Source organism: Tachypleus tridentatus, chromosome 13, assembly GCF_004210375.1.
Source record: "Tachypleus tridentatus isolate NWPU-2018 chromosome 13, ASM421037v1, whole genome shotgun sequence".
In the NCBI taxonomy this organism is placed as follows: Eukaryota; Metazoa; Arthropoda; class Merostomata; order Xiphosura; family Limulidae; genus Tachypleus; species Tachypleus tridentatus.
The window spans coordinates 52,526,159-52,814,516 of record NC_134837.1 but is presented as its reverse complement, the minus strand read 5'-3'; the positions used below and the strand labels follow the sequence as shown (position 1 = coordinate 52,814,516).

At 33.3% G+C, this 288,358-nt stretch overlaps 1 protein-coding gene and 2 long non-coding RNA genes across 10 annotated transcripts; 2 read left to right on the top strand and 1 right to left on the bottom strand.

Annotated features, from left to right (window-relative positions):
• The first annotated feature begins 38,305 nt into the window (after nt 1-38,305).
• On the top strand, nt 38,306-40,323 carry LOC143236643 (uncharacterized). The gene is made up of 2 exons (XR_013019639.1): nt 38,306-38,438; nt 40,009-40,323. It is a non-coding gene; the product is annotated as an uncharacterized LOC143236643 (long non-coding RNA).
• A 6,798-nt stretch (nt 40,324-47,121) lies between these two features.
• Nucleotides 47,122-191,821, bottom strand: LOC143237472 (protein O-mannosyl-transferase Tmtc3-like). 8 transcript variants are annotated; one of them, XR_013020083.1, is made up of 22 exons: nt 191,699-191,821; nt 115,774-116,019; nt 109,823-109,959; nt 103,700-103,781; nt 100,579-100,678; nt 96,954-97,090; nt 90,811-90,959; nt 87,358-87,607; nt 86,045-86,193; nt 79,481-79,564; nt 77,449-77,586; nt 76,505-76,598; nt 67,690-67,839; nt 63,654-63,736; nt 61,969-62,041; nt 60,743-60,829; nt 59,951-60,018; nt 57,652-57,772; nt 54,501-54,602; nt 50,225-50,308; nt 48,101-48,902; nt 47,122-47,394 (listed from the first exon to the last, which is right to left on the bottom strand). XR_013020083.1 is itself a non-coding variant. In XM_076476759.1 (21 exons), the coding sequence occupies exons 5-21, from the start codon at nt 100,616-100,618 to the stop codon at nt 48,648-48,650; spliced, it is 2,064 nt and encodes a 687-aa protein (XP_076332874.1). In that variant the 5' UTR covers nt 100,619-100,678; nt 103,696-103,781; nt 109,823-109,959; nt 115,774-116,019; nt 191,699-191,821; the 3' UTR covers nt 47,122-48,647. The 8 variants fall into 8 exon arrangements, 7 of the variants coding, with proteins under 7 accessions (XP_076332874.1, XP_076332867.1, XP_076332869.1 ...); XM_076476759.1 differs by having other exon boundaries at nt 47,122-48,902; nt 103,696-103,781; XM_076476752.1 differs by having other exon boundaries at nt 47,122-48,902.
• Nucleotides 86,190-99,972, top strand: LOC143237473 (uncharacterized). The gene is made up of 2 exons (XR_013020084.1): nt 86,190-86,520; nt 98,489-99,972. It is a non-coding gene; the product is annotated as an uncharacterized LOC143237473 (long non-coding RNA).
• Nucleotides 191,822-288,358: the final 96,537 nt, after the last annotated feature.

Sequence of the window (288,358 nt, the reverse complement as noted above, 5' to 3'; positions counted from 1 at the left end):
AATTAATGATCAGAAAAAGTGGAGTTTGGTTAGTTTCTTTTATTTGTCTGAACATTTTTATACACATCCTACTGCATATTTTAGTCATTAAAGCCTTCTACAAAGACAGAAATGATGATGCACTTTCTGTATTAAATTTTCGGACATTAGTTATGGGATGCCTGATATTTATTGTCGCCATCTACGTACTTTCTATGAAAACGCTTAAGTTTCAAATATCTTTATGCTGCTTAATTAGGTCGAAGAACGTGCTTGAACTACAAAAGATTAATAGCATTTTATGAGAAACATTTGCATGGACTAATAAGTGACGTGTTGCTACAGATACTAATTTTGCCGCTAGGAGCTATATGTTTACCGTCTATGTATTTGACTTATGACAAATTCTCAACTACTCAATAGTGCAATGCCTCCAGTGATAGGCTTACGTACAGAGAATATGTGAATGAGTTTTCTGAAGAGCCGAATTCACACCCGCTCAGCAAATCCATGAATTGATGTGTACCAAACGCCATATTATATAAAAAAAAAAACAACAAAAACAAGTATTGTGTCTTCTTTGTGAATGCAGAAGAACCTACGCACCAGAACGTATTAGACAGAAATGGGTTTAGAAACTACATTCTAAGCCAGCTGTGAGCAGCGCCCTCAATCACGAAGTGTATATTATAGTTACTAAACATCCCTTTGATTCTAAAAATATTAGGATGGAATTGTTCATACGTTCTGATTCTATACAAGGTTATAAACATCTGTTTGATGTTTATGAAGATTCAAAAGCTTCTAGGACATTATTCGAAATTACTGGTAAAGTGAAACAAAACCAGCTACACATATTATTTCACTTTAAATAAATTGAATGTATATATGTCTATTAGGACCCGTACACATACTTCACTCATGTGTGCTTCTACCAATGTTTATATATATTAAACATATATTTGGAAATTTCAATGCCTGTTATCGGATTTTATGTGTAATGTATTTAATACAGTGTTATGTAACGTATTAAAACATCAGAGAGTAATGTATTTGTCAAATAATAATGTGTGTATATCAGACTACTGTGTAGTGTTTCTATCAGTCTATAATTTAATAAAGGCCCGGCATGGCCTGGTGAATTAAGGCGTTCGACTCATAATCTGAGGGTCGCGGGTTCGAATCCCCGTCGCACCTAACATGCTCGGCCTTTCAGCCGTGGAGGCGTTATAATGTGACTGTCAATCCAACTATTCGTTGGTAAAAGTGTAGCCCAAGAGATGGCGATGGGTGGTGATGACTAGCTGTCTTCCTTTTAGTCCTACACTGCTAAATTAGGGACGGCTAGCGCAGGTAACCCTTGTGTAGCTTTGCACGAAATTCCAAACAAATAATTTAATATGCCTACCTGACTATAGTTTAATGTATTTATTATACTATGAAGTACCGTAATTATGTACCAGATTCCAGTGAAATGTATCTACCAGTACGTTGTGTAATGTCTTTATGAGACCAAAGTATAATATACCTGTTATACTATGATATAATGAGTCTATCAGATTTCAGTGTAAAGTAACATTTTTAAGAGAATATAATGTAATGTATTAATCAAACTATAACAATGTGTTTGCCAATCTGTCATGTGACGTTTGTATCTGATTGCAGTGTAATATATTTATCAGCCTAAAGTAAAATAATTTTGTCATAATACAGTGCGATGTGATAAAAGATTACAACATAATATATTCGTCAGACTAAAATGTAATCTGTGTGGCAGACTACAAATTACACTTCAATGTTTTCGAAGACGATGATATATCTCTGTATGTATCAGATTACAGTGTAATGCATTTATCACAATATTAGGCGTAGCAGATCATTTTGTAATATATTCAAGAATCTATAACGAAGTGAATAGAAAGATTACCTTCGAGGATATTGAGAAATAATAGTTTTATTTAAAGCACGTTATCAAAGTAAGAAATGAAGTTTTCTGATGTTGCTGTCTTTCAATATTTTTACCATGAAGGTTCTCAGTTTCTCGGTTATTTGAGATGCTGTACACTTGTAAAAAAGAAAAGTAACAAAAATCCTTTACGAATTCATACAATTCTATATTTTAGAACATTAACTATATGTAACCATTGTTTCCGTTCGCATGGGTAGGTTGCAATTTCTGACATTTTGCTCTTTTCACTGATATATACATCTTTGTACGAGTGTGCGTGCGTGCGTATGTTTGATACGAAAAGGCACTTCAAACTGTTCCACCAATATTTTCCTTTGATGGGGCACTAAAGTGGCTTATTCCTTGAAAACGTTTTAGAAAAACTTTTAGAAACGGGCAACAATCAGAAGAAAAAACTCGAGAATCTCTACTACGATCTAACGATCCATACATTTCTACCCAAAAGCAATCTTGCGGTTTTCGCCTCCCCCCCACTTCCCTCCCGAACATTTCCGCAGGAACTGTCATGAACTGTGTAGCTTCTCTGAGATATTATAGTTGCTGGAAGCCCAAGTTGGCGTTTTCTAATAGCGGAGTTGCTCATTAGATAAAGTTATTATGTAATTTATGTTGATACTGCGTGTTGTAATGGAAGACTGGAGCTATAGTTAAACAAACAAATGCAGTATATTTGAACAAACAGCTTTATCTCAATCTCATTCTTTTTGGGATTGGAATCCCGAGATACTTCGAGATAGCAGAAACAATTCTGTTTCAGCTACTAAAGCTAGAAAGAATTTTGATTTCTTAATTTTAGCAAAACGTCGTTTACAAAGATCCTGTTCCGTTTTAATGCTATCACCACCTATTTTAATATCAAAAACATAATTTCATAATTCTTTACCTCGTTCAAGTTAAAAATTACAGCTGTCTTCTTATCTTTTCGTATGTAATACTATTAACCAATCAGTAGTTAAAGATTAAAATGGAAGGAGAAAAGTTCGAGCTTTAAGTTATCACCAAACATATGTTCCCTCCCTACCTCAGTGGAATATATCCTGACATACGGCTCTAGAAACCGAATTTTGATACCCATGGTTGGCAAAGCACAGAGTTGTTGTGTAGTCTTGCGCTCAGCATCAACAAAAAAAAACACCAAACATATAAGAACAAATGCAAGGTAATCAGCGAAAATAAACCCAAATCCAGATAACTGATATTACCTTAAAGTTTAGGATAATCGATATAAAAAAATCAAGCGTTAGATAATTTATATAAAAATTTATGTAAACAATCAACGTTTTGAAAATGATATTAAAAAACAGGATTTAGATAATCGATATCAAACAATAAACTTCATGCAATCGATATTTTAAAAAAATGTTTGTTTTTTTAATTTCGCGCAAAGCTACACGAGAGTTATCTGCACTAGCTGTCCTTAATTTAGCAGTGTAAGATTAGAGGGAAGGCAGCTGCTCAATTAGGGACAGCTAGCACAGATAGCCTTCGAGTAGCTTTGTGCAAAATTCAAAACAAACAAACAAACTGTGAAGGTTATATACAGATATGTTATCACATGATATTAACGCTTCTTCATCAGACTCTTTACTAACTTATTCAGATAGCTAATGAAAAGTGTTTGCTGTATTAGGAAGTTTAAGTAAATGTATTTCTCACTGAAACAGGAATAACTATCAAATTTAAGGGTTTGGTTGTTTGTTTTTGAATTTCGCGCTAGTTGTTCCTAATCTAACAATGTAAGACAAGAGGAAAGGCAACTGGTCATCACCACCTATCGCCAACTCTTGGGCTACTCTTTTTACCAAAGAATAGTGGGATTGATCGTAACATTATAACGTCCCCAACGACTGAAAGTGTAAGCATATTTGATGTAACGGGTATTCGAGCCCGCGACCCGAAGATTGCGAGTCGAGCTCCCTAACCATCTAGCCATACCGAGCCTGAAATTTAAGGGACATTGGTATACTTAATAGAGTTTTGTATTCAGCAAACGTGACAAGTTCTTAGAGTCAATACATATACGTGTTTCTCAGAGATACATAAGTTCTATACTCAGAAGAATCCAAACACCTAGATGTTCGAACTTAGCAAACCTGACGAGCTCAAACATCCGAATGTTTGTAGGAACTCACAATCTTCCGTACTCAGGAGATCGAACGAGTTTAAACACTTCCAAACGTTTATTCGATCTGACACATTTTTCAAGAGTCAAAATATTCGCATTTGTGACTGAGCTGAGTGGCTTTTGAACCTAGCACAATTACAATCTTACCGAATTATTACAAAAAGCCTTAAAACCGTTTATTAGTTCCAACTATAAATCACGATCAGTTGGTGAATACATTAGTTAATTTTGGAAATATTTACCATCTATCAACAACTGATTCTAACACTTAAGTGTAACTGTAACGTTGAGCCCTAGTGACGTGAACCTACAGTTTAGTAACGCTGTACAAGATATTTTACAGTATAAACTTCGCAGGTCGCTCAACTTGAAGCAAACTTTGTTTTTGTTTGTAACTTAAATTTCGCGAATTTCTTTACTTTAGAGCAAAGCCATACTGGACTATATTCTTTGTCCACCGTAGAGAACCAAACTCTGTTTTTATTCGTTGTCAATTCACAGGCTTACTGTTGTCCCCTCATAAGAACAAATTTCGCGAGGTTGGTTCCTTTTAATTAAATAGGCCTCGCGAGATTGGTTCCTTTTAAATAAACAGGCCTCGCGAGACTGGTTCCTTTTAATTAAACAGGACTCGCGAGATTGGTTCCTTTTACACCTCACGCTTCGTGAGGTGTTTTTATTTTAATTAAACAATCTTCGTGAATTCTTTCTCCTTAAAACAAAGAGGCTTTGGGAGCTTGCTTTCCTTGCAGCAAACAGACCTCGTGAGTTCGCTCCTTTTGCAACAAAGTAAGCTTCGTGAACTCGGGGTCCTTCTGACAAACATTTTTCGTGAACCCTTTCTCCTTAGAACAAACAGGCTTCGTGAATTCTTTCTCTTTGAAAGATAAAAATGAAAGGCTTTATAAGCCTCAGCTCTCTGAAACAAACAGGTCGCATAAATCTCTCTTTCTCATTAGAACTTAAACTTTGGGGGTTTCTTTGTTGTTTAATGAGCATTAGTGGTGTCTAACAAAATATGAATTCATGCAGTTCTGTTGAATTGAAAAACCAAAGATGATGTTCATTCGAGTTTTAACTGCTTTCTGAAGACCTGTATTTTTATATTGCTATGTGCTGCATTATAAAGTCTCTCTTTACGTAAAATAGGTTGTTTGATGAAGCTACTCAGTAAGTGGGGAAGTTTGCTCAATAAAAACTCTGTCACAGCTGTATATTTTTGGTATTTAGGCAGATATCAGTCACTAGGTGTGGCATAGATATGTTTTAAAAATAATAATAATAAAAAAAAAAACTTGGAATAGATTAAACTAGTCCATTCCATGTACAAATAGAGAAATCTTAAAGTCACTATCATAAGGTACGAAAAAAATTTATACAAAATCTCTTTTGATATGATAGTTGAAAACATGCGTCCTTTTTAAATAGCTTTTAGTGAAGGTTTGGCTGGTTATTTCAAAATAACAGTTTTCTTTAACTCCAGACGAGTTGTTTAATCTTGTCTGTAGATTGGCAAGGAGAAGAGGCATTCAAGGCGAGAAAAAATTTTCTGGTGACAAACAGTTAAAAATTTGTCTGAAAGTAAACATGATGCAGTTTAATAAACTGTTTTCTTTTTTAACAGAACACATGGAAAAAGACAAAGCACCATTTAAGTCTCTCAAGGCCGTTATTGCTTATCCACCTGTGAGAAAAATAAAAATTTAAAACACACTTTTTATTTATCAGGAAATTAACGATTTTTTTACTTAAACTCTTGAAACGTTCTGGTCTCTGCTACTGCCGAAGGCAACTCATCCCAAACGTCAATCAACGTGTTAAATATAAATAAAACCGTCTTAACTGGAGCCTATATAGTCCTTAATAAATCTTAAAATCTTTTCCTACCATCCTAGTATTTTCAGAATATTGCTTAAAGATATCCGAGGCATTTATAATATAGAACCCCCGAATAATCTTTTAAATTTTAACGAGATCTATTTTTCTTTTCTTAAACAATCCTGTAAACTAATTCTTGAATACCACAAATCGCATTAAGTATGTTCAAGACAATTTGTACACAACTTGCATTTATTGATGTACATGCGAATTTAAATATGATAAAAGCAGGTTTAAAATTTCTTGTAGAGAGTCATTTTATTTTTGTATTTCATAATAGAACTACTATGTTATATATAATTTATATTTTTAGCTAAATTAATGTCTACGTACCTACACAAATTTATCTCATCTTACATCAATGAATATGGTAATGTATTTAAAAATCAACTTAAAAATATTTCAAAACTTTAACTTATACTAACGTTAAAAACTAGGTAATTCAAATCTAATTTAAATTAGTTGTGCTAATCATGACATATACAGTCATACCTTTTCTTCTGCTGTTAATTATTTATAAGTTATACTTAGTTGGCTGTTAATATGTAACTTGACAATAAAACTTGCAAATTTTTAGATGCCAAGTCTGTCTGTTTTCCATACACTGAACGATTAACAACAAAAATATGAGAAACTTGTTATCGCTTTTGTAATACTTTCGCTTCCTATAATATTACGATTATTAGACGGGGAAACAAAACGATTGGGAAATGTTTAGGTCGCAAAATTGAGCAATTATTCTCCACCAGAATGTGTTCTTTATTCGGTTTTGTTGTAAAGATACTGAACACGTGATTAGCAATGTGGACGGGAACGCCAGATACGAAATGCTATAAACCCAGCTAACCCTAAAGATCCGGGCAACAAGCACAAAATGCTACATAAATAATACCGATCCAAGCAACAAGCATAAGCTAGGCAATCTAATCATTGTTGCATGTAATTGTATATAGAACAGAATTTATGTGAAGCAATTTTTTTTTTTACTGTAATCCAAAGGAGCGACATTCTGTTTTGTGAACACTTTAAACTATGCCTATTCAAACGAAACAACGCTGAGAGAAGGGATATGAAACAATTAGAATGTTGCGCATAGGATGATTTTGTAAAGTTACTGCGTTCTAGAAGCTGTTGTCTCTAGGCAACAAACCCATTATCCACGAGCTGGGACAAGCGTTTCGACGGTGTAATTGGTTTTTCTGCCCGTAACTTCACATATAAAACTTAGTCATGCGAGCGTACGAGTTGATTGCCCCAGTAAAAATTCCTAGAAGTCAGAATTACCCATACCAACATCTTTTCTAATCTAGCGATTGTGCATTTCGAATATTCTAGATCAACGAATTGGTGTCATGACATTAAAATAGAGAATTACCCTAAAAGTTATTAGAAAAATAAAAGTATACAGATTCGTGCTAAATAACCAGGAAAATAAAAATACAAGCATTTTTGCGAGAAATATTCTTAATAATAAAAATAAATATACGGATAGATCATCCCAGAATTGTTCAGCAAAATACAAAACAAAACATTTGTACAACTGATCACACAATTATTAGGAAAAGAGAAATGTACACATTTGTAGAGAGGATTCTAACAATGATCAGGAAAACAGAAATGTACGCATCTTTACAAGAGAGCTTTTAGAAACACACAAGTACAGTAGGAACGTTTATATTAAATAACTATAAATTACATTAAGGAACACGACATTATTTGCTGAAATGTTCAGGAACACATAGCTCTACACTAAGATACTCGGGATAAGACAGTAATATACTTAGAATATTCAATAACACAAACATATACTCTAAGAACGTTTAGGAACATATGAGTATATTAAGAACATTAAAGAATACATAACTGTACTTTAAGAACGTTCACAAATGCACAACCATATCTCAAGAACGATCGGAACTACAAAATTACAGTACAAATGTTCATAACACACACTCCACAAATGTTCAGAATTTCACAACTATATGCTAAAAAAGTCCAGAAACAAACAACTGTACATTCACTTTATTGCACCACAAATGTTAAAGAAGAAACAAACACATACTCGATGTTTTGGCATTGGCGTTTGTACACAACATAAACATTCACGATGAATGAGCTGCGCCTGAAACGATCAGGAGTACGCAGCTATGTTGAAAACGCTGAAGATCACTCAGCTATCCTAACAACGTTCAGGTAAGCACAACCTCTGAAATGCACTAGAATACACAGCTGTTGTAAGAACATTAAGGTACACACTACCACATAAAACATACAGTTATACCATTAAATGTCCAGAAACACAACACTACACACTAAGAACTTTTAGAAACACACAAATATATACTAAGAACATTAAATGTCACAGATCTGAGCTACGAGCTTTCAGACACATACAACTAAACACTAACAACATTAAATGTCAAGATCTGATATGTAAGCTTTCAGAAATATAAAACTACAGAGAGGGCGTTTAGCAACTCCCAGTTTTGCAGTAAGGACCCTCAGGGTCACAGAATGACGTCCATCTACACAGAGTTTTACACTGATAATGTTTTGGAACTCATAGGTGTACAATGAAGACTGCACACTACAAACAAAACGTTTAGGAACAAACAACTGTACATAAGAGCGTTTAGGAATTCAAAAGTGCATATTAAGAATGTTGGGCGTTAAGTATATTAAAACTACGTTAACAATACTCTGAGACATGCTATGATAATTTAAATTATTCTGTAACACACTACTGCATGTTAAGAACATCCAGGAACATACAACTTTTACTAACGGCATTTGAGAGCTTTTAACCGTACATTAAAAACGATCAGATCACAGGACTGTGGTAAGAAAATTCGTTAATACCGATAATAACTTAGGATAAATTAAACATGCAAAGAACATTCACGAACAAATAATTATACGTTAAGAACTCTCACAATCACAAAACTATATTACCATTGTTCAGTAGCACACAACTATACAATCTTGTTCAAAAAGGTTGCTACATGTGATATTGTGAGCTGGTTTGTCCCTTATTTGTTATTTTTCTTGTGTTTTTAATGTGTGCAATGTATTTGCTTTGGTAATTATTGGTAAGTATGTTTATAACATGAACATTCATGTAATATTTCATGATTACGTCTTTTTTACGGAAATTTCCGTAGAAAATAAGTAAGATCTGTACCACCAGGAATGAACTTGTTTCTCCACTTTGTCAAAACGAATAAGGCCATCATTTTGTGAAAATATTTAGTGCTGATCTGAAACTTTCACTAAACGTGCAACAATTACATTCACGTCAGAATAATTATCTCAATAACGTGTGGGGCCCCCAAGTGCTGCAGGAATGTCTGCTAGGTGGCGTGGCATATTCTCAACTAGGTAGGTAGGTAGGTATTTGATGTTTAATGGCACAAAGCTACTAGGCTGTCTGTGCCAAACAAGCTGTAGTACACTATAATGATATATGGAAATGAAGGTAAAAATACGTAAAATATGTAAAATTAAGACCTGCTAGGAAGACTGAAGCATTAAGTTCAAACTTGCTGTCAGTCACCTGAAGTTGGCCTTTCCAGTCCTGGGTTCAGGTCAAAATAAAATTAAAATGTGTAAAAGAAATCATGCTAAAACAGTATATTGTCTAATAAAAAACGTAAATTAAGTTAAAGAGACCAATTGCTCTTAAAAATATAAAAACTACTGGTGAGGCAGCAAAGCATCACCTATGATACTGGTTAATGTCAAGGGAAAACCTACTTTAACAATATGTTAAAATGACGTCGTCATTCTTTGTTGTAACGATGGCATGATAATAAAATGTGTACAACTGTGACCTAAGTGCCACACAGACCACACATTGGCCCATCAGTACCAGATAAAAGGAAGTGGTGAGTTAAAAAACTGTGACCAATGTGTAGCCTATCCAAAACAACTTCCTTCCTTTGATCTTTACAAAAACAAGATGGCCAAAGAGCTAAAGAAGGCTTGATTTGAAAAAGCTTATTTCGTTGCTCACTCCAGGTCGACTGCCAACTGTTGTATAGTCGAGTGTTTAAAACTGGACCATAGTCCATGTGTGAACAGGTACGGTAATGATAGAGCCAGAGCAGATGGACTTTGCCGCTCTGTCAGTTAACACATTCCCACGAATACCAACATGACCTGGTATGCAAAAAACTGGACAGAGATAGATGATAAAGAGAGATGGACCAGTTTGTTTTGGATATTGATAAGAATAGGATGGTAACTAACATGAAGAATGATGTCAGGGCCAATAGACAGTTGAGTGAATCAGTATAGATCGTACAATTCGTATATTGCATAGTTTCAATATAATTCAGGGCAAGAGAAATGACATACAATTCAGCAGTAACACAGAAACTAGAGTGTATTCTGTATGCTACAACCGAACTGTAACAAAAAATGGCAGAGCTTACAGAGTCATCTGATTTTGAACCATCTGTATATATGGGAATGGATAGATCGTTTGAAAGATGTTCAGCAAATAAAGAGTGCTATTTCCAGTCAGAAGTACTGGCCTTCCTCAGATGACTAAAAAGATAGGTTACAGTTGGGAAGAGTAATTAGCCATGGTGGAAGAAGCTTATCTGTCGATACTGCGATGCTATTCAAGGACATACCTAAGTGTTCTGATTGTGCCCGGATACGAAGGCTAAAAAAAACAATGGCACATTTTCTATTATAAAAACGTGTGGCCTGCTGAGGATGGAAGACAAACCCCAAGTAGGATGCGGTGGTAAAGAGTGAAGTTTGGAACCATACGCAAGAGACAGTTGCACACAGCAAATATACAGAGGGGTTTCATGGGACTCCACATACAAGCTTTGGACTGGAGAAGTATGAAAGGCCCCAGTGCAAAGCCGAAGCCCCTGATGGTGGATAGGATCCAGAATTTTCAGTGTTAAGGTTCTGGCAGAACCATAAACCATAGACCCATAGTCAAGTTTGGATTGGATAAGGGCACGATAAATTTTAAGCATGGAGTATGGATCTGCTCCTCAAGAGGTGGAAGAGAGGACACGGAGGATGTTTAGTGCTCTTATACATTTGACACGAAGTTTCTTCATATGGGAAATAAAGTTTAATTTACAGTGAAATATAACACCTGAGAACTTTGCCTCAGAGATGACAAGACGTATATTATCATCAATACAAAGTTCTGGATCTGAATGAATACCCCGTTGGTGGCAAAAATGTACACAAACAGTTTTAGGAAGAAAAAGTTGAAAACCGTGCTGTGGTCCACTTAAGTGTATGATTGATTGCAGTCTGTAGCTGCCGCTCAATAAACCTCACATTTGACGACTAACATGAGATGTGAAAGTCATTAACGAAAAGACCATTTGCAACTGTATGGGGTAGCTGTTCACTGATGGCATTAATATCTTTATAATGAAAAGTGTGACATTCATAACACAGCCCTGAGAGACTCCAAGCTCCTGTGGGAAAAAAAAATACAGGAAAGTGTTGAGCCCACATGGACCTGGAATCGGCAGTTCATTATAAATGTTTAATAAAAAGTGGTAAATTGCCACGCAATTTGTATGAGTGAAGGTCTCGCAATATGCTATATCTCCATGTTGTAACATAAGTTTTCTCTAAATAGTAAAAATAAAACAAGATGTCACTTCAAAAAAGCTTCTCTGACTGATGCTTCAAGGCAAATTAAGTGGTCTATCGTGGATCGTTGTCTTCGGAACCCACATTGAGTGGGTGAGAGAAGGTTGTTTGATTCAAGGAACCAAACAAGACGAGCATTAATCATCCTCTCTATTGTCTTACTGAGGCAACTCATCAAAGCAATTGGACGATAATTCGAAGAAATCTTTGGATCCTTCCCAGGGTTAAGAATAGGGAGTACAATAGCTTGACACCAAGCACCAGGAAAGACATTTTACTGCCATATCCGGTTAAAGACAGCCAGGAGAATAATAAGAGAGGCAAAAGAAAGGTGGCGTAGCATCTCCTAATGTATATCATCAGGTCCAACCGATGTATTGCCAGACCGATGAAGCGCAAGTTTGAGTTCCACTAGTGTAAGAGGGCGATTGTAGTCATAGGGATGATCAGTCGAAAAGGAAAGAGGCAGATGTTTAACTCGTGTTTTAATAGCTAAGAAGGAAGGGGATAAGTTTGAAGAGCTAGACACATGAGAGAAACATTCACCAAAAGTATTGGCAATGCTCTGAGCATCAGCAACTTCATGGCCATTGAATATTAAGATAGAGAAGGGAGCAGAAGTATACCGTCCACTCACCTTCCGGATCTTGTCCCAAATGACTTTTGAACTGGTGGGTGAAGAAATGCTAGAGATGTATTTAATCCAAGATTCCTTCTGGTTTTGACTTTAAGTCGCCGAGCCTGTGCACGAGCTTGATGAAATGCAATGCGGTTTGAAAGCATGGGACATCTACAAACTTCATCCCAAGCATGTTCCTGAGCATTTCGTGTTATAGAAGAAGCAGAATTCCACCATGAGCGGGAATGTCGTGATAAAGATTTCGAGGTTTTGGGGATGCACTGAGCACCTACTTGGTCATTACAGTTAGTTACAGCTACTACACAAGCATCTATCGATGATTTACATAAAATGGCAGGATCACGTTCTGAGAGAGCAATGAAAGAGAGCCAGTTGGCCTGGTCCAACTTCCACTGGGGTACACGGGTCAGGTGGCACTGATCATGGCCAATCTCTCTTAGTATGATAGGAAAATGATCACTACCCCGTGGATTGATGCCAACCTTCCATGAAAAGCAAGTGAAAAGCAAAAGGGAGCAGGTAGAAAGATCTATAGCAGTAAATGACTGACTGGGCACATGAAAATAAGTGTAAGAGCCAGTATTGAAGAGAGAAGGTGATTTCGGAGCATATGCTCTGTTGCACGACCCCTCATATCAATACTAGAACCACCATAGAGGGGATCATGCCCAGTAAGATCCCCCATAATTAAAAAGGGGATTGGCAGTTGCTCAATGAGGGCATCAAAGTCTGAGGGATGATAATTTTTTCCAGGGGTAAGGTACAAAGAACAAACAGTGATAGTATGACCCAAAGAGATACTGATGGCTACAGCCTCCAAGGGCGTATTCAATGAAAAGAATCGCATGGGCACATGTTGAGAAACCAGCAGTGCTACTTCCCCATGACCTTGCCCTACACACAATCTGTCATGTCGGTATAAGGAGTATTGCCAAAATCTGACTGTATTAGTAGGTTTTAAAAATGTTTCCTGTAAAGAAAGACATTTGGGATGATAAAAGTCAGTCAAATCCTTGATGTCATTCACATTTGATTGAAAACCTCGACAGTTTCACTGGATTAGTATGGCCATTTTTATTTACTTTGGAGGAGAATATGGCAAAGAGATCTTTCTGCTTGCTACTGCACTTTGTTTCTTTACTGGATGTGGGTTGGTCATTCTCTAGTGATCCTGCTCTAGATCGAGTAAGCAGGCTGGAGTTTGTAGACATACGTACCAGTAATTGAGGACATGAATGAATGGGTTAATTTTTGAGGTGTCAAGAGAGGAAGACCCCATGGAAAAACATGGGCTTGAACAATGTGAAGTTGGGCAATGACTGGAAGATGTGGTAAGGACAGAGATAGAAGTAGATACTAATTTATTAACTTTGTTGATTTTGGAAGGTACTAGATTAAGATGCACTCTTAAGGATTCTGTAGGAGGCATGGAAATGTCTGTCTGGACTCCTACTGTAGTAGGAAAATGGATTACAGCAGCATAAGTCCAAGATGAAATTGAGAATAGTAATTTCCGAGCTTCTGGATAAGTAATATTATGAACTGTCCTGAGACGATGTACTTCTTTCTCTTCCACCCATTTAGGGCAAAAAGTAAAATAGGAAGGATGTAAACCATTACATTTAACACAATGTGGTTCTAGTTGGCATTCAAAAGCATCATGGTATTTACCAGCACATGATAAGGAACCACGGAAAGATGTTTTCGAGAGACCAAATCGTTGACAATGAAAACATCTAACAGGGTTAGGAATATAAGGCCGTGCTTTACAATTCAGATATCCTGCCTTGATTGTGGTAAGAGGACGTGATCTTGTAAATGTTAGTATTAGAACATTTGTTAGCTCCATAATCTCATCTCTACGAGTGAAAATTTGGCGCACGGCTGTAACACCTTAACTTGTGGAACCTGCGAGGATCTCCGACTCTGGAATGGTCTTTAAAACCCTCTCATCTATAACACCTCTAGAAGAATTCAAAGTAGAATGAGGAGTAACCTCAATGGGTATATCCCCAATGGCCTTCGACTTCAAGAAGAGTTTGGAATGTTGTGATAAAGCTCTTTCCACTAAAATGGCCCCAGACCGTAATTTGTTACCGATTTAGTTGAGCCAGTAAGCCCTTCTAAACCATTCTGAATAAAAAATGGAGACATTTGCCCTAAGGGTTTTTCAGTTAAAGAACGTGTAATGAATAATCGCGGGACAGATTAAAGTTGTGAGTTAGACGGTACAGAGTTATCAATGCGAGGTTGTTTGCCAGTAGTCGAATTTTTCTCTAAGTTGTCATGCTTGTTTATTTTTTACTTGAGGGAAATCCATAATAAAAAAATAATATTTCGGTGCCCACTGACCCCACCTACCATGGAGTTCTACGAAGGGACGCACTACAATGCCATATAAGGTCACTGCAACGACGCCAGGGTTTCGTGAGCACTATACCAGAACACCAGTATCAAACAATGTACACTACACCTGTTGAGGACGTCCTATGCTAGCAATTAGTTGACCCTGGCTTAAATGTACTAGCCGATTGATCTTGGGGAGGCATTTTAAGACCGCCCGTCTACAGGAATTCAAGGCCAAAGTGGTGTGTTGGAGTTGGACCCCTTAACCACCAGGATCCTCTCATCCTCTTCACGGGTTATCACGCACAGCAAACACACAGGTGGATGTTTAGATCCCAGAGAAGGTAAACTAAAAGTGCAGAACCTTCTCTGTGAGGTCCCCTCGATGTGGGTCTTTGATTTTGAATTCTGTTCCACTCTTTAGTCAGTGCTTGGTGTACCTGCTGTAGAGTTGTAGGGAGATCGTTCTTATTATTGACTGCTTGGCCAAGTTCACCCCAGAGATGCTTTATCGGGTTGGTATCTGGGCTTACAGGTGGTTGCTCAAGAGCCAACACACCACGTTGTTGCAAGAAATTTTGCACATTGCAAGCATTATGAGCCGGTGCATTGTCCTTATGCAGCCGGAGATTGTCCTGGGAAATACCCTGGGCAAATGACATAAGTGATGATCTAGGATATCCTGATACACAGTACCAGTGACGTTTGGATCCAGACTGATCAGCTGGCTGACAGTTGCAGAACAGAATGCACTCCAGACGTGCACTAAACCTCCGCCTCCTGCGACGTTCGGTTGAACATTTTCATCATTCAGCTGTTCTATAGGACGTTTGCGCACTCGTACCCATCCATCATTGGTGTAGAGCAGAAATCTGGATTCGTCAACAAAAACTACATGATTCTAGAGTGCGATCATCAGATTACGGTATTGCTGAACCCACTGCGGCCTGTTGTTGCGATGTCTAGCTGTCAGATTAGGTTTCTTGACTATCCGTCTTACTCTGTATACACCTTGCACTAACCGTCGATTAACCGTCTGGCGTGAAATCTGGATCAGTTGTTGCACACGTATCTCAGAAGTAATCAACCTGGAGGGCATCGTACGGTTTCGACGAGCAATGGCGAGGATCCGGCGATCATCGCGTGCTATAGTGGCCCGTAGGTCTGCTGGGACTCACAGTTCTGGTTACAGCTCTTCTTCTGTTGACGGTCTGCCTGGATACACCAAATCGTCTTGCAATATCGCCTTGTTTCAACCCAGCATTGTCGTAGGCAACCATCTGATTTATCAAACCTACGTAAGTAGGACCTGACATAATGTGTAAAATATTTAGAGTTGAAAACGCGTCGCGAACAGCTAGGGTACAAAAGTAACACCAAAATCCATGGCTTTTATACCTCACCCCAGACACTGCGTTTCGGACAAGTCTCAGAACACTCCCATGTTCAAGAGATTAAACCGACTCAAAATGAATTCAGGTAATGTAGAGTAGTAGAGAAATAAAACTTGAAAATTTAAGAACAATACACAAAGTGAATGTAGTTTTAAAATGATATAAATGATAAATCACATTTTTAGAACATGTAACAACCTTTTTGAGCAAGAGTGTATGCCAAAAAATTTTGAGATGATAATACAACTACGCTAAAAAGTATAATCTATATTTTTCAGTATATCATGATACATAACTATATACTACAAACGTTCAGTGTTCCAAAAGTGTATGTTAAGAAACTCCAGGAACACAAACTGTATAGTACCAATGCTTAAGATCACACAGCTCTGTAAGAACGTTCAAATAATAAAACTAGAAGTTGCGATTTCCCTTGAACGCAAACTGTGCATCACCAACGTTCAGGATTGCACAGTTATAATGTTAAAACTTCCAGAAACATAAAACTGTACAATAAAAATGTTAAGAGTGAAAGAACTGTGTTCTAGAACACTCAGGTATAACAAGAATGGTGATAATGACATAGCTATACGTTATGAACACTCAGGAACACTCAACTATACACCAAGGAGTGTATAACTGCATATTAATAAAAGTTTCACTAATAAAGCAAAGAACAACGTTTCGACCTTCTTAGGTCATTTTCAGGTTAACAAAGTTTACTTCAAGTGGGTTTCTCGTCATCACGGAGTAGGTTCACGAATGTTGTAAGCGCAGTTATAAAACCTTTCACGTCCTTAATATAATATAATATACAATTATCTTTTCCACGCTTTCTCTTTTCTATATCTCAAGAACTGGGTCGATCCTCAAAAGTGCATGATCTTCTCGTTTTGTGACGCACTTGGAATACAATTGACCGTTTTTTCTCGTCTAGTGGCCTTCTTAAAATACGACTGAATATTCAAAACTAAGAGTAAAGAAGTGGGACGCTACTTGATGCAAAGTTATTTCAAGTGTACTAAATGTTACACTGTTAGCATTACTTGTTAGTTTATGTTGTTTACACAGCTCCAAACGGAACCGGATTCAGCTAAGAGTTTCATTTGTTTGTTTCTTTCAGAAATGCACGAGTAAATAATGATTTTCTCCCAACAAAATACGTTTTAAGTACATCTAAGTGTCCTCTGAAAACACTCAAAACAGAGACTTTAATGGGAAGAAATAAGCACTTGACGTGAAAAAGATCAAATGAAAGAAAAATCGAAATTCAAGAACCTAATGAGAAATTACTGTTGAAAAATGAACTCATTACAAATAGATTAATGAACTCATTAAAAACAAATTAATAGAAGAGTTTGGTCTTTACTTATTGTTTCAATAATCTTAATTCTTATGTGTTTATGCTTGAAAAATAATTGTTATATAAGTTGATCTTGTTTTTCTACATTCAGTGTTATATTCTAATCACAAAGAGTTACTTGTTATATTTTTACACATTTTGAGACAAAGCTACGCATAGCCGTCTCTAATTTTTAGCTGACAGACTAAAGGGAGACCATCTGCCTTTAACTATTTAGCTACTCTTATGTTGTTGAAAACTAGGATGTTATTTTTATTCTTATGGCCCACCCATGGCTCCAAACTGTGGGAAAGACATCTTTCTATTTTGCATACAAAGCCATCGTCAATCTTTACGGAAATGAATCCGAATTACTCACCCCACAGACTTTGGTTTTCTAGTTTAGTGACTTGGTAATGTTTTTTCTTTTTTATTTATGATAAGTACAATAATAAAATTAATTTTTATTGTAAACTCAAGTCTTCTAACACTCTTACCTTGTTAGCATCTAAACAAATTTCACGTTTAAGTGCATGTGTTTTTAAGCAGTTGTTGGTATCAGTTTTTTTCTGGACGTTTTGTTACATATTTCAGTATTTCTCAAAATTGTACGATCTTCTATGTTCGTAAACGTGAAATTTGTTTAGATGCTAACAAGGTAAGAGTGTTAGAAGATTTGAGTTTACAATAACAATTAATTTTATTATTGTACTTATTGTCATTAATAAAAAATACAAGAAAAACAAAAAATCTAAACAATGAATATTCATTCTGTACAAAACAAAAATTATTGTTGTAGTTACTACCACAGACAAAACACAAGAATATTACATCTTATCAACAAACCTTTAACATCTAGTGCATACATTTTATTACTCTAATTATTATTGTAGATTAAAAAAAAACAACAATGATAAAAACAACTTATCAATATGTTCGTGTTCTTACTGTCTCTATTAATTTCTTTTGAAGAAATGGATGAAATTTGAAGCAAGTGCTTATTAAGTGAAATATTTATCTTTACTGGAACAGAACTGATGTAAAACACACAGGTACATGATAATGTTGTTGATGTAAAAACTAATATAACATGTTTATCACACGTTACATCTCGTCCAAATACTTACAGGAGAGAATTTGTATGTGTGTTTGCGTGTTTAAGGGCTTCAAGAATATATCTTTAAAAGTTTAAATTATTTGTTTCAGATACGTTTGATAAAACATTACCAGTCTGTGGAGTGAGTAATTCGGATTCATTTCCGTTAAGATTGACGATGGCTTTGTATGCAAAATAGAAAGGTGTCCTTCCTATAGTTTGGGGCCATGGGTGGGCCATAAGAATAAAGGTAACACCTAGTTTTCAATAACACAAGAATAGCTAAATAGTTAAGGGTAGATGCTCTCCCTTTAGTCTGTCAGTTGAAAATTAGGTACGACTATGCATAGCTTAGCCTCAAGAATTTTAAAAATAGAACAAACAATTCTTTGTGATTAGAATATAACACTGAACGTAGAGAAACAAGATCAACTTATATAATAATTATTTTTCAAGCATAAACACATAAGAATTAAGATTATTGAAACAATAAGTAAAGACCAAACTCTTTTATTAATCTGTTTTTAACGAGTTTATTAATCTATTTGTAATGAGTTCATTTTTTAACAGTAATTTTTCATTAGGTTCTTGAATTTGGATTTTTCTTTCATTTGGTGTTTTTCACATCAAGTGCCTTCAGAGGATACTTGGATGTACTTAAAACGTATTTTGTTGGGAGAAAATCATTATTTACTCATGCATTTCTGAAAGAAACAAACAAATGAAACTCTTAGCTGAATCCGGTTCCGTTTGGAGCTGTGTAAACAACATAAACTAACGAGTAATGCTAACAGTGTAACATTTAGTACACTTGAAATAACTTGCATCAAGTAGCGTCCCACTCCTTTACTCTTAGTTTTGAATATTCAGTCGTATTTTAAGAAGGCCACTAGACGAGAAAAAGCGGTTAATTGTATTCCAAGTGCGTCGCAAAACGGGAAGATCATGCAATTTTGAGGACTGACCCAGTTCTTGAGATATAGAAAAACATAAAACGTGAAAAAGAGCTTCCAAACACTGTCTGTGTGTCTGAAATAGTATTATTTGTTATGTCGTGTATACAAAAAAAGAGAAAAAGAAACAGTATGAATTTAGGCTAATAGGGTTATTCCGTAAATAGTAAATCTTCCTCCCCTCTTTGTTTATATATGATGCTCATTCCTATCCTTCCGTAACAACCAGATTTTGATTGGAACGTATTTTTATCCTTCCGTAACAACCAGATTTTGATTTGAACTATTCGTATTCTTTAATAACAACCAGATTTTGATTTGAACTATTCCTATTCTTTCATAACAACGAGATTTTGATTTGAAAGTCTACGATTGGATGTTTGTGTACTTCTGGAAATATTTTTCTGCTCTTCATGTTACTCACACATCATTCACAAAATAAAATGAAAAATACGAAGAAATAAAACAGTTCACTAGAGCAATGACAACTCCTTTTTTGTATTTTGAATATAAGCTACTTACTCAAATTTAATATACGTATTATGTACGGAATCTTGTACATATATTGGATCTACATATAGACTAGTATCGCGCGATGTACAAAACAGAAAAACACGTAAAGATACTCAAAAGAATAATAATGATGCTATTGAATTGTCTTGAAAAACTGAATACCAAACAAGCAAAACTTAACATGATTATTTTAGTACAGCAGCAAGTCTGCGGATTTACAACGCTAAAATCAAGGGTTCGATTCTCCTCGATGGACCCAGCAGATAGCCCAATGTGGCTTTGTTATAAGAAAAAAAACACGCGAAGGAACAACAGTATTTGTGATAAAAATCATTCAGCGTTAAAAAAAGGACGAGATAAATTCTGTCATTAATGGAATTAATGTTTTAATGTACTCTTTTGGAAATAAAACGCAACGAACTGAAACAATAAGTTATATTTAAAAAAAAGCATCGCGAAGAAGAAAATTATTGGCTGAATAATAAACATGTATTTGATGAAGGTTAGTCTTACTTTATAAAGTTATGTTCATGACTTTGTGCTACATTTGGAATGACTTTCTACGTTGTCATGCTGGTTACCATAATTACGTTTAAAACCACAATTTTCGTCCTAACAAGCGTCCTACGACAAAGTGGTCAACTTTATCTAAACATAATGACTAACTTTCACAGTAAGCATTGGTTTCTAATACCGTATTTTAAGCGAATTAATGTAACTGTTTGATTTGAGGTGTCGCTGGAAGCTTCTGAGCTTTCGTCAACTTCAAACCTTGTTTATGATTCTGTCTAATTTCATTGTAATGGTTTTCGCTTTGGAGAGTCCCCATCATAATCACGGTATTCACTTTTAGGAGGGCCGGCATAACCACGTGGTTATGGCGCTCGGCTCGTAATCTGAGGGTTGCGGGTTCAAATCCTCCGTTACACCAAACATGTTTGCTCTTTCAGCCATGAGGGCGTTATAATGTTACGGCCAATCCGACTATTCGTTGGTAAAAAGAGAATAGTCCAAGATTTGGCCGTGGGCAGTGATGACTAGCTGTCTTCCCTCTAGTCTTACACTGCAAAATTATGGGCGGATAGCCCAAATAGTCCTTGTGTAGCTTTGTGCAAAATTCTCACACAAACAAACGAGCATTTTTTGGATGATTTCATTGTTCTGGAATGACTTGGAGCGTGATTTAGGAGCGATTGCTCTCCTAAACGTTGTGCTATGCGAGTGTTTCTGCCTTTATGCGAAACAATGACGACTCCATTGTTCGAAATGACACGTCCTCTGGCTCTACAACTTTAACAATTTCTTGGAAACTGTGACAAATTTATCCAATCAGAATTCATTCTAGTGATATTATAATGTCAAAAACTCAGGACATCGCTAATTATGTCTCCACCACAACTTGCATCAGTAGCACCACGCAAATGCATTAACATATGTGTCTAATTCTTATAAACTGCCTAAATGTGTGCTAATCCCGAAACGCTGGTCATTCATCAATTCCCTAGTTTCAGTCTGCTGTTCTCTTTCAGTGTGCTTTTAAACGAATTCTGTATCGATGTTATATTAGAAGCTAAAGAGATTTATCATATCTGATCACGTAAGATGATATACAATGAGGTCCAAGAAACATCAATGGGTTCGTTGCTTGGTACATATGAACGAGATTTGTTTTGTTGTCTAACCAAACTGCTGAAACGACTGAGCTTCTTTTAATGGCTAATGTACCAATTTATCTTGCTGTTACATCACAATATTGGCACCGAGAATGTATATCACACACAAGCTGTTTATCTCAGGATAAACTACAGACAAATGAGAAAATGCATCACAAACGAATTAAAACTGGATAAATATGTCGACCAACAAAAGTGTATATTACAAACTGAAAACAAAGAATAAAAATACTGACCAAGAAAATTATGTCACTCAAGTAGAAATAAATTCAGTTAAATTATTTGTACCAAAACTAATGGGATCGTTAAAGAAAAATATTTTCAATTAAAAAAGGCATTACTCAATTAAAATCTAAGACTTTTTTTTATAAAATTACACTATGTAACAAAATTTTTGTTGTTTCTGGAGAGAAGATATTATTTCGCAATTGCTTATGCCTAAAGTAAATGGAAAAAAACCTATTTTTATCTTCAAACCTTTCTTTTGTGACCTGGAAGCGTATAACGAAAACACGATGGGAGACAATATTTAGGGGCTGATACGTGAAAGTGATTTACATTACAGTCGCAAATCTCGAAAAACTACTCACTTCTAAACATTTTTGTATAACATTGGTATAAATACATATAAATCTTGATTCATATGTTGTTTCATTCAGACCTTATGTGAACGGAAGTGTGCAAATGTGCCCGTTTTTACATGGGAAATAGGTTAAATTTCTAAATTTCATTATCCAGGTCACAAAACAAAGTTTGAAGGGAATAATGGCCATTTTTTGTACTTTTACAACATAAGCAATTAAGAAATAACACATACTATCCAGAAACAAAATTTGTGTTACATTGTTTTATCGATATGCGTTTTTGTTTGTTTGTTGTTAAAACACAAAGCTACACAAATAAATATTTGTGCTGAGTCCACTACGGTGTGGAAACTCGGTTTTTAGACTTACCGTTGAGCCAATGAGCATCAACTATCGAAAACATGACTAGATTTATCGTTTTCCGTTGTGTTTGCTAAATGGAATTTATTTGCAAGTGGTCAGTTCGTTTATCTGAGGCCAAATCACACAAAATCACTGAATGCTTTGGTCCTCTAGTGGTTTAGAAATAAATTTGTAGGCTTACAATGCTAATAATTTGGTTTCAATACCCGTGGTAAGCAGGGAACAGATAACCTCACTGTGTAACTTTGCACTTAGAAACAAACAAACAAATGCCCTAGCAGTAAACAAATAACAAATTTTACGAAAGACCACACTGTTTTTAAACAATATGTTAGAGCGAAGTATTTGTTTCTGTAAGAAACACAAGTAGAAAAAAATCGATGTATACACATCTGTTCCTTTTTGTGCTCTAATTATTGATTTCACTTTTTACTGTATAAAATTGACAGTTTCGTGCCGTATCATTTATATTATTATAATTAAACTTAATGATGAAAATAATTCAACTTTACTGATTGGTTGTTGTTACAAAGGAAACCACATCAAATCGGTTCAACTATTCAAAGCAATGTCTGTTTTATTAAACGTTTCATGAGCAACAAAATATGCCCATCTTTGTTGTCCTGACAACCTCATTCTTTACCAAGTGGCTGAACAATTCGAGTACTTCCTTCTTTATCACGTTACTAAGAGAAGAACTAACGTAATGCGTTTTGATTCACAGTATACTGTATGGGCTACAAAAAACAACAACAAATAAACATCTGAACAAAGGGAACGCCACCCCGTAAAGAGTAGAAAAGATTAGGGTACTTTACCGTTTTCTAGAGACCCAAATGGTATGCACTTAAGCGAAAGGAAGTCACGATTTTTACTAAATTGTTTTAGAAACTCGCTTTCTCTACACTCGAAACATGAAAGGACTTTATCAAACATTAAATGATATACATCCAATAACATAAGTATAGCGAGTATGAACATTAAAAAGGTGTTTTCAACTCCCTCTTTCAGTTATTTTTAAAGCGGAAAACACTTTAATCCGTCCTGTCACTCCATTTAATCTACAAAGATTTAAAAAATATATATTTATGAAGTTACGATGAAATATACTCAACCTAAACCTCTCAAGAAACAGCATTAGTGTAGCCCACAAAATATACGACTGTTGTTTTTCTTTAGGAATCGATTTAATCCACTAAAATATCTGTATGAGAACGAATCAGAATGATGAACACTTCCAGAGAATTATTGAAGCAAGTAAACCGATGTTATTGGATGTAAGAAGAAAATGTTAAGTTTATGAAAGCTTTTCTTATAGATGAATATGACCAGCATGATGAATCTTTCAAATGTATAAGCTATAAGGACGAGAAAGCGTTAGACCAATCATTGTTTGCTCTTTTTCTGTTTATTTCAAACCGAAGCTTCAGAGATTTACAGAGATGCCAACTATTTCAAATGACTGAGCGTAATGATTGTAGACAGAGCCCTTTATCATTTGCGGCTACTAGGCCTGACTAATGTCTCTAAGCCGTTTATTATTATATTATTATTTATTACTGCTATAGATTGCTAATTTATGACTGTGTTTTGTGTATTTAATAAATAAATTTAAAAAATTCTTTTGAAATTATCTTTTATTTGGGCCTGGCATGGCCTAGCGCGTAAGGCGTGCGACTCGTAATCCGAGGGTCGCGGGTTCGCGCCCGCGTCGCGCCAAACATACTCCCCCTCCCAGCCGTGGGGGCGTTATAATGTTACGATCAATTCCACTATTCGTTGGTAAAAGAGTATCCCAAGAGTTGGCTGTGGGTGGTAATGACTAGCTGCCTTCCCTCTAGTCTTACACTGCTAAATTAGGGACGGCTCGGTGTAGTGGGCTAACAACCTGCTCATTTAAATACTTGTTGAAGAAACTGCAAGCGATTGCGGCCCTATGTTCCTAGATGGAATCTAATGGTGATAACTAACTATCTTTTATTATGAGGTTAGTCAACGGTTCGTTGTTTTTGTGTCTTTTCTGTTGTTTGCATCTTAGACACAAAAACAACGAACCGTTGACTAACCTCATAATTAACAGATCCGACCGACAATTAAACACAGACGAGATACATCTACTTAACAAAGGACTCAACTTCGCAATAGCACCTAGGTACATTCCAACCATAGAAATCAAAACATGTTTAGAAGACTTAGCCAGGAGACTTGTGATACTTTCTACAGAAAAGAAAAACAAGGAAACAACCAAACACAACCAACAGAAAGAAGACAACTTAGATAATTTTATTGACATCCAACAGCCAAACTTCCCAGGTAAAATTACAAATTTATATTTTCCAGAAACACCTAAAAACAACATCTTAAACGATTTTTTCAAAGAATTTTCTCACAAAACCATCAACATAATTTCACAAAACAGAAAACTAAAAACAACCTTACAAAAAGAGACATTAATTCCATTAAAAACCTAAAACAAGACAAAAACATAAAAATTCTAAAAGCAGATAAAGGTAACGCTATAGTCATAATGAACATGAATGAATACATTCAAAAAATGAATAACATCTTATCAGACACGAACAAATTTAAACCAATACACACAAATCCAACAAAGACACACGAGACGCAACTGAACAAATTACTACTACAAATGAAAAAGCCAACACAATTTCACAAACACTTTATTCCTACCTACGTAAAACCGACTCACGCACACCGCAAATATACGGCATCCCCAAACCTCATAAACCAGATTGTCCATCACGACCAATAATGTCCACATATGAATCGTTTAATTACAATCTTGGTAAATACATAGCATGGGCATTCTCTAAATATGTAACATCAGCCAGCTCATTCATCAAAGACTCTTTTAATTTCAAGTCTAATCTAAATCAACTTAATCATAAAGCCTTAATGGCCAGTTTCGATGTTATATCCCTCTTTACAGAAGTTCCAACCACTGAAGCCTGCAAGATAGCCTTAGAACTCTATATCCGAGACCCTAACCCAACTATAGAAATTCCCAGTAACCAGTTAGCAACCCTCATAGAATTCACCACGATAAAGACCAACTTCATGTTCAACAACCAAAACTATATACAAACAAATGGCCTAAGCATGGGCAACCCAGTATCACCAGTTCTAGCCAATATTTTTATGACACAAGTTGAAACACAAGCAATTAACACAGCATTACATCCACCACTATACTGGTACAGATATGTAGATGACACGGTTGCGGGATTCAAATCTACAGAACACATACTTAATTTTTTCAATCACATTAACTCTATACATCCCAACATTAACTTCACATGTGAACAGGAAGAAAGCAATCAAATATCATTTCTTAACCTCAAAATTACAAGAACTGACACACAATTCAAAACAGAAATCCACCGAAAAATCACCCATACTGGACTATACATTCCTTGGGACTCAGCACATGAAACAAAACAAAACTCAACATACTAAGAAACCAAATAAACACAGCCATAAAACTATGCTCACCAGATAAAATTAACGATGAATTAGACAAAATAAAACAATACTTCATCAACATCAATAAGTTTCCTCCACAAACCGTAGAAAACATTATACGCACACACCTAGACAAAAGCAAAATCAACCACCAACTAAAGTAAATACAGCTCACGAATCAAAAAACCACGAAACCATATACTGCTGTATACCATATATTCCTGACATCAGCAAACAAATAACCAACATTTGGCAAAATTAGTAACAGAATATGACATTCCAGTTAATACCAAATTTATTCAAAAACCAGGCACAAAACTGAGGTCTATACTATGTAAAAACTACACTGACAAACACAACATCAACATTATTTATAAAATACAATGTGATAACTGCCACGACTTCTATATTGGAGAAACAAGTAGGAAAATGGAAACCAGATTCAAAGAACATAAAAAGTCACCTTCACACGTTTTCGAACACTGCAAGTCAAATAAACACAACATAACCATAGAAAACACTCAAATACTAAATAAAGAAACAAACATAAACAAACGCAAAATTAAAGAAGCCTTACTTATACAACAACTTAAACCCAAAATAAACCAATATAAAGGAACGCCTTTATACCTATATTAATATAATAAAATAAATAAAATTATATATTCAAACATCTAATACCGCCCTCTACATTTCGACACACAGTTACACAACCCCTTTCAAACATGTGGTCAGCTTCCGGTCAGTTACCTCTTTCTTTGTGAACCTGACGATGACCGAAGAAGGTCGAAACGTTGTTCGCTCTTCTATGTAAAATATTTTCTCAACCCAAACGAGCCGTTTTTGCATATAAATTGAACTTGCTTTTGTTTTTAGTCACTAAACTAAATATCCTTTCACTGTCAGCATTATAATGGAAGATTGTAAGAATTCCAAGCATAACCCTACACAGAATGTCATACTTCTGGTTGCCATTTCCACTTCTTTGACTGTAGACAGCTGAACCCAAAACCTGTCAACATTCAACTGAAGGAAGTTTCTGAGAAAGTATCAATTTGATAGTTCAAATATTGTCTTTCCAACTTGTCAATAGTGTCGTGCTCATGTGTATTGACAATGACAGGATACCTGTCTGTGAAGAAGCGTAGAGAAAAGAAACATTTGCTGACTTTCAGTTTTGGATCAGCAACCTCTGCGTGAATCAGAAGTTCATCATTTATAGGGAAATGTTTCATCATGTAATTTGTAGCTGCAACATAGTATTTCTTGACACTGGTATAGAAGCTGATCAGGTCCAGGTCCTTTTCATATTTAACAATGTATTCCTTGGCAGCATTTCCAATAGAAACTGCCTCATCAGATTTGTGTAAGGATTCATTGTTGTAGTCAAGTTCAGTGATGTTGCCTTCACTGGCTTGATGTATCTGACAAGTATATTTTTAACTTGTGTAATCAGAGTTCTATGCATAATGTGTATGCAAGGTTCTTCTCTTTGCAATATCAAATTGGCTTGCTCAAATAGAGGAATTGCAGACTGAAGAAAAAGACAAAATAAGAAGTTCATTTTGTTGTACAAGAAAACTTAACTTATCTAACTTGCTCTGCGCATAACTTTTCTTGGTTACTTCCTTGCTAGCTATTGTTTTCTTCTCCATTTTTCATTGATTGTCTCTTCTTTAGTTCAAGGTCAGACTGCCTAAACATATATTGAGTTATATCAAATGTTTCTTTGTCTGCTTTTGGAGACTGTTGTCTTGTGTCCCTGTGTTGCTGGGAGGGTGTCTTGACTGTTAAAGTCTTGCCGCCTGACTGAGCTGCACGTTTAGATCCTTTTGAATCTAGTTTTTCCTTTTCACAGTGAAAATGTTTCTTCAATGGCTTCCACATGTCCAATATTCTGTTGAGGCACACCACAAGTGATAGCCATCTTGTGTTAACAAGTTGTAGAATTTTTCTTGTTTCTTTGTCATACAATCCTTGAAACTCTTTGAAATGCCGTTTTCAGCCAGCACTTTTGTCCAGAAAATAGTAGATATCTATTAATATATGAGAAACTGAGCAGGGCAGTTCTCTGGAAGCTTTCTGGGCAGCAATATTTATGAGGTGACAGCCCATAAAGTAAACGCTCGGCTGTCGTCTTGAGATGTGTCCCATCACACCTTTACTTATACCAGACAAAACTGAGGCATTGTCTGAAGAAAAACTAAGACAGTTTGCCCATGGAATTTTCCTCTTTGTCAGTTCGTGGTCCAAAAGCTTGAAAATATTCTCTCCTGTTGAAACTTCTTTCCATTCCACCATTGTCAAAAGAGAACAAACAATTTTTCCATGCAAATGGTCAAGATATCGTACAACCACTGGATACAGTTTTGAGTCATTCATGTCTGTGGATCTATCTGTGGCTAAACTGTAAACACTGTTAGTAAGTATGCTTGAAATCATTTTGTCATCTTCACAACCAAACATTTGTACAATGGCTGTAGTTTTGGTTCTAGCACAGCCATATATTTTCGCTATATCAGAATCTGGGAACATTTTTCCGAATAGATGTTCTGCATGATCGGCCACAGCTTGGGGTAAATTATGAGCAATGACGAATTGCGTGAACATCACTTCTGCATTTATGGTTTCATATTCTGAATTCTTACTCATAAATGTCGTTATCTGCATCGTTTTTGTCTTTGCCTCAGCCTTTTGTTGGTGAGATGCCGATTTTGTATGTCTGGAACAATCGTTTATCCCGCCGTGCGCCACAGAAAAATCGATGTGACAAACTGTACAAAACGCATGACTGTCACTGACTTTTGATGCAATGACCAAATATTTTGCACTATGATCTTTCCTAAATTTTTGATTCTCACTTTTAGTTCTTTTAGATTTGCCAGAAACAAGACAATCTAGTAAACGAGGCCTCTTTTTTCCATCTTGTGAACGATCGCATTGATGTTTCTATGCCGCTTAGAAAACGAGAAATACCCATGTACGCGAGCGCTGATTGGCTCACAAGCAATTATGAGGTAACTATGGATTCCCCCACGTACATAGTATGGAGAAGCACCGCATTCCAACTATTGGTAAACGTCGGAGATACAAATATTTATTATTTCAAGCACAAACATGATATCGCAATTAGCCATTTGGACTATGTCTTTTATTTATTATCAAAATTTATTTCTATCTCACTAGAAATTTCTTTTCGCCCCTTTCAAGCCCTGGGGGAACAATTTATCACTTTATTGTATAGGCCTATATAATATATAGTAATTTGGGAGTTGCAACAAGTCGTAATATTTGTCTGTATGAGCGTATAGTCGTAATGTATACACCAAATTCGTAATGATTACGCTCAAATCGTAATGGTTGGCATCTCTGGATTTATTACATAAATATTAATCACAAACATTCAACATCTTGAGGTCTAGTACTATGTCTAAACGTTTACACAAAGATTGAAGATAAAACTGGGCTTGATATTTTATAAACAAAGAAAAAAATATCCGTAGACCAATCTGTGCCAGTCTTCAATTACCTTCATATCTAACTTCAAAACAGTCATATTTTGAAGACAAAAAAACACTCGTAGACCAAATTGCGTCAAACATTAATTACATTTACATCTAACACTACACCTGTTACAATTTAAATGAAAATTACACTCGTAGATAAACCTGTCAATTATCGATAACCTACATATCTAAAATCACACCAGTCGTACCTTAAGAAAATATACTCGAAGACCAAGCTGTGTCATTCAGTAATTACCCACACATTTGCCACAATATCAGACATGATATCTTAAGACAAAAACACAGGTAAACAAACAAGTTACTTTCACTCCTAAAACAACACCAGTAATAAAAATAAATAAATCGCAGATTAACCTGCGTCACCCATCTATTACTTTTACACTTAAAACACAATATCACTCGTAATATTCACAAGAATAACTTTCGTAGACACAAAAAGAAAATATACAAATATTACGGAATTGTTTGTGATACTGTCTACGTAACGACACAAGAATGATGATGTACTATATTAGTGTACAGTCTACGTAACGACACAAGAATGATGATGTACTATATTAGTGTACAGTCTACGTAACGACACAAGAATGATGATGTACTATATTAGTGTACAGTTTACGTAACGACACAAGAATGATGATGTACTATATTAGTGTACAGTCTATGTAACGACACAAGAATGATAATGTGATATTTTATGGTACTGTGTAAATTCACAGAAAGCTTCCTCCCTTCATTTTAGGTGGGGGTATGGTGCATATAATCATCCCCTCCTACAGTTTGGTCTGTTGAATTGTTTTATTGCATAACGGGCCTACACATTGTGTGTTTGCTCTTGTGATTCTCGTGTTCTTACCAATCGAATTACATAATTAGGCCTAGATGTAGGCTTTTTCAGTAACCGAAATGTACATCTTTAATATAGGTATGCTTCTAAGCTTTTCGATCTAAGCGATAGTTCTTAAGTATCAGTCAGTAGGCCTAAATATACAAGCAAGGCTTGCAAGCACTATCACAGAATCTACGTCTTGTACGTAATGTAAAATTAAGTAAATTTTTCACCACAACAGATTGAACAGAGTATAAAATTCGAAAATATTACTCCCAAGCGTAAACTGTGATCTAGATCTGGCAGGCCATTTGTTGCTTGTAGGTGCATCTATCTTATGTGTATATTGTGCGGTTTTCCTACGCCATTTGTTCTTATGCATGTCTAGCCGGTTTTATTGTCGAACACCTTACTCTACTTAGCTGCAGAAGCTGCTGACCATAGTGCACGTTTAGTGTACAGTTAACGGCAGGTTCGGGCCACTCGGATCCAAACGCGCCTTACATCACCCCCTCCGCTCCCTTTAGTCTGAGCCTCGATTTTACAACAGGGCTCATTAGACCTGTATTTGTGGCCTTCATTAATCCACAAAATTTCAGATTATCACCGCCCTCTAATAAAGTGCTGGTGCTTTATGGTAAAAGAACAATATATTCTCTTATCATAGATAGTAAAAATATTATATTTTCTTGTATAATTAGAACACAAAAGGAGCGATTTCAACGGCCTGAAGCCTCTACTTGAATTGTATTGATAGTTTTTGTTTAGGTGTTTTTATTTAATAGACGTGCTTATAGACATTATATTACAACGTGTTTACCTTTTGATGAGCTTTAACAGGAATATAATATATTTGTGATTGTTTAAGTATTTTTCGAGAAACTTGCAGTTACTTGTGTTGTAATTAGCACTCATTGTTCCAGCGATGCCCAGGCGGTCAGTCGGCTCGGTAGTCACTGTGAGGTTCGCGCGTTCGACTTAAATACTTTGTACAGTTCAGTCCTACTTCCATTCTGTTCTATCTTCGTTCGTTGTACGTTATGGTTTTTCAATAAAGACTATATTTTAGTCTGTTGAGACATCTGTGAAACAGATTTCAATTATGACAAGCAAGCGTCTGAAACTTTCCGATATTAAACTAGTTCTGCAAGTCAGTTACTAGTACTACAAGTGACAATGCAGATGCAGATAATCCAACAACCTCAAGCAAAGGAATAGAAACTTGCCATACAGAGAAAATGCCATGTTCATCAGAGGAGGAGTCTGAAAAGGCTTGTGCAATTATTGCACATCATGAACCACCAGATAGTTGTGAAGAAGTTTGTTCAGTAATGAAAAATCTGAGACTCTACAGATAGTGTGGAAAGCCATATCATCCAGACGCACAACTAATACCACGACAGAAAGCAAATTATCAAAATATCAACTTTTAGGGCAAGTGGTTTGAAGAGTTCCCACGGCTACACATCGACAATCAGACTCAAAAAGTCATATGTTTTCATTTTGTCAAGGCGGAAAATAGAGGCCTTTTTACAGGGAAATTGAGAGGCCAGTGGAGTATACCTTCATATCCACCGAGTTTTGCAACTGAAAAAAGGCAAAACAGAAATTCAACGAACACCAATCCGCCTCTCAGCACAAATTCGCTATATCTCCAGAAAGTTCACTTGATGTAACTCCAGTGATTGCCCAACTACATGACGGAAAAATGAAGCAGCAGGAAGAATGCAAAAGAAGTCTAGCCAAAATATTCAGAAGTTTACGTTTCTTACTGCGTCAAGGTTTAGCATTACATGGACATACTGATACGGAGGGGAACTTCCTGCAGTTAATGAAGCTCCTGGTAGAGGAAGATCCCGAGTTGCCGGCCTTCTTGTCAAAGAAAACCACATTCACATCACCCCAGGCTCAGAATGAAATAATGGAGATGTTCAGCCATCAACTACTGAGAAACATAGCACATGAAATGCAGCAAAGTAAAATCTTTGCATCAATAATTGATGGTACTCAATATGTTACAGGTACCGAACAGGAAGCAATATGTGTACGATACGTAGGTGAGAACCTTGACGTCCATGAGACATTTCTTGGTTTGTACAGTGTTTCCAATACAACTGGTGAAACAATATCCTGGACTATACTTGATGTAATGACTAGACTCAATTTACCAGTCAGGATTAAGAGCACAAACTTATGATGGAGCCGCTAACATGAGTGGTGCGTACAATGGATGCCAGGCAAAAATAAAAGAGAAGCAACAGTCCGCTTTGTTTTTTCACTGCAGAGCACACAAGGCTAATTTATTAATGCAACATGCAGTTTAAACTTGTGAATGCATTCGAGGTTCTATCCAGTGGGTACATGAACTTGGTGTCTTGCTTCAGAAGTCAGGCAAATACAAGACAATCTTTGAAAATATTGTATCGTCAGACAGCCACAATGGTCCAGTTAAATACATTCGCCCACTGTGTCCAACACGCTTGTTGTTCCGCCTATCTGCAATTACATGTGCTAATGATCACTACAGTGACATTGTTGATTCTTTGTCTGAATTAGCAAATGAAAAATCAGATGTAGCAATGAAAGCACGAGGTCTGCTGGATAGATTTGACAAAGGAAAGACAGTTTTAGGATTGTTGATGGCTCAGCATCCATTAGCTGCATTAGAGGAACTAAGCCGTGCATTCCAAGCAAAATCAGCGACAGTATCTGGCATGATTGAAGCACCTGTAATGACAGTTAAGCAATTGCGAGTATTGTGAACTAGAGGAAAATTACAACAAGATATTAGATGAAGCTGAGAAAAAGGTAACTTCCCTAGATCTGGTGCCTATTGAACTACCACGCATTCGTAGACCTCCCAGAAGGATCACAGGTGATGGCTCAGCGCACCATTCTGCAACAGCTAGAGATTACTACAGAAGCCAATATTTTGAATTTGTGGACACAGTCGTAGAACATCTGACCACTAGATTCAATGCAGACAACAATGACTTGAGGCAATATCTGGCACTTGAGAACATGATCACATCTGGCAAGATTGACAACTCGGTTATAAACTTCTATCCAGAAATCTCTGCACAACGACTCGAGTTTCAGTTGCCCATGTTCAAAGGAACAACAAAAGCAGTATCTCTGAAAGGTGAGAAGGATGCTTACTGTAAAATGCATGAAACAAGCCAGCAGACGTTTAGTGAAGGGTTTCTTCTCATGAAACTTTTGCTTGTATGTCCAGTATCCATCTGCGAATGTGAACGCAGCTTTTCTGCATTAAGACGGTTGAAGACGTGGTTAAGATCAACTATGTCTCAATGCCGCCTCAACCATGTGGCAATTTGTCACACTCACAAAGATGAGGTCGACAAGATAAATATAAAAGAGTTATCAAAGAATTCATAAACAAATCTTCACAAAGAAGGTCTACGTTTGGGAACATGTAGACTAGAGGACTAAATGAATCTTACTTCAATGAAAAGTATGAATAATTATGTGCTACATTGTATTGATGTGTAATTTTCAAACGTTCGCAAAGACGTTTTAATTATTTTTATCAAGCAACATGAACAGTTTTTCAGTAGATATAAACTTATCAATGGTAATTACTAATTTCATTAATATTTGAAAACGTAATTCATGCAATGAAAGTTATTAGTAACCTTGTCAAGTATAATAGCCATCTTTTATACTGTGCAGTGTGCAGGAATAAATTCATGTGGCAGCTAATTTGTGGCACATTGTCTTTATTCTATTAACATTTTGAAAACTGTTCACAACACCTCACTTATACAAACTTACATGGAAATCTTGAAGTATCATGGCAACAAGATTACTCTGCGACTGCATGTTTACAGCATTCAGGTTCACGTAATCAGAACCTACCAATTTGCAAATTGAACAGTCCACATAAGTGGTTGCAAAAGTCATACGTCCCTGCATTCAACCGAGTTACAATATGTGGTTATAATCCTGATTGTGTAATGATTTGTAAAAAAAAAAATAATTAGTGCGACATTTCATGGTTGCTTTTGAATGGATGTTTAGAAGCTCGACATATTGGACCCCCAATCAATATTCAAATAAATACACCACCTTAGTTAATCACAACGAAGAAACAGTGAGGTAAAATTAAATATACTTTTTTCTCTGCCATTAAATCAACTCGAATACCTTTTTGCCCAACAACTACAGGAATTAACTTTACACGATCTTAATTACAATAAATTTAAGTTATCAATATTATTCATTTTATTACACATTAAATTATTGTTATCATTTAATCAGTTTACGATTTTTTTCTTTTACAATTTTAGAAACTACAGCGTAGTTTAGATGTTTCAGTGATCCACGATTATTTCCAAACTTCGTTACCTTGAATTTGTTGTTACACATTTTGAGACGTATTGTCGAACTTCGCTTACTTTGACTATGTAAAACGTTATTCTGTTGATGATACATATAAAAGTAATAACTTGTTCACTACTGTACAGCAGATAGCCCGATATGGCTTTGCTAAAAGAAAAAAACACAAACACAATCACTAGTGTAATAAAAACTCATTAATATTTTTCACTGTGGTATCAGATATTTGTAGAAGAGCAGACGTTGTAAAATTTAAATAATATGCTACTTGTTTCCTGATTATACGAAGCTATCGACAATATTAAATACAAATATCCTCGAGCAATTACATCATCAGTTTCGAAATAATGCTATTTCTTATAAAGATGTTTTGGAAAAGTGAAAAGAAGACGTATCAGTAAAGCAATTTTCATTTTATTCTAATATTTCTTTCGATTCTTTGATTCCACCTACCTTTCGTTAGATTATGCTTTGAGCTAAAGGGTGAGCGAGATATAGCGAACGGATCACTGTGATAAGTTTAATAAACTTTCATATCACGTTTGTTGAAAGTTCTATCCCCTGAGGCATGATTACCACTGTTACTTCTACACTTTCTGACTTTATTACAAGTACAGGCTTCTTGCTTAGATATCTAATTTTGTAGCAGTAGACTTCAGCCAATAAATTATGACTTTCTATTCCTTCTACACAGACTCCGTTGAAACAGTAAAGGGAAATAGCCCCGAGAAAATAGGATACACTCATTTATTGCTGAAAGGTACACGTGAACGCGTGACTATACAAATCTTTCTTAGCGTGAGAGATTCATAATGAATTCTGTCTTTCGAAATTGAAGAACACAAAACTGTAATTTAAGAGTAATACCTTCCTCCCTTCCATACAGTTAAAAGTTGAGGTTGCTATTCTCCAGTGATTGTGTCACATAACTAGTACATGGTTTTAACATGAATTCGTACTTTTGGTTCATAGAGGTTCTGTATATTGGTAATTATGCAGAATTGTTAGACTATACGAAAACAGGCATTTCATGATTATGCGTATTTGTTAGATTACGCTAAAACAGACATCTGGTAATTATACTAAACTGCAAAATTACACTGAAACAGATTATAGTGTTTATGCTAATCTTCTAGATTACACAAAACGAGACATTTAGTAATCATGCTAAACTACTAAACTCAGTGACGTATTTAGGTGGGGACTAGGGGGGGGTTCAGCCCCAAGGCTGCTACTGGTCTTATTGGGGGGCCCATTGATGATTTTATTGTATGTAAAATGACATGGAATGTAGAGCCCACACAACTTTAAATACGCCACAAATAGACATTTAGAAATTAGGCTAAATTGTAAATTACACTAAAAAGAGACATTTAGTGATTATGCGAAGCTTGTAGAAAACATTAAAACGGACATTTAGTGATTATGCTAAATCATAAAAGACACTTGTTAACCGTGTAAAACTATTAGACTATACGTAAACAGATGTTTAGTAACTATATAAAACTATTAGATTGCACACAAAAATATTTTTTTGAAAAAGGAAGTTATATTTTTGCTATTTTTTTCTTTTCTGCACTTTTAAATCATATTTTATCCAATTCTCTACTGCTTCGAGCTTTTGGATATTCATATTTGATTCTTTTCTTTTTCTGACTGTGTATTTGGTATTAATATTTTCTTTCAGTGTGCATTATTATCCATCTTTTATCTGCACCTGTTCTCTTTCTTATCAAGTACATGTCCTAACACCACAATTTTAGCGACGTTAAAATTCTTGGTTTTAAGTTAATACATTTGAACTATTTGAATAAGCCGTGGGACCAGCAAAGGGCTACACCGATTGCATCTGTTTTACGCTTACTGTCAAAATATTAAAGTAGGTTTGAAAATGAATCAAGAATACTCTGGTTACACAGATTAAAACTGTTTTCTTATATCATATTTCAAATTTAGACGTGGCATTATTGTTTGCCCAGAAGTGATGGTCATAACTTAGTAACTAGCATCTTCTAGGGAGTTTGGAAATAGATTTGAATAGTATAAAAGCACTATTTAGTTAGTCTGTTACTCTTAGACAGTTAATAAATTACTTACGGTTTCTCAATATTGAGTTTGTTTTTCGACGAACAAAGTTGTGAGAAGTATCATACGTACGAGACACCACTTAAGCAAAATTATTTTGTTAGTTTACTTAGCCAAAGAAGTTGTATTAGAGGAAATGAAACGTTTCTCAGAACACCGACAAGGAAGTTTATACAATAATTAAACGTAGAAACAAACTGAGCCGTATACTAGCTCAAACAACGACACAGAAACTGAAAGTATTCTATGCTAACCTATACTAGCAACATGGAAACAAACTGAGGCATATCCTAGCTCAAACAACGATACAAAAAGAAAGTGTATTTGCACTAACTTAAACTAGCGATATAAAAACAGACTGAGGCCTAAAGTAGCTCAGACAGCGACACAAGAATAGCGTGTGTTCTACACTACTTAAACTAGCAATATGGAAAGAGACGGAGGCCTAAACTAGCCAGAAACAATACCATTTATAAACTTATCTCTTATAAAAACTTAAAAATGGAAGAAAGAAACAGAAAACAGTTTACATCACCTTTATAATATATAGGAGAAATAAAGTGTGTTTTTCATCATTAAATACTAGTGCTACTTTCACAGAACTAGATTTGAAACATTTTCGCTCATTTGCGATCGCTCTCAGTCCTTTAGTCATGGCTTCTCACACCAGTGCACAAACCCCTCATTACAGTAGTTTCCAACCATAAAATTACGTTTAGGCTGATCATGTATGTAAATATCAAAGGAAGTGGCTGATCATGTATGTAAATGTCAATGGGAGTGGCTGATCATGTATGTAAATGTCAATGGGAGTGGCTGATCATGTATGTAAATGTCAATGGGAGTGGCTGATCATGTATGTAAATATCAAAGGAAGTGGCTGATCATGTATGTAAATGTCAATGGGAGTGGCTGATCATGTATGTAAATGTCAATAGGAGTGGCTGATCATGTATGTAAATGTCAATGGGAGTGCTGTAATTCTAGTTGTTCACTCATTCTCTACTAATCCCTTGGTTACGATTTTGTTAATTTGCCAGAATATATTCTCAACTTCACCACACTGGGCTGAAGGGTTCTTTTTCTTAATAATCTCCACTAGTCTATGAGAATGTTTTTGAGAACTGAAGTTTTATTTGATAGCTAATTATTGCTAGACACGCACTACTATTTGATGTTTTCCCCTTCCACGAGGTTCTCTTCTGCATTCGACATAAAATTATTCACTGGTGGTATTGTACTGTCGGATAATTTGGAATTCGTCTTGAAACAAATATCTAACTGCTTTGCATGTTTCCTAAGTGACACACTACTGTACCAGCACATAATTAGAAACAAATAAATTATGATTAACCCTAAATAGATTGTTCATAAAAAAAAAGTTGTTAAACCTGCATACATTGTTTTCATAAATTATGATTAACTCTGTATACATTGTTCATAGAAACCGTGATTAAACCTATCTAAAATTCCACAGAAACCTTAATTAATCCCACGTACATTCTTCATAGAAATCACGAATATCCAATGCACATTGTTCGTAGAAATCGTGATTAATCGTATATACATTGTTCGTGGAAGACGCGTACGTTTATCATGATTCTACACGAACCATATATATACTTGTGTATACAGATTTGCAATTTATAAAATCACTCGAATGGTAAGTTGTATGATCTTCAAAGTGTTGAATTCCCAATCACTTTAGTCATAGTATTTTCATGTCAAATATTCAAAGTTTAACCTCCGTCTTTGTTATCCAAATATAGGTAAAAATACCTTTGTAATATGAGAAGACAAATAAAAATAAAAGAAGTGAACGAAAATGTTATTTTTGAAACATTTTATCGTGAACAGTTACAGCTAATGTAATTAAAAATTAAAATAACAAGGAGGAAGAAATAATTGTTGTTTGAAATTATGTTATGCTTTCGACGCTTATAACTTTTCTTAATCATTTTTTATTCCAGTTATTGTATGAAAGCAATATGTTCATTAAAATAAAATGAAACGTGATTCATTAAATATTTAATGATAAAAATACTACTGGTACGGTAACTGAGCATTTGGCTCGGCATGGCCAGGTGGTTAAGGCGCTCGACTCGTAATCCAAGGATCACGGGCTTGAATTTCCGTCACACCAAACATTATTTTCTCCTTTTCAGCCGTAGGGGCGTTACGATGTGACGGTCAATTCCACTATTCGTTGGTAAAATAGTAGCCCAAGAGTTGGCGGTGGGTGGTGATGACAAGCTGCCTTCCCTCCAGTCTTACACTGCTAAATTAGGGATGACTAGCGCAGATAACTCTCGTGTAGCTTTGCGCGAAATTCCAAAAAATAAACAAAAACCAAAAACTGAGCATTTTCATTTATTTAAAATATTCTTATAAATCCCAGTTTATCTGTCTCCACTGACGCGGTGATAAGCTTGAGGGCTTATGGTTCTTCAATTCAGGGTTCGATCCCAGGATAAGCATAAAGGAAACAACCTAATTTGAAGCATTGGGCGTAACGACAAACAAACGTAATTTTTTATATTTTTTTTACGGTTTTAAAATCTTCACGAGATAAAACATTAGACTGATTTTTTCGGTTCCGTAATGGTCAGTTTTTGCACGATCGCTAGATAGATTAGTAATTCCATGTTGAGGCGAGAAATTTTTATGGTCGTATAAAGTTCTTCCGTCTCACAGCCGTGTAATTTGGTACTTAATAATGTCATTAGCAAAGGTTCACCTGTCATTTGATCAAAAAGCTGTGTTTCAAAGAACCAAATACAGTTGTATTAGTAGAAATTAAATGAGTAATAGAACGAACTAATCTATAAACGAGCGTCAGTCCTTTGACAATAGTTAATAGAATTCCGGTGAAAGTGTCTTAATTTTCTCCATTTAAATTTGTATTTTAGTAACTTTTTGAAACTCGTTAAGTTCATTTCAAGTGATTTTCTTTACAGCTGTTCAAGTAATTAATAAGATTTCTAGCCGAGTAAATCAGTCTCTTTCAGCTGTTCTTCAAATGTATTAATAGACTCTCACGTGATGTCACCAGGTGCTTATTAAGAACACGTTACGTACGTATACTTAAATGTTTAGGGCTATTCTATTACTTGAAATATAGGGGTTAGTTTGAATTTTTAAAGATGAACCGTACAAAATCTTTATTTATATGCGTTCAATGTGTTTGTTTTAAATGTATTTATTTCTTGTGTTTATTATTTGTACGCCCCTAGTAGCACAGTGGAATGCCTGCGGACACCCACCGCTAGAAACCAGGTTTCGATACCCGTGGTGAGCAAAGAATAGATAGTCCATTATGCAGCTTTTTTGCTTAATTCCAAAACCAAACAATTATTTGCACTTTATGTGAATTGTAAGCTCCAAATATCGGTGTTCGATTCCTGTGATGGAGACAATAGGGAAAGAACCATTATATATGTTCGTTCATTTTAGGTGCTCGTACGTATATGCATATATATATGTTATATTTTGTGTTTTTATTGCTATAAGTAGAGATGTATTTGTGTATATAAACATTTTTGTTATCATATGCGAAATCATCTTTTGTTTTTAAAATGTGCTAATTTTGTATATCCATATAAATATTCACTACCGTGATTCTATATATTTTTATTTTTATGTACATAAAAAAAATTATTCAAAATACTTTTGAAAACATTCTGTTGCTGACAGAAACTTATAATATCTTGCTTCATAACTGATAACTGGTTTTGTAATTTTCGGATTGGTGAAACACGTTCAATTTTACTCGACTTAACCGGTTTAGAAGATGCTAATAACATCAAACAGTTAAAAGAAACAACACATTTTGAGCCACACCCGAATAATTCCTCCACCAGGGCCGATACTGTCGAAAATGAGGAAACGCGTGTTTAATTAGAAGATTTTGTGACGTCACATCAGATCATTTCTATTCAGTTGACTTAATAAAATTTAGTTGTTGTTCTACCATTTCATTTTTTGGAACTATAATCTGTAACGAAAAATACAATTTTTCTTCTACGTAGTAATAAAAGAACAACGTATTTGAGCCTTTCGGCTCAGGAATTTCATAGTTGACAAAATTAGACCACACCTATTGAACATTCCCAAACTAATACTTAAAGGCTGCTTTTTAAATACAATAAAGTCGTATCAAGGTTACTTTCATGTCACTCTTGGTTTCAAGTCATGTATTGTTACATGAATTATTCATTGTACTGAGAACACTTGTTACGTGACTCACATTAGTTAATAACGGTAGTTTTCCTTTCTCTTTTTTACAGCAACTACAAAAGGCAGATTACAGGCATGTTAACTATGATAAACGATCCGCTTCTTTCTTCTTACTCTAAATCGTGAAGAGATCCTTCCAAAACACATTAATATTTTTTATATAGAATAGTTTCTTTCTTTTAGCTTCGTAGAGGTAAACACGTTAAGTTTTTTGTTTGTATACGACCCTTTCTCTCAATCTCGAAGAGGTCCTTTTGAAACTTATTCATTTTCGGGTATGGAAATAAACTATTCTATATCTACAAGAATAGTAATGGTATTGAGGACTACCTAAACACACCTAATTACAAAAATTAATATTTTCCAGAAACACTTAAAAACAACATCTTAAATGAATTTTTCAAAGACTTTTCTCATAAAACTATCAACATAATTTCACAAAATAGAAAACTATAAAACAATCTTACAAAAAGAGACATTAATTCCATTAAAAACCTAAAACAAGACAAAAACATAAAAATTTTAAAAGCAGATAAAGGAAATGCTATAATCATAATGAACACGAATGAATACATCCAAAAGATGAAGAACATCCTATCAGACACAAAGAAATTTAAACCAATACGCACAAATCCAACAAAGACACATGAAATGCAACTAAACAAAATACTACTAAAAATGAATAAAGCCAACGTAATTTCAAAAACACTTTATTTCTATCTACGCAAGACCAACTCACGCACACCACAAACATACGGCATCCCCAAACCTTATAAACCAGATTGTCCATTACGACCAATAATGTCCACATATGAATCGTTTAATTACAATCTTGATAAATACATAGCATGGGCATTCTCCAAATATGTAACATCAGCCAGCTCATTCATCAAAAACTCTTTTAATTTCAAGTCTAATCTTAATCAAATTAATCACAAAGCCTTAATGGCCAGTTTCGATGTTATATACCTCTTTACAGAAGTCCCAACCGCTGAAGCCTGCAAAATAGCCTTAGAACTCTATATCTGAGACCCTAACCCATCAACAGACATTCACAGCAACCAATTAGCAACCCTCATAGAATTCACCACGATGAAGACAAACTTCATGTTCAACAACCACAACAATACACAAACAAATGGTCTAAGCATGGGCAATCAAGTATCACCAGTTCTAGCCAATATTTTTATGACACAAGTTGAAACACAAGCAATTAACACAGCATTACATCCACCACTATAGTGGTACAGATATGTAGACGACACGCTTGCGGGATTCATATCTACAGAGCACACACTTAATTTTTTCAATCACATTAACTCTACACGTCCCAACATTAACTTCACATGTGAACAGGAAGAAAGCAATCAAATATCATATCTTAGCCTCAAAATTACAAGAAGCGATACAGAAATCCACCAAAAAACACCTATATTGGACAATACGTTCTTTGGGACTCAGCACTTGAAACAAAACAAAAACTCAACATACTAAGAAACCAAATAAACACAGCCATAAAACTATGCTCACTAGATAAAATTAATGACAAATTAGACAAAATAAAACAATACTTCATCAACATCAATAAGTTTGCTCCACAAACCGTAGAAAACCTTATACCCATGCACCTAGACAAAAAGCAAAACGAACTAACAAAAGTAAATATATCCCACGAATTAAATAATCACGAAACAATATACTGCTGCATACCATATATTCCCGATATCAGCAGAAAAATAACCAACATTTGGTAAAAATTGCACTAAGAAACAAGTAGATAAATGGAAACCAGATTAAAAGAACACAAAAAGTCACCTTCACACGTTTTCGAACACTTCAAATCAAATAAACACAACATAACCATAGAAAACACCCAAATACTAAATAAAGAAACAAACATAAACAAACGCAAAATTAAAGAAGCTTACTTATACAGCAACTCAAGCCCAAAATAAACCAATACAAAGGAACACCTTTATACCTATATTAATAAATATAATCAAACATCTAAGCACGCACTCTACATTCCTACACTCAGTTACACAACTCCCTTCAAATATGTGGTCAGCTATCGATCAGTTCTTTGTGAACCTGACGATGACCAACGAAGGTCGAATCGTTGTTCGCTCCTCTACATAACACATTTTCTCAACCCAAACCAGCCGATTTTACATATATTTTTCTCTACAAGTAAGTTTTCTCGTCATCACTGATTAATTTGTCACACCCCTTCATAAGGAGTCTGCATTCTTCAAGTACCTTCGAGACTTCTTCCCTAAGTTGTCTGAGGCAAAGGTCAAAGCTGGTTGTTTCTTTGGACCATAAATAAAGAAGATCCTGGAGTGCACAGAATTTCCCAAGTAGCTCAGTAGGAAGGAAAAAATGTTGGGGCAGCTTTTTCACAGTGGGTCTGGACTTCTTGGGCAATCACAAGGCCAAAAATTATGTGGAACTGGTAGAGGCTCTGGTGAAGAACTACGGCAAAATGGGCTGTAGGATGTCCCTGAAAGTCCATATCCTTAACGCTCATCTTGATACATTCAAGGAGAATATGGGAGTATACTCATAGGAGCAAGGCGAGCGCTTCAAGCAAGATATACTGAACTTTGAACGCTGCTACCAAGGAGCGTATCACGGAAACATGATGGGAGACTCTATTTAGGGGCTGATATGTGAAAGTGATTTACATTACAATCGCAAATCTCGAAAAACTACTCACTTCTAAACATTTTTGTTCATTTTTGTATAACTTTAGTATAAATACATGTAAATCTTCACTCATATGTTGTTTTATTCAGACCTTATGTAAATGAAAATGTGCAAATTTGCACGTTTTTACACAGAAAATAAGTTAATTTCATTATCCAGGCCACAAAAGCAATGTTTAAAGGGAATAATGACAATTTTCTGTACTTTTACAACATAAGTCATTAAGAAATAACACATACTATCCAGGAACAAAATTTGTGTTACATAGTGTAATCGTCCAATTCCTATTCAGCTAGTACTTTCCCTGTGTTTTGTAAATAGTGCAGGAATCAAACATTGTGTTAATAGTGACGTTTTATTGTGTAAGTTGTAGAGGTAGTGTGAAAATAATGTAGAAATTACTTTTTAAAATAGCAAATGCATTATTATATAAAAGAGTTTTTAAAATTGTATATACTGTAGGCTTTACGTATTAGGCTACAAAACGAAATAAAAGAACCATAATTAACAAACATGTCTTGCTTAATTATTAGTGTTTACCATGTAACAAACTGTGCCCAATTTTCATATGGTAACCATAAAAACTAACATATATTACTAGATTGTATTTCAAAAAATATACTGTTTTCAAAACCAAAGCAACAGTTAGACTGTTGTTAACAAACTTTTTGCTAAATTCTGTTTACCAATCCACGAACACAGGACTGAAAGTTCTATTATGTAACAAAGTTAATGGATTCGAAACACGCTCTCTCAGTTTTTAATGCAAGCTCTAACTTTACACTTCTACACAGTGTCCGACTATTAACCATGATTTATACTGGTAATAATGTTTATTTTTTTTGTACTACTCTACCAGCCCCGCATGATAGGTGGTTAGGGAGCTCGACTTGTAATCTGAGGGTCGCGGGTTCGAATCCCCATCACTCCAAACATGCTTATCCTTTCAGCGTTGTAATGTGACGGTCAATCCCACTATGATTTGGCGGTGGGTGATGACGACTAGCTGCCTTTCTTCTAGTCTTACACTGTGAAATTAGGAACAAATAGCTCTCGTGTAGCTTTATGCGAAATTCGAATTAAACATACTACTGTACGATAAAGATGTTAAATTCCAAAAGCTGGGATGGTCGTGATCACTGTCTGTTGTAGTGTGAGATCTAAATAAAAATCAAAGGTGCTATCTTCAGAGTATGTGACGTTATAAAAAACGAAAACAACAACAAACGAACAAATTCCAATTTATTATAACTTCCAAGGCAGTACCTTGAAAAATTCTTAGAGTAGACAGTAAACATCTTTACAGGGGTTGTTTAGTTTTTTCTTTTATTCCTATGAGCGTTACAAAACAATGCCTTAAGAATCCCTCAAAGCAAACAGTCAACACCACTAGAAGGAACTGTCTAACTTTTTTGCGCTCGTTAGAACTTTCTAGAAGAGTACCTTGAGAACCTCTTGGAGTAAACAGTCAGCATCTCTAGAGGGAACTATCTAATCCTTCTGTCACCCCTCAGGACCGCTAAGTGGTGTAGGGATGTTCAGCAAATGAACTGATTACATTCAAAACTTTATTTATTGATATAAAACACAACTTTCACTACATATAACGCCTCCACAAGAACCCATCAAACTCAATTGTCAACGAGGGTGCATCGTATAAACTTGTCTTAAATGTTGAAAGCCAATGTTAGGGCTGATAGAGGAACTTCAGTAAAATAAACAGCGACAAGAAACTTGACGGAGCAGAACAAACTTGATGATAGCATTCAAAGAAGCTATTAGTCCTACGGTTTCATCATTTTTTTGAAAGTCCCCCACATAAAAATGATATGACGTTGATAATAAACATTTTCCATTGAGATAGAGTCAGTTAGAGATGAACAAATTTTAACACACTGATACTGATGTCTTTATAATGACCAAAGGAAATGACGTATTTTCTTATTGATTATAATGCTCTTTTTTTCTATGACTTAAATTGTACAGTGACAGTATAAAGAACAGACAATTCAAATGATTTAGCATTGATTCATTATCAAACGATTGTTGATAATTATGAGTGACTGTAGTAATAACCCATTTTTTCTTTTGAAACGTTTTAATATAAAATAGTTTAATCTTCGCCTATAACATTCTGCTTGAAAACTAACAATATTATATTAATGTTATTACTCCTTCTGCCACATTACATATATTATATTTTGATGAACGCAGTGTACAATAACTAACATGCAACACTATTTTTTGTGAATCATATGGATTCACTTATTCGTCATAAAAAAAAACCTGGTGATTTCGGTGAGTGTGGTGTTTTAATCTCAACTTAATCGTCCAATTATGACTGGTTAGATATCAATGACGCACGTAATAAATCAAACTGTTTATTTTCTCCTGCAATTAACGATTAAAACTATCATCAATAAACGCTGTTAATGTCACCTTACGACAATTTTGAAAAACTACAGATTCGTGTGATGGGTAAACAAAAATTTCTGTTTATATATTATCAACTTAAAACACTAAATTATGTTTTGAAACATAATTAAATCAACTAAAATATATGTAAAATATAAAAAAGTTATGATAGTTATGTTTCCATTATTGCTAATTCAATTTTACCTCAAACTGCAATAAACTGATTCACAACCTTATATCAAACTGTAATAAACTGATTTATAGCCTTACATTTAACTGTAATAAACTGATTCATAGCCTTACATCAAGCGATAATAAACTGATTCATAGTCGAATATCAAACAGTAATAAATTGAATAATATTTTACATAAGTAGTAAGTTTTTTTCAATTAGAAAACATTAAAAAATAAATATAAAGAAAGCACTCGTTTTTGTTATAATATTCTGATATTTTAAATCAATAACGTTATGTCTTTATATAAATTGTAGGCTCATGGATATGGTTTTACCCAAGCAATAACATTAAAATAAAATCAACAGTTTTTCCTTTTAACTTACACTTGCAGTATAAACTACGAATTGTTAACTGCAAATAAACATTACATAATGGACATTTCTTATATGACAAGTTACTTCTATTTGAAATTTTAGTCAAATATGCTGAATTAAAACAAAGTCGATTTACGGTAACTTAGATTCTGTAGCAGATTTTATTTACAGATAAGTAAGTAGTTAATATTATTATACGCTTTAATTTTGTTATTATATTCTACCCTTCGGTTTAGTTGTTATTACTGTATCCCTCAAGTTATTATTGTATTAATTCGTTTAGACATTATTATTATATCCTTTATTTTAGTTGTTATTGTCGTATTCGCTAGTTTATATGTTATATACGTTAGTTTACATTTATTATTGTAATCATTAATTTACTATTATTAGTGTCTTTGTGAACTTAACGTATGTAATAACGAGTTTCGTCACATTTTGAAGAAGAGATATGAGTAGTTTATTTTAAATATATATATATATATTACAAACACATTTCTCGAAGTGCAGTCACACGTAGTTATTGTTTTCTTTCAAGCTTCGAGACAATAGTTATAAATCATATTTCTTATACGTACTATGCTTGATGTACATAATATTAATCCTCTTTATCTACATACTATATTCTAACAATGTACAAACAGATGAATAACTGTTGAATAAATTTCTTCACCAGGAAGCAGTGTTACTTAAAGAGATATTGTTGAACCTGTTAAGAAGAAAAAATATTATTTTCAGTTATTAGATATTTATTTGAAAACGGTAAAGTGTGAAATGAAAGGGCATCACTTTCATAATGACTACAAACGATTCTTTCTTAATGCTGATTAGGATTTCTTTCTTAGGCTTAAACATTACTACTTCATTGAACGCACGTATCAAGTAAAGCATCCAAGCTCTACAACGAAAGAAATTTGCTCAAAGATAAAAACAAGAAATCAGTTCTTCTCAAGCAAAGTAGCTAAGCCTAAAAAAGAACGTCTCTTCAAGATAAAAAAAACCGCAAAATTACAAACTGTATCGGTTCTTAGTGAAGTGAAGCAGCTACGTCTAAAGAAAGAACGTTGATTTAAAATAGCAACATAAAATTATCAAACTTTATAAGTTCTTAGTCAAGTGAAGCAGCTAAGCCTAACAAAAGAATGTCACTTCAAGATAAAACGCCAAATTAGTTAACACTACCAGTTCTTAGTATGCGTCTAAATTATAAGATCAATACAGTATATATAGGGAATCAATGATAAACAACATTAACTGAATTAAATTTCATAATTAAAATATTTTTGAACCATTTTTTTATTTCTGATTTATTTCTTTACACATGACAGAACCAAGGAGGGCATAAAAATCACCCCACTGATAATAACTTCTTTAAAATAATTTAAGCTCGATTTTACACCAAGATAAAAACTTACAAGAAACGGAAAAGGTATTTTTATTGTTGTTGTTTTTTCATTTGTATGTGTTCGCTTTGATTACAGCACAGATTATTTGGAAAGTCGACTACATTCTTGTTACATGATAGAGAGCAGCACAATCGTCACATCTGCACACACCTATTTTAAATCTTGCATTTTTCTGTCTATATAACTTATCACAGTAACCGTCAGTAAATTATTTTTCTAATCAAAATCCTTCTAAACAGTAAATACCACTTTCTCTTTCCAGTAAATGAAGAAGAATGATTGATGACGTAAAGTAGCATCAAAATAGCGAGCAATGAATGAATAGTAAATTTCATTTTCTGCTATAATTACTATAGATGTTGTCTTCGTACATGACGATTTACAAAGAAATTACTTTCAAATGACAAATTATCGCTGTTGGTTGACATCTAATGTTCCAAGTGTCTAGACTTCTGTTCCATAGTATATTTGGCTTGGTTTTTGCGATGACGAAAGTTTTTCTTCCAGTTAAAAAAAGTAGTAGCTTGTTGATAGTATTGCTTGAAAGGTTTACTGATCATCTTATAGACCCAGAAAACTTCAAATGACTTAAATTCTTTTGAGTGACTCCCATTGATTGGTTTTGTTTTAACATTTGAGATCTAACCAATTGGAGATGACGCTTAATATATTCAGCTCTTGGGGCAAGATTCAAGGCTTTAAGGAAGCATTCTTCAGTTTGCTTCAAGTGACCTCTGTGAAGATACACCACACACAAATTATGTAGACCTTGGACGTTTTGGGGGTCAACTTCCAGGATCTTCTGGTAACACTGAAGCAGGATATAAAAAAAAATTAAAAATATATTCATATTGTTAAAGCAAAGACCGGCGAAAAATATTATTCATAAAAAAATAATAAGTTTGATTTGCAAGAACCAGCACAATTGCAACACTGCTACGTTTGTAATACTCATGCAATAATAACCTAAATATCTACGGTACTGTTATGTACGCATTGTGATTCTACAGGGTCTTCGCAAAGTCCCTGTGCACTTGTATATTTATTAACAGACATGTTTCAATATAGAATACGGATGCATAAATGTGAATGACAATTAAAACAATGTTGAAAGTGACCCCGTTGGCATCAATGATGGCAGGCTTGGATCCTTCTTATTTTGTTTCTAAACACCGCTATCAGTTGCTGGCTTGAAATAAACTGAATGAATGCTGTTATCGCTGCTTTCAAAACTGCACAATGACTTTACGAGCACCCTGTATAATAACATACACAACTCAAACATCGTGGTGTTCATAATTCTGGGTTTATAATGACGTTCGTGACTGCGACAGTTATATATATAGTTCTTTAATAATCTGCATGACTTATCAGGACCTACATAAAGTAGATTCGGTTTAGGTACGTAAAACTGATTCTACAGTAACCGATATGATTACTTCCAGATTGTATAATAAACTCTACGACTACATTATATAAAACCCTGCATGGCTACAACAGTTCCGTTATATGCATAATGTTAATTCTACAATTAATTCACAGCTATGAGGTGGATTAGTTCTTCATTAAGATTTTGTTTCCTTGGGTATTAACGTATCCTTATTTCTGGATATTCGTCTGTCTATTTATTAGTGATTATTTATTAATATTAATACGTCACATCGTACTCTGTGTGTGTGCACCTCTAAGAGTTACTGAATCACAGTGGTTTAATCGAGACAGAAAATATTATATAATCATTCTAAAGTTTTTTCTAACCTTCTCACATGTTACCAGTAGGCAAAAAACAAAACAAAAATACAACAAATAAACAAAAGCACGTGCTGACTTGTTACGTGCAGAACACTCCAAGCTAACGTTTGAAAGGGAAGATAGATTTTATAGCAAGTGAGAAGAGGAATTTTACGAAATAGACGGCATTTTGTTCGATAAGAGTACTGGAGATAGGCTCACTCAGCCCTAAAATCTTCGTGTGTTACCGAGTTGCATTCACAGTACGATGTAAATTACCACAGTGCCGCTATTAGCCAACAATAACAGTTCTGAGAGCAACATGCATGTACATAACTTCAAATGAAAGTCTATCTATCTGAGAAAAATATTTGCAAATACATTTATTTGTAAAGAACACACCGTTTCCGCCCCATCCAGGTTTTCCATCTGTGTTACATAGATATCTCCCAGTAGAAGAAGTCCTTTCACGTGGGCAGAATGATGCTAAACGGGTAATACAACTTTGTGAGAAATCATAAAGGAGGCAACAAAACAATGCTTTTAAACACGTGACTAATTTAATAAACACTTGACCCATACGTAATTACATTAGGTTTATTAGAAATTAATTTTTGTAATTTCTGCTGTAAACGGGTGTGAGAACTGTAGGTTTATTTAAAAGTTTAAAATATTTCTATTGAAATGTGGTGTAACAACTTTAGGTTTTTCAATACAGAGGTTCCCAAACTTTGTAGACCTGCAGAGCTTCACATCAGAAAGAAAAAAACATTCTGGATCCTTAATAAAAATACACTAAAATAGAAACAATGGGACACTAGCAGCAGATAAAGTTTACTTCAAGCTTCTAGAATATAAATTTATTAAAAATACCAATAGTTAAAGAACAATTTTTACATCTACTCACTTGTTCAAAAATTTCTGTTTACAAAATTTATATCCGTAAAAGTACAGTGTACTTATTTATTTATTAGTGGCTCATATAGGCTCGTTTTTGTTCGTAAAGTAGTTCAATATTTGGAGTTATGGTTGTTATCTGTAAGTGCAAATCATCTTCAATATTTAACCTGTTTCTAAATTTGGTCTTTGTAGCTGTACACAGTAAAAATGTTTGCTCATAAAGATATGTTGTTGGAAAACGCATCAACATTTTCAAAGCTCTGTTACTTATTCCAGGGTATCCATGGCCATTTGAATCCGAAATTGTGTAAATTCTTCCTGCTGAAATTTTGTTTTTAGGCTGTAATCAGTTAAATTTCTATAAGCTGTTTTTTCTCTTTCAAAGACAAATCGTTGGTATTTGCAGAATCAACAAAGGGATTTTGAATCCACAGTAGTTTTTTTCTAAATCAGGAGGAAAGTACTCCCCAATAGTTGCACAACAATCAAAAACGTTTGTATCTTCACTTAAGAAAATTACACTCATAAATAAAAAACACTGAGGTTTTCGAAGCAATCAAGTTCTTCCACAAGTATACATTCACCCCAAAGTTTTAGCTTACGTTGAAGAGCTTCCGTTTTACACTGAACTTTGAAGTACGTTTCCCTGATACCTTGCATTACAGCATTCACTTCATTAAGATAGGAAAATACGTCCGAAAAGTAAGCCAATTTCTGTATCCAGCATTTGTCCCTTAATTTGTATGCAAGTTCAAAATGGCATTCAGATAAAAAGAAGCCTATCTCCTCACACAGTTCGTAAAACCGAGAAAGCACTTTTCTTCGAGAAATCCATCGGACTTCAGTATGGAGCAACAAATTTTTATGTAAGCTTCCCATATCCTCACAGAGTAAACTGAAGATCCTCGCATTGAGTGGTCTTGATTTTATAAAATTAACTATTTTTATAACATCACCCAATACCTCTTTTAAGTCTTCTGACATTCGTTTCATTGCAAGTGCATGACGATGAATACAACAGTGGATACTCTCGATGTCCGGGTTTCTCTTTTTTTATGAGTGCCACTGCGCCTGAAAATTTTTCAATCATAGCTGCAGCCCCATCAGTGCAATTACTTGAGCAAAGCCGCCATTGGATTTCATGTTCTTCCATAAATAAATTGATCAGTTTCAATATTTCTTCACCTGTTGTTTGAGTAGGTAAAGGTTTGCAAATTAACATGTCTTCTTCAACACTAGCTTCATGAATATAGCGAACAAACACAAGCAACATCGCATAACCTGCGACATCTGTTAATTCATCCATCTGAAACGAAAAAAAGTTTTGGAATCTCCTTTACTCGCCTTATTAACTCCGTTAAGCAACTTGCTGACATATTCTTGATTATTCGAGAAACCGAGTTCTTAGAAAGGGGAATAGAGTTAATGTTTTTAAGAAATATCTCATCAATCGTGCACTCTACCAAATCTTTTGCGTATGGTTTTATCAAATATTCTGCAGTTGTATGAACCACACCTGCTTTTGCAATACGGTAACTAACACGATATTAAGTAATAGGAGCACCTCTGTTGTCCTGATGAACAAACGAACGAAATGATGCTTTCCTTACATTTAATTGTATACACTTTTTTTGAAATATTCGGAAGTTGGATTTTTTAAATTGGGAGTGTTTTGTTTCTAGATGCCGTTTTAACTTTGGTGGATGTAAACTACTGTTACTCAACACTGTTCAACACACAACCCATTATGTCCATCTCATGACCTGTCCACGTAAAACCACATTCAATAAAACTTTCACCATACTTTATTTTCTTTCTTGTTTCGGTACTTCTTGCATCATTCTACGTTGAAGTGCTTGTACACGACGATAACGCCGAAAAAGTCGTATAAGGCCTAGGAATATTTGTATTTGTATCACATTTATTACTGATATTCAGTCACTATCCATTATAAAGGGGACAACTAATTATTAATTTGTAAAAAGACGTATTCTTATATCTTTGGCACTTGAAAAGTATATTCACAGACAAAAAATAGCTTCTGAAAACTCGTTAAAGCACTTGAGTTTTATCATCATACAATGACATGCTGACCTAAGATCAGTGTTGCCATAATGAAGTCAGAAATAAAGATTTGTGGAAAAAAGGCTAGGCCGCTAGAATAATATATTTTCCTAAAGGAAAAAAGTGACATATTATTTTTACAATTTGTTTTATTTGTATTTTAACAGAAATTTTTAAGCCAAATAACAAAATATTGAACCATATCTGACGTGCCTCTGAATCTCAAACGACATGAAATGAAATGAAACATGACATCATGTGGGCGTATGACTTCATAGAGCTCATTGGTACCAAGCTTGTTTAATTAAACTACAACGAATCTAACCTAAGAATTGCCAATTATAATTGTCATGAATATAATTATACGTCATATAAATATACTTTGAAATTGAAACAATTGATACTGCATCTAATTGTATCACGATGTTTCAAATTTGGGCAAGATTTAGCCGCTAATCCAGATCTGGCTTTTAAAAGACAATTGGTACCACTACCCAGGGTTGACTGATGTTTCATACGAAATTACTAGACTGTCTTGCATCTCCAATGAAGCATGCGATCTTGAGATGGTGCCATATCTACTAGCAACCAGTGGTGCTACTGTCGAAGTTAATTAAGATTGTATTAGAACTTTCACCGCAAGAACTTCCCCTAAGCTGAATAAAATCGTCTGGCGTTAGGCAGAATAGAATATTAAAAGGCCCAATACGCGATAGACGTGTTATATTAAAGATATATTTTGTTTTTTACTTTTTTTGTACAGCGTATTCTTATTCAATTTTATAGTTTCAGGAAAAAATATATATAGATTCTAAAATTTCCTCGCGGAGCTCCAAATAATTATGGCGGAGCCCAAGGGCTCCGCGGAGCATAGTTTAAAAAATGCTTTAATATATCAAACTGACTTGTTTCTCTTGAGACTGAATGTAACAACTTTTAGTTTTGAAGATATTAAACTTTACTCTCTCTGTTGAATGTGGAAGTAACAGCTTAAGATTATTTTTTAAAAAATCCCACTTTGTTAGTTTTTAAACTGGATGTAATAGCTTCAGATTTTTTAAAAGTTTAAACTGTGTTGATTCTGTTGAAACTGGACCTAACAACTTAAGGTTTATAAAAATTAAGCTCTCCTCTCTCTGTTGAAACTGGATTTTTATCTTGGTATATTTTAAGAATTCCGATTTTATTGTTTATGTCATAAACTGAAAGTAACGGTAACATCTTTAATCGAATGTCAGTTTTAAAATTTCTGTAATAATCGGATGTTTTATGAAGAATGTTTATGTAATTTCAACATTGCTATTTCTTTTGGAATTTAAAGTAATGACGACAAAAGTACTGACGAATTTTTGATTGCTAATCTTCCAAAAATTTAAAGTATAATATATAAATATATAACTTCGTATTCTGCAGAGTATATCAGTCTGTCAGTTGTGATTATTACCTGTTTTGCGCGTTGTAACTTTACACTGAAATCTTGTATTTATAATAGATTAACAATAATTAAAAATATTGTTGAAAAACATTTTTTTATGTTCAAACTTGAAATAAAAACATCGTGCATTTATATTTCTAACAAGCACCAAAGACTTAAATTAGTTGTAACAAACACTGTTGATTCCATCTTATTACAAAGGATGAAAAAAATTATTAAGAAAGATTTGTTCCAAAGATGTAGAGAAATTAGCCTGGAATATTTTTTTCTTTAGCTAACCTGCAACAGTTGGTGAAGAACCTCAAGAGCTTCGGAGTGACGATTTTCTTCCGTAAGGAGCAAGGCAAGGTTGAAGAGGGCGCTTCGGTCGTTAGGCTTAATCTTTGTAAAAAAATATTTTTTACAAAAATATTAATATAATTAACACGTTATCATGTGTTTAATGTTCAATAAATCGTTGTTTTCACATTTCAGAGGGCTCTTGCCATGCTATACAAAAATATTAAAGAAAGGTAGATAATTTACAAACAGACAAAACATATTTATTTTTAGCCATACATTTTCTAAAATATTTTTACCAATCACTTTAGTATCGAGAAAATTTAGCAGAGCTATAAATATGTCAAAGGTTGCGTCATTGTTTCAGGTGGTTAATTATTTGTTGTTTTTATGCGGATTCAAAAAGTCATGAAACAATTTACTTTTATCATAAAATATTAGTCTTACTTCAGTTCATTTCAGTGAAAATGATTTGGTTTTAAAGAGATTGTAGGATTATAGGAAATGTTTGATTAATGTATTTTCCATAATACATAATATAAACACAAATTATTCCTTTACATTATATTCCTTACTTCTAAGAATAGTAGCTTTATTGTATCCGTTTGTTCACTTGTTGGTATAATTAGTCCCAGATATGACTGTATTCTAGTTATCAGTTGGCTCTTTATTCTATTTTATTTTAAAAGTTAGATATTCAACTTATTATTCTACCATTCCTTCTAAAGATAATTGTAAAAATGGGGTATTGTACTTACCAAGATAACCTTTGTTCTAAGAGTGGTTCTAACAATGGCGATATTCTGCTTATCAGTTTACCTTTCATTCTAGGTGGCTAACAGTGGTTGTATTATACTTATCAGATTGACCTTTGTTCTCTGAACGATTCTAACAATGGTGATATTCTGTTATTCTAATGTTCAGTTTACCATTCATTGTAGGTTACTCACTATCGTTCTAATAATGGCGGAGATCTATTAATCGAATTATTATTCATTTTAAAAATAAATTTTAATATTGGTGGTTTTCTACTTATCTGTTTACCCATTGGTCTAGGTTATAACAATGATTGCATTCTACTTATTGTTTTTCCATTTGTTCAGAAGGTTATTATAACAACTGTGTTATCTGAGGGTCTCTGGTTCGAATCCTCATCACACCATAATACTTATCCTTTCAGGCGTGGGAACGTTATATTGTGTTCGTTGGTAGCCCAAGAGTTGGCGGTGGGTAGTGATAACAATTCTTTAGTCTTACACTGCTAAAATAGAGACGGCTAGCACAGATTGCGCGAAAATTAAACAAACAAATATTAGTTCTGAAGATAGCTTTATCATTATTCGTTCACACTTAGTTTTGTAGGTGATACTAACAATAGTAGATTTTCTTGTTCTTTTTTGATATGGTTCTAACTATAGCCACTTCCTTTATCGATTTACTTTTCATTTCATACGGTTAAAGAAATATGTATTATATTTTGTTCATCTGAATTTAACAAGGCTAAGATTTTGCAAGTTAATAATGAGACAAAGGACTACCAGTGTTTAACTGATCGTTAAGTAAATCATTCAGCACGTGTTACTGCCCGTAAGTTATTCAGGATGTTTGTGTTTCAATAATGCTAATGTTTATTTTATTATCACACAAAGAGTTATAATAAGAATATAAAGCTGCTACCAATTCGCAGCGATTGCTGTAATGACTCCAGATGACTCCAGTTACGTGACGTACTCGCATCTGTTTCGTGCATGAACGCAAATCTTGCTTTTCGAGCGTAACATATCTCCATACAGTTATCGACTTGTGGATGAATATCTAACTGGTCTTTCCGAAGAAAAACATCTATACAGCAAAGTTGTAAAACAATGAAGAATACAACGTTCCGAAGAAGGAGCCACTGATGTTCGACACAGCAGAGCTTTTAACACAGCAAGGGTTACACTACCCAACTCAAGGCAGAAGAATCAGGAACACGCTATAAAAGGAAGCCTTTTAATTCTCCAAGCAGCTTCCCTACCAGTGGCACGTCTGCAAACTTACAACGATAGAAACAGGGTTTCGATACCCGTAGTGGGCAAAGCACAGATAAGCCCGGCATGGCCAAATGGTTAGGTTCAGCTCGTAATCTGAGGTTTAAGGATTCGAATTTCCATCTCATCAAACATGGTCGACATTTTACTGTGGGGGCGTTGTAAAGTGGCGGTCAATGTCACTATTCATTGGTAAAAGAGTACCCTAAGAGTTTGCTATGGGTGGTAATGACTACCTACCTTCCATCTAACCTTACACTGCTAAACTAGGGATGGCTAGAGAGATAGCCCTTGTGTAGCTTTGTGCGAAAATTCAAAACAAAGAAACACACTCCAAAAAACTGCGATAAGGCTAAGCGTGTTACCTAATACTGTTAAATAATAAATTAAAATATAGATTCCAGGCCGACAATTTTACAGACTTGTAGCTATACTTTGAAATCAATGGCTGTTTTTATGAGAAAGATGGAAGAAAAAAATTGGAATCACTACAATCGGAATCTGTCAGATACCTGTCAGATTTTATCTTTATTCTCTTTAAACGTGGCCTTGAAAATTGCTAATCTAATATATTATTTAGTTTATGCAAAAACAGTATAAGTATAAAAGTATGTCACAGTATAAAAGTACTGTGACAAAACTTCCATGGCTTCTCCGTGGACACGAAACTAAAAGACTCATTGTTCTAAAACAGGGAAAGCAGACAAAACATGGTCGTTTGAGAAAACAGGGTCTTTGTTCGTAGCGTGTATCGAATTTAACCGTTCTTCCAAAAAGAGTACGTGGCCTTTTGTACTGATGACAGCTCTTAACTCTGTATCTGCTGCCTCACTTACGGGTAAATAACTTTCTCATGTTTAAAATGTGGCAAAAAGGTTCAATGTTTCTTTACTCACCTCGAGTTTGAATCTGTTAAACTTTCGAAACATTGAAAGGGAAAATACCCTTCCTTAATAATAGTACAATATTACAAACACACGTGGCAGTATTCTGTAAGAAAACAATAATCATTTGGCTATGAAGTAAATAAATCAATGTTCAGAGTTTACTAGAGTTTGGAATTTCAGAGTGTTCGACATTTGTTAGTGTTCGGAATTTGCTAGTGTCGCGAACGTGCTTACCTCGACAGCTTTACGAAACCAGCGCTCAGCAGTTTCAGTGTTTCCATTCTCTAAAGCTAGCATTCCCAGACTGAAATACACATCTCCTGTTTGAGCTACACCGTCAGTGGCCTTATGAAATCTATCTCAGCAAGTTTGGTTACAGGAAAAAAAAGGAAAGTAAAACTTAATATTGTGAAAATACACAATTCATCTTCGTTAGATAACATTGTTACGATATGAATAAAGACATGGCAACTTTTCTTGATGACAAGAAACCCACTCGAAATAAAAATATATCTCAGAACGGCTAGTATGGGTATTAATACTTTTACTGATAAGGACAGAACAACGTTTCGATCTTACTAGGTCATCTTCAGAACCTTAACCTGAAGATGACCTAGGAAGGTCGAAACGTTGTTCTCTGCTTTATTAGTAAAAGTATTAATACCCATACCAGTCGTTCTGAAATATACATGGTAACCTTGTTAATAAAAATCGGAACAATACAAATAATCACCAAGATACATGGTGAATTTGTTGTAGAATATGTTACGATGTTAATAACCACCAACTACATTGTACTCTTGTTTAGAAAGATTGTAACAATACAAATAATCACGAAGCTATACGGTAACTTTGGTTATATCTAGCTACGTGGAAACCTTTTAAATGGGCCCGGCATGGCCAAGCGTGTTAAGGCGTTCGACTCGTAATCCCAGGGTCGCGGGTTCGAATCCCGGTCGCACCAAACGTGCTCGCCCTTTCATACGTGAGGGCGTTATAATGTGACGGTCAATCCCACTATTCGTTGGTAAGAGAGTATCCAAAGAGTTTGCTATGGGTGGTCTTACACTGCTAAACTAGGGATGGCTAGCGCAGATAGCCCTCGAGTAGCTTTGCGCGAAATTCAACAAACAAACAAACAAACCTTTAATTATAGACAAAAGTACAATGTAACTAAGTGGCAATTCATATTGCAACAGTATAAATAAGGATCGAGTTAAAATTACCACAAACACACATTGTAATTAAGTCTATAATTATTAAAATAGTATGAAGAGTTCTCGAGATACACACTAAGGTACATGTTAATATTCGTTATAATGATTGTAACAATATAAATAATAACCCAGCTACTGTAACAATCTAAATAACAAACCAGTTAGAGAGCAACTTTCTTTATAATAACTGTAACAATATAAATAACAAACTAGTTAGAGAGTAACTTTCTTTATAATAACTGCAATATAATTAACACCCCAGCTACAGGGTAACATTCTTTATAATAACTGTAACAATTTAAATAACACCCCAGCTACAAGGTAACTTTCTTTATAATAACTGTAACAATATAGATAACAACCCAGCTACATGATAACTTTCCTTATAATAACTGCAATAATATAAATAACAACCCAGCTATATGGTAACTTTCTTTATAAAGATTGTAACAAAAGATAACAATTGTTTTAGTTAACTTTAAGATGACCTAAGAAGGTCGAAACGTTGTTCTGTACTTTATCTTAAATAAAGTTTTAACACCTATACCAGCCATCTTGAGAATAGAAATAACAACCCACCTGAAGGATAAGTTTCTTTATAAAGATTGTAAGAATATAAATAATTACCAAGCTATGTAGCGACTTTATTTATTAAAAATTGTAACAATATAATATATCCTCTAGTTACAATGCAAAAAACGTTCGAAACTTTCATTGAAGTGATATTGTAAATCAAAAACCAATTAGTTTTATCACTTTCACTATGATTTGCGAGCGAATTCATTTGTCAATTACACTGATATTGAATATTCAAGGCCTGAATTAGCACGGCAGTGCGCAATGTTGCGTCGCAAAACGTGAATGTATCTAAATTAATACGGCGGTACACAAGGTTGCGCCGCGAAACGTGATTTTATCTAAATTAACACGTCAGTGCACGAGGTTGCGTCTTGAAACACGATCGTATATGGATTAATACGGCAGTGCACAAGGTTGAGTCACGATATGTTATAGTATATGATTTAATACGGCAGTGCTCAGGGTTGCGCCGCTAAACGTTATTACATTACAACTAAAAACAAATTATTAGAATAAACATTTAACGAGAAGAATATCATAATTCGCTACAAAATAATAAAAAAATAAGTTCTCAATGAGTTTAATGAGATACAAAATCTAAAAACAAAATCGCAGAACACAATTATTTCTTAAGGCGATAACTTCTAAATCCTGATTGATAATAACTATAGTTAATTAACAAATGTTTCTCAGATCATCAACCGGTTATATTTAAGTTCACTGACTGTCATAATTACCTCTCCTCTTCCTTTGTTTTCTGCATGTTTCTGTCTTGGAGCAGCATAGCTGAGTTGAGAAGGGCTTGCTGAAATTCATTAACGGATTCTGAGATCCAAATTAATTATATTCAAACTTCCATAGCGTAAGAATTAACAGAAGAAATTTCATCGGTTTTCGACATGCATACAGATAATGATAAAATGTTCTACAGGGACATTATTCTGATCTAAACAGTCTATTAACTTTATTAAAAACAACAATTACCCAAGTGAAAAATAACAGATCACATTCAGATAGGAAGTCTTACTCTTTTTATTAAAAACCACTAAACAACGTCAGTTTTAACATGATATGGTATTCAAAAATCCTACAGAACAACAAACGTACGGTGTCTCTTTAAAGAAATAACGATAGTAGAACACACCATAATTTATAATATTCCTAAAATTTGTTTAGGATCTGCTGAAAACGTTGTTCCTTATTTGTGGTTCTAGTTCTAAGGCTTTGCTAATAAATATTTCTATCTTATGTTGTGGTTCTAATTCTAAGACTTTGCCAAATGAGTTTTTTACCTTATTTTATGATTCTAGTTATAAGCATTGCTAATTATATTTCCTAACTTACGTTGTGGTTCTAATTCTAAGGCTTTGCAAAATGAGCTTCTTAACTTATTTTATGATTCTATTTGTAAGCCTTGCTAATTAAGTTTTCTACCTTATGCTGTGGTGCTAGTTCTACGATTTTGCCAAATGAGTTTCTTACCTTATTTTATGATTCTAGTTATAAGGCTTGCTAATTAAGTTTCCTACCTTATGTTGTGGTTCCAATTCTAAGGCTCTACTAAAGAAAGTCAAAGCTTCTTCACTTCTCCCTTGATCCATCAATACAACACCAAGCTGCAGAGAAAGTAATGCAACAGTAAAAATATTCTGTACTCGGAAAAATGTACATAATAACATGAATTGGCAAAAGAAAATTGTCTAAGCGCTAATATTTGAAATTTAAAATTTTAACCTGTTAAGAAAATAATCTGAAACTAGAATATTTTACAAAGTATCTGAAAGCATTTGTATACTATAATGAAATATCTAAAAACACCACTACATTAAAAAGAAACATCTGGAAACATTTATTATTAATAGGAACATGTACTTGTAAAACGGCTGGTTTGGGTTGAGAAAATTTTTATGTAGAGGAGCGAATAACGTTTCGACCTTCTTCGGTCATCGTCTTTGTGAACCTGAGGTTGTTCGCTCCTCTACATAAAATATTTTCTCAACCCAAACCAGCCGTTTTACGTACATATTTTTATCTACAAGTGGGTTTTCTCGTTATCACTGATTATTAATAGGAACAGCGCATATGTAAAAGTATATCTTAGAATAGGATCTAGAAAAATATATACAAAAATCCGAGTACGTGGAAATCTGTCTCACTGGATAATAGCCATTTACAGATGTATAAAATTTAATTTGAAAAGTGAAGTTCGAGGTAGATTGCGGTTACAGTGAAGTAGTTGTATACTGTATGTTGTCTACAATGGAATCGAGTCTCATATTTTAGCGTTGTAAGTCCGCAGGCTTACCGTTGTTCCATTGGAGGACTAACTATAAATGCTACACTATCTTAAAAATTCTAAATTACACATTTGAACACATGTTTTGATCTGACTTTATGAATGTTTTGTGCCGTAGGACTTTTAATTACTCTTCCAAAAAGCGACAAGTGTTCTCTGAAATCACATTACCTACAATGTTAAGATGTAGTTCTGATACGTGTATTTCCACACGGTTTTATACCGATTGTGGTTGTTCATTGAGTTGCCTATTTTCATACTCAAATCGTTGAGTGTGTTACACTCAACCCTCTTTATTGTTGTGGAACATGAAAATGAGCCTCACATTACACTAAAAGCTGTGTTTTAACATTTATGCATAAACCCTACAGCATTTTATATGTGGGGTTGACATTGTTATTGAAAGTCTATCATGTATTGTAACTTATAATGCATTATATAAAACTTTTATTGGCTTACATTGTAGTATAGATTAGGGTTATCAGCGTCAAATTGCAGAGCCCGGATGTACATGTCTTCTGCTTCTTTACTTCTATAGAACATTTGTGAAAAGAGAGAATGGTTACAGGTTTTTAATCTAGTTAACATTTCTATAAAATTAATATATGAATATGGACATACTATCCTGCCAACAGTATACTAGGACATAAATACTTAAAGTAGTTTACAGGGAACACTGTTTTAATACGACATAGTACCGACGTTAGCCTAAATCGGTCTCCTCTACGAGACATGCTCCAAACTAGATTGTATCATACATTTGATGTATTCTGTATGTGTTACTTTGCCAAATGCTCGCCCAGTTAATTACAACCGAAGAACTGTGAGTTAAACTTTCAAATGATATCAGCACTGATTTATGGAGTTAAGATTTGAGATTTTGATCGATAATTATTGAACGTACATTGTTACTTCGAAATCGCGGTTTCGTGTACGTGTTCATTTAATATTTATGGACACCTATGAGAATGTTGACGTGTGAACACTTCACAGACGGATTTCACGTCTAATATGCAGAATTCAGCCATCACTGTAACCGTTGGATAATTCGTTTCCATATATTCTGACATCCCTCCAAAACTATACGTCACACTTCCCAGAAGTTAATGTAAATCGCAAACGATTGTTGACATGCTAATATTTAAAAGTTACACTACACAATACAATACCTAACATTCTAGAGAATAATGTACGGTTTATGTATAACAGTATTCACCTACATGGAAAGCACACTGCGCATACCTCACCGATTATATCTTTTATATATATGATTACATTAAATACAGTCAAACCAACATAGCTGTGTTCCAAATCAGCCTATAACCTCTTCTCTTTCATATTAACGTAATTTATGGTGTTTGGGATATTCGAAGGCTGTCCTTATACTTTTGACAGGATATAAAGTAACAAACTGCTTACGATCTTTATGAACTAACAAAAATAATCTACCCATCCGTCCACCTATCTCAGTAAAATCTATCTAGCTACCTATATATTTATCTATCAATCTATCTATCTATCCATTCATTAACAATTTGTCTATTATTCTTTGAACAGTTATTTTGAAACAAAATTATTTTTTGTAACATGTTTCTGTTAGAGAACTTCCAGCTCCTAATATTACAATAGACTACAACCCTGTTAAAGAAACCTCAGCCCCTAATGTTACTAGAGATTACAACCTTGTTAGAGAATCCTCAGTTCATAATGCTACAAGAGACTACAACCATGTTAGAGAAATCTCAGCTCATAATGCAACTAGAGACTACAACTCTGTTAGAGAAACTCCAGCTCATAATGCTACTAGAGACTACAACCCTATTAGAGAAACACCAGTTCATAACGCTACTAGAGACTACAACCCTATTAGAGAAACTCCAGTTCATAACGTTACTAGAGACTACAACCCTATTTGAGAAACTCCAGTTCATAATGCTACTAGAAACTACAACCCTATTAGAGAAACTCCAGTTCATAACGCTACTAGAGACTACAACCCTATTAGAGAAACTCCAGCTCATAATGCTACTAGAGACTACAACCCTATTAGATAAATTCCAGCTCATAATGCTACTAGAGACTACAACCCTATTAGATAAATTCCAGCTCATAATGCTACTAGAGACTACAATGTTTATGATCACCTGTTCAGTTTTAAAAGAACATCACCACGATTCAAGTAAGCAGCTGTGTAATCAGAACGTAGTCGTATGGCTTCTCGATAAAGCTGCAAAAGAAAAAATGTTTTAGAAGTCAAATAATTTCCTCTTTTTCCTTTAATTTCTTTATTATTCATATTTGAATAAACAAAACAATTTCAAAATTAATAACTCATAAAGAGCTCGTTAGCGTAACGTTTTGAGTAGCACGTTATTTATGACGTAATGAATAGTGTTTTGTGATTTAAGCAACACATTACTCATACTTCAAGAAAACATTATTCACGATCTAAACAGTTGACTGTTTACTACTTATGAAACACATGGTTTTGTTATTTAAGAACCGCTTTGTTTATCATTAAAGAAATGCGTCATACATGAGTTATGACTCACATTGTTTAATTAGCTATTCAAGTGGTCAATCGATACAGGCCATTGTGTTGTGGACTGATCAAAACGTGTCTCACGATCACGTGCCTGCAGAGCGTTGCGTCATTAGATTTACTTGTTCTTCACGTTTCGGTTCAGACAACAGCCGAATTACAAAATACAATTTCTCTATATCTTTATCTGTGCATCTATAAGAAATCTTTCACGTACTCAAACAACTGGATTTTCGATTATTTCTTTATCAAAACAAATGTGTAAAATTCCAGTTGTTTCTTTCGTTACATGCAGCAAGTCACAGTGAAAGATCGAAACGGGCTTTTACGCACTTCCTAAGCTATAGTAAAGCATAAATGGATCTTCATAATAATAAAGTTTTCCTTCACATCCTGTGTACTAAAGCAGAAGTGCTTGTATACAATTAGTTTTCCTTCATATCATCCATAGTAAACCATAAGTAAACATTTATAGTCAGCTCTCCCTTCATACTTTCTGTTCTATACCAGAAGTGGATCTGTTTGTTGTTTTGTTTTTTGAATTTCGCGCAAAGCTACCCGAATGGCTATCTGCGCTAACCGTTCCTAATTTAGCAGCGTAAAACTAGAGGGAAGGCAGCTAGTCATCACCACCCACCGCCAACTCTTAGGCTACTCTTTTACCAACAAATAGTGGAATTGACCGTCACATTATAATGCCCAACGGCTGAAAGGGCGAACATGTTTGATGTGACGGGGATTCGAACCCGTGACCCTAGGATTACGAATCGAACGTCTTAACGTAGTTTTCCTTTACACCATCTACACTCAAGGTGAATGTGTATAATCAGCTTTCATTCATTCACACTACTAAAACAGAAATGAATATACATAATTTACTTTCAGATTCATTTACTTTTTGGAGCATTTGTTTATTTTAGTTTTAGCGCAAAGTGACGTTATAGAGTAAGTTATTTGCAACTAATCCATCGCAGGAATCGAAATTCAGATTTTATCGTTGTATGTTCACAAATTAGTGTTGATCGGCCCGACATGGCCAGGTGGGTTAAGGCGTTCGACTCGTAATCTGAGGGTCGTGTGTTCGAATCCCGGTCGCACCAAACATGCTCGTCCTTTCAGCCGTGGGAAAGTTATAAAGTGATGGTCAATCCCACTATTCGTTGGTAAAAGAGTAGCCCAAGAGTTGGCAATGGGTGGTGATGACTAGCTGCCTTTCCTTGAGTCTCACACTGCTAAATTAGGGATGGCTAGCGCAGCTAACCCTCGTGTAGCTTTGCGTAAAATTCTAAAAACAAACAAAAAACAAACTGGTGCGGATCAGCGAGGGTATTATTTGAATATTAAGAATGACGCCTCGTTAATAAAGATTAAATTATTTGTATAGGACACATATCCTTATGTATTTGTTACTTTTATCTCACTTTTTATAAAATAAAACTGTCTTAATTGGAAGAGGTATAAAATATCAACCGAACCGATACTTTTCTATTTAAATTATGAGATAAGACTCAAAAATATACATTAGAACTCTTGTAAAAACATTCCTTTGCCAACATATGTAATTGCCAATTTATCTTCTTACGGATTACGACTTTTTGTACAGGTTTATTTTTTCGTATTTTCATAAAATTACGTAGTGTATGAGTGTATAGGTATGAAAAAGTAACGTATGCGAAAACGAAGTTGAAACAAAAGCAAAATTCGAAGTCGCAAAAAATAAAATTTGGTCATGAAAATATTTATTTTTATTTTGTTCTTTCGATTACAATTTTTGCTAAAACTCTTTCAGCGAAATTATTCATAGAAGCAACTGTAAGTGAGAATTAAGCCTACTTTGAACTCGCACTTGCTGTCTGACGTTTCTGCCACGGTTTTAATCTGGTTTGTTCTTAAATTTCTTGCAAAGCTACCCGAGGGCAATCTGCTCTAGTCGTTCCTAATTTAGCAGTGTAAGACTAGAGGGAAGGCAGCTACTCATCACCACCAACCGCCAACTCTTGGGTTACTCTTTTACCAAAGAATAGTAGGATTGATCGAACATTATAGCATCCCCACATTGAAAGGGCAAACATGTTTTGGTGTGACGGGGATTCGATCCCCCGACCTTCAGATTACGAGTCTAGCGGCCTAACCACCTGGCAATGCCAGGACCGGTTTTCATCTGTCTGAGGTTCTTTCATTTTCTAGATTTCACAAGAATATTTTTTTGGGAAATAAATTCAGTAGCTACTGTCGACACTGGAGTATTAAAAACAGCGGTCAGAGAGTTGTGTGAAGAATACTTGTTTCGGAACGGGAATTATTCGATGCGGGATGTTCAGCGACAGTTTTGTTGGACACACATTTTTAACACCACCCTTCTTCCCTTTTGTTGAAGTTAAAATAACCGTAAACTCTGCTTATTGAAGCTGTTAACCGCATTAGCGAGTTGATCGCTGGGACAGAGATTTGAGAAAGCCGTAAAATCCTATTAGTATTATTTTATTGTCTCATTGTAGGATATGTATCAATATTAACGTCACAGGCAGCGAGTTATGAAGTAATTTACAGTGAAACTGAAAATTTTCAGGTATTAAAACGACTGCTATGTTAGTAGATGTATCCAGGAGAACCTGAATGCTCTCTCTCTCTCTCAATATATATATATATGTATATATATAATTCCCGTATTTGAACTATTGCATTCTCACTATTTTTATTTATGTTCTACTGCTTTTAGTTTTTAATGTGCTTAACATACTCTACAACGTGCAAGCATCCAATCATCCAACAATACACGATAAACGTTTGGTGCTGTGCTGCTGTTACGTTAGGCCCAAGTGCATGTACGTGATAATGTTTGTCGAATAATTTACAATATCTGATTATTCTTACAACTTTCAACGCAAACAGATAATTTCTACCGTTATCATAATAATGTATAAATAAAAAAGTGTAACAATATAGGACATATTTTTTTCATATTTAATAAATTAGAACATTCATTAAGTTACAATACTTAAAACTCAATTTTTAGTTATATAACATTATTGAATACGCTTTAAACAATAATATAAAAGACGCTAAGAAAACAAAACAATTACACTTATTTAAACAATAATATAAAACACGCTGAAGGAACAATTTACGTTGACAAGAACAATATGCCACATTTACGATTGTTAACTGTGTGAACGCCTCGCTTAATGCGTTATGATAATCAATATTCGACGTAAGTATTAGGCTTATCGTATTTTTTTACTTTTTGATCAACGTCTTTTATTTGGTCCGCTTCAGAAAAACTCTTAAGAACTCAAACAAAGAATATAACGTCAAAAACTACTTTGTACTTGCAACTTAATTTCTATAAAAATAAATTACGTTAAAGGGAAAATATTTAATATTCACATTTATTTATATAATAATATAAAACACAATAAAGAAGCGGTACGTAATATTCATTCTTTACATAAATATAACTATAAAATACGCTAAGTAGACAGTACTTAAAATTCATACTGTAATTACGTAAGGATATAAAACATGCTAAAGGAACAAAAGTTAACATTTACACATTAATTGTATAACAATATAAAAACGCTGAGAGACAATACATAATATTTATACTTTTGTTTGAAAATAATAAAGAATAAGCTAACGGAACAACACTTAACGGCATCAGCTTCTTCTAAGCGACTGGTATTCTTCGATAACAGAGAAGCGAGGCCTAAAAACACTTGCAAGTGGCTGGGAGTCACGTGGGTTTCTGTTTCAGCAGGATTTTCAGTCTGAGGTAACAAAGCTTTAGCCTACGATGAATCAAGGAAAATAAAAACTTTTTGTTCATAATATTAAGAAAACATATTACGTTGATACAACCACACAACCACTCATCCTAAAACCTAAAATTATGATAACCTTTAAAAGAATGTGATTATTTGATATTATTAAATACCAATATTAGTTTCAGATAACGGCAAAAGAAAAAGGAACGAAAGGCTTGATGAAATCATAGGAATTTGGGTTCTAAATACGACTTTTTTTCCCCAAAGTGCAATCGATTCTTTATTCATGCTACGGATGTTGCAAAGACCGCAGAAAAAGAAAAAAAATCAATTCGAACAGTTCCATCCGTGAATACCAAGTGAATCCTGTGGCAAAATATCTACAATTTCCTTTCATTGAACAAACATAATCTTCGGAAATAATATCTAGACTGGAAAATTGCAATAGATGGCCAAGTCAGTCATTAAAAGGCAGATTTTGAATCATGTGGTTATTTAAGTGTGAAAGATATTTCAGTGGCGATAATAAAATTTTCTAACTGTGAAGAGAAAGGAAAGTGTTTATCCCTTTCTTAACACTGGAACAAAGAGTTAAAGTTGATGAAGAATGGGACGTTTTCTTGAACTTCAGTAACGTGACTAGAAGTTGCATTATACAGTAGCTGTAGATCTGCTGAATCCAAGAAAATGTATTTGGATGAATACAAATCATTATACATCAGGAGCGTCTTCTATTGAGAACAATTATGTTCAAATGCACTTTGTTTCGAGTTTAAAGCAGTATTTATGTATCCAATTTTGTTAAGTGAATGTGAAATTCTAGGTTCTAACAGAATAGATAAATATTTAATAGAGCTGAAACAATTCTTTACCACTTTACAAATATAGGGTGAATGTACATCGAGATAAGCAAGATATTATTATAGAGAGAAAATATGTTGAGCAAACTTTAATCTTGAGTTTGTTTGAACTGCAACTGAATACCCTAAAATAATCTATGGCAGCACTTGGAAAACCACTTAATTAACTACAAATAACAGACACGCCATCTTAAGAAGAGATGGGTAACAGATAGGTAGAATTTGAATCTTTTATTGCTTGTTGCAAGAGGAAGAACAACAAGTTGTCTGGCAGTAAATTAGCATTTTCACTTTAAGAACAAATAACAGTTTGTTGATAGATAAACAAAATATTCTAATCCAGATCTCCTGTATCACAGTACGTAGTGATGATCATGTTAAATTAGAATCTGAAGACTGTTACTTTTATCTAGCGAAGTACAACAAAAATAAGACCCTCAAGCAAATCCAAAGGTAAAAGAGTTTACTGTTTGATAACAGAAACGTACAGTTAAAGCTATAAAGATTCCTTTCAAGAACGCTTACTTTAAAGGATATACACATTTTGTCAAAGTCCCTTTTTCTTTATAAACAATATGTTAGAAAACAAAAGGCCCGGCATAGCCAAGTGGGTTCAGGCGTTTGACTCGTAATCTGAGGGTCGCGGGTTTAAATCGCGGTCGCACCAAACATGCTCGCCCTTTCAGCCGTGGGGGCGTTATAATGTGACAGTCAATCCCACTATTAGTTGGTAAAAGTGTAGCCCAAGAGTTGGCGGTGAGTGGTGATGAATAGTTGCCTTCCCTCTAGTCTTACACTGTTAAATTAAGGACGGCTAGTGCAGATAGCCCTCGAGCAGCTTTGCGCAAAATTCCAAAACAAATAAACAAACAAGAAATAGACAATATAAATTACTCAACTAAAAACGCTTTGTATTACGAAAATTTTGTCATCGATCAGCTGTTTCCTACGGAGACAGTATTATTAATAGATAACTGGTTCTATTGGGAACAATATTGTTCTGTGGTGAGTAGTCGCATCTCCTGTAAGCAACCTTATTAATAAGCAGTCGTGTCTTCTGTATGCAAGCTGATTAATAAGTAATAGTATAACTTCAAAATAACCTTATTAATAAGTAGTCCTATCTCTTCAAAACAATCTTATTAATAAGTAGTCGTATCTCCTGCAAAGAACCTTATTAGTTTGAAGCCGTTTCTTCTGGGAACAAATTTATTACTAAGTAGCACTTTTTTTAAAATAACTTTCTTCATTATGAATGCCTCCCCGCTAGTACAGCGGTATGTCTCCGGATTTACAACGCTAAAATCAGGGGTTCGATTCCCCTCGGTGGTTTGAGCAGATAGCCCGATGTGGCTTTGCTATAAGAAAAACACACACACACACTCATTATGAATGATTAGAAGCGTTTTCTTCACCTAGAACATGGTTTTTCAAACTGTGCTCCGCGGAGCCCTTGGGCTCTGACATATACGAGGTCTGTTAAAAAAATACGCGGACTGATGTCATAAAACAAAATGTACTTTATTTAGAAGTTACAGGTCTGGGACCCCTTCAAAGTACTCTCCTCCCCAACGTACACACGTATCCCAACGGTGTTTCCACTTGTTGAAACAGTCCTGGTACGCTTCTTTTGTAATGTCCTCCAGCTCCTTCGTTGCGTTTGCCTTAATCTCGGGAATCGTCTCAAATCTTCTTCCTTTCAAGAGTCTTTTGAGTCTGGGGAACAAGAAAAAATCGCAAGGAGCAAGGTCAGGTGAGTAGGGAGGGTGGGGAAGAACAGTGATCGAGTGTTTGGCCAAAAACTCACGAGTTCTGAGGGCCGAATTTCGCAGCAACGCGGTGCATCTTCAATGTTTCGGTCAAAATCTCGCAATAAGATCCAACTGATATCCCACACTCTTCAGCAAGCTCCCTGACATTCAGACGTTGATTTGCCCGCACCAGGGTGTTGATTTTGTAGACGTGTGGGTCGTCAGTTGACGTGGAAGGACGTCGAGGACGCTCATCATCTTCAGTGGACAGTCGACCATCCTTAAAACGTTCATGCCACTTGAAACATGCCGTACGCTTCATAGCAACATCACCGTAAGCCGTGTTAAGCATAGCAAAAGTTTCAGTTGCAGATTTTCCAAGTTTAACACAAATTTTCACAGCAAGTCGTTGCTCCTTCAGGTCATTCATTCTGAAATCCGCCAAACGAAAAAATCGCACTTCACTTAAAACCGCGTAGTTAATACACAAATGAAGATATCTGCAATCGGGAAATGGCGTCGTGATCAGCTGATCTGTGCGAACCTAGCGACAACAAGCGGATTTCCCTGGAACCAACTGGAGCTGCGCAATTCAAACAGTCCGCGAATTTTTTGAACAGCCCTCGTATATATATTTATCTGGGGCTCTAGGAGAAAATTTTAGAATGTTAATATTTTTATCTAAGATTATAAAATTGAATCAGAATACACTGTACAAAAAAGTAGAAAATAAAATATATCTTTAATATAACACGTTTGTCATATGCTGGACCTTTAATATTTTTTTCTGCTTGACGTCAGTTATTTTGAATTTTGCGCAAAGCTACTCAAGGGCTATCTGCGCTAGCCGTCCCTAAATTAGCAGTGTAAGACTAGAGGGAAGGCAGCTAGTCATCACCACCCACCGCCAACTCTTGGGCGACTCTTTTACCAACGAATAGTGGGATTGACCGTACATTATCTGAATGCCATTTTGAACTTGCATACAAATTAAGGGACAAATGCTGGATACAGAAAGTGACTTACTTTTCGGACGTATTTTCTTATCTTAATGAAGTGAATGCTGTAATGCAAGGTATCAGGGTAACGTACTTCAAAGCTCGGAGTAAAATGGAAGCTCTTCAACGTAAGCTAAAACTTTGGGATGAATGTATACTTGTGGAAGAACTTGATTGCTTCGAAAATCTCAGTGTTTTTTTTTATTTATGAGTGTAATTTTCTTAAGTGAAGATACAAACGTTTCTGATTGTTGTGCAACTATTGGGGAGTACTTTCCTCCTGATTTAGAAAAAACTACTGTGGATTCAAAATCCCGTTGTTGATTCTGCAAATACCAACGATTTGTCTTTGAAAGAGAAAGAACAGCTTATAGAAATTTAACTGATTACAGCCTAAAAACAAAATTTCAGCAGGAAGAATTTACACAATTTCGGATTCAAATGGCCATGGATACCCTGGAATAAGTAACAGAGCTTTGAAAATGTTGATGCGTTTTCCAACAACATATCTTTATGAGCAAATATTTTTACTGTATACAGCTACAAAGACCAAATTTAGAAACAGATTAAATATTGAAGATGATTTGCACTTACAGATAACAACCATAACTCCAAATATTGAACTACTTTACGAACAAAAACGAGCCCATCTGAGCCACTAATAAATAAATAAGTACACTGTACTTTTACAGATATAAATTTTGTAAACAGAAATTTTTGAACAAGTGAGTAGAAGTAAACATTTTCTTTAACTATTGGTATTTTTAATAAATTTATATTCTAGAAGCTTGAAGTAAACTTTATCTGATGCTAGTGTCTGATTGTTTCTATGTTTAATGTATTTTTTTAATAAGGCTCCAGAACATATTTTATTTCAGATGTGAAACTCCGCAGGTCTAAAACGTTTGGGAATGCTTGGCCCAGAGTATAGTCTCATTTTCGGCTTTACCTGTAACTGTGAGTTGAGACCACATCACATCTATCTAGTACATTCCGAACAGAGCTTGAACTGACTTTAAACCAATAACATCCTGTCCTATCTGTAACGATTATTTTGGTTAGGTATATTTGAGGACCCCAAGGGGTCAAAAAGATAACTGGAGAGATCAGAAATTTCTGTTTCCTTTGACCCCATTTCGTGATCAGTTGGTTTGGATTTTAACAAGAAACGTATTGATGTTCTTTAAACTGGTTGTTTGATGAAGATTAAGTAATTTTCACTTGATGCCTTAGGCTATCCGGAAAAATGGTGAATTATGTGTAAACCTTCAACACTAGAGAAGAGAAGATGAGAAGCGTAGCACGAAGATGATATAGCGCTGGAGTTGAGGATGTCTTTCGGCACTGAAGTAGGTGAAATTGATCGATGATTCGTTGAGATGAAGATGAGAGGTTGGGCCAAACACAAGTTCCAACTAAACATAATCACACTTGGTTCTAAGTTTAGGTACTTTTGTAAGACATGAAGTTTTTGTTTCTTGAGTTCATTTTGTTACATTATTGTATATTCTTTAACAGAGTATACTTTTAAACAATCTCCCAATCTTTTAAGAGACCAGCTGACGTAAGCACCCTAAAAAGTTAGACGGCAGAATTCATAAATAGCATGTGGCTTGTGAGAAAACTAGATATGATCTTTAAATATGAAAACATTTTGAATTTTTATCAAAGACCGGAACACACATTGAAGGCCATCTTGTAGATATACTCTGCTGATTGTGATGTATAGTTTCATTTTCGGGGTTAGTAAGGGTGAGCCATGCTTAAAATTCGAATATTTCATGAAGTTAACTAATTTGTTTTTACTTTTGAACTTTAGAAATGTTTCATCAACACAGCGATGGCAAATAAACTGTTTGAACTCGCTAAGACAACACTTTAGCCACTTATTCTCTTGATAGTACATGTTAACATTAAATTCACATATGAACGTCAACAGTGACACAGCGGTATGCCTACGTAATTACAACAATAGAAACCGGGTTTCGACACCTGTGGTGGTCGGAGCACAGATAGTCCATTATTAAGTTTTGTGCTTAATTCAAAACAAACTCTACCTTTTATTTATACATATGTTTGCAACAAACAAGAATGTTCTGATTTCGGTTGTTACCAGAAATGTAACCAGAATGTACGCCTACTTTAACAGTTGGCCCGGCAAGACCAGGTGATCAAGAAACTCGACCAGTAATCTGAGGGTTGTGGGTTCGAATCCCGTCACATCAAACATGCTCGCCCTTTCAGCCGTGGGTGCATTATAATGTGACGGTCAATCCTACTATTAAACGGTAAAAGAGTAGCCCAAGAACTGGTGGTGGGTGTTTATGACTAGCTGTCTTCCTCCTGGTCTTACCCTGCAAAATTAGAGAAATCTAGCGCAGTTAGCCCTCGTGTATCTTCGCGCGAAAATCAAAACAAACCAAACTTTAACAGTCATGTTTCGTCTCATTTCAAATAAAACCTAAAAGAGAGTTATTCAGCATTAAATCTGGTTTGAAACTACCACTAATAAAGCCGATCAACAATTACATCCATCCGTATCACATCTGAAAACTACAAGTAATGCTCTCTGTACCGTAAGCAGGTTTACACTCACGAATCTTGAAGAGAAAACTAGACACCATAATCAATAAAGTATAAGTTCTTAATTATGGATTCAGGATTTTTCCATGTTTGTATGTCGTATCAAGTTTTCTCAACAATCACGAGTTATTTATGAATCCTGTTACCCGATATGAGTGGGCGCTTACCCTTGTTCGGCTGTTAGAAGACCTGGAGACCATTTAAAAGAACATTTTGATCCTAGGTTTAATGTCAGTTAAAGCTTTGTTCGACATACATTAAGTGAATGTGACATGGTCCCAACTAACAGTATTTTCAAAGTTATCGGTGAAACCGAGACTATACTGCAGTTGAAGGAAACACTTGTAATCCTTCAAAATGAAACCTGGATTAACCAATCACCAACAGCTATTGAATTTAGGTAACTGAATTTCATCTAAAATCTCAAGCTGTATAGCGTAATAATAAATAGATTTCCTCTTTATAGTTTCCTATGTAATACAGAATTATAAATCCTCTCTAGAAAAACATTTCTTTAAAGCTGAGGAACCACTGATTAAAAGGTACAATATTTCTAAATAATCCGTGATGACGTGAAAACCCACTTGTAAATATATATGTAAAACCGGCTGGTATGAGTGGATAAAACACTATGTAGAAGGTCGAAACGTTCTTTGCTCTTCTACATAATGTTTTTTCTACCCATACCAGCCGTTTCTACATATATAATATTTCTAAATAAATATTCGATGTCCAATGAGTAAACAAAAGAAAGGACTGCTTAAGAAAAGACTGCTTAGTATAAGATACCATTTGTTTAAATATTATCATCTCTTTAAAAAAAAACGTGCATGATTAAGAGTATTCATTGACTAAAGAAAAAATCATTGTATTTGTAAGGAAAGCTATATGTATATAACTCTTAATGGAATCGTGAATAAAGTGTAATAGTTTGTTTATAGACGTTATTGAATCAAATAGAAGGAAAGCAGTAGTTCTAGGCCTTATCGAATAAAATGGAAAGAAGAGCACTTGTTTTATTCTAGGTCTTGTTATTATAAATGAGAGTAAAAATTATAGCTTATTTCTAGCTCTTACTGAATCAAATAGCAAATTCAATTTTTTTGTACCATTATGATTGTGTTTATCGTTCATTTATTACTTAACTACGATCGTTTAGTTTATCTATGAATATTTAGTTGCACTAAAGCGCTAACTCACCTTTTACTTAGTAATTTATATTTTGAGTAAATATATACATGTGTATGATGAAACCAACACCAGCTTCCCTAGCCGTGATGCACCGATGGTGTGAGCGTGTTTTTCTTATAGTGAAGCCACATTGGACTATCTGCTGAGTCTATCGAGGGGAATTGAACATCTGATTTTAGCGTTGTAAATCCGAATGTATAAATACCATTAATTTAGTAGAAGAGTATGTAAATTTATGATCACATGAGACTGTACTCTAGTGATCTACTCGGTGAATAAATATCCTGTCAGAAGCTTCACTAAGAGAGAATTACGAGATAGTTAGTGGTGTTTGTCACTCGATATTGATAGGTGTTATGTGAATATTGTATTTTTTTATTCGTTTGGATTTTTTTTTCTTTCTGGTTCTTCATTAAAGATGTATTAATATTTATGATAAAATTGTTTATTAATATTGGTGTGAAGTCCTGGTCAAGCATTTGTGTATTAACTCGCTCTAGCTGTCTGACGTTTCTGCCACGGTTTTAATCTGGTTTGTTTTTAAATTTCTTGCAAAGCTACCCGAGGGCTATCTGCGCTAGTCGTTCCTAATTTACCAGTGTAAGACTAGAGGGAAGGCAGCTAGTCATCACCACCCACCGCCAACTCTTGGGCTACTATTTTACCAACGAATAGTAGGAATGCTCGTCACATTAGAGCGCACCTACGGCTGAAAAGGCGAGCATGTTTGGTGCGACGGGGATTCAACCTCGCGACTCTCAGATTACGAGTTGCACGCCTTAACCCTCCTGGCCATGCCGGGCCGTAATTGAGAGTAATAACACTGAATACGTTTAATCTTCCAAACAAATGACCAAATTTGTCAGATATATAACTGAGTCTAATAAAACTGAATACGTTTAATCACTCACATGTAGAAATTATTCAGACATACACCTGAGTGTTATAACACTGAATACATTTAATCTTTCAGACATATCTGACTGTAATAACACGAATTAATTCTCAGAAGTAACCCTAATAATTATCTCTTTTTATTTTGATATCATTATTCGCTTTAAAGAAACAGATTTTGAATAAATTTTAAATTTTCTTAATACCCAATTTTCCAAGATTAGAAAATGTATCGTTGTACGACAACATGAACAAAGTTTCTTAATGTTAAAATCGTTATTTTCGCTAGGAATGTACATATGGTTTCTCCGCGCATATAATTTCTTGAGTAAATCGATGAAAAACGGATTAATTATTTCGAAACCATTTTCTACGAATAAAATGATTAGAGAAAATCTCTGACGTTTCTTACCTTTAAATATATTTCTTCTGCTTCCTGATATCTCCTGAGAAACGTTAAAATTCGACCGCTGTTGAGAAACCCGCGAACATCGTTGGGTTGCATTCTGTGGAACAAAAACATTCGTTGATTGTCGAAAAATAATAAATTCTTTAGTTTTGCGAAATATAAATGCCGTAATAAAGCCAATATTTTCGAAAATAATCGGAAGTACATTTCCTTTTCTCGCGAAAAGAAATCAACACGGAATATTAAACAAACAAATAACAACAAAAGAACATCGAAAAGTAAATATTCAAAAAAACATTCCTGTAGTAATAATATAAAACATTCTTGTAATAATAATATAAAACATTCCTGTAGTAATAATATAAAACCTCCTCTTTTGTCACTTTTGCTACATCGAATACAGAAATGTAAAAAGTAACTGCTGGTATTTAAGTTTTAACGTCATAGTGGTTTTATCGAGGTTTGTTTGTTTGTTTTTGAATTTCGCACAAAGCTACTCGAGGGCTATCTGTGCTAGCCGTCCCTAATTTAGCAGTGTAAGACTAGAGGGAAGGCAGCTAGTCATCACCACCCACCACCAACTCTTGGGCTACTCTTTTACCAACGAATAGTGGGATTGACCGTCACATTATAACGCCACAACGGCTGAAAGGGCAAGCATGTTTGGCGCGACGGGGATGCGAACCCGCGACCCTCGGATTACAAGTCCAACGCCTTAATACACAATTTAGTAAATAACCGTCTAATTGTTTAATATTTTCACAGCGAGTAATGCATAGAGGATTCGGTTAGATTCAATAGCTTAATAAAAACGTATGTTTCTAATGCATAGTTTATGACCTTAAATGTGTAATAGTTCCATTCTTCAATAAAGTCTAAAATCAAGAACAAATAACAGCCAGCAAATTGTAAAAAATAAAAATAGGAAAACACACAAAAACTCTTACTTGATGGCTTGATTATAGTAATTCAGTGCCTCCTCGTGGCGCTGTTGTGCTTCCAAAACCTTTCCCATGTTGTTATCTAACTTCGCGTTTAGAGGATTTACTTTTAAGCCTGATGAAAAAAGCCTTTGTTCATTTTCCCTATACAGACGAAGAAAAAACTATTTTTTACAGTGGATATCCCATTTTACTATCCATATACAGGTGAATAAAAGACATGTCTGTACACTAGGCATTTAAACCTCTCTCTCCCTATAGAGACGAGGAAAAACTATTTTTTACAGTGGATATCTCATCTTACTATCCCTATGCAGGTGAATGAAAGACATGTCTGTACACTAGGCATTTAAACCTCTCTCTCCTATAGAGACGAGGAAAAACTATTTTTTACAGTGGATATCTCATCTTACTATCCCTATGCAGGTGAATGAAAGACATGTCTGTACACTAGGCATTTAAACCTCTCTCTCTCCCTATAGAGACGAGGAAAAACTATATTTTACAGTGGATATCTCATCTTACTATCCCTATGCAGGTGAATGAAAGACATGTCTGTACACTAGGCATTTAAACCTCTCTCTCTCCCTTTAGAGACGAGGAAAACATGCAATTTCAAACTAATTCTCCCTCTACAGATGGATACAAATAAAATTTGCACACTAGTAATTGCAACTTTATTCTCCCTATAAAGATGAGGAAAAATCAAGATTATATAATGGACATTTGAAGTTTATTATCTCTTTTATAGACGAATACGATCAAGTTTTTATACAGTATATATTTTGAGATCATTCTTCTTATACAAAACGAATTACACATTAGACATTACAGATTCTTTTTCCCTAAAATGACGAATAAAGTTTTACAAAGAATATTAGAATTTCATAGATCCCTTTTTTAATATTATATATGCATACAAGATATTTTAGGATCCATTTTTCTGTTGGTTGTAAGGTACTTAAACCATTTATGTTAGGCATACAGAAATTATCATCCGTATTGCAAATGCTCTCATTATTTACTGCTAAGTTATTTATACATTTACCGTAAGAAATGAGTAATATCATATATTGTTTAGAACAGTATTTTGTTTTATAACGTTATAACAAGGAAACACACAATTATTCAATATTGTGCAATACGTGAACTCCTACCAGTAGTAAATGATATAAAAACAAATCCTTAAGTTAAAGGTCAAAATAAGTGCTTTCCGTTCATTTTGGAGCAATTTCAAATCAACATGAAATTATAAAACTTAAATTTGTCTAAACGGATTTCACTGAAAAATACCTAGAGGTCGTGATCCTTATCCCGTAAATGTTCCTCCATATTATTGAGACCAAACATAATTATTCGTAAATCGCATTATGAAAGACATTGTCCAAGATATAAAGATAACTATAAAGGATCAAAAGTAAAGTAATAAAAACAAATATTAAAAATGACAGTTTAACAGCAGTGACAAACACGTCAGACTTACATTATTTTCATGTTTAACTTCAATACATATTTTATTCTTTTAATTTATACTTATAGTAAAATGTTTTATTTTCTAAGTAAGTTGTTCTCACTGTGACTTAGATTGATAAGACTCCAAGATGTGAAAACGGATTAAATATACTTTCTTTGCAAACGTTCGTGCTCCACGATGTTAATATAAAAAATTAATCCAAGGAAGAGAAACTCAATTATTACCACCTATCTCCCGTCGTGTTTCCTTTCATGATGAAGGAACGCGGTCTTCTTAGAATGATTATAGTGTCCTTTCATTTAAAGGTCATCTACACAAATTTCCGATCTTTAATCTATAGTTTCTTATTCTCTAGGTAGACATTCTGCATTTAATTCAACCTGCTTGTTCAACGCTTCCCTATCTCATCTGTCTATCTATCTACATAATAATCTATCTGTCTTTTCTTACTACTTGTCTGTTTGTCCATTTATCTGCCTGCCTGTTTATTCACCTGCCGTGTAGTATTGTTTTTTGACTCTAATACGAAAATAAATTCTTAGTAGGTCGAGCAAATAACTGTACCATTCTCTGTTCCGGTGGACAGTTTTGATGATGTAGGTTGACAAGAGGAGAAATAGTCCAAGGTTGATGACGGTCCTCAGTGACCTAATAAGAGAAATGACCTGTAAGGATTTGCCAGTATCAGAGCTAAACATTGACTTCAGAAGTACTGATGACGAACTGTTTAAATGAAAATCCCTATTTTGTTTGGAATATAAAAACACTTCCAACTAGAAGTTAACATTTCGGATAATTCAATAGTTAATTATTTGTGAGATTTCCTAAGCCAATCTTCTATTGTTACAAGAACTATCTTAGAAACGATTCTTCTAAAGTTCTGAAACAAATAAAATCATGTGTGTAGTCCAACTGATTCAACCTATAGAAATTGTTTTGTTATTAAAAATGAAATTACATTTGACAACGATCCTATAAAATATTAAACCAGCAACATACCATTTAAAACAAACTGTATCAATCTAAGAATAAACAAAATTATGCAATCCATCTATTTATCTCTTTCGGTGTATAAAGGGTGAATAAACTGATAAAATTAAAATGACTATATATACTCAAACGCGAAACTTAATTATGACGTTAAAATCCAATAACTATAATTTTTTCTGAAGAACAATTAAGAAGTGTCTCTCTTATTACTTCAGCTTATAGCTTTATATATATATATATATGCACATGTGTCCAGTTAACTTCTCAAACAGCTCTAGAACTGAAGGAATAGAACTTTGAAGACGTGACCTCATACAAAGGAGGGAGAGGTTAGAACCCCCTCAGAAGGTTACTTTGATACGATGGGAGTCTAACAGTAGGTTTCAGGACCACTGAACCCAAATATAATATTGAATTCTGAGTTTTTGACCCTTCTCACGATCTCGAGGACACCATGCTTGATACTGTGTCCCCCCCAATTCAGAACCAGAGAGATAAGTTTGGATCAATTCTCAGGTACCACGAAAAGGTACTCTAACATTTTCTTTCTTTTTCTTTTTTGCGGTAACGGAAACACGGTTGGGTTTTATATCAGGTCATCCCTTAAGTAATGTTCAATATTAGGCTAAAAAAAAGAGAAAGAATTTCCAACGCTTTTAATGTTATTTAATCAGTAACGTATGTTCTATTATTATTAATTACTTCTTGCCAACGATTCACAAGCTACTGAATGCCACTTCTATAAATTTCTTGGGGTTTGAAGGAAAAGGATGTAGAGAGGGTAGTTTTGATATCTTAACATGTTCCAAGCTCTTTTCCATCAAGATAGTTCTGCAAACTTCAAACTTCAGAACAGATGATAATGAGATGGAGTAAGGTCTGGAAAATAAGGAAGATGTGGAAGTTTTTCCCGGTCTAACTCTTCAATTTTTGCAGATGTGATCCTAGCTGTATGGGGCCGTGAATTATCCTGGTGTAACACAACACCTTTTACGATTGATCAAAGCAGGCCTATTTTCTTTCAGTGCAACATCCAAGCTCTCTAACTGTTGACAATAGAAGTCTGATGTAATCGTTACATTGAGTGGCAGCAACTCAAAGTGGATCACACCAACAATATCTCACCAAACACTTAACAAGAATTTTCTAGGGTGGAGGTCCATTTTGGGCTGTGCTTTAGCCAGTTTAACTGCACTGTGCCATTGTCTTCGTCGCTTAACATTTTTATAATATATCCATTTTTATCTCCAGTTACTAACCTGTCCAAAAAAGGTGAATTACATTCACGAGAGTGCAGAGGATTGCAAATGTCCACACTTGCTCTAAGGTTGGCTTCTGTCAAATCATGGGGGACCATTTTCCAAGTTTTGACACCTTTCAAAGCTGTTACAGATGAAAGTGAACTGTTGAATGGCTTGAATTAAGCTTCTGTGCTAGTTCTTCAACTGTTACAGCACAATATTTATCAAGTGCAGCCAGCAGCAAGTCATCATTAAACTCAACAGGACGACCTAAACGTGGCACATCATTTAAGCCGTAGTCACCTGAACTTCTGAAACCATCTTCGACAGTTTCTTTCATTTAGATATTCCGCACCATAAACACCTTGAAAGTTTCGTGTAGTTTCTGCTGCACTGTCGCATTTTTTAAACTCATAAAGTATCACATTCCTAATGTGCTCTTCAGATACATCCATCTTGATAAGTGTTTATTTAATTAGTGATCTGAAAAAGTGGAGTTGGGTTAGTTTCTTTTATTTGTCTGAACATTTTTTATACACGTCTTACTACATATTTTAGTCATTAAAGCCTTCTACAAGGACAGAAATGATGAAGCACTTTCTGTATTCAATTTTCGGACATTAGTTATGGGATGACCTGATGGAAGTAATGGAGGGTCATGTAAGAGCTTGATCGGTACATTGAAAACTTTGTGATTCTTTAGGGAATCTTTGAACCCCGTATGGCTATTTTATGCTTGTCTTTACAAACGAAATATCCATTTTGTAATGTACACAAAAATATATTTCCTATATTGTCATACCTAGTTTCTTTCGCGCGGATCATGCCGTTTCCCCGTATTGCCGTTTCCCCAATTTTATGTTGACAGACTAGAAGAGAGACAGCTAGTTAACAGCACTCCCTGCTAATCATTAATTGAACAGTAGCGTTTGACTGTCATTCTTATAGCACACCAACGACCTCAAGCTCCAATGGAGCGCGTTTTGACAGCAGTTTCTCCATGCACGCTAATCAAGGTGCACTCTGTCGAAATGACATATTAGAAAGGCAAGTACACTTACAAGAAAGGATGATCTATACATAAAACACCATGTTCTGATGAACCACTTAGTTTAAAGACAGCATGTCCCACTAACAACATATAATATCGTTCACAAACTTAATGCTCTAGATGCAGTTCAGGTATATTGGAGGTACCATTGGCTGGCTTAAAACACGCGTAAGTAAAGATGTCAAACTGCTGGCCGGAAACAGCTTTTACAAAAGAGAACATGCTAATCGTTAATGTGACGTGATAATACATTGGACAGCGTTTAAACTCCTTTCAAAGAGTAATGACAAGAGAGCTCCGCAATAGATCAAGGCTACAACAAAATGAAACTAGTTTTATGACCAATCTTCTACCGAAAAGACATAATTTATTGTATGGTGTAAAGCGCTCGTTTACGTTAGGACATTTGTTTCTCAGGTTCATTTTAATCTGGTAAAAAAGGGTTCGGTGTTTAACATAATCGATGTTGTTGACCTTCATGATGCTAAAGAAAAATATGAAATCGTCATAGAAGAAGAAGAATATATTCATTATTGGTTAAGAAAAGTAGATGACTTTCGATATTTCTTCTTCTCAATATAAATTGTATTTATAATCAGTTTTTTGTATTATTTTTGTTTGTCGTTCCAGCACTTTTTCCATTTTTTTGTTTCTCATAGCAGGATTTTCGTCGCACCTTTTTTGTTTGTCATATCAGAATTTTTCTTCTATTTTTTTCTTATAGCAGGATTTTATTGTATTTTTTGTTTGTCATGACAACAATTTTCTACTATTTTTTGTTTTTCATAGCAGGATTTTCGTCGCATTTATTTGTTTGTCATAACTGCATTTTTATTCTATTTTTTTGTTTCTTGTAGCAGGAGTTTTGTTGTATCTTTTTGTATGTTATAACAAAATTTTTCTTTTACTTTTTCACTTTTCAAAGCAAGATTTTTTTCTAACAGCAGTATTTTCTTATCTTTTTGTTTGTCTTAACAGCATTTTGTACAAAGAATGTACGGCATATTAACAAAACCTGGCATTTTCGAAAAATAAAAAAAGAACGCAAGACTTAAAACCAGATAAAGAAAGATATTTTATACAATTGGCCTATAAAATATTTTTGGAGAAAGATTTAATCCTGCGTAAACAAACTTAAAACTAATACATAGGAAGCTTTTGTGGCTGTAGCGAGTACTTATGACAAAGTTGTCTCTTTTTGATTTTCATAAGTCATTTGTTTGAATTGAATGTACCTTCGGATGTCTATACATTTAACGTTTTCAATTTGCAAACTTCCCGCTAGGTGAGAGGGACATTATCTGAATTTGTATTATTTATATCGTTTTTCATATACGATTTTTCTTCTTTTATTATCATCATAATACCGCGAAGATTACTCCACTTTGAGGTTAACTGAAAATAATTTCTACAGTTTTCTAACTGTACAACTGTCAACAGTGATAAGTTTCATTTTCACCAGTTTTTTAAATAGACGTTTTATAGAGCGAACCTGTTATCATAACACTATGTGAAAAAAAAATCAATAAATGTTCTTGTTCTGTATAAATTATTTAAATATTATATGTATAAGGTAATTGCAAACCTAGATGAAAGTGTACATGCTTACGGTAAGTGAACTTTTTAACGTATACGTAGAGTGATGAAAAACTTGAAATATGGAATTTAGTCGTTAATATTACGTCATCTACACTTGCAACTTGTATTAGTTTTACCTTGTTTGAAACGACACACTAGTACCTGTTTCCTTAACTGATATTCCCAGGTTCTTGTTTATTAATGCAAGGAGGTAACTGATGGTGGCATATTTAATCTGGATGGCACCTTAAGCTCAAAATGCCGATCGACCATATCAGAGTATAGACCACAGAGCTCAAAGGTTCTACTGACTAGAGAAATAAGGCATCTAAACGACCACATCAGAGACCATGGAGTTCAGATGAACTAGTTATTAGAGGAAGGGCATCTACTCAGCAACACTTCGACTCTAAATCGAATAACAGGATTGACAGGCATTGTTATAACTTATCAATAGCTAAAAATACTGAGGGATTTTAGCGTAATTGCGACACGAACTTTGCGCCTTTTGACACACAGCCCTACACATTAACCATTAAAGTTTTTTATGAATGTGAGCAAAATATACACTTTATACATTTACAGAGACTAGTGCCTAGATGTTAATCATACAGATCTAGATTAAGGCAGGTAAATAGAAAATGGTTTATGACTACACGATTTACAGAAGTATATACTACTATCTTCTTGATTAAAACTGCTTATAGGTTCAGTTTTTCAAATTTTATTGTCATATTTGACAACCCGAAATTGCTCACTACTTTAATAAAGTAGTTTTGATATAGAACGAACAGATAAAATTGCTGTAGAATAAACAGATGTAACTGTAGTAGTTGTTGTTGTTTTTTTCAATTTCAGGATGTTTCACTTCCTTCAGGCAACTTCATTCAGCTGAATTACACTTTGCGGTAGGACGGAGAAGACGTTGGTTTTGTAAGTGTAATACAAGTCATTCTGGAATAACTAACTCGTACTGTTGAAACCTATTCCACGGAATAATGAAAACTCTAGCTAAGCAAAAACTTAATTCATTTTATCATGTTTTCAGTATTGTTTAAAACACTATTGTGATTTCTACGAATACGCTAGTAATTATGTCACTGATCTTAGGGAATGTTTGGTTTGTTTTGAATTTCACACAAAACCACACAAGGGCTATCTGCGCTAGCCGTCCGTAATTTAGAAGTGTAAGACTAGAGGGAAGGCAGCTAGTCATCACTACCCACCGCCAACTCTTGGACTACTCTTTTATCAACGAATAGTGGGATTGACTGTAACATTATAACGCCCCCAAGACTGAAAGGGCGAGCATGTTTGGTGTGAGGGGATTTGAGCCCGCGACCCTCAGGTAACGAGTTGAGTATCTTAACCACCTGGCCATGCCGGGCCCTTAGGAATGTCCATAATATTTATAAAGTACATTGAAACAACTATTGCTAGGTGGTTTACTTACAAATAATCGTTTACTACTTATTATTGTAGTTACGATTTTTACAACTAAGTGATTTGGTTATAAATTACAGGTATTAGATATATTATCTACTGGTAGTTACAGGAAATACACATTTATAATTATGCAGCTACTATTACATGTTCGAGATACAACTTGTAACTATAAACAAATATAAGTTAGAGTGTTATAAATTCTATGCATAAAACTTATATAAAAATTACGTTACAGTGTTATAACTCTATACTTAAGACTTACAATTCACGTCACAGTGCTATAATCCTCAAAATTACAACTTATAAGTGAACGTTACAGTGTTATAGTTTTTATATTATTTTATAATTACAGCTTGTGTTAGAGCGTTATAGCTTCCATATTTACAACGTATAATTACAAGTGAATATTACTATTCTATATTTTCTATAGTTACAATTTGAAATTAAATAATTACAGTTCTCTTTTTATAGTGATGCTTTATTATTTTTTACTTATAATTACGAGTTGAAATTAAACAGTTAGTCCCCCATTTGTAATGATGTATTATCATTTATTACTTATAGTTACACAGTTGTAATTACGAGTTTTAAGTATAGTTTCGTGCATCATAGTTAGAGTTACAGAATTACCGTTTCTACTTATAGTTTTCTATGTTAGTTTTGTGCTGGCTTCATACTCATATGGTAATATTACACTGTTGTGTTTACCAGAAATATGTTGTCATTATTTTTGTGTGTTGAATACCAACAATTTCGGAACTAATTACGGATATTGCTCATAAATCACTACTCAGTATTATGCGTTTTGACATAGCCACCTACTTTTGTTTCCATAACTGCTCCCAGCCGACAGAGAATAGCATGCAGAACCCCATGCTTGGGAGGTAGAGAACCCGCTCAGCTATCACAAACCCTACAGGGTAGACTAGGTTTGATGCTGGCAGAAACGTTAGTACCGTCAAGCCCACAGCCTGGAACAGACAACAACAAAACAACAACAAAAGTTCTGTGAGGAGCCTTGTGGAAGATTTAAACTAATGCTTTTCCATGGTTTTAAAAAGTAAAATGTTTTTAAATGTACGAATATGTTTGTTAAGGTTTCATCTTCTTGACAAATACCTTTAAATGCTCAGGTTTTCTTTGTATCATGTGACACCCATCGTTGTTGCGTTGACAATCATTGGAATTCAAAACTGTTTACACAGCGATGACGTAACTGAGATGCCTCGCGGAGACTGACGTCAGTAGCATGTCCAAAGATAGAAACGAAAGTCCGTGATATCGATCGGGGCTTTGATGTAAGTGGATTTTCGGTTTTCTCAGTATTGTATTCCTCAAGTATATTTCCATATTATTAATGTTGATATAAGTTAAGGTCCATAGACACTGTTACGAATGCCTAGTTTTACTCGTCCAATGATGAACGTTTTTTAATTCCTCGCTGATTACGTAGCTAAGTGTAAAAAGTGTCATCAGCAAATAATATGAAAAAGAATCCTAGATTTTAATTAGTGAGATCATTAACGGACACCGTAAAAAGTTAGAGACGTTTAAAAAATCTTTTAAACCTGGTTTCTAACTTATCGCGATTCTATTTTGTTTATAGTTAATGCTATTTAATGAGGCCATTCGTATACGCGTAGATATATCTCTATTAGGTACTTTCTTCGTACGAACTTCATACACGACAGTTTCTGTGATTTCTACACGTAATTATCAACTTTAGATACTTTTATTTTGGTATTTTTTACACATCTTTCCCTGTTTGAGAAAGTTTTGGTTCGTCAAGCGTTAATATCGTTCTCTTCAACAACAGAAACAATAAAATACCGTGTTTACAAAGTCACTGGACATATAGGGGTTTTAATGGCTTTTATTGTAGCAGATACGACGTTGAAGAAGAGTATATATAAGTGTGATCAGACATTCAGTAAATGTGTGGGTCAGTGTAAACACGACATTTAATAAGAGTGTGAGACAGTCTCAACACGACAGTGAAGGACAGTGCAAGTCACCATGAAAAATAAGTATTTTGTTAAATCTATTCTTCAAAAATGATATTTTGGAATTTGACATATTTAGAATTGCAGAAGGTCTTGAGAATAAAGAAACAAAACAACGATACAAAAACTCACCACGAAAATTGAAATCTGTTTTTCTTCTGCTCCGGAAGTCCACCGAAAAATCACAACAAAGTAAACATATAACACAACTGTTGCTAAGTTACGAAAATCATATAGTGTCGTCACGAGTGGAATAGAACCCATGGTCCAATCACAGCATAGATCACATGGATAAAGAAGTAGCCAAGCGTTTAGTGACAAAAGATAATTATATGTAAGTTGTCGAGTTGGGGTTGGAGAAACTGATGCCGGATTGTCAAACCTGAAATTTGAAACGGATAGACAGAGTTGAAAAACATATAAAGTGTATAGTTAGTCAAGGTTCAAGAAAATAGAAACACTTCTAACCAATTATTTTACATCTAGTTGATAATAACTTAAAACAAAAAGAAGTATTACACTAAACGTTTGCGAAATAAAACGTATAATAAAATGTACGTTTGAATTTTGAATATTTCTGGCGCGAACTTCAATCCTATTAAATATGTTCGGTATTATTCATTGACTGTCAGCAAATTATCAGCCCGGCATAGCCAGGTGGGTTAAGGCGTGTGACTCGTGTTCTGAGGGTCGCGGGTTCACATCCCCGTCGCACCAAACATGCTCGCATTTTCAGCCGTGGGGGCGTTATAATGTGACGGTCAATTCCACTATTCGTTGATAAAAGAGTCGCCCAAAAGTTGGCGGTGGATGGTGATGACTAGCTGCCTTCCCTCTAGTCTTACACTGCTAAATTAGGAACGGCTAGCGCAGATAGCCCTTGACAAGCTTTGCGTGAAATTCAAAAACAATACAATACAGCAAATTACACTGCACAACAAAGTTTTTGCTTCTTGAACACTAATGGGTGTTCCTTATAGATTTTTGCTGCTGATCACGAAAATCACATCCAAATTTGCCCGTCACGTATCATTTCATCGAAATCTTCAGTTTCACCAGGACATTGCTACAATGGAAAAACGACATCAGGGCAACTGGAATCCGTCAATGCTTGCTGACTACTGTTGCACACTGCATTGAATACAAACGAAAATCAGGAGCAAAATACTTTTATTTATGTTGAACTTAAGAGCATATTGGAAACATAAACGCAATTAAATACGTTATTGCCGGTAAACAGTTAACTGTCTAGTTCTCAGAGTTCCTACGTGATGAAGCAAAACCAAAACTACATTTGTGCATACCCACCAGGTACCTGTCACAATCAGCGAAAACTTTTCAGGAAGCAAAACTTTTAAAAAGATTGTTGTGCAGTGATATCGAGGAATTATAAATACATAAACCACATGTCGACATTTACTCCCAATAACGCAATAAATAAATAAAACTGTAGCAGGCTACCAAGTAAATTCTTCTCCTGACGTAGGAAAATGAAAGCACATAAATAAATTTGTACATGGCAACAGCACATAGCGAAAAAAAACCGATAGCTTAAAGAAACACATGGATATATAATCCTCCGTGAAATGGAACTGATAGCAGCAAAAAAAATACGTGGTTATATTTTTAGTTGACAACAAAATGAAAACACGTGGATATGTTTATACTTAAAAGAAAAACAAAAACTCGTAAAACACGTGTATATATATATATTTCTAAGTAAAACTGAACAAAGAGAAAGCGATAACTTACAAAAAAGAAGAGGTTATATTTTAGTTTTACAAAATATATAAAATTACTAATGGATAAATGTCGTGGTAACGAGTAAATATAACAACGACGAAATCTAACAAACATCGATGTTACTCATCTTGTAGATGGGTTTACAAATACGATGTTGTAATACGATTAAGTATGTATACAGCAGCCTAGACGATGGTCGTAAAAAATGAGATTCATGATTAGAGCTTTGTTTGATCGAACACAGATTTAGCCTACAAACATATTAACTGTTTATTATATCATGTGATACAAGATTCCACTATTGAAATTGATTATAGTAGACGCAAAGACGAAAGATTTAAATAAATAAAATACGACACTGGTGCATAACTAAGAAGAAAAAAAAAAGACTACAAAATCAGGCCCAGATGATACGAACCAGTTTTAGTTATAAGTTTTCGTAATTGTCGGATATTCACGAATAGTACTCGAAATCGTAGGTTGGCAATTAAGTTGGAAAGTAAAAATGAATATCTGATCAATTTTAACTTGCTTCTGGAGAAACTGGTTAAGGCACTCGACTGGTAATCTGAAGGTTGTGGGCTCGAATTCCCGTCACAACAAACATGTTCGCCCTTTCAGCCGTGGGAGCGTTATAATGTTACGGTCAATCCCACTATTCGTTGGTAAAAGAGTAATCCAAGAGTTGGCGGTGGGTAGTGATGACTAGCTGCCTTCCCTCTAGTCTTACACTGCTAAATTAGGGACGGATAGTGCAGATAGCCTTTGTGTAGCTTTGCGCGAAATTCAAAACAGATCAAACCAATCTTGAAAAACTGTTCAGATATTCAACTTTAGAAGTTTCATTCATTGAATTGTACAGTAATGTTTAGAGAATAATTAATTTACTATAGCATGTCGTTTCTTCACATAAGATGTTTCTTTTAATATCTTACTTTTGAGCACAAGAATAACTATAGCACCGAGATTAAGAAATTAGGCACAGAGGATGACTTACAGAAGTTGCAATGGTACGAACGCCGTTACAGCTTTTGTATGTGATCCGGTGTGCTAAATTCCTAAACAGAATTTATAACTATTATTGTTACTTTTGTTTGTTTTACTGTTAAACACAAAGCTATGCAATGAGCTATCTGTGCTGTGCCGGTTTTTAGCGTTATGAGCATTAAGCTTTATCGTTAAAGGGAAATTACAGAACTGTCAAATTTTTCACACACAACATATTGAATTCTTTACAATTCGGAGTCATTTGTTACATATATATATATATCGTGGCAGGGATTTAGTTTTAAAGGAAACTAGGACTTTCTTTTCGTCTGGGATGTTCAGGGATATTGGTATTATCCCCCTTCGATCCGTTCACGAGTGAGTATAATAATATTATTATGGAATTGAAGTTTGGAACAAGTTCCTTGCTTTAGCAATGCAAGAAAATTTTAGGATTTTGTAGACGGAGTCAGGAAAAAGTGGACAGAAGTAGAGAGGTCAAAGTTTGGCAGGTGACGATATTCTATTGTAACGTGACGGTCTCTTATCAGGGTCCACGTATTGGCGGGAATCTATAAATTCAATGGTCAGACGTTACATAGCTACATTCATGTTTTCTAAAACCTTCTCTAGTGGAACCGTTAGCAGCATTCACAAGCTACTGATGTTCGTGAGATGATAAATAGGTTGGTCTTACCTGTTGAACTGTAGCAGCTGAGAACTTCTCAGTTTCAGTCGCAATCCTCTATGTTTGATTGGAAGTAGGTTGGCCTTACCTGTTGAACTTTGTCAGCTGAAAACCTCTCATTTTCAGCCATTATCCTCCATGTTGGATTGGAAATGAATTGGCCTTACCTGTTGAACTGTGGCAGCTGCGAACTCATTAGTTTCAGCCGAAATCCTCCAATTAACGCAGCTCCTGTCATAAGAAGTCCACTTCTCAGTAGTACCCCGCGTTGCCTTGGTAACGAAGTGTGTGTTCTCGTGCTGCGAGAACTTGTCACCTGTAAGTATGAAAGATAGCATTTCCACTAAGTGTCTCGTTCCTGCTTAAAGTATCAAACGAAATGCTTGACAAACGTAAGCCCCTAATTATTCTATAGGAACGTTGCCAGTTCAACCTACTAACTTGACTTACCTTACAACGAATAAAAAGTAGCGTAGTCCATCAGACAAGAGAGTTGGGGAAGTAATCTAAGTGAGTACAAAGGCTGTTGGAATCGATTTTCTCTCGTCATGCAGACGAACCATTTCGTGTATAAATATATTTTCTGTGTATTCGGACGCGTAAAGCGTGTTGTAGGTGTTTTATCTGCAGGACACATCAAACCCCGCCTTCTTTTCTTAAGTTACACCAACAAAACTCAGAGCAGCTTCATTTATTTTTTTCATTAGTAACATAGAAGCATCATAACGTTTCTTGTACAAATATTATTTATCTAACACCACCTTAGGAAGGGTGTTTTTTTTTCTGTTTTTTTAGTTCGTTGTCTTACCACAACATCTGGTGTGTTTGGAATTTCGCGCAAAGTTACACGAGGGCTATCTGCGCTAGCCGTTCCTAATTTTGTAGTGTAAGATTAGAGGGAAGGCAGCTAGTCTTCACCATCCATCGCCAACTCTTGGGCTACTCTTTTACCAACGAATAGTGGGATCGACCGTCACATTACAACGCATCCATGGCTAAAAGGGCGGGCATGTTTGGTGTGACGGGGATTCGAACCCGTGACCTTCAGATTACGAGCCGAACGCCTTAACCCACCTGGCCATGCCAGGCCCACAACATCTGTGCAATGGCGGTTACCTTTTTAAAATAGTTACTTTGATACCAGATATCATATGCTGCATACACACTGTATATTACCATGTTACTTGTAGGCGCCTATGCTGCTCAGAAAGTAAAACGTGAATCTTGAATGAACATATTCTCATAATAATTATATAAAAAAACTGTAAGACTGATTTCACTGATCTTTCCATTGTGCGATATATGTAATTAGTAGTTTGTTGGTTTTTTTACAAAAAATGATACACATAAACTGATCAAATCTTGCAGCCAATATCGGAAGACAACGGAAGTGATGAAGAGATAGCAATCACCAGAAGAAATCAGAAAGAATGGTTTTGGGATTGACATTTGTATAAGAACAACGCCTTCCCGATCTGAGCTAAACAGCTACATCAGAAGTTCATGTAATATAGGTGCATCATCCCTAATTGTAATATAGGTGTATCGCCCTGATTTTTGAACTAATTACTAAAGGGAAGCATTTAGACAGCACCACCATACATCTACCATAATGGTTTTGCCAAACGTTTTGAACTAAATATCGTGATTGACTGTCACATTTATAACGCGATCATATGCTAACGATTTGCGTTACGTCTCGGTCCTTAAACTTTATCACTTGCAGTCCGATTCACCAGCAACTTAACCAGATTTAGCTTATTTTAGCTAAAAAAAAAGTGAAAATAAATAAAATGTTTATTATTATGCAAAAAAATAGATAAACATCACAATAAAAATAACACACACACACACACATGTATATATATATATATATATATAACTAAAAAACAATATTTGTTTACAAAACATAAATAACAAAAATAAGAAATATTAAATAAAGAAAGTAATTGTTTTCCCTTAGAATGTTTTACGTCCCTCGCTAGTACAGTGGTAATTCTACGGATTTACACTTCTAAAATCAGGGGTTTAATTCCCCTCGATAGACTCCGCAGGTAGTCTGATGCGGCTTTGCTATAAAAAAAAATAGTCACCATATTTCATATGAAAATTGTTTCACTTATCATTAAGCCATTGTTGTTAAATAAGAATGATTGAAAAAATAAATTATAGGGAAATTACTCAACTAAAGCATCTTTTTTAGTTATATCTAAAGAGACTAGCTATTTCATCCGGGAAAACAATTACAAGAGGCTTACTAATTTTTTCGGGAAGATTATTACAAGATATTATATATTTTATACGGGAAGATCTTTGCGAGAAACAGTTTAATTTACCTCAAAAGATTACTACGAGAGACTATTTATCGGAAAAAATATTTCAAGAGGTTACCTAATTTAATGGGGAATATCATTATGAGAAACTATCTAATTTAACCTTATTCAACATTCAGTCGAACGAAGAACCCCAATACCAGAGATAGCTACGTTCACTTGGAATAATATTTTGAAGAACCATTCAATGAAAGGCGAAAAATTTAGCCTGAAACCGTGAACATCGCTGAGAAATAATAGAATGGAAGATTTAGCCTGAAACAAGAAGTGTAGCTGAGGGAATTTAGAAAATAATACTTAGCCTGAAACAGACAATGTTGCTGAGATGCATTAGAAGGTAAAATCTAACCTCAACTAGTAAGAAAAAGTTTTAGAATTACTTTTCTGTATCTTTAACGTTTTCGTACTCTTCACCATGCTGTCAGTCCGTGAATTTTTCAGTGATCGGTCTGGATTTTTTAAACTTATTTTCTTCAATTACCTATCATTTACGCAGGTGAAAACAAAGTAAGCGTGTGTTCAGACACATAATATTTCACTTTAAGAGTGTATTTCACTGGTATGTATGCATATTCATTCATAAAACGAAATAGAGAACATTGATGAAACGTTTGTTTGTAGTTAAACAAAAAGCTAGTCAATGAGCTATCTGTGTTCTGCCCACCGCGGGTATCAAATCCGACTTTTAATGTTATAAGCCTCCAACTTCATCACTGAGCCACCGGGCAAAAGCGAGTTTGCTTCTTCTTTTTTTTCGCTTGATTATTTGTTAACCGTAATGCTGCAAAATAGGATATCATTGTACGCCCTTAGGGATTAAGCCATACGTTTAGCATTATAAACACCCAAGACTGTTGCAGAATTCCCATGAAGAAGAGGTAGAACTAAATAATAATATTTTGAGGCTTAATTAACGATTTATGAGAAACAAATATTTCTGGGACTACGTTCGTCATTATTAAGAAACTCGTTTAAACATAGTTTGTCCTACTTTAGCTAAATGTATATTGAAATGAATATCCATCATTCAGCCCTCTTGAACGTCTCATCACTTTACAACGTAGAGTTTAATTTTCCTCAGGATTTACCAAGATAAATATATTATTTAAAAGACGTCATTTTCATTCTTGAGGTTTTACCAGCATCACAAGTTCATTTAATTACAATAATCGCCATTCCACAAGGAAACATCATATTAATTCCATAAAGAACATATTTCTTTCTTGTCTACAGAGGAACATCATGGTAATTACATAACGACCATATTCCTTTTTTGTCCACAGAGGAACATCATGTTAATTACATAACGACCATATTCCTTTCTTGTCTACAGAGGAATATCATAATTACATAACGACCATATTTCTTTCTTGTCTACAGAGGAACATCATGGTAATTACATAACGACCATATTCCTTTTTTGTCATGGTAATTACACAGAGGAACATCATGTTAATTACATAACGACCATATTCCTTTCTTGTCTTATCATATTACATAACGTCTACAGAGGAACATCATAATTACATAACGACCATATTCCTTTCTTGTCTACAGAGGAACATCATAATTACATAACGACCATATTCCTTTCTTGTCTACAGAGGAACATCATGGTAATTACATAACGACCATATTCCTTTCTTGTCTACAGAGGAACATCATAATTACATAACGACCATATTCCTTTCTTGTCTACAGAGGAACATCATAATTACATAACGACTATATTCCTTTCTTGTCCACAAAGGAACATCATGTTAGTTACATAACGACTTATTTACACAAAGGGAAAAATCATATTAATTACATATTCCTTTCTTGATTATACATACAGAATCATTATATTTATTTATTTATTACCCTAACATAGAGGCTAGGTGTAAAATCTAATTAATTATAGTGACTAATCACACACGTCCTGAGAGTGGGGAGATAACTAGACCTGTTTGAAGTAGGTTTTTCAAAGGTAAGGCCTTTACATTACTAGCTAGAAACCAGAACTTAAAATGAATCGAACAATTTACATGGCACTTTACTTTTGATGAAGAATATCAGAAACACTATCTTTCAACTGGCAGATCATTACATGAGTTAACTGTTGTAGTTATATCAAAATAATCGTGTATATATATATATAGTGGTTAGGGTGCCAGTGGTAGCTCCAGAGCTCTTGGCTCGGCTCCCTTTGCTATAAAAATGCGCTCCTCAATTTGGGATCGTGAGGGTGGTATAAGAGTATATTCGGTCACACGATAGTAGCCCAACAGTCGGCGGAGAGTGCTTTTGACAGCTACCTGAATAATAGGTTATGTGTAGCTTTGTTCGAAACCTTTAAACGAACATCTTTTCTGCGAGTTAATAACGGTTGTCACGTCTATGTGGATCAAATTTCAATATAAAATGTATCGCTGTGTATATAAGATATAACGTTTTGAGTTAATTCCACTCGGTGCAGCATGGCCAAGTGTGTTAAGGCGTTCGACTCGTAATTCGAGGGTCGCAGGTTCGAAGCCCGGTAGCACTAAACATGCTTGCCCTTTCAACCCTGAGGGCGTTATAATGTCACGGTCAATCCCACTTTTCGTTAGTAAAGGAGTAGCCCAAGAGTTGGCGGTGGATGGTGATGACTAGCGGCCTTCCCTCTAGTCTTACACTGCTAAATTAGGGACAGCTAGCGCAGATAGCCCTCGTGTAGCTTTGCGCGAAATGCAAAACAAATAAACAATTCCTTGTTTCATCTTACAGGATTGTTTTCAGTTATCTTTGTGTCATCTGACTTTGTATTGTCAATAAGAAGTTAGATAACTACGTTATTTGACGAAATAAAACTAACTGTTCTATCACTCCTCTTTCAGTTAACGTCCAATAGTGGAAGACAAATCATGTTATAACAGCCCACAATGCACACGTAGCTTTTTGATAATAAAGTTATAGAAATATATTAACATAAATTCGGTACAGAAGAACAATTTAATAAGATATGATTGATTGTTATAAATCTAATGGCATTTTCAGAATTATCTATATTAAAAAAAAAATCAGTTTTATTTTGAAGTTATTTGTACCGAAAATCCACCGGGCATTTTAAACTCTTAAATAGAAAGAAACGATATTGATCTGCCTTAGGAATATTGAATCACACGTTCAAACCTTTGTCCCTAATGTACTTAGTGTCCCTCATAATTTCATACACAAACAACCTGACGAATAATATCAAATAACTGAGGTTTAACATGGTTCTAGAGGCTTACTCCATTGCGGATCCTGTCTTCATCTCTACACTTATCTGAATTAACTGAAAACATTAAATAATTTTAAAGTAAGGTTAATGAGGCCAATTCAATGGTAATTGAAACATAAAATAAAAAAACGTATATTTTAAGATCGAGGACCTAAAGGATTTGGATAAGTTAATGATGAACAAATATGAAATCTTTTGTTCTTATTTTAAAGATAATTACATGTATTTACAAGCATATTCTGTTCTTTCCGATTGAAAAATTAATTAACCTAATAAAGTCTTTCTTATTTATCTCGTACTTCCTTTTCCACACCAAGAGAAGATGGTGTAGAGGCCTAACTTATTCTTTAATTCAACAGACTAGTTCCGTCAGATTCACGACTCATCAGTGCTGCTTGAAAGAACCATGTAAATATAGAGGTGGAATGTAAGGAAGGTGTTTGGTTCAGATGTGTATAATGAACTAGCTACTTAGCGAAACCGAAAGTCTTTCCTGTTTGTGCAGAAAATATTAAACAATTATAATTAGCTAAATACTAAATTTCAGATTTTCATTTAGAGCATAAATGATGACACAAGTTTTCAGAAAAAGTGAAGCTCACAAGCTATTACACAACATTGTAAATTAATACTACAAAATTTTAAATTAAAACATCACTAAAATTATTTGTTAATGGACAGTTTCAAGTTTTTAACTTTCTCAACTGAATGCATCAAAAGTTCCTGCACTCACCCGTAGTTTCAGAACTTCGAGTAGACAACATACAGCCAGAACGGTTAAACACTGTTCTTTACAGAGTGTTCCGAGTGTCGCCAGCAATACAGTAACTCCACACCTCCACAAGTCTTGTCCGCAGAAAATATAGCTCGCTATAACACAGAAACACATATAGAAAAACCCAAATAATTATCTTCTATTTCAATACTTTTTCCGATTTTGTGTCTTCATGGCTATATCTGAAATCTAGTCAAGTTTATATTATTTGAAATAGCTTTTATACTGAGAAAAAAGCAACAGAAAACACATCACAATTATTTTAATTTCTCTATTTCTCACAGAAGTTTATTTTACTTCATTGTCCTTTATAGTCCATTATTAAATTGTTTCTAGTTTACTGGTACGGCACCGTTTGTTTCCAGTTAGTTAAGATAGGTTAATTAATAATGAGATCGTCCACTTACATAATTAGGCTTCACTCGTTGTGACACGTCTTATTGCTACGTGTTTATTGAGTTACACAAGTCACAGTTTCTTGCTACATTGTTAGGTTAAGTTAGTCGTATCACAGTCTGTTGGTACTTGGTTAAGTTTTGTTTGTTTGTAGTTGATCACACAACTCTACAATGAGTTATTTGTGCTCTTTCCACTACGGATATCGAAATTTGGTTTTTAATGTTGTAAGTTCGCAAAAATACCGTTGTGCCACTGGGTGGCACTTGCTTAGGTTAAGTTAGTTATGTCACATTATATTGATACTTGGTTTAGTTTATTAACGTTTTAAGAACTTCATTTTATTTACACAAATAAAATGTTATAATAGTTTACAAATTCAGTTGTTGCTTTATATGAATCGTACAAAAACAAAAAGATATCGATGAGATGTCATATTATTAATTTGAACCTAAGATCCATCTTTTAATCTTACAGTATACCAAAGTAGAAAATAATTGTGTACTTTCCAAAGAAATTGTTGGGGAAAGCAAATCAAGTGGTTGCCATATGCCTGACTAAACTGCCTTAATACCACAGGCCTCCCAGCGGAATAGCGATATGTTTGCGTACTTACAATACTAGAATCCGGGTTTCAATACCCGTGATGGGCAGAACACAGATAACCCAGTGAGTAGCTTTGTGCTTAATTACAAACAAACAGTAATAGCACAGTTCAATGAATTATTTAATTAATGAGAGAGACAGAAGACGATTTAAACTGGACGTTCTAGTTCTATCCAGCGGGATAGTAGATTGATAAAAAAATCAAAGCGTTCTTTCACTTCATGGATATATACTTGACGTATAAGATAGTTCTACATAACAGACAAGTAAACCTGAACTGACATGTAGAGGTTACGAATGGATTGCCCAAAGTTTTTGAAATGAAAGCGAAATGGAAGAAACTGAAAAATATATATATATATTTTGGTTTTCTAGAATTTCATGTCAGTACTGTGTTTTTGCTCCTTTCGTTATCCTTTTTTATTGTCAAGAAAGAGAAAAGTTTTAAACAAACTTCCAAAATCACACTTTTTTTTTTTTTTTTTTTGCAGACTAATATCGTATTGCTTGCCCGGTGCCTCACACGAAGTGAAACTACACTACCAGAAACGTATGCGCAATCGAAGATATACAGTCTAATCAGAGCAAATGGATTCTTTTTAGGTCTGTATATAACCAAGCGCCGACCTACGGGGAATTAGGACTAAGTTGTATCATGAGAAATGGCAAATAGAAACACAAAGAAGAATGAAGCGAGCCTCTATCATAACCAGCCAGAGACACGTGACATTACTCCTGTATTTCAATTACATTACGTATATGTTTCCATTAAAGTCTATTTCAGTCTTAATTCAATATTCACAAGCTGCTTGGCTGTAATATCCTTGCAGAACTGCCTCTCAGCCTGCCACGAGTTATTATCTGAATTCTCTCCACACTCGTCCTCTGACGAGATTATTTTTGCAAAGCTTGGAAGAATTCGTGTTTTTCTCAACATAGTATTAAACAAGAAGTGATTTTAACGAATACTGTCAGTGATAAAATAATCTCTGGGAAAACACACATTTTAGTTGTTATAGGAAAACTCTGACGGTTACTCAATTTTAAAAAGAATTTTTCCAAGTCATATTCGATTATACTCAATTATACACGAAAAAACACACCAACAAAGACAGACAAAGAAATGAAAGATTAAAATAGTGCACTGCCGTATAAACTCCAAAGTATAATTTATCTGTTTTTATATGTATTGTTGTTATAAAATGTACAATCTCATGTTCTGATTAACATATGTTTTATGGCATCATACCTTACTTAACGAGAAAGCTTTAATTTTTTTTCCGTATTTCGAAATCTATTTAATACTGGGTTAAAGTACGTATTTTCATGCTTGTTTTTTATGTACGTAACACCACACGGCGCTAGTTGTTTTTGGTTAACTAATGCTAATAACGGTTTGATTTGTTTTTAAAGTTTTAAAAACTTCGTTGTTTATTTAAGTACAGTTTGTCAGGTTTTTGTATGATATACTATTTGCTTCTATTCATGTTTCTTTGCAATGAAAACTAAAGCAATTATAATAAGCATTTTGTTAAGAGACACTTGGAATTTAAGGTTCAAAATGGCCACAAATGGAGTTCAAACCTTACAGTCTGAATGTGGAAACGTAAATGTAACTTTCGTCGTCGAAGACCAATTAAATTAAAACTAAGACTTAAGCGAAATCTTATAATTAGGAATATCGTCTTGTAAAAAATATGTCTTTTAATAACTTATGTGTTCTAGTTAGTGATATTTTCTCGAAAAAACATATCACATAGTAAATATATCTTACAGTCAGGGCCGTATGAAGTTCTCAGTGGGCCTTAAGCTAAGATAAAACAAGAGCCTCTATATATTTGTCCATATGTATTGTCGAATTACCAATATTTAAATAATAGTTGCACGTTGAATATTCTAAATTAGACGTATAAAAATAGTACAGTTACAGCACAACTCTTATATAACACAAACATACACACAGACTTATATGTTTTTAAGAACAACTCTATCTTTTAACAAAACACAATAGGCTACACGTCATTTATTAATGAATTATTAAGCTTTCCAAGAATTTCAGCTAATTTTCTGACTTATCTAATTATACATAATAATTTAATAATGGTCTATTCGTGAAAGGATCAGAAAACAGCAATTATGAACTATGAACAGTAGTCACAATCAGTGACTACTAGAAAAGTTTTTGGTAACTCTGTGGGAAGAGAAAGTAGATTATTCATTAGTCCAGTCCTGGTTGTAGGTAGGACTTCATAACTTCTCCATCCCAGTGGACTTACAACGCTAGGAACCTGGTTTCGATACCAGTGGTGGGTAGAGCGCTTTGTGTATCTTTGTCCTTGATAATTAAAAAAACATCATAGCTTCTACCTAATTATATCTTAAAAGTCAAATATCAGTTATTGATGTTTCTAGAGAAAAATACCTTCTGTTAAGTGAGAGTTTGTAGCAAATGATGTATTCTAGCAAGTAATATTTTTCAGTAAGTGATATCTTACAATGAATGGTATCATCTGGTAATAGATGTATGTATTTACTAACGTTATAATCTTCTTATATGAAGAGTACAGATTGTAGGACTAACCTGTGCCGTGTAAAGAGTGCCTGTTTTTCACGTAGTACATTAAGGCACTGAGAAAAAAGATGGCTGATAAAAGCTCCGCTCTTCCGACAATCCCTGCAACCTGGAGTAACGTCAGAAAGATCAGAACGCGCAAAATTTAAACAATATCTTCAATAATTTACATATAATAGCGACCTATATCTACAAGCTGTTATTTTATTTAAAGTAGCATAAATATCTCGTAATTAACTTAAGTTCGAGTTAAACAAAGTTAAGAACATTAATATATTCAATAAAAATAATGCATTCAACAGTACGTCCTTCCCGTATAGAACAATGGTAGAACAACTACAACCCGTTGATTTTAACAATGTATTTAATAAATATGGTGTTTTGAACAGCATAGTTTTTCTCTCTTAAACAATATTGAAACCTTAAAACCCTTAAGACAGTAAACTTAAAATATATGCAGTCAAATAATTCTAAACAATTTAAGTAAAATCTAAATTATTAAATGTTGAAAACACCGAAGTAATAAGCTTTATTTTAAGGCAAATGTTATGTCAAAAATTTGTATAAAAGCGAGTTTTATCCTCCTGATAATTAATTATAAACACTTTTTACTTCGGATAAACTTTAGCCATTACTTCGTCATCAAAGTTACTACTTGTAATGAAATTGAAATGGCGAATCTTTGGCTGAAATAAATGTTGTTTTTTTTAATTCCTAAGACGGCTGGTATGGGTATTAAAATTTTAATTAAATAAAGCACAGAACAACGTTTCGACCTTCTTAGGTCATCTTCAAGTGAACAAAGAAAGTTTGCAAGTGATCGTTGCCGGGCGCATATCTTAGAGACGAGAGTGTGAACGGGTACGAGATTGTAGGGGGCTTTGCAGTTAGATATTAGGTTGTTAATTAATATAGGTATCAAAGGGTTCCTTTATATTGATTCAATTTTGTTTCAGTTGTTGTATAAGTTGGGCTTTTTTTTATTTTGCGTTTGTCTATATTTGTTTTCCTACTTAATAACTAGGCATTTTCTATGGTTTTGTTGTGTTTATTTGATTCGCAGTGTTCAAAAACGTGTGTAGGTGTTTTTTTTTGTGTTCTTAGAATCTGGTTTCAATTTTTCTACTTGTTTCTCCAATACAAAAGTCGCGGAAGTTGTTGCATTAAAATTTTTTATAAATAACGTTGGTGTTACGACGTCTTTAGAATACATTTTTACTTCAAGTGAGTTTTTCGTCATCATTGAAATGTTTTTATTATTTGTTATCTACGTTAGATAAACAGGATTGTTTAAATTTAGGTTTAATGCTAATGTTATAATTTAGATAGTTTGTATAGCGTGAGTATTAAATTTAATTATTTTAGAAGCGATAGATTATTGCGGGTTTGTTTACGTAACTATTTATCAATCAATGCTGTTAGTTGAATTGTTATGAATTGGCGACTGCTATGTGATTACGTCATGTTACAAGGACCTTCTAGGTTTCCCTGTTGTTTTAACTGAGCATTATTGTATCATGATATCTCGTATTGTATCGAATGTTCTAGGCTCCTGTAGGGATATAAATACGCGTCGGAATTTTAGTTCGAGAGTTAATTAGGTCTAGACTGCATTATTGTGAGCTTAGCCATAAAAATGCATAGTGGTGGTTTTTAAAATGAAGTAACACAAACTGTATTGTAATAACACAGTAGTAAATAATAATTTTTCTTGTCAATTGTGTTTTAAAGTAATTAAACCAGTCTGTAGACTTCGACGAAAAAGAGAGACAATTATGTACAGCTTTGAATACAACTGTGGCAACCAACAGTTATAGTGATACTTTTAAAGTGAAATTATCGTAGATTGTATTGTAATAACAGAGCAGAAAGAATGATTCGTCTTGTCAAATTGTGTTCTGAAGTAACAGAACCAGCTTATGGGAACTTTGACGAAAAAGAGACAGTTATTAAAACGTCTGGATACAAATATGATTATCAACAGTGTAACAAACATTCATATATATGTTTGATTTGTTTAAATATATTATTTTAAAATAAGTCGATTGTGCGCTGTTTGTTTATTGTTTACATTTATTACCAACAAGTCACAGACACCTACTGTAAATAATCTAGCCCATACATACATAAAACCTAGCAATCTGAAGAGTAAATGTAATTTTTACAACTTTACTGCCGAAAATGACCAAATTTCTCCACTATGCACTATAAATTCTGAAAAAAAAAAACAATATTGGGACGAAATTCACAATTTTTACAAACAGATAATTAATTTTGACAGCGTGTTTCATGTTTCTAAACACTTGTGTTTTAAATTAGTAGTGGTGCATAAATAACTATACATTAAAACTAAATAAAATGCTTATATTTCGTTACTACATGAGGTCCACTTCGTTTATTTGCTTCGCTCTTACATGTGGTACCATTGAGCTGTGGATTCAATGAATCTAATCGGTTGCAGCGAAAGTAACAAATTAAATAACAGCTCAGGTCTTTTCGTTATGCCCTCGCTAGTAAACCGATAAGCCTACCGATTTATAACACTAAAATCAGGGGTTCAATTCTCCTCCGTGGGCTCAGCAGATAGCCCGATGTGGCTTTGATATGAGAAAAACACACACACTTTACGTTATATTTATTTCACTGTAATATAATTTTTTGTCAGAAAAAGAAATTCATAAGTAACTAGATGGCCAGCTAATTCGCTAAGTAATAATGGACAATGAATTTTGACGGTATGCCACATTTATCTATATATCTAAATTATTGTAGGTTATTGTTGGTGAGTAGAGAATACACATTTAACACTATATTCACGTTTATAAAGGTGTTAGCAGTAAGACGTGTAATTAAAAAACAACAACAAATATACTTACATTAAACAAGCTGATCTTAATATTAAACTATGTACATGGCTTTATACTTGTGTATCGGATACCCTACAACTAGATTTTAAAAATGTAGAATCTATAGCACAGTTTATTATTTAACAGTTCACTTTATAACATGTTAATTAATTATTCCGAAATAAAAGCATGCTAAGTATTCAAAAGCTTACGGCGTAACATGTTAACTAACAAGTTAGGTATTAAACAGCGTATTAGTGAGGCTACAGTAACAACGTACTTACGGCCTCGGTGTGAACAGGATGAACAGAGAACATTAAAGCCGCCACAAAACTTGCAAGAGACGATAGAAACAGCAGGCACATTCTGAAAGAAGGATCTCATGTAAACACCATCTTTAAAATATCACACACATGTTTTTACTCAAAGATAAAGATATATGATCCATTCAAAGTACTCTACTCTCCCTTAAAGAACCTGTTTGGGTTAACTTTATAAATATGTATAACTTATAGTGTTAAATCTGAATCGCGAAATTCTCGCTTATTCACTTAACTTTTAGAAGGTTCTAAGAATCAACAATATATATTTATGCGTAAACACTATTGGACAATCATTATTGTTGTGCGAGCTGAAATTTATAGAAACTATTCTCACGGTTATAAATTTAACCAATGCAACGTGCCAAAAGACAGTATATATTATTGGTTTGCTATAGTTGGTATACTACAAACTTCGGAAGCTATAATTGTAATTTAATGCTTACTAATCGGGAAACCAGAAATTTTACCGGGTTTCGAATATTACAAACCATTTAAAATCAGTGGATTCACATTGGACATTAGTATTTTTACGAAGACGTTATATAACTTTAGTGTGTGGCTGGCGAAGAAAGTATAATACCGAACTAACTGGCTCCCGGTTAAGTGAATTGCACTTGCATCAACTCAAAATTCATTCGCCCATCGTGAACCCTCGAACAGATAGATATCATGTAATTTTCAAAAGAAATAAAAGAATCAGTATTGTTTGTAAGTTTGTAAAACTCTTGCATATAAATTATTATCTGTAATAACCATTATTATAAATTGTATTATTGTTTGTATATTAAAAATATATTTGTGTTAAGACAGAAAACTGTGTGTATATGTAAAAACGGCTCGTTTGGGTTGAGAAAATTTTTTTACGTAGAGGAGCGAACAACGTTTCGATCTTCTTCGGTCATCGTCAGGTTCTGTCCTCTACGTAAAAAATTTTCTCAACCCAAACGTGCCGTTTTTACATATATATTTTTTCTACAAGTGGGTTTTCTCGACATCACTGAGAAAACTGTGTGTATTAATCTTGTTGGCAAATATCACAAATTTAATACATATCGACAACTAATTAACTTCTAAACCTAGATTACAATTTAACTCACTGTTAGGCTATTTTAAATTGTAATACGTAACAAATACTAAAGTGATCGGTTTAAAACACTACTCTTCCGTAAAAGCACCCACAGTACTCGGAACAAAGAACCGTGATGTTCCTTAAAGACTCTTATAGTTAATCTTACAAAATATACGTCTTCTTGAAGAACCATACAGTAACCTAAACAAAGCAATATTTATCCTTATTGAACTCCACAATTATCCATACGCAGCATTGTATCTTTCCTTAGAGAACGCCCAGTGAAGCGCAGAATGAACTAAACTCATCTTTAATTTTTTTTTTTTTTGGAATTTCGCACAAAGCTACTCGAGGGTTATCTGTTCTAGCCGTCCCTAATTTAGCAGTGTAAGACTAGTCATCACCACCCACCGCCAACTCTTGGGCTACTCGTTTACCAACGAAGAGTGGGATTGACCTTCATATTGTAACGACCCCACGGCTGGGAGGGCGAGCATGTTTGGCGCGACTCGGGCGCGAACCCGCGACCCTCAGATTACGAAGCGCACGCCTTAACGCGCTATGCCATGCCAGGCCCCCTCATCTTTAAATAACACTTTATAATAACTCAAATAAAACACAATATAAGACCCAGTTCCTCCTTAAATAACCCTCCATTAATTAATCCCTGGTGGTTATGCACTGAGTTTATCATATCTTAAACAGACAGTTAATAATAAGTGTTGCTATACTAACTGGTAGCTTTTCATACAACCTGCATTTTAAAACAAACCCATAGACCCACACAAAAACTTTCTTAAAATAAAAACACTATAATAACACGAACAAAGTGCTATGCTCTTGTTTAAATAACAAACACCACAGGGATCAGTACAAAGCCCATACTCTTCGTCAGAGAGTACTACAGTAACCCGAACAAAACACTTTCACATTTTATGTTATGAACGCCTTCTCCAAACTGGTGAAACATTTTAGAAATGGCTTTTATAAAGAGTGTTCCAACCAGTTATCTTCGGAGAGCACTTCTCTAAAATCACAAATTGTTTTTTTGCTCAGTATGTGTTTCGTGTCTGATAATGTCTTGTAGTTGTGTGTGATCAGAAAATATAACTAGATTTCAAAGAAAAAGTTTTACATCTAACAGAAATTTATTTTTAGAATATCGCGCAAAACTACTGGAAAGCTATCTGAACTAGTCGTCCCTAATTTAAACGTGGTAAGCTAAAGGGATGGTAGCTAATCAACACGGGTATTAGTCTAGTCTTTTTAAAGCACTTAAAGGATTAGCTATTACATTATATCAGTTGAAAGGGTGTACATTTTCAGTGACGCGGTTGAACTCGCGACTCACAGTTCGAGAGCTGTATGCCATAACCATCAGGCCATAGACTGTCTGAATCGAATATTCTACAAATAGCTAAAATTAATGAAAAGTGCGCTGATCTCTGTTATCGTATATTACCTGGTGATTTTTTAAAACGCCTAAATTTCACATTTGTAACCAACCTGAAGTAGAACAGACAAACGATTGACAATATAGAAAATTAAGATTCGTGCCCAGTAAGTACCAGCAAAGTAACAAATACTGAACTAAATTTTCTTTCCAAAACCTTTATGACTTTTATCTCCAGAGGTATTCGAAAATCATTCACGTATTTCACAGGAACTAAAGGATGCAGTAGCTTGCGAAACGTGTGGAATATCTCAGGACACATTTTTCATTGTAGTATGCAGTTATCTGTCATGTAGTATCACAGCAAGGGGACATCGTAAGCAAGTTTTCATAATCCATTTTATTTCTTAATTCTCAAGTGTATCGTGCTTTGCTGTTAAGTTTTATTTCGATAACGTACCATACAACATAATTATTACAAATACACGATGTTGCATAAAAAACAAAATCACCTTTTCTATTAAACTGTGTAAAAGAAATTAATTTCTTACACCTCAGCAGATGTTCTGAGCCGAACAGAAAGGATTTAAGAGCAAGGTGGTGTTTTTTTTTTTTTGCATAACCTGTAATATAACATCCGAATAATATTAAATAAAAAGTCCTTATCATTTATTGTGTATTCTTAAACTACAATAAATAACAAACTATTCCATATTCATTGGATAGGCTTAAACTACAGCATCTGAAGCAAAGAAAAAGTCCTTAGCATTTATTGTGTATTCTTAAACAACAACACTGGAAGAAATTAATAATTAAAGAAAAAATCTTAGAATGTATTGAAGAGGCTTAAAACATGGCACCACAATAATAATAATAATTTCTGAAGCATTTTTACGGTAGGCTTACACAACAATATCAGAATAGAATAAAAAACAACAATATATTTAGCATATATTAAGCAGTCCTAAACTACAATATCGGAATAGAAAAAAAATTAACATACAATAATATAACACTAAAAGTAAGAGAAAGAGAACAACAATTTCCTTGGTAGTTATTGAATAGGCCTACATAGGGCACCAAAAGCAAAACTAGGGAATATTCCTCAGTTTTTTCGAGTAAGCTTTAACTATAATATCAGAATAGATAAAACGAACAAACAATACTCGATTAGAATATATTTAATAAGTTTAAACTAAAATCACCAGAATATAAAACAACATAATATTCTTGTAATTTATTAAAGAGGCCTATACTACAAAAGAGAGTGAAAAAAACATGTATTTAATACGATTAAACTACAAACGAGAAAAAAAATCAGTATTCATTTATTTATCGGGCTTAAACTACTACACCGAAACAGAAGAACAAACTCTTTAATATTTATCGATCAGGCCTAAATTATGTCACCACCACAGAAAATAAAAAGTTCTCAGCCTTTATTGAGTGCCCATAAGGTACAACACAGAGTTCCTACCTCAACACATTTATCCTGAAATTAGTAATCAGGTAAAATAAACTAGGAAATTAAGTGCCTTTATATTTCAAACCTAAGTGTTTTAAATAAATAATTCGTCATTGTACATAATTCATTGACGATTATTTTAGGATTTGGCCCGGCGTGGCCAGGTTGTTAAGGCGCACGCCTCGTAATTCGAGGGTCGTGGGTTCGAATCCTCGTCACACCAAACATGCTCACTCTTTCACCTGTGGGAGCGTTATAATGTGACGGTCAATCACACTATTCGTTGGTAAAAGAGTAGGCCAAGAGTTGACGGTGGGTGATGATGACTTGATGCCTTCCCTCCAGTCTTACACTGCAAAATTGATGATGGCTAGCGCAGATAGCCTTCGTGTAGCTTTGCGCGAAATTCAAAACAAACAAATAAACCTTAAGATTTATTTTATTGAGTTTAATTTCATGGCGTTGTGAAAAAACAAAAGAGTCATGTATTTAAAAATGATGATTGGAACGAGTGAAAATCATACTTAGGTTGCTTGATTGAAGACAGATTACCCGAAGGAAAATAACGATTTTTGACATTAGAATATTTTTCTAACACCGTTATTTTAAACACATATAGGAGAAAGAAACTTTTGGAATATTTGAAATTTGAAGTGCATGCATCGAAGCGCTTTAAACTGATAAAACATAAAGAGCCTAATTAGTACACAGTTAACATGTTTTAATTTCCGTAGTACAAGTTGGTGTATGAAAGACGTTTAAGGTTTCCGTTTTGGTGGAACGCTCGTGAAGAAGCTGTAAAGCGATACGTCGAATATTTAATTAAAATATATATCAAATCTTGATGTTTTAAGGTCGTTTATTTCAAGATAACTTGCTTTGTATCATATCTCACGGTGTCTCACGAGAAGAACATTCTAGGTTAATCAGAGACCGTTATGCTATATAGTGTTGTCCTATTTTATGTCAAATGATAATAATAAATATGAAAAAGAATGAAGATTAGTTCTCAATCAAACGTGAATAAAATTCTTAAATAGCAGTATCTATAGAGTTTTATACGTAACCAGGAATTCGCTCTTAAGTGTCATAATATATGCACTATATACATATATAAACATAATCATCAATTTATTGCTCAGTGTTAATATATAGACATTATACATAATCAGGAATTTGCGGTTATATATATTAGTATTTACAGTACATACAATCAGTAATACACTCTTCTGTATTACAATATAATACACTATGTGTAATCAAAAATTTACTTTTCAGTATTCTAATATTTACATCACATATAATTCGGATTATACTGTTCCGTATTTTATTACTTATAATTCCTCTCTATACTGTACATTTAAATACTATGCTTACTGATCGACGTAGATTTCCATTCCGCCAGAAGTATATTCTTGTTCTTGCTTATATAAACTTATTGCTATCCTAAAGCTATATTTAAAGCTTCAGCGGTTAGTCGTGAATGATCCAGTTCCAATAAGGTAGGAAATCTAAACAAGCGTCGATTTCCTGACATGGCTAGAAAGCAGAAAAGGTGGTTCACTTTTCGTGTGATGAAAGAGAACCGACGTTTCATATCATTAATGTGGCGTTGTTGTTGTTTTTTGTTCCACACCAAGAAGTTTCGTAATAATCTACAAAGTGAACGATGCCGAAATGAAAGAATAGAGCTTATAAAAGCGAATAATTCATTCACTGGTTGCTATACCTTTGGATCGTTTTCTTTCGAAAAAATAAATTTGCTGAGAATGGAATTTGTGTTTGAAAATACAACTTTATAAATTGTCAGATGGCGTTAAGAGACATACATTTATTACCAAACCAGATTGTTACCCGAACAGTAAAGTGCTTCGTTTTAGAAACATTATTTATTCTAATAGATAGAAAACAGCATTTTAAACATGAAACTTAGTAATGTAAAACCTTACTTAAAGTACAAACAGACTAAATTTTGCAATTTTACTTTTAAAATAAGTTAACATTGCAGGAAAATCTAATCTAACAGTGTGCCAGAAAATATTGAGCACAACGCAGACAGGTATATCCCTAACATTAAAATAGAATGCTCACGCAAAAAGATAGAAATATCACGTTTATAAACACAATGTTTAAACTTTGAAAGTGTACTCAACGTACCTGAAGTAAAGAAAACATACAATGGCGTGTAGAAGTACGTTCACCACGTGGTAACCAAATGGCCTAACCTCGTGGACGGCGTAGTTGAGGCGAAATGACAGCACACATAGTGGACGGTAGGATTTGTGACTTTGTTCCTGTAATTCCACATACAAAGGACAGTAATAATTATGATTTGACACAGCAATAATACATACAATGGACAATAATAATTGTAACATGATTCTGCAATAGAACATATAGTGCACAGTAATAATTGTGACTTGATTCTGCAATAGAACATGCAGTGGAGAGTAATAATTGTGACTTGATTCTGCAACAGCACACATAGTGAAATGTAAGACTTGGGACTTGTTCATAAAACAAAACATATAGCGAATAGTGAAACTTGTAACTGCACCAGAACACACTATGGACAATAAACTTCCGACTACAAAGAACACACAATGGACAATAAAATTTGTGACTACAACAAAATATACAACGGAGAGTAAAGGTTGTAGCTACAACAGAGCAAACAATAGACAATAAAACTTGCAATTACAAAAAACACAACGGACAATAAAACCTCTGAATTCAAGAGAACACACAATGGACAGTAAATCTAGTGACTACAACAGAACACAATATAGACAATAAATCTTCAGACTACAAAAGAACACACAATGGACAATGAAAGTTGTGAGTACAACAGAACACACAATTTATAAAACTTGTGGTAACAACAGAACACACAATGGACAATAAAACCTGTTACTACTGCACAGTACCTAAGGTACAATAACACTCTGTCTACAACAAAACACACAATGAACAATAAAACTTACCATTACAACAGAACACTCAATGAACAAAAACACATATGACTACACCAGAACACACAATGGACAAAAACACTTCTGTCTACAACAGAACACACAAAGAAAAAAAAAACCTATGACTACACCAAAACACATAATGGACAATAAAACCTCTCACTCCAGCAGAACACATAATGAACAATAAAACCTCTCACTACAGCAGAATACACAATGAACAATAAAACGTCTGACTACAACAGAACATACAACTGACAGTAAAACTTGTAACTACAACAGAGCACAAGATGTACAATAATACTTAATATTACTACAAGATACTCAATGGACAATAAAACCTATGAATACACCAGAACATATAATGGACATATAGAACTTTTACTACAGCATAATACATATTGTACAATAAAACTTGTAACTACAAAAAAACACCCAAAGGAAATTAAAACCTCTGACCACAACAGAACACACAATGGACAATAAAATTCGCGACTATAACAGAACACACAATGAACAATAAAACCTCTGACTACAACAGAACAAACAACGGATAGTAAAACTTCGAACTACAACAGAGCCCAAGATGTACAATAATACTTGTTATTACCACAGGACACTCAATGGACAATAAAACCTCTGATTACAAAAGAACACATAGACAATAAAAAAAGACAAATAGACAATAAATCTTATGACTATAAAACTTATTATGACAACAGAACATACAAAGAACTTGTGATTACGAAAGAACACCCAAAGGAAATTAAAACCTCTGACTACAACAGAACACCCATTGGTCAATAAAACCTCTCACTACAACAGAACACACAACGGACAGTAAATCTTGTGACTACAATAGAGCACACAATAGACAATAAAACCTCTGACTACAACAGAACACACAATGAAAAATAAAATTTGTTACTACAACAGAACATACAGCGGAGAGTAAAACTTTGATCTACAACAGAACACACAACGAACAATAAAACCTCTGGCTTTAACAAAACACACAATGCACAATAAAATTTCTGACTACAACATGACACACAATGGACAATAAAACCTCTGAATACAAAAAAACACACAACGAACAGCACCAAAACACAAAATGGAAAATAAAACTTGTAACTACAGCAGAACGCACAATTAACAATAAAACTTGTGACTACAAAAGAACACACAATGGACATTGAAAGTTCTGATTACACCAGAACATACAACAGACAGTAAAAGTTTTGACTACAACAGAACACACGACTGATAAATCTTGTGATTACAACAGAATACAAAATAGAGAATGAAACCTATGACTACAACGGAACACACAATGGACTATAAAATCTCTGACTACCACAGGACATACAATGGACAATAAAACTTGTTACTACTGCACAACACACAATGTACAATATAACTCCTGTCTACAAAAGAACACACAATGGGCAATAAAACGTATTATTACAACAAAACATACGACGGGCATTAAAATTTGTGAAAACAATAGAGCGCACAACTGATGAAACTTGTGATTACAACAGAACACCTTTCACAATAAAACTTGTGACTACAATAGAACACACAATGGGCAAAACACTTGTGAATACAACAGAAGACACAGTGGATAATAAAACCTCTGACTACAACAGAACACACAATGGAGAATAAAACATGTGATAACAACAGAGCATACAATGGACAATAAAACTTGTTATAGCCACAGAACGCTCACTGTACAATAAAACTTATGACTACAGCAGAATACGTAATGTGGAATACAACTTGTGACTAAAAAGAACACACAATGAACAATAAGACCTCTCACTACGACAGAACATACAACGGAGATTAAATCTTGTGATTACAACAGAGCACACAATGGACAATAACACTTGTTATTACCACAGGATACTCAAAGAACAATAAAACCTCAGTGTACAACAGAACACGATATGGACAATAAAACCTCTGACTACAACAGGACACACAATAGACAATAAAAGTTGTGACAACAGCAGAACACACAATGGACAATGAAACTTGTGACCACAACAGAACGCAAATTGATAAAACTTGTGATTACAATAGAACACCCAAAGGACAATAAAAGTTGTGACTACAAAAGAACACCAATGAACAGTAAAACATGTGACTACAACAGAACATACACTGGAGAGTCAAACGTGTGACTACTCCAGAACACACAACGGAAAACAAAATTTGTGATCACAAAGGAACATACAATGGACAACAAAACTTGTGACTACAGAAGAACACATAATGGATAAAAAATTGTTACTACACCAGAACACATAATGTACAATAAGACTGTGACTACGACAGAACACATAATGGATAATAAAACTTATGCCTACAAAAGAACACAAAATGGAGAATAAAACCTCTGACTACAATAAAACATACAACGGAGAGTAGAAGTTGTGACTACAACAGAGCACACAATGGACAATAAAACTTGTGACTACAACAGAGCACACAATGGACAATAAAACTTGTGACTACAAAAGAGCATACAATGGACGATAAAACGTATGATTAGAACATAATACACAACTGACAACAAAATCTCTGACTCCATTAGAATACATAAGGGAAATAAAACTTTTGACTACGATAAAACACACAATGGCAATAAAACCTCTGACTACAACAGAACACACAATGAACAATAAAACTTTTGACTGCAACAGAACACACAATGGACAATAAATCTGGCGATTGTAACAGAAAACAATCAACAATAAAACTTTTGACTACAACAGAAGACACAATGGACAATAAATCTTGCGAGTATGACAGAACACACAATGATCAATAAAATCTCTGACTACAACAAAACGTACAACAGACAGTAAAACTTGTAACTACAACAGAGCACAAGTTGGACAATAATACTTGTTATTACCATAGGACACTCAATGGACAAAAAATCTATGACTATATCAGAACACACAATAAATATATAAAAATTTTAACTACAGCAGAATATGTAATGTACAATAAAACTTGTAACTACAAAAGAACACACAATGAACAATAAAACCTCTCACTACAACAGAACATAAAACGGAGAGTAAGTTTATGACTACAACAGAGCACACTATGGATAATAAAACTTGTTATTACCACTGGATACTCAATGAACAAAAACCTTATAACTATATCAGAACACACAATGGACATATAAAACTTTTTACTACAGCAGAACACGTAATGTACAATAAAACTTGCGACTACAAAAGAACACAAAATGGACAATGAAGGTTGTGAGTACAACAGAACATACAACGGACAGTAAAACTTTCAACTACAACAGGTTGCTTAGTTGAATATAAAACTTGTGATTATAAAAAAACATCCAACGGAAAATAAAACCTTTGACTACAACAGAACACACAATTGACAATAAAACGTATGACTACAACAGAACATATAACGGAGAGTAAAATTTGTGATTACAAGATAACACACAGTGGAAAATAAAATCTCTAACTACAACAGAACACACAACTGATGAAACTTGTGATTACAACAGAATACACAGTGGAAAATAAAATCTCTAACTACAACAGAACACACAATTGACAATAAAACTTATGACTAAAAAAAACACACAATGTCCAATAAAACTCGCGACTTTAACAGAACACACAACGGACTATGAAACCTCTGACTACAACAAGTCACACAATGGACAATAAAACCATTGTCTACAACAAGTCACACAATGTCCAATAAAACTCGCGACTTTAACAGAACACACAACGGACTATGAAACCTCTGACTACAACAAGTCACACAATGGACAATAAAACCATTGTCTACAACAAGTCACACAATGAACAATAAAACTTGCGACTATAACGGAACTTCTTATTACCACAGGACACTTAATGGTTAATAAATCTTCTGATTACGAGAGAACCAACAGTGAAATAAAACTTGTGATTTAATCAGTGATGTCGAGAAAACCCACTTGTAGAGAAATATATATGCAAAAACGGCTCGTTTGGGTTGAGAAAATATTTTACATAGAAGAGCGAACAACGCTCTTCTACTAAAATATTTTCTCAACCCAAACGAGCCGTTTTTGCATATAAAACTTGTGATTTGTTTATCAAATATAAAAACAGTTGTCCGTTAAACTTTAGATTTCTTCTTACATCAGAATGTACATTAGGATTAAGGTTTCATAACACTATTCTGCACGACAGAAATGCTTCAATATTATTTATATTTTAGCGAAGTATAAATTTTATAGTTTCTTTTGTGTTTGGGTTTTAACTCTTTATGTCCACAGACATGTTAATACAACGTTAGTACTCGATAGAGAGGGTTTCCTGAAAATCATAAAACAATAAGTGTAACTGTGATTTCCACGTATTTTTGAGATTACTTTGTATACATAGTTTTTGGTAATTATATAAAACACATATTGTTCCAAACCGAATTTCTTTTGTCTAAATAATTTTCTATCATTAATATAATACAGAAGATTCTGCTCCACTACGTTATAGTAAAATGATTTTGAATATGTTATTCAGCAAATCACCTGACAACCACAACGGATATAAAGTAGGATGCCTGTCTGGAAAAGTAACACCAGTCGCATGTATACAAATTGTTTTCGAATATATCCGTTCAAATTTCGCATACGTTAAGCAGCTGCAAAAGGAAACAGGTATCCATGTTATGTTTTTTACAATGTCAAACTGATTTAGACGCTTGACACATAAACTATAGATTTTTGTCCAATCGGATTCATACATTAGATGGATTATCGAAAGCTTACAGTAACTTTGATGTGATTTGATCGTGACAGTTTGATGATAGAGACATTTTCAATGGAACCTATGCTGTGTGTCTCTTATCAAGATTATGCTCGTCAGGTAGAATTCATCAAACATGGCGGCTCTACAAAATCATTTTAACATAACGTATGCAGTCTTTATTCATTAAAACGTATAAAGGTTGGTACTTGTTTGCCTTGTGCAGTTTTCTGTATGAACCGTACAACAATAAAGCCTACAGAGACTTGTTTGAGCCAACTTTGTGTAAAATGTCCAATAATCATCTTATAATAATAAGGCGTACAATGGTTTCTGTTCTTACCTTGTGTATAGGGGTTCCCCAGAAATCGTTAACGAATAAGTTATAAAGCGGGTTGTGTGGTCGAACATCTCTGTTATCCTGAATTGCTGCAACATCATCAAAAACAAGTTCGCCACCCAGTGAGTTGTAATAGACGACCACTGCCAAGGATACCACTGCTAGAGGGCGCACTTTTAAAGGTATTTTTTCCATTATCATTTTGGCTGTGATTCACTTTATTAGGTTTTTGTATATTTTTCTCTTGTCCTGAAGAACAGAAAAACACACATGCTGATGTAAATAAAAGCATCCAAGGTTAACTTGTCACACCAATCTTGATAAAAAAATCTCTTCTTAGTTATTTATATTTTTATTAAAGTGATCACGACGACAAAATAAACATAAATACAACTTTTGACGGTCACGATGTTTTGACCTACGTCTTTATCATTGGTTAGTTTATCTGCAATCGAATTTAAACTTACAGTCTTAATTGAGCGCAATAAAACAATGAAAGTATATAACGTGACGAGAGATCATGTGATACAATAATTTCTGAGAAAATATTATTCTCCTGTAAAATAAAAAAATAAATATAACGTAAAGTAAGTACGTATAGATATGTAAGTATGACCTTTCATACTATACAAGTTTGGATTTAGGCTAAACTTTATATTGATTAAAGGGGGATTCTTGTCATTAATTAGCATTGTTTCTTTATAGGTTCTTTTCAAGTAGTTGTTATATTTTGCCAAAACTTAGAGGTTTTTAGTTAGACAGTCCATGTGTTGAAACAACGTGTGTCAACTGTTTTGATATCATTGATGTGTTCTCGAAGTCCTTGGTGTCATAGCAACGATGCCAAATATCCTGTATTTTTATATGAAGATGTTGTAAATGAGAACAGCAAACTTTTACCTTATCTAACAAACTTTATACTAAGTTGCTCATCCTTTATTTTTATTCTCATCTTCTTCCTTCAGTTAAAGAAATTCACACAGAATAATGTTTACTTAAAGATGTTTGTACCACGTGAACTTGTGTCACGATCTGCGTTTGCAATGTTGTATTATGCTCACCAATTCAGACTGTACATTTGAACTGGTTCGACTATGGAAAACTATTCTTTGACAGAAACGGTTCCCTTACATTTTCATTTGTTTGGAGTTTGTGGTCGTATTTATTTAATAATGATTTCTATTCAGTTCCATGATGCACTTAGACTTCTGAATTAAACCAATATTTATCTATTTCTACTTTTACAGTTTTCAAATCTGTCATGGGTTTGACGTATTTTTTAGACATGTAAATTACTTTTGTCAAGAAGTTAGACATTTTTAAACTCTACAGTCTTACCTGGCTCCTGTTAGTTAAACAGTTACTTATGTGAAGAAGCTAGAGATTTTTAGGATCTTTGGTCTTGCCTGGCTCCTGTTGATTAAATGGTCAGTTATGTAAAGAAGGTTAATATTTTTAGGCTCTACGATTTTGCCTGGTTCCTGTTGGTTAAATGGTTAATTATGTGAAGAAGTTAGATAATTTTAGGCTCTGTAATTTTGCCTGGCTCCTGTTTGTTACATGGTTGGTTATGTGAAGAAGTTAGAGATTTTTAAGCTCTACGGTCTTTTCTGGCTTCTGTTGGTTAAATAGTTATATATGTGAAGAAATTAAAAATTTTTAAGCTCTGCTGTCTTGCCTGGCTCCTGTTCCGTAAATGGTCAGTTATGTGAAGAATTTAGAGATTTTTAGGCTTTTGTGAAGAAGATATTTTTAGGCTCTACGGTCTTGCCTGGCTCCTGATTATTAAATGTTTCGTTGTGTCTGGAAGTTAGAGACTTCTACCATTGTACAGTATTGTCAATAATGAGTAATGTCAAGAACTCAGTGATATGTTCGGGTGAACAGTCTTCTATGGCTTTTGTCATTTAATTAACTAGTGGTCAATGGAACAATACAAGATGGTACCTCCGTCTTGATACAAAAGGATACCTTGTTCTTAAGTTCGTATAAAAAAAAGAAAAAGAAAGGTAGAACATTAATCGTTAAGCTTTATTAACACAGACCTAGCATGTTTGAATAATTTCTGGGTGTCGTAATAAGATTACAACATAAATATAATCCTGTCTCCTCGTTTTAAATTTTTCTTATTTGGTTTTAACGCTAGAACTATCAGAGCCACTTTGAAAGAGCAGCAGTAGTAGTGGAATGCCTCACTCACTTTGTTACATTTTAATTATGTCATAATAATCTTGGAAGCATTGACATAAATAATTAGTAGTAATTCATCAAACAATTCTTTTCTTATAAAACAATTATCGGTTGTTTTATTGGCAATAAGTATATTTTGTAAAATGTTATTAAAAAATAACTAAATACAAGCAAGTTTCATATCAGTCCAACTAAAATAGGTATATTTTTATTAGAATAATTGACAGTTTAAACATTAATTATTGATGACAAGAAACTCACTTGAAATAAAAATGTATATTAGAACGACTGGTATGAGTATTCACACTTTTATTCACAAGGAGAGAACAACGTTTCGACCTTCCTAGGTCATCTGGCCCGGCATGGCCAAGCGTGTTAAGGCGTGCGACTCGTAATCTGAGGGTCGCGGGTTCGCATCCCGGTCGCGCCAAACATGCTCGCCCTTTCAGCCGTGGGGGGCGTTATAATGTGACGGTCAATCCCGCTATTCGTTGGTAAAAGAGTAGCCCAAGAGTTGGCGGTGGGTGGTGATGACTAGCTGCCTTCCCTCTACTTTTACACTGCTAAATTAGGGACGGCTAGCGCAGATAGCCCTCGAGTAGCTTTGTGCGAAATTTCAAAACAAACAAACAAATAACAAAATCCTAGGTCATCTTCCGGTGAAGTAGGTTAATACCCATACCAGCTGTTCTGAGATACAGTTAAACATTAAGAATGCCACTATTAATTCACCTAAAATGAATGTCTATTGTCATGATCAGTACATATTTATATATTTTAACACATCCGTTTAACGTCTACAGTGTCTTACACTTTAACACCTTCCGATTTTCGTAGGATTTTACACTTTAGTAACTTCTAACGTTCATAGTATCTTAAACTTTATCTTTTGTATTCAATCTTCTGGTGTTTACAGTACCTTAGAGTATATCATCTCTTGATTTATATGTTACTTTAAATTTCAAATTTGTCTAATAATTAGAGCATGTTACATTAAAATATCTTCTGGTGTTCATGCTACCTAAACTTTTAATACTTCAAGTACTTACTGAGCCCCCAAAAAAAAAAAAAATGAGCCAAGCCCCCCTCATCCCTCAATAATGTTACCTATATATATTCATAAAATGTGGAAAACACAATCGTCGTTGTTGCTTAACAATTAACATCAAAGAGACATAGATCTGTAGAACTCAACGTCTTCATTAAGACGGAAGTATGTGTCATGCGTCTCATAGCAACGTATTGAATGCACTGAAACTCATGTGCTGTATTGCCGCTCCCTGTGTAATGCAATTCTATCTTGAAGACAACCACGTTGATTTCAAGTTACAAAGTATCGTCAGGGATTTTACTTGATAAACCAAAGATTTCACAGGTATTTCATTTATCTTTTATTGAAAAATAAAACATAGCATGCATGTATAAATGTATTGTGTACAGGTCAAAACTATGAAGCATTTAGCCGGTGTTGTGTCCTCTGTGAGATCATTTTGCATTGTATATCAGCCATCCAAAATTGTACTGATGATTGTGACATACATTTAAAATTGTGACTTACAATCCAATTAATGTTATACTTATGATTACATAATAACTTTACATGTTAACTGACCAAATAATATTTCTAAACAATTCTAGAATGAATTTTGAAATTGTCATTGGGCTATTTAGAAGTGCCTAATTTAATGTAATGTAGTAATTACATTATTGTAACAGGTGCTTGTCACACTTATGATAATAAGAACAATATCACAATGACAGTTTGGCCTGTATGAATAATGTGAACTTATGAAGAAACCAGCCTTTCTGTGAAGGTCAACTGCAATTTAGACATTTTGTTTTTGGTGCTACTATGACCATTCAATATCCAGGCCGCGGGTTTGCTTTGTTTGAGCACGCGATTCCCGCCTCGAACGCCTTAAGCGTATGATCACCGAGCCGCTGACCATGGTGTATGCTCTGCATACGGCTAACGATCGGCTCAGCCCGATCGAGATCTAGATGCCAGCCGCACGCCATCCCCCGCTCACTCCCATTAGCTGCCCACAGTTGTACAACATGCCCTATAAAAGCTGTGTCTGTGTTCCCTAATTAATTTCACAGATATTTTCTGGATTTTCATGTGCTATTGATATAATTTGGTGGTTTCAATGCTGCAGAGCAGTTGTTTGTAATGTTGAACTATGTTTAGTTGTTTTTTGTTCCTTATTCATGAAATGACACAATAGTATGAATGATATCTTTTTCCTTAGATTTCGATGTTTAAAATGAATATCCTTTGTAAGCCCTAATGCCAATATAAGGAGAGAATTTCCCATTCGTTTCATATAAACTAACACAACTTGGAAGTAAGAAGTGGTACTAGCAGTCAACCGGCTCGGGGGTCACTTTAACGTTCGCGTGCTCTGTATAAAAAGGAGTTATGTTTGTTTACGCCACTCTCGCTCTCTCTGGTACTCGGCCTCATACTGGAACACACACTCAGATTGGATTAATAAAAGGAAATCAAAATCAGCGACTCGTTTTCAAACAAGGACACCATCACACAAGACGAGAGTCAGACATCACTCACTAAAACATAGACTGGTCATACTACACATAGGGTTGATTATGCAACACTACCTGCTACCCAAGAAGAGGCAGCACGTAGATGGTCCTACAAACACATGTAGTGCAAGTGAGAAGGACAGTGGTGATCGTGATGGTGAGAATGCGGACGCGACTAGTGCGGGACCCCAGCTGCAAGAGGGCACCATTCACACCCAGGGTGAAAAACTACCACCAGGACCCAAGGACCTGAGCCAGCTTCCAGATAGTGTGGTCTTATTTGTCCAGACTTGAAGAGATACCCGGCCACAAAATACAGTGGTCAGTCAAGGTCATTCAACAAGAATTGGCGTAATCAGCACTCGTGGTTGGAGTACTCTGTGACCCAAGATGCTGTATTCTGCTTCGCATGTCGTCTTTTCAGTCACACACACTTTACTAAAACTGAGAAGTCCTTCACCCATGAAGGCTTCTGGAACTGGAAGAAGGCGACCACATCACTGAAGTCCCATGATAACTCTGCAGGACACAAGTTTGCCATGTAAGCTTGCGCAGAGTTTAAATTGCAGAAAACAAAGGGTGCAAGGATCCAACATGCTCTCGATGCAAGCCATGCTAAAACTGTGGAGGAAAACCGACATTACATAAGAGCCGTGATAGACGCACTGCTCTACAGGGCCTGCCAGAATGAAGCCCAGAGAGGTCACAGGGAAGGTAGTCAGTCTGATAACAGGGGCAATTTTCTGGAACTTATTGACATGATTTCCAGGTATGATGAAATCGTGAAGAAGCAGTTGAGCGGTCCTGGCAATGCCAAGTACACGCACCATGATATCCAAAACGAACTGCTTGACATCATAGCTGGAATGATCAGGAAGGATATCAGCAAAGAGGTCATGGAAGCTGAGTATTGTGCTCTAATGGTGGATGAAACAAAGAATGTGAGCAAACAAGAACAGCTGTTCATTGTGGTAAGGTACCTCCACCAACAGAGCCTTCACGAGGAGTTCCTGGACTTCACAGCTGCTGAGGGTCTGGATGCAGATTCATTGCTCAAGAAAATCATGAAGACTCTGGCTAAATGTGGTATTGACCATAATGCCTGCATTGGCCAGTGCTATGACGAAGCTGCAGTCATGACAGGGTACATAAGTGGCGTACAGGAGAGGTTCAGGAGAGAGGTGTCTCAGGCTGTATATGTCCACTGCCATGCACACAGGCTCAACCTTGTGCTAGTTGATTGTGTGCACAACGTCCAGGCTGCAGCAGAGTTCTTTGTGACAATTCAGAAGCTGTATAAATTCTTTTCTACATTGGTTGTGCATGAAGAATTTCTGAAGGTACAAAAGAAGATTGAACCCGTGAACCAGCACATAGAGTTGAAGCAACTGTCAGACACAAGATAAACCTGCCAACATGCTGCTTGTCTGGCTGTGAAAATAACCCTCCCTGCCATTGTTACAACCCTAAAGCGTCTTGTGGAAGGGGACAATGTCCACAGAACCACTGAATCAAAGGGCCCGTGCATCCTCCTAAATCAGTAGTTCGTAACCAGTCTAGTGGCCATAGAAAAACTACTGTTGATGACAAAACAGCTATCAGATTACCTCCAGTCACCTGACCTGCAGCTGGCCTCTGCAGAAGACATAGTACAATCTGTCATCTCTTTTCTCTCAGAAATGAGAGCTGAAGCAGCATGGAAAGACTTGGAAAAGTCTGCTGAGGATACATGTAAGAAAGTGGGAATACACACTGAGACGGTGCGTCAAGGTGGACAGCGATCTGCCCCCAGACACCTGGACGAATTCATAATCACATCTAGTACTGGCTAAAGAGATGAACCAACACCAGATGCCAGGAGACACACCTTCTATGCCATCATAGACAGGATGCTCAACGAGCTGAATAGAAGATTCTCCTCTGACGCCTGCAGTGTTCTGATGGGTGCAACTGCATTGAACCCCAAACACTCCATATTTCTGGACAAGCAAGCACTCTTAGGAATGGCAGCAAACTATGGTGTGGCAGAGGATGACTTCGCAGTGGAGGTCCATCATTTGAACAGGCTAATTGCCAGGAAGAAAAACAAGGGGCAGGAAGTATCCACACCATTGGAGCTTGCAACCATGCTGGAGCCATACAAGGATGCCTTCATGGATCTCCACAAACTTGTATGCATCGCTGTGACCCTGACTGTCACTTCAGCTGCTTGTGAGACAAGTTTCTCATGTCTGAAGCTTCTCAAGACATACTTGCGCAACAGCAGTGGTATAAACCGCACCAGCAACCTTGCTGTCATATCAGTAAACACCAGGAGGGCAAAACAACTCGATATTGATACTGTTATAGACACATCACCAGAACAGGCGCATTGTTTTGAAGTAATACTATAAACACAACATGATGAAAGATAGTTAGCCTGATAGTGACCTTACTTTTCCTTAGAGTGTATTAACTTCACATGGGATAATTCGTTTCTGCTATGTAAACTATGTCTTTATGTTATATTTCTTTTGATTTGTAGCTTTACTCTTAATGGTATATTAAATGTTCAATCTAAGCTAATCTTGATTTTCTTTATTATTATGTATTACCTTGGATGGAATTTAGGTGAGCTTCCTCTTTTACATATGCGCATATTTTCATAAAGAGATTATTTATAATGTGTATTAATGAATTATTAATCAGAGTATGAGTTTCCAATAAAAACTGCATTAAAAACGCAGTTCAAAATAGCACACCTTTCTGAAATGTACTTTGGTATTTACATTATTATAATTTACCATCTATACTTCATATTGATGGCATTTTGGGAAGCCCCTTCACAGTTTACCTCAGGCCCCCCCTTCCCAACAAAAATATCCTGGCGCCGCCACTGTTACATTTGAACATCTTTAAGTGTTTACTGTACCTCACATTTTAACATCTGGTATTTAAGATAATAAAATTTGCAATCCAAAATCCCAGAAATATTTATATTAGGTTTTTAACCTTTCGGATGTTGTTCTTGTGTTAATGCTTTCTGCCGCCTTCAAAATGTTTTTTTTTTCTGGTTATTCTCTCCTTACGATGATGATTGATTACCTAATGCTTCGCTACGTTCTTTGGTATTCAGCGTGCAGAGAATGGTGAAGATCGCAGAGTAACAACGTTCCCCTTTCGACTAACCGCAGGCCTTACACCTGTTACAGGACAGACGATGCATCTTAGTCACAGTGATTTGTGACCATAACGATAGCGACTGCTAGAAAGTACTGCCCATAAAGCGACCATCACTTTTACTTAGAAGGTCACGTGAGTGCAAACTCTGTTATTAAAGTTGATGGCTTTTGTTTGTGGTCCACTCGACTGCAGTGTTGAATTCACTGTCTGTAGCATTGCTTCTTCCGAGTAATAAAAGGAATAATAATAAAAAAATACGCTGAACATCATTTTTTAAAAAATGATAACACGAGTCTCATCAGTTTAACAGTATTCATTTCTATCCTAACTCACGCTGAGAGACATGTCTATTTTATAACAATGAAAAACGCGTTCTGAATTAACGAGACTACAGCCTTCTCTTCGTAATGAAAAAGTAATTACGATGAAAGGTGAAACAGAAAAGTTACATTTTTGGAATGAAATATCTGATATGGGACGTTGAGGGCATGACAAGATCAAAACCGTAATGAGTCGTTTCCATGACGACTACTTGCGCAGATTTTCTGCGTGTCTCAACAAACGTCCTTTGTTGCTTCATGTGTTCCGCATTAAACAGATTAATTCTAGCTATCTAAAATGTGCTCACAGATGTCTTGTTTCAAGTTTTGTTCTTTTCACCTAAAGATTGATTGCAATGTCACAATGGGCCGAAATTGTGTTTCTTTAACTCTGTTTGGATGAAAACATGAGCCATCGGAAACAACATAATATTTGTTTTCAGTAGTTAAAATAGATTATGGTTCATTCATTTGTAATTAATTGATAGCTTAAACCTTAAAATAAACCTTGATTGAGCCTTTAGTAATTGTATTCAGTTTAAACCGTTAGTTGTATGTAGTTCAGCAAATGAAAGTTTAATTTGTGGTTAAACTATTCATTAACAATTACGTTGTTCCCCGCTGGAACAATGGTAAGTCTACGGATTTACAACGTTATAATCATGGGTTCGATTCCCTTCGATGGACACAGCAGATAGCCCAATGTGGCTTTGCTCTATGAAAACACACATACAGTAAGAGATGGACCAAAGTAAAATAGTTTAATTCTTCATACAAGAAATTCATAGTTGGTTCCCTGTAAAACAATTAACAAAGTTAGAAAATAGAAATCAGAGGTTTCTCATACAAAACAGTTCACTCCTTCAGAAAATAAAATCAGGGACTGGTCAATGTAAAAAGGTTCACTTCTACAGACAAGAAAGTAAGAGGTGTTCTCATAAAACAGTTTGCTTCTTTAGATAACAAAGACCGAGATATCCTCCATAAAACCGTTTATCCTTTTAGATGTAAAGTTAGAAATGGGCTACTGTTAAACTGTTTACTTCTTTAGTCAACAACGTCGGAAAATTATCGATGTTAAAAATACAAACAAACTTAGAGAAGGTAAAGTATTTATTTCTTCATACAAGAAGCTGGATTTGTGTGTAACAAACTCTTCTGCAGACACCAAAATCACAAACGGATCATTCCAACGTAAAACAGTTGTTCATTTATAAAATGCTCCCAGTGGCACAGCGTTATGTCTGCAGGCTTACAACGCAAGAAGCCAGTTTTCGATACTAATGGTGGACAGAACACAGACAGATCACTGGATAGCTTTGTGCTTGACTTTAAACAAATAAAGAATCATTTATAAAACAAAGTCAAACATAGCCCCTGTGAAATGTTTAATAATTTAAGAGAGTAAAGTTAAAATTAAACTAATATAAAATAATTTACTATTTTAAACAACAAAGTCAGACATGTACCCCTGTAAAATATTTATTCCTTCAAACTTCATGGTCAAAAACTATCCCATAAAATCTTTACTCCTTAAAACAATAAAGTCTAGTGTGAGTTAATTTCACACAGTTCTTACTGCGTTAGAGATAGATTTCTGTAAAAAAAAAAAGGTTTATTCTTTCAGGCAACAAAATCAGTAACAGTCATACTCATAGTTTCACAACATGTTGCAGCTTAAGATCCACATAGCTACTTGGCAGAATAGGAAAGGTAAACACACAGAACTCATTAGTTCAGAAAGACAATTTTCCTGACCTGTATATAAAATGTATAACCTGTGTATAACCTGTTGTTATAGCCCAACCTGTTTGTTTTATGGCCTACCGTGCAGAATTATTGGTTCTATTTAAATATAATGTACTTATTCAAACAACAATGTTATAGCTAGATTCCCGTAAAGAAAGCATCCGGCTCTCTCCAAAACATAAATACAGCAGATATCGGGATCTTAAATATACCTTATTTCTTTAGACAACAAAGTGAAAGACAAACGAAGATAAAACAGTCTACTATTTCAAACACAAGGTCGAACATGGACACTTATAAAGTGTTTACTCCAGGCGATAAAGGCTGTCAGGAAACAGCAAACAAGACACTTGCTTTTAAATTGAAATAACTACAGTGAGTTAACTTATTTCACTAAACAAAAAACTTAGGTGGTGTAACTACATTCCAGGGTTAAAGTATGTTAATTTACCTATCTAATTAAACACAAAACTTAGGTGGTGTAACATAAGAGATACACAAGACAAGTGTCCAAATAATTCTTACCTTAAACGAAAAAAATCAAAAACGTGATCAAGTAGCAGAACATAGTGAACCCAATGTCATAACACTGTATTTTCGCTAAAGCACATGTTTTTAGGGACAGACGAATAGTAACATTTCTAAGACAACAATAGTTTTATCTGACATTACATAAGTTTTGGTAGTTTATTTCTTGCTATAACTTACCTTGTTCTTAGGGATGGGTGAAAAAGAACTTTTCTTAACACAGCTATAGTTTGTAACAGATTTACTGTTATAAATTTATTTTATTAACTTCGTTTGTTTGAGTTTGATGCATGTGACGTATATTGTTGGATTGTTTTGCGCAAGTCCCGCCTCTTCTCTAAATTTGTATAAGATTCTTGAGAGTAATAATCAACGATATGAATTTTACGAAAACTCTAGCGTGTCGTCGAACATTGCTGAACATTCGAGAACCTCGCCTTAAAGTATATAAACTGACATACCGAGAGATAGAACAGAGCATTTTTCTATCTCCACAGTCAGTACACTATAAACCTTGGGAGCTATAATTGTGATAAATGCTTACTAATCGGAAAAATTACAGATATTTGATCAGGGACATTTATAGATTTCGAACCTTAAAATCTTCAGTGAATTAACTTCGAGCAGTAGTATTTCTACGAGGATATTAAATATCTTCATTGGTGAAAAATCAGCTTGTAAGCGATACGAGGCTATCTAAGAAAAGACAGCTGGCTAACTTAAGCAAGGTGTAACAGTATTAACTCATAATTAATTTGCTCGTCGTGGACCTGGAACATCGATAAAATATTCAGTTCTAGATCAGATAAAAGCTTCAGTATAGTTTGTAAAACTCTTGTACAGAAGTCAATATTTGTAATAACCGTTATTATAAATTGTATTGTTGTTTGCATATTTGTGTTCAGAAAGAAAATTGGGTGTATTAATTTTGTTGGCAAATTTCATAAATTTAATACATATCGATAATTAATTACCTTTTAAATTAAAACTAAAATTTCTGGCTATTTCAAATCGTAATACGTAACGTCTGTAATATAATAAATCGAAGATTTGTTTGAGATAAATCGTAATACGTAAAACGTTTTACCTGGTGTTAGATAAGTTTTAATAATTTATCTCTTCTTGTAGCTATGGATATCTCTCAAACTGTGACTAAATGGTGAAAAATAATCTTTAATATGAGCGAAGTTTCGTTTTATTTCAACAGAAAGACTAAAGAACCCTCGGTGGACTCAGCAGATAGCCCGATGTGGCTTTGCTATAAGAAAACACACACGCACACACACAACTCTAAAGAAACAAAGCTACAAGTAAGGCATGTTTATAAACCTACAGGTGTTGTTGTAACGTTTTATAATTGATTATAACTTAACTACTGATGTCAATTTGTTTACGTTCGCGCAAAGCTATGTAGGAGCCACCCACGCCAGCCATTTTCAAGTTGGCATTGATAAATTAGAGGAAAGATAGTTAGTCAACATTATCCACTTCCAACTCTTTGGTTATCTTTAACCAACGAAACGAGTGATCGACCGTCACGTTACAATACTCCATTCCTGAAAGGGTTAGCATATTCGATGTGACAGTGATTCGATAAAGGGTCGAGCGCCCTACCCGTTAGGCCATGTTAGGCCTGCCAGTTTGTATCGACTAGTCTAATTTTTTATTCGTTATCGTTACAGTTAGAGATAATTAACACGTAGTGTATTCAGCACTGGGCATATAAAGAAATGCTATGTTAAGAAAAAGGTTTGGTTTGTTTTGAATTTCGCCCAAAGCTACACGAGGGCTATCTGCGCTAGCCGTCCTTAACTTAGCAGAGTAAGACTAGAGGGAAGGCAGCTAGTCATCACCACCCACCGCCAACCTTGGGCTACTCTTTTACCAACGAATAGTGGGATTGACCGTCACATTATAACGACTCCATGGTTGAAAGGGCGAGCATATTTGGCATGACAGGGATTCGAAGTCGTGTCCCTCAGATTACAAGTCAAGAATCCTAACCATCTGGCCATGCCGAACCTGAGAAAAGGACTGAAGAAAACAACTTGTTGAGGTAGGCGATTTTTCTTCAAGTTAATATTGCATTATCACCACTGAACTTTGAATTTTCGTAAACACGTATAAACAGTATATAAATTTAAAAAAAAGTACGGTCTCGCCGTTACTAACCCAGTGATTATTGCGCCATAACTATGAATCTAAAGGTTCATGGGTCGTGGCCTGTTGCTACAAAAAATCGCGCCCTGCATGTTAATTCTGTAATTTCTTTATTAGAGTGACAGTGAAATTCCACTATTCAGTTAGGATGGCCAAACGATCGGTTGATTAGTTTCGTTCCATCTATTTTATAAGTTTAAAATTAGGGATAGTTAGGCGCAGATAGCGCTTGTATTACTTTGCTCGAGAATATAAAACAAATCTTTTAAGTTCTTATTTGATATAATCAAAAGAAACTTTCAGTTCAGTTTTAGATATGTTGCAAGCAATATCCTAGTTATAAAATGTATCATTTGTAATTTATATGACAAACGTTTTGTAGTGTCACCACTGAAATTTCCAGTGTCAATTTATAACCCCGTGAGAAATTTACAGGGACACCGTTATATGAAAGAATCATCATTAATTTTCCCTTACACCTCAGGAAATATAATAACAGTTCATATATATTTTGCTGTTACTTCAAAAAGAAGAACAGTATACTATAAGCGTGTCATGATCTCCACTCTAGCATCTCCTACTCCTTTGTCTTTAAGTTTGACGTTCTCATTTTCTGAATACAATAAGCAATTAACATCACGAAAAATACGTGTAAATATTGAAGAAGAATCTCCTCATACGTTTCTGGAATGTATAGATAGTTTTTATTGGAAAGTGTTTTAATGATGCATTTGTTTAAACAAAAGTTTTCCATAAATCTTTCAACACTTATCAATATTACATTATGACCAACGTCACTTTTATGAAAACATGAAATAATGTAATACTTAAAAAAGTAATATTTTTAGAGAGAAAAATTTATAGCTATATGGTTTTGTTGGGTTTTTTTCACTCAAACTCACGAAAAATAATTACCTAATTATCCTTGGTTCAGCTATACCATATCCTTCATGATAACAACGTTACATCCTGGTTTCAGATAAAAAAAAAGGAGTTGTTTTCTAAAACCTTTTGAATCATTAATCAGGTTCTTACTTTCCGACAAGAATAAACTTTTTCTTTTTGTGCAATTACACGGTTCTTGGGGATGTTAATGGGCTATCTAGTTTGATCAATCCTCTCTTTCAGTAGCAACAAGTCTATCAGTTTGTAATGTTTCAAATATACGTCATTTTCTCTTGAAGTAAGAATTACCTGCGTATAATGATTTTATGTTTCATCTTATCTATTTCAAGCAGCTGCTAAACTGTTGTTACTTAAGCTAACGAATTAAGACACTAATAGACTTTGGAGATCGCTAGCTTCTTTTAAAGAAGTATGGTCTTGAAAATGTTTGCATACTGTTTTATATCGATGTTATTGTCTACATGCATGGAACATTTATTGAGTAAATTCGAAATGACGAGAAACCCACTTGAAGTAAAAATGTATTTCAGGACAGTTGATTTTGGTATTAACACTTTTACTAATAAAACAGAGAACAACGTTTCGCCCTTCTTAGGTCATTTTCGGGTTAACAAAGATGACCTAAGAAGCTCGAAACGTTGTTCTTTGCTTTATCAGTAAGTCCATACCAGCAGTCTTGAGATACATATTGAGTAAATGCTCGATATTTTACAGAGAATGTAGTGTATGATCACACAAGCATGTATTGTTTTACTGGTCAATATAAGTTGTCTTGAGCATTCGTTTGTTAAAACAAACATATACGCCTGTTTTGTATAAAAGGGTCAGCTTTAAGTGTAATTTTTTTCCAAACCTATCAATTCTTTGTTCACGCAATTTCCCTGTAGTTGGTGTAGAGTCATGCTTCGTCACGTGTCAAACGTTATATATCGTCAAACTGTCCGAATGTTCAGAAAAATAACAGACATTACCACAACATTAGGATACTTTTATTATACTGTATTCACAATCCTGAAATGCCATTGGACAACAAACACATTGTTCCAGAAAAGTCTACTGGTAGACACCGAAGAACTACTGCCTGAGGTCGTGTTTGGATCAGGTTAACACGTCAAAGTCGAAAGAGGTATTGCATTATCTTACGGTAGGAATGGCACGAACAAATTTATTCCGCAGGGTATTCAGAAGAACAGTGAATAAGAGACCAGCCATACAAGTTGTTTTGTTGATGTTTTTGCAAGAAGGGCTATCCGCAAACCGATATTATCCAGCATTCACCTTGTTTGGGCAAGACAGCATGCTAACTCACAGTTGTTACGAAGACACTGGTGGCATGTCATCTTTCCAGATGAGTCTTGTTTCTGCCTTGTTAAAAGATGATGGCAGTTTTTTCCGCCATTTTATTGGAGAACAGATGAGGAAAGACTGTCTTTCCCACAGAGAATACACAGGAAGTGGAGCAGTATATGTTTGGGCAGCTATTCATTATGGTTCCAAAATTGCTATTCATATCCTACAGGGAAACGTTAATGGAGCATCCTGTAGGAATGATATGGAGACGCTATTTCTGCCATATGCTTGGGAAAGGTTGGACAATAGCTTTGTGCTCTAGGATGACAATGCCAGTGCCCATAATGCTTGAATTTTACAAGATTATCTTGAACAAAAGAACGTAACAAGATTACCATGACCAGCCAAATCTTTAGTTTCTAATCCAAAAGAGAACTGTTGGGCAAAACGTAACCGGAAAATGCTAACCATGACTTTAAAAGAGCTACTTTAACTACGTTGAAGTGCCTTCTTGTGACAAGTTGGGATGAAATCATACTACAAGAGTGACCTAGCAGGAACCAAGGAAGTATTGAATGTTTAATATGAACTGATATAAGATTATAGACGCTATTTATAATAATCTGATGTTTTTTCCCCATAATATATGTTTCCGTAAGGTTTTATTGTGACTCGTAAAATGCTAAATTACACATCTTTCTATGGATGTCTGTTAATTTCTTTTTGTTCTTTAAATTGTTCACGATGTCCACAGGATCTGTCTCCTTATGCAAATTACATATGTAGATGTTTAACATAACACGTATTTTTCAGTTTAACAACACTAAGTATATTTGTATTTCATCTTAACAATAATCATCTTATTTGTTAGAAAACATGCAAACATTTTGGTCATAACTGTATTATACCTGCAGACTAGGAATATTGTTTATTTGTTAACTTCTTACTTCCAATACTTACTTCCAGACTTGGAAGTTTGGTCGTTACCTAAGTTATCAAGTGTAACACCTACAAACTTGGAAGACTGATTGTTATCTAGGTTAACAAGTGTAACACCTACAAACTTGGAAGACTGATTGTTATCTAGGTTAACAAGTGTAACACCTACAAACTTGGAAGACTGATTGTTATCTAGGTTAACAAGTGTAACACCTACAAACTTGGAAGACTGATTGTTATCTAGGTTAACAAGTGTAACACCTACAAACTTGGAAGACTGATTGTTATCTAGGTTAGCAAGTGTAACACCTACAAACTTGGAAGACTGATTGTTATCTAGGTTAACAAGTGTAACACCTACAAACTTGGAAGACTGATTGTTATCTAGGTTAACAAGTGTAACACCTACAAACTTGGAAGACTGATTGTTATATAGGTTAACAAGTGTAACATCTAGATACGTGAGAGCTTCTTCTTTAACTTGTTGTCATCCATTTTAATGACGTGAGATGTCTACAGATTTGGAAAAACTCGTTACGAGTAACAAAGATAGAAATAAAGGTCGACATCTATGGGGATGATAACGTCCCATTGCCTTAAGTATGGAGATGTTGCGCAGTTGCCGGTTGTATTAGAAAAGAGGGTGGGTATTGATCTTAGTGTACTTATAAATATGGTTTCAGTCTGCCCGGTTTCAAACAGAAGTAACCAGTTTTTGCTTCCATCATAAACTAGAATTGGGCTTATTTTCGTTAGTGTTCAGCATTTTGAGCTTTTTTTTTCAGGGTTAATAAATACGAGCAAAGCGGATACCAAACCTCTTATAACGATGTATTTAAATAAAACCATGAAACTGAATCTCTCAGCTTGTGCAATGGAATATAATTAACGACGTTCAGTTGATTTATTAATGAACATAATAAATTAGAACTGAAAACCTCATTAAGAGATGGACCCAAAAGCATTTGTACACAGTTAATTTTAATGACTTGATAACCTACTGCAGTTCAGTGCTTATTCCATACAACATTATATGATAAGAGCATGAAACCAGATCCACTATTCTACTGGAAAATAAATGCAGAAAATTCAAACCACGTGCTCGTGATCGCTCAAAAACAACGTAACAATGTCCTGACTAAGTACAACGAAACTGAATTACTCACTTAAGCATAGGAAAACATAGGAAAAAATATATATCGATGTGAGTTGCCTTCCCATGTACAACGAAACATTAAATCAACAAACAAAATAATAATTTTTCAAAGTACAACAAACCATAATGATTAATTAAACACGTAGAACTAAATCGTACTTCTAAGTAGAAAAAAAAACACACTATAAATAAATAGATAAGGCTTGAGTTTTCATTGAATACGGTGCCATACTATTCCAGTGCTTTCTAATGTTAAAATAACGCATAAACTAAAGGGAAGATAGCTAGTCAATGTCATCCATTGCCAACTTTTGGGTTACTGACAAATAACGGGATTGACGATATAACGTCCCTACGGCTGAAAAGGTGAGAATATTCGGTGATGAGTCTGGAGATAAAATTAAGTCACATTCTGGAACACAAAATAACATAGTAAATAAACACATGCAACTGCATCGCCCTCTTGAGTATAGCGAAATATTAACACTGAAAAGGAACCCCAATTATAAACATACGGAACTGGACCGCTTTTTTAAGTAAAAGAAAATATACTAAATAAGCAATACATGAAAACTGTGTTATATTTTCTTTATTTCTTCTAATTTATCGAAAAATAAAGTTCTGCAGTTCATTTCAAGCGCATTCGTTATAATAGTAGCATTTTATACTGTGCATGTGTTTTTAATTTTTTTGTACGTTACAGTGCATAAGCAGTGCAATCTTTGTTATTATTACCATACATGAACTCTGAAAGTTATATTGCTTCAACCAACATATTTATGCAAATTATTTAGGTTCATTAACTTTTATAATTAAATCGTGTTACTTTCTAATCTTGTTTTTGCTGCATTTTGCATTAAAATTTCATGAACTTAAACGGATAGTTTAAACGATTGCCATTTCTGTTAAATTAAGCACAACATTCTGCATTGACCTGTGAGTCAATGGTGAATCGTTTCTACAAAACTGGACCTAAGGAAACGAGATGCTTTCTGTCACTTTCAGTCTTTTATTTGTGGCCTAAAAATACTCCATTATTGGATTAGTCGACGCCGTTGTCCACTTGATCGAAAGCGATTCGATCACACCAAACAATTTCACAATCTTGAGAGGTGCGCCGGTGACAACTTGGCACAGTGCCAGCCTCGAGCGCAATATTTCCGTCTGAGCACATTACAATGGTATAAAAGTAGACTGGAATGTTAAGATTTCTTGCGGTGCGGTAACCAGCCTAATGTCTGTTTCCTTGTTGCCCTGGTATCGCTTATAACAAACTGAAATGTCCTGTTTGTGACAGAAAAGGTCATGTGTTGCGCCATGCTTCTGGCTTTTAGTTGCTTCTTACTTTTAGCTCTTATCGGCAAATTGAGGTTAGATGTTACGGTAAGCAACAGTGTACACATCTGACAAAAAGGAAACTCGAGGTGCCATTGTGTCAACATTTGAAAACCTCTCGCTTTTCAATTTCCAGATCATATTTTTAAACTTCCAATGGACAAGAAGAAAGAAGTGCCCACGACCGAGTTTGTTTAGAATCATAACGTGTTCAACAAACAGTTGAAACTATATCAAAAGCTGTTCAAAACATTTCATTAATCCAGTATAGTCGAGATTCAGCTCATTGATGGTTGAGAAAAACACGTATTATCAAAAAACGAGGGTAAATCATAATAAAAATAGGATCCGGTGAAACTCTAGCTTATATATTTTAGTGACACTGCTTCACATTTCACAAGTGTTTGTTTTTATACGATTTTGAATAGGATTCAGCTTAAAATTCATCATCAGTTGCTTTAGCTCAGAGAAATTAGTCAGTAATACATTATTATTTATATCTTGCCACCTTCTCTTAAGAAATACAATTTTTGTACGATATTTTCTTTAACTCCGTAAAATCTTTGGGACACAAAGAATATCAAACCAGTTTGATCTTCTGATTACAACGTAAAATAGCATGATTTCTTAGTTTGTCTTGTAACAGATTTACCACTGTATATTTGTTTTAACGCCTACGCTTGTTTCTGTATAGTTTTCTTTTTGCAACGTATATTCTTGACTGTGTATTCCACAAGTCCAGCCTATTCTCGAAATTTCTAGGACGTTCGTGTGCGTAAAAATCAACAATACTTGTTTGACGAAAGCGCGCGAAAATATTATCGAAATTTCTACAAACTCGCTTGATTTCTATAAAAATTGGCTAGTAGAGAGACGACATTATTGGACAGCTACAGTCAGTGTGCTTTAGACGTAGGATCTATAATTGTGATTAACGTCTATTAATTGGAAAACTACACAATTGGACCAGGAATGTTTATAGATTTCGAACATTACAAACCATTCAACTTCAGTGAATAACTTCAGGCGTTAGTATTATCTATAAGAACATTAAATATCTTCACCGGTAAGAAGTGAAATTGTAAGGGATGTGAAGCCAATCAAGCTAGCAAGCTTAAGCGAGGTGTAACAATATTAACTCAGAATTAATTTGCTCGTAGTGGACCTGGATCGTCGATAAAATATACAGTTCTAGACCGGATATAGGATTCAGTATTGTCTGTAAATTTCTAAAACTGTTGTATATAAACCATTATTTGTAATAACCATCAGTAATAACCGTTATTATAAATTGCACTGTTTTTATATTTATATATTAAAATCTGATTGTGTTAAAAGTTAATTGTGTGTATGAATATTGTTGGCAAATGAAATAAATTTAATACATATTAACATTTAATTAACTACTCAGCTCAAATTGAAATTTCTAGTTATTTGAGATCGTAATACATAACCTACATAACGTAATAATTTGAAAACTAGTCCGAAATAAATTATAATACGTAATAGTATATTTCTTGTTTTTCACTAAAAGCTGGAGAAACTTTCGTTCTCCATTCAAAAACAGATGCTTTTGGTGCTATCCCTTTTCCTTTCTTTTTCTCTGTATAAATCTAATAGTGAACGTATTTCATTCTTCACCTAGAAGCACATTTTTTTAGCTTTTGTCCATTTCTCGACGTTCAACTATAGCCGATGGTATCTTCCTTATTCCCTGAAACATGTGGATTTTAATATTTAATAACTTCTCAAGAAACAGTTATCACCATTTTCATTATTAACATGTTAATAATTATTAATATCTTGACATTTAGTATTCGCTCATAATATTTTCATTGTTTATAGAAAATAATGTTTTGATATATGGTAATTTTTCGACATTCGGTTGCCATTGATGATATTTTAATTTTTCAGAGAGATAAGTTTTATATTCATTTACTTTTAGATATTCACTAGCCACTTGTAGAGCTTTCATTATTTATTAGATTGTCCAGAAATAAATGTTGTCTTTGAACTGCGAAGTTTGGAAAATTATAAACCAGTGTTGTCAAACATGCTTTAATCAAAGTAAGCACTATTTGCTTAAACACACTTTTGCCAACGTGTAACAATACTCTTCATGTCCCTGATGTAAAAATCAACTCCCTGAAAGCTTCTTCTGGAGCTGCCTGGTTTTGAAAGCGTTTATTGTTCTAAAAGTTGTCAAAGTGCTTGACAAAATAAATATCTATAGGCGAAAGGTCTGAGGAATAAGGTGGATGAGGCAGAATCTCGATTCCCCATTCGTTCAATTTTTGGAGCGTCATCTTGACAGGTCTCATAACGCTAATTTTGTTGATCTTCAGTCAGTCAGCTTATGTGGAACCCACTCATCCAGCGTTTTCATCTTTCCAATCGCACTCAGGTGGTTGGCAATGCTTGATTTGCTTGTGCCTAGATTTTTGCAAGCTCACTTACTATTGTGTGAGGGTCTGTCTCAACTGCTTCCATTAATCTGTTTTCATTTAAGAGTGGCTTTCCTCCACGACCATCGTAGTCTTTAAGACTTTCATCTCCATGTCAAAATCTTTGGAACCAACGCTTAACTATACGTTCAGTAACAGATCCATGGCCCCATGCCTGGTTGACGTTCCGTGTAGTTTCAATAGCTTTTTGTCCAAATTTGAAGTCGTAGAGGAAAATCAGACAAATGTCCTTCTTGTTAATTCTGCCTTGGGGGTTACGAAACTTACTCTGAGCAGTCTGTTTGTTTGTTTTGAATTTTGCACAAAGCTACTCGAGGGCTATCTGTGCTAGCCTTCCCTAATTGAGCAGTGTAAGACTAAAGGGAAGGCAGCTAGCTATTCATCACCAACCACCGCCAACTCTTGAGCTACTCTTTTACCAATGACTGGGATTGACCGTCACATTATAACGCCCCCACGACGAGCATGTTTGGCGCGACGAGAATGCGAACCCGCGACCCTCAGATTACGAGTCGCACGCCTTAACACGCTTGACCATGCCGGACTTTACTCTGAGCAGAGCTGAAACAGCAGACAATTAAGACACCTTGTAAGCGAAAACGTTGGATTAAACCAACCAACACACGGTAAGTTACTCAATATTCAGCTTCTAAATGTCATCGTGAGAATTCCGACATTTATTTCTGGACAACCTAATATAAAAGATACGTATTTTAAAAGTAATAAACTTCGCAAATAGAAATAATTGATGACATACTTTTCCTGTTACCAGAAAAACATGTGATTTAATATTTATCAATTTCTCATATTTGTTGGTTACTATTAATATTTTCATTATCCTAACTTGTTTATTATTTATTAATTTATTAACATATGTGGCATTTCTTTTATTCTCAGAAGAACATGGGTTTTGTTACTTATATATTTGTGAACATTTAGAAATAACTGATGGTAATTCATTATTCCGAACGATATACGTAATCCAATTCATTTCTGAACATTCTGTGGCATTTTTGACATTTTATAAATACTTATTTATTTCTCGATGTTTAACAGACACCGATCACAGCTTCGTTATTGCCAGAGAAACGCGTTTTACGTTTCACTGAATATTTGACATATCGCACTAACTGTCCCCCGCTGGTAGAGCGGTAAGTCTACGGATTTATACGCTAAAATCATGGGTTCGATTTCTATTGGTGAACTCAGCAAATAGCCCGCTGTGTCTTTGCTATAGAAAAACAACACATACAAGCACACACTATAATAACTGGTGACATGTTTATTATTCTAAATAAAACCCTTGTCCCATTATTTATTCGTTATAATATTTAGTGATATTATTTCCCTTGTCGTAACATTTATTCGTTATAATATTTAATAATATTATTTTCCCTTGTCGTAATATTTATTTGTTATAATATTTAGTAATATTATTTTCCCTTGTCGTAATATTTATTCGTTATAATATTAAGTAATATTATTTTCATTATTCGAAGAAATATGAAGTCTAATACCTGTTCATTTCTTCATTTAGTTTGTTACTGATGACATTTTCATTATTCCAGAGAAACATTGGTTCCATATTAATTCATTTTTCAATATCTTGCGGTACTTTATGACATTTTATTTATTTCCGTATATATTTTTAAAAGTTATTTATATCACGTTTATAAATAGTAGATGATATTTTTGTTATTTTCAGAATAAGTTTAAACATTTATTAATACCAATCATCAAGAAATAGTTGATAAATTTTCCATGATTCATAGAGAAACAATAATTTTTTTATTTATTCGTTTCTTGATATTCGTTGGTCACCATTTACATTTTCATCATTTCTAAAAGAATAATTGTTTTAATTTTTGTACATTTCTTTATATTCAGTCCTTATTGATGACCTTGTCTGTTATTCTGAAAGAAATGATTGTTTTAGTATTTTTAACATGTTGAAATTAATAGCCACAGGTCATAGTTTTGTTAATCACAAATTTATATTCTCATCTACTCAACATTCAGTAGAAAATGAAGACGATTCCATAATTCACAGAGGAATACTTGTTCTAAAAATAATATATTTTTCGACAATTATTTGTCATTAATAATACTTTCATATTCTCATAGAAAGAAATGTTTTTTTTCAAAGAACACCTATTTTAATTCTTATTCATTTCTGGTCAGTTAGAAATAATTAATATTATTTTCATTATTACAAGAGAAACCAGTGAATTCTAAATCTTATTCATTTTTTCACATTCCTTTGTCAATGTTCACATTTTAATTATTTCCAGAAAAACACATGTTTGAATATTTATACAACTGATGATATTTATTAGCCAGAGGTAACATTGTAATTATTTCCAAGAAAACACGTATTTATTTTTGCACAATATTCAAGAACCATTTGCTAAATTTTAGTTGTTTCAATAGAGTCGAGCGTTTTATTATTTGTTCCTTTCTCGATATTCAGATGTGACTGGTAAGATTTTCATAATTCTCGGATAAACATGCTTTATTTATCTATTTATTTTCTATTGACTTTTGGAAATCACAAGTTAGCATTTCATCATTCACTTGAATAATTTTAATTTACTCATTTTAAAAAGATTTACTGATAATTTGTAATATTGTTTTTCCTGAAAAACACGTTTCATTAATTTTTTGCATTACAGAACTCATTGGTGAAATTTAAATTATTCTAGAAGAACTCACGTTATAATAATTATTCATTTCTCAACATTAACTTTCTGTTAATATTTTTATTATTTACATAACAACATGTGTCTTAACGTGTATTTCTTTCAATAATCAGAAATCATTGTTGATAATTTTGTTTTTTATTAAAAACATGTGTCAGCATTTACTGATTTCTCAAAATTCAAAAATCATTGATAACATTTTAATTATCCTCAGAAGATTTGTTTGTTTGTTTTAAATTAAACACAAAGCTACACGCTTTGATACTACAGGTATCAAAACCAGATTTATAGCGGCGGGAGTCTGCACACATGCCGCTGTGCCATTGGGGAAGCTTCTCAGAAGCATACATATTTTAACATATATTTTTTCTCGACATTCAAAAATCACTGTTGACAATTTTGTTACCCCTAGAGGAACTCGTACTTCAATATTTATTCATCTTTTGACATTATGAAATCGTTGGCGATACTTTCTTTACTTCAGGAGAACCATTTGTAATAGTACCTGTTGATTACTTGACATTCAGAAATTATTGGTGACATTTTCATTATTTCTAGAATACCTCGTATTTAAAAAAATATTGAATTCTGAGCTTTAAATTATCATTGGTAAGATATTTTTCTTATTCCCAGAATATTATGTGTTTTATTACTTCTGCGTTTCTTGACAACCGAGGCCCGGCATGGCCAGGTGGGTTAAAGCGTTCGACTCGTAACCTGAGGGTCGCGAGTTCGAATCCCTGTAGCACCAAACATGCTCGCCCTTTCAACCGTGGGAGCATTATAATGTTACGGTCAATTCCACTATTCATTGGTAAAATAGTGGCCCAAGAGTTGGCGGTGGGTGAAGATGACTAGCTGCCTTCCCTCTAGTCTTACACTTCCAAATTAGTGATGGCTAGCGCAGATAGCTCTCGTGTAGCTTTGCGCGATTTTAATTAATTATTTATTTTTTCACTTCACAACATTTTGGTAACATTTTTATTTTTCCAAAAGAAATATGTATTTTAATAATTATTCATTTCTCTACATCCAGTAATCAATAGTAATGCTTTAGTTATTCCAAAAGAAACACATGTTTTGCCATTTAATATTTCTCGACATTTATAGATTTCTGACTTTTCTCATAACAGCTTTATTTTAATACTCATGTGTTTCTCGACATTCAGAAACACATTGGTGACATTTTAATTATATCAAAAGTAACCCATGTTTCAATATGTATTGATTTCTCAGCATTCTGAAATCACTCGTGATATTTTCATTTTTTTCTAGAAGGCCACATCTTTCAGTTTTGTTCTAAGCATGCAAATATCACTAGTAACATTTATATCATTCTCACAGAAACACTTGTTTTAATGCTCATTCATTTCTTGACATTCCGTAGCCCCTGGCGACATTTTCATCATTCTTAGGACACGTGTATTAATCTTTATTCATCTATCAGTGGTGAAATTTTCTTGTATCATTTTTATCTTGAATTCCATAACCATTTGAATTTTGAAATTATTGTTTTGTTTGTTTTTGGAATTTCGCACAAAGCTACTCGAGGGCTATCTGTGCTAGCCGTCCCTAATTTAGCAGTGTAAGACTAGAGGGAAGGCAGCTAGTCATCACCACCCACCGCCAACTCTTGGGCTACTCTTTTACCAACGAATAGTGGGATTGACCGTCACATTATAACGCCCCCACGGCTGGGAGGGTGAGCATGTTTAGCGCGAAGCGGGCGCGAACCCGCGACCCTCGGATTACGAGTCGCACGCCTTACGCGCTTTGCCATGCCAGGCCCTTTTTGAAATTAAACAAATACTAAAAAAGTAAATTTTAACAGAATGTTATCAGTTACTCTATAAATTCCAGTAAAGACAAGTAGCATTCCGATTGTCCTCTAACTTTAAATCTTTTGGCAATTCCATTAGGTTCTTTGAGCCATTAGTCTGTGGTCCTCTTATCTAGCGGTAAAACAACATTAAGTTTCTTCTTTTACTGTGACATTAATTCCCTTTCCAATTGTTCACCATGATCCTATTAGCTTTCCTCACCGTCATCCGTGATATCCAAAATAGCCTTTCTTGTAGTGCCATCGGATTCCCTGGAAATATTGTCCCACTACAAAAGTAATAGTTGTAAAGGTATTAAAATATTCTAGTGACGGAACAGTAAATAAATCTTTTCTTTCCAAAGTATCCGAAATCTAACACCAAGGAAAACGTGTAGTATTTATTGATAATTGTCACATTAACACATCGTTTCCTTTAACCTAACCTTCAATCTACTAACAAGTTTAAATCGTCTTTACCAAGACACAGGTTTCATTTCGTTTAAATAATCTTTCCCAAAAGAGAGAGAAAGGAACTGAAATATAAATTTATGTTTATTGATATTGTTATGTCTTGTCAAACCATTTTATTTCTAAGAGATTTTATAACATTTTTAGGCCAAAGAGAAAAGTGTCTGAATCCCAGACAATTATTTTAAAAATTACCAAGCACCTTTAAGGAATACGATATTGTTAAGATATAGTATACCCATCAAATTCTAATTTCAACCTCAATTCAACTTATCATATCGTTTCAACTGTTTCTTGTCTAAAACAGTCATTCTTCGAATCTAAAATTAAATACTTGTACCTACATCAGTTGTTTCTTCTCTTACACAACCAGTCTTAGAGTATACGGTAAAATGCTTATTTATATATCAGTTGGTTTTACTCTAACATAGGCAGTCTTCATACATGCAGTTAGATACTGGTTTTTACGTCCTTTGATTCTTCGTCATCACAGTCAGTCTTTGCTGTTTCAATAAAATACGGTCTCCTAAATCATTGTCACTTTCATAGTGTAGACATATTTCAAATTTCTAGAAAATTACCAGTTTCTAGATCATGAAAATGCCCCATTTGAAAATAATTGTCGTGGCTCAGGTTCTTTCATATGTTTTCTCAATTCTATATCGCTATCTGCTACAAGTTTGAAGCGTCTCTGACGTGTAATTTGTTTCACATATCCGTGTCGAAACTTCGATACAAATCGTTAATTCAGATGTTATGAACTAAGCTTGTCATGCAAATCGATTTCAGAGGATCGTTTAACACTATTCCTACCTTGATGACTCCATCTGTCCTTGTTTCGCTTTTACCCATCAGTTGACAAGAGAACTAAGAGAAGTATTTTTCATGCAATTTTCTTTTTACTACTCGTTTCACAATAAGCTATTTATTAGCATATCTAGGAATACGTTTAAAATTTGGAAGAAAAAAAACAACATCGTTCTTATAAATTAATTCTACATTTCCAGAATATTTTTATCCAACTTTTAAAAATGAAAATGTTCAAACATATTCAGCTATTCGGATAAGTTAAGAGTGATAATAAGTTACTTTGTTTAATTTCACATATTTTACGGTACCTTACACAAAATACTTTTAAAAATACATGTTTTTGGCACTGCACTAAATTTCAACTTCAGTTTACTTCTCAAGAAACAGTTGATGAAAAGAACCCTCTAATAGTTCAATGAAATATATTACTAAAGTGACGCTAAACTTGAACTTCATTTGACCTGTTGAAAGCAATAACGAATGGATAAATCCTTATAGTAATACATTATAAAACACCACACTACAGTTTGTCTTCACTTGATCTGTTGTAAAAAAAACAGTTACAAAAAAGTATTCCATTTAATCAAACAAACTCCTCAAGAAATTGTTCTGTACTTTATTTTAATTAAAGTTTTAATACCCATACCAACTGTATTGAGAATACATTTTTACTTCATGTGAGTGTATCATCATTATGAAACAAATTTCGTTTTTACATTCACCCAATTATACAATTTTAGACGCACGAGTCGTAAGTTTATATAGTTTGGGAATTTCGAGAGCCATAGTGTCATCGTTTGTTTTTAAGTGATGACATTTAAAAGAAATACAAAACTTTAAGGGGATAGAACTATTTAACATATTTTAAACTTATATTTTAAAAAAAATTATAGATAATACAATGTAACAATATGTCGTATTTAAGCCTACAATCTGAAACCTTTTAAACCAATAAAACTCTAGCTAGTCGTGAAGTCAAGCAGGCTTCAATTGAGACTTTCAACAACAGCCCACGTACTTTAGTTTCAAAATGTCATTAAGAATAAGAAAAAGTAGTTATAGAAGGAAAAATATTAATACAAAATGAAACAATCCCTTGCAGAAAAGTTTATAAGTAACATGAATACAATATACCAAACATTGCCTGTACGACTTCGAGAACATTAGAAACACATTTGTCAAGTTAAGTCGTACCTGATGTTTCTAATATTAATTCTTTTCCCTAAAATGTTGTTAATAACACTTTTTCAAACATCATGTTTTTCACCTCTAGGTATTACTTATTCGCCTATAAAATAAAGATTAACGCAATAAATAAAGAAGTGCACATTTTATTGTATATCATTTCTACTGCAACAGCTTGACATGTTAACATGCATGTATTTCAAAGAAACAGGCATGTGTAGCAGAAAGAAGGTGAAATATCACAAATAGTGAAGTTACTAGAAACTAAAACAACACCTGCACATTTATCGTTCTTCATTATACTTCTGAATATATTTTTTTATTTTTCAAAGCCACGAGTGGCCTTTTCATTTTTACAGTATATAATGTGGCTGTTTAGTTGTTTTTTAACTTCTCAGTAAAAAAAAATGTTTTTACTGTATTTAACTTATTATTTTTCCCTACATTTTTGATTGATGTGTCGTCAGATTGAATGAGGTTCACTGTATCGAGTTTCCGACATTGAACATTTAACGTATCACTTAATTCAGAAATGAATGACCAGCATGTGTTCTGTATCATTATACTCAATATAATATTTCATGGGTTTCAAAAGATCCGAAAACTGATTCCAAAAATTCTGGAACTTTTACTGGAGCTAAAGTAAATAATCTTACAGTTCCTTAAAACACGTCAGTAGCTAAATAAAAAAGTTGTATATACAAATACATTTTCGTAATTAAGAATACCACAGTGTAACTTAATATAAAGAATAGTTAAAGATAGGCATAGCCTGTTAGAATGATAAGCCTCGGTTAAAATCTAGAAAAATTCTGTCTCTGCCTAACCTTTGAAAGAATTACAAAATATATTCTATTCAAGTAAAATCTTCTGTACTATTATAATTATACGAAGTTGAGATGTTAACGCAGACAGACAAACCAGCGAAATGGAAGCATAATCGATAATCACCCAGCGCAAATTTCACGAGCGTCGAATACTCAATTTTAATGTCTTACTTTAAGAGCAAACTAAATTATAGAAGCACGTAACTGTTTTTTTTCAACTCGTATTTTTGGAAATACAAAAAATAATCAAATATATATCACTGTAGTAAGTAATTTACGTTTGAGTAATATGTTATTTTATAAAATCAAAATAAATTCAACGTTAGAACCAAATTTATATCCGCTGGAGTAGTTTAGGTTTTACAAAGAACTGTAGCCAGATGTCAAAATGATTTATATGGGCAAGCTATATATTTAGTTTCCAAATTACAGAATGTTACAAAATTAATGTAGAATGGACCTCTAAACACAGATTTAACATTGTTGCTATAGTTACCAACTCCAAACGAGAAATAAATCGAAACATCCACAAAATACAAATAGATTACACACGTGTAGTCATGAACCAGTTCCAGTATAACTAGACCGACATCATTGTGGTTAAAACACAATGTAACTAGAGTTATATCCTAAAGTTTAATCACAGTGTAATTACAGGAATATCCATATGGTTTATTAACAACATAACTACAGTAATAATTTCATGTTTTGTTTATTAGCATGATAAATATAGTGATATCCTCATGTGTTATTAATATTATATCTACTTTGGTTTCATCCTGGTAATAGCATAACAACAGCGATATCCTCATTATTTAGTTATAGTATTACAAAATGCTGTTCTCACAGCTTATAAAGATAAGAAATACCTGTGCTAGTTATCCCTAATTTAGCGGTGTAAGACTAGAGGGAAGGCAGTTAGTCATCACAAGGGCGTCATGGCTTTAGTAGCAGCATAAATACTATAACATCATCATGATTTATGAACATCATATCTGTAACCATAATAACTAAAGTGATGACCCGGCATGACCTGGTGAATTAAGGCGTTCTACTTGTAATCTGAGGGTCGCGGGTTCGAATCCCCATCACACTGAACGTGCTAGCCATTTCAGCCGTGTGGGCGTTATAATGTGACGGTCAATCCCAGTCATTGGTAAAAGAGTAGCTCAGGAGTTGGCGGTGGTTGGAAATGAATAGCTGCCTTCTCTCTAGTCTTACACCGCTAAATTAGGGACGATTAACGCAGATAGCCCTCATGTAGCTTTGCACGAAAATAGGAAAAAGCAAAAAACAACTGACAGAAACAAACAAAAGTATTATCCTTATAATTTATTTGCATCATAAATACAATTGTATGCTCATTGTTATCTTCATGGTTTGATAACATTATAACTAAAAGAATATATTCATTGTCTATTAACAGAATAACAACAATAATGTTCTCATGGTTAATCACAGCATGTCTACAATGACATTCTCATGGCTTATTAAGGTAACACCTACAACGATATACTCATTGTTCTTTAACATCATGTGTATAACAATACGTTCATAGTTTAGTCAAATATACGTAACTCCAGTTATATCTGCCTTTAGTCACATACAGCGATATCCTCATTGTTTAATAACAGTCTATTTAGAGCAATATCTTTATAGTTAATTACCACATAAATACAGTGATATTATGATGGTTTTGTTACAGTTACAACACTATGTAACTTATTAACTTATCAACTAAATATTTATCGTTGCGCGCGTGTTAGGACGTTAAAAGTGTTGCTTAGCTACAGAGTTCAATATTTTTTGTTTTTTGTTGCTTGGCATTTTAAAAGTTCCACGAAATATTAATAGAACTTAGATTTATTTTCTGAAAAGAAAATTCAGTTTTGCGTACATTTTCATACTCTATACAGTATTGGGTGTAATTAACGAAGCACGCGGGTGATACAACTACAATAACCACAAACAAGATATGTGTATACTTTTTCAATTTCTTTGTCGTATAATATTACTCATCCACCTATAAAATAAGAACCGGCACAACCAGGTATGTTAAGGCGTTCGATTAGTAATTTGAGAGTCACGGGTTTGAATTCCCATAACACAAAAATGTTCGCCCTTTCAGCCGTGGGGGCGTTATAATGTCACGGTCAATCCCACTATTCGTTGGTAAAAGAGTAGCCCAAGAGTTGGCGGTAAGTGGTGATGACTAGCTGCCTTCCCTCTAGTCTTACCCTACTAAATTAGGGACGCCTAGCGCAGATAGCCCTCGTGTAGCTTTGCGCGAAATTGAAAACAAACAAAAGCTTCAGAAGAGAAGTATTGGACAAAACCAGAGTTCCATTGTTCTTGATATTCAGTAGAAGTAAAGGAAGAAGAAAGATGAACAGCAAGCTTTGTACACGTATACCACTTTCATTCAGACAAGGTTGGTTCAAAGTTCTATAAATCACAAGTAACTTAATGACTTCCTTACAAATTTACTTTGATGACATGAAACACTGTAGCTCATTTGCATTTGACACGTAAGTGAATAATTTTATTCTGCAACTTCTTAGTTCTCTCTGTCTACGGTCTTACATTCCTGTTCTTCTCTTTCTCTGGTCTGTTCAACAAACAATATCAAACAGGCCTGGTATAGCCAGGTGAATAAGGCGCTTGACTCATAATCCGAGAATCGCGGATGCGAATCCCCGTCACACCAAACATGCTCGCTCTTTCAGTCGTGGGGGCATTATAATGTTACGGTCAATCCCACTATTCCTTGGTAAAAGAGCAGCCCAACAGTTGGCGATAGATGATGATGACTAGCTGTCTTTCCTCTAGTCTTACACTGCTAAATTAGGGATGGTTAGCGCAGATAGCCCTCGTGTAGCTTTACGCGAAATTCAAAACAAAAATCGACCTCCAACAGTTTCGATGAACTGTCTATGATGGTTTGTAATTCAGCAAATATTTTTATTTTAATTGATTTTTTGTTTAGATAATTCTAACTTTTACATCTTCCTACTGTATTTGCAGGTTCCGTAGCGCATTTCCCTTGATATATATCATTTTTGTTCACATTATAGTCCGACATTATATGTCTTCCTATCGTGACTACATGCTTTGTACTTCCTGTTTCTTCCTGCTTACTTTTAACACGATAATTAACAGTACACTCTATCTGTAGCTGTCTCTATACCTTAGCTGATTGTTCCTTCTATATTCCTCTTCCTGTTAACCATTTTCCCTCCTCCTATTAGACTGAATTAAATAACTGAACTCCACCTGCCTTACTACCTTGACTGATTGTTCTACACTACATTCCACCATATTTTATCTTACGAACTATAACTGTATCATTATACTGACCTACTGCTCTGCATTCCCCTTTCTGCACATATTTTTTTCTTACGTGATATTTAAAGAAATAGTCTCTCGCTACTATGGGATTATTATTATGGGATTGGAAATAACAATAAACTGATGAATTAGCTTTGTTATATAACGTGTTACTTCAAGGATTCTCTTAGCTGGTACAGGCAAGTAGCAACATTCCCACAATTGTTAAATTAGTTTTCTGATATGACAATATCAACATTATCAACACAATTTCACTGTACACATACTGTAATATCAACACGATCATTTCAATGTAGCTATTCTGAGGTATAACCACGTTGATTTCAGTGTAGCCATCTAAGATATAACCACGTTTATTTTAATGCAGCCATCCTGAGATATAACCAAGTTGATTTCAGTGTAGGCATACTGTGACATCACCACGTTGATTTCAGTGTAGCCATCCTGAGATATAACCAAGTTAATTTCAGTGTAGGCTTACTGTGACATCACCACGTTGAGTTCAGTGTAGCCATCTTAAGATATAACCACGTTGAGTTCAGTGTAGCCATCTTAAGATATAACCACATTGAGTTCAGTGCAGCCATCCTGAAATATAACCGCGTTGATTTCAGTGAAGGCATACTGTGACATCCCACGTTGATTTCAGTGTAGCTATCCTGAGATATAACCAAGTTGATTTCAGTGCAGCCATCCTGAGATATAACCAAGTTGATTTCAGTGTAGGCATACTGTGACATCACCACGTTGATTTCAGTGTAGCCATCCTGAGATATAACCGCGTTGATTTCAGTGTAGCCATACTGAGATATAACCACGTTGCTTTCAGTGTAGGCCTACTGTAAAATCACCACATTGATTTCAGTGTAGCCATCTTAAGATATAACCACGTTGATTTCAGTGCAGTCATCCTGAGATATAACCAAATTGATTTCAGTGTAGGCATACTGTGACATCACCACGTTGATTTCAGTGTAGCCATTCTGAGATATAACCGCGTTGATTTCAGTGTAGCCATACTGAGATATAACCAAGTTGATTTCAGTATAGGCATACTGAGATATAACCACGTTGATTTCAATGTATACATTCTGTGTCTCAACCACAACGATTTCACTATAAATATGTTGTCACGGTTAACTCACAGTATCAGAGTGTATGTATTGTTCCTTAACCATCATGGTATATCTAACAGTCCTGACACTTCTTTGAGTTAACATCATTTCCTTGAACTTGGATTTATTGCTCTTTCTTGCAAGTGTTTAGTTTATATCAAAATGTAGTACAGTGTTACAAACTTTGTTACCAAAGTTGAGCCGAGATATCGTCGAAACTAAACATTAACAAAACGAAGTACACAGTTGACTAAAAATGTTGACAATATTAAAGTTAGTGTTACATGATGAAACAGTATTATCAACTCAGTTGCAAGTTTTTTATCTCATTATCGTCGGTGTGACGATAACGTTGTCGGTGTTATAAAATTAAAGTGTTACGACAGCTAACTGCTGATATGTCGTAATAAAATTCGACCTGAAAAAACTACACTAGTTTCTTATTATGCATTAGCAAACGTTGTCGAGAGATTCAACTTGAATAGCCTAATCACAAACTTACGTCGACATGCGCATAGAAATAAAGTACTTTGTTAACTGTTTGCGTAATCCAACTACAAAATATTTTGTGCATCTCTTCCCCACTTTCTCATTAGAAGTTGTACTGCTTAATGTAAGTCAGCATATTTTAATCAGCATCAAATTTAGATGTCGATATATCTCAGTTTGCTGATTCTTTTGAAAAATAAACAAACAACCTATTATCGATATTTCTCTATTGATAGAAATAACGTACAAAACGATGCATTTCATTTTGTATCACTCCGGAAATAGCTTGATCATTATTGATCAACTTTACCTATAACTATTGCTATCATTAGAAAAGTCTCTCAGTGGCTCAGCGGTAAGTTTGACTTATATAACTTTCAAGTTTGATGTCAGATTCCGGAAGTGGACACACTGCCGATAGCCCATCGTGTATCTATGGATTTAAAAACATACTCTGACATCACCAATTCGTTATAAAGATACTTATGTAAATTGAGAGACAGATCAATATGTCTATCCACGATCATAAGAACTGGCAGGTTCCATGTAAGTTAGATTAATATACGAATGCAAACACAAGGATTCACGGATCTTGAATAACTGACAAATAAAAAAAAGAGAAGATTATAAAATTGAAGAAACTCGACAAATTGAGTTTTCAATATGTTCCAGCTGAGATTCTACCTACTTTTAGAGTTTTGTGTACCGAGTTTTTAAATCCTTAACTGTGACATTCACAAACACATACGTACACACACGAAGCTACACTTATACTAAAATATATTTATATTATGATATCGTAAACACTTAATACCCTAGTATAGATATGTTGTGATAATAACTAAACTTTTTTGTTTTATGGTTACTTCCTTTTAAAAATGGGCAGCCCAAGAAGGACGATGGTAAGTATACGATTTCCGTCTTGACCACTTTAAATGTAGTTGAACGCACCTCTGACTATTATTTTCGAATTCTGTTGCTGTCATATTGCTTGGTCATTAGAATGTCATTTCATGATTGTGTGATGTGACATTCGACTAGACTCGTTTAAAAATCTAGTTGAAATATAACACTAAAAATTCACGTGGTTGGCGTGCATTTTTAGTTCTCTTACATGGAGTTTAATTTACCTTTATCTTTTACATTTATTGGGCTGTTTCTACATCAAGTATTGTACTTCATTGGAAAAAATGCAAATACCCTTCACACAGATGGCGCCTGATGAATTTGTGACCAAAGCATTGGATGAAAATACAAGCACGCCCTTCATACAGATGGGACAGATGGATCTGACTTAAAGAGTTCCATGAAACAAGAAACACGCCCCTCACAAAGATGAGGAGACGTTAGTTATATTTAAAGGAAAATATAATAAAAACTACCCGTGGCTCTCTCTACAGCACGGATAGCTGATGTTTCTTTATTAGTGGTGCATCTAAACACATGACCGATGTGAAAAAATGGTGTTTTCCGATACAAAATTCTGTAATCTTTGAAATACCGTAACAACATTTCACTTGCTTATTGACAACAAAATAAAAGAGGAAACGCGTCTACTGTGACATTTACGTCCTTTATTTTAAACTATTTATCCATATTTCAAAAACGTAACAGCGTGTAATAAGGGGGGCTCGAACCTGCAACACCATCTACATTGTACTCTGACTTTAACCACGACTTTATCTTGATTGGAAATGCATATTTCTAAACATGGACCTCACCAGCTGCATGGCGAGGATTTTTTTTATAAAGAAAACCGAAGAGATGGGGAGCAACAACTACACAAGAAATACATTTCATCAGTGGCTAAGTTAGAGTTTGACAGAAAACATATTTCATCAGTGGCTAAGCTAGAGTTTGACAGAAAACAATCTAAACAAATGACTTTGAACACAAGTTTTATGGTGCATGTGAGTGTGAAAAAAAAATGTTTTGTCTTTAACAAAAACATTGTCAGTGTGAGAAAAAGTAAAATAAGATCCAATCATATAAATTGGAGATAAACACACAAGCCATATTTGAAGAAACAATTGAGGCAACCTCATAATCTACTATTACTTTTATTATAGAACTAATACTACTTTTTCACAATGTTTTTCTTATGACCAATAAATACTCAGCTCATTGCCACTTACTACCCAATCCTCTTAATGAACATAGTTTGGTGAGAAGAAGATGTCCTTGGGAGATTTCCAGCTGGCTTTATCCTGCTGAATAAATACATTCACCCCTAGTTATCACAATCACTTATATATCAGTAACTGGGATCCCACTGGTAATGGATCGCTTGTGAAATAGGCAGATCACCAGCACGTGGAACGTGATACTCAAGATGAAAAACAACAACAGGACTTGTACAATATCTGCTGCTGTCTGTAAATGGCAGATACTGCGATGAACAGAAACAATAACACAAGCGTAGCAACAATATCCATTTCTTATTAGCAGGTGAAAGCATAGCAATATCCACCTTTATCGCAGGTTTTTTTAGATTGTGTAAAACTCTAACTTTTAGCCCTTACCAAAGTCTTATTTTTCTAAAGTCTGTTGAAATAGATGAATAAACAGACAGACAGACAGATATGCTGAATTTCTCTCCACGCAACTTTCATCATTAAAACTAGACACGCTTTACTTTGTATTAAATTTGACGTTGGAAGAATAGAGACAGCCAGTTTAGAAATATGGTTCGTTAGAAAGATACTCATATAAACTGAAAGACAGATCAATATGTCTATTCATGATCACAAGAACTGGCAGGTTCCATTGTCATATGTCGGTTAGTGTCAGTTACAGAAATACACCATCAATGTGACTGCGGTTAAGGTTATACTCAAGACCATCCAAGCAGAACGTAGTTTTCTCCTCAGGATAATAATTCTGTCATCAAATTCATTCAGCCACTGAAATCTTGAAATGGAACCGATTTGCATGACAAATCAACTGCAGAGTCCTACATCAACTGACTTAGTATTCATTTCTAATCTAATATTGAAGTTTCTTCCTATCTTAATCAAATATTTCAAATATTTTTTTCAAAGTAACTGGACTTGCCGCAAAACTAAAACTGTCTAGTAATAAAGACGTCGGTCAATTAACACAATTAACTATTGTGTACATTTAACGTAAACGTAATAAATCTATGATCCAATTCAAAGTCAGTCGTCATCCTTTGTCTTCTGGTTTAAGGTTCTGACATTGGCAGTTCTTATTCACAGTCCTGGTGCCGAGATGACAACACCATCAGTTACCCTTAGAACCATACATGTGGAAGATGTATAGCCGAACAACGCCGCATGTATAATATCATACACAAAATAGACATGCGAGGAACATCGTTGTTCTCTGCGAAAACCACTACTTAAAGCTTAAAGAAGACAAACTGTCACAAGTCTGTCGTATGATATACGTATTTATACGTACGTAATGACTGTTGGCTAGTTAGTATAAACGAATGTTGACATCCAGAGGTTTCCTGATTAAATTATGTTAATGTTATTCAAAATCGTTATAACAATGTTTAATGAGAATTAGAATTATTATGTTCATAGTATAGTTTAAATCTAAAATAAAATTGAAAGGCCTTCGTGTTTACCAGTATAAAACAATATAATATAAGGACTTTGGGGTCACAATAAAACAAGTATCACACTATTATGGAGTTTATTTATACTACTAACAAGTTATAACAATTACAAAAACAAATACTGAACAAGCATAGTTTAGTGATATAGGGCCTTATTTTGCTACCCTAAAACTGCAGTCTAGGTTCTTCTATTTCATTAAAACCAGTACATATATTATTCGGGCCATCCACCTCCAGAGAACCATTTTCACTCCTGCCCTTCTCTAAGGATGGAATTAACTACAATCTCTTTTATCTAAATATACGACCACAGAGCAAGCAGGACTGACTTAGCTAAGCAGAAACGCAGGTGTTCCTAATCAGCTAATGGTCTACGACAAAGAAAAGGTTTAGCTACTTAAAGTTTTATCTCATACAAGTCCATAAATAGAGTTCTCACTCACCGCAGGGTTGCCACGTTACAAGCTCATGCAGTCTTACACTTCAAATCATATCGTACTGTTGCCGTTTCCTGCCTTACTAAAACGATTTGGGAAGTTAATAGCAGTCTAGGCTGGTCATTTCGACCTCGTCTCGTGAAGTGCATTAGACTGATGATTCTGTCCTCATCTCGTGATACACGTCAGCACGAGCGGGTGTCGGAAAATTAATATTGTTTAAAAGAGGTGTTTGATATTTCTAGGCTAGTTATCTATAAACCTCATGAAGGATAAGGTTGTGTCTCCAGAATGGAAAGTTTATACAGGCTAAGAGATCAGCAGAAAAAATTACTTAAGCGTAGATTATTTGTTTCTTGATGCGCTTGTAACTCATATCAGTGGCAAAGCTGTGACAGTTAACCCAGTACTACAGTGTAATATAATCTTGTTCTAAGTAATGTATTGAATAACGTAATATAAATAAAACATTTAATAAAGTCGTTTCGTAACTCCCTCGCTCGTTTTACGATGGAACTTTTCGATGAGTATATAATGGCTTCTTAGTACTAACGAGATACATGAATACATTATGAGCTAAGCCTTTCTGCTGTACTGTGTATGAGCACATGTTTATTCATCAATTATTTAAAATTTAATTACAAGATTTTGCTCCGAGTTCCAAGTACTAAACGAACTGGACGAATCAAACCTTGAACTGGATTAATCCTGTCCTACACGTTCGTCGTATTAACGGTAAACATGTTTATTTTCGCATGAACTCGATTTTTTTAGATAATTCATTAAGATAAACAACCTTAATGATTTTCTAACATATTAGTCATGTATAAAAGTAGAGATACTAGTAACAGATTTCAATGCATGTTCATGGAACTTGTTGTCTAATGGCATGAATGACTTATAATTCTAGAAGTTTTAGAAAAGCCTGCAGTTTGTAATATGATTTCAACCAAAGATAAAACTTGTTCAGATGTATCTGTGAAAAGGTCATAGTTATGGTTCTATAAAGTCGTCTTGGATTCTGTTTGAAGTTTGTATATCAAAAAGTTTAAATATGAATGCAAACAGCGAACATGATATCAACCTAGACTAAATCAACCTAGAAGCCATTTTTGATGTCATCAAACATCTTCGTTTCAGTTTTTCTTCTGGAATGAATCAAATACATTCATATTAGAAATAAGAAATGTTGCTGGACTTCTTACTATTACACGATTGCGGGTTCCATAAATCAATATTCACATTAATTTAACATATTTATTTGATTTCATGGATAAATAGCCACCTAAGAGTCAAAATATTCAGTTTACTCCATGGGATAATAATTACGTTTACCTTTGAAAAAAAAAACAACACGATAAAAGCTCAGTTGGTTTTATAGGTGAATATTACACCACAATTAAAATCCTACTTTAGTTCTATAGGTTAGTGATCACGTTACAGTAAATATACTTGGTCGGTTTGTATCAATAGCATATTAGATACAAAATATATGAATCAGTTTCATGTATCAGTGATCGCATTAGAGTTAGGGCAAGCGACTGATTTTTTAGATTAATGATTTTATCACAGAGAGTGCATTTGGAAAAGTAAAACACCAGGTCCGATTAGGAAAGACATTTGTATTCTAAATCTTATCAAATCTTTAATCTTGAGAAGTAGCTTACGTACAGTAAAAGTATCAGAACAACAGAACCCCCAGGAACTGGAACTACAATACTGGTGCTTTGTAGAAAATCTCAACTTAAAAGCGGCGAATGACTTGTTATCGTGTCCACTTGAAAAATGACCGGAAAGGGAAATGATTATGATATTCTGTATAGAATAGGTAGGGCATACATATCCTCCGATATGTTCTAAGTGAAAGTAATGGGGGACACTTTCCACTGAAACAAAATTTTTCTTCTGATAGTTTATGGATTGATATTTATCAATTCTTCTTTCTAGATAACTTTCCCAGTTAAGAAAAATAAAATAAAAAGTACAGTTATGATGAACAATACAAAAATATATATGTCATAGTGATGAATAGTATAGAAATATACTTTTATTGTCAACTAACATGATACTTATATAAGTATTTTGGTGGACGAGAGTGAAAGCGTATAAGTATCATGACAAAAATAATAAAAATAAGACAAGGATAAAAGTGGCAAACCTAAATTTTATCAATATTTTAGTATCATACAGACAAAGAATCAGAAAATATCGCTCGCAACCCAGTTTACTGATGACAAACAACTATACGCATACTCGTGTGATGTCGAAGAGGAAAGTGTTACGTGATGTCTAATATGACATCACCACACAATTCGCGAGTGTTAGCTAGTGTTATGTTGACATACAGTTAGCGACTGTTTTACGATATCTAGTTTTATGCCGACATACAACTAGCTTGTGTTACACAATAGTTAGATGTCGACATACAATAAACGATTGTCCCAGGATATGTAATATGATTGTAACGCACAATACGTGAATGTTACATAATAGCTAGTGTTCTTTCGACAGAGAATTAGCAAGTGTTCCAGAATAGCTAGTGTTATTTTGACACACAATTAGAGAGTGTTTCATGATATTTAATATTATTTTGACACACAATTAGTGAGTGTTTCACGATGGATAGTATGGCGTCGTTGAGGAAGGACAGTTATTCGTAATCAGTAACAATTCTCAACCTCATACAAACTCTAGCTTTATGAACCAAACGTGTATGTTGTAGCTCAACTTACGAAGCATGTGAACAGTCAATTGTTTCTCTGATTTAAAACCAAACTTCGTAACTATACTTTGTAAACCTAAGGTAGGTGTTTAAATAGGGACTATTAAGTGGCTTGTTATAAAGAGAGGTTATAAATATTATAGTTGAAGAGGAATTACTACAGGGCTAATAATAAAGTTGGTAGTTGAATGTGGATTATTATAGGGATATTAGAAAATTGGAAGTTGAATGGAGTTACTAAAGGGCTCACAGTTTGCCAATAGTTTAATAACACGCGTATTTTTTACCACTGTACAAACAATAAAGAGAATCTTAGTGACATACATTGTTACCACTATACAGTTGCAATAAATAGAATCATAGTAACATACAATGATACCACTGTACAGTTACAATAAATAGAATGATAGTAACATATAATGTTACCACCATAAGTAACAAGACAGGCAAGTTTAGTAAACTAGTGTTCACAACATACTGTAATAAGTCTAAAACGTTTAGTAGCACACAATGACAACTAGGGACGGCTAGCGCAGATAGCTCTTGTACAGTTTTGCAAGAAATTCAAACCAACAAACAAACCAACAATGCTACACCATATAACATCAGGATGAAGAAGTTTAATAGCTTCCATCGTTACCATTCTTCAAAAATAAAGAACAAGATACGAGTGACTTATGATGTTACGCATAAGGTTTGGCAGATATAGAGTATGGTCAAATACATAGATTTTATTTGAAAAAAAAGTTAGCAGATTTTGTAGCCTTCAAATAAAGGTAATGTATAGTCAATAGAATGGGCTTACAATAATTCCGTACAATCGTTGGGTTCTTGAATGTCTGAACCAGTCGGAACAGGAAGCAATAAATGATTACGATACCTACGTGCACTACAAGTGAACGAGCTTTGAAATCCCTATGGACAACATGACCAAAGCATCAAAGAAATTCAAATAATGATGGGTCTAAATACATGTATTGGGTTTGAAATTAGGTCCACTGATGAATTACACCTACTTTATGTGCTTGAAAATCAATTAACTCGTAGATTACCTGAAATCGCACTTAAATAATGTCAGTACATTTATTATAGTAGCAATAAGAGTGATGTTTATTATAAGTTTCTTAAGTTATAATAAAATAAGTGTATCTTTAAACAAAACTTTACAAATCAAATCGTTCTCTTTACATTCAAGTAAAGACAGAAAGAATACAGTACAGAACGTCTGATAACGAAAATAAAGACATTTTTCGCCCTCAAGAAAAACGTTGTTTTGTGATAGATACGTGTCAATATACATACATGAGTTTATGTCATTTCTTTGGAATCTATTCTAAGGATAATTGTTTTATAAATTTCTGATTTGAATAAATTAAACAGCTTGACTGGTTCAATTCAGATGTTTGGTGGGCTGTTTTTAGGACAATTCCCAGGGCTTTCTGTCAAATCAATCACACAATAGCACTTATAACAGGAAGCTTTGAGAGTTCTGATAAACACTAGGGTTTTCCATATTTGCACAGTTTGTCTTCACCGTTAGAAATAATGCGTCCAATTGTTTGTTTTCTGTGAAATATCACGAGATCCCTATAAAAGGCATTATCCAATCAGAATCTTTTAAGATCTAGCACCTCCCACTGTTCTTCAGCCTTCATATCCGTTACAGTAGACTTCATTTCCTGCACCTCCTCTTACATTAACGATCCGTGTTGATAACCTAGCAGCGTAATTTCAGAAAATAATGGAATACAACATTCCCTTCACTACATTAATCCATGGGTACCTTACAGAAACCACGATATCATCTATACTATACCATTTGCTCGAGCATTGTACCCCCATTATTTGCCCATTAAGGGCTAACTACCGAGTACGATTTCATATTGAAGATAATTTAGATTTATAGCAAGTACATGATATTTTTAAAAATGAAGGGTAAGTTATAAAAAATGAGCACACACACACACACATACATAATTCTGCTGGGGAAAAATACGTGTATTTGGGTTGCTTGAAATAAAACAATGTTCTGTCACTAAAATTAGTTAGCATTAGATATGAAGAAGTTTCGTCGTGGATAAATACTTACAGACTTGGTCAAAATTACCGAACGACTCATAAAGTTAACACGTGTAATGGCGTTGCTCAGAAGCACCTTCTTGATTGAAGGTTAGCAACAACATTTCTAGCTCCACAAAAGACCTATGACCTGGTAGTTAGTTTGAAATTAAGTTCTGATAATAGAGCAGTATCCAGGACGATTTTAACTTTTTTATTATAAAATTAGACTCTATCTCGCAAGCTTTACCACTGGAAACCTATGGGTTGTTTGTTATCTACCTGAAAATTTTGATCTAATCTCTCATGCATATCTGCTATAAACATATGATATTTGTTTTCTTGCTGTCGTCATTGTTATTCGAAGTTAAGCACAAATCTACACAATGGACTTTCTGTGCTCTGCCTACCACAGGTAAAGAAACCCTGCTTTTAGAATTGAAAGTTTGAAGACATACGTACCGCTATGCCACTTAGACGGTTTTCTGCTGTCACTTAAAATTTACCGCACTACCATGAGAAGGAAATAGTAAATATTATCAACCGGTATATTTGAACTAAGATTGTATTTTAACAGGAGAGTTAATAATATAATATTTGTAAACTTTTAAAAACGCTAATTTAACCATTCTGTGAAAGAGTCACTAACTGTAATAAAAAAAATTCGTTCTTCGAAATGGCAGAGGGTATTGACAAATCTCTGCTAAGGTTTTAAAACATGCAATGATCAAAGCATTTAACTAAGTAAATAACAACTGCTTATGATATTCGCTTCTTATAACGTTAATCACAACTGCACAGTCTCTCCTGCTCTTGATGTGAGCCACAACTGGACAGAACTTCCTTGGCACAGTCTCTCTCTTTCTTTATGTGAGTCACAACTAACTCCACCGACCTTCCTAGTACCTGTTCTTCATGAATGAAGCTGATCCGCAACTACATGAACCTTTTTTTTTTTTGGTACTGTCCCTGTCTGGATGTTAGTTGCAACTATGTCCTACTATAGTGAGATTGACCGTCACATTCTAACGCCTCTAAGGCTGAAAGGGCAAGCATGTTCGTTGTGATGGATATTCGAACCTGCGACCAACAGATTAGGAGTCTTAATCACCCGGCCATGCCGGGCCGTCATTTTCTGACACGACTGCTATATTCATATATTTAATGATTGCCGAACTGATTAAGAGATATTAGCGTCTTATATGCAAAAGTTTCTAACGACAACCAGCAAATTTGTTTCAGTAAAAAATGTCATGACTCAAAAGAATAGTGACTGAAATATTGCATAAAAATTATCATAAAATTATTTGTTGAAATGTTTGAAAGTATAAAGAAAAAAAACAGATATAATCTACAACATCTCTATCAGTCTTCGATCATACCATATTACAAGTTTTCCGTAATCCTACTTCAACATAAAGCTTTCTGTAGTGCTATCTTAACACAACTCATTCGGTAATCAAGTCTTAACACAAACTATTCTGTGATATTTCTTTAAAAAAAAGAAATCATCTGTACTTTCATTGACAGTAATCTTTCTGGAGACACAATTAAATATAAAGTATTCTATTTTCACATATTAACGAAAAGACTTCATTAACCACAACTAGATCTAAGTATTCTTTAACCACACTCAGTAGAAACACACTGTGTTCATACATGAACACAAACACGGTTTGTTAGGCTTAGTAAAACAAAGGGGGAAGTAAATAATGCTTATTAATAACTGATTATAAATATTTAACCCTAAACATATATAGATATATACACAGCTTTGCCCCCTCTAGTAACGAATTCATTGAGCCTTCCTCTCTAATTTGGCCCGGCATAACCAGGTGGTTAGGGCGCTCGACTCGTAATCCGAGGGTCGCGGATTCGAATCCCCGTTGCAACAAACATGCTTGCCCTTTCAGCCGAGGAAGCGTTATAATGTGACGGTCAATCCCACTATTCGTTGGTAAAAGAGTAGCCCAATAGTTGGCGGTCGGTGGTAATGACTAACTGCCTACCTCTAGTCTGACACTGCTAAATTAGGGACAGCTAGCGCAGATAGCCTTCGTGTAGCTTACGTGATAGTGAAACAAACAATCTTCTGTAATCGCACGTTTCATCGGAACTTTTAAAGTGTTTTTTTATCCTTAGCGTAATGAAAATAGTTTTTGCTTGTTTTTAAGATTTTACCACATTACATCGACCTGAAACTGTAAGACAAACAACTGGAAATAGTTAGACGACAGCACTCACCACCACCATGATGTTGGGTCTAAGCAGTTACTTCTACAAACACATCCACGGCCCAAACTGAGCAGTTTCAGTTTCAGTTTTGTTCGACAACATGACGTAAAGAATACGCCCTGGGATCTAATTTACTGTTGCATACGGTATCATTACTGCATTCGTTACGTCATTTCGCGTTACGATTCTTGCCATAAACATGATAAAAGTATTCGATATTATATGTATAGCGAGAATACTTCTATTATATTTCCATCTGTGTTTTTATATTAAGTTATACATTAAATTATTATTTTTAATATTAAGGAAGTATTTGCGACATATGAACGACGGTTTATTATAGCTATATAGTAAACGTTATTTAAACAGTAATATAAGCCTTCACAATGAATTAATTGCATAACTTTCTTGTAATCTAGTGAGCATTTCAATAGCTTCGTACATTATTTTACATAAATGCGTTATTTAAAACCAAGGGGCAGGAGTAGCTTGATGGTTGAGATGCACAGACTATAAATGTGAAGGTTCAATGTTCATGTCTCCACAGATCGAGACTTTGAATATCATTTAAGATTAACGACCAAAGCTCATTATTCAGTCAAACAAAAAAGAGCTTAGAGTGGATGCTCTTGACTATTTAGTTATCTTCATTCTGATCTATAATCGGAAACGGTTATATGCAGATAGACATTTATGAAGAAATCGTGAACATAACGCAAACCAACCGCTAGGCCACGCCTGACCCGTAAATGCCAGGATTGTTATAACTAATTAATAACTGGATTTAACTACTAGATATGAAATTAAAAAAATATATATTGTTATTACGTATTAGGCGAATAATATAAACTTACATATTTAGCAAATATTATATAAATAATATTCTTATTTGTTTATATGCTGGCCTGCAGTGGCTCAGCTATACGTCTGCAGGCTTACAGCACTTAAAACTGGGTTTCAATATCCGTGGGGAGCACAGCATAGACAGATCATTATCTAGCTGTATACTTAAAAAAAGCCAACTAATATATATTTATAAATGTACCCAAGCAACATGAATGTGTTAAATGAATTTCTTCAATGATATAATTACTACACTGAGTATTACATAATAGGATTAATATTGTGAATTATCCTGTATTAGAACTGTTAGGATTAATTTTTGTAATAGTACTAACTGTATTAAGATATGAAACACTGACTCGCAGTCCTAGATGGTAAATGGTACCAAACGTATACACGAGAAACACAGCATTAAAAAGTTTCAACTTTATTGACTACGCGGTTTTGTTCGAACAGCATCAGATGGTTATCTGGTGGTCATTTCTAGGAGAACCAGAATAAGAGCGAGAACTATACTTTGTTTTCCATTTCCCAGACTGACTGGAATCGATCTCAATGGAAAGAAAAGACACATCGAGAGCAATAAATAAAGCATCTCGAAATGAAAGAAGAAGAAAATTCTAGCACATCGCACGCGCTATTTCAACTAGTTTATCATTACTAGCAACGTCCTTCCTTGTGCAATTATGCGTAAATGTTGAAACTGATGAAATAAAGAGATTAGAGAGAGAGACAAAACAACGAAAGAACGACAAAGCATTTTTTACGTCACTCAGAGCGCAGACATTGAATATTCCAGGACTATTGCGATGAAACAAAATCGCATGAAAAAATCTCCAGGCTAGCTGAACCTACACCGAGTGTTATATATCTGTGATCTCAAACATGAGAGGCACTGGTGTATAACATTATGCAGGATAACGTAATAAAAGTTGACTGTTTGATAATCTACGATTTATGAGACATAACTAGTGGTAAAGAGGGAGGAATAATTCCACAGATAGAGCTCTGATAAAGAAGATAAAAGGGTTATGAAAAGAAGAGAAACTGCAGAAAGACTTGAAAAGATAAAGAAAATATTGGTTATTGTCTTGAGTTATATAACAAGAACCAATGAGAATTTTTGGATTACATGTTTCGATATCTCAAGGTTACGTTCTTCTATACGTTACAGAACCTAATATTTTATATATCTCAACAAACAACAGTTAATTCTTACCAATTTTTATAGTTTTCTCAGAGAAATCTTATAAGTTTTAATGGGACTTTTTTTTCACAATAATGACGTTTCAAGAAATCAATAAAACAGTGTATTCTGCACCGGTATAACAAGGATGTTTTCAATGTTAACATCGTTATACTAAAAATCTAGTTATCTTGTCCACCAGCTCCAACTCGCTTGTTTAACTTTACCTCGCGCACATATTCTTTCATTATCGTTTTGTTCTAATCAATACGCTCATCCTCGGCCGTTGCATTGCAAATAACTTCCCTCGAACCATCGTTAAAAAAGATTCTGGAATAAGAGAACAATAAGAAAAGTTAATCAGATGGATATCTAAACATTGCTGTCAGCCCACACTGTGTTTTTGGACAACCAAGGGGCTAGAGTGATGTTGAAAGAGACGTTTAGCTCAAATTACATGGCGCGTGTAAATCTCGATTCATTTACACTAGGACTGAAAAAACAACAACAATATAACGTTCTAGAACACTCGCCACAAATGTTTGAGCTAATCTAATAAATTAGCGGTATTTTCCTGTTACTCTTGTAGTACACCCATGGTCTCAAAACTACGAACCTTCGGATTTTTGGTCCAGCCACTCTAACCAGCTAACAACACCCTGCTCCGAGAATGGTAAAGCAAAACTGATAAGAGAAACTAAAGTGCCTTTTGAAATTAATAAGAGAAACATAAGTACTGTTTAAATGATAATGAACACTGCTGGTTTGTTTGCTTGTATTTTAAATCCAGTTTTTTTGTGAATATTTTGTTGCGTGATGAAACAACAAATATTTTTTATAATTAATAATAATAAAAAGTTAGCACCAGGCAAATAAATGATGTGGCAAAAGAAACAAAAGTTTCTCTGCACTATGTCGATTAACAAACAAAATTGACGAATAATGTCTGTATTATGTTGATAAACAGAAAAACAATGAAATAAAGAAAGAAATCCTGTAATATGTTAATTAACAAAGTAAATATAAAATAAAGGAAGAATGTCTGTACTATATTGATTTACAGAAAAACAAATAAAACAAAGAAAGAATCTCTGTAATATGTTGATTAACAGAGTACAAATAAAATAAAGGAAGAACGTCTATACTATGTTAATTATCAATATAAAAAATGACAAGAGGAAGAATGTCTGTACCATGCTGATTACAAGAATAACAAATAAAATAAAGGAAATATATTTGTACAATGTTGATTAACAAAGAAAAAATTAAAGGAAGAATGTCTGAATTATGTTCATTAATAGAAAAACAAATAAAAAAAAACGAAGAACGTTTGTATTATGTAGATTAACAGAATAACAAATGAAATAAATAATGTCTGTACTAAATTGATTAACAAAAAAGAAAGAATATAAAAGAAAAATTCCTGTACTATGTTGATTAAAGGAGTAAAAATTAAATAAAGGAAGAATGTCTGTACTAAATTGATTAACAAAAAAGAAAGAATATAAAAGAAAAATTCCTGTACTATGTTGATTAAAGGAGTAAAAATAAAATAAAGGAAGAATGTCTGTACTATGCTGATTAACAGAATAACAAATAAAATAAAGGACGAATATATGTACTATGTTGATTAAAGGATTAAAAATTAAATAAAAGAAAAATGTCTGTATTATCTTGAATAACAGAATAACAGATAAAATAAAAGAAGATGGTCTGTACAACATTGATTAACAGAATAACCAATAAAATAATGGGACAATGTCTGTAAAATGTTTATTAAATAAAAAATAAAAAAGGAATGTCTGAACTATGTAGATTAACAAAGTAAAAATAAAATAGAGGAAGAATGTCTGTAATATATTAATTAACAGAACAACAGATAAAATAAAAGATGGTCTGTACTATCTTGAACAATAAAATAACAGATCAAGTAAAAGATGGTCAATACTACATTGATTAACAGAATAACAAATAAAATAAAGGAAGAATGTCTGTAATATGTTGATTAACAGAATAAAAAATAAAGTAAAGGAAGAGTGTCTGTCTGTTTTATGAAGATTAAAAGAATAAGAAACAAAATAAGTAAAGAATTCTTCTACATTGTTGATAAACAAATTAACAAATAATATAAAGGAAGATTGTCTGTAGAATGTTTATTAACAGAATAACAAATGAAATAAATGAAAATTGTGTATACTATACTGATTAACAGAATAACAAATAAAATAAGCGAAGAATGTCTGTACTATGTGGATTAACAGAATAATAAATAAAATAAAGATCAAATATAGGTACAATGTTGATTAACGAATCAAAAATTAGATAAAAGAAGAATGCCTGTACTTTCTTGAATAATAGAATAACAGATAAAATAATAAAGATGGTCTGTACTACATTGAATAATAGAATAACCAATAAAAGAATGGGAGAATGTCTGTACTATGATGATAGACAGAAAAACAAATAAAATAAGAGAAGAATATTTGTACTATGTTGATTAACAGAACAACAAATAAAATAACGGAAAAATGTCTGTAAAATGTTGATTAACAGGATAACGAATAAAATAAAGGAAGAATGTCTATACTATGTTAATTAACAGAATAACAAATGAAATAAAGGAAGGGTGTCTGTACGATGCTGCTTAAACCTTAAATAACAGAATAACAGATAAAATAAAAGATGATCTGTACTACATTGATTAACAGAATAACAAATGAAATAAAGGATGGGTGTCTGTACGATGCTGCTTAAATCTTGAATAATAGAATAAGAGATAAAATAAAAAAAGATGGTCTGTACTATCTTGAATAATAAAATAACAGATAAAATAAAAGATGGTCGATACTACATTGATTAACAAAATAACAAATAAAGTAATGGGAAAATGTCTGTACTATGTTGATTAAGAGAAAAAAAATAAAATAAGGGAAGAATATCTGTACTATGTAGATTAACAGAATAACAAATAAAATAAAGGAAGAATGTTTGTAAAATGTTGATCAACAGAATAACAAATAAAATAAAAAAGGAATGTCTGTACTATGTTGATTAACAAGGTAAAAAAACAAACAGAATGTCTGTAATATGTTGATTAACAAGGTAAAAAACAAACAGAATGTCTGTAATATGTTGATTAACAGAATATCAAATAAAATAAAAAAGAATGTCTGTAATATGTTTATTAACAGAATAACAAATGAAATAAATGAAAATTGTGTATACTATGCTGATTAACAGAATAAGGAATAAAAGAAGCGAAGAATGTCTGTACTATGTGGATCAACAGAATAATAAGTAAAATAAAGATCAAATATAGGTACTATGTTGATTTACGAATCAAAACCTTCATGAAAGAAGAATGTCTGTACTTTCTTGAATAATAGAATAACAGATAAATTAAATAAAGATGGTGTGTACTACATTGATTAACAGAATAACCAATAAAATAATTGGAGAATGTCTCTACTATGTTGATTAACAGAAAAAAATAAAATAAGGAAAGAATACCTATACTCTGTTGATTAACAGAATAACAAATAAAATAAAGGAAGAATGTTTGTAAAATTTGATTAACAGAATAAGAAATAAAATAAAAAATGTCTGTACTATATTGAATAAGAAAGTAAAAACGAAATAAAAAAGATTGTCTGTAAAATGTTGATTAACAGAATAACGAATGAAATAAAGGAAGAATGTCTATACTATGTTGATTAACAGAATAACACAAAAATAAGGGAAAAACATTTGTACTATCTTGATCAATAGAAAAACAAATAAAATAGAAGAAGAATTCGTGTACTATGCTCCCTAATACAAAAACAAATAAAATAGAAGAAGCATGCTTTTACTATCTTGATTAACAGTATAACAAATAAAATAAAGGAAGAATGTCTGTGGTATGCTCACTAACAGAATAATAAATAAAACAAAGAAAGAATATCTGTAGTATGCTCACTAACAGGATAACACATGAAATAAAGGAAGAATGTCTATACTATGTTGATTAACAAAATAACAAATAAAATAAAGAAAGGATGTCTGTACCATGCTGCTTGAATCTTGAATAATAGACAAACAGATAAAATGAAAGAAGATGGTCTGTACTATCTTGAATAATAGAATAACAGATAATATAAAAGAAGATGGTCTCTATTACTTTGATTAAACGAATAATCAATAAAATAATGGGAGAATGTCTGAACTATGTTGATTAACAGAAAAACAAATAAAATAAGGAAAGAATATCTGTACTATGTTGATTAACAGAATAACAAATAAAATAAGGAAAGAATATCTGTACTACATTGATTAACAGTATAACCAATAAAATAATGGGAGAATGTCTGTACTATGTTGATAGACAGAGAAACAAATAAAATAAAGGAAGAGTGTATGTTTTATGAAAATTTAAAGAATAAGAAACAAAATAAAGGAAGACTGTCTAAGCTATGTTGATTAAAGGAAAAACAAATAAAATAAAGGAAGAATTCCTCTACATTGTTGATAAACAAATTAACGAATAATATAAAGGAAGATTGTTTGTAAAATGTTGATTAACTGAATAACAAATAAAATATAGGAAGAATGTCTGTTCTATGTTGATTAACAAAGTTAAAATAAAATAGAAAAGAATGTATGTAATATGTTTATTAACAGAATAACAAATAAAATAAATGAAGATTGTATATACTATGCTGATTAACAGAATAACAAATAAAATAAGCGAAGAATGTCTGTACTATGTGGATTAACAGAATAATAAATAAAATGAAGAACAAATATAAATACTATGTTAATTAACGGATCAAAAATTAAATAAAAGAAGAATGTCTGTTCTATCTTGAATAATAGAATAATAGATAAAATAAAAGAAGATGGTCTGTACTACATTGATTAACAGAATAACATATAAAATAAACGATTAATTTCTGAACCATGTTGATTAACAGAAAAACACAAAAATATGGGAAAATCATTTGTACCCACTTGATTAACTGAAAAACAAATAAAAAAGAAGAATTCGTGTACTATGCTGCCTAATAGAAAAACAAATAAAATAGAGGAAGCATGTTTTTACTATCTTGATTAACAGTATAACAAATAAAATAAAGGAAGAATGTTTGTATTATGCTCACTAACAGAATAATAAATAAAACAAAGAAAAAATATCTGTAGTATGCTCACTAACAGGATAACAAATAAAATAAAGGAAGAATGTGTGTGCTATCTTGAATAACAGAATAACACATAAAATAAAAGAAGATGGTCTGTACTACATTGATTAACAGAATAACCAATAAAATAAGGGAAGAATATCTGATCTATGTTGATTAATAGAATAACAAATAAAATAAACAAAGAAGGTCTGTATTATGTGGATTAACAGAATATCAAATGAAATAAATAATGTCTGTACTATGTTAAATAACAAAAAAAATAAAATAAGAATTCCGGTATAATGTTGATTAAAGGAGTAAAAACAAAATAAAGGAAGAATATATGTACTATCTTGACTAACAGAATAACAAATACAATAGATTTAGAATTCATGTACTATAATCATTAACAGAAAAACATGTAAAATAAAAGATATCCCGTATTACGTTGATCAACAGAATAACAAATAAAATACAGACAGAATGCCCGTTCGTACAATGTTCACAAATGGAATAACAAATAAAATAAAGAAAAAGAGTCTTTACTATGCTGATTTACAGAATAACAAATGAAATAAAGGTAGAATGTTTGTACTATGTTGTTTAACAGAATAACAAAGGAAAGAAATAAAGAATTCCTGTACTATGATGATCAACAGAATAACATATAAAATAAACGATTAATTTCTGAACCATGTTGATTAACAGAAAAACACAAAAATAAGGGAAAAACATTTGTACCCACTTGATTAACAGAAAAACAAATAAAAAAAGAAGAATTCGTGTACTATGCTGCCTAATAGAAACACAAATAAAATAGAGGAAGCATGTTTGTATTATGCTCACTAACAGAATAATAAATAAAACAAAGAAAAAATATCTGTAGTATGCTCACTAACAGGATAACAAATAAAATAAAGGAAGAATGTATGTGCTATCTTGAATAACAAAATAACACATAAAATAAAAGAAGATGGTCTGTACTACATTGATTAACAGAATAACCAATAAATTAATGGAAGAATGTCTGTACTATGTTGATTAACAGAATAACAAATAAAATAAAGGAAGAATGTCTGTAATATGTTGATCAAGAGAATAACAAAAAGTAAAGGAAGAATATCTGTACAATGTTGAATAAAAGAAAAACTAAAATATCTGTAATATGTTGATTAACAGAAAAAAAATAAAATAAAAAAGAATGTCTGTAATATGTTGATTAACAGAATAACAAATAAATTAAAGGACGAATGTCTGTACAATGTTTTTTAACATAGAAACAAATAAAATAAATGAAGAGTGTCTGTTTTATGAAGATTAAAAGAATAATAAACAAAATAAAGGAAGACTGTCTAAACTATGATGATTAACAGAAAAAATAAAATAAAGGAAGAATATCTGTACTATGTTGATTAAAGGAAAACAAATAAAATAAGTAAAGAATTCCTCTACATTGTTGATCAACAAATTAACAAATAATACAAAGGAAGATTGTCTGTAGAATGTTGATTAACTGAATAACAAATAAAATATAGGAAGAATGTCTGTTCTATATTGATTAACAAAGTAAAAATAAAATAAAAAAGAATGTCGGAAAAAAGTTTATTAACACAATAACAAATGAAATAAATGAAAATTGTGTATACTATGCTGATTAACAGAATAAGGAATAAAATATACGAAGAATGTCTGTAATATGTAAATTAACAGAATAATAAATAAAATAAAGATCAAATATAGGTACTATGTTGATTTACGAATCAAAAATTTAATGAAAGAAAAATGTCTCTACTTTTTGAATAATAGAATAACAGAAAAATAAAATAAAAAAAGAATATCTGTACTATGTTGATTAACAGAACAACAAATAAAATAAAGTAATAATGTCAGTAAAATGTGATTACCGGAATAACAAATAAAATAAAAAATGTCTGTACTATATTGAATAACAAAGTAAAAATGAAATAAAAAAGAATGTCTGTAAAATGTTGATTAACAGAATAACGAATGAAATAAAGGAAGAATGTCTATACTATGTTGATTAGCAGAATAACAAATGAAATAAAGGAAGAATATCTATACTATGTTGATTAACATATTAACAAATAAAATAAAGGAAGGGCGTCTGTACCATGCTTCTTAAATCTTCAATAATAGAATAACAGATAAAATAAAAGGAGATGGTCTGTACTATCTTGAATAATAAAATAACAGGTAAAATAAAAAAAAGATGGTCTGTACTATCTTGAATAATAAAATAACAGCTAAAATAAAAGATGGTCGATACTACATTGATTAACAAAATAACCAATAAAGTAATGGGAGAATGTCTGTGCTATGTTGATTAAGAGAAAAACAAATAAAATAAGAGAAGAATATCTGTACTATGTAGATTAACAGAATAACAAATAAAATAAAGGAAGAATGTTTGTAAAATGTTGATCAACAGAATAACAAATAAAATAAAAAAGGAATGTCTGTACTATGTTCATTAACAAGGTAAAAAAACAAACAGAATGTCTGTAATATGTTGATTAACAAGGTAAAAAAACAAACAGAATGTCTGTAATATGTTGATTAACAGAATATCAAATGAAATAAAGGACAATTTCTATACTATATTGATGAACAAAATAAAAATAAAATAAAAAAGAATGTCTGTAATATGTTTATTAACAGAATAACAAATGAAATAAATGAAAATTGTGTATACTATGCTGATTAACAGAATTAGGAATAAAAGAAGCGAAGAATGTCTGTACTATGTGGATTAACAGAATAATAAATAACATAAGGATCAAATATAGGTACTATGTTACGAATCAAAAACTTCTTGAAAGAAGTATGTCTGTACTTTCTTGAACAATAGAATAACAGATAAATTAAAAGAAGATGGTGTATACTACATTGATTAACAGAATAACCAATAAAATAATGGGAGAATGTCTGTACTATGTTGATAGACAGAAAAATAAATAAAATAAGAGAAGAATATCTGTTCTGTGTTGATTAACAGAACAACAAATAAAATAAAGGGAGAATGTCTGTAAAATGTTGATTGACAGAATAACAAATAAAATAAAAAATGTCTGTACTATATTGAATAAGAAAGTAAAAACGAAATAAAAAAGAATGTCTGTGAAATGTTGATTAACAGAATAACGAATGAAATAAAGGAAGAACGACTGTAAAATGTTGATTGACAGAATAACAAATAAAATAAAGGAAAGGTGTCTGTACCATGTTGATTAACAGAATAACTTAAATCTTGAATAATAGAATAACAGATAAAATAAAGGAAGGTGTCTGTACTGTACCATAATAGCAGATAAAATAAAGGAAGGGTGTCTGTACCATCTTGAATAATAAAACAACAGATAAAATAAAAATGATGGTCTGTACTACATTGATTAACAGAATAACCAATAAAATAAATGTCTGTAAAATGAGAATGTCTGTACTATGTTGATTAATAGAAAAAAAAAAAAAATAAAATAAGGAAAGAATAATATGTAGATTAACAATATTAAAAATAAAATAAAGGAAGAATTGATTAACAGAATAACCAATAAAATAAAGATCAAGTAAAAGATGGTCAATACTACATTGAAACAGAATAACAAATAAAATAAAGTGTCTGTAAAATGTTGATTAACAGAATAATAAATAAAATAAAGGAAAGTGTGTCTGTACTATGTTGATTAACAAAATAAGTAAAAATAAAATAAAAAAAGAATGTCTGTAATACGTTGATTAACAGAATAACAAATGAAATAAATGAAAATTGTGTATACTATGCTGATTAACAGAATTAGGAATAAAAGAAGCGAAGAATGTCTGTACTATGTGGATCAACAGAATAATAAATAAAATAAAGATCAAATATAGGTACTATGTTACGAATCAAAAACTTCATGAAAGAAGTATGTCTGTACTTTCTTGAATAATAGAATAACAGATAAATTAAAAGAAGATGGTGTATACTACATTGATTAACAGAATAACCAATAAAATAATGGGAGAATGTCTGTACTATGTTGATAGACAGAAAAATAAATAAAATAAGAGAAGAATATCTGTTCTGTGTTGATTAACAGAACAACAAATAAAATAAAGGGAGAATGTCTGTAAAATGTTGATTGACAGAATAACAAATAAAATAAAAAATGTCTGTACTATATTGAATAAGAAAGTAAAAACGAAATAAAAAAGAATGTCTGTGAAATGTTGATTAACAGAATAACGAATGAAATAAAGGAAGAACGACTGTAAAATGTTGATTAACAGAATAACAAATAAAATAAAGGAAAGGTGTCTGTACCATGCGGCTTAAATCTTGAATAATAGAATAACAGATAAAATAAAGGAAGGGTGTCTGTACCATGCTTCTTAAATCTTGAATAATAAAACAACAGATAAAATAAAAATGATGGTCTGTACTACATTGATTAACAGAATAACCAATAAAATTAAGGGAGAATGTCTCTACTATGTTGATTAATAGAAAAAAAATAAAATAAGGGAAGAATACCTGTACTATGTTGATTAACAGAATAACCAATAAAATAAAGAAAGAATGTTTGTAAAATGTTGATTAACAGAATGATAAATAAAATAAAAAAGTGTCTGTACTATGTTGATTAACAAGGTAAAAATAAAATAAAAAAAGAATGTCTGTAATACGTTGATTAACAGAATATCAAATGAAATAAAGGAAGAATATCTATACAATGTTGATTAACAAAGTGAAAATAAAATAAAAAAGAATGTCTGTAATATGTTTATTAACAGAATAACAAATGAAATAAAGGAAGAATGTCTATACTATGTTGATTAACAAAGTAAAAATAAAATAAAAAAGAATGTCTGTAATATGTTTATTAACACAATAACAAATGAAATAAATGAAAATTTGTGTATACTATGCTGATTAACAGAATAAGGAATAAAATATGCGAAGAAGGTCTGTAATATGTAAATTAACAGAATAATAAATAAAATGAAGATCAAATATAGGTACTATGTTGATTTACGAATCAAAACCTTCATGAAAGAAGAATGTCTGTACTTTCTTGAATAATAGAATAACAGATAAATTAAATAAAGATGGTGTGTACTACATTGATTAACAGAATAACCAATAAAATAATGGGAGAATGTCTCTACTATGTTGATTAACAGAAAAAAATAAAATAAGAGAAGAATACCTGTACTATGTTGATTAACAGAATAACAAATAAAATAAAGGAAGAATGTTTGTAAAATTTGATTAACAGAATAACAAATAAAATAAAAAATGTCTGTACTATATTGAATAACAAAGTAAAAATGAAATAAAAAAGAATGTCTGTAAAATGTTGATTAACACCATAACAAGTAAAATATGAGAAGAATATCTACATAATGTTGATTAAAAGAATAACAAATAAAATAAAGAAAGAATGTTTGTACTATGCTGATTAAAATAATAGAAAATAAAAGAAAAGAAGAATGTCTAAACTATGATGATTAACAGAATAACAAATAAAATAAAGAAAGAATGTCTGTACTATGCGGATTAACGGATTAAAAATTAAATAAAAGAAAAATGTCTGTATTATCTTGAATAATAGAATAACAGATAAAATAAAAAAGATGGTCTGTACTACAATGATTAACAGAATCACAATATAAAATAAGGGAAGAATGTCTGTACTATGTTGATTAACACAGTAAGAAATAAAATAAAGGAAGAATGATTATACTCAATTGATTGACAAGGTAAAAACAATGTCTGTACTATGTTCATTAAAAGAACACGAAATAAAATAAAGGAAGAATGTTTGTACGATGTTGTTTAACAGAATAACGAATGAAATAAATAAAGAATTTCTGTACTATGTTGATTAAAAGAATATCAAATAAGATAAAGGAAGAATTCCTGTACTATGATGATCAACAGAATAACATATAAAATAAACGATTAATTTCTGAACCATGTTGATTAACAGAAAAGCACAAAAATAAGAAAAAAACATTTGTACTATCTTAATCAACAGAAAAACAAATAAAATAGAAGAAGAATTCGTGTACTATGCTGCCTAATACAAAAAAAAAATAGAAGAAGCATGCCTTTACTATCTTGATTAACAGTATAACAAATAAAATAAAGGAAGAATGTCTGTAGTATTCTCACTAACAGAATAATAAATAAAACAAAGAAAGAATATCTGTAGTATGCTCACTAACAGGATAACACATGAAATAAAGGAAGAATGTCTATACTATGTTGATTAACAAAATAACAAATAAAATAAAGAAAGGATGTCTGTACCATGCTGCTTGAATCTTAAATAATAGACAAACAGATAAAACAAAAGAAGATGGTCTGTACTATCTTGAATAATAGAATAACAGATAATATAAAAGAAGATGGTCTCTATTACTATGTGAAAATGAAAATTGTGTATACTATGCTGATTAACAAAATAAGGAATAAAAGAAGCGAAGAATGTCTGTACCATGTGGATCAACAGAATAATAAATAAAATAAAGATCAAATATAGGTACTATGTTGATTTACGGATCAAAAACTTCATGAAAGAAGAATGTCTGTACTTTCCTGAATAATAGAATAACAGATAAATTAAATAAAGATGGTGTATACTACATTGATTAACAGAATAACCAATAAATTAATGGAAGAATGTCTGTACTATGTTGATTAACAGAATAACAAATAAAATAAAGGAAGAATGTCTGTAATATGTTGATCAAGAGAATAACAAAAAGTAAAGGAAGAATATCTGTGCAATGTTGAATAAAAGAAAAACTAAAATATCTGTAATATGTTGATTAACAGAAAAAAAATAAAAAGAATGTCTGTAATATGATGATTAACAGAATAACAAATAAATTAAAGGACGAATGTCTGTACAATGTTTTTTAACATAGAAACAGATAAAATAAATGAAGAGTGTCTGTTTTATAAAGATTAAAAGAAACAAAATAAAGGAAGACTGTCTAAACTATGATGATTAACAGAAAAATAAAATAAAGGAAGAATATCTGTACTATGTTGATTAAAGGAAAAACAACTAAAATAAGTAAAGAATTCCTTTACATCGTTGATCAACAAATTAACAAATAATATAAAGGAAGATTGTCTGTAGAATGTTGATTAACTGAATAACAAATAAAATATAGGAAGAATGTCTGTTCAATGTTGATTAACAAAGTAAAAATAAAATAAAAAAGAATGTCGGTAATATGTTTATTAACAGAATAACAAATGAAATAAATGAAAATTGTGTATACTATGCTGATTAACAGAATAAGGAATAAAATATACGAAGAATGTCTGTAATATGTAATTTAACAGAATAATAAATAAAATAAAGATCAAATAATAGGTACTATGTTGATTTACGAATCAAAAATTTAATGAAAGAAGAATGTCTGTACTTTTTGAATAATAGAATAACAGATAAAATAAAAGAAGATGGTCTGTACTACATTGATTAACACAATAACCAATAAAAGAATGGGAGAATAAGAGTAATATGTTGATAGACAGAAAAACAATAAAATAAGAGAAGAATATCTGTACTATGTTGATTAACAGAACAACAAATAAAATAAAATAAGAATGTCAGTAAAATGTTCATTAACAGAATAACGAATGAAATAAAGGAAGAATGTTTGTAAAATGTTGATCAACAGAATAACAAATAAAATAAAAAAGGAATGTCTGTACTATGTTGATTAACAAAGTAAAAATAATATAAATTAGAATGTCTGTAATATGTTTATTAACAGAATAACAAATGAAATAAATGAAATTTGTGTATACTATGCTGATTAACAGAATAAGGAATAAAATAAGCGAAGAATGTCTGTACTATGTGGATTAACAGAATAATAAATAAAATAAAGGTCAAATATAGGTACTATGTTGATTAACGAATCAAAACTTAAATAAAAGAAAAATGTCTGTACTTTTTTGAATAGTAGAATATCAGATAAAATAAAAGAAGATGGTCTGTACTACATTCATCAACAGATTAACCAATAAAACAATGGGAGAATGTCTGTACTATGTTGATAGACAGAAAAACAAATAAAATAAGAGAAGAATATCTGTACTATGTTAATTAACAGAACAACAAATAGAATAAAAAAGAATGTCAGTAAAATGTTGATTAACAGAATAACAAATAAAATAAAAGAAGGATGTGTGTACCATGCTGCTTAAATCTTGAATAATAGAATAAGAGATAATATAAACGAAGATGGTCTGTATTACATTGATTAAACGAATAACCAATAAATTAATGGGAGAATGTCTGTTCTATGTTGGTTAACAGAAAAAAATAAAATAAGGGAAGAATATCTGTACTATGTTGATTAACAGAATAACAAATAAAATAAAAAAGGAATGTCTGTACTATGTAGATTACCAAAGTAAAAATAAAAAAAGAATGTCTGTAATATGTTTATTAACAGAATAAGAAATGAAATAAAGGAAGAATGTCTATACTATGTTGATTAACACAATAACAAATGAAATAAAGGAAGAATGTCTGTACAATGTTGATTAACAAAATAAGAAATAAAATAAAGGAAGGATGTCTGTACCATGCTGCTTAAATCTTGAATAATAGAATAACGGATAAAATAATAGAAGATGGTCTGTACTATCTTGAATAATAGAATAACAGATAATATAAAAGAAGATGGTCTGTATTACATTGATTAAAAGAATAACCAATATAATAATGGGAGAATGTCTGTATTATGTTGATTAACAGAAACACAAATAAAATAAAGCATGAGTGTCTGTACTAAGCAGATTAAAAGAATAATAAAAAATAAAGGAAGAATGTCTGTACAACGTTGATTAACAGAATAAGAAATAAAGTAAAGGAAGAATGTGTGTACTGTGTTTATTAACAGAAAAAGAAATTAAATAAAGAAAGGGTGTCTGTACCATGCCTTTTAAAATAATAACAAAATAAAGGAAAAATGTCTGTAATACATTGATTAACAGAATAACATAAAATTTAGAAAGAATATCTGTACAATGTTCAATAACAGGAATACAAATAAAATAAAGGTAGAATTCCTGTACTATTTTATTTAACGGAAAATGAAAAAAATAAAGGAAGAATTCCTGTATTATGTTGATTAACAGAACAACAAATGAACAAAGAAGGAATGTCTGTCCGTACGATGTTGATAAACAAAATAAGAAATAAAATAAAAAAAGAATATCTCTACTATGTTCATTAACAGAAAAATAAAAAATAAAAAAAGAATGTTTATAGTATGCTGATTGACAGAATCAAAATAAAATAAAGGAAAAATGTCTGCACTATGCTGTTTAACAGAATAACAAATAAAATAAAGAAATAATGTCTGTACTATGTTGATTAATAGAAAAACAAATAAAATAAAGGAAGAATGTCGATACGATCTTGATCAACGGAATAACAAATAAAATAGAAAAAGAACGACTGCACTGTATTGATTAACAGAGTAAAAATAAAATAAAGGAAGAATGCCTGAACTATGTTGATTAAAGAACAACAAATAAAATAAAGGAAGAAGGTTTGTATTATGTTGATAAGGAGAATAACAAATAGAATAAAGTAAGAATGTTTGAACTATTTTAATTTGCAGAATAACAAATAAAACAAAAGAAGAATTACTGTTACTATATTGACTAACAGAATAACAAATACAATAAAGGTAGAATTCCTGCACTATTTTTATTAACAGAAAAAGAAATAAAATAAAAACAGAATTCCTGTATTATGCTGATTAACAGAATAACAAATAAAATACAGAAATAATGCCCGTTCGTACAATGTTGATAAATGGAATAACAAATAAAATACAGAAATAATGCCCGTTCCTACAATGTTGATAAATGGAATAACAAATAAAATAAAGGAAAAGTGTCTTTACTATGCTGATTAACAGAATAACAAATAAAGTAAAGGACGAATGTGTGTACTATGTTGATAAACAGAAAAACAAATAAAATAATGGAAGAATGTCTATACTATATTGATTAAGAAAATAAAAAAATAAAATAAAGTAAGAATGTCTGTAGTCTGTTGATTAACAGCATAACAAGTAAAATATGGGAAGAATATCTACACAATATTGATTAAAAGAATAACAAATAAAATAAAGGAAGAATGTTTGTACTATGTTGATTAAAAGAATAGAAAATAAAATAAAAGAAGAATGTCTAAACTATGATGATTAACAGAATAACTAATAAAATAAAGAAAGAATATCTGTACTATGTTGATTAAGAGAAAAACAAATGAAATAAGGGAAGAATTTCTCTACATTGCTGATAAACAAAATAACAAATAATATAAAGGAAGATTTTTGTAGAATGTTGATTAACAGAATAACAAATAAAATATAGGAAGAATGTCTGTGCTATGTTTATTAACAGAATAACAAATGAAATAAATGAAGATTGTCTATACTATGCTGATTATCAGAATAACAAATAAAATATAGGAAGAATGTCTGTAATATGTTGATTAACAGAATGACAAATGAAATAAAGGAAAAAATTCTACACTATGTTGATTAACAGAATAACAAATAAAATAAATGAAGTGTTTCTGTACCATGCTGCTTAAAATAATAACAAAATAAAGAAAGAATATCTGAAATATGTTGATTAACAGAATAACAAAAAATAAAGAAGAATATCTATACAATGTTGAATAACAGAAAAACAAATAAAATATAGGTAGAATTCCTGTACTATGTTAATTAACAGTATAACAAATAAAATAGAGGAAGAATGTCCGTGCGTGCGATGTTGATAAACTGAATAACAAATAAAATAAAGGAAGAATGTCTGTAGTATGTTGATTAAGAGAGCAAAAATAAAATAAAAAAGAATATTTGTATTATGTCGATTAACATAATAACAAATAAAATAAAAGAAGAACGTATGTTCTATGTTGATTAACAGAATAACAAGTGAAATAAAGGAAGAACGTCTGTACTATGTTGATTAACAGAATAACAAATGAAATAAAAGATGAACGTCTATACTATGTTGATTAGTAGAATAACAAATGAAATAAAGGTAGAATGTCTGTGCTATGATGATTAATAGAGTAAAAGTAAAATAAAAGAAAAATGTCTGTACTGTGTTGAATAATAGAATAACAAATAAAATAAAGGAAGAATGTCTGTATTGTGTTGATTAAGAGAAAAACTAATGATATAAAGGAATAATGTCTGTTGAATGTTGATGAACAGTGGAAAAATAGAATAAAAGAAGAATGCTTTACAATGTTGTTTAACAGAATAACAAATGAAATAAAGGAATAAGATTTAAAATATTATAATACATTGATTAACAGAGCTACATAAAACAATGTGCTTACATCAACAGTTCTTATTAAAAAAAGTAAATATCTGTATGTTCAGGTATTTGTTGTGGGCTCAATCTGTACATAAAGAATTTATTGCAATAATTAAAAAGAGATTATTAAAATTTAAAATTGTTTCGTGATAGTATTTGATTTCTTTGGTTATAAATAAAAAATGTATGGGAATTAGATAACAGAAATGTTATTTTTTACTGGCTGCTCCATGATCACTTTAAAGGAATGTTATTATTTGTATTCGAAAATTTGTGGTTTTTTATTCAGAAAAATTTTTTATTAAAGAAAAATAATTCAAGCTAAGAAAGAGGGAATTTTCGTTATTGAGGTCATAATTTTGCGTTATTCTGTGCAATATAAACGCTATTAAATGCACCACTCAAGCGTGAAGTTAACATCATCCTTCTAACATCCTAACTCGTTGGTTTTCTAAGAAACTGGGATACACCATTCTACATTGTGAAAATCCCAATGTACAATCAACTTCTTCAAAATAATCCATCTTCTCAATATAAGTTCTCATAAGTAAGATATTTCTACTTGAAATCTGTTTCGCTGTGTACATACATTAAACTAGAAAAAACTGCTTCTCGATTACAAATTAGCACAACTCTCCGTGGAGTAGGTGAATTTTCTCTATAGGGTTGTTTGTGTAAAGCCTGCACAAGCCGATGAAGGCAAGGATCATAGGAAGGAAGCGCTCTACTATATGTCGCAAGCGTCACTTTCCACGAGCTAAATATGGCAACTCAAATCAAATTCTAGGTTACCAATTTAAAGCTTGATGTTCTTTAATGCTTATTACCATATTTTCATATTTAGAATTAAGGTCTGGTTTGTTAAATGTCGCTCTTCTTGAAGCAAACATAAAAAAAAACTTTTGTATGTTAAAAAAGGAATGTATATTTCTGTGCACGTGTGTATGAGAGAGAAAGAGAGAAAAGTGATTCTTATAATTATCTACGTTTTTCTATAAAAAGAGAGTGAGAGAGGGGTAATGTTTTTTACAAATACAGAAAGATAGATAGAGATGAATAATGTTTTTCTACAAGTGTTTCTATATGTGTGTATTTTCTTACAGGAAAGCCGCATCTGGCTCTCTGCCGAGCCAACCGAGGGAATCAAACCCCTAATTTTAGCATTATAGATCCGTAGACATACCGCTGTAATAGCAGGAGACTTTTCTACAAGTACAGAGAGATAGAGAGAGATGAGTAAAGTATTTTTACAAATACAGAGAGAAAGAGAGATGAGTAAAGTGTTTCTACAAGCATAGAGAGATAGAAAGAGATGAGAAAAGCTTTTCTACAAGTACAGAGAGATAGAGAGAGGTGAGTAACGTTTTTCTATAAGTACAGAGATAGAGAGAGATAAGTAAAGTTTTTCTGCAAATACAGAGATTAAAAGAGAAGAGTAAAGTTTTTCTACAAGCACAGAGAAATAGAGAGAGATGATTAATGTTTTTCTACAAGTACAGAGATAAAGAGAGATATGTAAAGTTTTTATTCAAGTACAAAAAGATGAAAGAGATGAGTAACGTTTTTATACAAGCACAGAGAAATAGAATTAGATGAGTAAAGTTTTTCTATAAGTACAAAGAGTAAAGTTTTTCTACAAGCACAGAGAGATGGTGAGAGATGAGTAATGTTTTTCTATAAGTACAAAGAGTTATAGAGATATGAGTAGTTTTTCTACAAGCACAGAGAGATGGTGAGAGATGAGTAATGTTTTTCTACAAGTACAAAGAGCTTGAGAAAGACGAGTTACGTTCTTCTACAAGTACAGAGATATAGAGAGAGATGAGTAAAGTTTTTATACAAATACAGAGATAAAGAAAGATGAGTAAAGTTTTTATACAAAAACAGAGATAGAGAGAGATGAGTAAAGTTTTTATACAAATACAGAGATAGAGAGAGATGAGTAAAGTTTTTATACAAGTACAAAGAGATAGAGAGAGATAAATAAAAGTTTTTCTACAAGCACAGAGAGATAGAGAGAGATTAGTAGAAGTTTTTCTACAAGGACAGAGAAACAGAGAGAAATTAGTAAAGTTTTTCTACAAGTACAAAGAGATAGAGAGAGATAAGTAACAGTTTTTCTGCAAGTACAAAGTGATAGTTAGAGATAAGTAAAGTTGTTCTACAAGTATAGAGAGATAGAGAGAGATGAGAAAAGTTTTTCTACGAGCACAGAGAAATAGAGAGAGATGATTAATGTTTTTCTACAAGTACAGAGATAAAGAGAGATATGTAAAGTTTTTATTCAAGTACAAAAAGATGAGAGAGATGAGTAACGTTTTTATACAAGCACAGAGAAATAGAATTAGATGAGTAAAGTTTTTCTATAAGTACAAAAAGTAAAGTTTTTCTACAAGCACAGAGAGATGGTGAGAGATGAGTAATGTTTTTCTATAAGTACAAAGAGTTATAGAGATATGAGTAAAGTTTTTCTACAAGCACAGAGAGATGGTGAGAGATGAGTAATGTTTTTCTACAAGTACAAAGAGCTAGAGAAAGACGAGTAACGTTCTTCTACAAGTACAGAGATATAGAGAGATATGAGTAAAGTTTTTCTACAAATACAGAGATAAAGAGAGATGAGTAAAGTTTTTATACAAAAACAGAGATAGAGAGAGATGAGTAAAGTTTTTATACAAATACAGAGATAGAGAGAGATGAGTAAATGTTTTATACAAGTACAAAGAAATAGAGAGAGATTAGTAGAAGTTTTTCTACAAGGACAGAGAAATAGAGAGAATTAGTAAAGTTTTCTACAAGCACAAAGAGATAGAGAGAGATAAGTAACAGTTTTTCTGCAAGTACAAAGTGATAGTTAGAGATAAGTAAAGTTGTTCTACAAGTATAGAGAGATAGAGAGAGATGAGAAAAGTTTTTCTACAAATACAGAGATAAAGAGAGATGAGTAAAGTTTTTATACAAAAACAGAGATAGAGAGAGATGAGTAAAGTTTTTATACAAATACAGAGATAGAGAGAGATGAGTAAATGTTTTATACAAGTACAAAGAGATAGAGAGAGATTAGTAGAAGTTTTTCTACAAGGACAGAGAAATAGAGAGAAATTAGTAAAGTTTTTCTACAAGTACAAAGAGATAGAGAGAGATAAGTAACAGTTTTTCTGCAAGTACAAAGTGATAGTTAGAGATAAGTAAAGTTGTTCTACAAGTATAGAGAGATAGAGAGAGATGAGAAAAGTTTTTCTACGAGCACAGAGAAATAGAGAGAGATGATTAATGTTTTTCTACAAGTACAGAGATAAAGAGAGATATGTAAAGTTTTTATTCAAGTACAAAAAGATGAGAGAGATGAGTAACGTTTTTATACAAGCACAGAGAAATAGAATTAGATGAGTAAAGTTTTTCTATAAGTACAAAAAGTAAAGTTTTTCTACAAGCACAGAGAGATGGTGAGAGATGAGTAATGTTTTTCTATAAGTACAAAGAGTTATAGAGATATGAGTAGTTTTTCTACAAGCACAAAGAGATGGTGAGAGATGAGTAATGTTTTTCTATAAGTACAAAGAGTTATAGAGATATGAGTAAAGTTTTTCTACAAGCACAGAGAGATGGTGAGAGATGAGTAATGTTTTTCTACAAGTACAAAGAGCTAGAGAAAGACGAGTAACGTTCTTCTACAAGTACAGAGATATAGAGAGATATGAGTAACGTTTTTCTACAAATACAGAGATAAAGAGAGATGAGTAAAGTTTTTATACAAAAACAGAGATAGAGAGAGATGAGTAAAGTTTTTATACAAATACAGAGATAGAGAGAGATGAGTAAATGTTTTATACAAGTACAAAGAGATAGAGAGAGATTAGTAGAAGTTTTTCTACAAGGACAGAGAAATAGAGAGAAATTAGTAAAGTTTTTCTACAAGTACAAAGAGATAGAGAGAGATAAGTAACAGTTTTTCTGCAAGTACAAAGTGATAGTTAGAGATAAGTAAAGTTTTTCTACAAGTATAGAGAGATAGAGAGAGATGAGTAATGTTTTTCTACAAGTACAAAGAGATGAGAGAGATGAGTAAAGGGTTTTCTATACAAGTACAGAAAGGGGAGAATAGTTTTTATTGCTTTCATTTTTTACATGTGGAGAGAGTCAGAGAGAGTAATGATTTTGCACGAGAAGAGAGATTGCGAGTAATGTATTACACTAGAAGAGAGATAGAAGTGACGTTTTTATAGTAGAAATGTACAGAAGCATTTTTCTTTTCGTTTATTATATGAGTAGAGAAAAAATAGTAACAGTTTTACACAAATAAAGAAAGAGAGAGATAAATAATGTTTTTAATTTTTTTACATGAGATGAGAGAGTGTGTGTAATATTTTGAAACAACTAGAAAAGAGAGAGACTGAGGTAACGTTTTTGCACAAGTAGGAAGAGAGAGTGTGTGCGAAAGAATGTTTTAGCACAAATAAAGAAAGGGAAAAGTAATGTTTTTATATTAATAGAAAGATGGGATTTTTTATTTTTTTACACGAGAAGAAAGCAAGGGAGTAAAAGTAATGTATTTACTCAAGTAGAGAGCGAGAGGGATATTGTTTTTATACAAGAGAAAGAAGTAACGTTTTTTACAAGTAGAGAGAAAATGGATTTTTCTTCACACGAAGAAAAATAGTGAAGTCATATTTTTGTGCTAGCACAGAAAGAGAGAAGAGTAACGTTTTACGAAGTAAGAAAATTTACACGAGAAGGGAGAGCAGTAATGTTTTTACACAAGCTGAAAGAGAGCGAGAGAGAATTAATGTTTTATTTCCAAGTATAAAAAGAAAGTGAAAAATGTTTTTGCACAAGTATAAAAAGGGAGAGAGAGAGATAAATGTTTCTACACAAGTAGAAAGAGAGAGAAGGATGAAATGTTTTCTTTACAAGTAGAAAGAGAGAAGAAATGTTTTTCCACAAGTAAAGATAGAAGATTAGTGTTTATAGGCAAGTAGAGAGAGTGTTTTTTCACACGAAAGAAAAATTGGAGTAACTTTTTGTGTTGGTACAGAGAGAGAGAAAGATAACACTTTAAAACAAAGATAGATAGGGGATTTTCTTTCTTTGTTTTATTATACAAATAGACAAAGGGAGAATGTATTTTTTACACATGTAGAATGTGAGAGAGGAGAATGTATTAACACATATAGGGAGAGTGTAGAAATGTTTTTACACAAGTATAGATAGAGATGGAGTAATGATTTTAGACAAGTAGAGGGAGAGGGGATTAATTTGCATCATTACTATTATTTTCACACAAGAAGAGAGAGGCTGAGAGTATGTTTTTCACAAGTAGAAAGAGAGGGAGGTAGTGTTATTTGACAAGTAGACAAAGAAATAAAGTTTTACAATAGAAGTAGGAAAGAGAGAGGAGTAACGTTTTTATATAAATTAAAGAAAGAAGTAACATTTTTTACAACTAGAGAGAGAAAATGTAGTGTGTGTTTTCGTATAGCAAAACCACATTGGTCGATCTGCTGAGCCCACCAAGGGAAATTGAACCCCTGATTTTAGCGTTGTAAATTCGTAGACTTACCGCTGTACTAGCGAGGGCTAGAGTGTAGTGATATTTTTATGATATTATAGAAAGAGAAAGAGAGAAGAGTAACGTTTTAAGAAGTATAGAGAAAGATAATTTGAATTTTCGTTCATTTTTACACGAGAAGAGAGAGAAGTAATATTTTTATAATTGTAGAGAGAGAGAGAAGACTATTTTTATTTATTGCACGAGAAGAAAGATAAGTAGCAATGTTTTACACTAGAAGAGAGAGAGAAGTAACGATTTTATACTAGAGAAATACAGATGTGTTTCTTCTTTTTTGTACAAGTACAGAAACAGAATAATGTTTTATACAAGTTGAGAAGCACAGAAATATTTTTCTACATAAGTGTAGAGTGAAAGGAGTAACAAGGAAAGAGAAAGAAGGAAGTAGTGTTTTCACAATATAACAGAGAGGAGTGATGTTTTTATACAAGTTGAGAAGTATAGAAGTATTTTTTATCTCTTTCATATGTGTAGAGAAAAAGGAGAAAGGTTTTTTACACAAATAAGAAGAGAGAGTGAATAATGTTCTAACACAAATATTAAAAAAGAGAGAAAAGAAATAATTTTGCACAAGTTAGAAAGAATGAGAAAGAAAATTAACTTTTTTATACAAGTAAAGAGACAGGAAGGGGTTATTTTTATCATTTTTACACTAGATAATAGAGTAATGTTTTTACACAAGTATAAAAAAAAGAAAGTGAAAAGATGTTTTGTCTCAAGTAGAAAGAGAGAGAGAATAAATGTTTTTACAAAGTGGTAAATGGTAGAAAAAGGAAAAATGTTTTCTTTACAAGTTGAAAAAGAAAAGTTATGTTTTTCCACAAGTAGGGGGAGAGTGGTAGTGTTGTTAGACAAGTAGAGGAAGAGCGGTAGTGTTGTTAGACAAGTAGAGGGAGAGTAGTAGTGTTGTTAGACAAGTAGAGGAAGAGTAGTAGTGTTGTTAGACAAGTAGAGGGAGAGTGGTAGTGTTGTTAGACAAGTAGAGGAAGAGCGGTAGTGTTGTTAGACAAGAAAGAGGGAGGAAATATAAGGAAAGAGCAAGTAAAGTGTAGTGTTATTAGACAAAAAGAGAGAAATATAGTGTTATTAGACAAGATAGAGGAGAAACAGTAGTGTTATTAGACTAAATAGAAGGAAAAGAAGTAGTGTTATTATAAAAATAGGGAGAAGTAATAGTTGTTACTACAAAAGAGAAGGAGAATAAATAGTGTTAGTTAGACAAAGAAAGAAGAAGAAATAGTAGTGTTATTAGACAAAGTAGAGGAGAAATAAGTAGTGTTATTAGAAAAAATAGAAAGGAAAAATGTTAGTGTTATTAGACAAGTAGAAGAGAAAGAAACAGTAGTGTTATTATAAAAAGAGAGGAAGAAAGTAGTAGTGTTATTAGAAAAAAGAGGAAGAGAAATAAAATGATGTTATTAGACAAATAAAGAAAGAAACAGTAGTGTTATTAGACAAAGAAGAGAGAAAGAGTAAGTAGAGAAGAAGAAAAGTAGTAGTGTTATTAGACAAATAAAGGAAAAAACAGTAGTGTTATTAGACAAGAAAGAAGGGAAAACAGTAGATGTTATTAGAAAAGAAAGGAAAGAAGTAGTAGATGTTATTAGACAAATAGAAGAAAAACAGTAGATGTTATTACTAGAAATAGAAGGAAAAATAATAGTGTTATTAGACAAGTAGAAAGGGAGAAGTAAATAGTGTTAGTAGACAAGAAGAGAAGGAAAGTGGTAGTGTTATTAGACAAAAAAAGAGAGAATATGATGTTGTTATTCTAAAGTAGAAGGAAAAAACAGTAGTGTTATTAGACAAATAGAAGAGAGTATGTAGTGTTATTAGACAAGTAGAGAAGAAACAGTAGTGTTATTAAAGAAAGAAAGAGAAATAGTAGTGTTATTAGACAAGTAGAAAAAGAAGTAGTAGATGTTATTAGAACAAGTAGAGAGAATATAGTGTTATTAGAAAAAGAAGAAGGAAGTGTAGTGTTATTAGACAAAGTAAGAAAGAAAGCAGTAGTGTTATTAGATAAGTAGAAAGGAAAAAGCAGTAGATGTTATTATACAAATAAATAGAAAGAAACAGTAGATGTTATTAGACAAATAGAGGAGAAATGGCAGTGTTATTAGACAAGTAGAGGAGAGTAAAGTAGTGTTATTAGACAAATAGAAGGAAAAACAGTAAATGTTATTAGACAAATAAAAAGAGAAAAACAGTAGTAGTGTTATTAGAACAAATAGAAGAGGAAAAACAGTAGATGTTATTAGACAAATAGAAGAGAGAAAGAGCAGTAGTGTTATTAGACAAATAGAGAAATAGTAGATGTTATTAGACAAATAGAGGAGAAAGTAGTAGTGTTATTAGACAAGTAGAAAGGAGTAAATGTTATTAGACAAGTAGAGAAAAAGTAAGTAAAGTGTTATTAGACAAGTAAAAGGAAAAACAGTAGTGTTATTAGACAAGTAGAGGAGAACAAGTAGAGGAGAGTAGTAGTGTTATTAGTAAAAGAAGAGGAAAGAAAGTAGTAGTGTTGTTAGACAAGTAGAGGAAGAGTAGTAGTGTTGTTAGACAAGTAGAGGAAGAGCGGTAGTGTTGTTAGACAAGTAGAGGGAGAGTGGTAGTGTTGTTAGACAAGTAGAGGAAGAGCGGTAGTGTTGTTAGACAAGTAGAGGAAGAGTAGTAGTGTTGTTAGACAAGTAGAGGGAGAGTGGTAGTGTTGTTAGACAAGTAGAGGGAGAGTGGTAGTGTTGTTAGACAAGTAGAGAGAGAAGGTTTTAATGTTAAGTACAAAGCTTCACAATGGTTATCTATACTCTACCTACCACGGGTATCGGAGCCCGGTTTCTTAAGTTTTAAGTCCGCAGACTTACTGTTAAAGTATGAGTAATGTTTTTTACATAAGTAGGAAGAGAGAGAGAGAGAACCAATGCTTTTATGTAAGAAGAGAGAGATAATTAATACTTTTAGTTTTTTACAAGTAGACAGAGAAGAGATTTTTTTCACAAGAAGAGAAAAAGTAGGGTAATGATTTTATGCAAGTGGAGAAAGAGAAAAGGGAGAGTAATGTTTGTGTGCTAGTTCAGAGAGAGAGAGAAGCAATGGTTTTATAGACGTAGAGAGAGAGAGGTGATTATTTTATTTTTTTTTCTTTTACTTACACGAGAAAAGAGAGAAAGAAGTAACGTTTTTATTTAGATAGAAAAATAAATAAATGGTTTTATTGGTTGTTTTTGTTTTATACAAGTAGAAACAGGAGTAACAATTTTTACAAGTAAAGAGAGAGAGAGATATTATTTTTACACAAGAAGAGAGAAGAATGGATGAGAAGTAATGTTAATTAATATTAACTACCTTTAAGAATATCTAACATTTTTTTACACTGAAATTACATCAAAAATCTTTTTCAGATAAACTTGATAAGTATGATTAGAGATTTCTTTTCTTACAAAAGGAAAAATTGAATTCAAGAGGTTGTTTTGAATTTCGCGCAAAGCTACACAAGGGCTATCTGGGCTAGCCGTCCCTAATTTAGCAGTGTAAGACTAAAGGGATGGCAACTAGTCATCGCCACCTACCGCCAACTCTTTGGCTACTTTTCTACCAACAAATAGTAAGATTAACTGTAACATTAGAACGCTCGCACGGCAGAAAGAGCGAGAATGTTTGCTGCGACGGGAATTCGAACTCGCGACCCTCAGATTACGAGCCGAATGTCTTAACTACCTGGTAATAGCAGACCTATCTACGAGATAGAGACCTAATATAATAAAAGACGTGGTAGAGTGTCGTGCAGCCATAATAACCCACTACCGAACACATCATTTTCTCCATTATTTATCTCAGATTATGGTAATGCAAACTATTACACGTTTTCTACTGACATGCTTTTTTGGACTCCTGTTTCACCTAACAAATTTCAAGGCAATCCGTTAAGAAATACCTGAGATAAAACATCTCCAATTTAGATTGAATTTCTTTTCCCCTCCCACATTTTCATTCTTCGCGCTAAAAGTATGGACAGTTTATTTAATAGGAAAACATCTAGTTAACTTTTATTTATTTATTTTTTTTAAATTTGATATATTGACATCTATTTTCAACCTACACGAAGAAGTTCCCTCTAGTGGAAATTTAAGCTACATGTGCCAAATTATTCAAAAAGTTCGCTCATATTTGACAAAAATTTACGCTAACTATCAGTTTAACATTTTTACTACGTCTTCAACTAATAATAAACGTGGACATGTTTCGGGTTTTTGTCATTCCGATTAAGGACAGCTGACATAGAGCAACAAAACTATTAGGTGAAATAATGTGCAGATACATAAGTATGGGTCAGGTCAAGAAAACTAGATTATCAGTTTCTAGCTTAAGTATTCAAAAGAACGTTTATTACTTATTATTCATTGTTAACTTTTCAGCATAAATTTGTTGAGTGTCATGAAATTATCCTAATTAAAGTGCGTGAGAATAGTTTGAGTAATAAGCATAAATAATGATGCTTTATACGCCTGTACTGATTCCATGGAGGTGATTACAAGAAACTGTTAATCTAAATTTCATGTCGGTACTATAAAAGAAGCTATGAATATTGTTTTAGAGAAGAAAACTATCACCATATATTTGAAAAATCTAGTTAGATCTACAAAGTAAAGGTCTGTTCCGAATAATAGGTTGCGATCTTGAAGCTAATGTGGGCTACTATTGCGTGTTACTTTCTTACTTGCTGTCGTTTGTTGGTGTATACTGAAAAAAGCCATGAGATCTAGGCCACGTATTGTTTTTTTTTTTGTTTTTTTTGCCCACTGTCGTGCTCAGTATTGAACAAAAGTATAGGTAACTAATGAACGAATATTTGATGTAAACTTCTTATGAATACTGTAACTGTAATCACCAATTTTGATTTTATTTCTTTAAATCAAACACTCAGTCCGTTAACAGCCGCACCTTTTTCTTCCACACCCAAGGTGGTTTTGATTAGATTCGTTGATTTATCATACCCTGAAATGCTGTTATAGTCTGATCAAAACACATGGCACAGTTTAAATCAACAAACCCAAGAAATGCAATAAAATCTCTTATATATGTATGTCATATTTATTGGGTTTATAAATCCATTTAATTCGCTATTTAGTAACCTATTTTACTGAATAATAATTTTGGCGAAATGCCATAATATTATTCACATACCCAAATTAGTTTAAATTAGTAAATAGCGAGTTAAAAGGATTTAAAAACACCATAACTATCAAATAGTTTAGAAGGATGAAAAACAATAATACAAAATATAATTAGTGTTATTAAAGTCGTATCAGGTCGTTCTCAGGAGTGTCTGCACTGAAAGCATTGCTATAGATAAACAAGAAAATAGGAAAGTATTTTATATTTTCAGGATGGAAAAATAAGATAATATTCTGTACTTCTAGTCTTAAACAAAATAAAAATATTTTGTTACCAAACGAGATGAATGGGAAAATATTTTATGTTTACAAGACTGGACTAGGAACGAATAGAAAATATTTATGAATATTCATGCTAGATGAACGGTAGAATATTGTATCTTTTAAAATTAGGTGACATCACTGATTATAGTCATTTAGTTATGCGATTTATTAACTTCCATACTGCGAATATAGTTTAGAAGAGAGAAGGGGGAAAAGCTATGCGAAAATGAATAGAAAATTTGGTTCGAAAAACAGTCGTGTTCAACTGGGTTTGTGTTTGTGTGAAACGAGACTGAGTTTCGTCTTATGTGTAAAAAGATTTTCACACGCGTTCTCAAGAGTGGATTTTGTACTCATTGTTTGTAGGTTGATACTTTTACATTAGATTATGCTGATTATCCAATGAGTTCATTGTCTACATACAGACTTTTACAAAGACTGTCAAAAGGTTTTCCTTTTGATATTTGGAGTTGGAATTTTGCGTTATCTATGAATATAGCACATAACAACTATGGGAAAGATCAAAACGTTCCCTGCATTTTCATATGTACTAAATTATGATTAATTTGAAACATATATATATGTGTAGAGGCATGTTTATATATATATAATATAAAACACAATAAATGAACTTTACTTAATAGTAATGTAGAAATTTATTGAATATACTCTCTGTTTGTTTGGGTAAGATATCCTGAAAACAGTTCTTTATAAGCCATTTGTAAATATAATTTTACCTTACAAACACAAGTGTCAGTTCTTTATAAGCCATTTGTAAATATAATTTTACCTTACAAACACAAGTGTCAGTTCTTTATAAGCCATTTGTAAATATAATTTTACCTTACAAACACAAGTATGACACTTCTACCTTGGCAACTACGTATTATAATTGTATTTTACTAATGCATACTTGTACAACTCTGGCTTAGCAACTGCTCATTATATCTGTACTTTACTAATAAACGCTTGTACAGCTCTAGTTGAGTTTGTTTCTTTTCAATTTCGCGCAAAGCTACACAAGGGTTATCTGCGCTAGCCGTCCCTAATTTAGCAGTGTAGGACGAAAAGGAAGACAGCTAGTCATCACCACCCACCGCCAACTAATGGACTACTCTTTTACCAATGAATAGTGGCATTGAGCGTCACATTATAACTGCTCCACGGCTGAAAAGGTGAGCATATTTGGTGTGACAGGGATTCGAACCTTCGACCCTCAGATTATGACTCGAGTGCCTTAACCACCTGGACTTGCCGGGCATGCTCTAGCTTAGCAACTGCTTATTATAACTATATATTACTAACATGAGCTTGTTCAGCACTAGCCTACCAACTGCTTATTATAACTGCATAACATTACTAACATAAACTCTACCTTGTCCAGCTCTAACCAATACAAACTTATACAACTCTACCTTAGGAACTGCTTATTATAACTGCACTTAACCAATACAAACTTATACAACTCTACCTTAGGAACTGCTTATTATAACTGTACGTTACCAGTGCACACTTGTCCAGCGCTAGCTTAGCAACTATATATTAACATAGTAACTTACAAAGATAAAATTCTAGCTTGACAAATACATGTTATTATTGTATCTTACAAACACACAATTATACAGTTCCAATTTGGCAAATACGTATTACCGATGTACCTTACAAAGAAACGCGTATATCAATTGAACTAGCAACACTAAAAATTACAGATATTCGAAAATGTAAAAATTATATTCTCCATAAATTAATTCATAACAACCTCGTCCATAGATAGAAGAGCAATTATGAAATTTTCTTACGTTGTTTAAGCTAGAATATTTCGCCAAAGTTTGCACCAGATTGCCTCAGACAACACAGCACTGGATCTAAATACCCGTCGGCTGATAGACTCCTGAAAACAATCCTTAAGGTTTGATCCACAGCCCAACTATCAGCTTCTTTAAACCCATCAGCGAACCAGTTGGTAGCGCCCTCTCTGGGGGATCTGCTTTATTGCATTTATTGATTCCTTGCAGGCATAATGTATTGTAGAATCGAGTGAGAGTTCGGAGTGTTGACAGAAAGGGTTTATAGTGAAGCTTCAATACTGCTATGATGTTAACTCGGATATTTAAACAAACATTATAATTCAATACTCTTCGTTAACGGTTGTCGTCACAATATTTGTAAAACTCTTACTTCATTATATTGATAAGTTTCAGTAAATCAAACTGTTTAAAAATAACAACATTGGTAGTACAAAAATTCTCATTGGTCATCAAGAAAACTGTCATGTTTACTGGAAGCAGTACATGTTATATCAATATCAATTTGATAGTGATATCAGTTTTTCCTGGTCATACTATAGAAAGCTTAAAGTTAGGGCAGCAAACCTTCCACAACTTTCCTTAGTTACAGCTTTCAATTTCATAACTTGTCAAATTGAAAATGAAAAAAAAACATTTAATTTCGTACTGTAAAGTATATGATAATGTTTGTTGTTTTTTACTTTCTTTGAAGCGTATCAAAATCCAAGTATCTTAAGACATATACAAGCTGAAAAATTGTTGTGGGTGATTGAAAAAACACGTGTTATTTTTAAAACACTTCGTCAAGTAATGTAATCTCCTTTCTCCCCTGCTCTGAGGCACAAACTGGCTTCGTAGTATATTTATGGAGTTTAGAACAGGCAAGTTGAGTTCGAATCCTTGTGATAACAGAAAATATTCTCCGTACTTCGAGTGTAGGTGCGTTACAAGAGTGACAATCAATCTCATAGCATGGGTGGAGATATGGTGTCGCTGTCTTCTTGGCTTCCTTCTAGTCAGTAGTTCAAAATTAGGAAAGCGGAAGATAGATTAAGTAACTTTGCCATAAATGCAACATACCTCCCACCCTCAAAATATTTTCATTCAAAAATTTTATATAATTCATTTCAAGTTCAAATATTTTATAGTTTGGTTACCATAGTGAACAGCCCGGATATAACCGAGTGTGTAGCTCTGCGCTAAATACAAACAAACTAACCTAAGTAAAAAACAAAAACAAAACCTTTTTGATCTGAAAATATCATAATAAAAACCTTATTGTTTAATCTGCTCAAAACATGAGATTCCCCAAGTATATTTATATAATCTATAAAATAAGCCACATTACCTTTGCAAAGTTAACAACTAGAAGTTAATACGTAACAAAATACAACCCGACTTTTCAATTACTAAACAGTTCTTTTTACTAAAGACATGGTAAACGTTCATCAAACTGCTAGTATAACCAATCAAACTACATGCATTTCAAAATTTGTGTGTACGTGCGTGTTTTCTTATAGCAAAGGCACATTGGACTATCTGCTGAGTCCATCGAGGGGAATCGAACTGCTTATTTTAGTGTTGTAAATACTCAGCTTTACCTCTGTATATTTTAAAATAGCAACGATGATACACAAAATGCATCATTTAGAAAATAGCGTATTTTAAGAACTACTAAACAACTGAAAACAACAACAACTAAACTGTAACACAAATATGTGTCTGAGGGTACGCAAACAAATTTCAATCTTTTATAAAGATCAGAATACTTCACATTTTTGTTTAATTTTATCTTTCCTGGTGGGTCAACGTTATGCTTACGCACATACAATGCTTCAATCCAAAGTTCGATTCCTCACGTTGGCCTGAACGCAGCTAGCCTATTGTATACCTTGTGTTGAAACAAGAACTCAATTTATACTGCTACGATTTGATTTAATAGCTCTAATAAAACTGACAAATACTGGACCCTGTGCTCTAGATGCCCGTTGACAAAGATGAAGTATTCTTCCATACCTTCCAGATTATAAATATACGCATTTACAGTTCACGTTCCATCATCTCTAAAACAACAACAAAAAAAAAAGACTTATGCTTTCCACTTTGTAGCCGTGGATGTTCTATAAATGAGACAGAAAGTCCAGCGCAGGTAGTCCTTGAGTATCTTTGCGTGAATATCCGAAAACAAACAATTTTATCTAGCCAATGGAGCAAGGAATAACAGTTACGTCATTCCTGACACTTACGTCATCCATAGCCCAGTGAGATAAGTTTTCTAATGCTTCAGCTTACTAAACAGACGTACGAGTTGCAACCACCTTTGGATATCAGATTTTTTTTTTTTAAATTTCTTATGATTTGTTTGTTTGTTTTAATTTTCAAGCAAATCTCCACAGCTAGCCGTCCCTAATTTAGCAGTGTAACACTAGAGAGAAGGCAACTAGTCATCGAAATTTACCGCCAACTCTTTGGCGACTCTTTTACTAACGAATAATGGAATTGACCGTTACATTATAACGCCCCTACGGCTGAAAGGGCGAGGATGTTTGGTGCGACGGGGATTCGCACCCGCGACCCTCAAATTACGAGTCGAGCGCCTTAACCAACTGGCCCATATTGGGCCAGAATTCTTTATGAAAGGAAATGTTTATTAGGCCAGCTGAACCGAATATTACTCTAACCAAAAGTGTCCTGTAATGTTTCGTAGTTGGATGGGAATAAGAATTTATCCTTAATTTACGCATATATCTTTTATTTAGTAACGGTATGAAAAACGTCGTTTCGGTTTTCTTTACCAAATATATCGTTAAAATCCGATTAGCAGGTTCTAGTAATTAATTGTATGAAATATGATGCACTGGTAACTTGGAGACGAAACTGTACACATAGTTTAAACTTAGAACACTTCAGTAGCATGATAAAAACAGATCGAATATCTCGTATGAATTCTATTTTATAACATGCGAATTCTTGAAACTAAAGCAAAAAATACACAATTTAGCTGTAATTTTAGAAACGATGTAAGATCACCAAATATCTGTGCACCGTTATCTGCAATGCTAATTATTGGTGTGGACTCTTAAACGAAACTGGAATGAACCTTGCACGCATTTTCTTCATCACTGCTGAAAATTTAGGTTATATTTTCGCCTTAAAGACAGTGTTTCGTGATATATCAGCTGTGCTGTTTAAATCAATAAACTGGTTCCACTACAAACATCCGCTGTGTATACTAGAAAACAAAAGGCGAGGTTTTTCAGTTTTAACATACGTATGTCGGAACGATGAGTGCTCGACTAATTATTCGTACTGTTGTAATGAGATTAAAAATAAAAATATTTCGTTTTCACTGTCTTCTGAAAAACTATAAATGAAATGTTTCCGTTATTTTTTTAAAAGAAATTCACGCACCAAGTATATTAATGCTAAAGTAACTCATTCAGTTTTTACTTTGAAAACGTTGATGGCTCCTGCAGAACATGATATACATATATATATATATTTTACAACATCATACACCAAAATACTTATGTGTATATATATTTTATATTATCATACACCAAAATGCTAGTTTTTAAAACACCGTTGGAATAAAAAATAGACGATAAACAAGAGTCCATGTAAAAGGTAAATAATTATATTCACGCTTTTATTCATTATAATAATTATGTTTTATATATGATAGAAGCAGCTCGTTTTTAAGTCTTACAGTTCTTCATTAATTTGGGTTAAAATTTATTTTTATTAAGAAGAACATAAGAGCATGCTCGCCCTTCCAGCCGTGGGAGCGTTATAATGTAACGGTCAATCCCACTATTCGTTAGTAAAAGAGTAGCCCAAGAGTTGGCGGTGGATGGTGATGACTAGCTGCCTTCCCTCTAGTCTTATACTGCTAAATTAGGGTCGGCTAGCACAGATAGCCCTCGAGTAGCTTTGTGCGAAATTTAAAAAAAAAAACACAAAAAAAGAACATAACAGTTTGTTAACTTCTGACTTTTCGGTTGGTTGTTATGTTTAGATTTAGGTATTTAACGATATCACTGTTGTCTGGTTCTTCCTGTTTCGTTCAATACACGACTTGAAAAATTGTCACCACCATCGGCTAGACACGTACAATTTTTAAATCTAATATATTTCTGATTTTTTTAGCATAAAAATGTGAAAAGTTCCAAAACGTTTTACGTAGTAAAATTTTATTCATGTTATTAGCTTTTGTGTGTGTGTGGTTCGTGTATTTATTCTTCTTAAGTATGTGTTATATATATATTGCTTTATAATACAATATCAGCAATTATCAGTTCATTTTAGCAACTGTTTTGCTCTGTTTATTTTCTTTATGTACCCAGTTTTTTATATAAAAATAAAGAATCGGGAATAAGGATGTATTATTTTCATATGAATATAGACAGACAGACGGATAGAGGATTTATACTGAGAGCTTGTAAGTTTTAACTATGGAGTGAGTGAACTCTTTGCTGTGACGGTACGTCAATTGGAACGATTAAGACATGAAACATTCAGCCTGTACTTGTTTAACAATGCAGCGACGGAGATTCAGAGAAATAATGAATTCGTCGAAATTCCACACTCGATGAACTCCTTGCTTTTAAGAATTAGATGGATCATGCCATCTGTAATGTACTATTCTAATTCAAGTTGAGTGATTCTCTGATTAAACAGTTTCAACAAATGTACGAAAACAAGAAAAACCTGTGTTACAGGATGGATACAGCAACTTTAAAAATATTGTTTTATAACAGAAAAAAATTAACAGTGTTTCTGGATGTCACACAGTAAATAAAGACATGTTAAGAAGAACTTAAGATGAGTAACAAATTTAAAAAAATTATTTTTTTTTTTGCCTATAAAACTTGAACAAACAATTGAACACTATGGAATACTTGAACAGATTGTCAAGTGAGATATAATGCTTGAGCAGACTATTTAATAATGTAGAATAATTGAACAGGTTACTGAACAACGTATAATACTTGAATAACCTATTGAAAAATATAAAATAATTGACTAGATCATCACACAATATCAGACTATTAAAAATGTAGAATACTTGAACAATCTATCGAACAAGTGCAATATTTAAAAATTAAACAACGGACAGTATTTAACATGGAGAATACATGACGATAGTAACGTAAAATGTATGTATTTAACAACACTATCGAACAATGTAACATACTTGAACAGACTAACGAACAATGTTAATATTTGAACATACGAGGTCTGTTCAAAAAATACGCGGACTGACGTCATAAAACAAAATGTACTTTATTTAGAAGTTACAGGTCTGGGACCCCTTCAAAGTACTTTCCTCCCCAACGCACACACTTATCCCAACGGTGTTTCCACTTGTTGAAACAGTCCTGGTACGCTTCTTTTGTAATGTCCTCCAGCTCCTTTGTCGCATTTGCCTTAATCTCGGGAATCGCCTCAAATCTTCTTCCTTTCAAGGGTCTTTTGAGTTTGGAGAACAAGAAAAAATCGCAAGGAGCAAGGGCAGGTGAGTACGGGGGGTGGGGAAGAACAGTGATCGAGTGTTTGGCCAAAAACTCACGAGTTCTGAGGGCTGAATTTCGCAGCAACGCAGTGCATCTTCAATTTTTTGGTTAAAATCTCGTAACAAGATCCAACTGATATCCCACACTCTTCAGCAAGCTCCCCTGACAGTCAGACGTTGATTTGCCCGCACCAGGGTGTTGATTTTGTCGACGTGTGGGTCGTCAGTTGACGTGGAAGGACGTCCAGGACGCTCATCATCTTCAATGGACTGTCGACTATCCTTAAAACGTTCATGCCACTTGAAACATGCCGTACGCTTCATAGCAACATCACCGTAAGCCGTGTTAAGCATAGCAAAAGTTTCAGTCGCAGATTTTTCAAGTTTAACACAAAATTTCACAGCAAGTCGTTGTTCCTTCTGGTCATTCATTCTGAAATCCGCCAAACGAAAAAATCGCACTTCACTTAAAACCGCGTAGCTAATACACAAATGAAGATATCTGCGATCGGGAAATGGCGTCGTAATCAGCTGATCTGTGCAAACCTGGCGACACCAAGCGGATTCCCCTGGAACCAACTGGAGCCGCGCAATTCAAACAGTCCGCGTATTTTTTGAGCAGCCCTCGTATTATCAAACAACGTAGCACACTTAAATGTATAGTAACAAACCAAAGTATAAACCCAAATGCTATAATATGGCTATCATAAGAAGTGTGTAACTGTGTAATATTACTACAAAATGAAAAAGTATTTTTAAATGTGAAAAATATAACCACGATAGAACTTTTGTAATCTCCAGAATAATCCAAAGCAGCATAACAAAACACATGGATAGACGTGACAGGTTAACTTCAACAGTAGCACAACATCTTATTTGATAATACAGTTGCATAAAACAGAGCATCTTAATTCCCAGCGCAGAACGAAGTAAGTATACCAGAAAAAACAAACAGTATAACATGAAGTGTGGACCTTAAAATGCAAACAGATTTCGTAATTACTTAAAGTGAAAACACAAGAAAGAAAATGACATCATAACAACAAGTACAGGATCTGTTTAGTAACAGAAATACTTCGTTATTAAAAATAATTATCGTTTTTCAATAAATTTTTAACCCTAAGCCAATAGCATAAAACTTCTTTATTATGTTAAGAACGCACGATGACAAGTTCTATAACCACCAATGCATCAAAATATTTTTCTTACAAGATAAATTTATCAGAGGTGATGGACTGAGGTATACATTAATATCAGTAATACAAATAAGAAAATCATATAACATTGTAATTAATGTGGTAAAATGCTTTTCTTGTAAGACAGTTATTGAAAAGTGATGGACTATCTTAACCATCAATATAACTTTAAGATAAGAAAATAATATTGTAAGCTATGTGATAAAATACCTTTTGTGCAAGACAGATTTCTCTTAAGGGACCGTAATAATACTCAGTAATGGGATAATAAGAGATAATTTTAACTCATGCTGTAAAATGCAGCCTTTCTTACAAGATAGATATTCAAAGATTACTAACTGTATTAACCATCGGTGTTGCTTTGAAACAATAAGGGAGCATTATAATTTGCGTGGTAAAATGCCTTTATTGCAAAACATAAATTTGAAATTAAATACCCGTACATCTGCCGTTAAAAAACGAGAAATCTTCGAAAGAATTGTTTCAAAAGCTTCTTACTTTGCAATATGTGTTTCTTTTTATTTATAGTTTCTTCAAGGTCTTAGATTAAAAATTAGAATGAAAAATATTTCTCTTAGAATTACGCGTTATTAATAAATTAAATAAGCTTTTCTAACAGAATAAAAATAGATTAAAAGAAATGTTTTTAACACATATACATACTCCATTCTTACACGAGATGTGGCATGTAATTTTGAACGAACAAGAGTAACCACCGAAGAGGACATCAGCATTTTTTAATACTTTTAATAATATTAAAAAAATGTTTTGTCGGCCTTCGACAAAACACACTCTACTTGTCTTTTTCCTCATTAGCACATTTTTTTCGGTCCTCCTAATTTAAACAAGTAATTTACATCAGAACTTCATTAAACTGTACTAACTTCTATGTAAACAGAAACTTTCTTTCCTCAATTAAGTTGTTTAGTTTCCTTTTCAAGCTATTAAGATATTTATTTGTTTGTTTTAGTGAAATTAGTAAATCTAGACACGGACTATCTGTGCATAGACGTCTTTAATTGTGAATTTATAGGCTATAGAGAAGGCAGATAGTAAACAGTAACCACCGCCAACTTTTTGGCCTGCTCTTGTCTGACTGAATAGTGAGAATCGACCACCACTCTTAGAGTGCACTCTGCTACCTCTAACGCAGAACGGTTTTGAGATAATGGGGCTTGAGTAATGAATCTCTAGTATCATAGTCTGAACACTCTTATCTGTATTCACACTTAGCCCTTTATAAAGATTAAAAAAGGGCTTATATTATGGGATATTGGTATTTTTAACTTTCCGTGATTTTGAACTGGTGGGGTCACCCAAACAGCAGCACCCACCGTTACATTATCTTTTTCAGGCTTTGATCCGAATAATGAGACTGACTTGACTATTTCACTTATAATGCACCCACATATGAAAGTGTGAAGAGTGTCTAGTGGCATCGCGGCTCCAGCCTTAGACCTTCTAATCCACAACTCTGCTCGATAACCACTAGCCACATTTACTTTTCGACAGTTTTATTCCTGACGTAACCTTATAGTCGCGTTTATGAATACAGCATTTAACATGTGTACGAATCTTACTCGAATTATCAGTCTTACGAAGACAATTATTAGATTCATAGATATATAATTTTTATTAAGAACATGGTTTTGTCATTAAAGGTATCATCATTTCCTTGCAAAACCATGGTCGTAATAAATGAAGCGCTTGTGAGACGTACAATTGTCTTCGGTTTACTTAATTCTGGAAATGTGGAGTTTCACCACGTATCGACGGTTCCTAGTATTGATTGTGTCTTACAGAATATTCTAAAAAACAATGGTTATCCGGTTTTTTATTCAAACTCTAAAATGCAAATTCCTTTCAAACAAAAATAAACCCCCAGTAGAACTATTTTCTGTATGCATAATTCCCATTAAAACTGGTCATTCCTTTTTTTAGGGAAACAACGTTTTGTACTAAAGACACACGTTAATTATTTATCCTCGCAGATTAAACTGTAAATATTATTTCATTCAACCTTCAAAAGAGAAAATCGTTTAAGATATACAGACATATTGCTTTCCAGACACGCGTGATGCTTGTAATGCCACTAAACATTGAAGGACAATACGCCAATTACACTTGTAGCCACACTGAAGCATCAACTAGAACGGGAACACAACTCCGCGACTTGCACAGAAATCACTTGACCTGGATCACCAAATTATAAACTTTTAATTAAAGAAAGTTTATATATTATAAAATAACACAACTTTGCTACAGTTAAGTTTTTTTTTGTCTAAATAACCTGTATAATTCCAATAAAAGTAATATAATGTTACATTTTCGCCCTTCATCTATCATTACATTTTAAAATATTTCATTATTTTACTTTGTATTTTAACTTCACTTTATAAAATGTTGAAAATTTATAGACTTAGAAATCCTTGCATATTATATATTTTTTCACGTTTGGTGAAACTTGCAGAAGATGAAATATGCATATTCGGAAACATTTATTTGTTTATGTCGTTTCACATAATTAAAATATTTATTGTTGTTGGACTTCTATTCATTAAAATAATTTGCAAAAAATATCGTGTTCTACGGAAAGTGAAGTGAGTATTACCGAAACTATCTTGGATCTGGTTACTTGAGAGTTACTATATATCCTGAGCGTACATTATTTTGTTAGTTACTATACATTCTGAGCCTACATTATTTGGTTAAAAGCATCTCTAGCTTGTGGTTAATCAACACAATAAACTAGGCTTGATTATATGTTTGTGTTTTCTTATAGCAAAGCCACATCGGGCTATCTGCTGAGCCCACCGAGAGGAATTGAACCCCTGATTTTAGCGTTGTAAGTCAGTAGACTTACCGCTGTACTAGCGGGGGGCTGTTGGTATGTTACCTATGACGTAATTTTTCAAACAAATATAAATGATTAAATAGCATCAAAATGTTATCGGCATAAAAGTAAATACTTGTATTTAAATTGTTCTTGTTATAAAAGAATAAAGATAAGTTTCACGCTCAATCTATATATTTCAATATTAAATAAATTTGTAATCATGTCATATATCCAAGATAACAAGAAAAACTAGACACAGTTCACATTAACCATTAGAAACTTTATATCTTCGTCCCGTGACGTTTGATATTAATAGTAAGGTTTTGTGACCGTATATTCGTTTGAGCAACAATTAACAGTTTTTCGTAATTCAGTAAAGTTTATATCATGTAATTTTCCGTACAACAAAACTGTTTTAGTTTGAAAAACACAACTTCACTGATACATCGCCATTTGAAAAACCAAACGTCTCTGACAAACCTCAACACAAATATAAAGGTCCTTGGTCGTAATATTTATAGAACACCATCAAGTCACATGTATCAAACATATACATGGCTGTCAGATTTAACTCGCAAACTTTGAGAAACTTATGAAACAAAGAATATACCAACCACGTTCCATATAATCGATGAGATAATATTATTGATCGTTTATTAATGCCTTCTTGAGTTTTGGCGGTGTAAAAATAGAAATAGACATATAGGAATGGGGTGAGCCATTGGTAGTGATGAAGTAACAAACCAAAAATCATACCAGTAAGATATGAACACTGTAATTTCTCATGTTTACAGTTTTCACTCAGACGATAGAACCTGATTTCAAAGCGTAGTGAGTATAGACATATTACAACAAAACATAACTATTTTTACACATTCAATAGAACACAGTGTTATTTACAATAAATTCAACAGAACACATAATTATTTACAAGAGACATCCAACAGTTAGTTACTACAGACTTCCCAATAGCTCACAATGTTATTTACCACAACACTACAGTTAAACACATTATTACTTACTACAAATACTTCAACAGAACACAGCGTTATTTGCCATACAATTTCCAATTAAATACAGCGCTGTTTACTAAACACTCTAACTGAACACAGAGTCATTTACTATAGACAATCCTAAATGACACACAGTTATTTCTGTAGGCATTTCGACAAAAAACAGCGTTATTTACTATAAAATCCCTAATAAATCACAACGTTATTCATTACAAACACTACATCATGACACCGTGTTGTTTAATTTGGATACTCCAACTTAACATAAAAATATTTAATATAGATACTTTAACCGAACACAAAGTTATTTATCATACACTCTCAAATAGAACGCTTCTTGAGCGTATGTAAAGTAACTAAACATTCAATTAACATGGTTACTGTGACGAAACACATTTCAATCTGTTTTCCAAGTAACGATACAGATCGTAGTTATTCGAGTTTGAGACAGCGAGAACCGGGAACCTTAATCACTCTGTACTGCTACAAACCATAAGGGAAATTGAGCAAATATTTGTTGAACAGATTGGCCAAATAATGCTCAAACAGTATTATGGATGACACGATTCAATGTGGCCGCTGATAAAGGACTGTGTTGTGTGAATTTTGAATAATTTTTCTTTGAAATTCTTGTATTAGGTTTTTACGGAAGTTGATATTCAGAGAACAGGATGATGAGCGTTGGTTCTTTGTGTTTTCTACACTTTAATAAAAATCGATAATTATGGTCTCAGAGTATTCAGGTAATGTGTCAGCGGTGCCTGATTCCTGACCATCATTAATTTGTTTTTGGTTTTTTTTCACCATGTTAATTTCACTAAAAATTAGCATGTTTCTGAAGTGTAAATTAATTCGGAACTCTACAATCATTTGGGATACCTAAAGTTTAACATTTGTTATTACATGATTAATTATCAGATATTTTTCTTTGAGTTATTTATACATTCCTTTAAATAATTATTAAGTATGAAAAAGTCTTAAAAATATTAGAACATGTCTTGAAGACCTTCGTGACCTGAATACATTAAGGCTGAGCTGGGTGCTATTCAATAGATTTTCTCGCTTTCTGGAATTAAAGCTGGACTGGATGGCTGAAACCTTCATTTTCCACAACAATAATCTAATAAGCCTTACTTACACTCATTACTTTCAGTCAATGGTATGTCTTACAGTTATATCTTCATTTCACCCATCGCTCCTTCATTTTTATCTCAATTACACTAATCTAAATACTCCATCTTAGTTATCACGTCTATTCTAAACTACTTACCCTCTAAACATTTTACACTGGTTACCACATACCATCTAAGCATTTTACACTAGTTATTACATACCCTCTAAACATTTATAAGCATTTTACACTAGTTATAACATACCCTCTAAACATTTATAATAGTTATCCCGTTTATCCTAAATTATTAACACTGGTTATTATGCCAAGAATAATTTCTTTACAATATATCACATCTGCTCTCATCTATTTACCAAAATCATCACATCTACAATTTACCAGTCATTAGATTTATTTTAAGCAATCTATTTTCATCATCACGTATATTCAAAAGCTTTCATCTCAAAAATCATGCCAACGTACTCTTCCAATTCAGTCTAATTCAGGAACTAAGTGATTTTCTTTCACTTTAATTTTTATCAAAGCTACGAATCCATTATTTTAACAGTGACCTAATTGTAGTATCTGCATCACCGTAACTTTATAACTTGTACAGAATTTCATCGTCTTCTGATAATTTAGAAAACTTTGCAATATATAACTCATTTGATTGTGAAGAAGTTATCAAGCACAAATTTTCTTTTGTAGCATAGTGCAGGCAATACCTGAAAGTGGTTTGTATTAGCTTACAGTTATTTCGCTGTTATTCAGACTGGGATTATTAATTTGTCATGAATAAGAGAAATGAAAACCTGTCCTGCAGCGCCTAGATACTTTCGACGACCAAGTGAGTCTTGTATTTCCTTTTTATTTGTTTTTTCTGTGATGAAAATCTAACAAACCGTGCTCTAATTTCAAGTATAATAAATTAAAATTTACAGCCTATAGAGCTTGTGAGAATGTTAAACCTAAAATATGACTTTGTTACGATCTCATTTCTCGCTTCTTTCCTGAGAAGAAAAACTAATCACGCACCTCTCGATACCATTCAGCGGGGAAAGTTTAGGATATTGCATTTTTAATATAATTAAATCGTAGTAAATCTCAAGAGAAATTCGCTTGTGACAATAGAAATGTTACAATAAGTATTTTGTTTTTTTACCTTCAAAATGAGAATTGTTGCTCAAGATAAAAAGGGCAACAAATGTTAATATAAAGACATCAAAACGCTTAAGATCAGAATCGTATGAAATATTATTTACCAATCATTTTTACTAGCAAGAATGCTTTCAGTATAACTAAGCTTTTCCCAACAAATCCGACTTGAGAAGGTCCTATTAAACAGATGCATGCGTATTTTACCACTTGAAGTATTAAAAAAATATGAGAGAAGGAAGTTGTTCGTACACTTAAATGTCTGACCAAAATTTATTCTTTAATAAGTAAAATGAACATGTAAACAGTTATCCCTAACAATGATTAATTATTCATTATTCAACTACCTGACGTCCCGTCCAATGCTGAGGGAAGGAGAGGAAAGTCAGATCCGAAGGCCGACCCTCCGATATCTCCAACACTGGTGTTCTCTAACCTTGTGCAGCGGTTGGCCAATTATAAGTGGAGACAGACTTCTGTCACACAATGGTTGGAATATATATTGGGTTGAGGAATAATTCGTGAGCGTTTTTTCAAGTTAAACAAATATATTCATAAATGAACGCTTTTGCAAAATATTTCATGTCATTTGGTAGATATTTTTTGGTCTAATAGATGGTGTGTTTGATTTTCATATGTCTTTAATTTTTGCTTTCATTTTCAGCTCATTAAATGGACTGTCAAGTGGACAAAATCGAGCATTTTCGACACCATCTGCTTTTCGCATTTAATTTCTTGCAATTTCGTTTAAAACAATGCATACTATATACCTAGGTATTACATGAAATAAAGTATCATAATAAATGTTTTGGGTGTAATGTGTTCATGCATTGAAGTATTGTATAGTCTTGCATGTAATGCTTGAATGAAATTATTTAAAAACGCTCACGAATTATTCCTCAACCTGTATATATATATAGATAGTCTCCACATTATTTTCCTTTTCTTACTGTACGTTTCACAAAAGTAATGAAGTATATAAAATACAAAGCAAATATGACAAACAGGACGTTTCGCTTTCCAAATAAGCTGGGTGTACGATTCTCACATAATACAACACAAAATACACTGAAGTTTAGGATATGAGTTCATTTAAGCCCCAGTCAGCTGTGAGAAGACTTTCGTAAAAAATAAAATAACTAAAACAAATCTTTTAATGTTGGGTTTTAATTAGTACAAAAGAAGCACCTATTACTGGATTTTTAATATTCACTTCGTTCAGTAAATAATTTTAATAGAACTCAATGGAATAAATTCTTTGTTTCCTTTAATTATGATCCTACTTTAAAAGAAAAATATTGATTGATAGGATGTGTTAGGCTTTCCTATAGAACGCATAATTGTTTGTTTTGAATTTGGCGCAAAGCTCCTCGCGGGCTATCTGCGCTAGCCGTTCCTAATTTAGCAATGTAAGAGTAGAGGGAAGGCAGCTAGTCATTACCACCCACCACCAACTGTTGGGCTACTCTTTTACCAACGAATGATGGAATTGACCGTCACGTTATAACGCCCCCACGGCTGAAAGGGCGAGGATGTTTGGTGCGACCGGGATTCGAACCCGCGACTCTCAGATTACGAGTCGCACCCTTAACCCACCTGGCCATGCCAAACCAGAACGCATAACAAATATAATTTAATGGATTTTGAATGGACAAAAATTAAATTTGTGATATTATAAAAGAGGCCAAAAAATATCGTTTTTTTATGTTTTGAAAGAGACTACAGATACGCTTTGGAACAGACAACAAGACACTGTTACTGATTTGCGAAAGACACAAAAATTACTAAGTATTATACTGTTAAAAAAGTCAATGTATGTAATGTATTATATTATGGAACAGGCAGAAAGCATCATTTAATGTATTGTAAGGCAGACAACAAATATAACGAATTTTGTATATTGAAACAGAGTGAATATGCCATTCCACTGTAGAGAGGACAGCAGTTATTATTTTTACTGCTGCATCATTTCAAAATATCACTTATCAAAATATAAGAAAACTTCACGGTTTATAAATCTTCTGGTCGGTTGTTACAAAGGCTTGAGTTTATTTGAATATTTCTGTTCATATACTTTGCTTTTACTTGTCTCAAGACATGCCTCTACCAAGCTGTGTCATTTAATTTACTGACTGAACTGGAGTTAGATCTCGCTAACTGTGATTCAATCTACAATCTACGATAGATTAATGTACTTACGATAGAAACAGTGGCATTAGCAACGTACACTGAGCTATTTAAATAAACATCAGGCAGATTGTAGACTTCAAATAATGGAATGTCTTCCTGGTAATATACCTCGTACTCTCTCAAGCTCCTCTCTTATGTCTTAATGTAATACGTTAACTATAATCACCTAATCTAGACGTATTTTTACACTTGAGAAATTTCTCCATACGCAGCATAAGACAAACCTAATTTCAATTACTTTGAGACGACATGATGTTTTCAATTATTTTACAGTTACTGTTACTATGTCTCTTCACATTACTCCTACACATAGTTAGAACTTTTCATCACTGTCAATCTTCTCTAAAAACAAACATTTCAGAATAATGAAAACAATCTCCAATATAGTAACAGTTTGCCCGGCATGGCCAGGTGGGTTAAAGCGTGCGACTCGTAATCTGAAAAGTCGCGGGTTCGCATCCCCGTCACACCAAACATGCTCGCCCTTTCAGCCGTGGGGCGTTATAATGTGACGATCAATCCCACTATTTGTTGGTAAAAGAGTAGTTCAAGAGTTGGCCGTGGTTGGTGATGACTAACTGCGTTTCCTCTAATCTTACACTGCTAAATTAAGAACGGAAAATGCAAACACTTTCAGATGTTGGTTCAAGGAACAACAAATATTATTTTTTATTGTATAAGTTTCTCTTCATCTACTGCAACTTAGAGGATAAATAATGTATATTGTACTTTATTGTAAAATATAAAACAAATTTTGTTTACTATATAGTTGACCAGACAACAAACATTTTTTATTAAATTTTATAACAGAAGACTTGTGTCATTTGTTTTGTTATGAAATATGCAAAAATACTGTATCTCTTATGAAATTGTGGAGCAGACAAAAATAGCATTTAGTATATTATAAAAATGGAAACAAATGGTATTTAATAACTTATGAAATATGTATAAATCATTTTTACCTCGTTCTTGATAACAGTAGAATATATTAAACTGACAAAAACAAATACAAGATCTTACGTTTAATTTAAAAACTACTCTTATACATTAATCTGATGCTTCTGCTGTGAAGTTTTAATCAGCCGAGTTAACACACGTGAAATAGTCATAAGAACATGACACTCTAAGTGTGTTCTATAGAGAAGAAAGTTTAATGTAAAGTGAAACAGCATGCTTTCTACTAATACTAGCTGATGCACATGTTCAGTGCACAGGGAAGACAAAAATTATCCAAGATGACCTCAAAAAGTTTACCAGAAACAATGACCGCTTGGTTATCTTTGGTATCCGAGACATGTTCTTCAAAAGTCTCCAGTGTAATCTCCAATACGTTTGTTACTTTGGCCAAGTTCAACACTCTGACTTAAAACAACCACAAAAAAGTTAAAATACAGACTATCTTCTTATAGATAGAACTTCCCCGTTTATTAGCATCGTTTCGATATTTATAATGCTGTGATCCACGACCAAACTAAATTATTCTCTCTGTTTGAACAAAAAGTTGATAAAGTTAGCTACAAAAAGAGCTGAGAAAGTCAAAGTTGGAGAAGTGCTAATGAAGCACTTGTTTCGACGCTACTCAGACAGTCTTGGCGCCCTACTTTTCAGAGCTATTTGCCCTCTTTATATATAGATTATGTATTTCTTTGTCGCTGTCAGACGTGTCTTAATTTTATGTCCAACCAAGCCAAAACTTAAGTACAATTTCGTTATCAATCGAAACAATGATTTGTTTTTGTTTTGTGTTTTTATCACAGTAATTCTTCAATATCTCGCCTGTTGCTCAGTTAACCAACTATGGAGCCATTCTCTAGCTCTCACCTTTATTAGTTTGCCATCCATAGAGTCATTCTTCATCTCTCACGTGTCGATTACTTTATTAAACTCTACAGTTACTCTAGTCTGCTCTTTTAAAATTTACCGCCATTTTTTAAAGTCTCGTACTCTCTCTTTTTAACCTTTCAATTTCTCTTGTACATTTTACAATTGTTCTTATGAATTTCACAGTCAACCTCTCTGGCAGTCATTTTTCTCAACCTCAAAGTTATTTCTTATGAACAATAAAGTTATTTTTTAACTTATCTAAAGTATTATTTGGTAAACATGAACACCTCTAAGTGAGATAGAAAGAGTAGCTGTTAAATTTATGAAAGAGAATACGAGGTTGTCAAGTGTGACTGTGAGATTTATAAAAGAGAAAAAGACTGATAAGTGTGGAGGTTAACAAGAGATTCTGAGATTGATAAGAGTGAGTGTAAACTTTAAAGATAATTATTTTGAAATTTAGAGTGACTGTATAATGTATAAGAGTAGCTTTGCAATTGACATAGTTGACTGAAGAGTTTACAAGAATGTCTAGAGAGCTTACAACGACTTGTGCAAGGTTTGCAAAGTGATTGTGTTGTTTTTCTATAGAAACTGAAAGGTATGTAAGAATATCTTTAAAGTTTACAAAAGTTGTAGTATACGTTCTGTGCGGTGTACTGTTTATAACAGTAACTCTAAGGTTCGCAAGAGTAAACGTAAGGTTTATATGAGTGACTTTGTTACTAACAAGACTTACTGTAAATACAGTATTACTACTTCTGATATACACTTTAGGATAATCCTGTACCTGGATCCTTAAGAACATGTCATGAGTATCAATATAACCAAGTAAACATTGTTTCTCACTGACATCTTGGAGGTTATCCTGGAGAATATCGAAGACTGTGTATTGAGTATCAAAGGTAAACAAGTATCCATTGTTTCTTACTAAGAACTTAAGGTTGTCTTGGATAGTGTTAGAGAATATATCTTGAGAATTAAAATTAACCAAGTAGCCATCATTTCTCATTGAAAGGTTGGATGTTGTCTGGTATAGTGTTGGAGAACATGTATTGATATCATAGATAACCAAATGAACATTGTTTTTCAGTCTAAACTTGGAGGCCATTTTGGATATTGTTGGAGAACATGTCCGGAGTACCAAAGACAAACTAGTAGCCATTATTTATTACTAACGGCTTAGAGATCATCCTAGAGAATGTTGGAGAACGTGTCTTGAATATTATATTCAAGTTGAGCAAGTTGAATTCATCGTGGAAAATCTTGGAGAATATGGCCTGTGGGTCAAATACATCAAAGTGGTCACTAAGCTACACAAGTAAGTGAATAGGTTTAGCTAAAACCAAATTAAGGTTTCTTACTTTTTCAGCAAAGATCAATATTAGAAACAGTGGCGATACGATACCGGAGGTGGGTCAAGATTGTCACTTGAATGCTACATTTTATAAAGTTAATAGAAATTGCCAGAAACAATTTTAGAAACTGTGACGATATGGTACCGGAGGTGGGTCAAGATTGTTAATTAATTGCTACATTTTATAAAGTTAATAGAAAATGCCAGAAACAATATTAGAAACAGTGGCGATATAGTACCGGAGGTGGGTCAAGATTGTTACTTGAATGCTACATTTTATAAAGTTAATAGAAATTGCCAGAAACAATATTAGAAACAGTGGCGATATGGTACCGGAGGTGGGTCAAGATTGTTACTTGAATGCTACATTTTATAAAGTTAATAGAAATTGCCAGAAACAATATTAGAAACAGTGGCGATATGGTACCGGAGGCGGGTCAAGATTGTTACTTAGTTGCTACATTTTATAAAGTTAATAGACATTGCCAGTTTTATCTCGTCTCAGATTTTTAAATTTCATTTTTGGGTTATTATGTAATTTGTACTTTTTTTTTTTTTTACCAGGAGGGTTAAATCTTTATTAATTCTTCAACTTTCTAATGTTTCAACTCTGTATTATTAGACACTAAGTTGCAATTTCAAGAACGAATATTATATTTTTTGTAGTGCTTCAGTTTTTTTAAGGTTCGAAGTCTGGGTCATAGTGCAATCATTTGCACTTTCGGACAAGATGATTAAGTTTTCTTTAATCCTTTAAGGTTTAAAATTTAAGTTATTGTGAAATCACTTGTACTTTCAGGTTAATGTTGTAGCTTTTTTAATTTTCAATTCTGAATTAGAATATGTCTATCTAAATAACTGTTCTCGAAGTACACTTTAAGGCGTATTTATGGCCTGATAGAAACCTACGACGTTTACACATTATGAGATATTATGATGTCACAATACTCAATAAAAACAGGAAGAAAAACTTTAAATGTTCTACTATTACGACGTAACAGTTCAACAAGCGCTAATTCCCAACAATAGGTCTACACAGCGTGCGATTCGTACACAAGTTACGTAAACAAAACTGCATAAATTAGCGATTTTAAACCCACCAGTGGCGCAGCGGCATCTCTGCGGACTCAGACTGGTACAAACCGGGTTTCGCTACCCCTGGTGGGCAGAACACACATAGCCTACTGTGTAGCTTTGTGATTAATTCCAAATTATCAATCAATCAATCGGTTTTAGAAATAACTAAATTTAACACTCGCGCTATACTTAAACGGAAATAGTCGTTTACATATAACAACCATCATGTCTTGTTTTATTACAAAGTCAACACGAGGTCAATGACATATCCAAACGTTAACCACCAAGACCTACCATTTTTACCGAATTAACAACACGTCAGAGGTATAGATACATAGTATCCAGCAAGACCTGCTTTGTTACACAGTTAACATAACATCAGTGTCCGACAAAGCTTGTTTGTTTTTTTACTGAGTTATCAGAATGTCAGTGTTAGATCCAAGCAATAATGCTTGCCTTGTGGTAGTATCACCAAAACATCAGCTGACTCTGCGGGTTGTGTATATTCTGGATAGAAATACTAATTTTAAAAATATAGTAGACTGGGAATTATTAAAGAGTCTTGAGTTCAGACTTCTATGTTTTGATATAACAAGAATGTGTATGAATATTTTTAGACTATAAGAAAGGAAGTCGTAAAGAGGAAGTTGAATATATTTAAGAGGTTTTAAAAAAATTCGTTACAAAAGAAGCTGTGAATAAAAAAATAGGTATGAATTATTCATTGGAGCAAGATTGCCGTTTGTTATATAGGTTTACCAGTGACAAAAAACACTTTAAAAGAGTAGTAATAAAAAGGTATTGTATAGTTCAAAAGCTACATAGGTGATATTGTCATGATCTGTACTGGATTGCAGAATGCTTATTCGATGATTAATTTCAATCTATATAGTTTGGTACTGTCTAGTGCAGCTGAAATTATAAGAATTGTAATTTATCATCCTAACCAACAGCCACGACTTCTGGAGCTTTCAAGCAAAAATATTTCATTAATCGTATAGAATAACTTGAATAATAAAACCTTTTTTTCTACTCGCCCAAAGAAGCTATTTATCACTCGCAAATTAAACCGCGAGAAGCCTTTCCTACACCCAGTGTCCTTGACGGTGTGCCTAACACATGAAAAAGAGATCCCTGTATGAAAAATAAAAATCTGGTTTAAACGATAATCAGTTTATACACTAACTACAAAGTTATTAACACTAAACAAAAGCTGGCGAGAAAGCGCCTGATATTATTAACAATATGTGTGATTTGTGGAGACTATACATGATTGCATTATTACATTAGTATTAGACTTTTAAATTATCATTTTAAAATGATTTAGAACCGATGGCTTGCTAAAAGTATTTAACACCGAGGCGTTTCTGAAAACGTTTTTAATCCCAGGGACATTTTGAAATTATTCTTGATAACGGCAAACCCACTTGAAATACAAATATATCTCAAAATGACTGGTATAGGAATTAAAACTTTTATTAAAATAAAGTAGAGAACAACGTTTCGACCTTCTTATCCTGAAGATGACCTAAGAAGGTCGAAACGTTGTTCTCTGCTTATCGGTAAAAATGTTAATACCCATACCAGTCATTCTGAGATATATTTTTCAAATTATGTAACTAAAAAACTTTCTAAAAGTGTGTAATAACTCCGAAAGCCCAATAGAAATGTTTAACATACACCTATCTTATGTAAAGCTACTTGAGAACTGTCTGAGCTAGCCGTTTTTAAGTTTTGAAGTGATAGATTAGAGATAAGGCAGCTAATCAACAATACTCACCACCAACCACCCTTGGGCTACCAACGGAAAGTGGAGTAAACTATTACATTATAATACCTCCACAGCTGAATGGGTGATCATGTTCAGTGATGGGATTCGAACCTGTGACCCGTAACTTGCCAGTCGAGGTCCATAGCTTCCGGGTCTTGTCAGAAAGCTCATGCAATATAGGCTAGTATTGGTAACACCAATGCAATTGAACTTAGTTCGTTTAGAAAAATTAAAACAAAGTTTTTTATCCTCATAGCCATATGCGTTACATATAGAAAGCGAAAACCTTATTGAGAGTTTGACGCAAACGAATTGAGAAAAGAGGAAGAAATGTCAAGTAAAGGAAAATGCGCCATTAACGTGTTAAATCCCCAGCCTGTTGTATGGTTCGTGCTCTTCCTTCATTTCACCTAACTGCTCTTTCAGTTAAGGTGAATTATAATATTAAATTTATTTCCAGTATTTGTTTATAGCGTACACTTATGTAGTTATGAAAAAGTTACGTTTGAATCAACAGCTAGTTCGCGTTACTCACTTCTTTGCCAAGTTTCGAGAAAACACGGTTGTGTTTGGATATAGGTTTTCACTATAACAAATTCATCCTAAACAGTGAAGTTTTTCTGCTTCTAAAACCACGCTAACTTATTTTCAGAAGAGATAAGGTGTAGAATTAACGATTTTTTTTCTGTTAAAGTCCCACCAAACCCCAGTGTCATAGCTGTAAGTTTACAGACCTATGACGATAAACTTTTGGTTTAGATACCCTTAGTGAGCAGAACACAGACTACCCATTGTATAGTTTCATAGTTCAGAACAACTTTACCAAATCTGTAAAATTTTTTAGAAAGACTGGCATTGAATTTGTGATTCTAAAACTTTCTAATTTTATAAAATTGTAATATTTTTCGTAGAATTCTGTAACATGAAATGATTGCAAATTACTATTATTATATTATTTTTGTTGGTTTTTTTTTCCACTCACATGTGTGATCGTCTTCTTAGTTTTACGACACAAAGTATTTCTTGAATTGAGATGGTAGAAATGAAGAGTGCTTTCTTATTAAGAACAATAAAATAAGAGAATTATCTAGAATTATAATTGAAATGTGTCACATAATCGACAATATTAAAATTGTTTAGACTTTAAAATTACTTTGCATCCATATCTCTAATAGACCTTTTGTATGTAACAATAAACAATTATTGAGTGATTATAAAAGCAACAGATCATCTGTGGTTCGATATCATCAAAGTCAGCAATTGTTTTATTCTGATCATTCTCTCTTTACAGTTTAATCTGATTAATTAGTTCTGTAATATAGAATATTCAGCCTAAATGTTTTCGCCTATACGTAAACCTTAAGTTTTAACATTTTATCGAAATGATTGATCTTATTTTAAAAATAAATAATGGATCCATAAGATTTGGAAATCGTTTAATTCTCAAGATATAACACCTGCCATCATGTAATCATACCAATAAACATATAGCTCTTATCAGTATAATTTTAGAACCAAATTCGCCTTAAAAGCTGGCGAGATTTTCGACGTTTTGTAACACAGACCTAAATGAATCAGCATGTTTTCACTGTACTATAAAGATAAAAACTGTGTCTGCAAAAATCTTCTACGATGTAGGGATGTTTGCCAACGGCCTTTATAACCAGAAAACGTTGGTGCAATTTATTGCCCAATTTTTTAAGACAACATTTGAAACGTTTCATGCATCACGGCAAAGAATTCATGGTTGAGTGTAGTGTAATACATTTTGGTATCAACAAGATGGCTAATGTTGTTAATTAATAATAATGCTGAAGTGTGTGTTCTCGCGCTAAAACCTCAAAGCAGAGAGTAATAAAACTGAGGAAACATTCCAATCATTACATCTAGCATTTGCAATAAAAAATCATGAGACTGAAGATTTCATTTCACACAAGCTTGAATACCCGTTAAAAAGTTGCATTCGTTATGAGCAGATGCAAAAAATACTTATGAAAACTGCAACATACGAAACGTGAAACCGAAATTTTGCACATAACTCCGCATAATCTTCAAAGCATATTTGGTGAAGATCCACCAACAGAGGGCGAAGTAGTGGTAAAAAAAAAAACGCAAAAACGCCCACAAAACCATTAAATTCGAATCTGAAAATTTGTATGCACACTCGCATGGATCTAATGAGCCTCCATACCAATTTTGATGAAACTTCATCCACACCTTGCGAACTAGTTACATAGACAGGCAACAGACAGTATTATTATATTTATATATATTACCTCAGTTTACCCAAATCAAGCCCTCAGTGGATTCATCATATAGCCTGATGTGGCTTTGCTGTAAGAAAACACACACACACATACACATAACAAGTTTCCAATCAGAAATATTTAAAAATAATATTTAGTATACCAAGATGTTTAAATAAATCGTGGATAAATATTTTGTTTGGAAAGTTCAATCAAAAAACACGACGCAAAAGTAAAATTTCGAGCAATTAAAAAAATAATTTCTTTAGTCCTGAAGACCGCAGTACATTCGTTTTGTTAAGACTAATGGTTGCGAAAACGCTACAGTCAGCAGTGCGACAAATCTAGATAACGAAAATAATTAATTTATTGGCAATATATCTTTAGGGTGTGTGGTTTTCTTTTAAATAAAAAAATAGAAAACTTTCCTAATGATCTGATGTGGTCGTTAACAGTGTAAATATTTCCTTGTTTTCTTCATGTTTAGAAGCTGTGTTAAGTCATGTTTATAACACAGTTAGGATATCTGTTGAATCGGATGTGTTTGATAATTTGATATAAATGCGATATTTTAGAAAAAAAATAGCAATACAGCTGGCGCTGGCGACAGTATTTGTTATCATGACACAAATGTTTCGCATGACGTATTTTTAAGATCAGTTTTTATTTTATATATATATATAAACACTCACAATGCTTTCCATGCTTTATAAAGACCATTCTTGGATCGATACCTAAATGTTTTAATCAATAAGTGTATTTTGTGCTCAATGTGGAACTAAAAAATAACTTTGTTTTGTCCTCATGCCACTTGTCTAGCGTTGAATAAAGTTTAGTAATACCAGAACAAAACCAAGTCTTCTCGTCACAAAAACATAAAAAAACTTCCATATCGCATTCTCAATATTCGTGCAGTTTCATGTTATCAACAGTCTTTCGTTTTTATTTTTAACGTGAAAAATCGTTGAAAGCCCAACTTTGTGTCTCTCAACCAAAGTATGTTCATACCAGGTTTGTTAAAATTCCCGATATTACTAAATGTGTTTACAATAACTTTCAAAATATGCGTTTTTCTTTCAGATAAAGGGAGCACAACATTCGGTTGGGGGCAGAAGAGAAAAAAAAATCTTATTTTTAATCAAGTATTCACAGATCCTCTAACTATTGAATGTCCGTCCGTCCAGAGTTTCATTGCGTAAAATTTCATTTCGTTATCAAAATACTTACATTGAAAGAAACGAATGATACGTATTTAAATAGAAAATACAATTTATATCACGCGATATGACATTTACTATGTTTGGAAACTACAAACTACAGTAAAACTATTTCCACCACTCTTGAGCGGTAAGTTGCAAGTCCCGCCCCCATGATTTTTCTCACCCAACAATAATCCATAGTATATACAAAATTAATGAGTGCAATCATACCATTGTACCATGAGTCATTCTTTTATCGACTATCAACAGTCTAGTTTACTTGTAAAGAGAAACAACTTTAGAAAAAGCGATACATTTCATTCGATTAATCTTATCGCAACGATCTGCACTAGATAATTAATGTCAACAGCTATCAAATAGTTATAATTAATATCGGCCACATTATGTCTGTTATCAAGTATTTATAATTAATATTGGTTATAATTTGTCTATTATTAAGTAGTTATAATTAATATCGACTGCATTTTGTCTATTATTAAGTAGTTGTAATTAATATCAACTATACTTTGTCTATTATTGACTAGTTATAATTAATATCGACTATAATTTAGCTATTACTAAGTAGTTGTAATTAATATCGACTATATTTTGTCTATTATTAACTAGTTATAATTAGTATCGACTATGATTTGTCTATTATTAACTAGTTATAATTAATATCGACTATACTTTGTCTATTATTAACTAGTTATAATTAATATCGACTACATTTTGTCTATTATTAACTAGTTATAATTAATATCGACTATATTTTGTCTATTATTAACTAGTTATAATTAATATCGATTATATTTTTTTTCTATTATTAGGTAGTCATAATTAATGTCGACTCTAATTTGTCTATTATTAACTAGTTATAATTAATATCGACTACATTTTGTCTATTATTAACTAGTTATAATTAATATCGACTACATTTTGTCTATTATTAACTAGTTATAATTAATATCGATTATATTTTTTTTCTATTATTAGGTAGTCATAATTAATGTCGACTATAATTTGTCTATTATTAACTAGTTATAATTAATATCGACTATGATTTGTTTATTATTAAGTAGTTATAATTAATGTCGACTATAATTTGACTTCTATTAAGTATTTATAATTAATAGCCACTGTATTTTGTCTATTATAAAATAGCTTGTAATTAGCCTCGGTTGTATTTTGTTTTTTAGCAAGTAGCTGTAATTAATATCGATCACATTTTGTCTATTATTAAGTAGTTGTAATTAATATCGACTATATTTTGTCTATTATTAACTAGTTATAATTAGTATCGACTATGATTTGTCTATTATTAACTAGTTATAATTAATATCGACTATACTTTGTCTATTATTAACTAGTTATAATTAATATCGACTATATTTTGTCTATTATTAACTAGTTATAATTAATATCGATTATATTTTTTTCTATTATTAGGTAGTCATAATTAATGTCGACTATAATTTGTCTATTATTAACTAGTTATAATTAATATCGACTACATTTTGTCTATTATTAACTAGTTATAATTAATATCGACTACATTTTGTCTATTATTAACTAGTTATAATTAATATCGATTATTTTTTTTCTATTATTAGGTAGTCATAATTAATGTCGACTATAATTTGTCTATTATTAACTAGTTATAATTAATATCGACTATGATTTGTTTATTATTAAGTAGTTATAATTAATGTCGACTATAATTTGACTTCTATTAAGTATTTATAATTAATAGCCACTGTATTTTGTCTATTATAAAGTAGCTTGTAATTAGCCTCGGTTGTATTTTGTTTTTTAGCAAGTAGCTGTAATTAATATCGATCACATTTTGTCTATTATTAAGTAGTTGTAATTAATATCGACTATATTTTGTCTATTATTAACTAGTTATAATTAGTATCGACTATGATTTGTCTATTATTAACTAGTTATAATTAATATCGACTATACTTTGTCTATTATTAACTAGTTATAATTAATATCGACTACATTTTGTCTATTATTAACTAGTTATAATTAATATCGACTATATTTTGTCTATTATTAACTAGTTATAATTAATATCGATTATATTTTTTTCTATTATTAGGTAGTCATAATTAATGTCGACTATAATTTGTCTATTATTAACTAGTTATAATTAATATCGACTATATTTTGTCTATTATTAACTAGTTATAATTAATATCGATTATATTTTTTTCTATTATTAGGTAGTCATAATTAATGTCGACTATAATTTGTCTATTATTAACTAGTTATAATTAGTATCGACTATGATTTGTCTATTATTAACTAGTTATAATTAATATCGACTATACTTTGTCTATTATTAACTAGTTATAATTAATATCGACTACATTTTGTCTATTATTAACTAGTTATAATTAATATCGACTATATTTTGTCTATTATTAACTAGTTATAATTAATATCGATTATATTTTTTTCTATTATTAGGTAGTCATAATTAATGTCGACTATAATTTGTCTATTATTAACTAGTTATAATTAATATCGACTACATTTTGTCTATTATTAACTAGTTATAATTAATATCGACTACATTTTGTCTATTATTAACTAGTTATAATTAATATCGATTATTTTTTTTTCTATTATTAGGTAGTCATAATTAATGTCGACTATAATTTGTCTATTATTAACTAGTTATAATTAATATCGACTATGATTTGTTTATTATTAAGTAGTTATAATTAATGTCGACTATAATTTGACTTCTATTAAGTATTTATAATTAATAGCCACTGTATTTTGTCTATTATAAAGTAGCTTGTAATTAGCCTCGGTTGTATTTTGTTTTTTAGCAAGTAGCTGTAATTAATATCGATCACATTTTGTCTATTATTAAGTAGTTGTAATTAATATCGACTATATTTTGTCTATTATTAACTAGTTATAATTAGTATCGACTATGATTTGTCTATTATTAACTAGTTATAATTAATATCGACTATACTTTGTCTATTATTAACTAGTTATAATTAATATCGACTACATTTTGTCTATTATTAACTAGTTATAATTAATATCGACTATATTTTGTCTATTATTAACTAGTTATAATTAATATCGATTATATTTTTTTCTATTATTAGGTAGTCATAATTAATGTCGACTATAATTTGTCTATTATTAACTAGTTATAATTAATATCGACTACATTTTGTCTATTATTAACTAGTTATAATTAATATCGACTACATTTTGTCTATTATTAACTAGTTATAATTAATATCGATTATATTTTTTTTCTATTATTAGGTAGTCATAATTAATGTCGACTATAATTTGTCTATTATTAACTAGTTATAATTAATATCGACTATGATTTGTTTATTATTAAGTAGTTATAATTAATGTCGACTGTAATTTGACTTCTATTAAGTATTTATAATTAATAGCCACTGTATTTTGTCTATTATAAAGTAGCTTGTAATTAACCTCGGTTGTATTTTGTTTTTTAGCAAGTAGCTGTAATTAATATCGATCACATTTTGTCTATTATTAAGTAGTTGTAATTAATATCGACTATATTTTGTCTATTATTAACTAGTTATAATTAATATCGACTATATTTTTTCTATTATAGAGTAGTTATAATTAATGTCGACTATAATTTGACTACTATTAAGTATTTATAATTAATAACCGCTGTATTTTGTCTATTATTAAGTCGTTTGTAATTAACATAGATTACATTTTGCCTTTTAGCAAGTAGCTGTAAGTAATATCGGTTATATTTTGCCTATTACTAAGTAGTTATAATTAATATCGATTGTATTTTGTCTTTTAGTAAGTAGCTTAATTAATATGATATGAGGCTCAGCATGGCCAGGTGGGTTAAGGCATTCGACTCCTAATCTAAGGGTCGCGGGTTCGAATCCCCTTCGTACCAAGCATGCTCGCTCTTTCAGCCGTGGGGACGTTATAATGTGACGGTCAATCCCACTGTTCATTAGTAAAAGAGTAGCCCAAGATTTGACGGTGGTTGGTGATAACTAGTTGCCTTCCCTCTAGTCTTATATTGCTAAATTAGGGACGGCTATCGCAGATAGTCCTCGAGTAGCTTTGCGCGAAATTCACAACAAATGATACCAACTATCTGTTTTATCTGTTATTAACATTCATAATTACTATCGACTGTCTGTTTTATCTGTTATTCAGTATTTGTATGATATTATTTTTATTATTGGACAACCTTCTCACTTGTGTTAAAAACAGGTGTTATCTCGAAGCGTTGTTTATAACACTGTATGATTTTTTTGTTTGTCAATCTTGAACTGTACTGATGTTTTATTTTTTATTGTTTGTGTTTTTAGGTACATTCCTTAACATCGATTGAAGACAGCTTCTACAACACGTTGTTTTATCGGTTTAAAAAAAACAAAACTTAACTGTTTTTAGTTCTCACTTTCTCGCCTATCTTCGTGAGCAACAATAATTTCTTAGAAGAAAACAAAGTCAGCGTTGCTGTCACGGCTCTACTCTGAAAAGTTACGAATCTAGTATTATTTAGAAAAACATTATTAGTCTTAAAAAATCATTACACCAGAACACAAAATTCCAATTTCTTAGCTTTAATGAGATCCGAGTATAAGAAATTAACTTTAGCATTTTATTATGGAACAATGGTTTTACTTGAATACAGTAAAAACAAGGAACTTTCTGCAACACCACCATTTTTTATTGGTCCTGTGTGCTCTGATGGCAGACTGAAAATATGTAAGAAATGAGAAATTTAATACTAGCCGTTTTGTTCGTATCATTTGGGCATATGGTGATATCACTGAAACAGCGGGTAGAAATGGTATTAACTGGACCTTAATTTTCTGGATATTACATAGAACATATGTTGAACGCGAACAGAACTAGTTACGCACGTGACTGGAAAACTCAGAAAATCAGAGATATTATCTTCTACTTTATTATTTTAGACTTGTCGTAAGGGATGTTGTAGTTTTACAGCAGTGAATTCTTGATCAATACATTAGAAAATGGTAGAAACGAAAGCGTGTAATCAATCAAATAAAGTTTCTAATGACTTTAAGGAGTTAAATATATTTAATACAGAATTGTGAGAGTCTCATTTTTCAAAATTTAGCATATCTAAAGCTTAACTTTGGTCAATGCACCAGGAAAGCTGTCTTTGGCTAACATTATAGAGCATTCAGTGGCTTGAAATTGACAAAGACCAACACCCTCAAACGTTAATTAGATATCACTGCTTTCTAATAAGAGAGTTTTAAAGTCAATAATTAATAAACATGAAGTCATTTCTCTAAGTACTCACAAGGAACGTTGAAATTTTCAACAGTATTACAAAACTATTAATATTATTGTGAACAGTTAATTAATGATTATTATTAGTCTCTGTTATTCAATGTTGGATACTAAAATTTAACTAATATTCAATATTTTTCCTCAAGTTCTTTAATGTCAAAATTACGTCATGTTGTTTCTATGACGTCATATTTTCCTCCATTACATCAGATCATTTTCCGTTAGCATGAGTGTACTAATCAGTGAGTTGGGATTATTTCTATTAGAATGTTATTTTTGTACATTGGATACTTTGTTAAGCATGTCTAGTGTCAGACGATTATTAATAACTGCTAACCAGAGCTTGTCAACTCAGTACAGAGCTAAAATCTAACTCACGAAATTCCAGTCCAACTAGAAGTATATAATATTATGAATACATGGTTAGAATGTCTTGATTAATCATGTATATCAAGACAGCTGGTATGGGTATTAAAATAAAGTAGAGAACAACGTTTCGATTTTCTTAGGTCATATCTTTAGTTTAACCCATACCAGTCATCTTCAGACACATTTTTACTTCAAGTGGGTTTCTCGTCATTGCGAGGGCTAATCAATTACGAACCTTCACTTTTGACGATATTTTCAACCAAAAAATATCGCACGAGGTTCAAACACTTTAGGTTTCTTTACGAATTAAGTTTGAAACTAAACAATGGGCTATCCATGCGATGTTCACCACGTGTATTTAAACCCTGATTTTAGCGTTATAAGCCTTCCAACTTACCACTGAGTCACTGGGAAGTGCCGGGTGGGAAGATCCAGTTTTGTTATAAATCCATAAACTAACAATGTATTATGATCATTGTGAATATAAAAAAAATGAAAAACCATATACGTACATAACTTTACACAATGAAACATGAAAACAATAGATATTCAAGTACAATTACAATTAGCCACGGAAATTGGAAATGTTATCAAACTCAGAACGATATGGGTTGTAGCAACTGAATCTCACCTTTTAAAATCTGACGTTTAAATAGTTGTATTTCAACTTTGTTTTCATAAATATCTCCGTAAAGCTACATTCCACAGACTGCTTGTTGTCTTAATTACGAGCAGAGCTACATAGGATAGACAAACTAATTAATTACTTGCTATCTTTACTACGAACTGAGCAACTATGGACAGACTAATTACTTGGTACCTTTACTACGAACTAAGCTACCATGGACAGACTAATTACATGGAGTGTTCACTACGAACCGTGCTACCATGGACAGAGAGTAAGAACTTGGTATCTTTACTACAAATAAAGCTATCATGGACAAACTAAATACTTGCTCTCTTTACTACAATCAAAGCTACCATGGACAGAGAAATTATTTATTGTTCTTACTACAAACAAAGCTACCATGGACAAACTAATTACTTGTTGTCTTTGTTACAAACAAAGCTACCATAGACAGATTAATTACTTGCTGTCTTTACTACAAACAAAACTACAATAGACTGACTAAATACTTGTTGTCTATACTACAAACAAAGCTACTACTACGGACAGACTAAATACCTCCTGTCTTTACTACAAACAAAGCTACCATGGACAAACTAATTACTTGTTGTCGTTTCTACAAACAAAGCTACCATGGACAAACTAATTACTTGCTGTCGTTTCTACAAACAAAGCTACCATGGACAGAGTAATTACTTGTTGTCTTTACTACAAACAAAGCTGCCATGGACAGAGTAATTACTTGTTGTCTTTACTACAAACAAAGCTACCATGGACAAACTAATTACTTGTTGTCTTTCTTACAAACAAAGCTACCATAGAGAGACTAATTACTTGTTGTCTTTACAACAAACAAAGCTACCATGGACATTCTAATTATTTGTTGTCTTTACTACAAACAAACCTACCATGGACAGTCTAATTATTTGTTGTCTATACAACAGACAAAGCTACCATGGACAGAGTAATTACTTGTTGTCTTTATTACAAACAAAGCTACAATAAACAGAATAATTACTTGCTGTCTTTACTTCAAACAAAGCTACCATGGACAGACTAATTACTTGCTGTCTTTACTACAAAAAAGCTACCATGGACAGACTAATTACTTGTTGTCGTTACTGCAAACAAAGCTAAAATGGACAGACTAATTACTTGCTGTCTTTACAACAAACATAGCTACCATGGACTGACTAATTACTTGTCGTCTTTACTACAAACAAATTTACCATGGACAAACGAATTACTTGTTGTCTTTACTGCAAACGAAGCTCCCATACTCAGAGTAATTACTTGATGTCTTTATCACAAACAAAGTTACTACGGACACACTAAATACTTCCTGTTTTTACTACAGACAAAGCTACCATGGACTGACAAATCACTTGTTGTCTTTACTACAAACAAAGCTAACCTGAACAGAGTAATTATTTGTTGTCTTTACTACAAACAATGCTACCATGAACTGACTAATTACTTGCTGTCGTTTTTACAAACAAATCTTCCATGGACAGACTAATTACTTGTTGTCTTTACTACAAAGAATGCTACCATAAACTGACTAATTACCTGCTGTCTTTTACAAACAAACAAAGCTACCTTGAACAGGATAATTATTGCTGTCTTTACGACAAACAAAGCTACCATGGACTTACTAATTACTTCTCTTTACTACAAACAAAGCTATGATGGACAGACAAATTACTTGTTGTCTTTACTACAAACAAAGCAACTATGGACAGACTAAATACTTGTTGTCTTTACAACAAACAAAGCTACCAGGGACTGACAAATTACTTGTTTCTTTACTACAAACAAAGCTACTATGGACATATTAAATACTTGCTCATTCTTCTACAAATATAGCTACCAAGGACAGACTAATTACTTGTTGTCTTTACTACAAACAAAGCTAACCTGAACAGAGTAATTACTTGTTGTCTTTACTACAAACAATGCTACCATAAACTGACTAATTACCTGCTGTCTTTACTGCAAACAAAGCTACCTTGAACAGGATAATTATTGCTGTCTTTACGACAAACAAAGCTACCATGGACTTACTAATTACTTGTTGTCTTTACTACAAACAATGCTACCATGGACAGAGTAAATACTTTTTTTTTACTGCAAACAAAGCTACCATGAACTAACTAATTACTTTTTTTTTAACTACAAACAAAGCTATGATGGACAGACAAATTACTTGCTGTCTACTACAAACAAAGCAACTATGGACAGACTAAATACTTGTTGTCTTTACAACAAACAAAGCTATCATGGACAGACCTAATACTTCTTGTATTTACTACAAACAAATGTACCATGGACAAACGAATTACTTGTTGTCTTTACTGCAAACGAAGCTCCCATACTCAGAGTAATTACTTGATGTCTTTATTACAAACAAAGCTACTACGGACAGACTAAATACTTCCTGTCTTTACTACAAACAAAGCTACCATGGACTGACAAATTACTTGTTTCTTTACTACAAACAAAGCTACTATGGACATACTAAATACTTGCTCATTCTTCTACAAACAAAGCTACCAAGGACAGCCTAATTACTTGTTGTCTTTACTACAAACAAAGCTAACCTGAACAGACTAATTACTTGTTGTCTTTACTACAAACAATGCTACCATAAACTGACTAATTACTTCCTGTCTTTACTACAAACAAAGCTACCATGAACAGAGAAATTACTTGCTGTTTTTACTGCAAACAAAGTTTCCATGAACAGAGTAAGTACTTACTGTCTTTAGTAAAAAAAAAAAAAGCTACCATGGCTACCATGGATAGATTAATTACTTGCTGTCTTTACCACAAACAAGGCTTCCATGGACTAACTAATTACTTGTTGTTTTTATTAGAAACAAAGCTGCCATGGACAGACTAATTACTTGCTATTTTTTCTACAAACAAAACTACTTTGGACAAACTAATTATTTGTTGTCTTTATTACAAACAAAGCTACCATGGACAGGGTAATTACTTGTTGTCTTTATTACAAACAAAGCTACCATGGACAGGGTAATTACTTGTTGTCTTTATTACAAACAAAGCTACCATGGACAGAGTAATTACATTTTGTCTTTACTATAAACACAGCTACCATGGACAGAGTAATTACTTTTGTCTTTACTACACATAAAGCTATTATGGACAGACTAAATACTTGCTGTCTTTACTAGAAACGAAGCTACCATGGACAGACTAAATACTTTCTGTCTTTATTACAAACAAGCCTACCATGGACATACTAATTACTGCAAAAAAGCTACCATGAACACACTCATTACTTGCTATCTTTACTACAAACAACGCTACCATGGACTGAATAATTATTTTTTGTGTATACTACATACAAAGCTACCATGGAAAGAGTAATTAATTGTAGTCTTTACTACAAACTAAGCTACCATGGACTGACTAATTATTTGTTGTATTTACTACAAACAAAGCTACTATGGGCAGAGTAAATACTTCCTGGGTTTACTACGAACAAAGCTACCATCGACAGAATAATTACTAGCAGTCTTTACTACAAACAAAGTTACCATGTACGGACTAATTATTTGCTGTCTTTACTACAAACAAAGTTACTATCGACTGACGACTGACTAATTACTTGCTGTCTTTACTGCAAACAAAGCTACCATGGACAAACTAATTACTTGGTATCTTTACTACAAACAAAGCTAAGATGATCAAAAAATTACTTGTTGTCTTTACTACAAAAAAGCTACGTTGGACAGACAAATTACTTGTTGTCTTTACTACAAACAAAGTTACCATGGATAGAGTAATTACCTGTTGTTTTTAATACAAACAAAGCTACCATGGACAGGGTAATTACTTTTTGTCTTTACTAAAAACAAAGGTTCTATGGACAGATTAAATACTTGCTGTTATTAGTACAAACAAAGCTACCCTGAACAGAGTAATTACTTGTTTCCTTCACTACAAACAATGCTACCATGAACTGACTAATTACTTGCTGTCTTTATTACAAACAAATCTTCCATGGACAGACAAATTACTTGTTGTCTTTACTACAAACAAAGTTACCATGGATAGAGTAATTACCTGTTGTTTTTAATACAAACAAAGCTACCATGGACAAACTAATTACTTGTTGTCTTTGTTACAAACAAAGCTACCATGGACAGGGTAATTACTTTTTGTCTTTACTAAAAACAAAGGTTCTATGGACAGATTAAATACTTGCTGTTATTAGTACAAACAAAGCTACCCTGAACAGAGTAATTACTTGTTTCCTTTACTACAAACAATGCTGCCATGAACTGACTAATTACTTGCTGTCTTTATTACAAACAAATCTTCCATGGACAGACTAATTACTTGTTGTTTTTACTACAAACAATGCTACCATGAACTGATTACTTACCTGCTGTCTTTACTACAAACAAAGCTACCATGGACGGACTAATTACTTGGTGTCTTTACTGCAAACAAAGCCACCATGTACGGACTAATTATTTGCTGTTTTTACTACAAACAAAGCTACCATGGACAGACTAATTACCTGCTGTCTTTACTACAAACAAAGCTACCATGGACAGAGAAATTACTTGCTGTTTTTCCTACAAACAAAGCTACTATGGACAGAGTAAATACTTACTGTTTTTAGTACAAACAAAGCTACCATGGACAAACTAATTACTTGCTGTCTTTACTACAAACAACTTACTTCCTACGTACTTTACGAAAAAAGCTAGTTACTTACTTCAGTCTTTATTATGAATAAAAACTTGGAAAGGACTACTTACTGTTCCATTACTAACAAAACTACTTGGGAAGGACTATTTACTTACTACCTACATTACTAACAAAACTACTTGGGAAGGACTATTTACTTACTACCTACATTCTGAACAAAACTTCTTGGGAAGAACTATTTACTTACTACCTACATTACGAACAAAACTACTTGAGAAGAACTATTTACTTACTAACTACATTACGAACAAAACTACTTGGGAAGAACTATTTACTTACTACCTACATTACGAACAAAACTACTTGGGAAGAACTATTTACTTATTACCTACATTACGAACAAAACTACTTGGGAAGAACTATTTACTTACTACCTACATTTCTAACAAAACTGCTTGAGAAGAACTATTTACTTACTACTTACATTACGGACAAAACTACTTGGGAAGAACTATTTACTTACTACCTACATTACGGACAAAAGTACTTGGGAAGAAGTATTTACTTACTTCCTAAATTACGAACAAAGCTAGTTTTGACAAACCACATACTTTATGCCTTTGTCGCGGACGAAACTGCTTCGTTCATGATTTTTAACCTACTGTCTTCATTACGATTTGAGAGTGAAGTACAATCTGATTCAGTGTAAGTTAATACCGCATAAGTCATCAGGTTTGTTTGTTCAATGTTTAATATATATATTAATTCATAAGAGAGACAATGAGTAACTGAAACTAAGTAGTTAACTTATTATTAGTATAATATATTGTTATGGAAAAAGTAAGTTTCACTAGCTTTTCTGATAATTTATAAGTAAAGTGTCAAATCTCTAGTTGATCTTATGAATACAGTATTAATCTAAAAAAAAATGCTCCAGTGTTTAAATGTTTTTCATAACAACACGAACCATTGAGGACTGAAGCGACATTTAATCATTGTAATAACATTTTTATCATAGCAAAATGTGAGCTTATGGTTTATGTGTTGTCATAGTAGTATTATCTTGTTAAGTGTAAAATGAGTGTTTAAGTATTGTAATATGATTAGTATATTTTGGGGATATAAAATTTGTGATTAACTGTTGTTATAAGGTTAGGTGGTTATGGCACTCGACTCGTAATTCGACGGTCACGGATTGGAATCCTCGTCACACCAAACATGCGCGCCCTTTCAGCCGTGTGAGCGTTATAATGGTTCGGTCAATCCCACTATTCGCTAGTAAAAGGGTAGCCCAAGTACTGGCGGCGGGTGGTGATGACTAACTGCCTTCTCTTTAGTCTTACATTGCTAAATTAGGGAGGGCTAACCAAACCAAACTACGTCACGTATTATGTAGCAAAAAATAAATTTTTAACCTATACATAAAGCAAATCATTTTTTGTGGTTACTATCAAATAACAAAATATGAACAAAATGCTTTACTTACATTTACCAAAATGCCTGACTTTAGCTCTTACACATCTAAATTGATAACTATAGCCAGCTGTAGACATTTCTTTGAAATATAGTCTTTTAGTCAAACAGCACCGCAGAGTTTTAAAATATTCATATAACATTAGAATTAGGAGAATAGGAGATACGTGGAAAATATTATTAGAAGTATGCATACCTTGAAAATTGTTAATGTGTACTGTTGCATTACTAGTCAAATTAACAACCTTCATACAAAGTGGTTAAAGCGCTCGATTCATAATATGAGACCAGGGGGTTTGAGTCCCTATCACACCAAACATTCTGGCCCTATCAGCCTTCAGGACATCATAAAGTGAGGGCTAATCTCATTATTCGTTGGTAAAAGAGTAGCCCAAGAGTTGGTGGTAGGTGGTGATGACTTGCTGCCTTCCCTCTAGTTTTACACTGTTAAATTAGTGACGGCTAGCAGAGATAGCCCTTATGTAGCTTTGCACGAAATTCAAAAACAAACAAACAAAACAGTTTCCTACAGAGTAGAAAAAAAAATTAATAAAGTTCGACAAACAACTTTAACAAACCAGAGTACTATTATTGTGTTAGCGGTTGTACGATCCTCCATAATCATATAAGTACCTGATTACGAATCAAAACAGCAATACTGAATTAGTCGGAGAAAGGTCTTCCATAACCACGTAAGTATCTAATTATAAACCAGAGTAGAGACAAAAACAATATTCTATATCTACGTGAGCATCTAATTACGAATCAGAATAACAATATTACATTAGCGCCAAAAGATCCTCCATAACCACATAAACATCTAATTACACACCAGAACAGCAATACAGCTTTAGCTATAATAAGGTCCTCCAAAACCTCAGTAAATATGTTATCACAAGCCAGAGCAGCACAATTAAATTACAGACAAAACAAAAGGTCCTCTAAAATCACGATGAAAATTTAGTTACGAGTAATAAACTTCTTATAACTTAGTTTACGTTGTGTTCGACCTATGGTCGCAATATTATTTTAGACATAATTGTTGTTATTGTTTTGAATTAAGCACAAAGCTACACAATTGGCTATCTGTGCTTTGCCCATCACGGGTATCGAAACCCGATTTTTAGCATTTTAAGTCCGCAGACATACCACTGAACCATTGGGGACCTTAGAAGTAATAAAATCCTCTGTGAACTCGGTGTACATTTAGTTCGAGCTATAATAGTATTATTACATTAGAGACAAAAAAAAACTTCCGAAATTGCAGTGAACATCTAGATTTTGAGTTTCACGCAAAACTACACAAGGTCTACCTGCATTAGCCGTCACTAATATAACAGTGTAAGACTAGAGGAAAGACAGATAGTCATCATCACCCACCGACAACTCGTAGGCTATTCTTTTACCAACGAACAACGTAACTGACCATCACATTATATTGTCCCAACAGCTGAAAGGGGTAATATGTTTAATGTACTGGGGATTCGAACCCCGCAACCTCAGATTACAAGTCAAGCGCTCTAGCCACCTGACTGAATTTCTAGATACAAACCCATGTAATATTACATTAGACTTATTTTTAAAAATGTATTCTTTAATAGCGGTGAATATCCAGTTTCAAGGAAGAAAAGCATTATTGAGTTAGACATAATAAGGTCCTCCAGAACAGTGTTGGTTCTCTTATTGAGTTCTGTAAAGCAGAGTAACTTGCTAATATAGGTCAATGAAGAATATTCAGCCAGCTTTCAAAGTTTGTTGTCATGTCCCTGAAAAAAAAAATCAGTTTTCGAAAGCACTTGGGTTTTCTAATTTACTTAATTAAGATTTATCTATTATTTTCTTTCTCCTATGTTTCAACTATAATGGATGAAATAGTTCAGTCCTTCTTAGTTTGCTGCAAACTTTGACGTGCGTAACAATTAATTTCATCCATTTAAATTAAACAAGCTTAAGAAATAATTCTTTTATAAATATATTAATGCTTCTTAGAAAGATTTAAAAGTATTTCCAAGAGTTATTTTCACTTTCGTAGAAACCACATATACTCACAATTGTATATAAGCGCGTATAAATTCTACCTTCTAGTAGATGGCGCTGTCCACAACTTTATAATCTTCAAAGCAAAGCTGAATACATCATCCTTCTCTTTTATCATGTTCTGATAACTTCCATTTCCTTTGTAATGACCTTAATCATTAGGCTTCCCAGAAGAATTAATGCTCCTTTTGGTTTGATAATGAACGTGTTTATAGTATTAAACGAAGTCGTTTCGGCTAAATGGGTCTTTTGTGGCAGTGAATGTTGATGAACTCTGCAACCTAACTTCTCGTTACGTGCATCGATTTCTAAATTTAATAACACTGCTGTTCTGTGATACACTCCAACTGGTAAGTTATGGTTAGGTGAAGAGATAAAGGAAAACATACTTTGTATGTGTACATTTTCAAATTAATCACTGCGCAAACACATTCACATACATCAAGCACATGTCACATGTCTACGTATCGGTTCAAATAGCAACAAGATAAGTAACAAGACGAGTATTGATTGTTCAGTGATATTTCATGGGATATTGCTGCTAGATGTGCAAAACAAACTCCACGTTTTCCATTTAAAATAATCTCAATAAAATGTTCACCTCCACTTCCCAGGCCCGGCATGGCCAGGTGGCTAAAGCTGGAAGTTTGAAATCTTATAAGATTAAAATTTGGAGTTCAATCCTTGTAGGAGACAAATTGTGCACCTTTCCGTTAAAGGAAAAAGAACTTTTCAATTCGAATATTTTCCTAAAAATTAACTAAAACACCGCCATTTATCTTCCTATTGGTTTGGAGTACCGTCTCGATTTTTTTTTTCTTTTTTAAGGAAAAGGTTACGTTTTCATAATGATATCTTACTTCTTCATGTTTTTCTCAACCACTGGTGAGTGCTTCGTGATCCGAGAACACGACGATATGCAGACCTGTGTAAAGATAATTAAAACCGTTCTCTGCGAGGAAAGCTTCACTGAACAATATCATTTTTTCCCACAACCTAGTTTACGTCGTACGAGTTTCTGACGTGAAGATCATCGTGGTTGATTTATACAAGACCCGGATGATGAGAAGTAATCCTCATTCTGCTATAGTAAAGTCTAAAGGCTATCACTCAGCTGTGGCAGATATTGAAAATGAAGGCAAATTCAGGATCTTTCAATATGTTTATATAGATAAGGCTCAGAAATTAAAGAGAAAAATATGAAAAACATAAGTTTCATAAAAATTGTGGCGTGGAATAATTTTCAGAAACAGGCCTTTCTGATTAAAAATATTGATGTGAAAGAAAATCTCCTTCAGATGAAATGGTGCAAAAAAAATACGTGAAGTATTTAATGTGATGACCATCATGGAACTGGCAAAGTTTTAAATACTTTTAATATAAATAATAAAAATAACAAGTTCATATAACGATAAAATTAATATTCTCGTCAGGTGTCTGTTGTAACTCACAACAAAGTGTGTAAAACTTCATCTTATAATTAAGAATGGTATTAATAAGCAATGTTTCTATTGTATCTCTTGGTAATATTTAAAACTCACAACGGGATTAATAACTAATATCCATATTTTGCGACAAGATTGGTGGACAAGATTCCTGTCAAAACTCATAACGGGATTTAGAAACAATATTTATATCTCACGACAAAATTAATAGACAAAATTACTGTGTGTATGAAAAGTTAATCAGTAAAATTTTTATTTTAACTCACGACAGAGTTAGTAATTAAGATTTCTGTTATTATTAGGGTAAAAAGTGAGGTTTTGTTTTATATCACTTTAAGTTTAATATTTTTTTACTGTATAGCATGATAAAGTTAATAGGGATGGTTTTGTTTCACTTTGCATGGCCAGGTGGTTAGGAAGCTTTACTCGTAATCTGAGGGTTGCGAGTTCGAATCTCTGTCACACCAAATATGAACATGTTCGCCCTTTCAGCCCTAGGGGCGTGATAATATAATTGTCAATTCCACTATTCATTGGTAAAAGAGTAGTCCGAGAGTTGGCGGGGGGTGGTGATGACTAGCTGCCTTCCCTTCTGTCTTACACTGCTAAATTACGGACAGCTAGTGTAGAACTACTTCATGCGTTGTTTACATAACTTATGTATCTTGTATTTCCTTTTCCATGTTCTCTAGAAACATTGATGTATTATCTAGTCTCTTGGTATATTCTTACATCGTATCCCATATTTATTTTCTTATGTGTACTAGTTAATGGAATTTTGAATGATTAGATAGTTTATTAATTGGTTATCTTAAAAAAGTTCTTTTATTACTTTACTGTTTTAGAAATAATTTTCAAACACTGGATAAACTGATATTCTCATGCACTAGAGTTTTCAATTAATTATAACAACCTTCTTTAGAAATACTCGATAATTTGTTCAGTTGTTCATAATAATGAAATATTCCATGAATGAAAATAACATTGACTGGTAGAAGTGTTTTTTTTACATCAAGTAAAAAATTAGAGAGCTATATAAACAGTACAATTGAGTTATTCATTGCTGTATTTTTCCTGATGATGGGTCTGTGGCCTACCAATGTAAAATTTTTTTAGGTGAGGCATGGTGCTTTTAACAAAGTTTTTTAAAGTACTAAGTAAAGTTTAACGTTGTCATATTGATTTTTAATAAGTGATTTACACAAAACTTGTCCAATTTGATTTTAATAATAATATTTTCAACAGTACTTGATAAATTGTTCCATAATTCACAATAATTCTAATGGAACTACTTGATGAAATTTCGATGAACAATAATAACGTTCTTCGACGACACTCAGTGATTTCTTAAATGAATCATAACAGATTCTGAATAGACTACTTAATATGTTGTTCAATCAACTCTAATAGAAGTATTATTTTATTCATTTCATGTAAAGTTGTAAGTGTGCCGTTTCAGCTGGCTCACGTCGGTAATGAAAATTAGTTTCAGTGTATTTCGATCACACCATCAAAATGCTTAAGTCTTTTTCCAGCTACCGTAAAGCCAGTGTATTCTAGGTTCTCTAATCTGCTTTCATATCGTTTTAATTAGAACTTAATTATCATCCTCAACTCGTAATTCGTAGTTGACGTTGAATTTATTGGATGTTCCTAAAAATTGACTTAAAATTAAAAATCCAAAAATTCAGTTTTAATAAAAATGAGTTGTAAAAAATGCCGATATTTTGTTTGTTTGTGACCTTAACTATCGCGTCCCGTTGGTGAAAAATTTGCTCCCACAATGAGATCCTTTGTGCATTATTACAATGACAGTCAAATTTCACTATTCGATAAGATTACTTCTTAAGTTGACATTAAGGTTGCTGCTTTCCCATTTCACAATCAAGGGTGGTTATGCGCAAATACTGTTTGTACAACTTTACGTAAAATCTAAAACAAATAAACATTTTTTTTTTATTTCTGAAATGGTAATTACTATTTATAAGCTTACGAAATTGTTTGTTTGTTTGTTTGTTTTTTGAATTTCGCACAAAGCTACCGGAGGGCTATCTGTGCTAGCCGTCCCTAATTTAGTAGTGTAAGACAACAGGGAAGGCAGCTAGTCATCACCACCCACCGCCAACTGTTGGGCTACTCTTTTACCAACGAATAGTGAGATTGACCGTTACATTATAACGCCCACACGGCTAGAAGGGCGAGCATGTTTAATGCGAGCGGGATTCGAACCCGCGACCCTTGGATTACGAAGCCTTAACCCACCTGGCCATGCCTGGCCCTACTACAGTTGGAGAAAAATTAACACTAGACCTTTTGATACATCTTTGGTTTGATCAAACAGAACTAACTTACAAAGTTTTTCTATTGATTTGGTTTGATCAAACAGAACTAACTTACATCTTTGGTTTGCTCAAACAGAACTAACTTACAAAGTTTTGCTATTGATTTTAATTATTCAGCTCAAATTAAATTGCCTGCAGCCTGTACTTACAAAGTTTTTCTACTGATTTTAATTATTCAGCTCAAATTAAATTGCCTGCAGCCTGTAAGTTACATAATGTTCAAAAACGAACTTTTAAACTTCTTAAGAATTTTGAAAGTTACAAAAGTGCTTTTGAACATTCCAAGTGTTACGACAACTTTAAAAAGCTTTTCTTGCCTTTGTTTCAGGATTACTCAGAAATATTAAATTGAAAAAAAAACTACATATTCCATCAGATAGCGGTAAAACAAACTCCGCTGTGGTTTTAAAGGAATGAAAATATTTAAAAGTAAACATCCGTGGTAGAAAAATTTCATAAACGGTTGATATCACTAGGGAACGCTATATTATCCATGAATGAATTGGTCAAGTCAGAATAAACAAATTCGAAAGAAGATGCGATATCAAGGACACGAAAACAAAAAATGCAGTCACTTTAAGTTTGTTTATTTCTTGTTTAGATCCGTAAAAACATAAATTCAAACAAAATGAATTGTACTAGCTCATTCGGTTTGTTTGTCTTCTTGACAGTCTTATCAATGGTGTGGTATTGTGATTTACTAGTTATTGAAGATTAATCTTTTCTCTGCTCGTGATGGGGCGTTATAATGTACGATCAATCCCACTATTCATTGGTAAAAGAGTAGCCCAAGAGTTGGCAGTGGGTGGTGATGACTAGTTGCCTTTCCTCTAGTCTTACACTGCTTAATTAGGGACGGCTAGCGAAGACAGCCCTCGTATATCTTTGCGTGAAATTAAACAAACAAACAAGTTTTAGTGGATCATGCGCAGTGGCCCTGATAAACAACAGAGCATTTTGCCAATAATTCACGAACTAGACGAGTGTATTATAGTATCTCACTTTTAATTGACGGACTTCAATTCAAATAAGAGTTTCGCTAATAATTTACGGATCAGAAAAGTACGACCAAGCATTTTACCGTTAATTCACGAACCATAGGAGTGTTTGAACAATCTATACAGACTGTGTATTATGTTCAATAGAATGTTTAGATCAGCCGGTTTTGTGTGTTTTTTTCCAGGAGTCTCTCTTTCTATGATTAACTAGTAGTCTGTTCTGTTTAAGCATGTTACATAACGCAATATTACGTGAAAGTAGATATTTAAGAAATTCTGTTTGGTTTTAATCCCAATGCAATAAAATACTAACATTTCGATAATTATACTTGGCACTTTATAATATGCCACCAGAAGACTCAGCGGTAAATCTGAGGACCTATCACTCTAAAAATTGAGTTTTTACACTTGCGACTGGCATGGCATAGATAGCTCACTGTATATTTTTATAAAAATAATTTTTTTCAGTTTTCTGTAACTTTATCGGCGATAAGAAAAAGAAAGAAAAAGGATAATTTATTTTTATGGCAGTGGCTTAACGGGAAGACTTCAAATTATTACTGTTTCTTCTGTTGTGTGTATGGAAAAATAGAACACATTAAAATAATTAGACGAAAAGAAAATAAGGAATTAAGAAAAGTGTAAACACACTGAAATAATACAACACAAAGAACTGTAGAACCAGGAACAAATACAAAACACACTGAAACAATACACCACAAAGAACTGTAGAACCAAGAACAAATACAAAACACACTGAAACAATGCAACACAAAGAACTGTAGAACCAAGAACAGCTATAAAACACACTGAAAAATATGACACAAAAAATACTGTAGAACCAAGAACAAATATAAAACACTCTAAAACAATACGACACAAAGAACTGTAGAACCAAGAACAACTATAAAACACACTGAAACAATACGACACAAAGAACTGTAGAACCAAGAACAAATATAAAACACACTAAAACAATACGACACAAAGAACTGTAGAAGAAGAAATATAAAACACACTGAAACAATATGACACAAAGAACTGTAGAACCAAGAACAAATATAAAACACACTGAAACAATACGACACAAAGAACTGTAGAACCAAGAACAAATATGAAACACACTGAAACAATACGACACAACAACTGTAGAACCAAGAACAACTATAAAACACACTGAAAAATATGACACAAAGAACTGTAGAACCAAGAACAAATAGAAAACACACTAAAACAATACGACACAAAGAACTGTAGAACCAAGAACAAATATAAAACATGCTGAAAAATATTACACAAAGAAATGTAGAACCAAGAACAAATATAAAACACACTGAAACAATACGACACAAAGAACTGTAGAACCAAGAACAAATATAGAGATATATTTAGTACAGTAAAACAATCAAGCGAAAAACAAACAAACTGCAGAATTAGTTAGAAATGTAAAACATGCTTAATCTAAGTGACTCAAAAAAATCACACAGCCAAGGAGAAACATAAAACATGTTGAAACAAAATTATTAACTTGTGTTAAGTTTTGGGTTTCCCTCCCCTTCCTATATTAAGAGGTCCGAATTGGCCAGGTGGTTAGGGCGATCGACCCGTAATCTGAGGGTCACCGGTTTGAATCCCAGTTACACCAAACATGCTTGCCCTTTCAGCCTTGGGGCATTATAACGTTTCGGTCAATCCCACTATTCATTGATAAAAGAGTAACCCAAGAATTGGTGGTGGGTGACGATGACTAACTGTCTGCCCTCTAGTCTTATACCGCTAAATAAAAACGGCTTGCGCAGATAGCCCTTCTGTAGCTTTGCACGAAATTAAAAAAAAACAAAAACCAACAAACAATCCAGTATCAACTCGTATTTAATTTTGGCTCCCATAGATGTTAACTTGTGTTTAGTATGTTTTTAACTCCTATTGTTGTTCACTTGTGTTACATTATGTTTTTGAGTCCCATTGTTGTTCACTTGTGTCACGTAATGTTTTGACTCCCATTGTTGTTTACTCGTGTTACGTTATATTTTTACTCGCATTGTTGATGGCTTGTGTTACTTTATGGTTTTATTTCTCATTGTTGTTAGTTTGAGTTTCGTTTTGATTGGATATCAGCCTTGTAATTGATACTGAAACTGTGACAAGACTGAAACACAGAACACGCTTCTTCAGTTTTTAAACACTTTTCTTTAGTTTATACGCTTTCAGTCATCAAACACAGTCGTAATAAACGTTCATATCACAAACATCAAGATAAAAAGTTTGGCATGTACAACGACATGTTTCGTTGTATTTCTTTGTTTCATATCAGTAGTAAATAACTACAGTAAGGAATCCTTAAGTTTATAACATATAAGCACATCTAAAGAACACTCTCGCCGATATTAATTTCATCTTAGGTCCTCTTTCTCTTTTTTTATGTGCTAAACAGGAACGAATTCAGTTCAATGAGAATCTTATATATTACACTTCAATTCGTCGAAAAAGCCAGAATAAATCAATAACACTTGTGGATCTGCAGAACAAACTCTTGTATTAGTCAGTTTTTGAGCCAGTCTAGAAAGGGGTCGTCAATCAGCTGACTTACCCTGTAAGTACGAACCGTTGTGCTTCACTTAATGGTGTTACCAAGTGCAGAAACGACACTAAATACATGAGGCATGATGGAACAGACAGCACGAGGGAACTCTGTTTAAGTATTATATGTGTAATTGGCACATAAGTCAAACGATATTTCAGTTCTTACATAGAGATTTTTAGCTTAAAATTAGGTTACCTTTAATCATAATTTAATGCTGCACTTACTTCTCCCAATATATCACTGAACAGCAGTGCTTACAATGTAGGGGTGGGTTGGGTTAAAAATGGCCGTCGCCTGATATCGCTTATCGTAGTTTTAAATGACGTCATAACAATCCAAGATACTTCATAAAACACCTAACTTGTGTTTCCGAGGTTTTCAAAACTTACTAAGCTATTCAGTTAAGCCAAAAAATTAGTAAAGTAGAAAATTGGTGAGTAACGCAACAGCCAAATGACGTCAGAAGGACTAGCTTACCAATGTTTGAAGTTGTTGAGATGATTTACACACCAAAATGTTGCGTTTTAACTTGTGGTGCGAAGGCACAATATAACGTTCCAGTAATGTGAAAGGCTCGGCATGGCCAGGTGGGTTAAGGCGTTCGACTCGTAATCCGAGGGTTGCGGGTTCTAGACCCCGTTGCACCAAACGTGCTCGCCCCTTCAGCCGTGGGGGCGTTATAATGTTACGGTCTATCTCACTATTCGTTGGTAAAAGAGTAGCCCAAGAGTTGGTGGTGGGTGGTGATGACTAACTGCCTTCCCTCTAGTCTTACACTGGTAAATTATGGACGGCTAGCGCAGATAGCCCTCATGTAGCTTTGCGCGAAATTAAAAAAAAAAAACAAGCAAAATAAACCACTAATTTGAACACCTGATGTGCACCAAGACAACGCATTACGTTAGGCTAAAACTGCTGCACTCAAAGTGACGGCCATTCGTTAAAAATGGGGAGGGAGGAACGAGTAATAAAACAAACTTTGAAAATAATAATGTAGAGATAGACATGACAAAAAATATAAAAACAAGGTATGGATGAATAGACAAAACCATACAAAAATCTACTGTTGTTGTTGTTTTCAATTTTCTTTTTAAAGAAACAAATATATATACAAAATCAAGTTAAGGATGAATCCACTGAGTCAATGTTACAAACTTTTGAGGATTAGCCATTGTAAGACTTTATAGCATTATTCAGATTAAATAGTTTTTTTCCTAACCTAAATTAATGCAAATGAAGAAATTTCAACGTTTAGTTGAAGGTTAAAATTTTCTTTGGAAATATTTGGCTACTTATATAGAGATATTTGTGTGGTTTATGTATCCTTCCTTATATTGATTCTGTATTTTTTGGTATTACATCATAATTATTTTACAAACATTTATTTTATTGCATGTGTGTGTATTCGTGATGAACTTGTTTAAAACAAGTTTAATCATAATATAATCCTACATGTACATGGTCCAGAATATATCCGTAGTCTTGATAAAGCTGTTTAAAACTAGTCTTAACTTTAATCACAACCTAATTTTAAGTATACGTGGTCCAGAATGCATCTGTGTGTCTTTATCAAACTGTTTAAAAATAGTATAACTTTAATCATAACATAATATTATGTGTCCGTGGTCCAAGATATATCTGTGGTCGCTATAAAATTGTTTAAAACTAGACTAATTTCTCTCACAATCAATCTTACTTATACTTGGTCCAAGATGTATCTGAAGTCTTGAAAAAAAAAAAAAAAACAAACATATATATATATATACACGTGACTAAAATGCAAACCGTCTAACCTAAAGAATTTGACATAAAGAACAAGTTCCGTGAAAAGCTGGAACATGGATGTCAAATTCTGTGTCGGTTATTAACCAGAAGAACTGTCAAGTGAATGTTTCACTATCTGCTTCTTATCCGGCCAGTTAGAGAAAGAGGTTCCGCCACAAAAACAATTTCTCTAACTTCAGATTTTGGTAATGCTTAGTTACAGAAGTAGCAAAGTACTGTTTTCTTGCTATTTGTGGGCCCGCCAGCGATGCTTGATCTTTACCGAACCGAGACAGCTAACAAGCCGTGTAAGATAACTGAGTTTACCGACGTCTTCAAAATGTGTTCATAACTTGTCACTTGTAGCTGATGTGTTTCAGTCGCTATTCAAGACACCACTGTTTTACAAGTGGTAACATTTCTCTAGCTAAACATGGCGCTGAAAGATGATGAGATTTGAAAAAAACTTTCACATTTTCTGTACGTTTAGCGAATTAAATTATTTTTCTCCTGTTCATTTTTTAAATTTATCGTTCTTTATGTTAATTAATCCTTGTAGTTGAGATTTAATCCATTTGCTTGTATAATTAATTTTTATTGTTCTCTTTTTATTCATCACTAACTGTTTTACGCATCTAACTTTCATTAGTATTATTTCTTACAGTTGAACTTGCTTATTTATTTATTTTAATACTCGATTTGTCTTACTATCTGCATGACTCAACATCCATTTAGGTACCTGCCATTCTATCAATCATGAAGGCCTGGCATGGCAAAGCGTGTTAAGGCGTGCGACTCGTAATCTGAGGGTTGCGGTTTCGCATCCCCGTCGCGCCAAACATGCTCGCCTTTTCAACCGTGGAGGTGTTATAATCTAACGGTCAATCCCACTATTCGTTGGCAAAAGAGTAGCCCAAGAGTTGGCGGTGGGTGATGATGACTAGTTGCCTTCCCTCTAGTCGTACACTGCTAAATTAGGGACAATTTTTTTTTAAATGTTAGTATTTTTCTCTTTTATAAGAAATGGTTAATATGGCTGACGAAACTATCCAATTTCTACTTTTACGTGCAGAGCACTACAGAAGAAACTAGGACTGTCACCTTTCTAGTTATACATCTGAACGATCAAGCAAGAAGAAAGTGTCTGGGGAACAACCAAGTTGTATGGCAAGAAAACATATTAAGTCCTTGAGGTGTCGTTCTTTATTGGGCTAAATGGGATATGATACAAACAATGTAATTAAACGTGACGTTTCACCATATGGAGGAGGTTTTTCTAAAGAATGTGATCTCGTTTTAAAAGTTGTAGTCGCATGTCACACTATCAATGGTGCTACGTAGGCTTATGAAGGCCCAGGAGCAAGAGTACTTGACACTTAACGCTACTAACGTAACCTAAATAAAATAACACACTGAATTACAAGATGAGCAAAATAAACCAGCGTTTTTTGTTTTTCGTGCAATATTACTGCGAGGGTATGTGTAAAATAAAGACTTCTAGTTATTAAAACTCAGGGGAGCCTCAAAACTTCCTTTCCATTATGTAGAATAGGGGGTTTGGGCTCTAATATGAGTGACATTAAGGCCTTTGTTGATTGATTCTAAGTATCCTGTGTGTCTTTCCTTACATAGAACGCTTCTGAAATCTGCCAGTGCAGCCACATTTCAGTAGTTTTGAAGTGACAGGTTGTGTGTGGCACCGGCTCGACCAACATGTGGCCACCCCATCTATTCCATTTGAAACATACTTGGAGGCCTTGCTATCCGTGTTTCTTTTAATTGTACCATCACTGTTTGTTCTCCGTGCCTGTTTCCTGGAAAGACCTATGATCAGCCAGAACTTGATGCTCTCATTGAACAGTTGTCATCTCCCTTTTCAATCCTGAGAGACATTAATGGGCACAATACCCTCTGGAATGTTGCTGATAATAATGGGAGCACATATAGAGCACATGTTCTCGGATCACAACTTTTCTCTCTTCAATACAGGTTCCTATACTTCATTTAATGTACCAAATCAGTATTTTACTGCCATTTATTTTTCTGTCTACTTTTTTTGGACAGTGATCATTTACCTTTTGTTTTTTTGCAGGAGACCAGTCTCTCAGAACGTGCTCTTGCAATTGTCTGTCTGCCATCAATAGATGATTGATTGATAGCAGTGACTGGCTGTAGTGTCCAGGTAGCTGCTCATTCTATTCCTAAGACTTCAAAACGTTTATTACAGTATCCTCGTCCGTGGTGGAGTCCTGCCTGCCTTTTACAGGTATCATACTCTTTTGTTCAGCATTTCAGGTTATACATCAAAACCAAAACGAATCTTGGGTATCTTTCACCACCAGTACCAAAATCATATGGACAAGATTTGAAATGTCAGTGGGAAGCATATTTCTATCCCCTTTCCATCTTGTTCTCCAGTGGCTAGGAAGTCACTGATGTCCAGAGCATCACCGATACTCTCGACGAGAGCTTTTCTCGTGCATCCAACACTTCTGTTTCTTCTTGGACGTCGAACCTTGATCAGGGCGATTGCCTCTTTCCTTTCACGCTGCTTTTCTCTATCACTACAATCGTACCTTTACACTGGTGGGACTCAAACCTGCTCTTCATTGGTGTGGCAGTACCTCTTTCAGACCTGTTGGTGTTCACTATGAGATGTCGTGCCATCTCTCTCTCTTGCCTCTCTTGCTATTCTTCTGAGAGTTTTAACCAGATCGGGCAGGAGAACGTTTTCCCTGATACTTGGTGCCGGGCTGTTGTTCTCCTTTTCTCTAAACCTAGGAGGATCCCAAGATTCCTTCTGACTATTGACCAATTGCTTTGATTAGCTGTCTTTGTAAAATCTTACAGAGGATGGTTAATGCTCGTCTTGTTTGCTTTCTCGAATCAAACAACCTTCTCTCGCCCACCCAGTGTGTGTTTTGTCATCAGTACTCTACCATGAACCATCTGATTCGACTTACAACATATATCATGAAGGTCTTCTTCAAGTGTGAACATCTTGCTTCCAGGCTCTTTTTTTGTAACCTTCAAAATGATTACGACACTATGTGAGGATACAGCATTTTGTGGGGCCTCCACTCCTATGGTTTACCTGGCCATTTACCCATTTTTTTTCAGAACTTTTTGTCCAAAGATAGAACTTTATCTATGAAGGAAAGCTGAGTTTTGTCCAAATGTATAACATTACCTATGAAAGAAAGCTGAATTTCGTCCAAAGGTGCAATTTTAGCTTTAAAGAATTGCTAAACTAGTTGCTAAATAAATTATTCGGGTTTCAATCCCAGTGACACTGAAACAAACAAATTGTATATTCAGAGTAGTATCTACCAAACACATAGGAAAAGGCCAATATAAGTTATTTTTGTTTATTTGTTATGGCCCAGAGCAACAGAATTGGTTACCGTGGCTGCGGCATTGGCAGTAATAAAAAAAGTTCAATTTTACTGTAATGATCCTTCAAACCGGTGTTTACTAAAGACAACTTGCTACGCTTTACCTTGCAGAAATAGATGTCAATATATTATATTCCCCTCGTACAAAATATACCTTGAATGATTTAATGGTTAACCATCACAACCTTGAAATAAAGTGATTTGTTTTCACACAGTAAGTATGTTATTTTAGCTTTAAACATATAAAAGAACTGGTTAAAGAGAACACTTTTAGCTTTTTTATTAGTTTGTTGTTTGGTGCAAAACTAAAAAAATTATAATTTTTGTTTTACCCTCCAAGAATATTCAACCTCGGATTTTTAGTGTTATAAGCCTTTGGACTCACCACTAACCCAGTAGAGGGAGCTGATATCAGTTATCTTTCAGCTCGTAATTATCGTCTTTTAAGTATCTCTCATATTCTAACTATCGTTTTGTAGTTATCCCTTATCTTGTAACTACGTAACCGCAACGTAACAATCTTAAAATACGGAACAACACTGTAAAGTAACAGTCTTATAATAACGAATACTGTTGTACATTACAGTCGTATAATACAGAACAATGCTGTAAAGAAACAACTTGGCAGTCTTATGATATTATACTGAATAGCATAGCAAAGTAGCGGTCCCATATTACTGAACAGCATTGTAATTTGGTCACTTTTATTATAGAAAATGCTAGATAATATTAAAAAAATCACTACCATTAGTTTTATGATTGCGTATTAGCTGTAATTGTTCATTAGGGAAATATCTGTGACTTCCTTTTCGAATTAGATAGCAATGTTAATGTATGTTTGTAGTAGTTCGAGCCTTTTCGTGTGCATGTTTTGAAATTTAGAGATCTATTGAAAGATAGGTATTCGCCGATAATTAATATGTTTTCCACTTAGCTCCTTAAATATAATTACAGCTATTTGTTTGAAAGAGCTTTGGTGCTACTTGCAGTAATTGGCAGTCGCTTTACGTAAAACATTATAATTAAGGACTAAGCAAAACAATTGGAGAAAGGTATTCGATCTTCAGTTTATTCAATCAATTAGATTAGCAACGTTTTTAAAAGATTGCTGCGGGAAAGTCGACAGCCTCATATTGTAGGTTACTTTGATTGCTATTAATTACACTTTCAAATACCAGCCACTCTTTCAAAGAGAACGAAGCAGAACAAAACAGAATACAAAATTTTATAATATTTTGCTTCTTGCGTTTTTATTTTAATGTATTTTGAGAATATAATAAAAAAGAGCTTTTAAAATTTTCAATTTGCCAGAAGTAAAAGTTTCAATTTAGATCTTACCTTTATGTCAATTTTTTTTATTAATACGTCTAAACATTAAACAAGTTTAATATTTTAACAAGATTAAAAGTTTAATATTATTTTTCAAGTCATTCTCTTCTCGTAGAAGTTGCATCCCAGTTGCTGGGAAAAAAATCTAAACACTACTATATGTATTCGTTTAAAACAGAATGTAAAAATTAGAACATAAAGTTTCACGTACTTGAAAGCACCTTATCATTTTTCTTTGAATATAAGTATATGCTACAGAACAGGCACATTATTGGTGTGTAGTAAACAGTATTATGGGTCACATGTATAAATACGCTGCTAGAGCTGAACTGTGAGAATCCGCACTAGCAAAAATACGACAGTGTTATTAGAAGCAAGGTAATCTCAAAGTGTTAATCTACAATGCACGTGGGCTATAAGATGTCGAATTATGTTAATCACTTACTCGTATTTTTTCTATTGTATTAATCCACTGTAAACACTGAAACAGATTATATAGCTCAACTGTATAGATAATTATATATATATATGTATAAAGACGAAATATCTGTTTGATTTAACCCTAAATCCTCCGAGCTATTTGAGCCAATCTCATCCGAAGTCGTAAGATCTATGAACTATGGGAAATGTCCTAAAATGTTAAAATTAAACTTAAACCTATTTTTATTTTGTAAAGCCTGTTAGCTAATTACGACCACCCTAATAAGTCAACCTAAAACAATCTTTATGGGTTGACGCTTTAGATAATGTTGAATATTCAAGGTCAAGTTGCGAATACTGCTGGATTATTTTCCAAACAACCATGGTTTTCTCATGATCAATGAGATGTAAGATGTTCAAAGGTGGGATCATCTCAAAGTCTTTGTGTTGGTAAATGCCTGTATCAAGATACAGGCATGATACTTTTAAGTGTATGTTAATTATAGAAACTAAAAATATACTTTTAAATGCACATCTAGATACAAATATGATACATTGAAGTGTATCTATAGAGACAAACAGAGTATTTGAAGTTTATCTCTAAATACAAATATAAAATTTCGAAATATGTAGTTTTATATGAAATTATACTTTGGAGTGCATATTTGGATACATACATAGTATTTTGAAGCGTATATTTAGGTATAAAAATAGTTATTCTGTGTGTATATATAAATAAATACATGATACTTTGATGTTGATATCTAGAAAATGATACTGTTGAAGTTTTAAGTATACGTGGGCTTGAATTCTTTTACATTAGGTGTCTGTGACTTGTTGGAGATAGAATCGAACAATAAACGGACAGGATAAAATACACTTGTTTCAAAATAATATACTTCAAACAGGTCAAACGTATGTACAAAAATTATTTACACTATAGGGTACCACACTTATGTTTAAAACTATTAATAATTCTCCTTTATTGTCAAAAGTCCACATAGGTTGATTCAATTACTTTGAAATTCAGTTGACAAGACGAACTATTTTTCTCTATTCTTGTAACAACAGTGTCGGCAAATAATTCACATTTGCTGCCCTGTCGATTACCACAGTTGTATCCTGAGCTACAAATAATTGTCTCATTTTCGTTAAAGTCCACATAGACAAGTTCAATTACTTTAGGAGGCTACTCGACAATAAAAATTATTCTCCTTATCTCTATTTCAATCCCCGTAACACCAAACATGCTCTTCCTTTCAGCCGTAAGGGCGTTATAATATGATGGTCAATCCCTCTATTCTTTGGCAAAAGAGTAGCCCCACAGTTGGCGGTGTGTGGTGATAACTAGCTGCCTTTCCTCTAGTCTTACACTGCTAAATTAGGGACAGTTAGCACAGAGAGTTATCGTATGGCTTTGCGCGAAATTCAAAAACAAACAAACCAGCAAGTAAAACTACTCGCCCATAGGAATGGGCCATCTTCAAAAAATGTACAGTTAATAATCAAAAGCCAGTCATCGTCGAAGAGTTTGGGACCTCAGCACGTATACATCCCAAGAAAAGCAATAGACCAAAGAAAAAAACAAGAGCACCGAGATTCGGTCGGTATCGAGCCCTCTGCTGCTTAGCCTGTTGTAAATTGTCATAGGAAAAGAAGTGCATCAACTGGAGAGGAAGGGATCAAAATAATGACTGTGGGTCAAATCCGTTAGGAAGATCCTCATCCGACAATGTCTCTCTTAAACCGAAGAAGAAGAATCCTCTAAGTGTTGCGAAATAGAATGTTTACACGCTATATATGGTAAGAAACTGGACAAATGCAAACCGATAAACATAAAACATGAACACTATCATTATATGATTTGTTTGTTTTGTTTGTTTTTTTTTATTTCGCGCAAAGCTACTCGAGGGCTATCTGCACTAGCCGTCCCTAATTTAACAGTGTAAGACTAGAGGGAAGGCAGTTAGTCATCACCACCCACCGCCAACTCTTGGGCTTCTCTTTTACCAACGAATAGTGGGATTGACCGTCACATTATAACGCCCCTACAGCTGAAAGGGTGAACATGTTTGGTGCGACCGGGATTCGAACTCGCGAACCTCGGATTACGAGTCGAACGCCAGGAAGTAATCTCTCCTTATCTCTGTAACGTATATAGAGGGATAATCTTCAGAGACATAAAAGGAATGTAAGAACTAGTTGTAAGCGCCATGAATGAAGATATGCAAAAAAATCAGTGCAGTTGGTTGATCCGAAAAATTAAGCAAATTGCAATGAAATTAAATACAAAAATGAGGAACGAGGATTGAATATGAAGGAAAAAAATAACACAGACAACGGTTGTCAACAAGAAGAAACAAACGCCAGAAGCTAAAATGATAATAAATGAAGAGGAACTAGAATAAGGCGAAATCTTTACTTACCTTGGACATTTAATCACAGAAGATGGCACATAAGAAGAAAGGATAATAAAGAAAATAGCTATTGCAAAAACTGCATTTTGGTTGAATATAGTGTGATATCAAGAAAAATGTTGCTCATGTACAATACTGCTTGGACAATCAACAAAAGTACAGAGGAAAAGATGGAAACGTTTTTAATGTGGATATCCCGAATATATGTAAGAATATTATGGACTCGCATGTCATCCTTCTCTTCATCAAATATGAGTAGCTCTTGGGTCGGCTGTCCTTGACTCCATTGTCATTCTTGGGTCCTTCTTCTTTCATTTAGGTAACCTTGGCAATCTCAGTTTGTGCTCTCATTCTACTGGCAATCTCAGTTTGTGCTCTCATTCTACTGGCAATTTCAGTTTGTGCTCTCATTCTACTGACAATTTCAGTTTGAGCTCTCATTCTACTGACAATTTCAGTTTGTGCTCTCATTCTACTGACAATTTCAGTTTGTGCTCTCATTCTACTGACAATCTCAGTTTGTGCTCTCATTCAACTGACAATTTCAGTTTGTGCTCTCATTCTACTGACAATCTCAGTTTGTGCTCTCATTCTACTGACAATCTCAGTTTGTGCTCTCATTCTACCGACAATTTCTTTCCTCTATCGTTCCTTTTCTTCTTTCACAATTTGTATTATATTTCTTTCTCTATATTTCCAGTCTTTCCTTTCTATTATTTTCTTCGTTTAGTCTTTCTTCCTGTGTTCTCTGTCTCCCCTACTTTCTCTTCTGTTACCACTCTCCTCTCTCTAGTTCTTATTATAGTACTATATTCAGGGTCCAGTAATAGCATCTAGAAGATATCCACTCTTTATTGCTCATATACTGGACAATGGTATAAACATCCTTTCCTTAGATTGTTCACTACTGGAAAATGTTATAAACATCTACAATTGATTGACATTTTAGTACTCAGTTATATTTTATATTATTTCGTCAAAAGCCAATATATATATATATATATACAGTTAATTGTATCCACACATTTTTTTATATTTTAATTGTGATAACACCTAGCGGCTGAAAAGGAAATTCCTTTTCTCTGAAGTCAAATTTGCCAGCGTATAGTTTTGTGACAAAACTAATATCTCCCCCACACTTTTTGACGTGTATTTTGTTTCGTTACACAACCAACTTTACATACATGCACTTCTGTCACGGCAGTCTTCTTCTCCCACGTTTAACTTTTACTCTTGATGTTAAAACTAAAGCTTTGAAATATTATTTTTTATTTAAACAGCAGTAAACTTCTTTCCCGAACTATGTCTTTTTTTCAGTTTCCACTTTTATTTAAAAATGATTTTATATAAACCCTCGTTTGCTTTGCTATATAAAATTTTAAAGGCAGTTTATGAATCAAGCTATTTTTTTAGTTCTCCAAATGTTAGCGTTCTAAAAAATTAAGTTGTATCAAAAGTACTGACTGTGATTTCCGGAACTTTTAGACTGCGTTAAGAAAAAGGAACACTATTTTTTATTTTGTTTCCAAGAGTTCGCTGACTTGATTAAAAACACTGACATATCTTGTAAGAAAGCTTTGGATTAAAATATGGTGTATTACATCAAAAAATACTGGGTTTCTTTAAAATCAGTAAAAGGAGTTGGTTTATTTTTATTATTTTGGTCAAATCTTTGACAGAACAATAACTAAGAGTACCATTGCCAAAATACCAAAAAAAATCAAGTGACGTCTTTTACTAAGTGGGAACTTTAATATTTGATGTTGAATTGCATGGTATCAGTCTGTTTCAGGAAGATATATTTTACAAGTTTCATTGAACCAAGTAAGTTGTTTTACATGATGTCATTGGATAAACTATACTGTTTTAAATATGTCATTAAAACAAATACATTGGTTAATGCTGATGTGGTTGTGTTAAAAAGAAACCATTAGTGAAAATGCTCTTATTAAAACATGAGCTCTAACAGAAATGTTTGGTGTGACCAAAGTAGTCCCAACGGAAGTGTTAAAGTTATTAGTTTTAATAAACTGTATCTGTTAAAAAAGTCAGAAACATATTATTCAGTTTCCAGTCACATGAAACACTCAAGACTTTTCTGACTCGTACAGATTTAAATCTAATACCTGCTGCAAAAGGAAAGATTGGTTAGAAAAATTTGCTCAGGTAGCTCCATAGAATTTGAGAAAGAAAAGAGTAGTGTTTGTTATCAAATTATGGAATTTGTGAAAGAAAAGAGTAGTGCTTGTTATCAAATTATGAACTTTGACACGAGTCAGTTTAATGTTGTCACTGTTGCATGGAAAGAAATCAAAATTCATGAATCGGTAGACGGGTAACTGCTGTGATTGGTTGATTTGGTGATACAGTTCGGTGTTTCTACTGTTGTCTGAAAAAGGAATCATTATTACATGAATATATGTGCAAGAAATTGTTTGATTGGTTGACATTTACATGTGGCAAAGCAGGCTTAAGAAATATTGAAACAAACAAAGTCTACGTACACACCTATTATTGCTGACTAGGTTTACAGATCTTCTATTAATGGGATTTGCATACTTAAAATATTTATTAAAAGTTAGTCAATAAAAGAGTAACATACTCCACAATCCATTAATATTTATTTGTGTGTTATCGTTTAAATAATTTTCAAAATTCTGAAGGTGGGTATAAACGAGATTAACACAGCTTGAGAATTGAAAAACTGGTGACGAATTTAATACAATCAGCATCTGTATAAAATCAACAGTCCCGCACGTAACGCTATGTAATGGACAAGAAATCTTTCGAACGCGAAGTCACCTATATAATAACTTGACGACATAATGAGTATATAGATATCACCTGACGACATAATGAGCCTCTAGATATCAGAGTATCTGATGACGTGCTGAGTCCACAAAAACTAATTACGTGATCACATAATGAGCCTACATATATACTAGATTACCTGACGACGTACTGAGCCCGTAGATACTGGATTATCTGATAACGTATTGAGTATATATATATATATATATATATATCAGATTATCTGGCGACGTGCTGAACCTACAGAAACTAGATTAATTAACGAAGTATTTGAGTAAGCAATTACATTATGCGAATATAATAACATGTAGACAAATAAAGATTTATTAGGAAAAGTTCATTGATGATGGAACATAAATGTTTCGATAGAACATTGGTCTTTCTTCTTCATACCTTCACGTGGTATGTTTCACCATAAATAAAAATTTTCTTTATGCTGATAAATCGTTGTTTGTTTTCCTATTATTATCTCTTGAAGTGATAAACTTATAGATACTAGATTACCTGACGGCGTACTGAGTCTATACATGCTATATTACCACAACGCAATAAGTCTATAGCTACTATATTATCTAGTGACACACTGGAGGTATAGATACTAGATTATCTGATAGTGACTGAGCCAATATATACTATATTATGTGTGGTGATGAACTGCTTTATAGATGCCTAAAGACGAACTGTACAGTATATAAATTTATTTCTAATTTTATTAGTCACTGTGCAAGTTACTGTGAGATAGTTATTTACTTCAGTTTTGTAAATTTGAGGGTTATTTTTCTGCAACACAGTAACTAAGAGTCCCCCAATGGGATAGCGGTAAGTCATCGACATTTACAATGATAAAATGAGGGGTTCTATTTCCCTTGGTAGAAACAGCAGATGGCCCGACGTGGCTTTTCCATAAAAATATACACACACACTGTAAACAGAGAACAGGAGCATCTTATGCAGTAAACAAAAGTAGCACGTCAGGAGAATGATTAAGTTAGGCCCATCATTTGGTGGATTTCAGAATAGATGTTAAAATCATGGAACATGTCACCCCTAAATTTGAAGAAAAAATATATATAATTAAGTAGATAGACTTTGCCCTCTCTTTTTATAGATTTCGCCAACGACAGAAACTTTTACGACATTGATACAAGGAGTGGGATTATTATGTTAAAAGTAAAATAAAATTAAAACTGAACTTCAAGATGGCGATATGTGATTGAAGCGAAACTAAAAAATTGAATGGAAACTATTAATAGTGTGCAGAAGATCATAAAAAAAGCGGCTAAAAATTAAAGAATGTCAAGAAGAGAGATACAGAAAATTAAAATGGCAAAAATTGAGAGACAAAATTATAAACACAAAAAAGTTAAAAAAGAGATATAACTAGGCATAAGATTTACAGAAAGATTACGAAGAAAAAATCAATTTGATTGAAGACAAGATCGAGGAAGTCATAGGAAATGAAGAAAATAACATCAGTGAAGTAAAAAAGAACGTTAATGAAGTAAGAATGAAATACAAAACAACATGAACGAACTACTGACGAATCATAACAACAAAATCGATTATGTACAAAAAGCTAAAGTAAAAGATCTAGAAACTGAACTGAGCTGCAACGATCAAACCAGTTTCATTTCTCCCTCTGTTTTCATTCACCAATTTTAACTTTAAATTTCATTAACTATGCAATATAGAATATAAAAACCCATCTGTCCTACACTTGTTGCCATTACTACAACTACATCTGTAGCAGCAGAACCTTCCTGGAACGCTATAACTACACCAAGAATAAGGTAAGTTAAAGAATTTAGTTGGCCAGTTCAACAACAATTAAGAAACCAACTGTAACAAAGGTGTACCGTATCAGATACAGTTTTAAATCATTTCCTTGGTGAATTGATGGAGTAAAGAACAATAAGTTATTCCTAGTTGCTTCGCATTTAAAAAGAACCGTTTTAACAACACTAAGCAACCTTTCAACTAAGATCCTTAACAACTATCAGCCATTTATGACTGCCTTATGAAATAGATATAGAATGTTACATCAAAAAATAAGTTTTAAAATACAGTTCCGGAGTAGATTGAGGAAAACGGACAAACTTGCGGAAGGGGTGTAAAGGAGTGTCCATTTGTTTTATCCAGATGTTCCACGTAAAATGGTGTATTCATTAGCACGCGATTAATTCATAAATGCCATATTAGATGGAGATGTATTAATTATACTAAAGCAAAGTACGTAAACATCTTTAAAGGAAGCTGTCCAGTTGGTGATGGAAATTTAAATAATAAAAGTTGCAGATAAATGCGCCATCTACATATTATAGAACTGTCAGATAAAATAGTTTAGATCCAGCAACTTTCTCTAATGGTGGTTTAGAACAACTCAAAAGATTAATTAAAGAAGCGTTTACTTAGAATGGAAGAAATATACCCCAGGACAATAGTTGTTTCGGTTGCAACTTAAATGGGCATGAAATCAAAGGTCAAATAAAGGTCTTCAGGAAGTAAAACTGTTTTCAAAGGATGAGAGGAAAAGAAAGTTGCCGCAAGTGTGAAAAACAAGGACTTCACAAACTTTGGATTGTTATACATACAGTGATTATAATAAACCAAGGAGATACAGTGTATGAGTCCAGCAATCGCCAAACGAAATCAAAAGAACAGCTGAGACAGTAAACCAAACATTTGTAAAAACGTTAACTCGATTTATTGATCATTTGATGCGTTCTAATATCATTTTTCTTATTTTTCACAGATTTACTGAACTTCTGACATTTGTAATTTTCTCTTATGTTTCATTCTGGTTTTTTATAATTTTCCTTGTGGTCCTTATTTTTGTGACTTTTCCTTAAGTTGACTGTTAGCTCCTCTATCCTCTGGTTTAGGTAATATTCCTTTGTATTCTCCCGGACTTCCTTATTTTCCTCTTTTATATCTGTCAAATTGCTGTTTTTAACTTTTCCTCGTGGTGACAACAAGAGATATTACGTCACCACAAAGTAAACCATTTTCTTATTATTGTTTAGTTTTTATTATAAGAATTAAAAACAAACGATTATTGGAAGTTGTGCTTGTAACTCATTAATGTCAATAATATAACGAACAGACGATTAAATAATAAACATGTTAATTGCGTGAGATGGGCGGGAAAAGACAAGCAAACAATAGCAGAAATGAATAAAGTCACGGTAAAGGAAAAATTTGAAAGTTTGGCGTGAATTTAAACTGTCGTAGAAGTGATAGGCCTAACGTTTAAAATGTTAGAGTAAAACTAACACTTTTAAAAGAAACAAAAATATAAGGTATTCCGTTAAATCGAATTTAAAGTAATTGAACCAGTCTGAGTGCACTTTGACAAAGGGAACAGACGATATCTATGTACAAGAACCAGACAATTATTGGAATAGCAGTATACACCTGCGGTAACTTACGTCACAACTGTAAACAACATACAAGTACAACAGAAATAAAGAAAGGTAGTTCAGTTTCTCAACTGAACTTCTAAAGCAACTGAATAGGCCTAAGTAGACTTTTGACAATAAGAAGATAACTACAGTCAAGTGAAAAAAATCAGGACACCCTATGAAAGCCTGTGTATTTTTGTAACATTTTTGATATATAAATATTTAATCTCAATTTGAACAATACTGAGAGATTATAGAAATATAACTAAACAATTAAAACTGAAGAAACTACTTTTCAAGATCTTCTGTAAATGTACTTCTACAAAATTGCATATTCTAACTGAGGAAAAAGCTAGGACACCCTACCCCCTAATAGCTAGGTTACCCCCTTTGGCTGAAATAAATGCAGTGAGACGCTTCTTGTAGCCATCTACCAGTCTCTGACATCGGTCTGAAGAAAGTTTGCCCCACTCCTTAATGCAGAATTTTGTCAGCTGTGAGATGTTTGAGGGGTTTCTTACACATACAGCCCGTTTCAAGTCATCCCATAGCATCTCAATGGGATTAAGATCTGGAATTTGACTCGGCCATTCCAGGACTCTCCATTTCTTAGATTTCAGCCAGTCCTTGGTGGATTTACTGGTATGTTTTGGGTCATTGTCGTGTTGCAGGGTCCATTTCCGCTTCAGCTTTAATTTTCTTACAGATGGACTCACATGTTTCTCAAGCACCCTCTGATACACAGTAGAATTCATGGTGGATTCTATGATTGTGAGCTGTCCAGATCCTGCTGCAGCGAAGCAACCCCAAACCATGACACTTCAATCTCCATGCTTCACAGTTGGTATGAGGTTCTTTTCCTGGAATGCTGTATTTGGTTTACGCCAAACATGTCTTCTGTTGTGGTGTCCAAATAATTCAATTTTGGATTCATCTGTCCAAAGAACATTATTCCAGAAGTCCTGGTCATAGTCTATATTCCCTCTGGTAAACTTCAGTCTGGCCTTGATGTTTCTCTTAGAGAGAAAATGTTTCCTCCTTGCACACCTCCCATGCAAGTTACACATGTGCAATCTCTTTCTTATTGTAGAGGCATGCACTTTCACATCAACAGTCGCCAGAGCCTGCTGTAGGTCCCGTGATGACATTTTAGGGTTTTGGAGATCTCTTTCAGCATCTTGCGGTCTGCTCTCGGGGTGAACTTGCTTGGACGACCAGACCTGGGCATGTTGGCAGTTGTTTTGAAAGCCCTCCACTTGTTGACTATTTTCCGGACAGTGGAATGGCTGATTTCAAAATCTTTTGGGATATTTTTAAATCCCTTACCAGGCTCATAGGCTGCTACAATTTTCTTTCTGAAGGCCTCAGACAGCTCTTTTGCTCTCACCATAGTGCTCACTCTCACTTCAACAGTCAGAAGCACACCAAATTAAATGTCTGAGGTTTAAATGGGGTAGGTCTCATTCACAATGCTGAGTAACGATCTTCTAATCACGTGCACCTGGTGTGATACACCTGTGTGTGAGTTGAGCCATTTTAAAGGGGTATAAATGTGTCCTAACTTTTCCTCAGTTAGAATATGCATTTTTGTAGAATTACATTTTACAGAAGATCACGACAAGTCATTTCTTCAGTTTTAATTGTTTAGTTATATTACTTTAATCTCTCAGTACTGTTACAATTGAGATTAAATATCCATTTATCCAAAATTGTTAAAAAATACACAGGCTTTCATAGGGTGTCTTAAATTTTTCACATGACTATATATAGCGTTTCGTAAGGCGTGCGACTCGTAATCCGAGGGTCGCGGATTCGCGCCCGCGTCGCGCTAAACATTCTCGCCCTCCCAGCCGTGGGGGCGTTATAATGTGACGGTCAATCCCACTATTCGTTGGTCAAAGAGTAGCCCAAGAGTTGGCGGTGGGTGGTGATGACTAGCTGCCTTCCCACTAGTCTTACACTGCTAAATTAGGGACGGTTAGCACGGATAGCCCTTGAGTAGCTTTGTTCGAAATTCAAAATAAACAAAAATAAAATGTACCCTTGGTTTTTGAAAGCAATTGCAGAAGTAGAACTCATATTGCAGTGAGAATACACCGTCTATCAGTCTTAACCTCTCTGTTCGTCAGTCTGACATAAAGAAATTCATAAATAACAATAATGAAAGTTGAATAATAAAATAATCAAAAGAAATAGAAATTTGGAGAGCGAGATGTGGGTGCTCAAGCCCACAACGCCCCATATCTATATCACCCCTTACCGCCTACAGGCAGTTCTAGGAAAGTGACTGCTCTCCAAAGTAAAGAAGGAAAAAAGGTTGCACCACTTGGACGTAAAATAGTTACCTTTTGAAGTTGGCATTCCAACCCCTATTATAATGGTAAGCCACTAATTACTACCAAGTACACAAATTATACTAGTATAGAGATTCCCAACCAGTTATCTAAACTAACTAATATAACTCCCAATATCACCCATTAAATCCACTGTGACTAACAATTTTCAGACTTTAAACAAGTTTTTATGTGCGATAAGGTGTTCATCCGCATAAAGTAGTGCTAAGTTGTTTAAATGACTTTATTAGCAACTAAAAATACCTATCCAAATCTTTCAGTAAAATTTTCTTAACGTTTACTTCTTTATATTTATTTAACATATTCATAAATTTATCACAACATATTTTAATAATCTTGTTTAGAGTTTTTTATTAAATCCATTAAATATTAATTTTTGCATTGAACATTAATAAAACATATTGTAATTTATTACAGATTTTACAAAATCTGAATAATTATGAAGTTATAATGTTTATAACAGAAGAGTATAGTACAATAATATTTAAAAAGAGCAAATCATATATTGGAAAAGAAAATATTTCGTTTTATCAAAAATATTTAGATTGATATCATTATCAATTATTTTAATTTATAAAACGAAATAATATACCTTTACATTAGAAATTAAAAATATGTTGATATACAGATGATTTAATTGGTATAAATAATCGTGAGATAAATGATATTATTAACACTATATTTATCCAGTAGAATTATAAATTGCAAATTGACGGTGCATCCCCACTGCAATATTGTCCTATTCTTCAATCACCTCCTAAACCTAGGATACATTTTATATTCCACATTATAGCCTGTATTCTGGGGATCCTTTTTTATTTTTGTTTGAGGTGGTTTTTTATTAGAAAATATCATTAGTCAGAGGTTTGAATTTCCTGTATTTAACGTAGTCCTTACTTTCAATTTTGTTATATTTTACTTGACACAAAGTAAGTCCCGACAATTACTAATGCTTGAACGCCTGCTCGGACGCACAAGTATGTGAAAATATTTTGAAAATTTAGAGACACTGTGTACTTGCTGAAAAAAAAAACCCTCGTATTTATTACTTAACAAAGTATAATGATGTACAATTTAGCTTTATTTTACGCGCCTTTAATATTTAACAATACGCTTTTAATTTCCGCCAAAAATTGTATTATGAAAATTATTTTAACGTTTCAAACCGAAATAAATTTGATTGAGAAAATGCGCTACATCTACAACAAGAACAAACGGTTTTATTTTCCACCATTTTCTTGTTTTTGTTAATTCACATTTTCTCCTGATAGCTCAGTCGATAAAAAGTTGAGTTACATTGGTTTGGACTTCTCAAAAAGACATAAAAAGAAAGGTATTCTTGGTAGTTGGGAAATAAACCAGCTGCTGCATTGCTAGGAAAAAAAAAAATCTCTATGGGTTATTTTTATTATCTTACCCCAACTCACACGCGCGCGCGTGCGCTATATCAAGTTTCAAATGTAGACGAAGATATAGTCAAATATTAATATGTAGTTCGTGAATTAAATCTCAAATATTCTTCTTAAATAATTTATTGAACTCATCAAAGTTGAAAACATTTTATGACAAAAGCACGTGAAAAGTTACATAGAAATATAAGCTTGGATCAGTCTATCTCTTCTTTTAACATCAGATTTTATCCTCGAAACTTCAGAGAATTATCTAACAGCAATAAAAAGTGCATTTTTCTACACCTTGTCTTATAATTTCCAGGTTTTTCTAAATTTGGATTACCTTATAACGTGATGTACACGAATTTGATGAGAAAACTTGGATGGTAAATATTTCCAAAGTGAGATCCTTCTCATTGTGACTGTAAGGAATAGTAGGCACTGTGTGTCAGCCTTATTTGTAAGACTAATCGAACAAATTTTGAGATATTCTTAGCGTCTAGTGAATTATACTATACTGTATAAGATTGTTTTTGCACATTGTTGTTGCAGCTATGTGTTGTAAATGGATAATACATGCACATGTTAATGTGTTATGAACAATTCTGGAAAACACTATAGTTTTAGGGAATGTTCGTTTACATCAGTAGAACAGTGTTAGAGTAATTAAATGTACTTAAGAAATATACGAGAGTCTGAAAAGTGATTTCAGTGCGAGCACTCTGTTTGCAATGAGGTGAAACTTCACACCCCTAAGGTTGTAAATCAACAAAGACGTAAGAAATGTGAATACTCCACTTTACGCATGTCTAGATAATCCATTTAAACATGCAAGACAATACATATTATCTCAAGATATACCATTCTAAATGTATCAAAATATTTCATTTTATCCACGATAATATTCCAATTTATGCATATCAAGACAATTCACGTTAAATATATCAAAATATTCCACTACATATGTTTCAAAACACTTCACTTTAGACATTTTATTACCCCACTTGAAACATTTGAAGACATTCCACTTTTAAGTGTCTCAAGATATTCCACTTTCACAACGTGAAGAAACTTAATCTTAACCTTCAAGATTCTTCACTTTAAACAAGTCAAGATATTCACAATAACATGTTAAGACATTTAACTCTAATGACGAATACATTCCACTTTAAACAGGCCAAGAGATTTCATTTTACACATAAAAAGATCTTCCAAGTTACAATTTCAAGGCATTGATATTTCACTATATCAAGGTATTCCACTTTATAAATATCAAAAAATCACATTTTAAACATACCAAGACATTTCGTTTGAACCATGCCAAGACAGTAAACAATACATTCCACATTAAACTTAGCAAAATATTCATCTTTAACAATGTAAAAATATTCCTCAATAAACTTGTCAACACATTCCACAATAAACATGCTAAGATATTCCATTTAAACAGTGTTAAAATATTTCACGTTAACCGTCTGGAAAAACATACAGATGTGCACTATCTCTTACACTAACTCTATTTACAGTTTTTAAGTGCATATCCAGAGTCAATCATGGATTACAAGTTTAATGCCCTTTATGACGACAATGATTTATAGTTTTTATTCTAGCGCTTATTAAATTATATTTTGTTTTTTATAAATGAAATTACAAGTTGGTCGTATCAACTACAAAAGAAAGATGCTGCTGTAGTAAAATCCGGTTTTTAGGTCTTTTTTTTAAATTTATTTAATGAATTCAGACGATACAAAGAGTCCCTACCGTGGAAAATCAAACTGTTGAATATTTAAAGACTAGACTGTGTAAGCCACAAATGAAACTGAGGTTCTCATAAGATTATGTTAATTTATTTTGTACTTTATATGATTTTGTCATAAGTGTTGGAATTTTACATTCGAAACCTTAGTTTTTTTTTAAATACTATTGTATCTTGTCACCATGCATGTTGAGTTGAAATAAGAAACCTTGAGAAATAATGTTAATAAATTGTAAAAGTGTAAAGAATTTTTCAGTTAGCAGAAAATACCTGAATATTACGTTTCGGTAGGTTATCATTTTCTTCATTTATTAGTACTATACGTTACACAATGGAATTTCTGTGCTCTGCACATTACAGGATCGAAATTCGATTTTCAGTGTTATAAGCCCTCATACTTACCACTCTGCTACCAAAAGCTTAATTAAATGTCAAAACTAACCAAACTCTCTTTAACACAGAAATTAAGGCTTGATGTAAGAATGGTAATAAACAAATGCCTGGAAGAAGTCGTGTTCTTTCTTATATTTGGTTACGTAAGTTAACTGTGCATTGAAACGAGAATTCCTTCCCTTCTGCGGGGAAAGACGGGGATATAGTATCCCCCAAGTTATAAAACATTTTATAAAGCTTGACTTAGCTCAAGAAGAATCTCGTCTTAGTTCTGTCTGTTCTTCAAGCCTTTTTTGATATTACATAAACATGTAAAATTGTTAGGAACTACTGTTCAGCTCGTACTAGGCCTACACCTAGGAACATACACACAAACGTTCCATTTCTTCCCCCAGGGAGCCAAGCCTCACTTTCTCCAGCAATTCGCTGATGCAAACATAATACTTTCTTCAAATATGGTCTCTGTTTCTTAAACGCCACCTATAGGATTTTCTCCTTACCAAATACGTCAAGAACACACTTCTTTGTTAACTCAAGCTGAATAGAAAAGAAGAAGAGGAAAAGAAAGACTTATATTGGAAAGTATAATATGACAAAACGACGGAAACCTTCTTATACGATTGTCAGAGAATTGATATCTCACAATTTTTACCAACCTTGATCAGAACAGAACTGCATCTATATTGCCTTTTCCCTCGTCTATTTTCTTCATCCATAAAACACTATGGAGTTTGTTTTTTTCCATGAAATTTTTATTTTTAGTTTATACAATTTATCGATCATAATACAAAGCGCTTTCTCTTCTTTGATGTAATTCATTGGTTAATCTGAGGGATTATGACGCTAAACATCAGGTTTCGATACCGCAGTTTGGGTGGGAGTATAGCATATATTGCCCATTGTGTGACTTTGTGGTTAAAAATAAATAAACAAGATTATCTCTATGAAATTTTGCTGGGTCGTATCTTTGTAACTGCAAATAAGAATAAAAAAAAGCTCCATAAAATACACATTAACCCTAACGTGCTTGATTTTAATGCAAAATGTTATTTGAAAAAATACAAGGTTTTTGTATAGACATGAAATATAGTGAATAAATGGGTTAGCGTAGTTAGGAAAAAAGACGTTTCTGTTACAAAACGGTTTGATACGGTAAGAAATATGAATGTTTTCTGTTTGTTTTGAATTTCGCGCATATCTACGCGAAGACCATCTGCGCTAGCTGTCCTTAATTTAGCAGTGTAAGACCAAAGAAATGACAACTTGTCCTCACCACCCACTACGAACTCTTGGGTTACTCTTTTACCAATGAATAGTCGGATTGACCGTCACGTTATAATGCTCAGACGGACGAAAAGTCGAGTATGTTTGGTGTGACGGGGGTTCGAACCAACGACGTTCAAATGACGTGTCGAGCGCCCTAACCATCTGGCTATGCCAGGCCAAATGTTTCTTAGCTCTAGATTTTGAAAACTTCAAATAAATTTATTTCAATTTCATTACTTATTTTTATTCAATTAAATACGGCATGTCACTCCAAACGAATGAAAATATACTTTATGTAAATTAATCTAAAACAGTCTATTACTAACATTTCCTGGTAGCTAACCCACAGTACAATGTTAAAGTAATGCACAGAATTTTCATAATCTACAACCTAAATTTGTGCAGTCAAAGATTTATATAAATTAATTAACTAAAGATATAATCAAGGTAGCTAATATTTGCTGGTCACAAGCAGTGAGACTCGTGAAAACATTTTTTTTTTTTTTTGTAAAACATTCGGATATGTAAGAGTCCATGCTCTGCGTTCTTATGAAAAGCCAAAACGGCGGTAAACACGTTATAATGTTCAGCTTGACTCGCAAAGCATAGCCGATTGGCTCACGTCTTATCCTGGCCAATGATTAAGCGGCTGTGAGATTTTTTTTCGTAACAACACAATAAAAAACAAAACTATACTCGAAATTATATCAGTGAAATATATGTTTTTAACATGCCATAGCTAAGTATCTTCCCTTTTCTTCTTTTATTTAAGTGAAAAAATAAATTACAGAAGTTCAGATCACTTACGTTAAGATATTTACAAGTTCATAAGTGATAATTAATAATAATTTGATAATTACACGCTGGCGTAGATTGATGAGATATCATCTTTAAAACTAAATTAAATAGGATTGAGGAAGGGAAACTAGAAAGTAAAACCGATCGGTCACTGAACTTTCGGAATACTGTATTTTTTATTTAAAGTCAAAATTAATGTTATTCTTAACTTCTTAGAAATATTCTATAATATCGAGTTATTTTAAAAATACACAAGTCAACTAAATCAAATAAATTTAATTATTTCAATTTTACACTGAATTGTTAACCATAAATTAGGCTTACGTTTGTTTGCCATCTTATTATAGTGTCAAGTAAATGCTGGAAAGTTGGCAAAATCAAAGCAATGCCAGTCCTTATTACTGTTAAGCAAAATATCTAGCTTCAATGTATTTAAATATGTGTATAATATATAGTACTTCCCCTAGGTGGGCACAGCAGATAGCCCGATGTGGCTTTGTTATAAGAAAAACACACAATATATATTACATTATGTCAAATTAAAAAGATCAGCAGCATCTAGCTAACTTAATCCTTTCTACTTTTTGTTCTCAACGACAGGGTGCAATCTTATAAGCTGTATTTTTAATTTTGTAATTTATCTGTTAGTTTGGAGGAGTTGCGGGTCGTAAATGATGACGTTACGATAGACGTACAAAGCTCTATAAAGATTTAGTGACTAGTGTTATGGTACATTTGAAATTAGATTATAAGTAATGGATAGTTATTTCGAGAGTAAAGCGAGTTGAAAGATAGTCAAGAAGATAAGCAATGTTTTTTTCAAATAGATAGTAGAATGAATCAATCAGTTTGTGAGCTGTCGTAATTGTTTTGTAAAGATAGGATAATTTCATCTCATAATATGTTAGTCCTAGGTTATTAGTAGGATTTGAATGTCATATACATTTGGACCAACTACAATAACTTTTCAATCATGTAGAAACAGTGAAGGGCAAACCAAACTAATCTGTTATAGATTTAGTTGATTGGACTTTGAAATAATTCCACCAGGTGATTTAAAAACTCCATCAATAAAGAAACAGAGATACAACAGGAAATATAACATTCTTAAATATTTATATACATTCTGATTCATTTCGAATTTTCTGGGGATAACATAGTTAACATGGATTAATTTACTTAGTTTGTCCGAGTATGTCCAGGTGGTTCATGCTAGGATAAATTTGCGTTTATTTGTCCTCCTGGTTTTATTTCGAGCATCGAGTAGTTGTCCTGGTCCTCACTTCTTCATATGAAAAGCACAGTTTTGTTTTGAGACATAATAGTAAATAATTTAATAATGTAAAATTAATTAAATAATAACTAAAAACCTTAAAAAAAACTGCTGACTGGTTGCCCCACTCTGGTCGGTGATTTAAAATTAAGGAAAGCGCTACGCTACCTGAAAGCATACTAATAAACGCGCTGAAATGAAACTTTCCAACTGAGGGGCAGAAAGACTTGTGCTTGGTGATAATCACCGTGAGTAGGGCCATGAAAATGTAATAATTACAGCCATTAGTGTATAATATCAACACATTTTGGATCAATCTACATCGATTGTCATAGCAATTAAATAACTTTAGTCAGTAATTCAAATGAAAAAAAAAACGTATGTGAACTATTTACAAGAAGCGAGTTTGTCTTCTGCCTATACACTATTTTGCTTCAGTGCTGCCATCTGTCACTTCATAAGGTACACATCAACATTTATGAAAACAAAATCGTCTAAAATGAATAATTATTCACAAAGGTGCTAATTTAAATGCAAAATAGCAGAAATCATAGAAACAAACAGTATTCGAAAAAAACTATAAAGTGAAACAACCATAAAAATCACATAAACTACGAATAACAAATTGTATATGCTGATCACAGATGAACTCTGCTTTTGTTTTGTTGTTTGCGTTGGGTTTTAATTATTTGAGATGTTGGGATTGTAATATAATTAAAATATCGCTATGGTATAAAAGATTCATAAAAACATAATAAAAACGAGTTAATTAGAATAAATTCAAACTAAGTTGAAAATACGTTAGTTTCTCACCAAAACCTATTGCATAATCAGAGCTACTTCAAACTGTCATGTAAAAGAACTATAAGTACATCAAATCATGTTAGACAAGTATAGAAGTATCAGATCGTGGTAATCAAGTTATAAAGTGAAAGGTCGTACTAGGTGTGTGTAAAAGTTTCAAGTGTTACTTTACCAAGTAAAAATATCCACTCGTATCACACAAATCATCGTATCAGATAACTATAAAAGTTTCTGGTCGGACTAAACGAGTGTAAAAGTTTCAAGTGTTACTTTACTAGGCAAGTGAAAATATCCAGTCATATCACACAAATCGTCAATTCGTTTCAAACAGTATAACTTCCCCCCTCTCAGTGGCTCAGTGGTATGTCTGCGACTTACAACGCTAAACCCCGGGTTTCGATACCCGCGGTGGGCAGAGCACAAATAGCCCATTGTGTAGCTTTGTGCTTAATTCAAAAACAACAACAACAGGTATAAAAAGTATCAGGTGGTATTAGAGAAGTACGAAATTATCAACTCATATTACACAAGTTATCACATCGTGTCAAACAAATATTAAAAGTTCAAACCAGTTTAAACGCATGAACAAGTCATACAAAGTTTAGATTATGTTTGACTAACAAATACACTGTATTCCTTAACTTACGTTCTTGAAAATTAGGAACTGTTGCCAAGTTATGTTTTCTGTTTACACTAGGTTTTTATGCTTTTTATCCATAATAAGATAAACAGTGTCGAACTGAACGTCACTGAATAAGCATTACTTCTAAACAATTCGGCAGTTTACTGTATTTTCTAAGTTCTTTCTTTTCCCAGCTGACTATTATGGCAGGCGTGACAAGGCGCTAATCAGTCGCTTTTCAGAATAGTAATGGATTCAAATAGAATATATCGTCGAAGTTTAATCACTGAAGAGCTGAATTTATAGCTAAGAGTAAGCGTAAAGCTTGTGACGTTGAAACTTTTATTCTTCCAAAATATATTCTTCGCTTTGAAGTAAATACACAAAAATTGTTAATGTAGCATATAAGAAAATTTAATATTAAAGATATTTCAAAATATATGTAAAGTTGAAGCACTTCAAATGGTTCGAATGTTTAAGAAAAATCTAACTTCAAAATCGTCACTTTTAACTACAACAAAAAGTTTGTTTGAATTTCACGCAAAGCTACACGAGGGCTATCTGCGCTAGCCGTCCCTAACTTAGCAGTGTAAGACTAAAGGGAAGGCAGATAGTCATCATCACCCACCGCCACCTTTTGGGCTACTCTTTTACCAACGAATAGTAGGGTTGACCGTCACATTATAATGCTCCTACGGCTGAAAGGGCGAGCATGTTTGGTGCAACGGGGATTCGAACCCGCGACCCTCGGATTACAAGTCGAGTGCCTTAACATCGTGGCTATGCCGGGCCTCCCAAGATAAAGACTGGATTTATTTCAGAGGCGCATATCTCCTCATAGTCAATACGATTAGTGTCTAAATATTAATGATGTGATATGATACGTATTCGGATACAGATATTTGTACCAACGAGTGTCACAAAGTTTGACAGAATTATCTATAATTTATTGTCTATATTACTAATACTAACACTATCCTATTTCAGTACTTCACACTTTACAGATTTTTGTGTATTTTTTTTCAAATTCTCTGGTTTGATCAACAAATTATAGCTGGAGAAGTAACATAAAAACGTTAATACCTGTCTATATGATTTGTTACTGTTAATGTGTATGTAATGTTTCTGATAAAAGAAATGGAGGCAGTATGTTGTACTCAGTACTCAATCTTCCTTTATTAAATTATTAACTTTTAGTAAAAATATTTTATTAGAAATTCTGATTTTTATATATAAAAGACTTGTAATATTAACTGAAAGGTATATAAATCGTATCGTATTGAACGATGTGTCTATACAATCGCTTTGCAATACAAAATTCGCATCGTATCGCCAAACCTTTAATTTATGCCCGAGAAAAATCTTAGCTAAATCGAACGTTTTGTTTTCTTAAAATTAAATAAACATGGATGTCGAAACAAAAGTTTCTACATGAAAACTATACCAAGATAATCCATTTTTACTGTGTAGTAAGCTGCCCAATAAAAGTGGGTTAATTTAATACTCTAATCAGCTGCACTGTTAAGTTAATTTGGTACAAATAACACGCTACAGATTTCAGCTAAGTTAATTTGGTACAAATAACACGCTACAGATTTCACCTGAGTTAATTTGGTACAAATAACACGCTACAGATTTCAGCTGAGTTAATTTGAAGCTACAAAATAAACCAACTTAAAAATAAAAGTGAATTAGCTCAATACAGTTGTTAAATACCCAATACAAATTAGTTAACTTGTTACAATAATTAACTCTACAATAAAACTGAATTAACTTGTTACAATAACAAAAAACTGAGTTAACTTGGTACAGTTGTTAGGAATACAATAAAACTGAGATAATTTGTTACAGTAGTTAAGTATACATAAAAACTAAGTTAACTTATTACAGTACCCAGCTACACAATAAAAGTGAGTTAATTTGGTATAGTAGGTAGCTACATAATAAAATTAATCTTGGAACAATAATTAACTCTTCGTGATGATAAGAAACCTACTTTATTAACCTAAAGATGACCTAGGAAGGTCAAAACGTTGTTCGCTGCTTTATTATTGAAAGTGTTTGTTTTATAGCAAAGCCACATCGGGCTATTTGCTGAGTCCACCAAGGGGAATCGAACCCATGATTTTAGTATTGTAAATCCATAGATTTACCGCTGTACTAGCGGGGGACAGTAAAAGTGTTAATACCCATACCAACCTTTCTGAGACACAATAATTAACTATATACATTGAAACTGAGGTACATTGTTACGTTAGTTAGCAGTACGATAAAACTGAACTGACTTGATATATAAGTAGTCAGATACAAAATAAAACTACCTTAACTTGATACAATTAGAAAAACATGACATAGAAGCCTCACTCTAATTACAAAAGAAAACTATTTTCTGAGACACGTGCCCCAGTTGCAAATAAAAAACATAAGTTGGTAGGTACGCGCCCCGTTACAAAGATAAAATATAGACCCATGCTCTAAACACAGAAAGAGAGCTGACAGACACACGCCCAAATTAGTTATGATCTTTATACAAAACCTCGTAACAAAACTTTAAGAAACAAAATATATTAAAAAAGATGAACGGAACAGATGTTCTTAACAAACAAATGATGGAAGAAAACATGACAGGCAACGACTGTTTCTGTTGGGCAATAGATCCTGAAAAACGAACATTCTAAGCTGCTGTTTTTATCGCCCTGAGCAGTTTTCTTCTAATGTATTAGGTATTTCACTCTTTACTTTATTGTATTTGCAGAACTTCGGTCTACGATGACAAAAATTAATGTGTGCTCTATAGGACCTCGGCAGCTCGCAGTTGGAGATGGACACGCCAAAACAAGAAACTAACTGAACGTTTGAAAACTCAGCGTGCTAACGCAACGTGCCATTCATTACCAACACCCTCTGGAGATAGATTTCAATGTGTTAGATGCTTTACTACTGAGAAGAAAGACCGAACATGCTTACCGTATCTGAACGGGTGATATACACCCTTCAAATCATATAGCTCACCAACTCAACGGAAATCGCCTTCGACTTTTTCTTTGGTTTCTTTCTAGACTGTATAAAGCTGTGCAACTAAAGAAATTCAAGCTTCATACAATGTCCTTTCGAAATGCCCTAACTCCATTACAGAATTGAGGAATTCCGAGTTGAGCTTAACATTTCAGGTATAGGCGTCTTTAAACAATTGATTGAAAAAAAGGATGCTTTAGAATAAGGTAACATCAGAAATACTTGACTTTGGAAACTTAATTCGAAAAACTTTCTTTAAAAGAGACAAAAATGCTGCGACAATAATATATTACTTTTCATTTGCAATGGATGATGTAATATTGTTACCATTTTAACTGCTAGTTTCACTTACAAACAGTGAGTGAGAACACATTATAACCATAATAACCTGCTACTCTTTGCTTACAAACAATAGGTGGAGTAACACTGTTATCCCGATATTCTGTTACTTTTCATTTACAGACAATGAAATGATAACATTGTTATAACAGTAATCTGTTAGTTTCTCTTAAAAACAATGGATGAGACGAAACCGTTACCATAGTAACACATAATGCATAAGACAACATTTTTATCACGAAAAAATTCCTTTCGTACTTGAAACCACTTAAAAATCAAAAGATGAGACTGCACTGTATCACTAATATAAAATATATGTTGTTAACACTGACAAATAACAGATAAAACAACGCCGTTAGTGGAATAATTAACACTTCTGTCCTCATTAATTGATATGTTTGTATCATCTTTTACTCTTTAAAGTTTAGTAAATGACCCACTTCTCTGGTATTTCATATCAGTTATAATCTAATTTAAAACGCCTCAGGTGTGAAAAAAGATGAGACCGAAACCAATTGAAAGTGCGACTTGAAGGAATGTAATGAAACTTTTTGGCCAAACTGGTAGCTACATTTAAAGCCTTGATAATAATTTTACAGCAAATATTCATTCAATAGTTAGCCAGGTCGCGTATTTTAGTTCAACATGGGGTACGATAATGGGTAAACCAGAATACACGAACCAGCTAAGCAACGAAAGAATATTTATTGTAAACTTCTTATCATAATGTTATAAGTGTGGTTAACAGTTTGATCACCAATGTTCAATTTTGTTTCTTTAAATCGCACATTCAGTTCTTGTTCGGCTGCACGTTTTTTCATAACTAAGGTGTTTTTGACTAGTTCTCATGACTTTTTGTCAATGAACACCAACAAACCGCAGGAAGTATGAAAGTGGCACTAGATAGTAATTCGCATTGGCTTCAGGATCGCAGCCCTACTATTCGGGACAAACCTTTACTTTAATGAATCAACCAGATTCTTTTAAATATATGATTTTGGTTTTTCCTCTATAAAACAGTGTTGCGGCCCGGCATGGCCAGGTTGGTTAAGGCGTGGGACTCGTAATCTGAAGGTCGCGGGTTCGCATCCCCGTCGCACCAAACATGCTCGCCCTTTCAGTCGTGAGGGCGTTATAATGTGACGGTCAACCCCACTATTCGTTGGTAAAAGAGTAGCCCAACAGTTTGGCGGTGGGTGGTGATGACTAGCTGCCTTCCCTCTAGTCTTACACTGCAAAATTAGGGACGACTAGCGCAGATAGCCCTCAAATAGCTTTGCGCGAAATTCAAAAACAAAACAAACAAACAAACAAACAAAACTGTTAATAATTTTCTTCATAGTGACGTTATAAAATTTAGACTAACAGCTCTTGTCATTATCTCATACAATCGGTACAGACGTATAAGGCATCATCATTTATACTAATTACTTAAGCTAATATCACGTGACTCTAAAATCTCTTTAATTATGACAATTTCATAAAATGTAGTAAATTCGTACTGAAATGTTAACAATGAATAATCCATAATAGCCATTCACTCATATGAAACTGCTAATCTAGTTTGTTTGGCTTAACTTGTATATCTGCCCGTTCTTTCACCTTATATTATAGTTTTGCTGCTCTAAGTTAGTCGTCTTTAATCAGAATAACAAAGACTGAAAACTGGCCGTTTTTACTCTTAGGAGAAGCTATAGCAAAAACGTCAAGCCGATAGCTCAAGTGACTTTTTCCGTAAGTGTACACAAAAAATTTGGTCAAATTTTATCAGTTTTTGTTAAATAACTTTGCACATGTGACTTATATTTACACCAAATTAGACTCCTAATTGTTTGTTTGTTTGTTTTTGAATTTCGCGCAAAGCTACACGAGGGCTATCTGCGCTAGCCGTTCCTAATTTAGCAGTGTAAGACTAGAGGAAAGGCAGCTAGTCATCACTACCCACCGCCAATTCTTGAGCTACTCTTTTACCAACGAATAGTGGAATTGACCGTCACTTTATAAAGCTCCCACGGCTGAAAGTGCGATCATGTTTGGTGCAACGGGGATTCAAACCCGCGACCCCTCCTAATTGTAGGTTGAAAAGATCTATCAGTGCACTAAATTTGAAAAAAAAATCCCTAAAAATTACGTATGTTTATCTCTCAAATAATCTTTCCTTATTTTCTGTGCAAAGGATAAAAACAAGAAAGAAACTCAATAAAAATTGGAGATGTATTTCAGAAGAGTACATCCACAGAAGAGGGAATATCTTTAAACTATCACATGAAATTAAAACTATAACAGTGGCTTTTGCAACAAGTTTTGGCCACACAACACACTACCGTGTGTCTTGATTGTAACCTTTCCCTGATGATACACGTGCTTTTTACTCACCAACAAAATAAAGGTTGGTATTATTTCCTGGATAATCCGCGCACCTTGTATTTATAAACAATATACAGGTTTACATTATTTCCAAGATAATCCATGTGTTGTCTACTTATAAAAGTATCTCAGTTGATATAATAATAATAATTTTCCGGATATTATTACCTGTATAATATATCTACTGTTTAATTTATAAACGATAGATAAGTAGGCATTGTTTCTAAAGTAATCCACGTAACTTCTACTTTTTAGCGTTAGAGTTTTAGCATTTGTCTCGTTGATTAGTTAGAGGAAGGCTTATCTTAATGTGATAGATGGAGCTTTATATTTAACACCATCAAAAAGTTTAGGAAGCGATTTGAACAGTATTAAAATGTTAGTTAAGTTACAGTAAACTGTTATTTATTATTGATATTGTTACATTGAGTCCGAAGTAATAAATCATTAACTGATTCAGTTTATCAATCGATAGTTTAGTTCAGTTTTGGAATATTAAGTTTGTTTTTGATGAAGTGATAAAATTTACGAGACGTACTGTACAAGCAGTAAAATTAGTAATTAATGAAACTGTTGTGTTAGCTTCTACCGTGAGCATAAACCTGTCTGAAAATATTAGATGATCTTACTTTTAGAATTTTATAAGTTGCAGAAATAAAACGATTTGTTATCATTAAATGAATAAAACTTTTCTTACACATACCAAATGTGAAATAACCAGCCTAAGAATAGAAACCTTTCCAACGTTGTAAAGAATAGATAGGTTAATATTATTTCCCAGATAATCAACATATTTTCTATTTACAAATATTAGATAAGTTTGTGTTTTGGGTTTTCTTATAGCAAAGCCACATTGGGCTGTCTGCTGAGTCCACCGAGGGGAAATGAAACCCTGATTTTAGCGTTGTAAATCCGTAGACTTACCGCTATACAAGCAAGGGTATTAGATAAGAGTTACAGGGAGATATTACTACTGAATAATATACGTTCTGTCTACGTATGAACAATACACTAGTCGTGTGTTAATATTATTTTTCGAACAATTCGCATGCTATCAAATTATGAACAATATAGATAGAACTGATATTGTGTCTTAAATATTCTACATATGATCCTCTTATAAACAAAGATAGGTTGATATTATTGACAGAATAGCCTATATATCTTTCTTTACGTAAAATATCCACATATCAGCCATCGCTATGATGTATGTCATTTGTTTTCTGTGTTGTTGTTTTTTCATTATAGAATAGATTATTTCGCAAAGTTTACTAAAGATCTACACATTTTATTACTTAAGGTTGTGTCTGAGTAAATTATTTATTATATTATAATTAAATTTAATGTTTTTCAAACATACAACTTTCTTATGTCGGAGAAAAAATGTATAAAACATATTTTTATGATAGAACCTAAATAATTGCAAAGCGAAGAAATGGATTTCTTATAAGAATGTTTAATAAATATGGAATTGCGTGACTGTACTGCTTTGCAGACAGAAACAGACATGACATCATATCCTCAACTCACACAATAAATTCAAAGTTGGAACATAATCCCATGCCTTAGCGGGAATATATATATTCATTACGCCCGGCATAGCCAGGTGGGTTAAGGCGTTCGACTCGTAATCGAAGGGTCGCGGATTCGAATGCGCGTTGCACCAAACATACTCGCCCTTTCAGCTGTGGGGGCGTTATAATGTGTACGGTCAATCCCACTATTCGTTGGTAAAAGAGTAGCCCAACAGTTGGCGGTGGGTGGTAATGACTAGCTGCTTCCTTCTAGTCTTACACTGCTAAATTAAGAACGGCTAGCGCAGATAGTCCTCGTGTAGCTTTGCGCGGAATTTAAAAAAACAAACAAATATATATTTATTTACTCCAAATTATTGAATACAATTAAACAAAAAACTGTCTGAGCTATTTAAGATTTTTTTTAAATTTTACATTAAGTCCTGTTTTCTGTTAAATAGTGATTATTTCTTGGATATTCTATGTACCTAACACTTATAAACTAAGACAGGTTGGTATTATTGTCGAAGTAGTATTTGTACCATCTACTGATAAAGCGAGGTAGGTTGAATTTCACTAAGATTTATTACTTTTTGAACAAAAGCAGTTTCAATGTGGGCCCGGCATAGTCAAGGCGCTCGACGAGTAATCTGAGAGTCGTGGCTTTGAATACCCGTCACACAGAAACATGTTCGCCCTCTCAGCCGTAAAGGCGTTATAATATGACGATCAATTCCATTATTCCTTTGTAAAAGAGTAGCCCAAGAGTTGGCGGTGGGTGGTGATGACTAGCCGTCTTCCCTGTAGTCTTACATCGCTAAATTAGAAACGGCTAGCGTAGCTAGTTCTCGTGCAGCTTTGCGCGACATTTAAAAAACAAACAATGTACAATATTTGTTGTTGTTAAAAGTGTGATTATACAAGTATTTTTGATTTTATACCAAGTTTAATTTTAAAAGTGTGGAGATCCAAGCATTTTCTTTTTACGTAAAGTTTTATTTTTCGTGATTCTGATGAGACTGTGGAAGAAATATGACGCCTTATCTAAAGCGTTATCATAGCTTATCAAAGACTGTCTCATGCCAGCGAGTAATATGTTTTGTACACGTCTAGTTTTACGACAGGAAAAGAACATGATACTATTTATTTTCTAGACAGCAAATCGGAGCAGCCTCACTTCATCTGCACTGGACCATTTTTTTTCTGAAAACAAAAAATAAAAAGTTAACATCAGTAAGTTGTTCTCGTTTAAGAGCTGCCGATAGCAAGCTCTTCGAGAATGTAGAGAAGTTGATAAGATCTGGAGAAAACCGTCTTGTATGGTTACAGATTATACATTGTTGTCTGAAGAAAAAAAGGTTAAATTTTCTGCAAGTATATAATACACTTGAAACTACAGTTTAAAACACCTTCTACATATTATAGTGCTATAGATCCGCAGTACTCTACTGCTTGAGGCAAAATAAAAAAATCCTGAAGTTTAAATTCGAAGCATCTAACAGTCCACAAGCAACGTTTCATTTTATATCAAAAGGCTATATAACATTTCTCAGAGACTAGAAATAAACACTTACACCTTCAGATAGTTAGTCTTGAATAAAACATGGAGTTCTGTCTCCAGAACATGAATCTTTTATTTTAACACATGATAACACATAGAGCCATTTTAATCCAGCTTGTTGTTAGTTATGTTCCCAAGACCCAAGAACGACAACAAGATATTCCATAGAATAACTGACAGAAAAGAGTTTGGATTTTTGTCTTGGATTCGTTGACAGAGAAAGTTTTTGTTTTAAAGTTATTTGCAGAGAAGTTTTTGATTGTTGCCTGAATACAGGCTAGTAACATCATGAACTTTGTAAAGTCCATCTCTTAAATGTATCATAAGCTAAACAACAAAATCGTGGGATTTTACCTACAACTGGTTACCAATACAATCAAAATTTTAATAGTGTCAGTTGTGTGGAAAAGACTGGGAAAGAAAATATAAGAATGTAAATTGCACAGTATGAGAAGAAAGGAAATAAATATGAAAAGCATATCTGAAACATAAAACACACCTCAACAAAAATAATAAACCATTTATATAATATTAATAATAAAACAAATAAACCATATATAACTCACTTTGAAAACAATAATAGAATATGCATAACATATCTTTACCAAAAGAATAAATCTTAGAGAATAAAAGCAGCAGACCGTGCATAACACACGTTGACAAAAACGATAAACTATTAATAATGCACGTTGGGAACTAGAATAATTAATCTGCATCACACCTCGGCAAAAAGAAACACATGACATAAAACACATTTGATAAAAATGAAAGGAAGAAAAGAATATTCTATGTACAATACAATCGGAAAACATAGAATAATTAAGGTGAAACACAGTTAATGAAAAACAGAAAAAGCATGCATAACATATTTGAGGAAGAATTATAAATTATGTATAGAACATATGAAAATAAATAAATATACACAACACATGTGAAAGAAGAATTAATAAAATGTGTAGAACACATTTGGAAAACAAAGAATGAACTATGTATATAACACTTCGACAAGAAAGAACGTACTTTATAAAATATGCTTGGAGATAAAGAACAAACAAAAATTAACACTTATAAACCACGTAAATACAAAGCTAACTTACGACAACGAGTTACTAAACTTGCTCAATACTATATTCTATAACATTTTGAACTATATTTTTTTCCTATATGTAAACAAAAATAGCAAACACGAGTCCAAAGAAGTTATTTTATGAATCGGATCGAACATTCTGTTTTCTTTTTTACTGTCTCATTTTTAAATAGCAGGCCTAATAGACCAATCATATGCCGATTTCTAGTTTACTGGTTGAGAGCAAATGGCGAGTTTACGTTTACGTTCTATTTGTGCAACCGAGTCCTTTAATTAGAGGCTGTTCCACGCCGCTAAGCACGACATTCTAAGTTCGCTTTGTTTCAGAGAAATAGAAAATTCGAATTCCCCGTTTGGTTGTGGCATCTCTTTGAAAAGTGTGCATACTGTGTTCTGTTTAGTTTTGTTTTGATTTTTTGCTTGTTAGTGAATGAAATAAAATATAAATAACTGTTTCTGGCCTCAGTGAGAAGTTTTAGTATAGGAAGATAAGATCGCAGTTAACGATAAAATATATTTCCCTAATGCGAAATCTTAGAGGTATTTTAATAAGAGTTGATATGTAGAGAATATTAAATAACTATTCGAAATTGGTACTTGTGTTCGTCCAAGTCTTACGATAAGATCTTAACGCTACGAAGACTTTAAACCTTTGTCGTTCACACAGATCGAAACTAATTGTGCTAATCATGGGTAATGTTGAAGATATGAGTAGGAATAAAAACGATAGATAGAATAGATGGTTGAACCTAAGGCGTCCACATCGATCGAAACCAATCGTGGGTATGGTGTAGATGAACGTAAGAACAAACACGTTAGATTATCACGTTTCACTGCCTCGTTGTGCATAAGGTTAAGTTTTATTTATAATGGAATTATACGATTATAAGCTCGCTCCCTAAAATTACAATATTTGATAGATTACTATATTTGAAGAACAGGTTTTAAAAGACCCACAATTTCGATCGCTCTAAAGTAATTGACTGTATCTTCTTCCAGACTACTAGGAATCTTAAGAAGACACTGATTTACTTAACGTCTACATTTTACTCTTCGAATCTGATTTTTTTTTTTTTACACAACAAAAATTTCTTACATTGTTCTTAATCACGAGACAATAATTGCACGTGAGAGTACGGATTTCAGAATTATATATTAACATCAATAAAATCAGAATATTTTTACTAAAATTCAAAACTGAAACTGGGATAGTCTATACATTCTGTTTCTCAATGATTCTCAAACCTGCATGGATATTAAAAAGAACAGTGAAATTTAACCACTAATACCATAATTCGTTTAAATATTATTATTAGTAAACTAATAAAGCAATATCCGATATTACTGTGTGTTTTTGTGTAATAGACGCAACATGGTAGCATATGTATAACTAAAAATATGCCCGGCATGGCCAGGTGGTTAAGGCACTCGATTCGTAATCCGAGAGTCGCGGGTTCGAATCCCCGTCACACCAAACATGCTCGTCCTCTCAGCCTTGGGGACGTTATAATATGATCGTCAATCCCACTATTTGTTGGTAAAAGAGTAGCCCAAGAGTTGGCGGTGGGTGGTGACGACTAGCTGCCTTTCCTCTAGTCTTACCCTGCAAAATTAGAAACAGCTAGCGTAGGTAGCCCTCATGTAGCTTTGCGAGAAATTCAAACCAAAGAAACTAAAAATGTCAAATATATTTTCCTCTGTTCTTATTCATATATCTTTGTTATATGGTAAACGTAAGTTAGATCCATTAACAGCCTGATAAAGGTAGTGACTTTTTTCATTATAAACAAAGTAAAGGAGAAAATTTCAAAAAGGAAGTGAATGTCGGGATGGCTAATATATAAATAATGCAGACATGGTAGAGTTGTCACTTGCATCATCCCTACATAATCACACATGCACATGATTTAATATGTTAACAGACAAAACTAGAATTAATTGAACTCAATTGTGATTGAATAATTATATATCTATATTCCTATATGGTAATCCTTGCCTGTGATATTATGTAGGAATTAATTTGAATAATTGATATTAGCCATCCCTACATTTACTCCCTCTTTGATTTTGAAATTCTTTCTTTGCTTGTTTTTTTAATACAGTAAATAAAAAATAGCGACAGCAACAAGAAATACAAACTTTTTGCTATGATATTTACAAACATTACCAGAACTTGCGACTTATTCATTACATAGATATTGTTATAAAAGGAAACATTGTATGATATTGTAAAGTTTTGATGACCTTTGCTTACATTAGGCAGTGCTAATACCTACCTGGTAAAACATTTAAATGTTCACAATTCTTATACAGTAGGTTATAAAATTAACAATGCCTAGGTGCAAAATAATTTGTTTTGTTTGTTTGAGGTTAAGCACAAAGCTACACAATAGGTTATCTCGGCTCTGCCCACTACGGGTATTAAAACCCGGTTTCTAGCATTGTAAGTCCGCAAGCATGCCGCTGTGCCACTAGGGGTCTTGTTTGTTTGTTTTGGAATTTCGCACAAAGCTACCCGAGGGCTATCTGTGCTAGCCGTCCCTAATTTAGCAGTGTAAGACTAGAGGGAAGGCAGCTAGTCATCACCACCCACCGCCAACTCTTGGGCTGCTCTTTTACCAACGAATAGTGAGATTGACCGTCAGATTGTAACGCCCCCACGGCTGGGAGGGCGAGCATGTTTGGCGCGACGCGGGCGCGAACCCGCGACCCTCGGATTACGAGTCGCACGCCTTACGCGCTTGGCCATGCCAGGCCTACACTAGGGTCTAGTGCGAAATAATAGTTTTAACAATTCCTAAGTACTATATTATGATGTTAACCATTCCTATGGTCTTATATATCATTTACTCCAGCTAGTCATAATGTGTATCGTATGACTAATCGTTATTTACGTTCTACTTAGAGTAACTTCTTAGTACTAACATTTCGAGACAGACAGCCGAGTTTGATCTCCTCTAGGCCTAATTCAAAATTAATGAAATTATTAAATTGACAAGGTCCATAATTTTTTATTTGCTTTGAAATGCCATCTAGCCCCGTTTTCTTGATTCTTTGTTCATCTTACATTTAGCTATATTTGAGAATTTATTTTAGATCTTTCGGGAGCGTCTAAGTCAATTTTTCTCTCACAATTACTTGTTATTTTCAGCAGCTGTTTTTTTTTTTCGCAATATTTTATTGACGTCATCTGTTTTTCAGTTTTAATCTCTTTGTACTGTTCAGTTATTTCTTTCTTCTTGGTTATTTGTCTAAACTACGTCTTTGACGTATTAAATATATATATATATATTTATTCTGAATGCTTGAAAATGATAAATATACCTATATATATATGCCGATGCAATAAATAATAATATAACTAAACAAGAAATATACAAAAGCAAAACGAAACTGTCGTGAAAACCATCTGGGAAATTAACGTTATATCTAGTAAATCTTTGCCAATCCCAACGTATCTGACATCACGTTAGCACAGATAGCCCTCGAGTAGCTTTGTGCGAAATTCCAAAACAAACAAACAAACAAACTGACATCACGTCACGTGGCTTGAATAAGGCACGTGGCGGAAAATCTGTAATCATTTTTTAGTGTCATACTCACTGGCCAGACTATAAGTATTTAGTAAGATATTGTATCTATAGTTTATCCACTTTTTTCTTGAAATTATTGCGTCGTTTTTATTTATTATTGACAAAATGATTATCTCAAATCCGCTTGTATATCCATAACTATATACTTTCTGCTCTTAGTTACTACGTGCTATTTTCTTATGCTACTGGACCAAACACTTGTTCATATACTTCATAAAGTTATGTTTACATGAGCAAGCCCTCTAGTGGCACAACGGTATGTCTGCCGACTTACAACCCTAGAATACAGGTTTAGATACCTATGTAGCTTTGTGCTTAATTTCAAAACAACAACTACATGAGCCGAAGAGTATTTCGTTAAGTCAAGGGAACAGTAATCTTACAAGTTCAAGTTACTACCAAATAGTACTTCCTTTCTTGTTGTGCTAATATAGAAATTAAAATATTAGCACAAACAACAGTCTCTACATTATAAAACTCGTCTCTATCACAGCTGTTTTCATAAAATCAAACATTCAAACACGTACGCATCTCTGTATTATAATATTATTTACACAGATTAATTTATTAAAACAGAGCTTATAACATTACATCTGAGCTTCCCAAGTGGCCCAGCAGGATGTTTGTGGGTTTAAAACACTAAAAACTGAGTTTCGATACTCGTGGTAGACACATTACAGATGGTCCACTGCATAGATTTTTGCTTAACGATAAACAAAGTTCAATTCCACTTAACATTTCGACTTTCAGAGCTGACAACGTTAAATCCGAGTTAACATTTCGGCCTCAGAGCTGACAATGTTAAGTCTGAGTTATCAGAGAAAATGTGAAACTTAATAAAGTTTCCTGTACATTTTTTTCACTTGTGCCTTTTCTGTCACTACATGATACAGTTTCTCTTGCAAAGTATGTATCTAACTCTATTCTTAGATCAGAGAAAAGTTTGCAGGTTACATTTCTGTTTAAAAATTGCATGTATTATTTTTAGGGGGAGACATATTGTCGACTAGTTTTTTACACTTCTAACTGCTTCTATATATCGCTGTATAATATTATCAATAACATTTCGTGGAAAACCATTTTTATTTTTAAAACTTGTTTTGGTTCGTTCATTATGCAAGTATTCAAATGTTCTGACGATCCTGTATAAATGATGAACCACAATCATAGTTAACTTTTCTTGATTAAAAATGGACTGAAACTGGAAAATAAAAAGTCAAGCTTCACTATATATATATTTTTCATGAAACACCTCAAATTCAAATTTTCTTTCGTTACTGAGTATCATAGTGTCCAAGAGACCGTGGTGGTGTTTTTTTTTTATGTTTAACAGTAAATTAATGTTATGATGACAATTATTGAAATATTCCAAAGATATATATATGTGTCCAGAGTTCTTGAAGATAAAAAGTGTCATCCACATATACATCGGTTTTAACGTTGTACGGACAGTTTTTAGCCATTATTCTTCATAGAAACAAAAGCGTTGGCAAGAGATGGCGCTACTTTCGAACCCATCTCAACACCATTAATCTTATGATGCATGATCCAATTACGGAGGAAGAGCGAGTCTTTGTCAGCAAATGTCAAAACCTACATGGAAACAGGGGAACCCAATTCTGTGATAATTTAATTCATTTGCTATCGTAAAGTTTTTTATACGTGGTTGTTGCTATATAAAGATTCTTTATTAAAACTGGCACAATATAAATTACTATCAAATCCTTATCCTTACTCTCCACTAGCAAAAAAAGACAAAACTGTATATCACATTATTCTTATTGAGTATAAATAAATCCAAATATTTCGCTAAGAATCAGTAAGTGCATGATTATAAGTTCTAGTAGTTAAGACAATCGGTTTAAAAACAACAATTTCTGTATGAGTCATCCCTCTAGTGGGACAGCGATATGTCTGCTGACTTACAATGCTAGAAATTGGATTTCGATACCTATAGTGGGCGGAGAACACAGAGCCTGTTATGTAGCTTCACGCTTAGACACTAAAAGACAAAAAATTCTTTATGAACTTTAGGAATACATTTTCGATACCAGGATCAGTACCAGGTGGTTTTATTGTAGAATACCCTCCTTGATACAGTAGATTATCTTTTTTTATTTTAAAATATATTTTTGTAATTTAATATCTGTAATTTCTGTAAAAAAAATGTATTTAACAAACTTTGTGTTATCAATCAAAACGTTTCCAATCTGCGTATTATTATTAGTTTTACTAAATATAAGAACAATTGTACTTGTATCTGACATTATTTTAACAATATTTTCATTGTTTCTCAAACCTTTCATGTTTACGATTTCTTCTATACTAAAATCACTATATTTAAAACTATAATTATTTAAAATTGTTACGGTAACATATCTTACTTGAGTTCTAGTGCTATTAAATAATTCTTTAGACCACATATGCTGTCTGTGAGATAGTAATAAACTGATAATAACGACGAACTGTAAAATATGTTTAATCTTTCACACAAACAAACTGATCAGACATATCGTCAAACAGCAAATTTATTTACTTTTTACAATTATGGTTGTGTTTATCGTTCATTTATTGTTTCTTACGACCGTTTAGTTTATCTACGAATTTTTAGTTGCACTGAAACGTTAACTCACCTTCTAGCTAATCATTTGTAAACATGAATGTATGATGAAACTGACACCATCTTTCCTATTGGTCCTTACAGTAGCAGAAGATTATGTAAATTTATGATCACATAAGATGTAATCTTTTTTCTTTTTTAATCTTTTTTTTTCTAATTCCATTATATATTTAAATATAATAATACTGTCTGTTGTTAATTGTATGTAACTACTTCGCAGAATGCAAATTGATCTTTACAAAAATTGGTTTGTAGGTTCATTAGATCCACGTAAGGATACATACAATCTTTCAGTTGCACATACATTTTGCATTTTTAATGGGTTTTTACGTTTTTTTATCACTACTTCTTCCCTTATAGACGAATCTCCGCCAAACCCGATATGAAGGTTCATTGGGTCCATGAAGAGACAAATCTTCAAGTTTGAATTTTGTTGTTTTTACTTCTACGTATTCATGGATCTTCACCAAATCTAGCAAGAAAGTTTTTCAGGTCCATGCACAGATGCATGCAAATTTGCGGTTTACCATTTTCTATTTTGCAGTTTTTATGGGCCCCTCAGTGGCATAGCTATACGTCTGTGGACTTACACTCGGTTTCTGTTATGTAGCTGTGCACTTAACTTCAAACAGTTTTTATGGACGTTCATTGCATTTTTTACAATTACTTACAAGAGAAGAAACGTTTCATCTCCCAAGATAATCTTTCATTAATAATGAATTTACATAAGTTCCACTTAAAGGATGGGTGCTTTAACTAGATTAAAATAATATTAATATTTACTATGTATTGTTTATTAACGTTTGTATTAAGTTCTGGAGTGGCACGGGTTTATTAACTGTATTTGGAAAGTGTTTAATTTATTTCTAACTGTTGTTATAGATGAATATAAATTGTTTGTTTCTTTGTTGTTATTGACCCCTAATTGTAAGATCTGTTTATTTAAACTGTTACCTGTTTTAGAAATATTTTACAAAAACAGGACAAGTACAAGAAAATCATTTTCGTATTTAAGTTTCAGTGAAAGTACAGCAAACTTCAAACTGTGGTTTTCCACTTTCTTTCCTATTTCATTTAAAGTATAATCAGAAAACTTTTATATGACTGCATCAAAATGATCTATAAAAACATATTTATCCAATATTTATATTTCGCTTATATTTATCCAATTGTTTTCCTACACTTGAATAATTTAAATAATAACTTAATGTTTTGAGATAAAATTCAATTATTTAAATGAGTATAGTCAATATGACGTATTTGTTTCTTTACGGTTCAGAAAGTTTCTTCAAAATGACGTTATTTTTTTTTATAATGAGCCTTTGATTTTGTTTAATTTAAAAACTTATATAACGTTTTTTGTAGCATTTTGAATGGGGAATTGACTATTGATTTCAACTAAATCTGAATTTTTTGTTAATTGAATTTAAATCACAATTTAATAATTTACGACATTTAACGCAACGTTTTGTGTTTTCTGTAATTTTGATAAAGCTGAATATCTGCATAATTGTTTTGTAATAAAAGCAATAGACAGGTGATAAACTTTAAGGTACAGAAATAACAGGGCACGTAATGGAAAAAATATTTTCCATAAAATAACCAAACATATTACAGTTTTAACATTATAATTTAAATCAAAAATAAGAATGACAAACTGTATGCTTTCTTTTCTCAAAAACTAAAGTCCCTCGCTGGGACAGCGGTAAGTCTTTGGATTTACAACGCTAAAATCAGAGGTTCGATTCCCTTCGGTGAACACAGAAGACAGCTCAGTGTGGGTTTGCTAAAACACAAAAAACCTAAAAAATTATAAATAAATTCTTATTCACTAAGAAAATATCCCTTTACCTCTATTACATTTACAAAGAAAATTATATCAATCGTACAAAAATCCAAATTGTACTGAACAAAATCAGCCTGGCCCGGCATGGCCATGTGATTAAGGCACTTGAATCGAAACCTGAGGGTCGCGGGTTCGAATCTCCGTCACATCAAACATGCTCGCCCACTAAACCGTGGGGGCGTCATAATGTAACAGTCAATCCCACTTATCGTTGGTAAAAGAGTAGCCCAAAAGTTGGCGGTGGGTGGTGATGACTAGCTGTCTTCCTTCTAGTCTTACACTACTGAATTTGGGATAGCTAGCGCAGATAACCCTCATGTAGCTTTGCACGAAATCCAAAACAAACAAACAAAATCAACCAAACAGATGTATCATAAAAATCAAACTACGATTTAAATCACAGCAAAACATCCTTAAATACATAATATTATACAATTTAAAGGTAAATTAGTAAAGTTCTTAATTTACTAGCTTCCTAACTTCAGTAGAGTCTCACAGCAGGAAAAGTAAAAATAAACTTTAAAAGATATCTATTCTTCTATTTTTTGTTAGCTCTAGACTTATGACCAATTAAAACACAAATACATTATTCAAAATATGTTATCAGCGCTTTATTCAGAATAATTGATCAACAGCTCATTAGATGTTTTATCAGTATTTTGTATAAAATATTTGACATTCTATTTAAATATCACGTCAATGTTTTAGTTGAAAATATCTAATTAAACCTTAATTAAATATATTTTATTTAAAGTATTTTTGTAAAGAATAAAATAAGAATATTTCATTATATTTCAGTTTAAACTGGACTATGAACAAGCTATATTCGAATAGAAGCGAATAATTTCCGCCTTTCTTTCTTTCATTAAAAGTGTTCCAATAGTGTTATTACTATCGGTTAGATGGCGCTAAAATCCTTGGTAAGAAATTTAATTATTCCTTATTCACTATTGAAATCAAAGACACGCCCACACCAATATAAAGATCTTCATTCGATAAATACTAGAGAGTCAAATAAGAACATAATACCTCGAATAGACGAATTAGGCTAGTAAACATTGACGTTTGAGCAGAAGCAAAGTGGGTCCTGAATGAAATCTTATTGACCCATCTGAAAAAAAGACTGATGGATTATACCAAGACAAAAAACGTATCTTTATGTGCAAAACAATCAATGTTTGAAGGAAAAGGAAAAAAGTACCTATAACATGACAAAAGATTCTATACATTATGTATAAAGACTTCAAGACAGACTAAACTAAGGAAGTTGGATTACGATCAAAACAGATGGTTTATTTATTACAAATGACGGCATTTCTGAAAACCTTCAAGCAACATGTTTTATCACTAGTGCAAGTAGTTCATTCATCATTACGAACAATGACATGGCTTTAAACAAGAAATGTTTGAACAACATGTCGGATCTTAGTAAAATTTTCATTATCGCTAGCATCACTGACATAACCTTAACTGATAACTGTTTCTACAACATTTGGGATGTTAGTAAAATTGACACCATTGTTGTATACACTGACATGGCATGAACTGACAACTGTTTTTACAACATGTCGGATGTTAGTAAAATTGACACCATCACTAGTAGGTGCTTAATTCTGAAATGAACTAAAGGAAAGGTTTGGTTTGGTTTAAAGTTAAGCACAAAGCTACACAATGAGCTATGTTTGCTCTGCCCACCACGCGTTTCCGAACTCGGTTTCTAACGTTGTAAATCCGCAGACATAACATTGTGCCAGGGAAGAGCTAAAGCAAAGATAGCTTGTGAGTAATGCTCATCGCCAACTCTTCGAGTTCTCTAATAGAGTATGTGATTTCACTGTCTTTCTTGTAATACACCACAGCCTCAAAGTGTGAAACAGATTTTTTTAAAGTAGCTGATATATACTTTTAACTATGGAAATATGTGTAATCTAATATACTACCCAAATACACTATTGTATTACTCAAATACACTTAATGTCTTGCACTACCGAATCACATGTTATCTGTTGCACTACGGACATACATGCTTCTTTTACTTATAGTTAAACATTAAGTTAGACAATGTAGTATCTGAACTATGTTCACTGTAAGATCTCACTTTTCGTTATAAGCCCTCAAGCCAAAGGTCGGCCGAACACATTTGCAGAACGATATTGTATAAACTAGGAAAATACAATATCACATATATTTTTGAGCTTATTTATGTTTAGTGTATGACCTTAAAATAGAACAATTCTTACTTTAAAAACACAATAGAGTTTTCCACATATACAGACCTGAAAAGTACTCTGTTTCAAAATCGAATAGGGTTGGTTGTTGTAGATATTTTCTGAAAGTTGCACAAGGGTTATATGCTTTAGCTGTGGCTCAGCATGGGTAGGTGGTTAGGGCACGAGACTTGTAATGTGAGGGCAATGGGTTTGAATTCCCGTCACACCAAAGATGCTCATCTTTTCAATCGTGAAGGCGTTATAATGCTACTGTCAATCCCACAATTAGTTAGTAAAATAGTAGCCCAAGAGTTGGCGGTGGGTGGTAATGATTAGCTGCCTTTCCTCTAGTCTTACATTGCTAAATTAGGGACGACTAGTGCAGATAGCTCTCGTGTAGCTTTGCGCTAAATTAAAAAACAATTCACTATAAATCTGAATGTTTAGCCAAGCACCTCACTTTACAACTTCCTACGCCCCTGATATAGGGTACTAATCATGACAACGACTAGTATCCAACCATCTGATAATAAAAGCATTGGCTGTATTTGCTGTGGCAAACACGTTGGGAAAAAGGCTTGGGTATCTCTGCCAATTCAGAGATTCTTACTCTTTTGTACCACAACACAGCTAACTCTACCATAACAATGTCGTAGTTAGATAGTTACGTCCTATTATTAACTCAGCTGTGTTGAGTCCTGAAATATCCAAGCTGAAGAAAATCATTTACTTGCCTGTTCCTAAAATCAATAAGCTGAAGCAATGGTTTCACTAAAATGCCTTTGTTGCGATTTTAAACATTGAGTGGGTAATCTTCATGGTCTCTAACATGTACTTAAATCTTTCCATGATGAGCTAGCACTTTACTCTGGATTAAACAGTCTAGAGTGATGTGGTGTTATCACGTATGCAAAGTCTGTTAGGTATGATCTATTGAGATTATGGAATGATGAGATGACAGTCGCATTTTTCCAGAGGCTTGTCTAACCCCTGGTCGCCCTATGGCCCATTGCTATCTTGGCAATTTGCTCCTTCTTGAGAAAGGCTTCCTTTCCAATCAGTCATTATTGTCATCAGTGATGGCTAGTTGTCACATCTGCTGATGATGTAGCTCCCGTTGGTGCTTTTCATTCACCAATGATTTATTGATACTGACCTTTAGATTGGCAAAGAGAAATTTTATGTCTTTTTATCTGATTTTCTTCTTCATCTACACCCGCAAAAGTCTATCGTCTTACTTAATGGTGAAATGTTTCATCAGTAACAACTTGCTTTTGACACCAGAGGTTAGCAAGTATCTAGGAGTCCTAAAAACCATTCAGTTATGGCACACTACCTTACCTGCGACCGTGATAGTTCTCAGTTACTACTGAGGCTTAGATTCAGGACTAGAACTTCATCTGCCCTTCTCGGTGCATCAGATAGCATTTTCTCTTTTCTGGGATAGTGAATATTGCATGATGACTACCATGAACATACTTTCAAATATATAATTTTACAAAATTTGGATTCAGATATCATATTTTGTTGAATGTTAAATGTGGTAAAAAACCAAGGGCTTTTAAATGGGCTTTTTTTTGTGAAAGAATTATCCTTATTTACCACTGGAAACCAAGTATGAACAGAATTTAAATTAAAGCAACGTTACATTTCACTTCTTTTGCTGTTTATTTTTACATGTTATTTATATTTCCTATCTTCAAATTCAAACAGAGACCTGTTACAAGTTAGAAGAGTGCTCTATAAATTGAACTAAACCAATTGCCCTCTAGTGTTCACCAATATGTCTTTTTTATTCTTTTAAATAACTCAAACTACTGCATTTTTTCCAACTCAAAAACGTTCATTCCTAGACCTAATTTTAGAGTTATGGAATAGCTATTATTTGGGCACCAATTTTGTAATTTTTAACGATATTAATACTTTCTCGCCTCTCATTTGAACTTAGGACCTGTCACATACCACGTAATTGCTCTACCAACTACACTCAAGGGCTAACTATCTGTTGGTTTGCTAGAATTTGAACAACTCAATCTACTACACTGTACTGAAGGAGACTGTATACTGGATTGGGAAGGTATGTCTCATTAGGTGTTTTTGTTTTCTTACTAAATTGGTTGTTGTTTTAAGGTAACTTCAATATTTCATGTTCTGGACAAGACGAAAGAGGGATGAAGTATTTATTAAACTAAATTTCGTTTTAATCAAATAACAACATCATTCTAGCTACTTCTTTTTATTTCTAAATAAACGTAAAAGGTATAAAAATAACCTTGTAGGGTTGAAGGCTGTACTTTTGTTTGTATTCTAAACTAGATTCAAGGATGTACTAACCTACTGTTATATATCCTAGACTAGGTTGAAGTATGCACTAACCTACAGTTCTGTATTTTAGACTAGGTTGGAGGGTGTACTAACCTGCTGGTTTGTTTTCTAGACTAGATTAAAAGGTGTACAAACATATTGTCATATATTCTAGGCTAGATTGAAGTGGAATTAACCGACACATTATAACGCCCTCAAAGTTGAAAGGGAGAATATATTCGGCAACGGAAATTGGGAATCCGCGACTCGTAGATTGCATGTCCAGCACCCTAACCACCAGGCCGTGCCAAGCCTATTCTATGTATATTTTAGTTTATTTTTAGTCATAAAGTTATCAATTCACTTTAGTACATTGTAATTTACGATTGTGTGATGCCTTACACTTCTTAGAGATTCATGGTAAGAAATCCTGTACTAAAAGTAATATACTTAGTTAAACACGATTTCAGTATCAAACACAAACCTTTGACCCCTTTCCAAGTCTTTAAAATTAACCTTTAATACACGTCGTTTATTCTGAAATTGAGGTATAAATACTAGCTAGTATTTTTTAAGGCTTACGTATCTAAGAATTAAAACAAAATAATTTGTGCTGTAGCAATATAGTAAAGGCCCGGCATGGCCAGGTGGTTAAGGCACTCGACTCGCAATATAAGGTGCGGGTTCGAATCCCTGTCACACCAAACATGCTCGCCCTTTCAGCCGTGGGGGCGTTGTAATGTAACGGTCAATCCCACTATTCGTTGGTAAAAGAGTAACTCAAGATTTGCCGGTGGGTGATGATGACTAGCTGCCTTCCCTCTAGTCTTACACTGCTAAATTAGGGACGGCTAGCACAGATAGCCCTCGAGTAGCTTTGTGCGAAATTAAAAAAAACAAAAAAACAAGCACTGGAAGTCAACCACTAGTCTACAAAATCCAGCTAATTATAAACCAATAAGCCTTCTAAACTCCACAGGCAAATTAATGGAAGAAACAATCGCGAATAGCCTTCTAATCTACCTAGAAACTAATAAAATTATCTGACATACAAAACACAGCAGGACGTAAACGACAAACTGCGGATCATTTAGTTAAGACCAGCACAAACAATATTCCAAACATTCAATGGCTTTTGGCAGTATATGGCACAATGGGCTACTGTTTAAAATGTACCAGCTTAACATTCCTCTTACATTGGGATTTCAAATTCCCTTAATAACAGACAGGACAAAGCTCGCTTTAATAAAACTTTTTACGCTTATTTCAACTGCAGACAGGCGTCCCACAAGGTTCGTCTATTAGCCCACTGCTATACGTAATCTATATAAACGAAATACCGTTCCAGTTACTCACGTACATTCACATTTCTCGATACGTCATATTTTCTTGATATTACTTTTAATCAATCAATAATCTGGACAGATCACCTTGAAAAGTACATATTAGACAACGAATCATATTCTTAAAGAAAATCAGTAGTGTTTACAAAATCAGAACGCCCGACTCTGTTCTGACCATTTACAAATCATACCACTTATTGTATATAATTGCCTGGTTACATGTCCAATAATCTAATAATCTAAGCCCTACAATGTCAAGCAATCCAAACAGCTTCCCTTTTACCAAACTACACCCTATCTAGTTG

Coding starts and splice junctions, on each gene's coding strand:
- LOC143237472 (XM_076476752.1), bottom strand. CDS start 115,971: ATGATAATGGAAAAAATACCTTTAAAAGTGCGCCCTCTAGCAGTGGTA. Junction 60,019..60,742: donor AATTGGAACCACAACATAAG/GTAGGAAACTTA, acceptor AATGAATTTCAG/CAAGCCCTTCTCAACTCAGC. Junction 54,603..57,651: donor GGTTTCGTAAAGCTGTCGAG/GTAAGCACGTTC, acceptor TTTTTTACAAAG/ATTAAGCCTAACGACCGAAG.